General features: G+C 41.3%; 17 protein-coding genes across 21 annotated transcripts in view; 10 read left to right on the top strand and 7 right to left on the bottom strand.

Annotated features, from left to right (window-relative positions):
* The first annotated feature begins 8,702 nt into the window (after positions 1-8,702).
* On the top strand, positions 8,703-19,361 carry fbxo46 (F-box protein 46). The gene is made up of 3 exons (XM_022760523.1): positions 8,703-9,092; positions 14,934-15,560; positions 15,663-19,361. The coding sequence occupies exons 2-3, from the start codon at positions 15,081-15,083 to the stop codon at positions 17,487-17,489; spliced, it is 2,307 nt and encodes a 768-aa protein (XP_022616244.1). The 5' UTR covers positions 8,703-9,092; positions 14,934-15,080; the 3' UTR covers positions 17,490-19,361.
* Positions 19,362-19,796: 435 nt separating this feature from the next.
* On the bottom strand, positions 19,797-26,632 carry slc5a2 (solute carrier family 5 member 2). The gene is made up of 15 exons (XM_022760440.1): positions 26,360-26,632; positions 26,157-26,228; positions 25,527-25,631; positions 25,304-25,363; positions 25,099-25,203; positions 24,898-25,003; positions 24,343-24,423; positions 23,510-23,739; positions 22,389-22,524; positions 22,153-22,260; positions 21,833-21,983; positions 21,058-21,226; positions 20,735-20,950; positions 20,499-20,634; positions 19,797-20,417 (listed from the first exon to the last, which is right to left on the bottom strand). The coding sequence occupies exons 1-15, from the start codon at positions 26,456-26,458 to the stop codon at positions 20,206-20,208; spliced, it is 1,986 nt and encodes a 661-aa protein (XP_022616161.1). The 5' UTR covers positions 26,459-26,632; the 3' UTR covers positions 19,797-20,205.
* A 4,150-nt stretch (positions 26,633-30,782) lies between these two features.
* LOC111232828 (kelch-like protein 17) lies at positions 30,783-33,779 on the bottom strand. Its single transcript, XM_022760490.1, has 4 exons — positions 33,626-33,779; positions 33,375-33,453; positions 32,445-32,672; positions 30,783-32,328 (listed from the first exon to the last, which is right to left on the bottom strand). The coding sequence occupies exons 1-4, from the start codon at positions 33,777-33,779 to the stop codon at positions 30,831-30,833; spliced, it is 1,959 nt and encodes a 652-aa protein (XP_022616211.1). The 3' UTR covers positions 30,783-30,830.
* Positions 33,780-35,030: 1,251 nt separating this feature from the next.
* On the top strand, positions 35,031-40,862 carry sars2 (seryl-tRNA synthetase 2, mitochondrial). The gene is made up of 16 exons (XM_022760509.1): positions 35,031-35,373; positions 36,211-36,306; positions 36,392-36,421; positions 36,545-36,685; positions 36,816-36,870; positions 36,970-37,033; positions 37,202-37,307; positions 37,417-37,464; positions 37,661-37,769; positions 38,072-38,117; positions 38,205-38,292; positions 38,455-38,567; positions 38,668-38,761; positions 39,276-39,368; positions 39,476-39,541; positions 40,427-40,862. The coding sequence occupies exons 1-16, from the start codon at positions 35,098-35,100 to the stop codon at positions 40,565-40,567; spliced, it is 1,566 nt and encodes a 521-aa protein (XP_022616230.1). The 5' UTR covers positions 35,031-35,097; the 3' UTR covers positions 40,568-40,862.
* Positions 40,863-41,524: 662 nt separating this feature from the next.
* Positions 41,525-47,132, top strand: LOC111232796 (trichohyalin-like). The gene is made up of 6 exons (XM_022760447.1): positions 41,525-41,627; positions 44,261-44,301; positions 44,399-44,468; positions 44,891-44,956; positions 45,048-46,084; positions 47,001-47,132. Exons 1-6 carry the CDS (start codon positions 41,582-41,584, stop codon positions 47,067-47,069), a joined length of 1,329 nt encoding a protein of 442 aa, XP_022616168.1. The 5' UTR covers positions 41,525-41,581; the 3' UTR covers positions 47,070-47,132.
* A 1,929-nt stretch (positions 47,133-49,061) lies between these two features.
* On the bottom strand, positions 49,062-54,092 carry LOC111232797 (inositol-tetrakisphosphate 1-kinase-like). Its single transcript, XM_022760449.1, has 10 exons — positions 53,840-54,092; positions 53,525-53,549; positions 51,346-51,468; positions 50,930-51,047; positions 50,743-50,844; positions 50,361-50,401; positions 50,060-50,225; positions 49,677-49,744; positions 49,301-49,463; positions 49,062-49,228 (listed from the first exon to the last, which is right to left on the bottom strand). The coding sequence occupies exons 1-10, from the start codon at positions 53,920-53,922 to the stop codon at positions 49,086-49,088; spliced, it is 1,032 nt and encodes a 343-aa protein (XP_022616170.1). The 5' UTR covers positions 53,923-54,092; the 3' UTR covers positions 49,062-49,085.
* Positions 54,093-54,267: 175 nt separating this feature from the next.
* On the top strand, positions 54,268-58,252 carry LOC111232798 (proteasome subunit alpha type-6-like). The gene is made up of 7 exons (XM_022760450.1): positions 54,268-54,490; positions 54,983-55,077; positions 55,755-55,836; positions 56,036-56,191; positions 56,517-56,695; positions 57,387-57,481; positions 57,849-58,252. Exons 1-7 carry the CDS (start codon positions 54,415-54,417, stop codon positions 57,904-57,906), a joined length of 741 nt encoding a protein of 246 aa, XP_022616171.1. The 5' UTR covers positions 54,268-54,414; the 3' UTR covers positions 57,907-58,252.
* A 12,260-nt stretch (positions 58,253-70,512) lies between these two features.
* LOC111232873 (homeobox protein otx5-like) lies at positions 70,513-75,451 on the top strand. The gene is made up of 3 exons (XM_022760549.1): positions 70,513-71,272; positions 72,481-72,632; positions 72,845-75,451. The coding sequence occupies exons 1-3, from the start codon at positions 71,173-71,175 to the stop codon at positions 73,481-73,483; spliced, it is 891 nt and encodes a 296-aa protein (XP_022616270.1). The 5' UTR covers positions 70,513-71,172; the 3' UTR covers positions 73,484-75,451.
* A 14,772-nt stretch (positions 75,452-90,223) lies between these two features.
* LOC111232869 (histone H3.3) lies at positions 90,224-93,736 on the bottom strand. Its single transcript, XM_022760545.1, has 4 exons — positions 93,619-93,736; positions 92,484-92,627; positions 92,207-92,360; positions 90,224-91,769 (listed from the first exon to the last, which is right to left on the bottom strand). Exons 2-4 carry the CDS (start codon positions 92,609-92,611, stop codon positions 91,641-91,643), a joined length of 411 nt encoding a protein of 136 aa, XP_022616266.1. The 5' UTR covers positions 92,612-92,627; positions 93,619-93,736; the 3' UTR covers positions 90,224-91,640.
* A 736-nt stretch (positions 93,737-94,472) lies between these two features.
* LOC111232868 (histone H3.3) lies at positions 94,473-97,604 on the bottom strand. The gene is made up of 4 exons (XM_022760544.1): positions 97,499-97,604; positions 96,404-96,547; positions 95,788-95,941; positions 94,473-95,693 (listed from the first exon to the last, which is right to left on the bottom strand). Exons 2-4 carry the CDS (start codon positions 96,529-96,531, stop codon positions 95,565-95,567), a joined length of 411 nt encoding a protein of 136 aa, XP_022616265.1. The 5' UTR covers positions 96,532-96,547; positions 97,499-97,604; the 3' UTR covers positions 94,473-95,564.
* Positions 97,605-98,178: 574 nt separating this feature from the next.
* Positions 98,179-106,020, top strand: nop53 (NOP53 ribosome biogenesis factor). Of its 2 annotated transcripts, none has more exons than XM_022760542.1 (12): positions 98,179-98,417; positions 99,124-99,200; positions 99,426-99,522; positions 100,438-100,640; positions 101,512-101,567; positions 101,688-101,783; positions 102,597-102,698; positions 102,801-102,962; positions 103,760-103,935; positions 104,722-104,788; positions 105,200-105,276; positions 105,389-106,020. In XM_022760542.1, exons 1-12 carry the CDS (start codon positions 98,212-98,214, stop codon positions 105,447-105,449), a joined length of 1,380 nt encoding a protein of 459 aa, XP_022616263.1. In that variant the 5' UTR covers positions 98,179-98,211; the 3' UTR covers positions 105,450-106,020. The 2 variants fall into 2 exon arrangements, with proteins under 2 accessions (XP_022616263.1, XP_022616262.1); XM_022760541.1 differs by having other exon boundaries at positions 99,423-99,522.
* Positions 106,021-110,263: 4,243 nt separating this feature from the next.
* On the top strand, positions 110,264-132,481 carry LOC111232864 (gap junction delta-2 protein-like). The gene is made up of 2 exons (XM_022760538.1): positions 110,264-110,343; positions 131,561-132,481. Exons 1-2 carry the CDS (start codon positions 110,273-110,275, stop codon positions 132,408-132,410), a joined length of 921 nt encoding a protein of 306 aa, XP_022616259.1. The 5' UTR covers positions 110,264-110,272; the 3' UTR covers positions 132,411-132,481.
* Positions 132,482-158,918: 26,437 nt separating this feature from the next.
* dmac2 (distal membrane arm assembly complex 2) lies at positions 158,919-162,236 on the top strand. Its single transcript, XM_022760525.1, has 6 exons — positions 158,919-158,951; positions 159,409-159,602; positions 160,021-160,101; positions 160,944-161,083; positions 161,231-161,393; positions 161,486-162,236. Exons 1-6 carry the CDS (start codon positions 158,934-158,936, stop codon positions 161,655-161,657), a joined length of 768 nt encoding a protein of 255 aa, XP_022616246.1. The 5' UTR covers positions 158,919-158,933; the 3' UTR covers positions 161,658-162,236.
* A 195-nt stretch (positions 162,237-162,431) lies between these two features.
* sirt2 (sirtuin 2) lies at positions 162,432-169,637 on the top strand. Of its 3 annotated transcripts, none has more exons than XM_022760528.1 (16): positions 162,432-162,488; positions 163,079-163,125; positions 163,324-163,372; positions 163,826-163,936; positions 164,058-164,099; positions 164,388-164,494; positions 164,669-164,725; positions 164,834-164,902; positions 164,982-165,111; positions 165,208-165,267; positions 165,504-165,559; positions 165,656-165,732; positions 166,029-166,080; positions 166,196-166,263; positions 167,117-167,183; positions 167,657-169,637. In XM_022760528.1, coding segments are annotated over exons 3-16 (1,038 nt in total). In that variant the 5' UTR covers positions 162,432-162,488; positions 163,079-163,125; positions 163,324-163,371; the 3' UTR covers positions 167,798-169,637. The 3 variants fall into 3 exon arrangements, with proteins under 3 accessions (XP_022616249.1, XP_022616247.1, XP_022616248.1); XM_022760526.1 differs by lacking the exon at positions 162,432-162,488 and adding an exon at positions 162,792-162,928; XM_022760527.1 differs by lacking the exons at positions 162,432-162,488; positions 163,079-163,125 and adding an exon at positions 162,792-162,928.
* Positions 169,638-171,850: 2,213 nt separating this feature from the next.
* On the top strand, positions 171,851-182,966 carry LOC111232825 (ras and Rab interactor 2-like). 2 transcript variants are annotated; one of them, XM_022760486.1, is made up of 11 exons: positions 171,851-172,240; positions 172,438-172,603; positions 176,264-176,375; positions 176,977-177,049; positions 177,578-177,666; positions 177,891-177,970; positions 178,968-179,199; positions 179,916-180,623; positions 180,745-181,062; positions 181,167-181,298; positions 181,885-182,966. In XM_022760486.1, coding segments are annotated over exons 1-11 (2,334 nt in total). In that variant the 5' UTR covers positions 171,851-172,238; the 3' UTR covers positions 182,307-182,966. The 2 variants fall into 2 exon arrangements, with proteins under 2 accessions (XP_022616207.1, XP_022616206.1); XM_022760485.1 differs by having other exon boundaries at positions 172,398-172,603.
* Positions 182,967-191,444: 8,478 nt separating this feature from the next.
* On the bottom strand, positions 191,445-202,180 carry LOC111232833 (homeobox protein meis3-like). Its single transcript, XM_022760495.1, has 13 exons — positions 202,067-202,180; positions 201,574-201,677; positions 197,114-197,253; positions 196,540-196,714; positions 196,394-196,444; positions 196,243-196,293; positions 195,600-195,749; positions 195,286-195,394; positions 194,819-194,964; positions 194,078-194,154; positions 193,065-193,123; positions 192,888-192,974; positions 191,445-191,644 (listed from the first exon to the last, which is right to left on the bottom strand). Exons 2-13 carry the CDS (start codon positions 201,583-201,585, stop codon positions 191,445-191,447), a joined length of 1,257 nt encoding a protein of 418 aa, XP_022616216.1. The 5' UTR covers positions 201,586-201,677; positions 202,067-202,180.
* LOC111232803 (thymus-specific serine protease-like) overlaps positions 202,008-219,931 on the bottom strand; it is a 26,396-nt gene continuing 8,472 nt past the window's right edge. Inside the window, exons 5-15 of the mRNA XM_022760456.1 lie at positions 215,055-215,178; positions 213,261-213,338; positions 212,749-212,796; positions 212,546-212,665; positions 211,733-211,897; positions 211,422-211,563; positions 210,980-211,159; positions 210,684-210,838; positions 205,153-205,273; positions 203,276-203,472; positions 202,008-202,277 (exon numbers count right to left, since the gene is read on the bottom strand). Of these exons, the coding sequence (XP_022616177.1) occupies positions 202,008-202,277; positions 203,276-203,472; positions 205,153-205,273; positions 210,684-210,838; positions 210,980-211,159; positions 211,422-211,563; positions 211,733-211,897; positions 212,546-212,665; positions 212,749-212,796; positions 213,261-213,338; positions 215,055-215,178 (1,600 nt within the window). The remainder of the gene's footprint in view (positions 202,278-203,275; positions 203,473-205,152; positions 205,274-210,683; positions 210,839-210,979; positions 211,160-211,421; positions 211,564-211,732; positions 211,898-212,545; positions 212,666-212,748; positions 212,797-213,260; positions 213,339-215,054; positions 215,179-219,931) is intronic.

Genomic DNA, 219,931 nt, shown 5'->3' with positions numbered 1-219,931 from the left:
TTGTTGAATTTTGTCAAAGTTCCACCAGCTTGTGACACTGATGTTACAAGTCAGAATTTTGGCTCTTATATTAACATTTATAGTATTTGTGTTATTGCTTTCAGCCGTTAACATTTAAGATGAGTTACATGATATTGTGGTATTACATTTAAGTCGTCATGTAATCGAATGCATCAGAAAACATGGTGTGATTATTGTATTCTGGCTTGATTTTTACTATTAAAATACCTTGTTTGGAAATTGCTGTCTCTGAACTTTGTTGTACGGAACTTATATTTGCATGCTAGTGAGGAATTACTTGGTAACAATTTTTCTAATTCACCACAAAGCTCGTATAAATAGTACTACCAGTTAAAACGCACAACCAGGGATAAGGTGTTGGTAACAGCCTGTTTATAAATGCTGAGACAATGTGTGTTAGTTAGAGATGGCGGTTTTTTTTTTTTTTTTTTTTTATTTTTTTAAACAAAACTGTTGGCTGTAAACTAGTACCTGGCTCAAATTAGGGTCAAATGATTTTGAGCTTGTAAAGTGATGTTCTCAAATAAATTCCAATGTTTGTAGTTGTAAATCACCTTTGTAAACCTGTAAATGATAATCTGCGGAGAAATTCATGTTTGTGTATGTGAAACAATTGCATTGTTGTCAAAGAGAATTGTATTTGTTGAAAGTCTGAATAATCAACAACATGATCAATGTTGAAAGAAAGACACTGTAAACAGAAGAATTGATTTGTCAACATCTGTGTTGTGAGAACAGCAGAAAAGAGTAAAACTCTGGTCAAAGTTCCCACACTGAATTGACAGTGACAACGGATCAAAATATGTACTTGTCAGTGTCATCCTCACTGGGAATTTGCACACTGAGTTTTACAGTTTTTCAGCTCCTTTTCTCTGTACAAGATGTCCACAAAAGCATTTCTCTCATTCTTGTCGTCTTTTGTTTAACTCCACGACTGATGCATTTGTCAGTTCTTGATCCACAATAGTCTCAACAAATAGAAATTCTGTTGCCACAAGACAATTTGTTTTCAAATACGCAACTTGAATTGCTCAAGCAGATTTATTTTCATGGTTTACAAAGTTTGATTTACAACTACAAATATTGGAATTATTTGTAACACATGCTTTATAAGCTCAAAAATCATTTTGAGGAACTAATTTGAACGGGGTTAAGTCGGGGGCTAAGTATCGGCGGGCTAAGTCGCGGGGCTAAGTCGGCGTCGGGGGCTAAGTCGGGAGGCTAAGTCGGGGGCTAAGTTCGGGGGCTAGTCGGGGGCTAAGTCAGCGGGGGCTAAGTCGGGGGCTAAGTCGGGGCTAAGTGGGGCAGGGGTTAAAACAGGCAATGCCTGTTCGGGGGGGGAGCTAGTGAGCCATTTCAGGCATTTGCGTGCTGTGCTGGGGGGGGCGCGAGCTAGCCGCCGGGCGGCTAGCTCCGCTTGCTGGGCGCAATGCTGTGCTGGGGGGGGCGCGAGCTAGCCGCCGGGCGGCTAGCTCCGCTTGCTGGGCGCAATGCCTGTGCTGGGGGGGGGCGCGAGCTAGCCGCGGGCGGCTAGCTCCGCTTGCTGGGCGCAATGCTGTGCTGGGGGGGCGCGAGCTAGCCGCCCGGCGGCTAGCTCCGTTGCTGGGCGCAATGCTGTGCTGGGGGGGGCGCGAGCTAGCCGCCGGGCGGCTAGCTCCGCTTGCTGGGCGCAAGTCCTGTGCTGGGGGGGGCGCGAGCTAGCCGCCGGGCGGCTAGCTCCGCTTGCTGGGCGCAATGCCTGTTGCTGGGGGGGCGCGAGCTAGCCGCCGGGCGGCTAGCTCCGCTTGCTGGGCGCAATGCCGTGTGCTGGGGGGGGCGCGAGCTAGAGCGCGGGCGGTAGCTCCGCTTGCTGGGCGCAATGCCTGTGCTGGGGGGGGGCGCGAGCTAGCCGCCGGGGCGGTAGCTCCGCTTGCTGGGCGCAATGCCTGTGCTGGGGGGCGGCGCGAGCTAGCCGCGTTTTTGTTTAGGCATTAGCATTTTTAGAGCGGGGAGAGAGGGTGACTCAGAAGCGGGGGCTAACTTGCTAGTTTTGGCAGCAAGCATTATTTTTTTTTTTCTCCTTTATTGGTGAAAAAGCAGGGACAAAAGGGACAGAAGGGGTGACTAGCTTGCTAGCATTAGCAGCTAGCTTTAGCAGCTAGCATTAGCAGCTAGTATTAGCATTTTTTTTTCTCCTTTATTGGTGAAAAAGCAGGGACAGAAGGGGTGACTAGCTTGCTAGCATTAGCAGCTAGCTTTAGCAGCTAGCATTAGCATTTTTTTTTCTCCTTTATTGGTGAAAAAGCAGGGACAGAGGGTGACACAGAAGGGGGGGCTAGCTTGCTAGCATTAGCAGCTAGCATTAGCATTAGCATTTTTTTTATTTTATCCTTTCTTGGTTAAAAAAAAACATGGACAAGCATGGACCTAACTTGCTAGCATTAGCACCTACCAATATATTGCAAATACAAAATGGTGAGCTAGCATTTCCATTAGCACTGATCATCAGAATTAGCTTCTTTTCCACAATAATAACATTGATTACAATTATAATGCTAACAATAATATACAATACATAAATGATGATGCGGCAAAGTAAGTGTGCGGGTACAGCATATAGGATACCGCCCCCCACCCCATCTTTTAATTAGCTCTAGCATTAGCAGCTGGCTTACTGGCATTGTTCATTGATGAATGAATTCAACAATTTTATTATAAGATTGGGGGGGTGCTAGTTTGTTTCTTTTTTCTTTTTTTTAAATTGGTGAGAAAAAAAACAGGTACAAACTGAATGTGACACAGAGGGGAGGGGGTAGCTTGCTGACATTGTTCATTGATGAATGAATTCAACAATTTCATAAGAATGCAAAATAACAAGCGGGCTGATGTTTTTATTGATGACAAACAGTAGGTAACACAGAAGACAGTTTAACCATGAAGATAGACAAGTGACAAAGTGTATATAATGTGACATTTCGTTTGTGATTGTATGTAATAATAATGACAAATAGTAAAAATAATAATTATACTTGTAAAAATAACATGTGCACGTTCAGTACATAGCGTTGCCCCCCGTTTTCAGTAACGCTACCATTAGCAGGTAGCTTGCTGGCATTGTTCATTGATGAATGAATTTAATGATGAATATAAGATTCTTCAAAATAATACAATGTAAAAAAGGGAGAACTTTCTAAATGCACTGTATGTCTAACTGATTGATCTGTCCAACAGCCATCTCTAGTATTCTTTGCCACCAGGGAGTTTCTCTAGGATGAAGTGTAATTCAGGCAGAGTTTATGTTCTTACAGGTGCTTTCACACCACTGCTGTGTGTGTACTAAAATCACACACAAATATTAACATTAACATTTGAAACCTCTCTCCCTCTCTCCCTCCCTCTCTCCCTCCAGGTGACAAAGAAGCTCGCTGGTGCTGCTTCTGAAACAGTTGCCTGGGTTACCGATGTTGGTGTGTTGGATTGATAACGCCACATCTTGTCACATTGACGCATAGCGGTCCCAGCTAGAGGGGAAGCACGGGATGCTCGGCCTGACTGGTGCCAAGGTGATCCAGAGGATCTCCTGGGAGGAGCGGAGGCTCTGCTGTTGGAGGAGGACACATGGGGCAGAGGAGACGGCCCTCCTCATCCAGGATCTCCACGTCACCCTGGACGTCTCTTTGCTGGATTCTCTCTGCATCCAGGACATATGGAGACACAGAGGAGCCACCTCAGCTGCATTCAGGACCCACCAGGTGTGCAGCTGTACACAGAGACTGGTAGACTGACAAAGGGCAGGGTCAGCCTTCCGGCTTCCACCTTAACCAGTTCATCCCAGGTTCATGTGTGTGTCTCAGAGCTTGTGATTAAGTATAATGTGTATTATCATTTCATGCAAACATAAAATTCATTTTTGATCCAAAACCTTTTTCCTCAAGCCAGTGTCAAGTACTTCCAAGCTCCTGGCAACACCTGCCAGACAGAGCAGGAGGAATAGCGAGTTGTCTTCCCTTCCAGAGACCAGGAGAGGCAGCCCAGGTTACAGTTCAAGGCAGCGATGGGGAAGAACGCCTCCTGTCCTGGGAAGGAGAGTCTCAAGAGGTGATTTTCACTTCAAATATCGCTGTTTCCTCTAATGAATATCAGATCTATATTCACACACACTGCTCTCTGATTATCTTTCAGCTGTCTTCTTGGACTAAACTCGGGCCCTGCAAACTGGGCCAGTGTTAGCTGCCTGGTGGAGGCCGTTCGTTTGCAACCGGCTCTGCTGTCTTCACCCGGTGGCCACGTGGTCCAGAGGGACAGTGAGGACTCGGTGGTCATTCGTTCTCAAGGATTATGCGGCCAGTGGTGGCCGGCCCGAGGTTGATGGGTCAGACCGACATCCGGCTCTTTGAATTGAATTGAGGACTCGGTGGTAAGAGTTTGCCATAAAGCTGTGTTGGTGTGTTGTAATCTGTTCTGTGATTTATCTTTTAATGAAAGCTGAAAATCCTAAAACATCCTAAACGTCTGTGTTTGTCTGTGTGTCCAGATGCTGGCCAGACTCTCCCTTCAGCAAAGGGTCTGTCATTGGTACAGGTGGGACAAGGACAGTCCTTTAACCTCGTCTGTTCATCCACCTCCTCTGCCTGAACTACCTGTACCCAGGACCAGAGCCTATAGGAAGAGGAAGGTGTCCCGAAGCTGCTGTGGCAGAGCGGGCGCCGCTGTCTGGAGGAAAAACCCCTCCAGCTGCCAACATCATACACCTGCAGCAAGTGTGGATAACCCAGAAGGATTGACACTGACTTCACTCACATTGCAAGTGTGTCAAACTGTGTGACTGTTGGTGGAAAGACTGTGGAGGGAAGAGATGAAGAGAAGACAGGACGTTTTCTATCTTCAATTATAACTTTTAATTGACATTTATTATATTTGATTTGTTGCATTTGGAGTGGTGTTTGTGTCACCTGATGTCTCATGATGATGTCAGTCCAGTGTTCCCTCTCTTTTAGCTCTGTATTTGGTCTCCACCAGCTCCTGAGGGAAATCTGTCTCTTTAGCTTCTTATTGCTCCATATGTTCAGCAGCTGCTCTCGGACCGTGTCTGTCTGCTGTTTGCTGTTGAGGGTGGGCAGCCTGATCATGTGCTGTGGGTCAGTGGAATGGATGGGCATCGGTTTTGAGAAAAACTAAAGGTTTCTCACATGGACTCCTTCACAGGGTGAGGGCCCTGGAGAGAGAGATCATCAGTTTCACTGTACTCGTTCTATTAAGTTAGGTTTAATGATAGGTTTATTGCGCATACCATCAGTGACAGTGGGTTTACACGATGAGACGGAGTTCAGGACATTCTAGCAACCCAGTTGCCAGTGACCTTTCTAGACAGCTCTTGCATAACTTACTTCTGCCCATTAACCCCATTACTGTTCTGTTCAGATGGCTTTGTATTACTTGTTGCTGTCAATTGGGTAAACTTGAAATAAAGGCTGATTTTGTTTGAGCACTTTGTTGTCCTTAGCTTCTATGTTTTTATTCTTTATATGTTTAGGTGACATGGATGAACTATGCAGTTATAATGGGAACAGGCTGCAAGTATTCTCCTTCTGGCGTTTTGTTCGTATTTATGAATCTGTTTGTCGGAAGTGTTTCTTTTTTTAATGGGTCATTGTGGAGGCTTGTGATGGTGTTGTGTACTGTTTAAGTTGCAGAATACATTCTGTTAAGTGCTGTAGGATGTGCTGTCATACATGTTTGCTGAGGTGGGACAAATCTGGTTTGAAACCATCAATGTTGAGTTATTGTGCCAGTCTACAGGTTCAAAAGGCTTTTGAGGAGGGGACAGCTGCATGACTGAGGTCAGAGCTCAGGATGAGTCTCACACATGAAATGAAGCTGAAAGTAAGTCCTTGTGCAATTGAAACGGAGGAGTGAAGTACAAGCACCCAGCAGCAGAACATCAAACAATTTCTCCAGGATGTCTTATTTTAATGTCATCCCTCTACGGCGCAATCTTCCTTGATTGTGTTATTCAGTTCTGTCTTTCCCTTGTTCAACTTTTTGCCAATGATATAAAATATTTTCAACTGAGATGCGCAACAGTCCCTGCAGGTCGCAATAGTAACGCGTGTTATTGTGTCTCTGTATGCTAATCAGGCTGCGCAGACTCCGTGACGTGACGGGATCCTCAGCAAACGTCATAAGAAACCACACATGTATTCAAGACTAATAACAGTCCTAATTGTGATGGGATATTGAATAGCCTATGAGGTGTAGACCCATGTAAATTAGCCTATAAGTGATCTCGGAAGTATTACGGTTCTTCTTAGTGCAGTGCAACCCAGAGATGGGTTGTAACGCGCTACATTTGCTCCGTTACATTTACTTGAGTAACTTTTTTATGCAACATACTTTTTACTTTTACTTGAGTATATTTGTGAAGAAGAAGCGCTACTTTTACTCCGTTCCATTTATCTACATTACGCTCGCTACTCGCTACATATTTTTATCGATCTGTTAATGCACGCTTTGTTTTGGTTTGTCAGAGACCTCCAAAGTAGGATCCAGCGCATGACTGCGTTTCACCAATCAAATGCAGTCACTGGTGACGTTTGACTCTGTTTCACCAATCAAACAGAGCCAGGCGGTCACATGACTAACTGCACACGAACTTTCAGCGGCAAACACCGGCAGCAAAGAAGCAGAACACAATGGCAGCAACGAGCGCTTCGCGACAATTTTAATGTATTATTATTTAATTTATTATTGTTTTAGTTGCTGAAGAGATATTCTTGGCTCTGAATTTGTTCATTGCTATTTTTATGTTTTTGTGCATTATTTGTTGCCGTCATCATTAAACGAACAGGTTACTCATCAGTTACTCAGTACTTGAGTAGTTTTTTCACAACATATTTTGGTGACTACTCTTTACTTTTACTTGAGTAATAAAATTTTAAAGTAGTAGTACTCTTACTTGAGTACAATTTCTGGCTACTACCCACCTCTGTGTTTGACAAGCGGTAAAATTAAAGTAGAACATTCCTGAAGACATTTTGAATGTGCCTGCTGCTCGGTGCATATGTATGGCACAACGTTTTAATCTTTATAGAGGTCGTTGCTTTGATTTTCATTCATGTTGGAGAGAATTATCCTTACTCAGACCTCAGTCACTGCAGGTAAAGTGACCTCAAAGTGACTGTTTCGAACCTAAATTTGTCCCCACAACCATAGAAAGACATGTAGACACACATGTACATGCCCTAACAGAAGTAGATCTACAATAAAGCTACTGTGATTTCTCCTGCAAGAGCAGAGCAACATGGACAACAGTAAAACACTCCCTGAGTCAATCAGGCTAATTAGTCAATCACAGTCAGTTGTGTGAAAGTTTGGGCAGCAACTGCTCATGGATGAGTCTGTCAATGTGTGTGTATGTATTTTTGTGTGTGGCAGTAGAGCTGTAAACCATAGTCTCCAAAAGCTTGTGTTACCAGGTCGAGACACTTCTAATAATGGTTTTTAACTAAATTTGTCCTCACAATTATAGAAAGACATGTACACACGTGTTAATTGACCTATTGCATTGCAGGATCTTAATAAGTATGCAGGATTGTAATATATGTGTTCAATGCCATTGCATTGCAGGCGTTTTGGGGAGAAACATTTGTTTTTCCTGAAAGTGAACCCAATTTTTTTGTCATATAATAGCCCTTTGCCACATGATTATTTGTAATTGTTTATCTGTCTTTTTATACTACATTATTGACCCAAGAACTCCATCACACTTATGACTGTTTTGCACAGGGTTTTCGTGACCACCTCTATCTGTCAGTGTCATGCAACTTGTGTAATGAATGTCAGTTAGGTCTACACTGCAAAAATACTGTTTCCAGGATGAACACAGGCAGACACATTGCAGCAATGTCTGGCCCTCTGCTGGGCTGAGAAGGTGCTGCTCTAAGATTTTGCTGTTCTCCATCCTATCTGAAATGCAGATATGTGCAAAACATACTGACCATTATGACACACTGTATTTCATCGACACTAGCTATCTGAAGATTAATGTTAATGTGCATGATGATGCTAGCAGAGAACAGCTGATGCTAAAAGATACTTGTGTGTTTCATGTTTAACACACAAGCTCCTACAGGTTTTGGAAGATAAGATGAAACTTTAATGATTCCTGCTGGCAAACTAGGTCATTGCAGCCAAGAGAAATAGTGGGTAGAAAATGTAATAAAGAACATAAAACAAGATACAAAAATAAGCAATATTAAGATGTGCAAAATAACACCGGACATACATTGCGAAACAAAAAAATAAATCTCATGATGAAGTTATGAGAATTTTTATGTTATCTGGGCAAAAATATGTAAAATATACATTGTACTATATTGTTGAAGTAAAATTATTAAGGCAAAAATATTGTATACGAGATAAATGTAGCGTGGTAATATACACTTGAGCGAAATGAATATAATATGCATATAGTGCAAATTGTGCGTTATTAGTGAATTTGGATTTTCCCACCTGTCTTTGACACAGTGACCTTTGGTGTTGCGACCCTACAGTGTGGTCCAGTGTAGTGAGAGTGGGGGGGGGGAGCAGAGGGCAACAGAGGGAGGGAGCTTTGCAGACGCCATATATGGGCACACCATCGACTCTGCATTGCCATTGGCTGTGGGCCTTATGCAGCTGCTTGTCAACAAGATGGCCTTCCTCCTCCTGCCGTTTTGACACTGATTATTTTGGTATCCCCGAGAACATACCGTGAAAGCCTGTGTCACTTCTAAATAGATAGTTTAAGAGACCGACTGCTGAGAGTCCTAACAAGGCGTACAGTCAGTCAGACTGTGTTCAGAGAACTGACAGACACACAAGCCTCGATAGCAGCCACCACCAGACAAGGTTGATAATAGACAGTAGCTGCTGGCTAATGTCGACGTTAGCCAGCGAGTGAGCTAGCTTAGCTACGTGGACACGGATAGTTAACTCGTGTCACCTGCATTTCACCAGACAAACTGGTTTGATCAGTGCGAAATACAGCGAGGAAACACTTGTCATCGACAGTTTGCGAGTCAAGAAGGTTGTCGGTGGAGATAAACACTAAGGTAAGTTGGCTGGCAAAATATAATGTTGAGGGTTTTTTTTTTTATCTTGTTAGCTTGCTAGCGAAGGCTGTCATGTTATTATGCAGGTAAGTTGTGCTACCGAGTTAGCAAGCTCGTTAACTAGTGACGGGTTTATTTACACTGTAAGTACACATATATAAACTGGATAACGTATTTAAAGTTCATAGAAGCGTAGTCGGTTTGGGCCTAGTTAGTGTTAAATATTAATGGACGGAAAACATATTAGGTGCTACTTGACCACTGTAAGGCGCCGAACATTTTACTACGGAGCTATGGAAGCTAACTGTTTGCTAGTTGGGTAACCAGCCAGTGGTTGTTTCAAAGGTGATTGCCACAGTTATAATTGACAGTCGAATTGATATGTTGTTGCTGTTAGTTATGGTGTGTTTCTTACACCACATTTGTTGGTTGTCACCGGAGAAGTTGGCGTAATTGACGCTAATTTTGTAGAGATAAGCTTATCTTAAACAGATCCAGGAAAAGTAATGGTTAAGTGACCTGTAGGCCTTCGTTTTCTACTCAGGAATCTCAATCACAGTAGGGACTAGGCACAAAGTGATGCATACCATAATATTGGGTGTTTTTATATTATATATGTGAAATAACTACTTAACACACTGTACTGCACAACTCTGTACTCTGTAGAAGTAAATGGATAAGCCATGATGAACAAATATAGAGTGAATCTTTTGTTTGGATTGTTAAAACTTCCCCTTGTCACTGATGCAAACCATCAGTTTTGTGGTGTTTGAAGTAACCCACTTATCTAATATGATATTGTTAGAGGATGCATGATTTGCCCTCAGCCTTAGTAGGATAATACACTGTGTTGACACAGTGGCCTTTGTAATTGTAGTATCAAGGCTTGCATTAAAGTCTAACTTGTGACAATGTTTCAGCACAAACGGGCAGACGGACACAGACAGCCCTGCAGGACAGTCAGCCACTCTTCCTAGGTGTCCTGACAGACGGTCTGCTCTTGATATAATGTTCCTCAGCAGACAGCTACTGGTCTAGTGATGCACTCAGCTCTATTGTTCTGTTGACAGTTTGCAGGTTCGGTTCCATTGTCTTCACATGCACACATGCAGAGAGGGAGATTGAGCTAAGACTTTTTGGCATGCTTCAGTACTATCATTTGTCAGCTTTTGGCCATCTGGGTGAAATGCTGTGTAAAAAAAAAAAAAAAAAATAGTGCAGGAGAAGTGGTGAATATTATGGGTGAACTGAGTTGGAATGAAACTATTTTGTATTAATCAGGTTGACTTTTTTGCAGGGTTGTCCAAGACCTATGAGATGATAGGTTTAAAGGAAAACCACACTTGGTCACAAGCTGTGAAATTGGTGCACCATTTGCTAATCCAACATTTTAAATGTTTAACTAGCATGTAATGGGGATGTGTTATATGTATTCTGAGCCGCACACAGCCACCATAGTGAAACCATTATCCTAGTGAGAGTGCACGCTCTTGATTTGTATAGGGAAATGACCCAGTCCAGCAGAAATTCAGTTTTAATGTAATGATACAAACCTGTCAATCTGTCACTTTGCAAACAGCAGGATAGTAACTTTTGAACAATCAGTACCTTGTAAACATTTGTGTAAGTGTAATGTGTAGCTGTGCAGTCAGTACTATGTAGATTTTCACATTTTGACTGCAGCAGTAATCCACAGGCATCAGTGAGTAAGCCATTTGTGTATCTCATGTTTTGCAATGTTAGAAAAAGTTAATCAGAATCTTTCAGGCAGAGGAGGAAAGATGTACTCTGGATTATTGACAAAATGTACATGTATGTAGGTTACATAGCACAAGTGCTGTGTCTATTACACTCAACACCTCTCCTCAATTTTAAACAGACAAACTTGCAGTATGACTTGACCTATTCAGTATAGAAGCTTCAGTAGCACCACCCCTGCACACTGTGGTACAGTAGCTAGTGTCATCTAGGGCAACATGTCCTACCTGCCTACATTTAGAGCTGTGCAACTCTGTGTATGTGTGGAAATAGTTATGTGTTAAGTAATACACACATAAAATCATTCTCTTCCTACAGTTAATTTGCCAGACAGCTTGGAGACCCAACGATGCAGTCCCTGGCACCGTGGTGTTGCTGTGGTGTCTGTCACTGCCACTACGCTTTGACAGGATTTGAAGGATTAGGTTGATGCAGAAAGCTTAAAACCAAACCCAAGCCTTCATTTGCAGGAGCTCTTTCAAATGAAGAGAAAAAAGTAAAAGTAGCTCAGTAATAACTTAAACTGACTATTGTGGAATAATGTGAAGTATTGAAAACTGAATGAGAGATGACTCTCCCCACTGTGTCTGGACGTGACACATCTTTTACAGGCATCTGACTTTCTGAGTATCAATGCAGTGGTTCATTTTTGTGGCATTGAAGTATTGACTTGTAGCTTATTTTGCACAGCAACAGCATAAATCCACAAAGTTATCAGTAAGCAGAAACCCACAACGATTTCATTTAATTGGCATCCAAGGCTACATTAAGCCAGCCCTTTTCACACCCAAAAACTGAGCTTCTGGAGACACTTTCTGAAGCAGATAGATCAGAAATACTGTTTTTGTAATGTGGATAGAGAAAACAAAATTATCCATACCAGCACCCAAGCTTCATCCATAATGATGAAGCGTGGGTGCTCTGCAGCATAATTTTAAGAAGCAACCATTCTGTTGCCACCAAATCTCTGATCACTCATTTTGAATGCCAGTTAAGCCAACCACGCAATAGAATTGTTGTCATATATCTTTGTAAATGTTTATGTTGTCAGATGACATCTCAAGCGCGAAACAGTGATTTGATCCACAGTCTCAGTGCAGCAGCCCAGAAAATGCTGTTCACCTCGGATAACTAGTGGCATTTATGCACAAGTGTATGTTTAGTTCAGTCATCTGAAAACAGAAACAAACAAAACTATGCGATAACAGATCAATTTGGTAGAAGAACAATATAAGTGATCATAGAGAGCAGGAGGTGGCAGAATGGAGAGTAACCTGGCTGTCCCACTCCTTGCCAGATGTCGGCGGCACCGTATTTTTAGATTTATCTGCAGTAGTCTGGACACAACCTCTCTTTTCCCAACCATCATAAATTCACAGGAAGGTGAGAGTTTATTATTCTGGTCTGTAATTTGTTAAGGTGGATGATGTGTTGGTGCTAGTCTTCGTACTGGAGCGCTGCGGTGGGCAGATAGTCTCTCTTGCGAGCCCCTCTTATAATGCCATCCAATCTGTTCTGAAAGATGGATTGCATGATGCAGCGAGAGGGAGGGGGAAAGAAGAGTTGATGGAAAGGATGTAGAGAATAAAAGTGGTTAAAGAGAGAGAGTCACAAAGGGTCATGGAGAGAAAGGACAATAAAAAAAAAGGGTTCACTAGCTTTTTTTCTCACAACAGTATAATCTGGCTGCTCTTAGCTGAGTTGTTGCTGTGTGATTATAGAGGAAGCATTTGAATTGGTTCACCACACTGTGTGGGCGGCGTTTGCTTTTTGCACCTCTCTGAGCCTTTCCATTAGTCCAAATCTACAAAGCACCACCCATTCAGTGTGTCAGAAGCACAACAATGACCGGTTTTAAAGCCTGTGGACTGAAGGAGTCCTGTGGCTTAAATGGAAAAAAGGCAACTGAGTCAAAATTTAGAGAAACCAATCTTCAATATCAACCAGTTAAAATAAGATGAATAAGGTAGTAATAATTTGAAGAGCTCTGCATTCATCTTGTGGTGCATTGTGGGATTTTCAGGTGTTGTAATACTATCTTCTATTGTCCACTTAAACGCACCCTGCATGAACTTCTATTGGCATTATACCATTACCATCTACACCATATTTGTAGACTTTGTTTTATTGTAGGCTTTGCTATTTTGTGTCTTTTGTTTTATTTATATAGATCAGACTGAGACAGTACTAAAGCTTGGTTCCCTGCCAATAATGCAGACCACTTTTTTCAAGTTGCTACCACACCCCAAAATGTACCAGGTAATCTGTAGATCTGAGTGTGTTTACATGCACATTTCAGGGGCAATCAGACTTTGAAAATAATAAAACAACAACATTAAACATAAAAAATAGCACACACACCCAAATATTCTTCATTGCCCAGATTCAGGTTGCTCAGCAACACAGATCATTCACAAATCAAAACAACAACATGGCTGTTATTACTAACTCTGAGAATGAGTCACATTACATTTACTAATTAACCTCCATTATGGGGCAGGCTACTCCTCCCAAAACACACGTCAGCCATGACTTTACCTCATTTTCATTCCTATGTTTTTCTTTAAATCATTTTAAGATATGTGCTCTTACATTGCCAATAGAGTGAAAAGTGGTAGAATCATGTTCTTTTAATTTTGTAATATAATACCATCACTGTAAAAAACAAACAAACAAAAACAGTGACATTTAAGGTCATATCGCTCACCACTTCTGAACATCAAAACCCAATGCGCCTGTATATAGTATATAGTTTGAATCACATAGACTCAAAACAAAGATAATAGTGTGAATGTAAAAGCATCATTGTCAAAGATCAGCAGGTACATGAAATTGTCATTGTAGCTGACTGTAGACACACCACACAGAGAGAAAGATTGTAGTTTTATCATTTATAGTGTCTTTTGGAAGTACCAGAATTATCAGCAAGGTGTTCAAAACAGTGACCTGTTGTTGGTGTAGTTGTTTAGGTTGTGTGTGTTGTGTTTTTTGGTTTATGTAGGAACCAGAAGAACTATAATATAATATAAGTGTTCAACTGTCTTAGTCTGTTGCAACTTATCTTAAGTGGGAATTGCACTTTCAGGTCCCAGTGATATGAAAAAGAAATGTCATGTCCAGTTTAATCCTAAAATGCAGTTTAAACATGTTATGTATAAAGCGTAACCTGAGGGGGAGCAGCTTAGAATTGACATGAAATATAACTGTTGGTTCAAGCAGTTCTCTGCAGAGCAGGCCTTCAGATCAGCAGTGAGCCAAACGTGTAGCTCCATGGCCACTTACTCCTCTCTTTAAGCATGCAGGCACGTTCCTGGCAGCCCCTACAGCTGGCATAGCTGCATAAGCAAAGCACGCCGGTTGAACTGAAGGCATTCCCCCCCTAGCCTGTAGCATAGGCTCTTTGGCAGGGAGAGAGGGGTGAGAACAGGGAGGGCTGCAACAGCAGTTTCACTACTACCCCACCCCCTCCTGCTGTTTGCTAAAAATAGGTCCAGCATATGCGTGCATGCTCCTCCCTGGGTTGCCTCCTATTAAGCAAGTCCTCTTTGAAGCACTGAGATGCAGGAGAGGAGCAGAGGGAGAGAGGGGAGGGTCCATTTGGAGCTTTTGTGATCCATCTTTCTTCCCTTTCATCTGCCGGCCTCAGACACCAAACCTGAAATGGAATCCCTTTAATTTGATTTAGAGGCTCCGAAGCAGGGGGAGATGATCTTGGTACACAGTAGCAAATGTAATTGCTAATTGAGTTTGACCAAAGTAGGAGGCAGACCAGTTGTGATAAGTTCAGATGATAATATGATGATAGTTCTGTTCTCTCCAGTCCAGTGTCTGCACTCCTGGTGTTCATTGCTAACACCCTGTCTGCATTCTACCTCAAGGCAACTATTGCACACAGACTCAATTGGTTATTGATTATCTGCATTGATCCCAGCACTGACAAGCATTGTTGGTCTGGTGATATGAACTCTGTTTTCTGTGACTGAGCTGTTGTATCACAGTGTTGTTTTTCTCTTTTCTGTCATTCCTCCCTCCCCGCCTGTACTCCACCCTTTCCTCTTATCTCTCCCTCCCCTATTGATGCAGGTTGTATGCCCAGTGTTGCTGGTGAGCTCGGTGGCAGACAGTGCCCATCAGGTTGGCACTGGGACAGGGAGCCGACAATGAGAGCTCTGGCTCTGGGTGTTTGCTGGCCAGCATAGATGCAGATATGCCCCGGTGGTCGGCATCCTGATGGACCGAGACACCTTCTCCCACATCCGTCTGTGGTGCCCACGCCCCTTCGGCACCTACTCCCAGAACAAAGCTAGGAGCCCAGGCTCAGGGGGTAGCAGTGGAGGTGGTGGTGGAGCAGGGTCCCCTTCACTCTGCAAGGCTGAACCCTCTCCAGGTGCCAGAAGGACGGTGGATGGAAGTGAAGATGGAGGGATGATAGTGGGGGTGCAGGAAGAGAATGGTGAAGAGGAGGATGTGGGCTCAGAGAACACTCCACCTGAACCTGAGCTTGACTCCAGCTCCCTCACACAGAGCCAGGCACCTCCACCCTCCTCGGCCCCTCCCTCACCACCTTCTTCCGGGTCCCAGATGGAAGATGGCCGCGTGCTGTTAGACACCTGGTATGTCATCAAGCCAGGCAACACCAAGGAGAAGATTGCCTTCTTTGTTGCACACCAGTTTAGTGGAGCAGGCACGCCCAGACCCAGCGCAATGAAGGTATGGAGCTGAAATAAAAAGCCCAGCAGTGCTAAGCTTTTATTTTTTTTGTTCCATTTGGTTATTTTACAATTGAATATGAATTATTTTCCTTCTCTACAGGTTAAAGGTAACTGGGCAACTGATTGCAGTAAAGCCAAAAGACGAAGACGATGCTCCTCCTATGACCCTCCGACACGCTCCCAAGCCTCAGAGCCGCAACTCAGCCATGACTCCCCTCTTGCGCCGCCTAGCCCTGATGAGCCACCACTAGGAGGGGTGAATGAAACGGACCTCCTGTCGGTGGCAGAGATGGTTGCCTTGGTTGAGCAGAGGACCGCCATGGCCCTCCAGGGGATTGTGGCTGTTCATGGGAACCAACACCAGCAGCCCCCTACTACCCCTCACAATCAGGGCCTTGCCCCCCACCAGCACACTCTACTCCGGGGCACAGTGTCAGACCCCACACCCATGGTGTTTGTGTCAGACAGTTCAAATGGCCAGCCGTCCAAAGAGGCCCAGGAGTCATCATCTCCCATCCAGACAGACCAGGAGCTAGAGGAGCAGCAGGAGTCATGTAGAGTAGCTCAGGCCATTGCGCACTTTGAGTCCCAGAACCTAGAGAATCGGCTTCATCTGGGCGCTGGTTCTGGAACGGACTCGTCTAATCAAGATAGAGAAAGGGAGCGTAGGAGAGGAGGGGAGTCTGGCATTGTAACCCCTCCTCCACCCCCCAGCCACAGTCACGGTGAGGTTAGGATAGCTTTCCGAGTGTCAAATCTGGACCCGCGGTCTCAGTTGGAGCCAGCTGGCAGGTCCCGCTGTATGTTTATGAGCTGTGGTGGTGGGGGTAACCAGGCAGCAGCCAGGTCCAAAGAGAAAATCACCTGTGACCTCTACCAGCTTGTCAGCCCCTCATCAAGAGACCCTAGTAGTCTCCTGCTTGCTGCCACAACTGCTGCACCCAAACCAGATGCAGACCACCATCACACAGACAGACCGGCCTGTGGCAGCCCTGATCCAACCCAGGAGCTTTCCTCTGGGGAGAAGAAAGCTGTTGGTGTGGGGAGGGAGCGAGTGACTGGCTTCCATGTGGAGGTGGTGGTGACAGGTGCTGTGGACCAATGTGTGTTTTATGGCAAGGACAGTACAGAGAATGTGCAGGAGGAGACTGTGTGTTTTGCTATGCCTAATGGGGGAGGCAGTGGTGGGGGTGTGGGCAGCTCCACTGACCCTTCATCAGATGATCCCCCTCCTGGACAACTCTTTTTCCTTCAGCCCCCTCGGGGCCCAGAGGAAGATGTAAAAGGAATGGGCCCTGGCAGTGGGTCAGGAATGTGCTCTTTGGACTGTGCCAACAATAACGGCCCTGGGGCAGGGGTTGCAGTGGGCTCTGGGGAGCGGGCAACGCGACCAGACTCTCCTAGCGTTGTGGAGGACTGTTCAGACCCTTCGCTGTGTCGCCTCTACCGCCATGTGTCCCACGACTTCCTGGAGATCCGCTTTCAGATTCAGCGCCTCCTCGAACCACGCCAGTACATGCTGCTGCTGCCCGACCACATCATGGTCAACATCTTCAGCTATCTGCCCACACGCTCTCTAGCAGCCCTCAAGTGCACCTGCCACTATTTCAAGGTGTTGATCGAGACATATGGGGTGCGGGCAGTAGATTCACGCTGGAATCAAGACCCTCTTTACAGGGATGACCCCTGCAAACAGTGTAAGCGGCAATATGAGCGCGGGGACGTTTCCTTGTGCCGTTGGCACCCCAAACCTTACCACCACGACCTGCCTTATGGACGTTCCTACTGGATGTGTTGCCGGCGTACAGACAAGGACACACCAGGCTGCCGTGTTGGGCTCCATGATAATAACTGGGTCCAGCAGCCTGCTGATGGCTCTCAGCCCATCCGCACCAAGAGGGAGGACAGGAGGGAGGAGGCCAGGTAGAGAGGAAAGAGTACACCTCACATAAACCAACTCTCATCTCCTCCTGTGTACCACCTCCCTCCTACCTCTCATCTCTGTCCAAAGGACAAACAGGGGAAAAGAGAGGAGTACAAGGAGAAATCAGCACTCCAGGACTGTTTTTGTTTTTCTTTGCTCCAGCAGTCCTTTCTCATACTTGCCCTCAGTGGAGGGAGGTTTAGAGGTAAAGAAGGAAGAGAGGTGTGTCACTCTCCTTGCCTTGTTTTTTTTTTTTTTTTTTTTCCAAGCCCTCCACAATCCCTCTCTCCCTCCACTGTGTCCAGAGTGGCACCTTTTAAACGTTTGCATACCAGGGTTGGGGTCCCCTCCTGCTGCTGTCAGTCAGCCCTCTTTCTGCCTCTTAATCATTTGGGTTTCTGTTTAACTCCATACATGGTTGTTAGATAATTCATGTGAAAACTTTGCAGTGTATTTGATTGAGATTAGCATTCATTAAGTGACGCATAGAAATGTAATGCCCTAGAGCCTGCTTACTGTTCCCAATACTTGTTCTGTGTTCTGTGTTGTATCACAAACTTCCATGTTAGCTGTACAATGGTGCTTCAAGGAATGAGCTGTATTGAGTCCAACAGATGTAAAACTTTTCAGTGGTGGAATGTTCAGCATTGCTATAGAAATGTGATTGTATAAAGCAAACTTGATTTTTCCGTTGTACAAGATTGCCATTTGTACCTGTCCTGCGCCACGAGTTTCTATTTTTCTGAATGTGCTGTAACGTACTCTGTTGATCAGTCCCCTGATAATGCTGCTGAAATCATTGCCTGTGTCACTGATGTTAATTCTGAAATAGCCATACCATTGGTTAATGACAGGCACAGTCTCCATATTAGCCAGTCTCGCTGGCCACTGAGGCTTGTTCTTGTCATTGTTTCAGAGTGGACCCTAACCTTGCTGACCAGCCATAAAGAGGAGCCACTGAGTACTTTCTGGTTTACAGAGAATTATGGGAGATGGACTTTATTGATTAAGACAGTGGGATTGAATGGGATTAAAAAGAGAAACTTGATGTCACTTTGGAAAGGCCTGATGTCACTTTGTATGGTTTGATTGACTTGCTTGTTGGCCATTTTGTTTTTTTTTTTGTTTGGCTGTTTTTATTGGAGTGTGTGTCAGAGAATGTTTGCTGTTGTGTTTGCTTTTATTCTTGAGGACTGTGTTCTCCCTGTATCAGTCTGTGGGCCTACTCATCCTGCAAAGATGTATTTTTTAAATACTCCATCTTTGTTTTAACCCCCAGCTCTCTTCCTCTCCTCCTCCCCTCCGTCCTCCGATTTGGCTGAGGGCAGTGTTTGCCAAAGCCGTCATTCATGCTTCGAAGCGAGTGAAACCAACTACCACAGACTGCAGAAACACACTCTACACCAGCTTCCAGCCTTAAAAGCCCCCTACCTCTTACCCACCCTGCAGGAGACTGAGGCGTCAGATACCTCACAGATGATCAAGAGTATTGGGAGTTGCACAGGACCCTGTAAGTGGCGACATTTCAGATGCTCGATAGACTCGAGTCGAGCTCTACTGGATCCACCCATAACTCTGTGTGTGGGAGTGTAAGACGAACAGTGCCTGGTGACTACTGTGACTCTACATTCTTAAAAAAAAAAATAAAAAAAAAAAACCCTCTCTCTCCTCTCCCCCCCTCTCCCTTGCTTTACACTTCCCCACCTGCAAGCTGACAGACTGGACATGCAAGAACTGATGTGATGAATGATGCTGAAACTCTGCATGGAGGTGGGAAGATGGTTGGGTATTCATGGGAGAACTCTGTAGGTTCCAGACATGTACAATGCTAATGGAAAATATCTGCTTAAATAAAAACAGAAGTGATGATTAAAAACTGGAAATCTGAATCACTACCTGGTTTGTGTGGTGTGTGATAAGTTCAATATCAGGCCTGCAACTAACAATGGCTTTAAAGCTTTTCATCTACAGTGATTGATTAAATCATTTGTCCTTAGTAACGAGAATAACAATGCTTATCAGATCGTATCGGAGCTCCACTTAGTCTGACCAACATCAACACGCTTTCAAGAGTTTGATTTTGGACAGAAAAGCAAGAAACACTTTCTATTTTTTAAGCTAAAACCACCAAATATTTTTACTTATCCCTGATTAAATGACCAATCACAAATAAATACAAGTCAGAAACAGCGCTGGCTCAGGAGAACCAGAAATACACATTAGCCTGTAATATGAACATCTGAGTATTAATGAGTGTTTGATACACATTTTGCTCTAGTCTCTTATATAGGGTGTTTGAAGTGACTCCATCTCACTCTTTTAATTGATTTCTTGAATCTAAGTTTTCAAATAAGAAAAAAAAACAAACTCTTTCTTCTCACACCTTTAATTTGAGCGCTGGTACCAGATGAAGCCAGACTTGTGATTGAATAAGCATGTAACAGGATACAGTAATGGTGTTCTAACCTGATAAAAAACATTTTAGATGCTGCACTTTAAAAGTGGAGAAATGCAATGAAGGACCACATCCCGTTGCACTCTTCAAAGTGAGACTGTTGGTATTTGCATGACTACCAGTACCTGCCTATTTTGAACCTTGGTGGAAAAGTGGTGGAAACATGTTATTTGCAGTGCAGTGACAAGTCATCGCCAACAGATGGCAACACTGCTGTATTTATCTGTGAGAGTATCGTCCAACAAAGTGATTCAACTCGCTCTGTTAAGAATAGTAACCCCACATAAAAACTGCTACAGCCATCATGATGAGAGCATTAGCATCTACAGTGTATTTCCACACTGGGTCCTCACTAATGTCAGGCATCTGCTCCGTCGCCTCAGGTGCTTCCTGCTCCAGGTCCTGGGAGCCGCTGCCCCCACCACAGAAACGGCTAAGCAGGCGACAGATACCAGACTTTTCTTCCTCCTCAGCCACTGAAAGTTAGTAGGAGTAAGTATCTTATGTGTGTATGTATGTTTTTTCTCAATTTCCATTTGATTTCCTTTCTTTCCTACCTGCATCACTGTTGTTATTCTCCCTCATCCTGTCCCTAGCCTCTTGCCGGGCTCTTCTCCCTCTCTCTTCTTGCTCCCAGTCTAAATCCTCCCTCTCCTCTTTGGAATGGCGAAGACTGAAAACCAGACGATGGAGCTGGAAAGAAAGAGAGAGACCTCAGACTGCCATACACTCCTTTCATATATCAGATCTCAGTTCTTCATGACTCCTGTGAGAACAGTAAGAAATCACTTACATGGTGATCCTCTATGGGCTCGGTGCAGTAGCTGACCAGCAGCACCAGCACTGATGTACAGATGAAGAGTATGATTGCGAAGTGGAGGTAATGGATCCCACACACCAAGAATGGGCAGTTGGAGGGGAAAATACAGCTGCCAGTACCGAACCAGAACTCAGGCAGCATCCGACACAGACCCATCACCAGACCACCTATCAGGCCCCAGAAAGCACCCTGAGGTGAAGGCAGAGAAAAAAATTAAATGTTGTGTGAGAAGGATTTCACATGGTGTTTCATTGTAATATATCCATGTGTAACCATGTATGCAGATGACATCTCACCATCTCATTGACCCTCTTAACAAACACAGCCAACAGGAAGACTGAGGCAATAGGGGGGGCCAGATAGCTTGAGATTGACTGGATGTAATCAAACAGCTGACCGCTCTGAGCCGCCTGGACGACCGGGATCCAACAGATACTGACGGCTACGATGCACAGCACCCAGACTCTACAGGAGAGGATGTCTCATTAATAATAGAGGAAGAAATTGGGAACAGTTTCGATCACCAAATATCCAAATTCTGAAATATTCAATGGCACAAACTAGTAGCTATTGGTAACTTGTGTGAAAAATCTAAAAAATAGTCCTTAAAAAAGCCAAATTAGTCGAACTTTAACCCAAACCATATCAGTGTAAAGATATATTAGGCAGTAGTCAAAAAGGTAAGCTACTCACATATTTGTTTCTTCTCATGTAGAAACACAACAATGTAGACATAGTTTCTTTTTTTTTTTTTAAATGTGTGTTGCAAAAATGTCAAAATGTTTGATGTTTTTTTAGCTGCATAGTAAATTGTGTGTGGATGTTGGGTGTTTTTGCATCATATGATCAGTTTACATGGATTTTTCGCTGATGAAGACCTTGTGGGTCACAACAATGCATCATGAAATTTCTGGGAGCTTATATAAACCTCTCCAGTCAAGTTACATTTGGATTTGCACAAGAGGCAGGTAGTTCTACGTGAGAAGAGAGACAGACATAGAGAAATGCAAAGGATTCAAAATGCTGAGATGTCCAAGGTAGCATCTGTTTACCACGACGGCGTCCATTTACCTGCCCACAATAATGAGCTCACGCTCTGTGGCCTGTGGTCTGATGCGAGTCCAGATGTCCATGGTGAACAGAGTGCTGCTGCTGTTAAAGATGGAGGCCAAGGAGGACATGAGAGCAGCTAACATCACAGCCAGCATCAGACCTCGCAAACCTGCACAGAGAGACAGCACGAGGGAAGGTGGGTGGAAGAAGAAGAAGGGGAAGCAGAGTCGAGCAGAGGAAGTTGGAAAAAAGGCAGAGAGAGTGGAAGGGATTAGAAACATAAGTTAAGACTTCTCCTTTTCTTTAAAGGTAGTCAATACTTGTCATGTGTTCCTCACCACTGGGCATGATTGAAACCACCAGTTTAGGATACGCAATGTTGGAACAGCCCACCTCAGTGCCACACACCCTCTTACACACTTCAGGGACGACACAGCCAACCTCATCTACAGGTGGATAGAAACACACACACACACCTCTGATAACACTTTTACCACAGTGGTATCTACTGCAGTTATTATATTGTACTTTGAGATGTTTCTTTTTCAAGTGGGATGAAGTGGAAGCCACAGACCGGGATAGAGGGCCCTGCTGATCATGCCGGGGAACACCATGAGGAACATAGGCAACAGTTTGAGGTAGCCGCACATGATGCAGCCGGCCTTCACATGGGTCAGACTACGAGCTGCAAGGCACCGCTGCACTATCACCTAAAGAAATACAAAGACAGAGAGCGCGTACCAGTAAGGCTTTGTTGCAGTAAACCTTTTAAAATATAAACATATGAACTAAAAGAGCCAATAAAACAACATGACAGTTTGAAGCAGTGGAATCTTATTTTATTCTTTCTATATTTTGCCATCTTTGCTTTTTTATTTTTAATGTAATTCTATTCCTATGTTGATTGGGTTGAATACAGCTATTTACACCATTAATCTTTTAAATCATTGAAATCATTAAGAAAATGTGTAAAAGGCACAGGGAAAACATTAGCTACAAACAAAATATGCTCTTGTCTTTCACCTTTAATGTCCATTTGAACTGATGAGCTAGTTGAACAAATCTTAAATATGTCTTTAATTAAATGAATGTGTAATTTATAGGCATCTTAACCACATAAAATCATGTTAATTGCACTGGAGTCAGAGGTTTCAGTTACTGCTACTCTGTTAAGCTAGGCTAGTTAGCTTTTAGCAGGATTGGTTTATCTGTTACCTCTTTCTCCATTATGATTACATTTAGTCAGTGCCTTATTTATGTTCTTGTGACAAATTCAATAATTGATGTTGGAGCATGAACATTTTTTTTTTCATATACAAGAAACAGAATAAAGGGGGTAAATTATCTGTAGCTACGGCTATTTCACTAGCTAGCTTAGCTAGAGTGCAGCCACTGCAGTTTGTGTTTTTATTTTCATTTTATTATTAACAAAAAATACACATTTCTATGGCATAATAATTTTTAAATGGTTAGGTAAAAAGTTAATGAGTTAGATTCTGGTCTTAATTAAATTTTGACTAAGTTTGTAGTTTCTGTCTTTGGGTCTGTGGGGCAGTACAACCTGATACGAGATGGTTGACCTGCTCTCTGTGTCATTTCTGTCTATTATCTGTTACTTATCCTTAGCTTTTCCCTCAAGATTGAGAAACTAAACTAAAAGCATTTAAACTGACAAGATTAGACTAGGATATTCACCTGGTCTGTGCACCAGTACCAGCCTCCCACAATAGCAATCCCGAACAACACCCCAGGCCAGGGCAGGTCACCTGTGGTCGGGTCCCTGAGCAGGCTAAAGGCATCCTGTCTGGGTGTGTAGCAGTGGGGGGAGATGTTGTAGCGCTGGGGGTCCATGGAAGAGACAACACTTGGCAAGGCTGAGTTGTATTTGGCCAGCAGAGCGTTGTAGCCTCCGACTTCAGCAAAGGCTAGACGTGAAAAGGGGACTGGGTGACTTTATTATTTAAAGGTGTGGATAATCCCAGTTCCTACCTAACACAGAACATTAAGCAGGTATATTATATGTAAAAAGTAAGTGTGCTGGAGTTGTTGTTTTCAACTCAACTCAAAAGCCCAGAGCTCTCTTGTTGTCTGACACTCTCCTAACTGAAGGTATGAGTCAGCTGCTGAGTCAGCACTATCTGCTCAACGGATCACCAGCTCACAATAGGTGGTTGTTCTTCCTCCTCTGCTGGTTTCTTTTCAACCTTTATGATGTCTGCTCCCCTCTGACTTTACACCAGGATTAGACTCTGATATATACCGATTATGGTTGTAGGGGGCAGTTGTAGCGGTGTCGGCTGGAGGTGGAGAGCTTTGTGGCTCTGCAGCGTCAGCATACTGTACTTTGCTGCTGTGAAATTAATGATTAGTGACCTTGGTTAATCTCTTTCCTGTTGTGAAGCTGCAGGGGAGGAAAAAAGACACAGGCCTGGAGGGACTGACAGAAGCCAAAAACATGAACTGTCTGTGAACTAAGAATTAAACATCTATTGTAAGATTAAATATGATGCTGTAATATTAGTACTTACAGAAGCCAGTGAGGACAAAGGCTCCAGCAATGATGACAAAAGTCTGAACTGTGTCAGTGTACATTAGAGCTGCCAGGCCACCTGGTAAAACACACACACATACACACACACATCTTTAAATACACACACTAACAGATAACATATTGACATTTAAAGAGTACGCTATCAATTTAGCATTGTACTCCCTTAAAATTGAAATAAATAAGCTTTGAAAAAGTATGGTCAAAACTGAAACAGCAGAGGCTGAGATATCCAGCTTTTTAGTCTCTAGTGTGGGTTAAGCGCCAAAAACACTTAATCCTACATTTCCCATAATGCAACCATGTAGCATCTTCTCATGACATCACTATGACATCAGGGTTATTTTCACAACTTTCAGAGTGCTCCATTCAGTGCCATGGTAGACGTTGTACAACTGTTTCACAGGCTGAAAAAATCAATATATTCTGCGCCAGAATTACAAAAATTTACAAAGTAAAGTATCTATACTTATAATATTTATACTTAATGGAGGTTCAATACATACATATAAAACATACACATTTGTACACACACCTGTAACAGTGTACAAGGCTGTTATTAACAAAAGGGCGATGACAGCCACGTAGATGTTCCACCCTAAAGCCTGCTGGATAAACACAGCTCCTGAAAACATGTCCACCTGGAGAGACAGAGGGAGGAGGGGAGGGAGGGATGAAGACAGAAATAAACTTTGTATATTTTTCTGGTTGCGTGTTCTCAGACCGGATGACTCACCGAGATCTTGGTGAAAATGTAGAGGAACAGCGAGATAACAGAGAGGTAGAGGCTTATCCTCGTACCACCGAACCTCTTCTTCAGGTACTGGGGCATCGTGATCACCTAACACAGTGCATACATATAGGAAAGGAAAAAGTGAACGATCCACCTTGTGATGCTTACAGAGGATCGAAATCATCATCACACAGCCTGAACTACTTACCCCAGCTGTGAGGTAGACAGGAACAAACAGCCAGCCCAGCAGCAGCACGATGAAAAGGGCCTGATTAGCGGAACAACACAAAACAAATCAAATCACCATCAACATAAAGAGCTGAGCTTTCTTTGTCATATAATGTATGTATATCAGTTCAGTATGTGAAGAGGTGATTAATGTCACTTCTGTATAATCAACTCGATGATGATAAGTTTACATTGTGACTTACATTCCACTCAAACCCTCCCACAGCGATGCCACTAGCTGCCCCAGTGCCTGCCAAGCCCACAAAGTGACCGCTACCAATGTTGCTGGCAAACAGAGACGCGCCAACCTGGATTTAAAATAGAAACATCAACACCTGTATAGAAGTGCAGTAACATCACTAACAGAAATGCACTGAGCAGAGAAATGAGAGCATAGTGAAACATATTGACCCTAGAAACTTCAACTACAGAAATTGATCTATATGCTTTTTATTATTTAAAAGGATATGAACGGCATTTTGACAAAACTTTGATCACATAAAGAGATGAATCTTAAAGGAAAGATCATTCTGACCATGAAAAGATCCAAATGCACTTTCAATTGAACTGATGGGCGGGGACAAAATCAACCATTTAAGTCAATGATGTCCTTGTTTTGTTAAAATAAAAAATAAATTCTAAAGTCAATCTGAAGTTAATATGAAGCTTCAGCAGTCTGAGTGAATCCAATCGAGTGGGTATATTACAAAGATACAGTCATTTTAGCATAAAATTCCATCTTCCTGTTTCCACGTAGAGCTGCAACGGAAGGATATTAACAAAAAGAGGGAATTTGTGCTGAAAATACTGTTACTTTGGAGCTCTGAACCCACCGGCCACCAGGTCATCGTCCGTCCTGCCAGGAAATATCCTCCTACTGTCCCACGATTGGTCCGAAACATGGACTAGAACACAGACAGGACAATTCAGTTATTGTCACGAACCAAATGCAATATTATGTATTTCTTGATGTGATATACATATCTTATTAAGTCATCATAATCTCCAGACAATTAAGGCAAACACGTGCACTCACCCAAATGCCAACACTGATCACAATGATGAAATATCCAACAATGATGGTGATGTCTGCTGGGTTGTTGATGGTCACCTTGTCTGACGAGGGACTCTCCATTGCCCCACTTGTACCTGAAAACACTTTGATTAATCTGTAGCTTGATGTAATCCTACTTTTGATTTATCTGCAGCCTAGAGCCTTCAAACTCTCCCTAAACTTAGGTATCAGTCTGACCAAAGAGCTACAAGAAATGAAATACTGTATCTCTGGCTGACCTATGCATGGGCTGCAGAGGTGAGATGGTCGGTCCGAAGGAGGACTTTGGCCAGCAGTGCAAATGGGCAGATTCAGCAGTTTATTAATTACAGTAATTATTAACACCACACCGTGAAAAACAGGGTTTCAGTCATGTAGTTCCAATGTATTTTCAGCAGTTTACATGCAGAAATCTACATGTATCTAATGTCTTTAATGCACAAACAGCTGCAATCTGTGTTGCCAAATTGGAAAATGTTAATGAATCTGAATGAATGTGAATGAACTTAATGAGATTTGTCATTATTTTAGACATTTTTCATAAGTATTTAACTGAACAATAGTAAAAATGTGATACTCATATTCTTGGGTTGCAGCTGTAGTTCAGACCCATCACACTTCTGTCCTGTTGGACGCTGTGTAAGTTTGTTTCTCAGTCTGATTAATAAACCGATCTGTTCGGTTGTAATAAATTCATCAGTAAAAAAAAAAAACAAAAAAAAAAAACATGTAAGCAAATAGTCCTTTAATTGTTTGATAGCACTACTTTCATCGAAACATCCATTTGCCTTTCAGTTGACAAACTTCATTAGATTGTACAAATGAGGGCAGCTTCACTTCTCTGAATGGACACACAGTAACGTGGGTGTGCATGTGTGCAAAGAGCTCGTGTTGAACAGATTTACGTCTCGGCATAGAAAACATGCATGCATACACAATCACTTTTCACATGTCATACAAGCTGTAAGCACACGAAGGAAAAAAAAAAAAGAGAAAGAAAAAAGAGAAAAAGAAAATCCAGTTCTTTAACATTTCTGGGTGAGAATTCAGAGCATGTTATGGAGGGGAAAACAAGACAGTGTGTCATGGATGTTTTCTAGAAACACAAGCTCACAACTCATGACAAATAAAAAACCTGTAGTGAAGTAAAAAAACTTTACCAAATAAAAGGTTCTTGCTACTTATCCTCTTAGTGTATTTTGGTCAGCCACACAGTTCAAGTCATATTAAAAAAAAAAGAAAAAAAGAGATCGTTTCATTTTATGTATCAATTACATATAATGGAATAAACTAAACTGTCATGTGTCATGTATTAAAACAGACCAGCAGTGATCATCATGTTATAATTAAGATGTTCACTGATACAGTAGCTGTGTCGCTGAGTTTCTGTGACTAGAACCATCTTGTTATCTGTGATGTTAAATGTGCTGTTGGCTGGAAAACTGGGGAAGTTCCACTGTTCTGTTCTCAAGGGAAACTGAGTCATTATAACACTCTGGAAAGTTTTAAATGGGAGGATGGTTTGACTGAAAATTATGAAATGTACTTGTTGGTTGATTCAGGTTATCCTAGACTGATGAGACAAATGTGGCCAAACATTTATATCTCTTTCGGGAATATACATGAATTTAGATTCAGTTGGTTAAATTGTGTGAAAAAAAACTTGACGTTTCCTCACTGAATCAATGCTTTTCTACTGATTTAAATTCTTAAGTTTCAGACTAACACTAAATCTACTCCTGTACAGAGTCACACTTTGTATTATGTCAGGAGTAAGAGTTAGACTAAAAATGCAATTTTGCCACTAAAGAGGCACATCCTGTATCCATCTTCATTTCCTGTTTGTTTCCTGTACGGTATCTAAACTGTATCCATGTTCACTAATTTAAAGTAAGGTTTGAAAATACTTGACTTGCAGTAATGAAAACTTTGTTGAAATGGCCAATTGATGTGAGTCGATTAACGCCCAAAAATAATTCCCGGCTGCTTATAATTTGAAACCCATACATCTTAATGTCATGGACATCTTTCAGTGATGTTCAGATTTCAGACACAGCAGTGTTTCCATATGCACGTTTCTCCCCCAGAAGTCACTGGATTTGGTCGATTTGAATAAATAAAAGAGGGAAACAGAAGAGAAAAGATTAAAGAAAACATAGCGGCTTACAGCAAAACAATGTGCTTACATTTCTGGGAAAAACTTCTCATAAAATCATAATTTCAGAATTGAGTCACTTTGAGATCTAAACACATATGCTCCTTTTTGACAGGTCTGTCTACACCTACATTATAACTGCATCCTACAGCACGGCTGGGCTTCCTACACTGCAGTCAGAGCAAGTTACCATCGTAAAACAACAACAAAAAAACCTTAAAAATACATTTCAATAAATAATGTGCAATGCTAATGTGTTCAGATAAGTCATAACCTCCGTGCCAAACACATTCACAAGTCCAAAGGCTGGAGCATCTGAAAGAAAAATGTAATTTTGACATGACTGCTGGATCAAGTAAAGACAACTGTTCACCTGGCTTGAATGTTTCGGAAAGATGGTCCAGACACAAACATAAGTCATATTGACGTAGGGCTGCGTGAAACCCTTACGCGGTTACCACCTATCACTGTAATTGTACAGTGGGATCCTTAAAATACTGTGAATAAAGATACACAAATCTGCTGTCAAAACTAACAATACAAAACAATTAATTTGTCAAATTTTCTCCAGAATGATTTTACCTTCTCAAGCTAAAAATGACAATTCCTGCACTTCTTCACTCTGCAGTACAGTGTCATGAAGATCTACCAAATCACCTTAAAACATGATTTTCCATCCCTAAAAGGCATTTTGTCATATATTGATATGAGAAGAAGGTGTTCTGACTGTCATATCCAGCCCTATCTGCACATTTCTCCCAATGCTATGTTCCACCTCTTTGACTTGGCGGCGTCTTTATAAGAACATTCAAAACATGCGTAAACGCACAGTTTTTGCCAAGTAAAAAGACGGTCTTGGGCCTGTTCTCAGCACGCAGGGGTTTGAATGAGCCAATCAGAACTACAAGTTGTACCAAACACTTGAGGTTGTCTGTTTTTATAAAGGATTGGACTGAGGTCCTCTGTTGAGGCGGGAAGATCAGCACAGGGACCAACTTTTCTTGGGATCGGTCTCGTCTTGGATGGGCTTCAAAATGTGAGCCAAAGACAGACAGAATAGGAAGTCCACTTCCTCGCTGGTTTATGAATTGAGTCATAAAATGTGTGCTAAATGTTGTAAATCAGATTGTTAATTCATACAGATTATGGCTGCTAAATTGTGGCAGTAAATGTGACCAAACCTGATGAATAAATTTTGTTTCTACTTTGTCACATTGGATTAAAAACAAAAACATTGATGGTAAAAATCCACCTACATACCAGCAGTTGAAAAAATGTTCTGATATGTTTTATGTGATGTGTTTCATTTCAAGTCTAGTTCATCTGTATAGCCCTTAATTGCAGTAACAATTTTAGGGGAATTTACAGGCTGACATTTGTGGAAAAGGAAAAAATATTTGAGAGTTTGTGAAGGATTACAAAGGAGGGAAAATCCCTCCAGGGATAACAGGTAGCAGCAAGAGAGCAGGAGACAAAACAGCAAAGCAATGCTATGAGACAGTTTAGCAGTTCAGAAAATGGAAAGGATACAACGTTTCAAGTGAAAAAAAAAAAAAAAAAGGTAGAAATGTTTATGTCTCTGAACACAAAGCCAAAACACAAGGTTGCACCATAAAACCTTTGTTTTCTGAGAATTACTCAAAAGGACAAACAGAATTCAGTTCATTGACAGAAGAGACTGCTATCAACACTTTGCAACAGGATGTTCTGTGCAGGTTCCAGGGTGTGCTGCAAACAAGCAGACTGAAGCTATTTATCCACTGCTGCAGGTGTTTTTGGTTCAGGCCGTTAAGTTCAGGCAAATAAGTGAAACAAAGCCTCGTCAGAAATGTGCAGGTATCCTTGTGTCTAAACTGCTGAAAAATTCACAGCGTTGAAATGATAAAAAATATTACACCAGCAAAAATCTGACAACATTACACTGTGGGAATATAATCAAAAGGCCCCTTTCTTTCTCTCTCTCTCTCTCTCTCTCAAAGGACTTAGCCGTGTACAAGTGGATTAGGTTACATTCAGGTGCATGTTGCCAGTTTTTAACCAATTTCTGGCTCCACTTGCTCTCTACCTGTAAATTTGACTATCCATAATAAATTTTGTAAGATCTGTCTGCGTCCAGTCCATTAGTATTCTGCTCTGTGGCTGCACTGTTATTGTAAAAAATGGTGTCTTCCTTGTGACTTCATGTCAACACCAACATTTCATGAGGTCAAGGTGGAGTTAATTCAAACCCAGCCTGGAGCTCATCTCTGTGTCACATGAACAGCTGCCTCGACTTCAGTCATACTGGTCCCTGTCAGGCTAGTCAGCGGCCTTCTTGCAGTTTTCTTTGGCTAGTCTCAGTCTGGACAGGATGTGTTTCTTAGGGAATTTTAGAGTGGTGCACCCAAACTGGCTCACTCCTCCAGTATCCCCAGGGAGTTTTTCACGTCTCTGGACCCAGCTGCGCCAGCCGGGCTTCCAACAGTACACACTGTCATAGAACCGTGAGCCGTTCTCTCCACCCAGCACATAAATCCTCCTTTTCCACCTGGCCACGCCCCCAGCTGCTATCCGCCGCGGCAGCCCGGGAAATACCACAGGGCTTGGGGCTCGGTCGCTTCCACCACCTGCACCCCCCCGCTGCTCTGCAGTAACCATCACCCCACCCCCAGTCACCTCCCTCTCTACCCCAGACCCCCTTCCCTCTCTGAAAAACAGAACACGGCCAGTGGCGTCTAAAGTCTCCAGATTAGTGTAGTTTCCATCCAGGAACTTGGTGGTATCCCTCATGTATCCCCCGATTGCACAGACTCCCCCTCGCACTGCTACTCCTCCAGCAAGGCAGGTGGCGCCAGAGTCCAGCGCCACGCGTGTCCAGCAGTCTGTTAGGGTGTGATAAATAAGCACGCCCGAGTGGACCACAGCCCGGTTCTGTTCTAGTGTGGTTCCACCCAGAAGGTAAAGTCGTCCACGTAGCGCTGCGCAGGCAAAGGCGCGCAGAGGTAGCGGTAGCCGAGGCCCCGGAGCCCACTGTAGTGTAGTCAGCTCCAGGGTCTCACTGGAGTCCATCAGGGCTGAGCGGTTACTGCCACCTAAGGCATAGAGTGACTCTCCACAGCCCAGCAGGCCCAGCATAGCCCTGGGCTGGACCATTGAAGGCCGCTCTATCCAGCGGTCCAACACTGCATCATATTCATGCACCGCTGCAGACACAGAGCCTGTCCGCAGGATCCCACCAGCTACAAACAGCCTGTCACCGACTGCAGTGCAGCCGGGACTGACAAGTGATTCCAGCGCTGCTAACTTCTCCCACTTCCCTGTCCGAGGATCAAAGCAGTCCACTGTGTAGTCTCTTGCAGCTAAATTCTCATCCTCCCGAGGTGTCAGGTCCACACAGACAATCTTTTTCTCAAACATTCCCTCCCGTGGTCTCAGAGGCCCCCCAAGGCCCTCACCAGCCGCAGCAGGCCCCAACTCCTGGCTCAGTCTTCGGCTTTCTTCCTGGGACAGCAGCCCGGGCCTCAGGTGGTGAAGAAGCGCCGGCATGTGGACGTAGCGGTCCAAGGGTTGGTGCTCTGCCCAGCGGCGGGCCGCGTCATAGACTTCCGCCTCGGAGTCCACTCCCAGGCGGTCTGAGCTCAGGAGACTGCCCAATGTGCCGTGGTCAAGTAGGAGGAAGTCTTTCTGTCGGGCCACCCGGGGGAAATGTTGCGCTACCAGCCGCAGGGAGGCACGCAGCAGCAGCTGGTCGTGGTGAGAGCGAGCCAGAGAGTACATCCCCAGACAGTTATCCACTGAGAGGTGCTCAAATAGAAACCTACAGAGACACGAGGGGAGAGAAATAACAGAAAACATAAACAAAAGAATGTCAAAGTAAAAATGTAACTGACCAAATTGCCTTGATCATCTGTCACTTTTACACAGCAGATTTACCTGGAGCACAGGTCTTGAAGGGGCATGACCTGAAGCCGGTTGGCAGCCACAAATAGATCCTCAGCTGTATCCAGAGAGAGCCCCGCCTCACCAGTGTACACAAACTGGATGACAGTCTCCATGACAGACGGCGTCACCTCCTCCAGACGGATCTCGGTGAGGCGCGACTCCACCAGTGGGCTGGTGAACATGGCCCGGAAGTAGGGGCTCACAGCTGCTAAGAGGACTCTGACAGGAGAGAAGGATGGAAGGAGAAAGGGAAGAATATAGAAGATATCTGCTTCTGTGGAATTCATAAAAGATGGAGAACACAAGTCTACACAAATTACCGTTTTTCCATGAAGTCAAAAATAGGCAGCTTACTGCAAACCAACAAGGCCTCTTTGTCATTTTCCCTCTTTGATATCAAACAAAAGCTGCAAATGGCTTTCAGCAAGAACAGGACTGTATCATAGCAGCTTTATCAGAAGCTAAGTCTTCTTCCTTTTCCCTCTCCCCATCTTCTCTTCAGTAGTCTGTTAGTCTGCGACAGTTTCTATGTTATAATAGTTGCTGAAATGATTACTCAATTAATCTGTAATTCATTTAGAAATATGAATTGTCCATTTGTCATTAAACTGAGTTAAAATATACTATTATTTTGGTGAATACTGAAATGATTCACTTGCATTCCTCTATTCCATATAATAATTATAATAGTAATTGGAAATGAAAGTTGTTTTTTGACATTATATCTATCTAAGACATGACAGCTCTAACAACTTGCAACTGGTGTATGTCATTATTTGTACATTGGAAAGAGAGAAAATTTTGATTATCCACAAAAAAAAAAGTTAGCTACAGCCTTGGTTGAAACACTCATCTCAGTATTTATGTAAAGTGTGTTTATTGCCATAAAGCTTAAGATAGGATAAGGCAGGCACACCATACCTGTGACACATGAACTTCTTTCCCTCCACAAGTAGAGTGACATCACACAGCTGCTGAGCATCCAGGAGCTGCTTCAGTCCTAAAAACAGCAGAAAGGGGGAGAGAAAACAGAGACAAGGGCGAGGACAGAAGGAGGGGAAGGAATATAGACATAATAAGGGAGGTTAGGTGAAAGTAATAAGGGATCAAGGGATATTTTCCAAGGTCTCAACAACACCCTCTCTGTCCTTTATCTTTTCATTCTGTCTCACCATGTGTGATGTAGTCTCCCAGGGGGGTGGTGCTGTCATCAGGGAAGTCCTCCTCCTCTGAGTCACTGTCCGACAGAGGCTCCCCTCCTCCCCCATCCCCGTCCTGCCATGGCTGGGGACGCCAGGTGACTGTGCCCCCCCGCACAGCATTCATCTGCGAATTACACACACATGCACATGCATTTGAAGTAGGCAATCCCTTTAACCTTTATGCATGCAGAGCCTATCTGCAACAGACAGGCCTATGTATTATAGGTAGAGGCCTGCAACAGACATGACCCAGATAACACCAATCTCTGTGGAAAATGTTGCTTTTAAAGCCAAAGTTGAGTACTGTGCAGTTTTATTTTAACTATAAATAAATATGGTCTGCCACAGATTTACCACACCCCACTTTTACAATGTTCCCATTTTCCTTTTTCCATATTTTAACCTGGCTAAAATAACACGTACACACTCAAACACAGAGTTGTTGTAGCATCAGTTTACCGGTGAAAGGTTGAATTTTTTAGCTTTCATTACCTTTGCTCTTCTTCTCGTTTCCACCGTGAAAGCTGTTTGGGTCTCACTTTCAGCAGGAATTGGTGGGGCAGGCTAACTGTATCCAAGTACCCGGTTATTACCAGAAGTTTCTGCAAGCTTTCGCGGCTCCCATTTGGTTGTCTTGTTCCTCTGGACTCAGCTGAAGGGTTCGTCCCGGCCTGCGGTGAAGACGCGTCAGGCTACTCGCTGCTGCTGCTGCTGCTGCTGCTCCTCCAGCCCCGTGCACAACATCACCACTAACTGACGGACCAAACTAGCTCACAAAGGGACAATTCTCCTCCGGCGCAGAAGATTCTCGTCGTAACACATCTCAGTCCACCATGGCAGTAAGCACACACATCCAGTTCGGCGGCGAGACAGTGCAGGGTGCAGTTTTCGGCGCCTATAGGGCAGAAAATCAAGACTGAGTTCAGGTTCTGTCGGCCGCACTTGTCATGTCTGAACCGGATTACCGCAACGTTAAACTTCCGCTCATCTGATTGGCTGACCTTTGGCTCGTGACGATTGTTTGGAGCTGAGTCGTTTTTCTATCAGTGGTTAAATTACAATGTTGTCCACTACCCTTTTGACGTTTTTTGACAACCTTTGCGTAAAATACCTCATGTATATTTGAATAAAAAATTTAAAAAGGCGTTTTCGTAATACTTTGTATCGGAAATACCTACTTCCGCATTTATGCTGCATTCAAAGCAGATACGATCGTTAGAGTGCGTATATAGTGCTCTCTGGTTTCAAAAAAGAAAGACAGAAAAGAAGAGAGGCTAAGAAATATGAATGGTCAGTATTGTTATCATTCATATTATGCTTTACATTTCATTCAAACTCATATCTTTTGGTCTGCATGGTGAACGGCAAACCAGGAACCAACACAGAGTATAAACGGGATTATTCCAATATCCCATAAACGCAACATCGACCACAAGACAAATATGGCGACGTGCATCGGCATGGTTGCCAGAGTTGGAGGTGCCGCACTGACTGTGTTGAAGCCGGCCGCCAGACAGTGTTCAAGGCAGAGGACAAGCGTTTTTATCCCGCACCGCTTCTCGCATGGAGTCCGGAGCAGTTTGTACGAGCATGTCCGTGAAGGCTACAGCGACAAGCCCGAGCTGGACATGAGAGTGGTGTGTGAGGAGACCGACAAAGTCATAGCTAATGTGGAGAGCAGGAAGGGTGACCTGCGAGCGGACGATGTCAGCAAGATTGTAAGTTTGTTGCTGTTAACTTTGTCCCATAAAAGCCATGACAGCCCTTGTCTTCTGACAAAAATAGGTTGTATACAAAAGTACTGTTTGGTGAGGAATGGGCTGTGGTTGAAGGCCCATATAACAGATGCAAATGAGCCCCCCTAGTTACAGACATACCCAGAAATATTTTAAAATATGAGAAATTACTCTGCTTTGAATAATAATTTGTGTCTGACATGTTTTTTCCTCATAAAATTTGAATTACCTTGTTAAAAAATCTTGTAGTGGCATCTAATGTTACTACTTCTTCCAAATTCTATGAACATGTATCTTAGATATATTAACCATTTCACATAAGATGTCTCCTAATGTTACCTTAAAGTCGCTTTCAGTGTATATGCACTGGAAGTTTCAAGACTCCACATCACACTTGTGTAAGATGTATACTTAACCCTGATTGGCTCTTGTTGGCAGGTGGTTGTGATGTCACAAAATCTATGTATGCTTTAAAATGGTCATAAAATAGTAACTTAAGTTTTAATACTCATCATAGGCACAGTATTCCTTCATATAAATATTGGAGCAAGTATACAAAGAGTATTCAGTCCCAGTAAAATCAGACCCAGCTTTATTAATCCAGTACATAGATAGCACAAATAGAATTATACTCAGTTTGTCAGTAGCTATCAACATATTTACATATGTACTTAATATATTGTGTACAGTTGATATAAACATGGAGAACACTGAAAGTTAAGAGTTTAGATGTAATGACTTTTATCATTTTCATGCCCACAGTTTTACTCGCTTCTCATCTGATCTCACTGATTGTGTGTGTGTGTGTCCGCATTGTAGGTATGTGTGTGGCAGGAGCTCCAGGCAGTGAGGACAGAAATCTCTGAGCTGGAGCAGCAGAAGAGCAACATCGGTGTCATAGTCAGAGCACTCGTGGTCAGTAAAGCTTATTAAAGCAAGGCTCACCATCACCAGTTTCACTCAAGCTTTTCTCAGTCATTTTCTCTATTTTACCTCACAGACCAAGAATGACAAGAAAGCCCTTGCCAATGTAAGTTCAACATCCGCACTTCATCTCTTTGTTATTGAATCAGTAAATATTGGCACTTATTTCTCCTGTCAGTGGTGAATCACATCTGGGGAGACCTCTGAGTCCTTGTTGTTTATCCTGCAGCTTCCAGAGTACACGCAGACTCTGCAGAGGGGTCGAGACATTCGCAACAGGCTGAATCAGCTCTACCCCAAAGAGACTGAGCTGGATGAGGAGCACTACAGCCGAGCGCTCAGATTACCCAACACCACACACCCGGACGTGGTTAGCGCGCACACACACACACACACACACACACACACACACACACACATTTTGTCCAGAGCATCTGGGGAGAGATTTGCTGTGAAGAAATTCTGTTAATTCTTTAATTAGTTTCTTTTTCATTTTTCAGCCAGTTGGAGATGAGAGCCAGGCGAGGGTGGTGGAACTGGTTGGAGAGAAACCAGGTGAGTGATGTGAGCTGTGCTGCTATTGAAGTGTAAGTGAATGGATTTTGAATAGACATACTAAAAATTCTTAAATAATAATGTCACTATTTGCTGTAGAGTTTGACTTCAAGCCCAGAGGCCATGTGGAGCTGGGGGAGGAGTTAGGTCTCATCAGGCAGAGGTGAGGATGACTGGTTGTTGTTATCAAGTAGTTGCTTGATATTCCACTTGCTGTTCTGTCTGTGCACCATTCTTTTGAATCTTTTATTCATATGATCAAAAGAAATACCGTAATATCTTTGATATGATCAGGGGTCATAATATTTTCTTTCCCTCTCCTCTCCTGAAGGCATCTGTCCCACATCTCAGGCCACAGGTCCTACTATCTGAGGGGAGCGGGCGCTAGACTTCAGATCGCCCTCCAAAACTTCACCCTCGACACACTGCAACGAAAGGTAAGCATACGTTTGGAAATTTTAGATATGATGTCTTAAAAATGAGTGTATATTTGTGTTTTGTTAACACATAGAGGAGCCAAACTTCAGCTTTCCCTCTAACTTGCAGGGCTTCATTCCCATGGTTGTACCTGACATGCTGAGGGGGGCAGTGTTTGTGAGTAGCATTTTGACTTGATAATCGAATCTAAAAATGTGTTTCAGATGTTCATAAATTAAACATCAAAAGTAATGTGTTGCTAATAATCATTATATTGCAATAGACATATCAGTTTAAAGACCAAAGTATCTTCAAGACACAAAATGTCCCGTCCCTTACTTCTTCTTGCTTTGATTCATCTTTCTGTTTCCAGGAGGGTTGTGGGATGCAGCCCAACGCCCATCGCTCTCAGGTCTACTCACTGGACCCGGCTCGTTTCCCGGACCTCAGCCTGGCTGGGACTGGAGAGGTCGGGGTGGCAGGTGAACACTTGACTCCATCAGAATTGTAATAATTGCATTTGTTTCTGGATCTTTCTGGGTGAACCTAAATTCTTCTTTTATGTAATCCACCATAAATTATGAATCCAACATACAATAGGATCTCGCTGCGAGACCAGTTACCAGAACCAAGTGGTGATGTTTAAGTAACATACGAATAGTCATAGTCTTTGCTGAATAGGTGTTTCATTACAGGTTTGAATGTGTCTCAGCCAATCAGAAAGGAAAACCCGAGAGATCCTTTTGTAGTAAGCAATAATCTGATGAGTGCTTCTCTTCCTCAGGCTACTTCATGGATCATGCAGTAAACTGGAAGGACCTGCCTGTCAGGTTAGGAGCACCCCTCACTCCTAGTTTGTAACAGAGTGTTATGTTTGAGTAATTACAGCTGACATGAGCTGTCATCTCTCACTGCAGGACGGTGTGTAGCAGCACCTGCTACAGAGCAGAGACAGACACTGGCAGAGAGACATGGGGCCTCTACAGAGTTCATCACTTCAACAAGGTCCAAAAGACAGCAGCTCGTTTTGTCAGACAGGAGTTTTCACTTGGATTGATAAATGAGCTTACAGTTTACAGAAATTAATTCAGCCATAAAAAAATGCCAACTGTTTAATTATGCTGACAAGGTGTGTGTGCGTGTGCGTGTGCGTGTGCGTGTGTTCAGGTGGAGATGTTTGGAGTGACAGCAGATGAGACAGGAAAGGAGAGCTCTCAGCTGCTGGAGGAGTTTGTCTCTCTGCAGAAAGAGATGTTCTCTGCACTGGAGTTACACTACAGGTCAGTACACACACACAGACACACACACACACACACACACTATTAATTTGCATTATATACATTTTTGCTCTAAATTGTATTTGTGTGTATTTTCCCTCAGAGTGCTGGACATGCCGACTCAGGAGCTGGGTCCTCCTGCTCACAGGAAGTACGACATTGAAGCCTGGATGCCAGGAAGGAACAGCTATGGAGAGGTCAGCCCCATCACATCACTGTTACCTACTCACTCACTTTATATCTACATTAGAAGTCACATATGTAGAAAATAACTGAACTTCATCTGATGATTTGTTGATCATTATAAAAGTAAAGTGGCTCATTTGAGATAATGTATGTACCTGCTGTGAGTCTGACACACAAACAAGCCATCAAAGTCCTTTCAACTTTTTGCAACTACAAAACAGACATAATATATATGTCCATTCAATTTTTCCTGTGTAGCTTATGCAAAATAATATGAATATTTTGTAGCCAAACAGTTGTCCTTGGTTTAAGAAGTCCAGTTTTTAACCCCAATGTTTAATTCAGTATCTCATACATTATTAATAAAGCGCAGCATCTGTAGCACGCATGACTAGAGAGCAGTCAGAGTAAAATCTAACATTATGAAAGTAAATGTTGAACATTTGGTCCCTATCTTTTATTGGAACTGAAAGAGGTTTACATGTTTCTGATGATTCTGATTTCATTTCTTGTCTATATATTAAGATTTCCAGTGGTTCCAACTGTACAGACTACCAGAGCAGACGCCTCAACATCCTATATGAGAAAGAGGACGGCAGCCTGCAGTACGCCCACACAGTAAGACTGCAGATGAGGCAGCACTGCTGGTGTAACCTGCAGCAGTATACCACCTCCATAATAAAGTGTTTGTGTGTGTGGTTTGTTTTCTGTTTTTTTTTCTCTAGGTGAACGCTACAGCATGTGCCATCCCCCGGACCATCATCGCTATCTTGGAAACTCACCAGACCAAAGTAAGACACCAACATGCGGACACACTTCCTAAAAAAAAAAAAAAAAAACAAAACCCTGCAAAACCTGGAATTTCTTTAATGCAGGTGTCCTGTGACACAATGAAAAGGCTGCACCATGCAACTAAATAATGACCTGGTTATTATGGACAAGGCTCTGTCATTTTTGTCTGTATACCAGCAATAACCTGCAGATATCAATGATGTTCTGTTCAGAAGGAGGCGAATGTAAAATCACACGTGTAGCTCAAAATTATGTTTGTGGGCATGTGTCGAGAGTAACTGTAAAATAAGTTTTTAAAGGTATAAATTTTAAACATTTTTCTAGACAATAAATGTGAAGTTTAGCCTGTTATATCTTCTGCCTCCACTATGAAAAATGTACATTTTCTAGGGTGTCATAAGTATTGAAGGAGCTCCCCCTAGTGGGTGTTGTCATGGGCTGGTTGGGGGGCAAAATATTTTCAAATAGAATATAAACTGAGAAGTGGCTATGTCTTAAAACAAATTTAAAACTTACTAAAAAGTCCACTGATGCATCATGGGGATGTGGTTTCACAGGCAGAAGAATCCACCGTCCAAACAAAGCCTTTGAGTTTTTCTTTCTCTTTATTTATTCAAACAAGCAAACAGAAGAATGAAGGGATCATGCGTCCTGCTGCCCCTCCTGCTCTGGTAAAATAAAAATAAAAAACTGTAGGCCCACCCAGGTGCATGCTGGTCCTAAACCTGTGTACCTACCTAAAAACCAACAAACAAACCAGTACATGGCTCCTATATAAAATAAGAAAGCTTTTTGTGAATAAAGTAGCACCACAACTAATGAATACTTTATCAGTTAACTGGAGCTTATTTTTCGTCATCCGTCTCTTCACTCAATCTCCTCAGGAGGGAACGGTGCGTGTCCCCCGAGCCCTGCAGCCTTACTTGGGTCTAGAAGTGCTCGAGAAGCCAAAGTACACGCCGCTGAAATACATCGGACCCAACCAGCACAATCGACCACCCAGGCCTCCTCCTAAGACCAGATGACACTAATACAAGTGTCAGCAGCCGTCCGCAGAACACCTGAGGTGGGAGTCAGTTCACGTCCAACATCGCTAAGTCAGACAGGAAAGTTGATATTTAACTACGATGTTTCATACATTTTGTTGCACGTCCACTTACAAGCTGTTAATGATCGCTGATGTGCTTCAAATGAAATGAAACACAGGCTGACTTTTTGAGTGGAGTGTGAAATGAGTCCATCAGGATCAGTTTACTGTCAGTGTAAATATATTTATGTCTTACTTGCCTGAATGTGTGGTAGAACAACCACAGTATGAAAAACCAGTAAAAAAAAAAAAAAAAGTGTTCAACTTCTGTTTCTTTTGTTGATGTTATTGTTTTTTAAATAAGTGTTGGTGCGGAAAGTCACTCACACAAATAAACACTCAAACCCACTGAATGACACTGTGACCTTGAGGATGGGGGGGGGGCGCCGCTGCATAGTAGAATATTTAATTATTCCCAGAGGTGATACACAGTCCAGGCCTTTTACTTCGTGTTACATTACCAGCTGTCACAAAGTAGGCTATCAGTAATTGATGTGCAAAAGTAATTAACCGGCAGCTTGAGGAGGTGATGATGTTGAATGAACCTGCAAATAAAAGGAAACTGTATTCTCACTGGGTACATATAGTGGGATTTGAATAGGGTGGAATTACAGAGAAATTTTATGTGTAGCTACTTACATCCCTCCATATATTTGATATATATGTGAATATGCATGAGATACACAGTGTTTGATTAAACGTTCAAAAACATTGTGTTCATATACTGTAAGTACACAACAACCACCTGACATCCATAATAGGGTTTGGGCTTTGATCTGGTCTCAGTCACCTGACACCACACACACACACACACACACACACACACAAACACACACACACACACACGGTTGTCCTCCACACCTCGGCTCCACCTCGCTCGGCGGGTGTGTGAAGAAGCTCCAGCCCGTTATTTCAAGGTTATCTCCTGCAGGAGCCTCACTTTTCGGATCCTATGGGAATTCTGATAACCGCAGTTTTTCTTTGGGCTGCTGTCGGAGGTAAGCATCCATCACGTTCATTAAACAGCTCTGTGTGTGTATATGTCTGTGCGTGTGTGTATGTATTGTGGGCGCTTGGTGTGAATTGATGGTACAAAACGCAGAGTGTCGCTCTCAGCAGGCTGCGCCGGAGACGAGCCTCATCTTTCACACGCTGCTGCCTCAGCTGTAGCCTTTATTCTTCTTCTAGCCTATTTACCGGTATAAAATCAGCTTTATGCAAAAAAAAAAACACGAGACAAAATACATTTTAATAACAGTTTATTGCGCAGGCTTGAGGTGTGTGCCAACCTAATGGCGACAGCCTCAGGGGTTTAGACTAATAGGCTAAACAGAAGCGCTGTTACATAATTTGTTGTGCGCCCACCTTTCTGTTTGTCTGACTATGCTGTCACCAGATTTCACACACACAGAAACACATTTGACTTATTGAGTCCAACACACACTGCGAATGAAAGCTGCGCACCGGTGAGCGGAACAGCGCACATATGTGACACGCGGCAGTAACTGTGAAAACCGCGTAAATAATAGGTTAAAATAAGTGAGGCTGCCCACGGGCTGTGACAACGAGAGGGGAGTCTGCCTCTCACACAGACGCGCGTGTGGAAATAGGGTTAATATTAGGTTTGCAGTGGTGTTATGCAGCAACACAGCGGTTAACCTACATAGAGACTTTAACTGTTTGTGGGGTTAAGTTCTAGGCTATTTAGCTGTCGCAGTATATGTGAAGGAAATAATGGCCAATCCTCACCCTAACATAGTATAACTAAAGCTGTAACTACACACACGTCACGTCAGAATCAGCATCTGTAGGTGATATGTTATAACAGTATTAGTCTGCCAATACATGCCACTGCATTTCATTTCACACAAACCAGAAATAAAGACAGGGTACCAGTATACAAACATAATCTCAGTCATTGGATGTACAAAATACTATTTCAGCCACAAAATACCTAAATCCTAATACCTAAAAGCCTAAAAAGAATAACTAAATGGTCAAAAACATCTAACCCATCAGTCCATCTATCAATTTGATAGGCAAGATACACAATCAGTAATAAATGGTAGATCAAAAATAACAGAAAAAATAATAATAAAAATAGTAGCTTAGGAGAGTGACTAGTTCTAAAGACCACAGCCTTTCAGGATACACACATTTGCTGCTTTAAGATCTTTTTCAAAAGCAGATAGAGACAGTGACATTTTTACAGTGTTATCAAGCTCATTCTCTGCACTAAAACTTTAATTTAATTTATGTTTCTTTGTATAAGATGTTTTTTTCTGGTCTTGTGAGGGAGGGTATATTGGAATAAGGTCACAGAGTTTGTCATTTAGCTTTAATACAACATAATACAAGCACTGTGAAAGACATGACATTATACATAAAACATAAAGAAGAAGGGTAATGCCATTATAAAGTCATTATAAACTCATCCCTCGGCCCCTATACAGACGGCACATATGTTCCTAGCTCAGATGGGGTCCAGGGTTTTAGGCTAAGCAACATTTTAGAGGCCAATAACAAACTGCAGCACAGTTGACTTGCACAGATGCTCTTGGTTTCTTAATTTCTAGCATGGAGTTTGGTTTGACCCTGGGCAACAGGACAAGCCAATAAAAACCAGAGCCAGATCACAGCGTTAATTATGGGGCCGGGGTGTGCCAGCTTAGACACAGTGTGGATTACACACACACACACACGCACACACACACACTCTTCATCACATGCGCTTGCAGAGCATTACAGGGCTGAACTGTAGGCAGCTCACGTGTCTGTATGGGGGTTCACCACTGGTCAAAGGTATCAATTAGTCCTATTGATTCTGATCTGTTCTGATCTGGCTGTGTCCTGACACAGAGCAGAGCAGAGAAGTCAGATTAAAGTTACAGCTTCTGCATGTGTTGTGTCAGTGAAATGACCACATGCACCTGAATTATAAAGAGTAGCTGTGAATCTGCAACATCTGCTATTGAGGAGTTTATCATATATTGTGTATGCAGTATAGATTTTGAAACTGGTCCCTCCATTTACCGTCGTGTGAGTCAGTTTTATGATAGAAATACTTGATAAATTCACCTGACATTTAGATTCAGGAGTAAATTAATGTGCAGTAATTGAACAGCATCACATCTTGTGCCTCAGCCAATCCTCCCGCCCAATACATAACAATAAAAGAAAAGGTTGTGGGCTTCGGGCCGAACATGGATTGTGATCTATACTGACATTTAGGTCCTTGTTAGATTCGATGTATCTCCGTGAGAAAAGGTGCTGATGGCACTGCTTAGTGTGCCTTTAATGGTCTCCTGGCAGGCAGGGATTGGGGACTGGTTTAGCCCTGGTGGGAAACTACCTGTGAGATAAAGCCTTTGGGAATGTCTGCATCCTGGAGAGAGAGAGCGAGGAGGTTTAAGCTTCTTTGCTGTGTCGCTTTACCAAGATAACTGTGCTTAACCTTAATGAGGGAACAGCTCCACCCACGCCCATATAGGGCATAAGCACTGCTAAGTAACTAGTTCCTCTGATGCTCTTTTGATTAGTTTGGTGCAGTTTTTACTGCTGCAGAAACGCAAATTTTATTCACATTCTCCATTAAACTCATTTTCTCTCTTCTCCTTGTTTTGTGCATCAGTGGGAAGCCGGCCAGTATCCTCACCCCTTAATGATGCAAAGGTCAGAAACAAGTCCTTTTTATTTTCCTAATCATTAAGCGCATTTTTTTTAATTACTCAGACACTAATTATGTGTTTTTTTTGTACTGTGCTTCCAGGTTGAATGTATTATTCAGGAGACACTGAATGAAGATGGGTCACAACAGGAGTGTGGCCCACAGCTAGCAGGTGACGTCTCTAATTATCATTGAACTAAACAACACACAGTATGAAAGTGAGATCTGCTAATTTCTCTGTTTTATATCATTGTAAATTAAAAATGGTTAAATGCTTTTGGAGCACTGGTAGGTCATTTAAAGCCCTGGGAAACAGTACTATAACTGGGACAGGCATTTTACATTTTTCAATTTAACAGCAACTTTCAATTCTTTCAATTTAATAGCATTAATGCAACTCAGCTATCACAAGATGATTTTTATCTTTTGTCTTATTTTTGATTTGATTAATTTTTAATTTTTTTTCTATACTGTGATTAGTGTGCTAACACATTTCTTTTGTCACATAATATTTGTGGGCTAATTAGAGTTATAATTCACTGTGTGTGTGTGTCTAATGATCTGAGTGTTAATGTGTCTTGTCATTCTCTGCAGAGGAACTTGATGAAGTGCAAAGACACCAGGGTTTGCTCAGGGAGCTGCAGAGGTTGGCTGATGATGGTATGCACAAATTCACATTCACACACACACATCCCTGCATTTCTTCACACATCACTCTGAAACACTGACTACTGCAATCTGAATGTTGCAGAGAGAGACAGGGAGCACGAGGACGGGAGGGAGAAGGAGCGGTACGAGTACAACTTGGCTGACGACGAGAGCGACTTCGAGCAGAGGGATGAAGAGGAGGAGGAGAAGGAGGAGAGAAACATGACCAGTCTTGGGAAAAAGACAGAGGAGAAGAAGGAAGACAAGACAGAGGGAGATGACACCAAAGAGAGTGTGATGGAGAGGCCACGAATTGAAGACAGAGGGAGCGACGATGAAGAGGAGAGAGCCAAGGAGCTTGAGGAGCTGTTGGCCGAAGAGATCACCAAGAAAGGGAAGGAGGAGAGGAACGATGAAGAGCTCAAAGAACTGCTGAAAGAGTTGAAAAAGAAGCGATACGAGGCGGTGAAGGAGAGGGAGATCCAGAAAAGCTCTGGAACAGAGCAGAAGGAGGAGATGGAGGATAAGAAGGAAAAGAAGGACAAAGAGAATGAAGGAGAAACAGTGGAGGACTTGGAGAAGCAGAGGATCGAGGAGAGGAGGAAGAACGAGGTGGAGCTGATGGTGGAGAAGGAGAAGGTGGAGAAGGAGCTGAAGGAGCTCCTCAAAGAACAGGACAGTAAGAATAAGCCACAGCAGGAGAGGGAGAGGGAGAGGAAGGAGAAGCAGGAGGAGCTGGATGAACTTGTGAGGAAGATGAAGCGGGTGCAGGAGGAGGAGGAGCAGGAGACACAGGTCGGGACAAAAGAGGACAAGGTGGCTGAAGTGCCGGTGGAGGAGAATAGTGAAAAGAAGGTGGGAGAAGGAGAAAAGGAGCCCGATGAGAAAGCAGAGAATGAAGTCAAGAAGAAGGAGGAGGCGGTGGCGGCTGAGGTGAAGGAGCCGCAGCAGAAGAGAGTGATGGAGAAGGCGAGTGATGAGGCCACACGGCAGTTTGAGCGGGAAAGGTACAAGGATGAGGAAGAAGAGGAGGAAAATGGAGAGGATGAGGAAGATGAGGATGAGTACGTCAGAGAGGATGAGGAGGGGCAAGAGGAGGAAGACGATGACGAGGGTGACGCCGAAGAAGACGAAGGGGAGGTAAGTTAGTGCAAAAAATATGTAAATGTTTGTGTGTGTGTGTGTGTGTGTGTGTGTGTGTGTGTTTATTCTAATGTCATATCTAATGTTAGCTAGTGAGGCTGTGAGGGTGGGATGGTTATAGATAACATTTCATTTGTTAGCCTAGCACTAGCTAATGTTAAAGCTCAAACTCATAGCTGTCATTAATTGCACATGGTAACGTTAATTGGTTTGGGCCTGTCATTGTTTCTAACTACCGAAGACGTAGCCTGCTAACCTGTGGAAGCAGGTGTCCTCATCGATGTCGTTTTCTAACTTGCTGGCTGTGAAGTTTTGAAATATTCTGTCAGCTTGGAGATTTTTCCTATGAGCTTGATTCCCGCTGCACTTTCTCTCTTTGATTTTTGCAAATGCATTGCAATGTACTGATTCTGCTATATCTACACAGTATAGTCTATCACCACAATAAACAGAGAACAAAATATGACCATCTCATTGTTAAAGCAGATGTAATCAGTGGCTCTGAACTGAAGCTAGAATCTTGTGGATCAAGCTGAATAATATATTAATGATAATAATTGCTCCAAAATGTACATCCATGAATGAGTTTCATTGGCCTGGTGTAACCAGCATGGTATTCACCAACAACAATGAACTCTTAGAGTTACGGGTCTTGGAGGCTCTCTGACATTAACTATTGTTATTATTGCAGGACACTGAGATGATATAGTTTTTATGATTTTTGGAAATATTTTATGTACCAGGTAGTTAAAAAGTAATTAGTACATTTATTTCTGTAACACGCTTAACTACTGAACCTAGTAAATATTTAATTTGCACCACACATCAAAAACTTACAATGTAATCAGGTGGTTATGATCTAAAGTGTCACCATGTGCGCTGTCTCATGTATTCTCATTTTTCCTGTCGACAGGAGCTGCTGGAGATTGAAGCAGAGCTGCGTAAAGTCGCTGCAGAGCTGAGGGAGCTTCGCAGAGGATAAGACACACGATTGCGCACATTTACACACACACACACACACACACACACACACACACACACACACACACACACACCAGACTGACAAACCCCTTTGTTGCATTCACAGTCACACACTCAGCTCACACATTTTCCATTTAACAGCCTTCAAATCCCATCAGCACTCAGAGAAATATTCTCAGATGTGAATCTGTAAATGTAGTAGAAACTGTACATACTGTTGTTTCATTTCTGTTTCTAGATCACCTGGAGAAAAAAAGGTGTCACTGTTTCCTCAATGCTCATGAATGGTTTTTTTGCGTATTGAGGAAAAAGAGATGCGTTTTCTGGAGAATCTGAAAGCCTGTTGTGTCCATCACTCGTGTCCCTGTCTCCGTACCTGTAAATGCTGTTTGTAAGGTTAGGCAGGTGATTTCACTTCAGTTGTAAACCGCCATCTTGGATGCAAAGCATTCAGCACTTTTCATTCACATGTTAATTTTGACTGCAGATTGCCAACCACACAAACACCATCATCTTTGAAATCTGAGTCATGAATACTGGCAGTCAGTGTTCTCTACTATAAGTAATATGTGTATTTCAATATATATTTTGTGCAATAATTGATAACTATGTGTAAGCTGTTCCTGCTGTTCTGACTGTTAACGATATATATATTACGGATATTTCTACACAGGAGTAAGTCATTATTTCCTCTTCATTTCTTTGATGATAAAGTAGAAACAAGGATTGTGTTTTATTTGGCTTATGCACTGTTAAAACCAGACTGTTTGTGACGAACCGGGGTGACACGAAACAAAACACAGAAGTTTGTCGCGCACGGTAAGTGTGTGGCGACAGGACGTGATGTACTTAGAGCTTACAAGGTCTAAAAGTGTCACCTCAGGTTCTCAGCCAGCTTTGCACTCTTATCTTAACAAGCCAAGGAAGAGCCGAGGGAAGAGGGAGACACTAAAGCCATTTTGTTGTCTTTGGTAACAGCAACACTGACAATAACATTTATAAACGCTCAGTCGTGTTACTTCACAGTTTTCATGGCTGTCATGTCATTTGTGTAAATATCAGATATCATGGTCTGTAAGCCAAGGTCATAGGAAATATGAAGTAACAGCGCCCCCAAGAGGACACTGGGTAGAAATGCACATGGTGCAGGATTAACAGGGTTACCACTGGAGGCCCACTTAACTGCAATAACACAATATAGACTACAGCACACATGAATGCAATAATTACTCAAATAATTCATAATTTCATGTATTTTAATATGTAATCAAAGTGCATCATATTGTACTCATCTAGCAAATATAATCTCTCTTTTTTCTACACAGCCAAGATTTACAATACATTTATGTATTTGAACACTGGCAAGGTAGCCGGTCAACTTGTGAAAACACATTAGTAATAAGACACGTAATCAGTCAACACTGATGAGCTCATTGCTGTCTATTCCAAAGAGGAGCTGTTTGTTCACTTGAGAATAAATGAAAAATGAATGTACTGTAGTTTTCTTTTTCTATAGAAGCAAAATGTTTCCACATAATGTAACTTACAAACAAGCAAGAAAGATGTATAGGAAATGTCTGTGAGGGGTGGGGGGGTGGTGGGTGACATATTGGGCATAGAGGACATTTCAAAGAACAGGAAAAAAAAAACACCATTTGTAATATTACTGGCCAATCAGAGTGCTGTATTTTGTGCCTGCTGTATCTTCTTCTATGCTACCTGTCAATCAATAAACGGAAAGTGGATTAAACCATTATGTGTCGTCGGTTTGGTTTATCGACTTGCAAAATGAGGCACTTAAAAGCAGAATATTATTAGTGTTATTGACATGAGATACAGTTTAAAATCAAGCCATGTTACAAATTACAAATAAATAACTTCTTAGAATTGAAGCAAAGTCTTAAAACAGCTGAGTTCGGTCCCAACAAGACAGTAAAAAAGCTTGTACCAGTGACTTGTATTTGTCCTGGGAGGCTGATGAAGCACTGCACAATCTGTGCTCTGCTCCTGAGGCAACTTAAAGAGCAGCAGATGGACCACCTGTGGTCAGTGTTGTCTTAGGAGTGCTAGTAGCCCGGGGGCAAACAGAGGTCTGTTTGTCCAACACTGACTCAATGTGGCTGAGCAGAGAGGAGAAAAACTGGGGCACTCCCTCATACCCTGATGGAGAGAGGAGGGTGTCAGAACATCAGTGTGTCTCTGTGTGTGTTTGTGTGAGTGCAGCTGCAGTACCTGGGAAGATGTTGATGTCGATGACGGTGAGGGTGTGCGTGTGAATGTTGAGGATGACGTCCACGCCGAACAGGGCCATGCCAAGCTGAACTCGGAGCTCTCTGACCAGGGCGGCCACGGCCTGGGAGCTGGGAGGAGGGAGGCACGGCATCTGCTCATCCAGCTTGGAGAGCAGGAGTTAAAAAAAAACACATTTTTAGGCTGGATTTCAGCCTCATTTGAAACTATTTAAAAGCCACTGAAAATGCTTTTATCACATTTTCGCATTACATGATGACACAGCCCATCTGGTGCTAGTGTTGCTCCACTGTAGTCTTTATCTAAAATGATTTAGGGAAAGCAAGTGTTTCGGTGTAATGCCATTTTTAATACTCACAGCTGTGAGATCAGAGCTTGACTCTGGCTTGGACACCTGATGGCTGTTGAAGAAGATGGTTTTCCTGTCTGGAGGCAGAGAGAAACCAACACTACAATGGATGCAAGGAGCAAAATTGGGTAACAAAGAGAAACACAGTGGCATGAGATAGGACAGGGAAAGACGCAACAGGACATGGCAGTACAGGACAAGAAAGGAAAAGATAGAAAAGGAAAGGAAAGGAAAGACAAAAAGAAAAGGACAAAGCAGGAAAGAGAAGAAAATGACAAGGCAGGGGAAGGAAGTATAAGGCACTACAAGGAAGGAAAAGAGGGAACAAGGCAGAGAAGGAAAGGAAAGGAAAGGAAATATCTTATGTGTGCATTAGTGGGGTGCAGACTGACCACAGGGACCGGAGGGGAAGTTCTTGAGTGAGGGCCTTTCTACGCAGAAGTGTTTGTCTCCTACCACAAAGACCTTGTGCAGAACAGCTCCGTGGTTGACGAAGCTCTGCAGCACACAGGGAGGATGGATGTCAGTGAGACTGCCTGCACTGAAGATCAGAGACATCTGCAGGACACAGGAGATTGCACAGACACTGAGCGAACAGACAGCAAATAAACAACAGTGAATGACAGAAACAAACAAACAAACAAACATGAGTTCAGAGTCATGAAGTGAAAATGGAAAAATAAAACCACTTACTTCATGGGAAAGTGAGCCATGTGCCACTCTAGTTTTGCAAACTGGGGTCAACAGAGAAAAAGAGAAAGTTATTCTGTCATAAATCATGAGAAAGAAAGAAACATGTGAGAGAAACATTCATGATGACAAAATGTTGGAGAATTAACACACCCCTGACCACAAATCCAGTCCTGAAAAATCTGACAAATACTGTTTAAATAGTTTTCAAAATGCAGCAGATGAGCTTTCAGGCTTCATTTATAGACAATAAGAAGCTAAGAGCTTACATTAGGAGCTGAGCTGATGTAACACTAATTAAATGTATATTATTATCCTTTACAGATACATTTATAAGAAGAGGGCAATAAGAAAGAGAAAGGCTTCAGACAGAGAGAGAACTGACTGAGAGGAAAGCTTAGGCCCTGGGCCATGACAGCCTGCTGGATGGATGACAGGTCACTGGCACTGTGGATCTCTAGGTAAGGAGGACTGCAGATACGCCAGTCTGTGAAATAGAATAGGAAAGGCTGTTGTTAACATCTACAAGCAGCAGTAAACTACAGTAATTAAACTATGAAGCTACACTTCACCTCGGAGTGAGTTGTGCAACTTGCTCATGATCCTATAGGAAGCAAAGCGGTCTAGGAGCCTGGTCATTGCAGGCAGAGGGTCCAGAAGAACTGTATTGGGATGAGTTGACACATAGCTCTGCAATGTAAAAGACAGAGGGGGAATTTCACTTTCACTTATCACTTTAAGCATGACTATTTGAAGCACTGAATTGCTAATCTCAAGCAAACATGTACCGCTCAGCCATAGTGCATAAACGGTCAACATTTCTCTATATAAAAGGCTTCACTACAGAATGTACAGACATATTTATTACTCTACTTATATTACATTTTTTCCAATTATGCCCACTTGGTAATCCGGCCTTGACTCTGCCAGCAGCAGCAATAACAATCCCCCCTCAACAGCCGCAAAAGACGTACTTCTCCAACCTTACCTGGAAGTTGGAAAGCAGCTGCTGCGATTGGCTGTCGTGCTCAGCCTCCACGATGACGTCAGACAGCTTGTGAACAATGACGTCGAAGGGTCCCTGGGGTACCAGCGGCTGAGTGAGGTCAATCTGCCACAGAAGAAGAGCAGTCCTTTACACCAACTTCAGGTGCTGAAAAATGAAGCCAACACGGAAGTGCCCAAAACTGCACTTCCTCCAACAGCTACTTAAGACTGGCTCAGAAAGCGAGTCAATCCCCATAGACTCCCATGTTAAAATGGCCAACTTTACAGAAGAAAAATAAAAAACAAACATGTTACAAACATATACAAAATTTTTTAAGTCTCTATAGCTAATTAACCCCTTCATGACACCTGCATAGGGGTGATTTTTTTTTTTATATAACTCACCATTTAAAGTTTATCAAGACTTAAAGTTATGCATAATTGAGGGCGTGGTCGCTTTAAATATCAGGTGGGTGCGTCACAGCCCGTTAGCCGTTAGCTCGGCGTCACTTCAGCTAATTCGAGTCACTAACGTGACCTCGTAGCCTGTTTATGGCGTCTTTGGAGGTCTTTTCAAGAAAATATCGGACAAATAATATGGCTTGCTTTGCGGTTAAGTGACTAACAGAACGCGAGGAAGTCTGTGCTCCCGTATTTTGAGGTGAGTTATATTTTAGCATTGTTTTTATTTATATGTTGTCACTAATTAGCAGGTATCGGTGTCTGTGCTCACCATACCTGGCTTGTTAGCTTAGCCCGTTAGCCAGCTAATTAGCCATCAAATGCCTTAGCCTTCTAGTAGGACGCCGACCTGTGCTAACAATGCTAGCGGGAGCTATGCTTGCCTTAAACCGGCATGTACCGAAGTTTTGGCTCCACACGTCCCACCTATTTGCCCATTTTTGAATTAGCCAGGAGTTAGGCTGTGTTGGGCACAGTCAAGATGGCGACAGCAAGAGGCCCGCTCTTAGCATAAAAACTGCTCTTCAAAACCTGTGGGTGAAGAGTTTATTATTTACATTTCTGTGTTGCCACCCACCAATTATAAATTATTTTTATTAGATCTTATCATAAATTGCCACCATAAATGTTTTAAAATGGCTAACCAACTCTCGTTTTGAGACAAAATATAATTAATTTAAATAATTTTTGACTCTTGTCTACTGTTAAAGAAACATTGTATTAGCAGGAAAAAACAGAGGTGTAAGTAATAACACTGATGAGACCTCTTTCTGTAAAACAGCAGGGCTCTGTCTACTGGCATGCCTACAGTAAATGGGCTACAGCATAATTAATTTTATTAGTGCCACCTGTTGTTTAACGAGACATGCTTTCTTCTGGGAGCTACTTTTCTGTATGTTTTAAACATTTACATTTTATGGAGCATGACTTTAAAGACCATGTTTTTTGTACCAGGAAAACATTTAAAGTAACTGCCCTAAATGATGCCACTTTGGGCAAAATAAAAAGGCCATAACAGTATAACATTTTTGTTGTAATATATTTGTTTTTTCTGTTCTTTCACACAGACTCTCTCTGCTTCTACTGAGTTATGGTAAGGGGTTTTCAACTTCTTTGCTTGCTCCTAAAAATGTACACAACCACAATGTACACCACTGCAGTTTTCACATCAATACTCTTTGCATAGCAGCTTATTTTTGTGAACTCATGAATCAACAATATTAAATGCAGCACAGAGGCTGCAATGATCTAATTTGTCCAAGTTAAACTTGCTGTTTTTTTGTGATATTTGTGCCTGCCTCTGATGACATATACAGAAACAGAATGTGGGGAAAGGTGAACTCGTCAATGCTCCTGTACAGATATCCACGTGCAGAGAAATGTCTCAGTAGGTACAATCAGGCAGCCATTGTTTGGGGCTGCAGGTGGCTGTGACATGGATTACTTAAGTTGTGGACATCTGCACATGACACGTGTGTGTGTCTGCGGGTGCACACCGTTCCCTTCTACTGTCACAGCTGTCATACTTTAACTATCTCTTCTTTAACAAACCTTTGTTAGACCTCTTGAATGAAAACACATCTTGCTATGTGTGTGGGTGTTATGGCATGTTCACGAATACATTCTCAGACATATTCATGCACGCACAGAGAGGCAGGAACACACACACACAGACACTCTCATATTGATTTTAGGTATATGTGAAGAAAAACACTTACCTCCACCACCTCCACCCCATGGGCCCTGCACGGAAAAAACTGAAATATTTATATTTTAACAATGATGGTTACACAATGGAGTTGGCAACGGACATGGACAGATTTTCATTGCTGTTGATAAAGAGTGAGGGTGTTGCCTCTTCTTACAACAGTTATTCTCAAACGTTCCCTAATTTAGATAATCTGTATTGTGCTCAAATAAAATGACATGAATATATTCCTCATTTTGTTGGGAGCCCCATTCACCTTTATTTACCAGAAAACTATAATACTCAAGGGCTCTAAATTAATTTAAAAAGTCCAAAGTCAACTTACGCACAGAAGTCTGCAAAAGCGCCAAGGTTCATCCTCCTGCGTTTCTTATCGCTGAGACAGAAGCCGACTCTGCGGCCCGACATTGGGCTGTGTGTCCGGGGGCCACCAGCAGCCAAATGACAGCAAAGATAGAGACGGGGAGGGGTGTGTGAATCGATGCCTCGCTCTTATCCATTCAACCCTCCCCCTGATATTTCTGCTGGTCTTTAAATCTAATCTTAGTGTCTTTTTAAGAAGTGGTCCTCTAGACTAATGTTAATAATCGCTCACGGGTAGAAACGGAGAGGGCCAGTCTAACTGGTAAAGTCACTTGACTTCCTTATTGTTGCCATCCGATAATTATGAGGAGTGAGGCCGGTCATGGAGCTGCACCTCACTGGCTGAGCAACAACTGAAACAGAAAGTAAAAGTCTCAGGGAAGTAGCTCCATTATTCTGCTTATCATTCAGCAGCACGGGCACGCCGTTTCCTCTCAACTAACCCTCGAAAAGAAAATAAACGTCGATTATTTCGGTAGATATAAAGATACATCAAGCCCCGTGAAGTTCATCTGAGGTCACGCCGAGGAAAAAAAAATGTCCCGCGGTTCAAACGCAGGTTTCGACCGACACATCACCATATTTTCACCGGAGGGCCGCCTCTACCAAGTCGGTAAGAGAAATATTTTCTCCGGTGTTTAAGATGATCCTGGAGCATAGTTATTGCACAGCACAAAACTGCTAATATTACAAGGCTCGCCATTGAAACACGTCATTCAAACAGCCCCACACGAACTTTATCATGCAGTTAAACTGGTTAGCTTCTCTTATCTTGTCAGTTAGCATCAAAATTTGGCCTCTAAGGTTTTACACTTCTTTAATATTTAAGCCTAAAGTTGTTTTTCAAACTTGAAGTTAGCTTAAACCTAAAGTTACACCGTAGAAAACTGAAGTTTTTTTAAGTTGTGGTGTATTTTGTTAACAACCTTTGTTTAGCATGTTGTGTACCTTCTTTTAGTGTTGGGGCCACACATATTATGTTTTTGTAAATTTATCTTAATTATACTTAAGTTTTGTTAGTGAAGGGGCAAATATACTGTTACATTAAAATTTTGTATTGTATTTCATTTTCCTCCATCTATATGTCACATGTGCTGTCCTGCAGAGTATGCTTTCAAAGCCATCTCCCAGGGCGGGCTGACGTCTGTGGGGATCCGGGGGACAGACAGCGTTGTGGTGATAACACAAAAGAAAGTGCCTGTAAGATGTTACACACAATTACACACACATACACTCACAGACATTCACTTGGATACTGATGATCGGGGTTGAATGGAAACAGTGAAGCATGACCGAGTCATGACTCCAGTGTTTTGCTGACTTGACAGAGAAATATCTGAACAAGATACTGCTGTAATAATGCTAATACTCATATTACCAAGCCAGAGACTAATTTAATTTTGGCAGAACAAAATCAAAATTTTGTGATTTGGGCATTCCCTCTTTATTTCACTGTCTGATCATCCTAATCAATGATGTTAGTGAACCTAAATATGCCCAAAGTTGATCCTGATTTATTTGTCGTAATGATTCATTCATCATCATTACATTTATAGCAAGATGTTGCCAAATACTTTTATTCAAAACTGTATGTAAAGTGGAATTTGCTTTAAGGGAGACTTCAGGTCCCATCTAAAACACATGTATCTGATTTGCATATAATATTTATACTAGCAAATACAATACCTTTGCAGTCAGTTAATCAGATTAAAGACTAACCTATACCATAGTTCCCTGGTAAGTGTATTGCTGCCTCTGATTTATATTGTTGTAAGGACTGTTAATATTTTTTTCATGTATGCTGAAATATTCATGCTTGTTAGCGCAACATAATTTTTGTAAGGTGGATGTGAGACTGTGACGTTTCTGAACTGCAGGACAAGCTGCTGGACTCCACCACTGTGACCAACATGTTCAAACTGACCCCTCGCATTGGCTGTGTGATGACTGGACATAATGGTATGTATTCGACACACACACACACACACACACACACACACACAACACAACACCTCATTACTAAATAACTGTGATACTCATCACATTTGCTCATGGACATACACACACAGATCTGATTTAATATTTTTTTTTTTTTTTTTTTTTTAAAGAAAGCCACATGTTGTGTGTTTAATGGTCCCACCTCTTCTGTCTTGTGCAGGGGACAGTCGTTCTCAGGTCCACCGGGCGAGGGTGGAAGCAGGAGAATGGAAATACAAGTTTGGTTATGACATCACCGCAGACGTGTTGTGTCGGCGGTTGGCTGATATCTCCCAGGTCTACACTCAAAATGCTGAGATGAGACCACTAGGCTGCTGTGAGTGAACTTGTCCATCCCGCTCTTCAGCAGAAGATTCATAATTGTTAAATCTGAGTTTTCTTTCTTTCTGATTTTTCTTGCCAGAAGTTTTACCATAAACTTCTTTTCCTTGTGTTGCATTCTGAATGTACATACTGAAGTGTAAGCATGCAAGGAATCATTAAAGGATGTCTTCACATACACTGATTGCAGGGAATATTAGAGAAATCTCACTTTAATGACTTGCAGCAGATTTTCCTATATTTATTCCATATCTTCTTACACTTTTCTCTGACTGTGCCTCACCCCCACTCTTCCTCTTCCTCATCTTCTCTTCTCCCAGGTATGATGATGGTGGCTATTGACCCCCAGCAGGGACCTGTCCTGTATAAATGTGACCCGGCAGGCTACTACTGTGGCTTCAGAGCCACAGCAGTCGGGGTCAAGCAGACGGAGGCCAACAGTTACCTGGAGAAGAAACTTAAGAAGAAGCCTGAACTGACACTCGACAGGACAGTGCAGGTGGAGTGAACTCTAATGAATTGGGCTGTGTAAATAAAACATGTCATGAATTATTGGTATGATACAAATCTTTGGTCCAAGGAAGCGTAGAACAGCTCTGTGTCTTAATGAAGTGTCCTTTAACAAAACAATGAATCGGTATCTGCTCACTCACTATACATATTTTAAATATAATAAAAGAAAAGATAAATATATCATAGGAAAAGTTAAAGGTGACTTGCTGTTCTAGAAGATGTTTCTTCACGGACGTAGCTGGTGGTCAGACTTGTAGGTCAACCAGAGAACTTGAACTCTAATTTGTTACCGAGGATATCATCCCATTATTCATAAGATGATCTCCAGATCTACATACTTCTGCCACTGTGTCTATAACATACTGCTTGGCTCTCCTTTTAGTGTTTCATTGATTATCCTTGATGATGTTTGATACCTTGGAATTGTCTAAATACCTTTTTTAAAGTTGAATCTTAATTATAAAGTGTTGAATGTAATTGTTTGTCCTTTTATCTTCATCAGAGTGTGAATATTTCAGCAGATATCTGTGAGGATGTTTTTCATGCCTTTTTATAGTCATGTTCAGGGTGACTCCATTGTTGCAGCGTCTCATGTTGAATTGTCGGTAGTTTCTATAATATGCTAGTGTAATTTTCTGGTCACCCTCTTGTAACCATGCTCCCCCTTGTGTTTCCAGTTGGCTATATCCTGTCTAGGCTCTGTCCTGTCTATGGACTTCAAGGCCAGTGAGCTGGAGGTCGGCATAGTCACCAAAGACAAACCTAAGTTCAGGTAACTTGAGTCACTCTTGCCCTGTCAAATAGTCAGGATTTACTGTATATCGAACATAACTAAACTAATTATCTTTAGGTGTAACTTTGAGTATATTGAGACTTTTTGCATACATATTTTTAGTCTCATACTGTTTTGTTTATACAGTATCTTAGTCTCAGGGGAGCTAATGCGTTTGAATAGATCAGAAAGTTCATGTGATTGACACATTAGTTTATTTTGAAGGACTTCACATGGCCATATCTAACTTGCGCTTACTTTCTCGTTCTGTTATCTGTCTTACATCACTCCCTGTTCACTCTTTGCTTTTGCTTTTTCCTATGGTTTTTACTGTCATCATCTCCATCAAATCTTATCTGTCCTGTAGGACGATGTCGGAGGCAGAGATAGAAACCCACCTTGTCGCCATAGCAGAACGAGAGTAAAGGTGCCTTCATAAGCATCAGGTTAACCATGCACAGATGAAGAAGGAACTGATGTAGGTCTGATTCATACTGATGTACCAGATATTTCCAATGGGCTTTTTCTAAATTCAATATACTGTAGGAATGTGATGTTTAAATTCTGATCAGACACATTAAGCCATCTGCAGATTATGACAACCTTTACTTTTGCTGAGATGTGTACAGAATATTTGTCATACAGCTTAATTTAACACTGTATGTGTATAACCACCACTACCCTTGTAAAACTGCAATAAAAGTGTCCATCTGTGTCATTGTCAGCCCCTTTTGAAATAACTGTCGTAATAAAATAGAATAGAAAATGTAACTGGAAACATTGTGCTGTTTTGCTTTAGATTAAAGTCTTTGATAACTGAAATGGATGAATACTTTAAATTTATGTCCCAGATTTTGCTAAACTCTGTCCTGATTAAACAACATTCCCCTTGTTGAACAGCAGATGGTATCAGTGAGGTGATTATGTTAGCTGAGGTCTGCATCTGTTATTGGCTGGTGGCAGGTCTGTTTTCTGGTCTAGAGGATGGGATGGGGACTGAATCTACAATTTATTCCACCAGATTATATTCTTATGGAAGTAGCAGCAATAATAGTACTATTTCTTATTTTTTTGATTAATAATCAATCATGTCGCAATGCATGTGGCATGTCTTCATCTATGTGGTGTTTGTCATGCATCTATTCTATGTCTCTATATGACCACTAGATGGCAATGTTGTGCCTGCTTCTAACTTCATCTGAGCATTTCATAACAGAATGCAAAGTTTCTGTGTGTACCTTTCTATTTAGGGAAACCTATTTTGACTTGTGTAAACAATTGCACTTCCGAGTCTTCGGAGATTGCGTGTGTGTGTCAGACAGCCAACCTTGGCATGACATCTTATGCTCAGAGTGACGCGTCCGTCACTCTGAGTTTCCACCACAGCGACCAGTCTGGGGATACGGATCACTGTCCATTTCAATTATTGAATGTTACTGGCAGTCTGAATGCGTACGGAGAATGACAGAGAACAACAACATGAGTCTTCTTCTCTTTTATTAAAACCAAAAGGTAACACATTGTAGTTAAATATGCTCACAGAGCTTGATTACTTTTCAGGGTTGACATTACATCACATTAAATTTTTATTACATTTAAAAACAATATTACAACAATATTATATTTAACATTAAGACAATCTTTTCCATCCTTACTTACCTGCAGGGCAAACATTGATGGGTGAGGCTACACCCGTGACTAATATGTTCTACAGCTTATGCAGCAGTTCTGTGTATTTGTGATTGTGGAGGTAAATCTGGAAATTATAATTATAACTTAAACAGCATCGGGCTCCCAATTTCAGTCAAATAATAATTTAATAAGTTAATGATATTATAGAATTTTTAAAAATAAAAACAAGTCTGACTGATTACAAATACAGACCTCTGAGTCTGGGAAGAAGGATAGTTAAATAGTGGATCTTCAGTTTGTTTGCAGACACAATTAGGATTTAGGCTGAGAGGCAGGTATCAGTGACTCTCAGCAAGAGCAGCAAAAAGCCCCACTAGTCTCTTTAAAGCTACTAGCACTAGACGGCCGTAAGTTACATTGATAGGCCTCTTAACTTAATTCTTTGTCTCATGTCCATTTCACCTCACTGGCCAGAGCAGTTCATGTTCCCTTGGATGAAGAAAGCTTGTGTATAAAGGTACAACTCCTGCCACATAAGATCTCCTGACCTACAAGCCAACAGCCATCCTGGTGGAAGTGTTGCAGTCCAGCTTGAAACCAATAAGATATATTATGAGTGAAATACATGCACTTTGTACTTGGCACAGAAACAGCAGAATATGAGCAAATGTAAACTGTCCTTTTGCAAACATTGACAGATTTGGAAAGAAGGTCAGCGCTCTAACTGGTGACTTGAAACAGGACGTGTCTCATGTTTGTCTCCTCATCCTCATGTCAGGGACTGCATTCACAGGATAACCTGGGAGAAAAAAAAAGAAGAGAGCATAAGAGTTTGTATGAGTGCAGAGAGGAGATCAGTGAATCAGACAGATCACAAACTCCTGTCATCCAGAGTTGTTTACTGTAATCATGCAGCAATCAGTACACCATGTCACCATGTTGTCACAGGGATCAAACTGGCAGCCATAACTTTGCATGTAATGTTGTCCATACTCAGATAAATTATCCACACTGGACATGAAACTGGAGTAGTGCAGCTACATGTGGAAACTGTCGGTTTCTTCCTCTCCTTTGTCTCCATTGGGGCTTTTTCACTGCGGATATTTTGACTTGCCATAGTAGGGAAAGCGTTAGTGTTACTACTAGCATTGGCAACGGCTTTGTTCAATCTAAGTGTCCCATTAAGACGGGACAGTGAGCCAACATTCACAACACCTGGACCAACATCATCCAGTTTGAATTACACTTCTTCTCACTTTTCCTACAGTGACATGACAAAATGCCTGCGGTGAAAAAGGCCCGTCCACGTGCTTCACACACAGCAGAGACCTTGTTGCTGACATCAGAGGAACACAACAAAATGTTTAGAGATTTAAGCACTAGCCAAGTTACTTCTTAATTAACAAGAATAAATAATGACATTTTATATGTTTCCATGTAGGAAATGCTATCAGTGTTGTTCTAGCATACATAATTTTACTATATAATACCACTAACCGGTTAGTACTAAAATGGTAGTTTTTATTATGTTGACTTGATGCGTAGTTATTCATAAACAATTAATCTTTTGTGATAAAAGAAACTCCCTGATTGTTAAAAGCCATATTACTTTAAAAGGATTTATGTAGTCCCACAAAACAAAACTTTTAGCTGCATATAATTCATTTATGTGTTAGTACAACAAATATCTTCTCTTTTATCACTGTGCAACTTGTAAACAAGACAATGTGTCAGAATCTTTTAGACTTAAAAAAATAAATCTAATTAGGTGAATGCAATTAACTGTTGAATAATACAATTTGGTCAGTTTATTAGTGGCTATAGTTATTAATAGTTATAATACTCCATGTCTGTTAAAACCCTTCGCCTTGCCCATCACTCCCTTTTCTACATTCCTTACTTCCATCTCCCCCATGGCTTTTCCTCCTCCTCTACCTCACCCCTCCATTTAAATCACTTTTCCTCTCCCAGCCCTGTTGTCCCAACCATCCACTCCCTCATCTGCCTCAGCCTTCAGGTGCTCTTTTACCTGCTTTCACCTCACCTCAACTACTACCTCCACCTGTTCAGCACCTCCTAGCCCAAACTCCTCATACCACTCCCCTCCACATTCTCCATCCTCCCCCTCATCACCCCTTCCTCCCTTCCACCAGTATGAAACGTTGACCCTGTGGCTGGTGTCTCCTGGTACTGGGACTGCCTGCCAAGCTGAATGGGCCCAGAGCATCGGGTAGCCAGTCCGTGTGTGTGTGTGTGTGTTCGTGTTGGGTCACGGCGTGGGGATTAGGTGTGTGTGAGTGATTGAGGGTGACAGCGGCCCTAGCATTAGGGGCCCTGTGGCAGATTTTGTAGGCCTGTTTTAGACACACTAAGCTGGATTTACCAGCAGCAGTGTGTCAGCAGTGATGCAGCCTGCCCAGACCTCCTACAGAACACACACACAAGCACACACACGTAGACCCTGGTCGACTATGACCCTACCTATCAACCTGTGACCAGTTTGACTCTCCCATCATACCCTTCTCTCAGTTAATTTCTTCTATCCATCCTTTACTGGTAACAAGTAGAAACTCCTTCCTGCTTTAAATGACTAATTTGCTTTAGTTTGTTTTAATCTTTTCACACTCCTGTAAATGGACTGAGGCACAATGAACTCTTTGATGCATGCAAACCACTGTAGCAAGCTCTAAGCATCACCCTACACCCTGACCCCGAAACAAACATTAGGGCTCAGTCACACCAGCATCCAGTGAAACTTTACACAAAATCCAATTCATTTAAATGGGTTTTGCACTGTTAACAAAAGGTTGCAGGCCCTTGAGGAAGAGCTCCAAAATGAAGGAAGCTAATAAGCTGTTTAATTAAATCCTTCACTGGCAATGTAAAAATTGTGGTGCAAAGGCCTTTATTGTATTGTGCAGTCAGTTGTCATAGTGGAGTGACAACTGATGGAGTAACTGTGTGTTCTTAAATGTACTTTGCTTTTAGTCAGGAAAATAATGACCTAGAGCAGTTTTGATATTGATAATGCAAACAATTCTCTCTGTCTTTCTCTGGTATGACTTTCTGGCCCTTAAAGGAGTGAATGACAAGACTGAGGAGAGATAGCAAAGGACACAAGACGTGGACACATGCATGATAAATGTAAAGGTATAATGGTGTGGAAAGCAGCGTTCATTATTATTTTAAACACCTCACATTTTGTGCATCTGACTGTTATTCCTCTTCTCTATAGTAACATTGCATGCTGGGTGCAGCACTGTATATGTATATGTGTGGTCACTTTGTGCGTGGTAATGCAGGGGGTATGTGAGACTACTGTGACCCCACGTGTCTGCACACGTATTGATGCTTGATTGTGTTTCTTTGTGTGAATGTTTATGCGCACACCTCTCTGTGTGTGTGTGTGTGTGTGTGTGTGTGTATGCACTTGCTCCCAGATCTCTGTTACAGCCTATCCATTGTGAAGGCGAGTGTTGAGCAAGATCCTGACCCACCGGCGGGTACTAATCAGACGCATTCCTCGGGATTAAACGGCCAATTAACAATAAGAGAACCATTGTAGCCCTGTCTCCTTGTGCGTCACAGTTAAAGGGGTTTTGTGTGTGTGTACGTGTCGCAGAGGGTGCGTTTGTGACTGTGTATGAGAGCGCTAGTGTTTGTGTGTGTGCACGGTGCTTTTTGTCACTCAAAAAGCACTCTGATTTTCTGTCAGCATGTTGCACTTGTGTGTTGCACTGCTCAGGTTTTAAATGGACATGCAGGCTATAGCTTCATGAAAGAGATTACAATTAGGGTGGCCATTGCAATGTAAAACAAACTCATGCTGTGGCTAGAGTGCAAGATGCATTATGGGTCCTGCATTGTTGCTGCAAGTAACAAGATGTGTGTCTGTATGTGTGTGTGTTTGACACTGTTCTTAATGATGGAATTTAATCCTGAGTTTGTTAAGGCACCAGTACCGAGTCCACCTGGCCTTTATACATTTATATAGTAATGCAAACAATAGAGTTATTGTTCTACTCTATTATATCCTCCACTGGTGTATGCATTTGTATGCTGCTGTTGTACATGAAGTGTATCTAGTGTGTGTGTGTGTGTGTGTGTGTGTGTGTGTGTGTGTGTATATGCGTAAATGTGTATATAAATGGTGTCTTCAATGTTTGTGTGTGTGTAGGGTGGGTATATGCATCAGTGTGGCACGTGTCGGAGTGTGGCTGAGGATTAGTGAGGCTCAGGGCCTGTTGCTCCACTTCCATGATTACTACTGCTGTCTACTGCCATATGGGGTGGTGGGGGTGCAGGTGGGGGCTGGTGGTGGTGGTGTGGGCTGCAAGCTACTGTACCACGCTATACACACAGACACACACTTATACTCAACCCACCCACTTCCATTTGAACCACCAGCACATCAATGCATACATGCTCCCAGACCACATGCCCGGGGGGGGGGGGGGGTTAGACACACACATAACCATGCATGAATGCACATATGAGCTTTGTTTTAACAAGTTGAAGACTCTGTGTGTGTGTGTGTGTGTGTGCATGTGTGTGTGTGTGTGGGTGTGTGTGTGTGTGTGTGCGCGTGTGTGTGTGTGTGTGTGCGTGTGCATGCGGGCGTGCATGCATGCGCGTGCATGCATGTGCGTGCATGCATGTGCGTGCTTGTTCTACTATATTCGTGGGTCTGAAAACCAGGAGCCCACTAGCTTTGTGAGGTCCATAATGCTGCACCCCACAAGTTTAAAGGGTTGTTTGAGGCCTAAGACTTGGTGTTAGGTCTAGATTAGGTGATGGTTAAAATTAGGTAAGGGGCTAAGGAACGCATAATGGGTGTGTGCATATGTGTGTGTGTGTGTGTGTGTGTTGCACCTTGTCCATACACCTGCCCTCATAAATAATGAAAAACTTTCTCTAAGTGATGCATTTGCCCAGTCAATCAATCAGTAAAATCAACTGGATTAGTTTAAAGCAAAAATATTTATTAAAGTGACTAAACACAAAATATATAAACACGTTTATGAAGCACATTTTATGTAATAAATAAACAATTGATTAATTAATTTAATGAAGCACTATCCATTTTCATAATTTATATAATTTAATTTATTTTTTATAAATCTTGAAAAAATTAATTTGTTGTAACATATAATTATGAATCCTGCATGGCTGAGAAATGTTTATACAGTAACTGTAAAGAAAAGTTGCATCATCAACAGTAACAATATGGTGCATCACATCATTTTGTCTTATATCTTTTTTTCTTTTTTTTTCAAATAAAGTCAATAGAGACATTATTCGCAAAATAATTCTTTGGATATTTGATAATTAGATTTCCAGGTGGTTTGATAATTGGACATGTGCAAGTGCAGCTGTGATGGCTCATTTTATCTTATTGTATAGTGTATGAGTATGAGGGCATGAACAGGTGTTAACTTGCTAAAACCCCAGACAGTGGTCAATGAGGGGTCTAAATGATGCCAGTTAACTAACACACATACGCACACGCAGCATACAGACCCCACCTGCTGCTGTCTGTGGTGGATTAGAGATCTGTCTACCCTCAGAAGACAGCAGGACACACACATGCACACAGCAGGGGGTCAGCAGTCTGTGAAATTGATCGAGATGCTGGCCAGACATTATTTACAGATGAACTCATGGTTGTCCTCTTTCACATCCTGCACTCAGAACTTATTTCCAATAACAGACAAAATTAACAAATTATCAACAAGGACAAATTTTGTCATCATAGAAGCTGGAGCTGGGGAATACCAACTATAGTCACTAATTATCCTGCCCTCTTGGGAGCCATGTTTCCCTGGCAGAACTTAGGCCTTGAAGGGCTTGGACCAACGGTTAGTGGCTAATTTACTATAAATTTACCTCAAACAGGCACAAGGTTGCATGCTCCTGCTGCAAACCTTTAATTTGTCTGTAGTCTGAGTTGATGAAAGCAAAAACTGCGTACAAAAACAGTACAAAATACTGACGTGGGTTTGCTTTATTTTTTTCCTCAAAGTAGTGCTACATTTAGAATTGTTTTAATTTTAAGAACTATGAATAAGTGACTGCAAAAACATTGTTACAGTTATTACAACTAACCTCCATAATCATTATATGGTAGAAAATTTTATTATGTAATTTATTCAAATTTTGGCAGTAGCCCTTAGCTGCTGTTTTTGGTGGATATAACATATTTAATTTTAGAAATTGTAATATTTTATATATATACCTAATGTTTAACACCACAGAACAACATGCAATGAAGATTTTATAGTGTAGATTAGTGCTAGTAAACTAAACTAATGTTTTATGTCTTTACAGAATCCTAATGTTTACTGTATGTAATATGTATACACTTATGTAGTTCATCATTATATAAGCGACCACAGCCTGAATTCATCTATAGCCTAGATCCATGACAGACTGCTGACAACCCAAATCCTTCTAAATGGACACACACACATGCTGCTGCACATATTTATACTGACACATATATTAATGGCATATAATGGCAGCCTGACAGCAGGGCCATTTAATGTAACCTGTGTGCAGCGTGGGACCTTCATTTCATACGGTCCCTTTGTGTTAGCTGTAGATGGGAAAGGAGTTCTCTGCAGAGAGACACATGGCCTGGCCTGGACTCAAGCAGAGTAATCCTCACATCACTTTAATGAGGAGTTAACACACACACTGACCTCAATAAACACACACACACACAGACATACATGCATGCCAACATCTCTAGCTGAACAAGCATATAGGCAGTAACATAATAAATACTTAAAACTCAGAATCAAACCAAACTCAATTGCAAGTAACTTAAAAATCTAAAAAGAAGAGAAGCAGCACATCGACAGCAAAATCCTCAGAAAGCTCTGACTCGGTCTGAATCAGTGCCCCTCCCATACTCCCCCTTCCCCATCTGCCTCCCTCTCTCTCTCCTTCACTTATTTCTGCCCTGTTTTATCATCACGCTCCTCTACTCTTCCTTCCTTCCACCCCACCCCATGCGTAACTTTCCGCCCAGTTTCCTCCAGTAACAGTTTCAACTTCCACCAGTCCCTTGCAGGAAGCACCACCATGCTTTCCTCTCAGCCTGTCTGCCTGTCTCCCACTCAGCCTGCCTCTCCTCACACACTGTGGCCCTCTCTAATCAGCGTTGCTCCTTCCCGTCCCATAATGCTCAGTTACCTTATCAATAATGATCGATCCAGCCACAAAGTTGGAAGGTCCCGCTCTCTGTCCCTGTGCAGCGAGAGCTCGGTTCTCTCCATCCACCCTTGCTCTGTCAATCTGGCCACAAACCCCTCTTTCCTCCCTTTATCCCGAGGTAAGATACTTACTTTTCAGATAAAGCATATTATGATAAATCGGCTGAACTCTGTGCGTGTGTGTGTGTGAGTGTGAGTGTGAGTGTGAGTGTGTAACTGTCCCACACACACACACACATACACTATAAGCACACAGTGTGCACACACAGACATACAAAAATACACCGTATCGAACAACATGATGTCAGAGGTACTTAACAGCTGGAAAAGTGTGTGTGTGTGTGTGTGTGTGTGTGTGTGTGTGTGTGTGTGTGTGTGTGTGTGTGTGTGTGTGTGTGTGTGTGTATGTAATGCATGGGTGTGTGTGTTTCGGGTATTTTGGGATGTGGTGGCTTTTGGTTTATGCCGTGCCATAAAACATTCAATAATTGAGACATGAACATACATGATTAGTAATCTTTCCTCTTTTCATGTTTTCATCAAGAGCATCATCACACACAGTAACAACGGACTCGAATCAAATGCACATAACAAAGGCTGTTTTACCAGGAAGGATTTTGGGAAAATTTAGTTTCATTACTCAAAATTTTCTGTATAATAAAATAGACAGCAAAAAAGCTTGGCCTGTAGTTTCTGTTAATAAAAAAAAAAAAAAGAGTCCAGGACACTTAATCAAAATGATGACTGAGTCCAAACTTCATTTCAGTCTCAGTTTAAAATCCTTTTTCATTTTTGGAGTGGTTGTTCAATTGATTTGATAGTAAAACAGGCTGATGAAACACAGATGCACTGACCAAACGGATGAGGAAGATTGTCTGTCTGACAATTGTTTTTTTTTTTGTTTTTTTTTACTATAATTGTCTAGAATTAATGAGTTTGCACTCAGGCCTCAGCTCAGTGCGCTGGATACACGGGCGCATGGATACACGTTTGCTAAGGGAATGGGATGAGAGAAAACAGTGGAGCACGTGGGCGAATGTTCTCCAACAAAAGTGGGATGGAAGTTAAGGTCAACAAGGGGAATAAAAGAGTTTGGAGAAAATTAAAACTAAATGAAAATACAATGGCTGTGTTTGCCTCTGGGACGTGTATGCGTGCTTGTTTCAAAATAGGATGTTTATGAAATGCTCTGTGTGTGTGTGTCTGTGTGTGTGTGTGAGTGTGAGTGAGTGTGTGTGTGTGTGTAGGAGTATAGATTAGATGTACTAAGCCTCTTATGTGCTGGTTGTCCTTAATTTGCTCCTGCTCTGGGTCCTAGTGCTTCCAAACTACCAGCAGTCCGTCATCATTGAGCAATTTCCACACAAACAACCCAGACAAAATCACATCATGCAACATTAAATACATAGTCTTGATCTTTAATATAGAGTACTTATCTTATGCCATGCCTATGTAATTATGCATATGTCCACATGAAAAAAACAGATTAAATTTTTCAAACTAAATTACTTGGAGGGGAAGAAGAATGAGTGAAATGAATGAAACTGAATGAATTAGACAACTAGTTTCTTTAACCCATTGTACAAATTTCTGTCTTATGAAAAAAACATAAATGCAAAGTTGTTAACTTTTTGATCATTCACTGTAGGTGATATAATCATATTAGATTATATTAATCTATTGAACAAAACACTGTTTCTATGCCACCACCAGTGTGTGTGTGTTTAGTGCTAGTAGGAATTTAGTGTCATTTACAGTGATATTTACGCAATGGGCCTGTGCTACTACTGTCATTGAAAGGGCCACCATTACAGGCCTGTTGTATATCCATATTTAATTTAGTGGAGTTTTCAGTTTTCATGCTATTTTACTCATTGATAATGGATTGGTCTTAATTAGTCTACTTGATCGATCATGACTTTTATCGCTCTGCCATTATCTTAAGGTATCTTGTAGCCTATTATTATTCTATTTCTTTATAAAATAATAAATTTAAATAATGCATAAAAAGGCTGCTGCTGAATAAAAACATTTAAAAAGCGCCATTTATCATAGCTAAAAGTTAAACTAATTGGCTAATTGATTTGTAGCCACCTTCTTTTAATTAAAATAGCACCAAACTTTACTATACATTACATTTACTTTACATTACACTACAAATTAAAGTAGGTGAAAAACGTTGAAATCTGAAGGATATATTTCTTAAGTACGATATAGAATACAACAGAAGAAGAGTCTGAGAGGCAGGGGTGTGGAGTGTGCGCGTGCAGAGCAGTGTCGCGCGCCCTGAGGCATATCAAAGGTCTAGAGCTATTCGCGCCGTTTTTTTTTTTTTTTCTTCCCCATGTCAGTTGGAGGTCTCGAGACATTCTTGTCTTGGGACTCCCCACAGTCACAGTTAGCCAACGGCTAACTTTAGCTACAACAACAAACCAGAAAAAGACAACAAACAAACAAATAAACAAACAAACAGAGCGTACCTGGATGTGGAGCAGGTGAGGTGTCCACTGGAGACCGAAGGTATCCAAACGACAACAACACACACACACACACACACACACACACACACGCACAGACCACCACTACACTCCAACAGCAACACACACACACACACACACACTCACCTCAGCAGGTGAAGACATTTTATTGGAGATTTAGAAACGTTCAAACACGCCGGTAAAGTCTCTCTGTCGCTCTGTGTGTGTCTTTATATCTCCGCTTTGGCTTTACAGAGCTAGATAAACCCCTTATACAGTTTGGGCTGTAGCTACATGGGTCTGTGTGCGTGTGTATGTATGTGTGTGTGTGTGTGTGAGTGAGTGTGTGTGGATTTTAAACTATAAGAAATCCGATTCAATTAACAAGCACAGAGAATCGGCTTTGGACACAGTGAAATTGTCTCGCCGCAGAGGATGGCACAGGCCAAACTGGCCCAGAGAGAAGACACACAGCTCGGGGACTGACAAAAAGATTCATGGCTACTGGAGAATATTGTACAGAAATTATTAATATACCCTTCAATATAAAATAAGCCTAGTCTATTATATATAAGATTTATTGTAGTGCTGGAAAATATGTCATGGATATAGAGTCAAAATATTTTAATGTGCAAAACCCTGAACAAATTCAATCTAATCTCAAACTATTTCAAATAATTCCGTTTGTCTATTGTTATTGTCTATTGTCTACTTATTTTTTTGGATCTATTTTCCCACCTGTTTCCGGTTTCATTTAAGCAATATTTTCTACATCTATAACATTATAGGGATAGATGAATTTATGATTCACCAATAAATAATGTAGGCTAAAATTAAATATATATAATTGAACTATTATTTGTATTATTATTATTTTCATTATTATTATTATTATTATTATTATTATTATTATTGACTGTAGTGAATGAATGGATGAATGGTTCGAAGGGAGCATGTTGGGGATCAGGAGGGGATTTAATAGCAGAACAACGCGGTCTTTGTGTTTCTTTTAATCCGGCCTGTACCCCCTCTCCGCCTCTCAGTTGCTCTACCTCTGCCTCCACACTCCGGCATGGCCGCCCAATTATTTTTAGGAGGCCAATTTCGAAAATTGTTCATAACAATAAGGAAAGACTCGAAAAGCCCAAGATGGTTATTGGGGTTCTCTTAAAATCCAGGGACCAGGACAGAACTCAGACAATATATCATTCAGTATAATTGTATTAGATAAACTTGTGTGTCTTTATGAACCTGAACAAACCCTTTTTTGAGTTCTTCCTTTTTTTTAAGTTATTGCATTTTTTTAATAGCCAAGTAGCCTAATCTTTATGCACTAAATGTAGCTATACCAACAAGTGTCTGCCGCTGCTGCTGCTACAACGAAAAGTTTTCTGGATCATTGTCTAAACTTTTCAACAAATTAAAAAATAAGACATGTAAACTAAATCTTGTAGAGTTTGTGTTAAATTATCATCCCAGATAACATCATATGTGGCACTGCAAGCTCAACATGAATACATAATGACAGTATGTGTGCGCGCGCGTTTGCGTGGGCGCGCCCACGTGAGAGAGAGAGAGAGAGAGGAGAAATGGAGAGAGAGAGAGAGAGAGAGGGAGGGAGGGCTCTGGGTGTCTACTTGGGTAAGAAGTTACTTCTAATTAGCCCGTCTCTTCTTGCTCGCCTCACTTGTCGACACTGCAGATCCACATCCTCACCTTAGGGACCAGGGACCGTCAGGGGCCCCTACTCGTTTCAGCACCAGCAACTCTTTTGGAACTGCTGTTTTTTTTGTTTTGTTTTGTTTTTTTGTTGCATCTTCCTCCTGGCGACGTCGGTGCGCGCGGCAATTACGCACGACTTGGTTGGAAAAACTGTATCGTAGCACGAGTCTTGTTCAGTTAGCCTTTATCATTTTTTTTTTTGATGCGGTAACTTCTTTAATAATCTTGGGTTAATTTGAGTTGTTATCATTTTTATCCACATAGGAGAAGCATTAAATATACACCGGGTTCCTAAATCTGCGGTGTTTTTACGCATCAGGTGAAAACAGTTGTAAAAGTCAGAACGACAGGTGCCTGGCTCGACTGCACTACGTCAGAGTAGTTTACAAAGGCAGTGAAGGAGAAGGCCAGCAAAGAAAAATCAAAAACAACAACTAAGTGACAGACAACTAAAGATAAACAGAGAGGGAGGGAGTGACAGGGAAAAAACGAGAGAGAGAGAGAGAGAGAGAGAGAGAGGGAGAGAGAAAGAGAGAGACAGAGAGACACCCCCTGGAGACTAGCTAGGAGACCCGGCCCCCGGTCAGAGAGAAGGAGAGAGAGAGTGAGGGAGTGAGGGAGTGTTTTAAAGCCGGCAGGAGGCATGATGTCCTACATTAAGCAACCCCATTACGCCGTGAACGGGTTAACGCTGTCCGGCCCGGGCATGGATCTGCTCCACACCGCCGCCGTTGGATATCCCAGTAAGTAAGAGTCTGTGACTTGAATTGTAGATGTTTTAATGTATTTAAAGCTGTTGTTTGAAGTGAAAACGTTCGTGTTGAAATGATGAAACTAAAAATATTTACTATAAAATGGTCAGTTAAAATAAGAACAATTCGCTTGCATGCATTTATTTTTGTTATTTAGCTGTAAGCTTATGCTTTTTTATGTGTATGAATAGACGTCTCTGATTCTTCAGGCATCATAGCATGTGTTCACTTGACCTATAAGTTCAGCGGATTACAGAGTCAAAAAACAATAAAAAAAAAACGGTGTGTGAATGGAAATGCAGCCTGTTCTCACACGGACTTAACATTAAAACAGGCTCCAATCTGTTGCTCTTATCGTGTAACCTATTTACAGACGGATGCTCATTGTATTTTTATTTAGTGCCATAATGTTAAGTCGTGAATGAATAGGCCACGTCTTATATTGTTTGGTCGGGGATACATGACCTGATCAGCATCTGTCATCCTGGAGAGGAGAGTTTGAATGAAACGATGCCGAGGTTTGGCACCGATGACAGGAGGCGTGTTACAGACAGAGCTTGGCCTTCTTGTCGCAGATTAGACTTTGAATCGACCAAGTTTTAAGACTCAGATTTTTAATGTAAATTGTGAATCTATGACATGGAAGAAAATTTCGTTTCTTCACACTGTATATTTCGATTCAAACTGTCTCATTTATGGAAAATATGAGACGTTTCATCATTTTATTCGATCAAATAAAACGCATCAATCATCAAGACATTCTTTGACCCAACAAAACATTTCCTTTCTTCTATCGACTAAAATGTATTAAACTTTATTTTTCTGGACATGTTCGGTAGAATAATATCTATAAATCCACAGTATCGGCAGTTCTTAAAATGTAGAGCCGGAGAGTAAAGAAGAGAAAACAGACCTGTGTTTTATTATTTGTGCTGCGAGGCAGAGCTAAAATAATTTCTTTAATTCACAAGCAATCACTGAAATTTTATTAAACTTTATTAAAACGTGAATAATATATTAGGGTATTTTAATAGCCTTAGTATATAGACTGGAACTTCGTGCTTTCTCCAATGTGTCTATTAATTTGTGAAGAATTTCGTAAGGTTTATCTTTTAAATATCAACATCATAAAAACGAAGATAAAATAATAATATCCCAATAATAATAATAATAATAATATGGTCCATTTTTGGTCGTAGGCACCCCGCGTAAACAGCGACGGGAGCGCACCACCTTCACACGCGCACAGCTGGACATCTTGGAGGCTCTGTTTGCCAAAACCCGCTACCCAGACATCTTCATGAGGGAGGAGGTGGCCCTCAAGATCAACCTGCCGGAGTCCAGAGTCCAGGTAACACACACATCAGTATACAGTGTTATTTTAGTATTGTATGCTATTTTGATGCAATACATTAGGCTATTACTGTCAGACTATATGTCTGTGTGTGCTGGTGTGAGAGAGAGAGAGATAGCTCTCCTCACAATAGCAGCTTTTACACTTACTGTTTATTTTCATGATAATTAGCCTAAATACTGATTTCATAATCATCTTCCATCCTCCAGGTCTGGTTCAAGAACCGTCGTGCCAAGTGCCGCCAGCAGCAGCAGCAGAGCACAGGCCAGTCCAAACCACGGCCCCCTAAGAAGAAGGCGTCCCCTGCTCGTGATGCAAACACAGAGGCCAGTGCCAACGCCACCAATGGACCCTATAGCCCTCCACCCCCTCCTCCAGGCACCGCCATCACCCCAAGCTCCAGCTCAGCGAGCGCTACGGTGTCCATCTGGAGCCCAGCCTCCATCTCTCCGCTGCCAGACCCCCTGTCTGCCTCCACCACCCCCTGCATGCAGCGCACCACCACCTACCCCATGACCTACACCCAGGCCCCAGCGTACAGCCAGAGCTACGCAGGCTCTTCCTCCTACTTCACTGGCCTGGACTGTAGCTCCTACCTGTCACCCATGCACCCGCAGCTGTCAGGCACCGGAGGAGCCCTGAGCCCCATCACAGCCTCCTCGATGGGCGGGCCCCTCAGCCAGTCCCCGGCCTCGCTCTCCTCACAGGGCTACACAGCTGCCTCGCTGGGCTTCGGAGCTGTCGACTGTCTAGACTACAAGGACCAAGCTGCCTGGAAGCTCAATTTCAATGCCACTGACTGTCTAGACTACAAAGACCAGAACTCCTGGAAGTTCCAGGTCTTGTAAATAACAGGAAGTGGGAGGCGGGGAAGGAAGGGGGATAGGGGAAAAAAGTGAGAAATCAAACAAAATCGAAGTGGTGTGAATAACCCAAGATTGCTTTTGGTGTGTGTTAGAAGAAGGAAGAGAACTTGAGACACAGAAATCAATTAATCATATCAGTTGAAGACCTAATCAGCTGAAATAATCTCTTCATTTTTGCAGAAAAATATAAGTGGAAGTAAACTAATCTGTCGATGCTTGGCTTGGTGATTGTAACAAAGAGATGACAGTAGAGTTCAACAGCATAGAAATCAGACTTGAAATCAAGGAACGGCACAAGATTAAAATATCTGTACAATAAAATCAAATTACTGAGAAGGAACAGCAGATTTTTTTTCTCCAGCTCAGTGAATTAGAAGGTTGAAATTGCTGCTTGAACATAGTATAACTATTACTGGTGACAAGAGGCTTTACCGTGAACATGCAAAACAAAGGATATTTTTGATCGATGACTCTGTAGTTTTGGTTTATGGATTTTTTTTTTCTGTTTTTGGTTTGATTGATAGAGATGAAACTGTTTGACCGGCCTTGACTTGAACCAAATTTGAAGCTGAGCTTATTTTCAATGACCTACAAGTTTAATTAATGCATAGACAGCCTTGAAATCGACATTTTAAACTGACGACAGCCCAAGTTTCTGTTCATTTCTTCCTTCTAGACTTTCTCTTGTATTTTCTGTGATGTATTTTTTTTTCTGAAGCTGCTTTTCATCACTGAGCTGACTCAAAAAGCTTTGAGCCAAACAACTCAACTAACTCATGCAGACATCCAGGAGAGGTGTCTTTTACAGGGTGGCCACTAATTCAGTATCATGTGAAAATTGTATAGCAGACAGAAGCGGATGATTCCCAGTAGCCTTGTATGATACTGACCCTCTGCAGCCTGTGTGTAATATACAAGCGGAGGGGGTAGAGTTGGTCACTGAAGTGACTGCAGTACAAACCTGTTGCCTTTGAGCATGGTTGTAATCGGGAGCAGAATGGCTTGTACATTGTTGGTTTAATAGGATCACTTCCAGACAATTTGGGCAACAATGGTCTCATTGTGGTGCTTGGCAGCCGAGTACCCAGCCCCCCCCCCCGTTCCATCTCACAGTGTTTGCATGAGGTTAGAGAATTGTTGAAGCAGTTCTTGAATTTATAAATGACTTTGTCATATTTTTTTTGGTTGCTTTTTTTGAACTGCTCCAGTGAGGTGTTTGATGGGAGAGAAGGCTGCGCCGGAGAAAGGGAAGGGACTGGGCCGCAAATTGCAGCCCCCCCTTTGCACAGAGAGTTAGGTGCCTCTCTCACCTCCCACCTGTAAAGATGTGATGGGTACCACTTTATGTGTTTGATGTATTGTTTGATTTTTTTTTTTTTTGTATTAGACTTAAACAACATTATGTTTCTTTAAAAATCTGTGAATTCGTTGAAGTAAAAATTGTGGTAATTTGTTTTGAAGTTGATATTATTATCAGTATTATTACTATCATCATTAATATTATGTCTTCAGCTGACATGGACATTGCTAATATTCTTTTTGTTGTTATTTTGTAAATATTAAAACTTGAAAATGCAATCATGTCTGGTATCAGCGATGTGTTGTTACGCAGACGCTCCACCCAACAGAATCTCTCTTTCTTACTTTCTAGAAAACTGCCAACTTTCTATTTTTTTCTGTTTATATTTTTCTGGTCTCTGCTTCTTCTGTTTTTTTTTTTCAAACTCAGGGGTTTATCCAATAAAAGTAGCAGTAATAGGATACAATGCTGTTTATGCTTCTTAATCATTTACTGTACTTTTATCTTTTGCATTACTATAATCTTCTCTGCTTATTTTTCTGACATGAATTATTTTGTATATTTCATTTGTCTCCTGTGTTTGACCAGTCTCACCACTACCATGCTAGATAGCTATGATGTTTCTGAGACATTAAACAACTTCATTAAAACTCTGTGGTCATTGTGTTCTGTAAGTCAGTGGATCTGAGCTTCTATACCTCTGCCCTTTAGGGCTGCAATAGGGGAAAAAAAAAAAAAAAAAAAAAGGGAGTGTCTAACATCCAACGAGGAGGAGATCGGGAATCCATTTCTGGGAGTGTTCCACTAATCCATACAAGAGGTTGAGTGGGTATAAGGCAGAGATGAGAGGGAGCAGGGTAGAGAGGACAGAAAACAGATTAGAACTAACCATAATACAGGGTACCGCTCCACCAGCCCCAAACTGAAGTACCAGAGATGTGCAGATTATTTTTGGATTGCTGAATGTTTCTGTGTGTTCCTGCCACCAGCGGGCCAGAGGGTCAGCTCCATGAGGGTTGTGAAAAGTGCAGTGCATGAAAGGTTTTAGGCTATGCTGTTAGCTGCGTGGTGTGTTGGGGGTGCTTGTCTTAAAACAAGGCTGTGGGCCTTGAGTCACAATGACACAATACAAACAATACAAGACACCTATGTCAAGAAAAAGACACCATAGTGGTGTTTTTGAGTCTTAACTAAGGTGGTTTTTTAAACTGTAGCTAGTGGAAAAAACTGGACTGGTATGAACTGAACTGACTTAAATGAAAATGACTCACGCTGGATTGAATTCATTTGAATTTAATGTTATAAACTTCAGCAAATTATCAGATTATAAATATTTAAAGATAAAACAGACTACAACTAGAGACCATCTTGTGATGGGATCACACAAATCGCAACACCTGTCAAAATGTTAATGTTCCAACCCGTGAGTACTCTATTCTACTTCCCACTAGTGGTGTCTCCAGGACCATATTTTGCAATGATGACACACACATTCACAGGCTGCAGTTGAAAAGTCAAAATCTACTTTCCTAACCACCTTTCCTCGACCTTGATGGAAAAAGAACAGCATTGCACATGTTGAGGGTCATCATGTCTGGTGTGGTCAAATCACAAGATGGTCTCTAGTTTTACATCATGTCTAAAAGTGGACAGCAATGATTAAAACTAAGATACAGTGATCTGCACCAGGGGCGTAAAGTGGGCGGCCAATGGCCCCTTCACTACTTCCTACCCCCTAGTTCCAGTGCCCTTGCTTGGACCACACCCATTTTCGAGCTTGGCCTTGGTTTTGATCTCAGCTACACACCTGAAAAGTTTCATGCACAGTTTTGTTGCTGTTGTGCTGACAAAATCTGTTCACAGACAGACATATAAACACCCACAACAGTATTCACAACCACCTCTGTGGTAGTTCTGGCTACAGTCTGTGTCTCCAGGACCGTGTTTTGCCATGTTGACACAGACACACACTCTCACAAAGTGAAAACAATACCAGCCCTGCTGTCACAGCTGGTAGTGATGTTGAAAACTTAATGTGTCCAATGTGAAGTCAGCACAAATCCTAACGGATGAAACTGCTTGTAAAGTGAAGGAGTCACTGCCGAATAAGATATTACAACGAACCTTTCCACCCTCTCCTGTCTGTGTGTGTGTGTTGTTGATATGGGATAATGTAACATCATTAATTTGTGGTAGTCCTCTCTTTCATCTGGATGAAGCGTATGCTTTGTTTTGGATCATGGTCGATTTTGCTGCTGTTTTGATCATCAAACCCCTAAATAAACTTAAAACTTTTTCTTTTCTCTTAACCTTGTAACTTAACCATAACTTTGAGTAAAAGCTACAGTGCACATCTGAGTAGAAGCTGAACCTGCACGTCCTTCTGTGAAATGCATAATTGGGGCTATACAATTGCAGATAGACATTCAGTACTGATCACTGTGACACTGTGCCTCGTGTCCTGGCCGGTTGTTGCACTTTTCTCCTCAGGCTGCCCAGTAACAGTGGGATTCTGCCTTCTGACTGGGATTTAGCCTGAGAACACAGAGCTGGGTTCAGCTTCATGGTGACACAGCATAACACTGGCCTGTCCAAAAGCTTATTAACCAAGTGCAGCAGCCTGCAGTCGTTTGCCCAGTTCACACTTGTAGAAAAAAGCTGCATTGTTGCTCTGACAAATGAGTTTTATGAGTTTCTAGATGGCGCAGATATAAACTCAGACTCGGATAGATAGATAGATAGATAGATAGATAGATAGATAGATAGATAGATAGATAGATAGATAGATAGATAGATAGATAGATGGATAGATGGATAGATAGATAGAATGATAGACCCCCTCCTGTTTTCTGCAGGCCGTGTGCGCCTGTAATCCCCCAGCAGCAGCATATGGACTGCGAAGCACAGACACAGACACAGATACACTCAGGACTTAGAAATATGATTCATTTCTTTCCTCTCTCTAATCCCCTACAAACAAGCTGGTGGCCGGCCTGCTCTGGAGGCACACTGTAATCATGCCACAGGCTGCTGCTGCCAGAACTGACCAGCCTCCCCATCAGCCTTCACCCCCCCACCCCCCCCACCCCCACCCCCACCCCTGCCTGCCTGCAGTCCAATTTCCTCTTAATCGATTCCTAATCCCAACGCCGCCAAGCATACACGCGCCGAGCACACGCCCAAGCACACACATATGTACAGGAACAGACATGGACACATCCAAAATCATCAAATGTATATTCACACACTCATACACACACACACACACACAGTAAATTTATACACTTGGGTTAGAATTAAATAAAATCCCCCACCCCCACCCCCACCCCTGCCTGCCTGCAGTCCAATTTCCTCTTAATCGATTCCTAATCCCAACGCCGCCAAGCATACACGCGCCGAGCACACGCCCAAGCACACACATATGTACAGGAACAGACATGGACACATCCAAAATCATCAAATGTATATTCACACACTCATACACACACACACACACACAGTAAATTTATACACTTGGGTTAGAATTAAATAAAATGAAAAGGAAGTGAGATCACTCAGTGAGGAACATTTTGTTCTGTTGTGTCCGACCAGGTTAAAACTAGTATCTGAAAATGCTTTACAAGCCTGGGTTTGTTTAAGTAGGACTCAGATCATACATTATAAGACTTGAATAGGTGTTCCAAGATGGCACCATGTCGTACTATACATAAAATGGCACATAAATGACACAGAAAATGACACTTGGTGGCTTTTAAACAAATATATCTTGAATTTATAGCTCATATTGTGATGTCTTGAACAGTGTTTAGACTGTTATTTATAATTTTACAGCTCCTTCAGACTTTTGTAATTAATGTGTAAGGCCAGAAGGCATCACATGACCTTTGGCCACTTCCCTCAAAAATGACCGCACAGCCCAGTGTTGTCTCTGCTATCTTCAGCAAAGAGTAGTGCGAGGTTTAGCTGATGTGAGGATAAGTGTTGATTGTCAAATTTGATGAAGAATTTGAATCAAGATGCAAAAGTCTGACTAATACTGTACAAGGCTTTGTAGCTCAGGTTCGAACAGCACCGTTTATTGAGATGAGCAGATCAGGGTGAGTAAAGATATCATTTTCCACATAAGAATTCAATTAATTAAAATAAAAAAATATATGCTTTTTGATTTCAGAGGTTTCCAGGAATGCACAGAAATCAGTAGAAAAAAGTATGAAATTGGGCACTGTAGTAAAGATCCCTGTTTTCTTTCATTTTTTTCCCTCTTCCTTTCTTCACTTACTTCACTTCCTTTCCTTTCCTCATCATTGATTGGCTCTTGTCGTGTTTTCACCCTTACCACCTCCCATTTAAGTTCACCTGGTCACCAAGCATATGGTAAGAGGAGTTTATCTTACTCTTTAGTTCTTATACTATGTCCAGATTGGTCCGTAACTTATAACTTTATTTATCCTTATTGATTTAAGAAGGACATACGAGACTAATTTGATTTATTTATTATTTATTATTTCATGGATTTCTTCTCCATGCATTCTGAACTGAGGCCCATGATGATAGTTGACCTTTCATCCTCAACGTCCTTATATATAGGCACGACGTTTGTTGGAGTCATGAATTATTTCTCCCACAGACAAATAAGTGGGGCCGAACGATATGCAAAAAAAAATCATATTGTGATTATTTTAGCAGATATTGTGATATGCATTTTTATTTATACTGAAAAATATATAAAGATGATGATCATGTGATTTTTGTTGGGTCATGTATCAAACAAGCATGTTCCTTTATATTTGGAGAATATGATTTGTAGGCTCCACAATGTTTAATTTATGATGTGTTGTGACACATTTTAGCTTTATCAAAAAATTGCAGTTTTCTTTCTTTCTTTCTTTCTTTCTTTCTTTCTTTCTTTCTTTCTTTCTTTCTTTCTTTCTTAAATAAAGTCCATTATAGGATGAAAACCTTTATCCTGTATGGCAGTGATATTTTCTATCCAACTGTTAATTACAATTATAATTATTACTAGATTATTATTAGCCTTTCTGCAATAAATCATTCGACAATCATCAAAAACATAACTGGCTGTGTTAGCATAAGCAGTTTAAGATATATCAGGTTATCATAATAATAAAAGACATTTATCAGCAGTCATTTCATTGAACACAGTATAACCAGTATTATGAACATCCTCATCCAAACTGGTTTGAAATTGGTCTTATCGATACGTTTATGGATAGTACAAAAGAATCACTGATAATTCATTTGCATAGATCATTAAATAAGATTTGTAGTTGTGCGGTAATGCTGCTAAATCACACAGTAGTGCAGTGTAAGTAGGTGAGATTGATCTGCAGCTAGTGGTGGTAACAGGATCAGTATTACAGTATGAATGGATCAACCAGCCACTGTCAACCTCAGCATACACTTCTGCTAAGGGCTTTACTGCAGATTACAACTTAACACCTAGTTAATATCACTAATAGTAAAAGTCAGAGTTTAGAGCTGCAGATTAATGATATGTTGGACTAAAACAGTTGTCTGGATTATGGGAGCGGCTTGGCGTTTGGCGCTAGAGTATCAAACACAAACGTGATCTGAGACGCTGAGACAGATTTTTCAGGTGCTTTAGACAACAGGTGGCAGTTCTTTAACAGACATATGCCTCTCCGTATCTCTCTCGTTTTCCCTCAGAACCTCTTTGATAGCATGTTATGGATTTACTGCCTTGCTCACAGGCAGCTACTGCACATATGAGTTTCAAAGCAGGATTGTGCTTCAAAGCAGGCGACCAAACTTTTTCTTCCTCAGACCTCCCATCAGCGAATTTTTTCTCGATGGATCGAACTTTTCCACCCTCTCCTGTCTTCCCCTCCTTCACCCTCCCCCACCCTCCCTCATCTGCCCCTTCCTCTGTGCCACCTCTCCCTGTGTGCCCCCTCGTTCCCTCCACTCCACTTCTCCTTGCAGTTTGTTATTCTTGCTGATCTAATTTAGAGAATGTCCCAAATCCTCTTAGTGTCCTGCTCCCTCAGCGCAACACTAAGTGAATTAGACAGGATTACTGTCTCCCTCTTCCTCCTCCTTCCCGTCCTCCTCTTCCTCCTCCTCCTCCTCTTCTTCTTCTCCAGGCTGTCACTCTCTCGTCATCTCTCCGCTTGTACGTCCATCTTTCTCTGGACATTTCTATTTTCATCGGCGGGATTAAAGCCTTCTTCCTCTCCAGATGACAAATTGGTTCCAATGTTCCCTTTGTGACAGATGCTCTCACAGGCCCAGTGCATCATGGGACATAAAGCATTGTTAATTAAACTTTGACCTCTTGCAAATAAAAATAGCAACAAAAAAAAAGACACAGATGAAGTCAACTCACGGCAGCATGTACAGCAAGTACAGAGAGATGAAACTCTAATTTTAAAGGAGAACTGAGGGTATAATGATGCAGGGTTCTCCAATAAAACATTACCCAAAGTGAGGGGTCCCTACTTTCCACCAAATAGAGCACATTTCCTTTCTTGTGTGACTGTCTGTACGTGACCGTGGTTGGACAGCAGGCCGGGGGGAACCCCAGGCCAAGGCAGGGCATCCAATTCCAGTTTCATGCCAGTGTGATGTCGTCTAATCTGTAGTCTAGGTTTCACAGGTTCAACCTGACTTCTGCCGTGTCAGTGCAGGGTCAATTTAGGATCCCAAGTGTTTACCAGGAAAAAAAACACTGGCCTGTAATTTAATAGTGTCAGATTCTTTCTTCTTTCTGTCTCATAGAAATGTGTTTTTCTCTGCATTTAACTATCCAGGATACACACATGCCAGAATACTGTAATGCAGCATTGCATCCAACTAATTACTGATCAGAGGAGGAGGAGCAGGATCAGAGATGTTGACTGAAAAGGTGTAATGCATTTATTGGATAATAATTTTTTACTTCATGTTTTATAAACAGTCAAACAGATTGGATCAATTTTGACCTGGGAGGACAAAAGTTGCATGGTCAACGGGACAATACGAGGGTTACAGTAGATCAGTGGTTCAGTGGGAACAAGTTGAGATAAATCTGGGGGGGGGGGGGCATGAAAATTTATAAGCTGTTGCTCTGCACTGCTAAAATCTTATTTTGGATCCGCAGCATCGTCCAACAAAATCAACATACATCAACATGGGTTATGTGTGCTGTGATTTCGGCCACATTTACTAAAATGAAATGATCACTCAGAGAGAAAGCTAGAAACTCCAAAACCCCTCACACTCGCACTCGCGGGGCAATGCTTGCAACTCTCTTCTATGTAAAGTAGCTAAGGTTTGTCCAAAAAGTCGCTAGGGTTTGTTGCTAGATGCTTTTTTGAAAAAAAAAACAAAAAAGGCACTAAAGGGGTCTGAAAAGCTGGGAAATCTAGCAACAAATGAGCTAATTTGGCAACACAACTCAAGCTACAACCAATGGCGTAACCTTATCACTCAGTCACTCAGTCAGTCAGTGACATTTGCATTTATAGGACTGGCCCTGCTGTCCAGCCAAAAAAAACAAACAAAAAAAACAACTACTTTCTACATTTACATTGCAGTAAAGACACTAAACTAAGAAAACGAGTATTTACTCTTTACTCTTTTCCTCTGAGTGATTGGTGACACACTTACACTGGAGTCTGTGAGTTCCTGCTTGAGCTTTTGACCTTTGCCTTCATCGCTCCACTACATTTATGCCCCCATGCTGTTTTCTTTATCTGACTCACTCCATGGTGAATACAGCTTTCATCTCCTGGAAAATGACTTCACAAATGTTTTATCCTTAAAGAGCTCGACTTTGTCAACACATTTTACTGCATTTAGATTATCAGACATGGCACCAGGACCTTTGTATTGTTCAATCCTGCTCTGCTTTTAGTATAAACCCCAGCATATCTTCATCCCCCCTCTCTGCCCTCCTGTGCTTCCTCCTCTTTCTTTGTCTCTCACTATGTCCCATCTCTTTTTTCTTCTCTCTCTTTCTCTTCCTCTGTTCATCTGCGGGCCATCTGAACACACACACACACACACACACACACACACACACATACACAAACACACACACTTCTCCTCCCTCACTTTCAGTAATTCCAGCGTTGCCTCTCTCGCTCGCCCTAATCCAGCTCTGACCTCAATCCCGTGATGTAACGGATCATGTGATGTGGCGAGAAAGAGAAATAGAAAAGAGAAGAGAGAGAGAGAGAGAGAGAGAGAGACAGAGAGAAGCAGGGGACGTAAAGTGGGGAAACATGGTCTAATCCTGATGGTTCGAGCCACAGACCAATCACAAACTGAAGGGGTGGGGTGTGGGTGGCGGTGGGGGTCGGGGGGAGGGGGGGTGCCTCCACAAAGTTACAAAATATTAGTCAGACACACGCAGATGCACTACACACACAGCACCAACACAACACACATACCACACACACACAACATACACACAACACGCACAGCCACATATGAGCACACACACCCCTTGGAAACAACAAGTCAACATGTTTGTTTCATCTCTGTGACTCAGTGGCTATTTACATGCCAGTTTTTCTGCATCCTGCAAAAAACAAACACATCAGCCAGCCTGTTTGTGACTGGTAGGCAGCCTCACACTTACACAAATATTTACTGTGTGTGTGACTATATGAATATGTACATTATATGCATTTTCTATACCGTTGTTGTAGAAGAACACAGTTTGTTTATCAAAACTAAAGCATCAAAGCTGGGAGCAGATATTACTGTAAACACAGTGTTTATATGTGTTTGTCCAAATATCATGAAAATTGATATAGACCTGATTAATATACTGTATATTCTAAAATGTGAGTAACTAACTAAAAAACTAAAGAACATTAAAAAAGCCAATTTCTGCCAATTAAGAAAAAAAAACATCAATTGTTTTTGCATCATTATTTTTCCCCAATATGACTTAGCAGCACTTAAGTATGGGTAGGTGATATAAGATAATATCTCATAATTATGCAGTATTTTAAAAAGGACTTAATGGTGATTGTTTAATAATTTGTTCCAAGTTTTATAAATTAGTTTCCAGAAAAGTAAAAAAAAACAAACAAACGTTTAAATTCACATACTTTCCTAGTTCTGTTTATATAGTGGGAAATTTCTTATTTTCTATCATCATATACTCTGATGAACTTTTTTCTAAAACTGTATATTTTAGCACAAATATTCACGTTATTGCCTGTACCGTGTGTGTCATGTAATGCAAAGAGTGGTCATTAGGAGGAGCTGCAGAGAGACAACCATGTGTAGTGAGTGTCAGTGTGTGTGTGTGTGTGTTTGTGTGTGTGTGTGTGTGTGTGCGCGTGTGTGTGTGTCCAGAGAGACTTGTGTATGTTCTGCTCTCCCTCCCCTCTTGTTGCTGGTAGCAGTGTGACTAGAGAAGCACATGGCCTGAGAGACACAGGCCAGCACACACACACACACATACACACATCGGGACACACACTCGTACAGCAAGACTGAGGTTTAGAGTGAGGTGAAATGAATTAAACACTTAAAGTCCCTCTCCACTCAAAAATATGTTTTGCCATCAGTGGCTACTGGGCCTTTGTCGAACAGCTGTACAACTGTAACCGACCATCTCCGGCCATTTGTACATTACATTGAAATACAGTTAAATGGACATGATAATTTAGTCTCCCATGAAGGGGAACATTGCAGTTTGGGAGTCAGCTGGCTGTTAGCTGTAGTATTGGTGTTGTGTTCAAGTGCAACTTTTAACAGAGGACCTGTGACTTAAAGCATTTGATCAGTTAGTCTTTTATTTTTTTTGACTGCACAGAACTGTACAATTGTGCCTAACAGCTGTCATCTTGTCTGTGATACATATACACATATAATATACTCTATATAACCATGTATTATCAGTGTTTCATCTCGAGCTACATTTCTTGCTAATCGGTGTGTGTGGCTGTACTGAACCCTGCTGTGTTGCTACTTGACTACCAGGTTGTGCTAATGGCTGAACACAGTTAATCCCTGGGAGCAATTCTCTAAACACCCCCACCCTCAGGTTTTCCTAGCCCCCCCCCAACTCACTATGCCCCTTTGTGCACTAGTACAATACAATAATCTCAGTGGTGTACTCATCTTGTCTGAACCCACTCACCCCCCCGCCCTTACCCCTACCCTCCCACCATGACTACAACCCCCACCACACGCAGAGAAAAACCCCCATGTCTTTCCCCTCTTGTCATCCCACCTGGACTTTGTCTCCTCACTCCTCAAGGACAGGTGAGGGTGAACACATCGTAATCTCAGTTTAGTCGGAGCTGATGTTAGCCACCCAATGATTTTGCTTCTTTCTCTGTGGCAACACAACATAACATAGGTATAATCTTGTATATTATGTGGTCTTCCAGGTTATATCTACTGTCAACATTGCCCATTACATTTACTTGGCAGACACTTTGACCCAAATCAACTGACAATGAGTTTATGAATGCAATGTTGTTTGGTAGCCTACTCTCAAGTCCTAAGAACTACCTGGTTCTCTTCTGACTAGCTTATTTGCTTGCTCTTAAGCGTCATTAGTGACATAACCTTCTGCGTGCTTTACCTGAAAATATAAGGGAAGAGTGCAGGGTATGTCAACTGAAGTTACATCAGGAAAAGGCTGTCAAGATCCAGGCCTCTGTATGCTTCAAACAAAGTGCTTGTTGGATCATATCGCGGTGTCCAAAACCAAGACGTCATGAGCGAGACAATTTTTGTACCTTTCTGAAAAAGACAGTATGTTAAACATCTTCATGTAGCAACAGGCCAGGTTTGCAGAGGCGTTAAAGTAAGAAGGGTTTGATCAAATCAAGACTGTCCCAACATGTGTTCCTCATTTGGTCATGTCTATGATGCTAGGTTTTAAAGTTTTTTTAGTGTTGTTACACAGGACACATTTAAAAAGTTTTGCCTTCAGATGTTTTGTATGAGCTTGATCGTTTCAAGCACATCTTAACCCTTGAGTCTGACAATTTTTGTAACTTTCCAAAGCCGATGATCCGAGAATTACTCCCACAGCAGTTGGTCAGGTGTGTGGATGTGTGAAAGCAGGGTCTGAACTTCTCTCGAGCTCTTAAACCACTTACATCATTTTGCATGTGTGAACCTGAATGCAACACCATGACTGCTTTTGAGGAAAGACTGTCTGAAACTGTACCATTCATACCATCTCAGTCCTCTCTGTGACTCCACACATTTTGCACAGCCTTCAAGTGCGGCTATCCACAACAGGTATAAACTCATTTGCTATCATATGTTGTTGGATGACACTTTGTACAAACTTGCTAATTTCTAGCATACCCTGGCTTTGAGTCTGAACATTTTTGCGACACTGCAAACAAAAATTAGGGCTTGAGCTTCTCTCTTCTCTTCTGTCACTTTTTGTCTGCATCATATACAGTTTCAGACAGGCTTTGAGGGAAGCCTATCTGAAACTGTATATGATCCTCCAACTGCTTCTTTATGTACAATGCTTTCAATTGTCGCCATTCAGAACAGGAATAACACTTCTGCCTTTAAACGTGGACCCCAATCTCAATTGCACTACCTGTCTACTACCCTATGCTCTACCTGTCTCAGTTCCTCTACCTTAACAACACTCACACATTCTTGTCTGTTTCATCCATCAAAACTTTATTAGCAAACTCCTCATTCCACTGGAGTTTTGTGTTAATGCGACCCCCATCCTTCCCACCCACCATATACATCTGTCCCTCTTCCTTCTTCCCCTTCTGTCCCTCTCTACTTGATGTGTATCCCACCCCCCCACCCCCATAAACACACACACAAACACACACCACACACACATACGCACACTGTACCAGTTGTGTACTAATCTGGGGTCGACCTCTCAACCTGCCCCCAACCCCCCAACTTCCCCCAAAACATACGCATCTCTTTCTCTCTTCCTTAACATCCATCCATCTCTCTCTTCCACCCATCCCCCATATCTCTGCACTCATGCTCCACTCATGCTCCACCCACGCTCCCCCCACCCCCCCAATCCCAGCACTGTGTTAATCTGGTGCTGGTCTGACGGTCAGCACTTTGAGCAGCAGACAGACAGATTGGCTGTAATCCCCTGAGTGCCACAGATGGAGCACCACTACGTAGACCTTGGGGAAGGTGAACGCACAGTTGTGTACACACACACACACACACACACACACACACACACACACACACACACACACACACACACACACATCAACTACATTTCCCACAAGCACTCATAGACACTCAGACACACACACACAAACACACACAAAGACATATAATAAAAAAAATACCTATGCATCTACTTATTTATATGCATGGGCATGTATGGTCCATTATATGCAATTAGGGCAGAGTGCTGCTTATGAGTGGTCACATCATCACAGTGATGCTCCTCCACTTCATGACCCCATGTTTCTGATGAACAAAGATACAATATAGGCCCTGCGCATAAAAAAAAAAACAAGAGAGTCTCATGGTTGCATTCACTGGTGTGTAACGGAAAATAAAAAAGGAGGTTTTGATCTCCACTTACAATTTTCCACAGAGCAACCACAGGCCTGTTTAGTCCGATTTTATTTATTTTAAGGTGAAGCTTGTAGTTTGTAAAAAAAAAGAAAAGAAAGAAAAGATTTGTTGGAAAATTCACTTGAGCCAAACTATGCAAGATAATCCAGTCATCACAATTTGTCATTATCAAGGCTCATTCATAACAATAAAGACCTGGCTCTTTTAGTCCCACATGCCAATATTCAATTCCAAATCCTGAAAGAAACGATTCTTTTGATATGCCGCTATGTAATCCTGCAGTTAGATTAGCTAGGAGTTAGCTGTTTTTTTCCCGTTTAATCCAAAGAATGAAATTATTTCATGTATAATTCTCTGGTTAACTGTGTGAACCCAGTTTTTACTGTAATCTGGGAAAATGTGCCACATTTTGTGACTTGACTGGGCTACAGATACTGGATTTTTGAAGTGGATACTGATATAAATTTAGTTTAATGCAATAACAATATACTGGATATATCAATGGTATTTTAAAAAAAAATATGAAAACATAACATAAACAAACAATCTTGATATGGATCCCATAGATTGTTTTTCTATGTTCCTAGTGAGATATTGTACAGTTAAAAAATCAACTCGTCAGTGCTGACAACTGGCTGACATACAGTGGGGTCCAAAAGTCTGAAACCACTAGTTAAGATACTTCTATTTTGCATTTGTTTTGAATGTAATACCAAGATACTTCTATTTTGCATTTGTTTTGAATGTAATAATTTGAATGAAAACTTTAAAAAATGTACATGAATTTCAGAATATCCTAGTATTTGGTTTGTCCAACTTTGCTTCAATGAGTCTCTAACACACACACAGACACACACACACACACACACCAATGATACATTGAGGGCAATTTGGGGTTCAGTATCTTGCTCAATTTCGACATGCAGACTGGAGGAGCTGGGGATCAAACCACAACCTTTCAATTGGTGGACAGCCCACTCTACCACCCAAGCCACAGCCGTCAGTGGTCTTTTTCAGTCTTTGAGTAGTTCTTGCAAAGCTTTGAGGTTAGTTTGGAATCATTATCCTGCTGCAGTATGAGTCCTTCTCCACAGAGGTGCAAACCAGACGGTATAGCATGTCTCTGAGGATGGAGTCAGGTGTAGGCACTTCAGAGAAGAGAACATATTTGTGCTTAGGTGAGAAAAAAATGGATGGTGTCAGGTTGATCTTTAGTAGCTCTAGCATCTATTTTCACAGTAACCAAAGGTTTTGGATGAATGGTTGAACCGTCCAGCTTCTGCCACTCGGGAGTCGTAGAGTAAATAAACATCAACAACAAAGTCAAAACAAGAAAGGTTGGGAACAGCTGTCTTACTTGGTTGATGACTCACAGCAGTATGGTTCTTTCTTTCCAGTGTCATGGTTGTTTTGATTTGACTGATTGAATTTGTGGCGCAGTGAAAACATTCAGACTACTTTATTAATCAGAAGTGACAGCAACCTGAATCGTGATTTCCAAAACACTTTACTGGATGGAACTCACCCTGGTAAAGTCACCGGTTGACTCTGTGTGTGTGTGTGTGTGTGTGTGTGTGTGTGTGTGTGTGTGTCTGTGTGTGTGTGTGTGTGTGTGTGTCCATACCACTGTAGCTGTGGTGCCCATTCAAAACAACAGGATTAAAGGCTGGTGTTTGATTAAATGTTTGTTTGTCTTTGTGTGTTTCATTGTAATGAGTATGACTGAGGCCACAGTGACATCGGTGAATGTGTGTGTGTGTGTGTGTGTGTGTGTGTGTGTGTATTTCATTGTAATGAATATGGCTGAGGGCATGGCTTTATCCCTTTTAATCAAGGAAGTAGAAGGATGAAATTAAACACTGATGAGGGGAATGATGTCTGTCCAGAAAGGGATATTAATTGTATCTGTGTGTGTGCGTATTAGTGTGTGTTCGTGTGTGTGTGTGAGATAGAGACAGAGGTGCATAACAAATTATCCAGCAAGAATATGACAATGGGTAAAGAGGTCACTTTTAAGTAGTATGCTATCATCAGAAAAATGTGTAAGCAGTAGAATTTGACTTAGATTTAGTTTAAAGGACAAGTTTAAAATGGATGAACATTAAAGTGCAAATGTTATATGGGAGTAAATACATATTTCTATACATATATCCATATATAGTTTAAATACATATTTTTACACATCATTCTGTTCTACTTTACTCCAGGCAAAAGTATATTGTACCGTCAGGAACTCCATTCCTTCGCATGAAGGAGATTAATTTACACAGTGTTTTACTGCCATCTTGTGGTATAACTGGTGTCATTGTGAGAATAGGGTCTCAGTACACTATAGGTTCCCAAAGCCTGGATGTATGTAAACATTATAGAAAGATTACTGAGCTAGAACAATGAGTCGTGTCATGTTTCAGTAAAAGAAACTACCACAGTGAGACAGTGTCACCTTCATGGTTTTCAGTTATCAGGGAGTGGTTGTTCCTGGTGTGTGAACATGTGTTGACCTGTTGCATTCTTTTTTACAAACCTCAAAACCTTCTCTAGCTGTTCTGTAAACAGATTTCACAGAGCTAATTTTGCAGTTGCAAAGGTTGTTGTTGCCACTGAAATGAAACCTAGATGAATCTTGAAATGTTTGCGCTTTATTTTATGTTTATCCTGGACTGTTAATGAAGAACCCATTTTCCATGTTGAATGTTGGTTTGAATGTGGTATAAGTTTATTTTTATTTACCTAAAGTTACTCCAATGCCACTGCCCCAAAAGCAAACTGTTATAAAAGGAAACTGGTAAAGTTCCCTAGCAAAACCAGCTTTTTAATGTATTATATTTTAAAAACATGTCTATTGTATAATATTGGGAGTCTATACCATTGACACAGGGGAGTGTGCGTGTGTGTGTGTAACATCCATTTATTACCACCTTATATGACAAATCTGGAAATTACAAACATTGTTTAATTGAAACATCATCCTCAACATTTCAAAAAAAAAAAAGAAAATCAAATTGAGCAAAAATAAAAATTAAGTTAAAAGGGTGACAAGTCAACCTGAGAAACGGTATACAGATGATCAACTGATCCGGAGGAAAAAAAAAAAAAAAAAGAAGCACAGAGGGGGGACGTATACAGAAACATGACCATTATTTGTCATGTAACACTGATTTACAATACATTTTAATCATTTCTGTTGTTTAAAAAAAAAAGGAAAAAAAAAAAAGAAAAAAGTTTTTCACACTTTGCGAACTTTTGGTTTTAGAGAACATTACAAACCTTGATGAACCTTTGTTATAAAAAGGTCCTTTATTAAAAAATCAGCCACTGTTAAAAAAGTACCTCTGACACCATCCTTGAGCTCTCAAACTTTGGCTTTAAATAATTAGATGAAACCAATTTGAACACCACAAAAACAGGTGAGGTTAAACACTTGTCAGTTAGGAAAAGAGCATCTACAAGAGGTTCAAACTTTGGTGCCAAAGCGAGTCAGTAGCATCACATTTCAGTAGAAAAAAATTATTTTGTTTCTGTTCTCTGTTAAGTGTTTTAATCTGATTCATCCCCGTCTCCATGTCATCCACAAACAGTTTGAAGTGAAAAAAAAAAAAAAAAACCCCTGTGCATGAGACTTAATTTGAAGGGAAAAAAAGCTAACATGACAAATGACAGCATAATCATAAATCAACTTCTCTAAGGATGCAGATGGATTGTATACAATTTGCTGTGGTGATCAGAGCCAGCACTCATGCAGACACATGCAGGGACAGAAATTCCAACCTCGGCCTTCATGAGCAGAGACTAATGCTCTTGTTTCTGCACATTTCAGAGTGGAGGCTGGCAGAGCAGAGGAAGCAGGAGAAGAGGACTGGTAAGTTCTTCTAGCACCTTGCTGCAGAAAAGGGACTCCCTGCAGACAATACCCATCCTCTCCTCTTGTCTGTCCCTCCCAAATTTGCATTGTTCTAGTCCATTGTTTTTCCTCTTTCTATCCATAAATCATCCTTTACTCCACAGAGTCAGAGTAGAAACAGTGCAAAATAGGAGATGTGTGCTTGAGGGGATCTCATCACCAAAGAGTTGGTACATGCACAAAAAGAGAGTACCCTAGAAGTCTGCTGCCGAGAGCACTAAGAAAAACACGACTATACACTTTATTTATTCATAATATAATCAGTTATCATCTACACACTACTAATACAGGAAGAGAGGAAGGAAGGGGGCAGGTGGAAGGCAGAGGGACGGAGAGACAGACTGGTGAAGGAAGGGCAGGAGGAGGTGAAAAGATTAAAGACAAAGAGGAGGAGGAGAGAGCATTTAAGCACGCTCTCCACGGATACGACGTGCCAGCTGGATGTCTTTGGGCATGATGGTGACACGCTTGGCGTGGATGGCGCACAAGTTGGTGTCCTCAAACAGACCCACCAAATAGGCCTCACTGGCCTCCTGCAGAGAAAAAAAAAGGGAAACAGTGGAGTTTAGGTTGCACAGGTAGTTATGGTACACATCTTTTTGGTAACTTATTATGGGGATGAAATGATAACTTTATGCAGCAACAAAAATACTTAGTTACTTGATTTCAAAAGTAAATGGTAGTCCCTGCATGTACAAATTTTATACACACTGTATTTACAGTTAAGTCTTCAGTACATCTGATTATATGGATACAACATGTGTTTTGCACATATATGCATGATAAATCAAATGCTTTGATGTTTTGGTATATTTTACATTATAAATATTTTCTACCTCTACTTAAAAAAGGTGAAGATTCTTCTCTTATCTTCACTTTAAAATTCATATTCATACAGTTGAATATACACCCGGGATTTACAATTAACAATCATATAAGTGCATAGTGTGAATTTGATTGCAATACTGACCTGCAGAGCTCCGATGGCTGCACTTTGGAAACGCAGATCGGTCTTGAAGTCCTGGGCGATTTCTCTCACCAGACGCTGGAAGGGCAGCTTGCGGATCAGCAGCTCAGTGGATTTCTGATAACGACGGATCTCACGCAGAGCCACGGTACCTGGCCTTTTTTCAAAATAAATGTGTTTTGTTTTAGCTTATACTGACATATGTAACAAAGGGGCATAAACCTGTAGCATCTCTTGTGTTGCTTTTCAACACACCCAGATGAACCCAGTGTGTTCTCACCTGTAGCGATGGGGCTTCTTCACACCGCCAGTGGAAGGGGCGCTCTTGCGAGCAGCCTTTGTGGCCAGCTGCTTACGTGGGGCTTTGCCTCCAGTGGACTTACGGGCAGTCTGCTTGGTACGGGCCATGGCTACTAAATATCACCTGAAGAAGATGGAAAAGAAAGGACAAATGATATTTGTTTTAGTATGCACATTTGTTCCATTAGGAGACATCAAGACATCTCCTTCTAAGTCTTCCTCTGATTTCTTGTGCTTTCTTTACACATCACTTGGGGCGGCAAAATTGAATGCTGTCATAGCGACAATAATGTAAATATGGTAACAAACAGAAAGCACAAGTTTGCATTCATTACTGTATTTAGTTTGTCTAATACTTCTAAACTTAAGGTGGAACTACTATTGAGGAATACACTTCCTTATTTACCTCGAAGGTAAACACGTTTTTTTACATCTGAGATACATACAAATAGTTTTGAAATTGGAACAGGAAACTTGAATTAAGTTAACTTTTTGAGTAAGTAAACATACAAGACATTCCCTAACACAATAAGATCGACAAACATCAATCAAAGATGAATGACGACACTATTGGCTGGTAGACCAATACGCGTCTAAAAATATAACGCGTGAGCCAATCAGAACGTAGAGTCTATACAGAGGGCGGGCTCTACAGCTGCCTTCCACTGTTGCTAGGTCCGCCCACCCCGCTCTGATGATGGCGGCGGTTTGATGCGCAAACGGGATAAAGACCCAGGGCAGAAGAGCAAAGGAGTACCACATAAACAACTTCAATTTTACAAATAACCGCTCTTCCAGCGTACCGGTAAATACGAGAACAACACAGAAGACATTTCAAGGAACTCATAGATAGGCATTGGAAAGCCGAACAGTCCCTAACGGCTGCGTAGAACCGAGCTGAACCGGCGCATTATTTGAAACAGAATTTCCCCTCATCTGAACGGCTGCAGAAAAGACTGCATTTCACCGTCGTTTCGACAGCCGTGTTTGTTATTTTCCCACACGACAAAACTAAAGGTTATTCTCTATAAAATGCGACTACAAATTCAACAATTCACAACTAAAAAAATATAAAGTTCATTCACGAACACTGTGACGTATTTCGAGAGGCTTACCTAGGGGAAAAGTGAGCAGAAGTCGTGAGAAATGTTTCGCTTCTCTCTTATTTTCTTCTTCGTATCCACAATGGGAAGCAGCGTCCAGCGGGAAAATGGCCGCCGCGTCAATCATCGGTCCCACAATGCAACAGTGTTCACAACATTTATGTGGTCACTTTTATCAGGTTGACACATGCCGTTCCAGACCGGAGAAGTAGTTTGACTGCGTTTAACCAACAAGTCGGTGCTTTAAATTCCGATTAGGTGTAGGGAAAATACTGATAAGACGCTGGGAGTGTTTTCGCCTTTTTCTAGCTACATTCAAAACAAATGTGGCCATTCGAGGTCAAACCGAAAGTAATACTGAAAAGTTAAGTCGTACTTTTTAGTGGTTGTCAGAGTTGTTTTGAAAAGAATAGATAACCATTTTGAGACAACTGCCATATGTCTGTGTAGACGAGAAAAGGCTATTTCTTTTTTTTAAGAGATGAGAAAACTACCTGGGAGCGATGTGTATTTCAAGCCGATTATTTGGTGATGTGCATGTCTTGTGAATTTTAAATTGTCTTTTTTTTTTTTAAATCAGTAATTTTGTCAACATTGTTACGTTGCATTTGATTTACAGTTAAATAAAGTTTTGTGCAATTATAATCCCTGGATTTTATGTTGGCATAACATGGTCAACCAAAATGCTCAAGACTTATACTTTTTAAGTTAATGAAATGAAAAAAGTAACAGTGCATTAATAATGGAAGAAAGGCTCATTTTAATGTCAGTTGACTGCAGGAGTTTTAATACACCTCTTTTGCAGCATTTATTCTAGAAGAGTTGCGCAATAATAGAAATTTACAAAAATGCACACACAATATGAATTAGGACTGCAACCTTCTTTTTTAATCAATTCATCTGCCAACTACTTCCTTAATTACTTGTTTAGTCTATAAAGTGTCAGATTTGTGAAAATGTGTATCACAATTTCCTTAAGTTGAAGCATAACTTAAAATTTTTATTTTGTACAATCAAAAAACTGTGAAAAGTAGATTTGGATTAAGCAATGTTTTACACTGTTTTACTCAGAAATGACAATAAATTATCAAACTTTTGCCAGTGACTAATTGTTTCCACTCTAATATTAATAGTATTTCAATGTAGGTAATCTCTCATACAGCTCATTTAACCACAAGAATCTGTTTATTATGTTTGTATGTGAATTCCGGAGTACAAATATTTTGCTTTTAAAAATGACTGAAAACATAAATCAAAACACAGTAGAAAAAAATTAGGTTACCATATCAACCTGAGAGAGGAACCAAAAATCATAACATTACCTGGACATAATAACATGGCTGAAAATCAAACATGATCAACATAGGTCTGCTACATATATGCCGCTTGTAGTCTGTCAAACCATGCAGTGTCATCATAGCACAATGACGTTTCTAATTGACAACCAGAATCAAACTTTTGTATTTTGATACATTAAAAAGTAACAGTAGAAATACACCATTATTGTAAAAAGAAAAAAGAAAAGAAAAAGTAAAATCACTACTTTTAAAACAAATTTCTCTTGAAAAAAAAAATCAAAAGACCCATTATATCAATGTATGTGTCCGTCTGAAGATGAAAAATGTCTCAATGCAATTTCCTATGCTTATTTCAGATCATACACTATTCTTGGCTTGCAAAAACACCTTATTCATGGAGGTAACAAGGCATTCCTGTGAGCTATCTAGTTAGAAGTGAGGAGTGTGATTTAAAGTTTCAAACATACATGACGATATTTCTAAGGAAACTCTGCTACTAGTAGCACCGAAGTAGACATGATCACACATTTTACGGTTATCACAATCATATGATATATATAGAACCTCAAACCAAACTACTAACTAAGTATAGAGTAAAGAAAGGGATGGAAAGAGTGGTGAGGGGACAAGAGGACAGCATATAATAAATCAGAAAACATTTTAAGCACGCTCCCCGCGGATACGACGTGCCAGCTGGATGTCTTTGGGCATGATGGTGACACGTTTGGCGTGAATGGCGCACAGGTTGGTGTCCTCAAACAGACCCACCAGGTAGGCCTCACTGGCCTCCTGCAGATGACAAAGTCAAAACATTGTTTTTTTTAGCTGAGATGATGAAAAATGGTTTTAGTAAATTCATTTAATATTTTTGGCTGCTACTGACCTGCAGAGCTCCGATAGCTGCACTTTGGAAACGCAGATCGGTCTTGAAGTCCTGGGCGATTTCTCTCACCAGACGCTGGAAGGGCAGCTTGCGGATCAGCAGCTCAGTGGATTTCTGATAACGACGGATCTCACGCAGAGCCACGGTACCAGGCCTGGAAAGGAGAGGCAAAAATTAACATTTAAAAATTGAGGTGGGAGCTGCTGAACTGACCTGTGTTTGTACAAACTTGTGTTATCCTTCCTTGATTTCAACAGAACACACTATTAATTGTGTGCACCTATTTTCATCTTCACCTTGACCCACTTCTTACTACTGATCCAGTCTCTTTCTTTCTAGTAGTAAAAGTCTAAGATGACAGGATAGAACATCAGCTCACTAAATGCACAATATACACAGCCTATTGTATTTTGTGGCAAAACTTCTCAATAGAATGAACTGCTTCAATAAGAGAACTAAAATATGTCCCCAAAGAGTTTTTGAGAGCAGGAGGAAAGCTATTGAATCTGTGTGTCAGTTTTGTTTTAGTTTATATCGACAAATGTAACAAGGGGCATAAAAATTTAGCTCTTTTGTTGCTTTTCAACACACCCAGATGAACCCAGTGTGTTCTCACCTGTAGCGATGGGGCTTCTTCACACCGCCAGTGGAAGGGGCGCTCTTGCGAGCAGCCTTTGTGGCCAGCTGCTTACGTGGGGCTTTGCCTCCAGTGGACTTACGGGCAGTCTGCTTGGTACGGGCCATGGCTACTAAAGATCACCTGAGGGAACATAACAAAGTTTGCTTCAGTGACAACAAAGAATGTTTTAGGCATGTGCAACAGAATAATTTAGGGCACAGGATGTGAAGGATAAAAATGTAATTTTCCGTTTGTATTGAATTCAATTTAAAACTTTATATAAACTTGACAGACTCTACTTTACTATACTTTACTCAGTCAGAGTGGAAAAGAAAAAAACATGAGCACCAGAAGCCTTATTTTCTTTCTAATTAGATTCAAGGTAGCTTATGCAATGCCTGTAGCAGAAAAGGACAGCGAAGGCATCCAATCATAGCACAGCTCTTTATCGCCTAAACCAACCACAATCTGTATACGGGCCTACAAGGCGGGATGTTGTGAACCTTTCAACCAATCACCGCGCGAAGACCGTCGAACATATCCCGCCCCTTGCGCACAGTACGTGGGTTTGTTCGTTTCTTCATAGTGTGCTCCCCGGTTGCGCACTAGCCTCGAGTTTTTATTCAGAATAAGCTATTATAAAGGAAAACCAGGCGACCCCGCCCGCGCCGGCTGCCCAGTGCAGGGAAACTAGCACACCTAAAGATGATGGCTGGCTGCTGGCTAGAAGAATGTAAACGGGAAGGAAAAATCGTTGTAGGAAACGGAGAGGGTGATGATAAAAACGACGGAAGACTATAAAAACTGCGGCACGAAAGTGGAATATACTTTTTGAAGATGACACCAGACATGTCCGGGGATCAATTGACAACAATATTTTGTCAGATGACCCCTCACTTTAGGCGCATTTCCGAGTCAAACCCGACCAGATCACAAGTGCTTTTTAGGTCCCTGACTCCCCGAGCAGGCAGATAATAGCTCGACTGCTCTGCGTTTTCTTTTTCACCGAAAATAAACGAAAAACATGTCCATCCGAAAACTAATATAACATAAAACGATAGATTGGAGTTTTATTAAAATGGTGATACTTACCTTTGAAAAGTTAGTGAAAGATTGCAGCTCAAAAATGGGAATTTATTCTTGAGTCTCTAAAGCGTTGTTCTCGCAATAAAACGAAGGGAGGAAAAAAAGGAAAAAGTACATAGGAAAGCAATAGGAGACACGTTTCCCATGATGCACCTGGGACGAACATATTACATACATGCAGCAACATGATAAACAACTGCACGACCACACTGACGGGCAATGTCGTGCAACAAGTTTTTTCTCAATCCTGATTATTGATAGTTTTGTTGGTTTAGGTTATTATTATTTTTTTTAGCTCTTTATTAAACGTATTTTACCAAGAAAGAAAAAGGAAACTATGGTACTGTAAATATTGAGGAGACAATATAAAGTGAGTGCCACTGAACATTTCACTATTTCCACATATTTAATTTTGATTTTTATGAAATAAATATTAAAAAACATTTAAAACCAACATAACAAGACCCTTCATCTTTCTAAGCATTGCATTAAACAATGTGTATAATAAATCAAACAGGCAAAGCTAAAATAATCATCTTATAAATTGAGATAAAGGTTTGGGGAAAATTACATAATAATAAAGTTTAAACTTCTATTTATTTAGTAAAAGCTCTTACAACATTTACACTGTTAGTCCAGCAGGCGGCGCCAGCAGCTTCACTCCAACCCCCTCAGAGCTGAAGAAGAAGAAGCATGTTTCTTTTTACCAGTCCTCCAACATGGCGGCTGCCAGGAGGTTGAAACGCGTGGTGGCTTCACAGCCAGGTTTTTTAAAGTTAAAGTCCACTTCAGACTCCGCGGACTCGGTCAGCAGTCGAAGAAAACGCGTGAACAAGAATAAGAAGAAAAGCTGGAACAAACACAGCGACATAAACGACGTAGAGGATTTTTTAGAGGACGTCAGGCACCAAGAGAGGACCACAGGGTAAGTTAGCCAAAATGTGGGGACGACTAACAACTGATGCTGCTGTAATGTGGAAATTTAGTACATAAATGCTTCATCGTAAACGTTATTTAGTGGCCCTTTTCGCCGGCCTTGTATTTGTATCAGAGTTTCTTTGAATAACAGTACGTTTGCACAGTGCCCGACATATTGTTTAATTCCCTTGAAAGATTGGCACAAAATAGAGTTTGCGTGAATTTATTTGAAATTTTTTAATACGAGTTGCTTCACCTAACAAGTTGAAAGGCTGCTCGCCAGTTGACTTTCCTTTTTGTTGTTGTTCATGTTGTGTTGGCCACTATGTCATGTGAACTCCCTAAACTGTGTTGCCTAATCCATATTTAAAGTAATTTGATAATGTTTTAATGTAATGTGTGGGTACTAGTGCTGAAACCATTAATCGATTGACAGTAAATTAATTATTAACAGTTATGATTTTATGAAGTCATGTAACTAACCAAACAACTGCTGAACAATTGCTGCTCAAATGTGCTTGTTTTGCTCTTTTGTATATGACTGTTAATGTAATTTCTATGTGTTTTGGACTGTTGTGTGGACAAAGCAAGCAACTACTTGAATAAATAACCTACATAATTAAATTATTAGTTGCAAGAAATAAGTTAGATAAGGCTGTTTTTCTTAGTTGTAAGTCCAAAATGTGACATGATGTGACCTTTGTATATTTCAGGGGTTTGCTGTCTGAGAAGCCAGATGACAGTTTGTTCTTTTTGGATGTTGGACAACCGAAAAAGCCTGAACAGAAGGGTAAATATATAATATTTTTGTGAGTCAGCTATTGAATAAAAATTTCCTGTGACCCACCGATGTAATAAATAGCTCAGATCAGATAAAAACAAGTTGTACTCTTGTATTTCTCAGAACAGTACAGGTAATTAATGAAATATTTAACTAACAAATCTTGGAAAAAGAGATGTGTATGTGTCTTTGTTCTTGTTAGTGAATTATCTTTTTTTCTCTGTGAATCAGAAGAAGCCGTAGAGGGGAAGAAGAGGAAAGGGAAAACGTCACGTCCTCTGAGGATAGACCTCATCCTGCAGCACGACTCCCTCATTCCGCCACCTAAAGAGTCAGTACCCATCATGACCCTGTGTGCTTTTCTCTCCGTCTATGGCTCGATTCGTAGTTATCTATAAAGATATTGTCTGAAGACACAGAGCCCAGTTTCCATTCATATGTCATTTGGAGGATTCTTTAGTAGGCTGTAGTGATTGGTGATCATTAAGTCTCTAGTTATGCTTACCATGATGCATATGAACAGGTTTATGCATCATCAGCTTAAAGTTTTATATCTAGATACCTGAAAGTATTGCTATTTGTACTCCTTCTGTTTCTGAAGTATAAACTTAGCCTTTCCCTGACATACTCACCTTTTCCTATTTCACCCACCTGCTGATATATGGTATTTCATCTACAAATCTAACATGTTAACCAACCCACAAACCATTCATTGATGCAAAGCTACATGTTGTGATTTTTTTCTGTTTTTATCAAACTTCTAAACTGTTGTAAATGCATTGATTTTAAAAAATAGCTAGAACTGGAAATGTATTGGAGTAAGAGGGTCGTAGTTGGCAAGTAGATCACCTCCCTACAGAGCTCAGCTGTACTGCTCTTGGTAAAATTTTGCATCTGAAAAAATGAACATTTAAAAAAATGTTGGAACATCAGCTTTTGATTTATTGTCTTAAATGTTTGAGGGCTGTGTGTAACTGGTGATGATCTCATCCTTGCGCTCCCAGTATTTCCTTCATGGTAATGTGAAGACAACACACAGGAGCTCAGGAGACTGTTTTGTGAATGGATTCCTGAGATCTGAGGATATGCAAACACACCACAGTGTAAACAGTGTCAGAATATCTAGTGTGCTGGGCTGGTAGCTGTTTTTTGACCTCTTGTATCAACTTCTCTCCATTATATATCATGTAGTGTGTTTCCATAACCACCTACATAATCAATGATTTATCTCCTCTGCCCCCCCCAGTGTGCTGGCCTACCAGCAACCAAATGCCAAGAAACTTCGTCGCATTGCCCAGAAGGCTGAGCAGCTGGCAGCCAAAGGTGTGGTGCCACGGAGGAGGAAACAGCTGCCAAGCAGACGGCCGGCCGACAGGAAGGCCAAGAAATCAGTGACGGAGGCCAACAACAACCCAGACAGAGAATATTACGACATATGGGGCCAAGAGTGTGAGTGGAGTGTGTGTCAGTGTGTGTGTGTGTGTGTGTGGGTGGGTGGGTGTGTGTGTCTGTCCAGTGATGATCCCATCCTTGCGCTCCCAGTATTTCCTTCATGGGAATGTGAAGACCAACATGGAGCTCAGACGACTGTTGTGTGAACAGTCATCTGGGATCTGAGGATAAACATAAATAAATAAGGAAAAGTTTGGATTATGTGAAGATCCAAAGGTCAAAATAGGGATGTTAGTAATAAATCGACTAGAATTTGATTGATATAATATATAAACCTAAAATGTGCATCTCATTGGCTTTGAATCCTTCAGTGTTGGTGTAATCAGTGGCTAATCCTAAACTACATGAGCTATACTGTTTGAATAACTGCAGTGTTTTCCACAAGAAAGTCAGATCACAGTCTGTGACAAAGCCTCAGATTTTTTGATCAGCAGATGTGATCAGAGGAATCCGAAAGAGGAAGTCAGAGCCAGAGTTTTATTTTCTGGATTTGGGGACACTGGCCTATTTTGAGTGTCTTTGGCAGTACACAAGGTTTGATGTACCCACGTGTTGTCCCAATTTATGACACCCCAACCAAATGTAGAAACTATAAAATCACTTTGAAGATTGCAGCAGGAATCTGATTTTATTTTGTTGTTTTTGCAGCCTCATTTCAAAAAACTTTCCAGTCTTGTTATATCAGTTATTGAGTTTAAAGCTCCAGCACTCAAGTTATAAACAACAAAGCCGGTCATTATTAGATAGTGATTCTGTAGTTATAGAGCAGACCTTAAAGTGTAGATCACTAATATACTTGAATATTGCAGAAGTATGATTAAAAAAACAACCATGTAACCCATGTATCTTTCCTTTCTTTCTAACACAGCCAAAGATTCAGCTGACCCCTGGTACCTTCAACAGACTGGCAAGAAGCTTGTCAATGTGAGGATGAATAAGTGTTTTTGTCCGAGATTAAACTGGGTGAACAGTATTTTATACTTTACATTGTCTGTGTGGCAGTTGGAGTTTGACTAATGTGGCTTCATCTGTTCTTTTTGTCAGCGTCCGGAGAAGTTGAACGAGAAGCCGTCTGTGCTCCCTGCTGTGGAGGTGATCGCCCCTGGAGGATCCTACAACCCAGACTTCTTCTCCCACCAGGTAACTCGCACCTCAACACCTGACAGGCTTATAATTGGACTAGGAGTCAGCATTTTACTTTACAGTCATTTTAATGAAACGATTGTTAACCGTTAACGAGGATGTTAAAGCTTGTACAACCACTGTCGACTTCATGTTTAGAGGTCTTAGATATTTTGTGAAGGAATTTACAAAAACAGTTAGTTAGTTAATGCATATGTATGATCAAAATAAATGTATTTGTGTATTTTGTTATTTTTATTTTGGTGTTATGTTTAATTTAGTATGAGAATGTATTAAAAGCCCTAAAAAAAGAACATGCTGATGAACTTTTTATATGTTGAAAAGAATGGGATTAACTTTTTGACGGCCTTTCACAAAGACAGTCAGTTCCTGTTTGTTCAGTACAGTTTAAGTTGAGTTTGAATTAAGCAAAACAACTAAAGCCTTTGAGTGTTCTGTCTAAAAATGCTTCAGCTGAAGATGCTGGTTGCAATCACCCATAACAAAGATCTTAATGTCAGTTTCTGCAATCATTTTTATTAGTGTTGTGTGGCCTTCACTTGGCCGTGTATCTTCATAAAGCCAATTCATGGTGTTGCAAACCGTTAAGGCCGTGTGATGTAAATTTTAACAACAACAAACAGACAAGCTCTTCTCCATGTTTTTTTAGTGTCTGCGTACGCATACCCCTGATAGTAGTATCAATAAAGTGTGTCCGCTGCCCACGTCCATCCTGGAGTATGATCAAAGTATAGGTTTAGGTTTGTCTCATTGGTTATTCATCGTTAATCCTGTTGTAATGACCTGCACTAACTGACTGTTTGAACCCAGGCCTTGCTGCGGGAGGCCCACGAGGTGGAGGTAAAGAAACAAAAGGAGGAAGACAAAATAGAGAGGCAGGTGATGGTCAACAAAGACGACACAGCTACAGAGGTAGAGATCATCATTCCGGCTCTTCCTTCATTTTTTGATTCATTCTAAATGCAGTGGAAACTTTGATCTTTTGTCTAACCCTCGTGTTTGTGTGGTCTGCAGGAGACGATCTTAAGAGAGCAGGTGGAAGGTTTGGTAGAGGAGGAGAATGAAGAAGAAATGGCTCCTAATGAGGAAGAGGAAGATGTGGCAGTGGGAGGCATCGCGCTGGCAGAGAAGAAGACTGAGAGACAGAGGAAGAGAGAGAAGGCAGACAAAATTAAGGTACATACACAATTCATACTTTACTCATTTTTGAAGACTTGCAGTTCAGTAACCTCTACAGTTTCCTGTCAGTAATTGTTGACATCTGTAGACAGGTTTGGACCATTACTGTGCTGTCAAACAGCAACAGTGTTTGAATGCATCTACTGATTGAACTGTATTGAGTCAAATCATTCTGCTCTTCCTGAAATCTCACATTTTTAAAAATGTAATAAAGCATTTTGACATTTTGACTCTTTAAACTGAACAGTGCAAGATGTATTCGTGTTGCCTTTCACATAGATCTGAAGTAACTGATCAGCTGAAAGAAAATCTATCTTCAGCTATTTCAATAATTTTCAACATTTACTGGTTCAAGCTTCTCCGATGTGATGAGTTGTCTTTCCTTTACATATGTGACAATAAATGAAACATCTTTAGGTGTTAAGGCTGTGGGTGGGACTAAACAACACATATGAAGAAATTGTGACAAGCATATTTCACAATTCTTTGGACATTTCATAGTTGAAACGATGAATGGAGAAAATAATAATGAAGCATGAAATTGCATAGCTTGTGTTTCAGGATGTGATTTTTAAAAGAGCAAAAATGTTTAATAATCTCACAACTGCACTCTCACAGCAACAGTTTAAAAGTTTCCTTTTTTATTTTTTGATCGATCCCCAAACTACAAACATTTAAAATGAAAGTGTTGCAGGTTGTAAAGACTTCCAGCAAGATGCCATGTTGTTGTTGTTGCTCCACTCACCATCAAAAAACATCAACCTCATTGTTTCTCTTCCTGCCGCCCATCCCAGGAGCAGCAGCGGCTGGCCGACAGACAGCGGATTGACCAGCACCAGCAGCTCTTCCAGCTTCGCTCCATTAAGGCGTCCATCAAACAGCAGGAGCAGGGCACCAAGGAAAAACAGAAAGTCCGCAAGGCCAAGCAGGAGGCCCAGAAAAGCCAGCCCAGACGCCTCGGCAAACTCAAGTACACCTAACGCGCACTTTCATATAGTCAGGGGACTCACAACAAAAAAATAGCCGTCAAAATTAAGAGCAGAGAAGAGAATAGATCCTGATTTTTTTGTTTTTTTAAGCTCCAAAAATACTGCACCCTACTTATCCCGTAATGACACTCAGTAGCGCCTTTTGTGAAGATCCTTCTTGCCTTTTTAAATTCTTTCAAAGTCAAACACAGTACAATTTTATCACTACTTTACTACTACACATAGACTGAGTACTAGTCCTCATGATGAGTAACCTAATCTTCATGTTTTAAATTGGTAGAGAGGAGTTTAACGCTGTAAAAAGTTTTTATCCCCAGCATTATCTTAGCTGGGGAAAGACAAACAATGTTGAGACATAGAGATTTACAAGCTCTACAATTCATTGGGGATCAGTTTTCTGCTGTTGGTAGTCACATATTTATTAATTTTTTCATTCATTCATTATTTTCATTCTCCAGAACCATGTCAGTAACATGAATGATATATTCTGTGGTATTCATTTTTGTTGGTTTTTTAAAAAATTTGTAAATTTTTTTTAGCCCAATTCATTTAAGAAGTTCAACTAACCCTCTACGTTTCTTATGATTTTTTTTTTTGGTTTATTGCAACAAGGCCTTTCACTTTTCACTGTCATCATAAGCCATGCTAAAACATTTTAACATCCTTATTCTGAAGATTTACCTGTGGTTACTTCAGCAGGGGGCAGTGTGTGAATGGACCTGTTTATGACCACATGGTAAATGTTTGCTTTTCGTCCTTATTCACAGGTTCCAGCCTCAGGACCTGGAGGTGCAGTTGAGTGACGAGCTGGCCGGCTCCCTGCGACAACTCAAGGTACGTCAGTCACATCTGAAACGTGTTCTTGCTCTTCCACTTTGACCTTTGCCAGTGAGGACACTGTGTCTTTATCTGTAATGAGTTTTGGTTCATTTTGTTGGTGTATTATCTTCAGTTCTTTGCATTGTCTTATTCTAAGCTTTATCCTTTTCTCTAATACTGCGACGACCCACTTTCCCCCCAGGGACAGTTTTAATTTCATTTGATGTAATTGCCAGTGGAAATTTCCCAGCTCTTCTCTATATCTATCATAATGTCTCCGAATAAGGCTTAAATCAGCCTTTGTGGTGTGAATGGGATTTTATAATTCGGGTGGGAGTTGCATTTTTAGTCAGAGCAGAGTGACGTTCATCTCACACGGATTTGTCTGGACTTGTCTCCCCCTCATGTAACACCATGACTCTGCAGCCAGAGGGCAGCGTCCTCAAGGACCGCTTCAAGAGTCTGCAGAAGAGGAACCTGATCGAACCCAGAGAGAGAGCCAAGTAAGGACCTCTTACGTAACATCTCATCAAAGGCTCACAGTGATTTACGGGCTCATTAGGTGTATATTGATTTTAAAATGTGCGTTTCCACCCTCCCTCCCCCTTCTCTTAGGTTCAAGAGGAGACACAAGGTGAAGTATGTGGAGAAGAGGGCTTTTAGAGAGATCACCTAGCGCCGACCCACAGACCACAGGAGCTGAACACCAGAAGCTGGGCAACATTTAAAACCACAAGTGCAACATAATGGGACTGTGTATATACGACTTAATGACTGCTGAGGACCTGCTTGTTCCTTTCAGGCAATTACAACTTCTAAAAAATAAATGCCACCAACAATTATAATATATAAACCGGTCAAATGTGTTGAAGATAAGTTTCCTATAGTGAAAAAATAACGTGCAGGTTTTATATCACTTGTCACGATTAAATTCTGTAATTTTTTTTTGTTACGTGATACGACCCCTATCAGGAAAAGGTTATCTAAGGTTCTGCGATATACAGCAGAGTCTGCCTAGGCCAAGTGTCACTGTGTCACTACCATGCTCATACACGAGTAGAGACTTGCAGCTTATGTTAATAACGGGGTCATCCACATGAAGTGTCGCTCTCCACCGCGGGGATATTGGGCAGGTTCATGTCGGATATTTGTGTGTCTGATATTTCTGAAGATTAGTGCAACACCCATCATCCAGACCTGTAATTATAATAAATACGTTTTTTGAAGGAGTTGCATAGACGATCATTTCAGTGGGTCGTATTTGATGAATATTCAGATATGTCAAGGAATTTAATTAGTATTCCAACATGATTAATCCTCGAGGTTGCTCTAGAGGAAAACTATTAGAGCTGAAACTTTAATTTATTCAGTTTTTCTTCTATCTACTGACTTTTTCTGTATCTACTTTAGATGCCATGGTGCCCAGATTAACACAATAAAAAGTACTGGACAGTGATTTAAAAAGTAAAGGCAACAGAAATTAAAAAAAAAAAAATCTGGCTGCTTTTAAATCCCCATAATTAGATGATTTGATTTAGTGGAGTTTAATTGAAGTAGATTAATGATTTTTTTTTATATTAGGTGAAAAAAAAAAAAAGCAGACAGATGGGCTTGTGGAAGTCGACATGTATAATTGATTCCAACCTGCTGCTTAAAACCATAATTGCCTTCAGTGTCCTCTTGGTGTGAACAGGGACATGTACACACACACACACACACACACACACACTCTGTCTCATGGTGCCTGGAGCTACGCCAAAGCTTCTTATCCGTTAATCAGTGTGAAAATGTAATCTTTTACCTTTAGAGTGCACAGAAACCCACCCGCCCTCCCACCTAGCTGCCCCTATGAGCTCATCTCCCTCCCCTCTTGCAAGACAGAGTGCGTAATGGATCATGGACCATCTCCCATGTCAGCGACTTATCAACATCTTTATGCCAAAAACCTGCTGATGAGTTAACCTGAAGACTTATAGAGTTTAACCCAAGGTATCGCTAAGATTCAGTGCAGAATATTGTCACCAGGTTCACCATCTTATTTTAGCTTGTTAACATAATGTTTGCTAATTAGCATCAAACGTGGAAGTACAGTAGAGGCTAATGAGAATGTCATTAGTTCACAGGAATTTGGTCATAAACCAAAGTGTTGGACAAATTAAAATCTTGACCTGATGAATGATGGTGCATCACAAACGTTATTAAAGAACGTCCCGTAACCATGAATATGTAATGACAAAACAGCAAATGTAGATCTGATGGCGCTAGAGGATGTTTCAGGGGCTCATCACAGTCAGTATGATTCATCCTCTGGCGACCATGAATGTCTGTAAAAAAAAAAAAAAAAAAATTCCCTGACAATACATTCAAAAGATATTTCACTGTGGAGAGAAGTGGTGTAGCTGCTGACAGACGAACTGGCACTGCCACCCCAAGAGTTACGTCCCTTGCATGGATAAAATGTAAGTATGGTATTTTTATAAGTCCATTTATAGGAATGATCAAGGATTATTCTATATTTTGGTTTTCTAAGTAGCACGGAATGGTATTTATAGTCAATGACAGACATCGTACAAGGATATTCGGAGGTTAGAGAAATGTCCTAGTGTTTCCTTGATGCCAGACGATACAGACTGCAGCCTAGCTGTTTGTGTTTTCCTCTCCCCTCATTTAGACTTACTCTCTTCACGTGTGAGACATGGTGCTGCTAGATTGTCTTGGCATGGGGTAGGATGGATTATGTGTGTGTATGTGTGTGTGTGTGTGTGGGGTGGGGGGGAGTCATTACATCCTTCAGAATAGATTACTACTCCTCTGGTCTGGGGAGCCGGGGAGTGACAGAGGAAGCCACTAAAACACTCAGCTTCACTACATGGAGATGCTACTGTGTGTTTATGTGTGTGTGAGTAAATATTTGTATGTGATAAATACAAATATTACATACATACATGATATATTTGCATGGCCTCCCAGTGTCCCCTGAAGTGTCTTCTTCACCATGTTGGGCTCAACCATACACACACGCCCTTGGACACTGAGGTTTCTACTGCTGCTAGCTAGCTGATTGTCACATCCCAGCATGCTGAACCATAGCTTCATTTATCCGCAATTATTTGATTAATTGATGTTAGTTTTTTAGCAGAAAATGTATTTTCAATTTGTGAATCCTTGTTCGTTGTTTTGGACTGGTTCAAATGTTTTTCGTCTGTCACTGTAGATTGTAAACTCCTCCTCAGGCTGTTTAAACACTTCACTTTCCACTTTTGAATTTTATACACTTAGATTAAATAGATTAGTGAAAAAATAATCAACAGATTAATCACTAATGAAGTGATAACTTGTAATATTATAAACAGAGGTCTTGTATTATTACAGAGTGTGTGTGTGTGTGTGAGAGAGAGAGAGAGAGATGGTTTTGTTCCTTCTTTGGGACCTTTTCCGGTACAAACACCGACCTTGTCTAGTGCTCCTCATGAGGACCAAAGCCTGGTCCTGGTCAGGGTTAGGTATGACTTGGTTATGGCTAAGGTTAGGGCTTGGGTTAGGCTGCCCAAAATGAATGGAAACCAATGTGATGTCCTGAAACAGATAGCTGTGCAAACTTGCATGTTTGTGTGTGCACTTGTATTTCTATCTTTTTGAGGACCTTACATAGTGAGGACATTTTGGCTGGACCTCACAACTTTATAGAGCCGTTTGAGGGTTAAGACTCAAATGGCTAGAATTAGGTTTATGTTAGGGTTAGCACATGATGATGATGGTTAAGGTAAGGAGTTGGGGAATGCATTATGTCAAGGAGTGTGTCCTCACAGAGATAGAAATACAAGTGTGTGTGTGTGTGTGTGTGTGTGTGTGTGTGTGTACACATGTGAGAGAGAGCGAGCGAGCGAACGAGCATCCTCTGAGTAAATTACTCTAAATCCTGATGACTGTCGCTAATTCCATTTCCACCACACACACACACACACACACACATACACACACTATGATTCCATCACATTCTCACTCTGTCACACACTTTCCCTGTGTCGGCTCAGTATCCTTGCATAGCCTCAGCATGGCACTGCCTCCCATGTCTCTGCATGTATATGTGTGTGTGTGTTTGTGTGTGTGTGTAAACAGCGGAGATCATCCTCGCAGTTACAGTAGGTAACAATGCACACAAGACATCAAGAGGCAAGATGATTAAAAACATGGCTGGAAGACAAAATCACAAGCAATGTGCACTGTGAGACAGAAGTGGAAATGGTTTGCGTGGTGTGTTGTCGGTGGTGGAGCAGCGAGAGATGATGAGGGAGGGGGGATAAACACAGTGATGGGAGAGTGAGTGAGAGGGAGCGAGAGGGGGGAGGAGCAGAGAAATGATTCCTCTCTCTAATCCTCTAGACACACGCTCGGTCTTGCTGCCTACTGGCTCAGAGAGAGAGACGGAGGCAGGTGGAGGGTGCAAACACAGAGAGAGAGAGAGAGAGAGAGAGAAGGAAAAAACAAGATGAAGGGAAGAGAAGAAAGGAGAGCTGCCTCTCGTAAACCACGCTGAGAGAAACGCACAGAGACAGGGAGGCGGTGAGGACGAGGAGGAGACCAACGACTCTTGCATGGTTTTGAGCAGAGGGAAGGAGACAGTGGAGGAGGAGGCAGTGTAATGCTTCTCTCCAGTGCTGCCTGAAACAAACCAGGAGAGGAGAGGAGCAACAGAGAGGAGGAGAAGGAATCCCTTGAAAAATAGAGAGGACAGATACAGAGGGAGAGAGGAAGAAATGCAGAGGACGGAGGACAAGCAGAGATCCCTGGTTACTCAGGCTCACATGAGTGTATGGACCTGAGCCCGGCCAGTGTTACTACAAGATGCTGTCAAAGACCCAGCGTGTGAGGGCTGAGTGTTACTGTGCGAGTGATGGATGTCTGCACAAACTACGGCTGCTCCTCGAAATTCAGTAGTAGATAGAGTCTCTGTGTGTGTGTTCGACCAGGTGTGTGTGTGTGTTAGTGTGAGAACATATGACCGACCAGCTGTTCAGGAGGTAAACAGGGTCAGGTGCACCTAGAGGAGGGAAACAAGGAGGAAAGTGGGAAGACACACTCACGTGAGCAGGTGCACGGACGGAGAATTACACACACACACACACACACACACACACAGACACGCAAGAGTGTGTGTTTGTGTGTGCAGCTAGCACATAAAAGCTTCAGTCCAACCATCTCAGGTGCAGTTAAGGGCACAAGCGTGTGTGTGTTTTGGGGACAGCGACGAAAAAGAATAAAGGGAGCTCACGAGGAAGCGTCACTGATTTTCTTCACGGTTCCTTCTTTTACACCGAACTAGCCACCTGAAACCTGAAACCGCTCCCTACCTCATCTCAACTCAACAAGTGGACTTGTTGACTCAGAAAAAGAGACGTTCAAACCAACACCGGTGCTCCTGCTAACTGGGAAGCCCACCAGCAGTGGGGTCGGCCCTGATTTCCTGTGCCCAGTGGATGCCACCTAACTCCAACAACCATGGGGGAATGGACCATCCTAGAGCGCCTCCTGGAGGCCGCCGTGCAGCAGCACTCTACTATGATCGGAAGGTGAGTTCTTGTAAGAGTGAGGTGTGTGTCTGTGGTTGTTAGACTGAAGCTTGCACAGGCGTTTGAATTGTAACCGGCATGTAAGAACAAACTGTTCTTGCCTGGTTCTATCATGTGTGCATGTATCTTCATGTATGTCCCAGCAAACATACAGTATTAAAAATAAGAGAGTACCAACGCATGTGTAGCATGCATGCAGAATATGAATCCTTCCCCTGCTTCCAGTCACTTCATTCCTGGTCCAAAGTGGTTGATGGCAGGGCGAGGGGGGCTTTAGCTTCTTTAATCCCTCTGAGTGACATGATGGGAGGGTTAGGCAACCAGGGGGGACGCTGTAAGCCCACACAGAAGCTTTGGACATCAGAGGATCCAGAGCAGTGTGAGGATATCTCACCTTAAAAATCCACGATGTCTCCATTAACAGTTTCCTGCTGTGCCTCTCTGTGCTCATTTCTTCATTCTCCCTCTGTTTTTCTTCCCACTTTACCATCAAGTCTGCTTCAGAAGCCATCACATTACACGTGTGCCTCATTTGAGCTTTCCCACAATTTCCTCTTTCCCTCCTTTCTCTCTTATCCTTCTCTTTCTGTCAAGTATGAAGTCATTTCACAACCTAAAAAACTAGTCACCAGTGCAAGGTCACGGCAGCTATGATTTATGCATTTTCCTGCATGCTAAGAGGTCTTGTATTTTAGTTTGAATAACTCATCCTCATCGGCTGCAGAAGGAGCAATTATTCATGAGCGTTTTAGCCACAGACGCACATCAGCTCTGGAGATGGTATTAGACATGATTTTACATCTAGGAAAGAACATATCTTGGGTCTGGGGTTTTCTTGGGACATGACTGAAGACCACAGATTCCGCATGGGTTCATTAGAGACTATCTGAATTAGCAGTTTAAACCAATCCCCTAAAGCTACTGACTCACTCGCGCAAGTAGTACTCTTGAATTATTGAGTGAATAAATGTCAGGCAGTTTATGAAATAAATGATCTGTAGAGACGTTCTCTCTTTTGGCAAAGGATGAGTCTTCTTCTGCTGACAAAGCTCTGAGCGTGAATTTTTGTCGTGCCGAGAAACTGAAATGATTTCGAGCCTTGCTCTCAGAGCAGTCCGTCGGTTGAATGGTTAGTTAGAGCTGTTTGCTTTGGTATTATGATGAATGATCGGTCAGTGTTTGCTTCCCCTCATTCATGAGACACTGGAAGTGCAGTGTCTCTCATTGACTGGACTAGTCATACTGGCTTCAGGGTCTCAGCAACAACAAGAAAGAAAAGACATGGAAAGAAAAATTAAAATCAACAAAGCCATCAAGGAAAACGCAAAACAGTTTGGTTGCAGTAGTAGAGAGGAGAGGAGCAGTATCAACAGAGTGAGAGATGTGAGAGACAGGAAGCAGATGAAGGAGAAAGAGTAATAAAGACTGTGAAGACGAAGGCAGCGAGGAGCGGTTATTCACAGACAGGCGAGCAGACACATGGCCTCAGTCTGCAGGGTGTTGGTAGGAAGCCAAGAGGACTGTCTCGTCACGAGATGGTGCTGCATGTCATGACCTAGGCAGGGCAACCAGGACACCCGGCGGCAAAAAGCCTCAGATCTTCTTCGTGCAGATTATATCCGTTGTCCAGACAGTTGAAATGTTCAGATGACGGCAGGAACCGGCCAAAAACTTTTTTCACGGTATCAAAATTTACACGCAGGATGTCCAGCGGCCTGCACAGTTTCACTTGCATTTGTTTAGTCTCGATATATTTGGCTTCCCTTATCCAGAATCACTCACAGCAATATTTTAGATTCTGTAATGTACACACTTTTAGTTTCAGTCAACCAAAGAATTACAGCTTTTGAAATGTTTCCAAAGTGAGTTGTAGAACTGTGCATAATATATTTCTGAGAAAAGTTGAGTTGTGCATTTTTTTGTAACAGTATAAAAGAAGTTTTTATGTGTACAGGAAGTTCAGAGATCAGGGTTATATCGACAGGTGGATAATCACTGCCTTGAACTCTGTAGGATCTAGTGAGCAGCTGAATGTCTATACAACAAGGGCAAATTAAAAATTTTTCACATACTTGATTCAAGATTTAATAGTATTTTAGACACTTCTCTTAACCACCAAATATCTGCATGGAAAATAAAAATAAGCCTCAGCTACTGTATTTCCTCAGATAGTGACTGGGGCCTCTGATTGATGAGTATAATTCATCATATTTTGGTTAAAAACCTTGTTTTGATCCGCTTCCGTTTGCCCTGTTAAAGTGATTTCATTACTCTGGCAATAAAAACTCAACACTTTCCTGTAAACATATCAAATGAAAAAGCTTTCCAGCATTTCAGAGGACAGAAACTCTCCATTTCTTACCAGGGCTTTTATAGTGAAACATTTGCAGGGACACCATATGCAACAACAGCCGGACGGGATTAAAGGACGACAAAGCAAAGTGGATCAGAATGAATGAACCAAATACATTAGATGAGTAATCGAGAACAACAAAGTGTTGAAAATAAATTAAAACCATAGAAATGGACACAATTCTTAAATGACATGCACATTATATCACCAGGAGTTCATCCACCCAGCTTTTCATTAATGAATCCCGTTTTTTTCTTTTTGTGGTAAGTGCTAATTAGCATTTGTTAGCATGCTACCAAGATTAACTACAACATGGTAAACATTGCTAAACATCAGCACTTTAGCATTGTCATGTTAGCATGCTAACATTTAGCTTAAAGCGCTCAAGTGCAGCTTAATTTCACCCAACGTGAACTTGTACAGCAAAAGTGTTGGTGGTTAAGTTGTAAGAGGGACTCTTTTGGCCTTGACTCTCATTTCCACAGCCACAGACTGAATGGATTTGCAGATTGATTGAGTGTCCAATTGACCGATTGGTTCAATATAGGCTGTCCTTTCTTTGGGAGAGTGTTACTAAATTGACCAAGAGAGTTAATTTTGTGGTTTCCATGACACTACATACGTAAGTTTGCATGTGTCTGTTTATTGGAAATCTTAAGGGCTGTTTTTGCTTGTTTCATTCACTAATAGAACATTTTACCATCTTTGTCCAATGAGAAAATATGAATAAACAACAGCAGGACATTATTCATGGTGTTTATTTACCTCTTAAATTTTGTTAACCGGAAGTGCTCCTAATAACTTGAAACTGAAAAGCGCCAGTCAGTCATTTATAGCTTTAGTTTCTGTGTGACAGTCTGTACGTTCCCACAGCAAAGTGCCTTCCCTACATCTGGCTTTTCTACAGCTCAAAACCATCTAATCTGGGCCATCACTGCTGACATGAATTTTTATAAATGCACGCTAATACTCCCTCAATCCTAAAACCTATTGGTCCCATCCGCTGTGATTTCGCTCGTCTCATTGGTCGGAGCAGGTGCCGTCCAGTGAGAGAAAGCGTTGGACAGGACAGGTTGGCTGTCCCTGAGGCGATGCCAACGTGTGCTCTCATGAGACCGCCATGACAACAGCCTGCAGGCCTGAGTCGGTTTGTCATACATGAGTCACACACACATTAGGGGGAATATAACACTTGTTGTTTATGTAAGATTACAGACGGCTCTAGAGATTCCCTTCTACAGTCAGGGTGTGTGTGTGTGTGTGTGTGTGTGTGTGTGTGTGTGTGTGTGTGTGTGTGTGTGTGTGTGTGTGTGTGTGTGTGTGTGTGCATAAATACTCAGACTGTGTGTAAAACATGAACTTTGTTGTACTTTCTGGGCATATCACGTGCTTGGATGGGTTTTGGTCCTCTCTACGAGTGTGTGTGTGTGTGTGCGTCTCTGTGTATTCACCTGCTACCTGTGATTTATTCCTGCCATTACAGGGAGTGGGCCAGGTGTAAATTGATTTCCCCGGGACCAACTGATGGACTGTGGGGTAGCTGTGCCTGTTGGTACACACAGTCTCTGAGGATAAACCCTGATGAAACACTCTCTACCTAACTACTGTCAACACATCACTCATGCTGTCTCTGTGGGCCCACTCCCATTGGCTGCAGTCCTACTTGTGAGCTGCCATTGGTTGGAGTGGGACTGCTAAACATGCAAATCCATCCTCCTTTACCCCTGATATTGATCTCCAATAATGGAATAGGAAGTGGAGCTTGATAGAAGACAGGGCACTTAATGAAACGGTCTTTAGACCTGTCCATTTGCAGTACACATAGGCTCACGGGTTGCAGCAACTGGAATGTTAAGTGAGTGATTAAAGCTGTAAGTACCTCATTGACTTTTTTGCCCGTTAAAATAAACCTTGATAGTAATTAGGAGAGCAAATATTCTTGCAGTGTCTTTCTCAATGAGAATACCGGAGGTTAAACACCTCGAGGACAATAAGTTACAGTGACTCTTGAGGAGCAGAAATCAAAGACGACAGTCCTCGTCTTTTCAGCTTCTTTTCTTCTAAAAGTAAAACATTTAAATCCTTTTAACAGAAAAGTATAAATCCCACATTTTTGTTGTCTGTTTATCAGTCACACAGTCTCCTCAAAAACAGTCAAAGGTTTCTCCTGCTGTTAGCATCTGCCTTTTTGTCTTTTTGATACTCGTTAGGACATTTGGGACACTGCTGATTTTTTGGGCTGCTTAACATATAATTCTCTCTCTGTAGTAAAGACGTCGGGAGTCTTTTTCACTTGTCGAGAATTTATTTCCTCTGTACCAGAAAAACAGACTTGAAGAAACTCATTAGCCGAGCAACTGTGAGGTTACAAGCAAACCATAATACAGCCCTCTCCGTAAAAGTATTCTTGCCACTTGGAAAGAATATCTGAGGTTGTGAATGTGTAAATGTTTAGTCTTGAATATAATACAACCGTCCTTCTTTCAAATGGAATTTCCAGAAAAATATATTGTCTAAGATTTGAGCCAGTAAAGGCCACAGTATGATTCAATTGAACTAGGTTGCACAACGTTTGGTTCCATCACATCCGATGGTGTCTAACATTATGTCCACACCACTACGTTTTCATTTTAAAACAGTGTTTTCTAATGAAAACCATCTCCATCCAGACTCGCACACCCGAAAACGCGTACACACCTGAGCAATCACGTACACTGGGCAAACGCGACCCGGTGTAAACACGAAGCAGATTGTCTACTCTGCAGTTAATTAGTTGCAAAAAAAAAAATACTAGGAACGAGGAAAAGCAAATACAGCTGCAGTGTTGCAATGCAGAATGTAACTCCTCAACAACTGCTAGCAAAAACAACAAGGTCAGTAACGCTTGTAACTCGTTATCCATGTTGCTTAAGCCACCTGTAATCGAGGCTGATAAGACCCAATCAGGGAGCGACCGTGGGTGTCTACACCATCGTTTCCAAACGTCTCTGTTTTCACCCATCCAGATTTATGGTGTTTCCCTCGATTGTGCACATGAAAAGTGACGGCTGATAAGTTATATTCAAACTGTGCCTGTTTTTGCACCTATTCACATCTGTGCAAAAAGTGCAGTATTGTTGGATTGACTCTTTTTTAGGCCGGATGCAGCCCTCTCCGATATCCGCCAGCAGGAAGCTGGTTTCAGACGCTCTTACACGGTCCGACAAACACGCTGAAGCACGCTGAGGCCTTTAAGCTTGGTAGCTTAAATGCAATCCTTGTGGTCGCAGTTGATGTGGAGCAGTTGGTAGAAGAGAAGGTTTAAGGTTGGCTTGTGTCTCAGCACGCCTCTGCACGTGTACACTTTACAGGAGGCGATCGGGAGCGAGTTTGGGTGTGTTCTTATACCAAAGCTCTACTATTCCTTCTTAACGTCGGCCAGCTCGCTTAGCATGACTCCTCAGCATGGTTCCCCTGAGTCAAATGAGTGTTGTCACTCAGGAGCTCGGCTCATCTGTCTAGGCGTGTGTGTGTGTGTGTGTGTGTGTGTGTGTGCGTGTGTGTGTGTGTGTGTGTGTGTGTGTGTGTGTGTGTGTGTGTGTGCGTGTGTGTGTGTGTGTGTGTGTGTGTGTGTGTGTGTGTGTGTGTGTGCGTGCCATTCACTCTTTCAGTGCAGTGCAACACACACACAAAGCTAAAACCAATATTTATTAGTGAGTGCTGTATGTTTACACGTGACTCAGTGTGCCTGTGTTTGTTGACAGGTTACAGCTCTGTCGTCACATGACCTTTAGATCATCGTGATTTTATTTAGCAAATCCCTGTGGTGTGTTCACAACCCTCGTGGAGGTGATAGATGATTTTGTGTAGTGTGTGGCTTATCTAGCGAATGTGCGCTATATTGCATGGAAGAGAGGAGAAAATAAGAAAGAGAGATAGATAGCTTCTCACTGGAGGCAGATTCCCCAGAGAGATACTTAAAAAGAGACACTTACACAAGGCCAAGAAAGGCCCCCGACGTCTATTCACTCCATATCCCACCCTGTCTCTGCTTTCACACTTCTTCCATCCATATGTAATGACCCCTGGGATGCTGTCGGCTGTAATGTCAGCACCTTCGCCGCGCTGCCATAAGAAGCTGGTTATTAAAACGCTCTCACATGTTCCATAGGGACAATATGAATCACCAGTGGGAGGTGGATGCATGTAATCTCTAACTTTTTAGAACAAAATCCACCTGCTGATAAAGCCGAACGCCATCTGGCAAAAATAATCAAAAGAAGCAAAAGATAGGTTTATGTGCCTCGCGAGTGTGCATTAACGTTCATGTCAGTACAGATAGTGGAACTGATCTGCTCCAGCTGTGCTACTAAAGATACAAATGAGCCCCGGATGCAGGAGAAGAGCCGCTCTGTAGCTGCTTGTAGCCTTTCATGACTGGAGCACTACAACCAGGCTCCACGGGGACTGCTGGAGAAGCGGAGTTGTAGCTGGGGGAGAAAGAGAGAGCAATTGCACATAATTATATGGCTTGTGGTCTCATTTCTTTCTCCTTACACACCACACCCACTTCCAGCCATCCTCTCTGCATCTCAGCTTCTTATTCTGCTTCTCTTCATCCTCTCACTTCACACACGCTGAGGTCAGGGTTGATGTGGCGTTCACATGCTGATGGAGTAATCCATCTCCTATTGCAAGCGTGTGCGCGCGCGTGTGTGTGTGTGTGTGTGTGTGTGCGCGTGCTCATCAGATGTTATATTAGAAGATGAACCTCAATCCTCATTCTTAATCTTACTCCAATTTGACCATCTACATAATGGTGTACATTGATGGAAATGCTAGTGCCTAACCAGAACACAATAACATGGATGGTCATAGAGAAGAGAGAGAGAGCGAGAGAGAGAGAGAGAGGGATGAATGGATTAGAGCAGGCGAAGAGGTCAGAGTTCAGACAGATTTCACCTTGCAGGGCCTCGGGGGGGAAGCTGTCTCTGGCAGGGTGACTCAGCAAGGCTTATAGGTTTAGCGTTAGCACCTCGCTGGAGGACAGAGCAGGTCAGTGTTAGGATGATACTGGGGGGCTAGTTTAACCCGGACATTACCTCACACACACAAACACAGGAGAGCAACCCTGCAAATAAAAAATAAAAAAAACACCTCATCTTCATTTATAAAGGATGTTTTCCTTTTAAAACATCAATGTAGCAGTGGTACATTGCACTGGGATACCCTGGAATGATTGCTGTAAAAAATGAAATTATGGTTGGCTTAATTTCACTCCAGTGGTACTATTAGTGTTTATTTGTACACAGCTTTTTAAACTGATTTATTAGTTTTTCCATGCTTCCAGGCAGTCACCAGTCTCGTTTCTCGCAGACAGCTAAATCTTGTTGTGAATTGTCTGCGATCGTTCAGTCGCTTCACTTTTTTCGTATAAGTCAGTTATAGTAAAGTGGAAATGCAGTTGAACGCAGGATCCAGTTTCAAAACTCTTCCCTGCCGGTGCTTTCAGGGACCTGTTGTCAGATCTGACATTGACTGAAAAAAAAAAAAAAATCACCTGCTGAGATCTACACCGTCTTGTCAGAAAATCAATACTAGAACACGGCAACATGAAGAGCAGTCCCTGCTCTCATCTGCATGACCACACGACGGTAACAGTGATGTGATGAATTATTTATCTCAGGCGAGTTTTACATCCTCTGCAAGATCTCGCTGACATGAGCTGTAAATCATGTAGGTGGGAAAACCGGTCGGAGTGAGTATGCTGGCTGTTACATTTTATTTTAATGAAGTATTAGTTATAAAAAAATATTGGAGGAAGTTTCCAGTTCTTATGAAGCCTATTAAAGCAGGTGACGTAATATCAAGTAATGTAACCATGAATTTGTAATGGGTTAGTTTTCTCCAGTCACTTTCAGCTGGGGGTGATGCAGTTTGTGTCTTTGAATAGATGTTTAATTAACACCAACATGGCATGGACAGCAACATACCCAGCTTCACTCACACTACTGCATTTTAGTTTTAAAACACATCTCTTTTTGCAACGTTTTTGCCTGGCGTCCACACTACACCAGAGCCCGTAAATCAGAGACTTTTGAAAACGCTGCTGGCCCTGTTTTAGTTTGAAAACTCCCGGGTTGCACTGTTGTCTGGACGGGCAGAAGCGGAGACTTTTTGAAAACGATGACGGAGACGCCCACAGTCGCTCTTCTCATTAGTAGTGTTTTCTGCAACTCACCAACTGCAGGGTAGACAATCTACTTCCTGTTCACACTGGCACACACGTACCGAGTGTACGTGAATGGTCCTGTGATATGCGTTTTCCGGTGTGATAGTGTGGATGGAGATCGTTTCTGATATGGAGCTAAAACGGCCGTGTGGATGGAGATTGTTGTATAAATGTGGGTACATGAATAAGTAACCTGAAAGGTACACATGAGCATTAACAGTTATAAATGTATAAGTGATAACTCAGAGTATTAATAATACACAGGAATGTGCCACTACTAATAAAACCTACTATAAACTGAATGTAAATACACTGAATGGCTTTGTAAATGTCGGCCATTAGTATCAAGAATGGGCTCAGATTTCATTAAAATCTTAAGGATTATGATTTTAATTAACTTACAGTAGCGATTTTTTTGTTTTGCATCATAAAACTACATTAATTATTAGGGATAAAGTTAAAAAAGATAACTAACTTTGATCTTTGTTTGGTACAAAGCAACGCTGCATCTTTTGAAGTTTTCCTAGTTCAGCCTGTGGCTGCGAGATCATTGTCTTATTTACACAATCTGCTTTTATTACACATGACTAACAGCATTCCTATGTGGGAATCATCTCCATGCATCTCTCTCTCACTCTCTTTCACTGTACCTCCACGCTTTATCTCACTCCCTATCACTCTTTGAAGATGAAGAGACAATCATCTGCCATTGATTTATTCTCCTCGTCCCCACCTCTACGCCCGTCATTGGCTGCATCGCCACACTTTACTGACGTCTCTAATGAACAAGTGTAAGAGTCACTTAGACGACAGTGCACTCATCGCTTTGAGCATGCTTGAGTGTGTGTGTGTGTGTGTGTGTGTGTGTGTGTGTGTGTGTGTGTGTTTGTGCAGAGGCAGTATCAACTCCTGCACTTTGTGATTGACTCGACATGAATAAAAAAATCACGAGTGCACACCAGTCAAACACCTTGCACATCGCTGAAACACACACCATCTCCGCCAGGACTGACATACTGTAAAAAAGACATCTGATTCACTGCCCCCTCACATGTGTGCACACTCACACACACTCACAACCAGATGGTCATCCAAATATACAAACATGTGCGTAAGCGAACTTGCAGCGTGGTTGCTATATTTACTCGTTACTCAGGGGCAAGAATCATTCACGTAGACACGCACACGTACCGCCAAAACTGTCACAGTCCCCGAGTTTGCAGCTGATTATATGAGCAAACAGACAGAATGTGGCAATTCATTCACACCTCACAACACACACACACACACACACACACACACACACACACACACACACACACACACACACACACACACACACGATCCCATTCGCAGATTCTTCAATTAAGCAGTGAAGTCAAGCTGCAAGGAGTGCATTTGACTCTCGGCAATATGTTACATTCACACCGCTCTCATGGCCAATTATTAAAAAAACTACTTGGTAGACAGTGCTGTGATGTGAAACAGATAAATTTAGCCTCCACAACCTGTAGAATGACAGCAGCAGGACTCGGCTGCTATTTACTGGAGGAGGCTGTATCTCCCAACAGGCAGCAGTGTGACCTTTTGGGAAAATGAGGCTGTATTCATATCACATCAGATGGCGGAGAGTAGAGATAGAGCGTCGGATAAAAGTGCTTTCAGACGGTAAATACTACGTGGGAGCTCAGGGTCCGATGTTCTTCATACAACGTCTGAATTCCAACAAGGTAGTTAAGTTTAGGGAATTAGATTTTAATTTTAAAGGAAAACTAAATATATGTTTCATAGTGGGACGCCTACAGAGTCCGAGCCCTGGACCGAGGTGGCCGTTAAAGGCCAGCATCAAGTTCCAGTCGTTCGATCCCAAAGGTATCAAGACCAGCTTCCTTTTAGAGACCAAATACAAAAGGCACGACAGTGAGGAAGGTTAATTATGATTATTAAGACGATACTAAATTAAAACCTAATCTAAAGGACATTTGTGTAATCTACATAATATCTGCTGTATATGTCCAAATGTTCCTCGAAGTGGATAAGCTCCAAAAAATACAACATTATGAGAAATCTTTGCTTGTTCAGCGACGAACCCCTGACCCTAAAAGAAGAAATAACAAATTATTTCTCTTACAACTTCAATGTGGAATTCAAAAGCAATAAAACACACTGAGGCTCAATTTATAGTAGATAATGTTAGCTAATGACTTAAAAACGAATCTCTGCTTGTGCTGCTGTTATGCCACATTTTAGCATACACCATTTTGTGGTAATTGCCTCTGGCAGCAGTAACGACTCCAGCAAGAGTTACGTAGACTCTTTTTAAAGTGCTCTGAAAAACTGGAAACTTGAGCATTTACAGAACGATTCCTTGACAAGTGGGCAACTCCATCTGCTGAGGAAGATTGTGTGATTACGTTTTGCCAACATGTTATATAGCACTTAGAAAAAGTGTTTTGCCAATTGCTGTTTCCATCACCAAGAATGAATTTTGGATCTCAAATGTATCACCCCTTAAGTGTAGAAAATGGACAATGAGCAAGAGAAGTGTGCAGAAATGTTCAGTCATGTGAAATATGTTATTTAAATCAGATTGTTTGGACAGTTACTCTCGAGCTAATGGTGCATTAGCAGCTACTGTAGCAGCAGGTCAGGACACAGTGGAGTGGTAAGTGGTATACTCTCAAATCCACAGGCTGGGACCTCTGTAACTTCTGTTGTATGCGAAGATGTCACTATAGTAATGAATCCCATTTCATTATGAATGCGTCATCCACTGCTATAATTTCCTACCGATCCTAAATCAGTTCACACCCTTTCAATATTAACAGTCCTACGAAAACAAAAAAACAAAATGAATGAAGATGAAATGTGATGTTTACTGTCGGTTCAGTTTTAAAAGTTGTAAATACAAAAAGAAGAAATTAAGATGTCAGTGTAAATAATTCTGATAGTCACTCTGGACATGAGACATGCGTTCATGCAAAAAGTAAACTGCCTTATTTTTCAATCATCAGTGATTTCCATTGTGGCAGATGTCTTAGGTATAAGAGCATTTTTCATCGATTGAGAGTGTTTGGGATGTTCCCTGTGCAGCCATGTGCTGTCTGATTGTGTGTCATGGAGGCTCCCTGCATGTGCCAGAGCTGCTGATTTGGGTTGGGGCTTGGCACGAGAGAGCCGCGGTGGGTGGGATGTTGGCATGGACGCAGCAGCCCTAACTCGGGATTGTCCAAAACCCACCGATTTAATCCGGATTACGCCCATCATTTCTGTCTCTCCCTCTCTCTCTCTCTCTCTGTCTGTATTTCCCTCCGTTGACCCCCCCCCCCCCCCCCCCCCCCCCCCCCCCCCCCCTCCGCTCCCTCCCCCTCCCTCCTTTCCCGCCCACGCATTCACTCCCTTCCTCACTCCTGCTGCTCTTTCTCCTGCTCACGCCTCACCCCTCCATCCCGACCTTACAACCTACCCAAAAAACCGATGCCATCCCGCTGGTTGGTCTGTTGCCACGGTGACCACTCGTGTCTCTTCTGTTCCTTCTTGCCATTGATCCGTTGTGAACGAGTAGATTTTAGAAAGTCTATTTTTAATGTCTGGGCTCCTATTTAACCCTTACATGACTGCTTTAATCTGTTGCCAAGGTAACTGCTGTAGTTATTATCGACATGGAGACCCTCGTGTACGGTGCACTCATGTACCTGTGGTATGAAAATCAGATACTCATAAACCCATCTTTGAATCAATCTGTTCATGCAAATCAAAAAAAACAACAACCTTGATTTGTATTGATTGATATGTATCATTTCATTATACTGATTAGTAAAATTACACAAAAATACACCGGACATTTATGTGTGTCTGTGAGCTATGATCTTCAATTTATCTCCAGAGCCAGAGCCAGAGTCAGTTCTCATTCATCACCACACCACTTAAATACCTTTGTCTGTGTGTGTGTGTGTGTGTGAGAGAGGGAGAGAGAGAGAGAGGAAGAGATAGATGGAGAGACAGAGAGATGGATGGATAAGTGAACAGTATTAGAATATACTATTATTAGATTTCCATTTTAGCAGCTTACAGACCCAGGATTACACTGAGACTACAGTATATCATAATGAATAGAGAACCGTCTCCAACAGAAAGATACACTCTTCATAGAGTGTATGAATAGATGAATAGGTAGCTGCAAACCTGCACGTGTACACTCATAGTCAGCATTGTAAGGCAGTATCACATTTGTAAAGTAAGGCAAATAATAACATTTTCATTTTATTTTATAAACATATTTTTTTAATGTAAAATCTGAAAAATAAGACTGACTTTACAGTTAAATAAATAAAATGGAGTAAAAAAGTATGATTTTCCCCTCTGAAATGCAGCGGATTAGAAGTATAAAGTAACAAAAATGAAATACTCAAGTAAAGAAAACAACCTCAAAAATTGTACTTAAGTGCAGTATGTGGACTCTACACATCTAAAATGTATGATCCTGGTATTATTAGAATATTTGCTTTGGATGTATTACTTTTGAATATTCATCCAAAGAAGCTGCAGTGTTACATAATGTCTCTGATTTACCTGAACTGAACCAAACTGAACCTGACGCCACCTGATTGGCGATCAAAGGCTCCCAGACGAGACAATGATGAGACCATTATTACTGGTTGGTATGGCAGAAATTCATCTTCATCTTCTCCAGAGAGGATGGAACTAACACCCGGCAATGTCAGACACAATCGGCTTTGTGACGCCCTGCAACAGCTGGGAGTGTGTGTGTGTGTGTGTGTGTGTGTGTGTGTGTGTCTGATTAAAATGTGTGTTTGCACATGTGTATGGAGAGGTAACCTTATCCCGCATGAGCAGAGAGAAATCACTGTTTCTGTGTAATGTAGTGCAAGTACACAGTGCATATATGTTTGTGATATCGGTCGTGTGTGTGTGTGTGTGTGTGTGTGTGTGTGTGTGTGTGTGTGTGTGTGTGTGTGTGTGTGTGTGTGTGTGTGTGTGTGTGTGTGTGTTTGGAGGTAGGTGGTCATGCAGGATAAAGGTCCATCAGCAGGGGAGAGTGCAGCCCCCTCACTCCTTCTGTCACTGGCCTGAAGCACCGGAACATCCCTTCTGTGTGTGTGTGTGTGTGTGTGTGTGTGTGTGTGTGTGTTTGTGTGTTTGTGTGTGTGTGAGGTTGCATACAGCCTAGTGCCAGGTGACCCACTGTGAACTACTAGCTATTGATAAACCTTGGCAAAGGAACAGAGAGAGAGGGAGAGAGAACGAGAGAGAGAGAGAGTGTGTATGAGAGGTGTCTGTCCGTATTTGATGTGACAGGATTAGATTTGTCAGAGATACTGGTACGTTGTATTTGGGTTACCAACTGGCGCTGTTAAGACAGGAAGTCAAAACATTAGGAGGAGAAAAAAAGAAAAGAAATAAAGAGGCGGGATAAAGGTTGGAGTAAACAGAGAGCTGGACAGAGTGAGGAGGGATTTTCCTAAACCACCTCTAACACAGATGACAAAACATTACTCCAGATTTTGCTACACACTATTAAGTCATTGTTTTCTTTTTTTTTTCCTTTGGGTTTTTTATTTGTAGCGAGACTTTATACCTAAACAACAAAACAAGCCGTTTGTCATCACCGGCAAAAATATCACCTATCGCCTGAACGTCAGTACCATTCAAATCTGGTAAATACGACCTTGACAATTCATATTCATACAGACACGTTCAAATCTGCAGACTACTTGTTTAAGGAAACTTGGTTAAAGAAAGTGTGCTGCTAACTGCGACTTTCTTTTGTACCTACATACTGAAATAATGTAATCATCGAGACACTGTTGGTATGAGGTTCTGTGCCGCAAGATGTCGCTCATGAAGAAAATATAAGTCGGCATGTTTCTCAGATTCTCTTAGCACAGGCTCATTGAACACTGTTTAAGTTAGCATATTTTGCATTTTATCATTTTATTGATAATAATGATATCGACTTACTCTAGCATGCTAACTAGCCTGGGTCCGAACAGCTATTAGGATATGCTTGGATAATTATGCTAGCTAGCTGAAACAAAGCCAGCAGCTAAAATGTTATAAGCTACTGGTGATTTTGCCTCAAATGACTGCTCTAGCAAACATTAGTATTAATTTCATCTCTTTGCGTTGCCCATCTAACCTTCATATTGAGAAAATACACTTGGTGTGTAAGCGCAGTGAGATGCTAGCCTGGTTCAAGACCCCTTCACTTGGAGTGAAATGGCGATTCAGTTAAATTATTGGGTGAGCGGCGTACATATCTGAGGTTGTGAAACAGAGGACACAAGATATAGGAGGCCGATTGGTGAATATTTCAGAGACATGAACTTGGACGTAAGATGGAGATGTCAGTAAGAGAAGAAACAGAGCAGCGGCAGCAGCAGGGATGAAAGTGTGGAACATGGGGGAAAGGAGTAGGTGCAGAGTAAAGCAGTATTGATGGAGGCTAAAGGTGAGCCTCTGAAAAGGATTAGCAGGTCAGCCATAACATTGGCTTGTTTACACCAGAGTCCAGAGCAGCTAACAGACTCGTCAGCCCGTAGAGGCAGAGCTGGGAGCTGCCTTTTTTACTTATCGATTATTATTGACGATTCCAACCCAGAAAAATTAATTCTAATAATTTTAGCTATTTTGTTAGAATCAAAAATTAAATGTTGAGACTTTGTGTCCATATATTAAAAAGGTTTCTGAGCCTATTCTCTTCATCTTTCTTCTCAGTGGATTTAAAACAACAGCAGAGCCAGAGTTTCTTTTCTCTAAAATGGGGCCAATACGTCCTAATTTTCCTCACTAAATTATGTTCTAAGTAACTTCTTCACAGCTGCATAATTTAGTGTGCCTCGCAGGCATAATTTGCTGTTTTCGGTGAACTTTTTCTTTTTTTAGGTTTTTAAAAATAAAGTATAGCAGCTTCAAGCACCTAAGCCGCACTCTAACGGGTGCTGCCCTCCTCCTCACAAGAAAATATGCTGTTCTGTAGTTGACTTAGCTGCTGATCGGCACACTTCTATCTCTCTCTCTCTCTCTCTCTCTCTCCCCCTTCGTTTTCTGCCCCTCGCCTGTTGCCGTGGTAACTAGCAGGGGGAATGAAGCGAGCGAGGAGAGATGAGAGGAAGGGAAAAGAGGAGGGGGGGGGGGTTGTGTTGGGTTTCTGGGTGAAGGAACCAAAGCTGTTCTTCTTCTTCCCTCTTCTTTTATTTTTTTATTGCCACTGCCACATCTGTCCAAAACTTACGCTTCTTATCGATCCCTCGGCCAATTATTCCATCCTCTTCCTCATTATCCTCACACATTTTTCCTTTTCCTGGTTTAAATTCTTCTTCTGTCATCCGCAATGAATTCCTGAATTATTTTGCTTTTTCTAGTCCATCTCCAAATTAAACACCGCACTTGTCTCTATCCACATCTCCGTGATGAACGACACACTGTGCACTTTCTCTTGGCCACAACTCACCTTACAACGCAAGTGTGTATGTTGTCATATGCTTTGCCTCACGAACCCCCTAAACCTGAACTCCAGCTCTACCCATTGAGCTACGTCCCGCCTCACCTCTGCTTCTATTTTTATTCCGATCATCCTCTCTGATCACGGTGTAAGCAGTGTTCAAGGTTTCATTAAAAGAGATTGACATTTAAATTCAAGGGAGGACGACAGTAATATCAACAGAGCCTCGCCGCGCATGGCATTTAAATTTCTCTGGAAGTTGAATAATGCAGATCACTGGGGCAGCAACAGCGTTGTGTGTGTGTGTGTGTGTGTGTGTGTGTGAGTGAGCTGGATCTGTTGCAACAGATGCAGAAAGTATGATCATTTTTTTCCACGTTACTGCACATATTTCATTTTTGACAATTAACTTCACATCCGTGATGAGAGCTTTGAACATGACAAACGCCCCCCCTTAGTGCACGATATCCACGTTCAGATAATGAGGAAGAGCACGAGAGGAAGACGGTGGGTCGGGGGACACACAATTGCCGGAGGAGAAGAGGCGTTTTGGGATTGTGTTGGCATAATGTTTTTGCATAATCACCGCCGCCTGTGTGATGGCACAGGCAACATGTTTGTTAAAGGAAACAACAAACACTGTCTGTTTGGAACAGAAGGTGTGATTGTGTTGAGATATGCGCTAATATGTCTGCCATGTGGATGATTTTCATGCAAATGTATTATTTTGTCCAGCCAACAGTCCAAACATTTGAGAAGCTGCCACCAGCAAATGGACATTTTTTCAATTATGTTTTCTTCTTTTTCTGTTGACTGGTGAATCAATTAACAAATCAGTTGAGCAGTAACACAAATGTAGTGCAGATGGTTTGGCAGAATTTGGTGAATGTGGCCGCCACAAGGGTTCGGCAGCAGGGAGAGAGGGCATTAGATTGAATGCACCGGCAGTTCAAATGCCTCATGTGACCGTTCGCAGAGAAACCAGGATCTTCATAGAAAACTACGGACACAATCTGGAGATTATTCCTGACGGGGGTGGGAGGAGGGTGGGAGGAGGGTGGGGGGCCCAGAGAGCCCAGGGAGAAAGAAAAAATAAAAGAAAAAAAGATGTTCTAGAGAGGAGAGAAAAAACAGGTGGGGGATGCTGTGTGGGGTACGATAATCTAAAGCTATTTGATGGCATTAACAAAAAAAAAAAAAAAATCTAATGCAAGAATCCTCCCTTGGCCCAGCCACAGATTACAGCAGTGGGTTGCGTGTGGAAGCTATTATATAATTCATTCTCTATGATGAGATTTTCCTTCATTGCTGGTTTTCTTTACTACACCCCCCCCCACCCCCCATCTCTTGCACTCTGTCCCAGCACTGGCAGGTTTCTCTTTTAATTTAAGGAGAAGATGTCCGAGCCACACTGGGTTTTTTTTTTTTTTTTTTTTTTTGGTGACTTTATAATCTTTTTATCCCTGTCTGGAACTAATTCATCTTAAACAGCAATTTGATGTCTTCTTTCAGTGCTCAGTCAGTTTTAAAGAGTCTCCACTCGCTGTCTGGATGTGGATATGTACTGTGTGGATGTGTGGATATGTGCACAAGTGTGCGTGCGTGCGTGCGTGCGTGCGTGCGTGCGTGTGTGTGTGCGTGCACACGTGCGGACATTTAGTGCAATACTCCCTCACTCTGGTATTGTGAATTCTCTGCTCACTAAGCTCCTTAATGGAGTCACTACAAGGGCAAAACCATTTTCATTTTTTTTTTGCATTTATCTTTTTCTCCCTCCCCCCTCTTCCCCCCCCTTCCTTCCTTCCTTCCTCTCTCTACATGCCAGCTGATCACAGGTGGGCGGATTGGCAATAAGTCTTTTATTTTTCATTTTGGAGGTCATCACTAGTGACCTGCTGTTTTGATGAGAGGTACATGTGAACTGCACGCCGTCAGACTGTGGAAAGGATTAACTCTGCCCTTTGACTTCACATCTGCGCCACACAAGACTGGCAAAGCCACTGTGCGATTGGTAGATTACCCTTCACACAGCCAAATGCCATCTAATGATTATCTGGCAACGTCTAAGGTGCAGTAGAAGGGGCCTCCCCCCTTGGATCTGACGTCCGGTCACAATGGTGTCCAGACGAATGGATCTTCTTTTTGAGTTTGATGTAATAGCTCTATAGCTACTGCCTGTACACAAATATGACTCTTTCTATGAAATACTGTGGATTGGCCCGAGGTAAATTCAAGTGACAGCTACCATCTCTTGTTGATGTTATCTAATAAATCCAGACTTATCCTGAGGGAAAGTTGTACGTGAAAAGGAGGAACGAGGTGAAGGTGGGATTTGAAATGAAATGCTGTCTACTAAGGCTGCAAGAGAAAATGTCCCTGTATAACTGTTTATCAGTCTTATCAGTGAGGGACTGAGACTAAAAGTGATGTTTGACGTTTTTATATTGCTAAATAATCCTACCAGCAAACTCTTTAATTTCCATTACTATCATTATCCAGCAATTTATCTTCTGAAATAATAAAAATACACCATGAAATCACAAAATAATCCAGTGCTCCCCTATTTTAATAAGATGTGTGCCCTCTGCCTTTGTGTAGCTATGTTGACACTATTGTAAAAACTATAGTCAGACACTGTTGCTGTGTCTCAAATCGGATACTTCAGCCATAGTGCGTGAATTACGACCCAAATCCCGAAATCAAACGCTGGACTGTGACCACACATGCCGCCCGCCTGTTGGCTGCTTTGTTCATTTGACTTTAAAATGAACGTTTTACTTTACTGTGTGTGCCTCCTGTGTCATGTGACATGGAAATTAGGCCGCCATCAGCAACCAACGACGTGTCCTCCTTCCTTGGTCACCGTTTTCACAAACTTGAAAATATGTTGGTGTTACCTCCTCTTTTTCATAGTTCACTGTATGTTGCCGTACTTGTCAATGTGAATGCTCCAAATAAGTTTATTTGAATGCTCCAAATAAATAAAAAATAAAAGCATAAATCTTTAACAGTTGAATTAATGTTTAAGGAATGGCGTCCCAACAATACCTCCCAAACATGACACCATCGCATACAATTGGTTAACTTACAGTTTACTTTTAAAGTCTGACAGGCACTTATGGTGTATCCGTGGAGCTTTATCTCTTTAAATTTAAATGGAGTGTGTTATGCACAGTGACCTTTTCTCAGGAATGAATCGCTCTTCCTGCACTTCATACTGTATTGCCCACCAGTGCTGCCTCCAGAACCATTTTTATATGTCACCATCTATTGACTTGTATGCACACAAAACCCATAAATCCATGATAAATGTAATGAGGTCAGGTTTTGATGGGCGACTGTAATGGCGTGTAGTCTCGGTTCACATGAAGTAATGACAGTGATTTATCATACCATTATTTATGGGATTATCATTAGTACAAATGGTGGTGATTAGTGAGTGTTGATCTTATGCAGAACTCGGTCTTAACTCCCTCCTATCTGCGTGACTGAACTACGAGGCAGCAATCAATCAACAGATTAACAGCGATGCTCAGGCCTGCGTCTGCAGTCTCTGCAACCTTGTTCCAGACTGAGTTTAGTCACAGATTACAGTGTGAGAACGACAACAGGCTTGCAGAGACTGCGAAAAGCAAAAAGCTTGCTGTCTGAAGTGCTTTGCCTGCTCTCAGTTCTGAAAAATAAATGAGGGATGAATAAAGTAAGAAAAGAACAAAGAGAGCGAGATGTCTGCGAGAGAGGAACAGAAACCTGAGGTCCATCTGCTGTGTGTGTCTTAACATCACGAAGCACACGGACACACTAAGTGTACCGATATGCCAAGTCAGACCATGTAAGCCCATGCTTGGATAGACCCACATAACATGCACACACGCGCACAGAGTGAATTGAAGTGAACCCAATTTCAGCAAAAATAATCTCTCTATCTCACCACAACGCTCACAGAAATAGCACCTAATCTGCAGAGGGGGCTGACCTCAGTCATACCTGTTGCTAGGGCAGAGAAAGCAGACAGCGTCCATGCATGCATTGTTTATAACAAAGTCAACAGCCGAGCGGTTACTCTGTATGACTGTCTGCGGGTGTTTGGATGTGTGCAGCTCCAACTAAAGTGAGTCTAAACTGAGGTTGCCATGCTAACTTGGGCTAATGATGCAGAAGGCACTAAAATTAGACAAGGAGTCGTGTCATTTCACGTCTCTCTACCTGTAAACACCCTGACAAAGCACACACACACACACACACACACACACACACACACACACACACAAACTGCTTCTTGAATTACAGATAACAGCCTGTGAGTTACGAGCTCTGACGACACTTCAAGGCTCCACTCATAACTGTCCTTCTTTTGGAGTGTTTACTTTGGCTGATAAATGGAAGTTGGAGTACAGCACTCTTCTTCTCTGGTTCTTATCAGGAGGAACAGTGACCTAACAGTGGTCCATCATTAGTAGTTTTTCCCCTCTTTTACCTCTGCCTCTGTGACGTCTCCCTCACATCTCTCTCTGATTAAGGGTTTCAAATCTCCTTTCTGAAACTCCCTGCTGTGATTTCAGTTTCAAACCCTCCCCTCGACCTGGATTCTTATTTTTTCCATCCACACTTCGTCTCCTTTATCAGATTTCTCCTGAATTTCCCTCCTAATTCTCTTGTCGTTTTTATGTTTTGAAGGCACGTGGTCATGTCCAGTTCCCTTCTTACCTAATCATTACTCATAATTACTCCTTTTTTTTTGAAAGATTTGATGCTTTCTCATAAGAATAATGGATAGGTGGAAGATAAATGTATCAGTAATGTTGTTGACAATCTCATTATTAAGGACCATTCATACCAGAAAGTTACAGGGCAATTCATGTGCGTCTTCTTGAAATGGGCAAACAACTAACACGTTAGCAAGCCAGACTGTGGCTCGTTCTGTTAAATGATGGTGTGAACTAGGTATTCTTAACACAGCATACTGTTTTTTTTTCACTTCAGAGCTGATTATACAAAATTCTAGATTGAAAATCTTCATTCTGTATCTGTATATTTACATTCCTCCTTTACCGGCTCTCTTATCTGTTATCCGTTTTTCCTGCTTTCCTGCACTTGTCCTCAGCACATTCGTAGAACCTGGAAGGACATCAGATTACTGCACGTCTCTGACTGTATTAACCCCCATTTATCTCTCTTTGTCCTTTAGGATCCTGCTGACAGTGGTGGTAATCTTCCGTATCCTGATCGTGGCCATCGTGGGGGAGACGGTGTATGAGGATGAGCAGACCATGTTCATCTGTAACACTCTGCAGCCAGGCTGCAACCAGGCCTGCTATGACAAAGCCTTCCCCATTTCCCACATCCGCTACTGGGTTTTCCAGATCATACTGGTGTGTACGCCCAGCCTCTGCTTCATCACCTACTCCGTGCATCAGTCGGCCAAGCAGAGGGACCGGCGCTACTCCTTTCTCTATCCCATAATGGAGAGGGACTACGGGGGAAGGGAAGGAGCCCGAAAGCTCCGCAACATCAATGGAATTCTAGTTCAACATGGCGGCGATGGCGGAGGAGGGAAGGAAGAGCCTGACTGCCTGGAGGTGAAGGAGATCCCCAACGCCCCACGGGGCCTGACCCACGGGAAGAGCTCTAAGGTTCGCCGGCAAGAAGGGATCTCCCGCTTTTACATCATTCAGGTGGTGTTCAGAAACGCACTGGAGATTGGCTTCTTGGCGGGTCAATACTTCCTTTACGGCTTCAGCGTGCCTGGGATCTTCGAGTGCGACCGCTACCCATGTCTCAAGGAGGTGGAGTGCTACGTGTCCCGGCCCACGGAAAAAACGGTTTTCCTGGTGTTCATGTTTGCGGTGAGCGGCATCTGCGTGGTGCTCAACCTGGCCGAGCTTAACCATCTGGGCTGGCGCAAGATCAAGGCCGCCATCAGGGGCGTCCAGGCCCGCAGGAAGTCTATCTGTGAGATCAGGAAGAAGGACATGGCCCATTTGTCACAGCCGCCCAACCTGGGACGCACACAGTCCAGCGAATCAGCCTACGTCTGACCGTGAAGAGAAGAAGAAGAGGAGGAGTGGGATGAATGTGCAAGAGAGAGAATGAATTAATTATGATTTTAATTTAATAAAGATGGTAGGAGGTCAAACAAGATGACCTCTCCTCTGTGATGATGGAATGAAACAGAATGTAAAAAAAAAAAAAAGACCAAATCTCCAGCTCTGTGACTTTGTAAGTCAAGAGACAGCAGAAGAAGAAGAAAATTACAAAGAATAAAAGAGGAGAAAAAGTTATCTTCTGCAGACAAACGATGATTTCTGGTCTCATGGGGAGATATTCCAACTGCCATTTTATACTTTTGTCTTTTTTTTATTAATTACCTTCTCTGCCCCTCGTTTCTTTTACTGGGAGGAATTAAATCCTCAAGGGGCTGGAGAGGGCAGGACTAGAAGATGAGAAGAAGAGGAGGAGAAGAGAGAGGGGAGCAGATGAGAGGCTGTTTTGTGTTCTTGGGGGATATTGGAGGACGACGACGGTGTTTGAAGCATCCCATGGTGATTCTCTTCTGGACTGTGTCAGCTTCAATGAAAAAGGGGGACAGGATAGGGGGGTGGGACAGGGAGGATGAGCGGCAACATCATTAAAAGAGGAACGGAAGAACTGTCAAAGCCGTGACAGACTCTAGAGAATGAAGCCGAAGTTTGCGAGTGAGGAAGAGTAGGAGGGAGATATCACACTCCGGGAAAACGTATGAAACAACTGAGGAGGGAGAGAAAAGAGGAAACGTTTTTCTTTCGCTTCCTCTCCTCGCCGGAGACTCAAGATACACCGAAGCCAAGACAGACAGAGCTGCCTCTGATTAGTGTCAGCCTCACCTCTGCTGGAACGTTGTCACGAGCCGAAACCAAGAGAAGAAGACTGACGATGTTTATGTTTTGTCTCTTGGCGAAAGATGATTTTAACACAAACACAGCGAGAACCATAAACACTTTTTTTCTTTCCTCTCCCCCTTTCTCTCGCTCTCTCCGCTCCATGGTTGGCAGCTATATAGACCCCTGGGGCTTTGGATGACAGTAATGACCCTCGCTGCACTCTCGCTACGTAAACTTTGGAGAGGAACTTACGAACAAATGAACAAACAGCGTGCAGACGTCAGTGTCTCTGAAAGCACAAACCAAACTTCTCTCCGTCTAGCATTCCAGCGTGCTGAGAGACGAAGGAGGGATGGAAAGAAAGGAGGAGGAGAACGGGAGCTTGTGGAGGAGGGGAACAGTTCACTTTATTACAACTTTAAACAAATTTTATAAAATATATCACCATGAGTTATGATTTTTTTTTTTTTTTTTTTTCTTCTGAGAAAGCGATGGTGCCATCCTTGAGTTTCATAGAGTATAATATTATTTATCCATTTAGAGTATATCCAAATAGATTTATTTATCTTTGCGGGAAGGTTGGTTGGGATATCATGTTGCTGTTTTTTCAAATGTATAAACTGTTTGTCTTTTTTTCCATTTTAGTTTAAAGCGTTTCTCACCGATGGAACTGATTAATGACATGTACGGCGGTGGGAAGGGACGAATTGTGAGCTTTGTTTTGAAATGTTTTGAGGCTGTGCAGCTGATTTTTTTTTTTTTTTTTTTTTGCAACAATTATGGAAAACTTAAATATAATTAACTGCATTCAAAATGCAGAAAAATGCAGCTGATAAACACAACATCGAGCCTTGGTTTTCTTCAAAATCAGCTGCATGGCTTCAGGCAGTTAAGGCCTGCGAGCCATTTGAAAAAGGCATGTTTACACGAAGCGATGTTTCTCGATGAAGCTGTGTAACCATTGAGTAGCGACTCTCTAGGGACAGTTGTGTTTTTGAATCTCAGTGTTTTTTTGTTTTGTTTTTTTATTTTGCATTTTTTTTTTTCCTGACTGGATTTCAGCATGCATGCCTTGTAAGAGAAAAGTAAAAGAATGACATGAACGAAATAGAAAAAGATAAGATGATTGAGAGTGTTGCACCTTGAATAATGCAGACGAGTGAGAGAGTGGCAGACTGAAGGAACTCACATTGGGATGAAGGCTGTGTTCATGGACACACACACACACAAAAAAATAAAAAAGTGGCACTACCACACTGTGAGCCTGTGAAACCATAACCACATATAAGGACAGTTCAGTGAACTGTGTGTGTTGTATCCTTTGATAAAGATTGAATTATTTAACTGACATGGACACACACGGAGAAACACACCAGGCCAGCATACTCGTGTCCTGTTGTGATTACGACGAGCAGAGGTTAGAACAAGTTCATGCCAAACTCAGATTTGGTCTGTTTTAAATCATTTACGTTGAGTCTGGTGCAGAGACAAAGATATGTGACAATACCAGTTACTCATCCACCACTGCAAACTGAATGGGCTTATAACGCTGTGGGGGTTTGATTCTTACAGGGGCCACCCATGCACTAATGCTACTCTCTCACAGCATTTGTATGATGCTTTAATTAAACACATGCTTATTATCTTCATATCAGACTTTATACCAAATTGTAGCTAGAATAATTCATCTTAATTAATTATTGAAACCCTCCTTGTAAAAAGATTTGTAATTGAATTTTTTTGTTCTATCCAATTTCCTTCAACTTGCCTTATCTTTTTCTACGTCAGCTAGTGATTTCCTACAATTCCCACAATGCCTTTGGACAAGTCCTAGGTCATGATGCTCATGGCAAATAAAGCGGTAAACATGTTGCCACCCAGGTAGAGAGGGAACCCCTTTATAAGACTGAATCACATTTTCTTAAGAACAAATTAAACAACAGCGTTCTGGAGCCAATTGCAAATATATAGTTATCAAAGTTCTTACTGACTTACTAAAGATTTACCGCAGGTTTAAAATCTTCACACTCTTTCTCTCATGTGTCATCAGATACCTTTGTGACACTGACATGACGATAAGTAATGCTGTAAGCCCCATAAACACGTTAGTCATAGCTACAGTAGGTGCAGCTACTCTGTTTCTCCATTCACTCCCACTGACTTAATCTCTGCGATTCTTACAGGTGATTATCCCCAGGTTTAGACTCCTCTGAGGATTTCTATGGGGCTCAGTGGGATCGGTGCAGCCTACTGTATGCACCAGGAAGGACAAATACGCTGACAGAGCACGCCAGAACGCCTAATAATAGAGGGCTGAGTCTTGGCTTCCCTCAGTTACTGAGAGCTTGCGCTTCTAGCGAAGGCTTAAACGCTGACCTTGAGCTTAAAGGCCAAGCCAATGTCCTGTACTATACGCATCTCCTACTGGCGAGTCACTGCACAGTACAGCACTGGTATAATCTCCGCAGAGCGCAGGTCAATGCTGTTGTGAACACTATTTTTAGTGAATGGTACACACACACACACACACACACACACACACGTCCAACATGCATTCATTCTAGGAAAAAGAATCAAATCTGAATGTAGGAAGAGCAGAGTTCACGGTACTCCTCCTGGACTCTGTCGTTATGTCTGGTTTCATTCAGGTCAGAAACACAAACACACAGTGAGAGGATGGAGGGCCATAAATGTGTCCTGGCTTTCTTCGGTTTACATTTATCCAGCGTTCATTAGTGACTCACGACTCCTGCAGCTCGACAGTGAGCTGGTACGCCACTTTCCAAAGTAAAAGCAGGCCCCAGATGTTCCGACAGTCCACCGCTCTCCACTGTCTGCTTTTCTATTTGTCAATGTGAAATGAATTATGCAACTTGTTTTGTTTTTTTGTTTGTTTGTTTTTTTGTTTTTTTTTCATTTGCTTATCTTTTTTGACTTGTGGATTCATTTTGTTGTCTGTTGCTCTTTTTGTGCAGTGACATATCAAAAAAGAAAGATGTTTTTTCTATGTAAAGGAACAAAAAAGTTTGTTTTTTTTCAATGTGTAAAATCAAGGGTAGAGTGTTCAAATATAAGACTAGCAGAAAATACGTTATATTTCCTCCCTTGCCAAAGTAATATACGAAATTTCATTAATTTTCAAAGAGTTTTTTTTTTTAACTGCATGTGTAATGGCTAGAATAAGCATGTTTCTATGTTTTCTTCAACAGAAATCTTTAAAGAAAGACTTTTTTTAGTCCAAACTTATGGAGCAAAGCTATTACGTCTTGATGCAAAGTGTGTATATTACTTACCCAGGTCTTCAGACGGTACAGAGCCAGGCACACAATACCAACTCAGTGATGTTAAAACTACCTATTACAGTTCATCAGTCTCAGTTTCTACTCTCAAAAGATTTTGAAAACCACCACACACACACACAATGTACATCCTCTACTTTAAAGAAATTTGCACATGAATATTTACCTTTATAATCTGCAGTAGAAGATGTTTTGATCAGTCAAGTGATGGACTGTAAAACACAGGGTACACAGGAGTATAGGTATACAGGTTGAAGACGTCAGACACCAGTACATTCCAGGGTTTAGCCCCCCAGCACAATGTCAAGTTAACCTACACTTTACAACTTCTTAGTGTGTAAATATGATCAATCCTCTGTGAAGCTCTTCATGGACAACCTACCGGGGCACAGTACACTGAGAGCAGACTCAGGAAAGACAACAATGCTGATCTTTTACACCAATCTTTTCTAGTAAAAAAAAGAAAAAAAATGCTGTTTCTACGTTAACACTTTTATAGAAATGGTACTACAACATGTCAGCATGCTTTTCATTTACCATCTAACCTTGTGCTGTAAAGCCCCACCCAAGAAAATTGTCTTGAAGCCTGATTATTAACCTGTTGGTGCTATTGAGGTTGGACTCTTTACCAAAAAACATTGATTCAGATACATTCCCTTGTCTCCAGCACCCATACCACAGGTCAGGTGGCAAAGCAGATCTCCTTAAAACTTAAAGTTACTCTTGACTGTTACTAACAAATGGGCATGTCCACGAAAGCCTATATAGCAGGTACTGATATCCTTATCATCAAACACTCCGCAAACTTTATACTGAAGTCCAAGTAGCAAACAATTAGATTCCTCAGGAATGCAACATATAATTGAGCTGTTTCATTCATTAACACAAAGCTCACTCAACGATCACATTACTCTTTATACTGCTGCCAGAAGGACCTTAGATTAACTTAGTAATCACATTATGTAGCCAATCCTAAGGGCTGGTTGGTGGAAGTTTTGGAAACGCCCGTCTCATACAGGACATTAAAGGGCTCCTTATTTATTACAAACTAAAAAGCCATAGTTTAAAAACAAAAAAAAAGAAAGAAAGAATTTAAACTTGACTTAATTACAATGTGCACTCATGGGACAAGATTAATCATACGTGGTCAATTAGTTGATCATTTTTTTGCATTTCAATTGAAAATTAGACATCTTGTTCCAAATGAAAAGCTTTTTACTGTATTTAATCAAATGAGAAAATGTAAGATATAAAGCTCCTCTTATCCAGATGTTCAGCTTCAATTTTCATTTTATTCTGAAGTCAAATGCTCCCTCCCTCCCTCCCTCCCTCGCGCCACAGCCCCGTGTCATACTGGTGCTGCTGTCCCGCGGGCTGGATTATTATGACCATTTCAGGGTTCAGGAAAGGACCTCTCAACCTCTCACTAATCTGTCATGATATCAGTCGTGATTACTTCATCTAATTACACTGAGTGGCAGATCCAGGCAGAGTGGAATTTAAACCACCATCCGGATTTGACCAAACAGCCCCCCTGTGCATCTCTCTCTCTCTCTCTCTCTCTCTCTCTCTCACTCACCCACCAGTGCTGCCATCGCCTACTGGCAGTGGGGTCATGGATGTGAGAGATGGCTTCAGTTTGTTTCTCTAACATTCAGTAAATTCCACATTTATAGAGTTTGAATTGGAACAAAAATGGGATCATGAAGAAGATACCTCAGGTCCACTTCTCACCTAGCTGAGACATGTATCTGTAACCTGAGTGAGGAGCTGGTTGCTACAGAAAGAGGGATGAAACCTGAATGGTGGCGTGTCAGGGAAGCGGGGGAGCAATGTCAAGTTTAGCCAATATTTGGCCTCCTATCGCGGTGATCAATATTTAAGGGATCAGAAAGGGGAAATAGTTAACAACCTTAGCCCTAGGAACTTCTGCAGTTATCTTTGACATCTGTACAGATGTAAAAAAAAAAATATATATATATATATGGACTGAAAACAGGAATGATGAACTACACACCTACACACGCTCACGCTTTGTAACCTTCATCCGAAAATCTGTCGTTTATACGCGGCAGATTTTATGGTGTACCTGACGGACCTCCATCGAAGGTTCACTGTATATTTCTGACTGGTGTACTGTATGTAAAGACTGAATAAAACCTTGAATGTTACATCAAGCCTGAACTGGCCTCGTGCCTGCTGATTTATGACCTGGAAAGATGTGTGTGTTCATGTATCTATGTCTGTGTGTGTGTTGTTTTCCTGTAAAATGTGATGTGTGTGTGTGTGTGTGTGAATAGAAAACGTGACTGGGTGGATATTTGAACCACGTGGGAGTGATGGGATTTAGGAAATGAAAAAGCATTCTGTGGTGTGAAGGAGACCAAACAAAGGTGGCTACCAGTCGTATTGATACGGGTCTATATATAGCAGACTGAAAACAATATTTGCAGAGAGCTGTGTGCCGCCCAGCTGGTTGGTGTAATGACATTTCTGAACCCAATAGGTGACACTGAAACCTTTCAGCGGGATTAAAACCTTTAGACCATGGCACTGATGAGAGGAAGCGTGTGTGTGTGTGTGTGTGTGTGCGTGTGTGTGAGTGCATGCCCAGTCATTCCTCTCAAACCCCCTCACACTGAATGCACCCGATGTCTGTGCAGCAGTGTGACTGAGCTGAACAAAATGTAGCACACGCATGTATACATCATGCTACTAAACCTTTCTGTGTTATGTTCTGTGTATGTTGTGTATGTGTGTGTGTGTGTGAGAGTGTGTGTCCAACCCCCACCCACCTTCCTCAGTAAGGTCACATGGTGGCTGTGCTGGACTGGGATTGAAGGCTTGTTGCCACAGTGATAAGCCAGCCGGTAATATCTCTAAGCATAGCCAGGATTAATCTGCCGACAGATGGCTGGTTGCTCAGCGTCACTTCCTGAAACACACGCGCACACACACACACACACACAGGATTCATATTCACTATCAACATCATCATCATCATTGTCTTCTTATCCTCTAACGTGACCATCACCTTCACTTCCGTTGGCATTGCAATCGTACACACAGACGCACTCACACACATATACAAAGAACATCATCATCTTCCTCCTCATCATCTAGACCGTTATTATTACTGCTGCAGCCTTCATGATCACCATCATTACCCCTCATCATCATCCTCATCCTCACCCAGCACTCCTCTCACCCTCATCATCATATCCATTACCCCCACTATCATCTGAAACACCACGATCATCACGATCTCACAGGGATCAATACACCGCTGCAGCCCAGTGTGCCTCTGCATGCTGCTCCCTCATTCATCAACACAGCCTCGTGATAATAGAAGCAGGACCTAACTTCACGGTTCAGGGAGGTTGTGTCTGCAGCTCGTCCATACAAAGAGTTCCTGGTTTACTTTGTGAATTTCCCTTTGGATGAAGAGTCAACAGGTTCATTCATATAGCAGGCAGGTGATTGGTTCTTTGTTTAAGTACAGTGCAGTGTATAATGCAATGAAATGCATCACCGCATCTTCAGGCATGAGTTGATTCTGAGCTCAAACAGGCGCCTCAGTTACAGTGTCCCTGAGAGCTCAACGCACTGCAGCTTAGGAAAAACACATGCAAATAGACAAAACACAAGCAAATTGAGAAAACCAGGTTCGTGACTGTTCTGTGTCCCCTGGAAACACATCTGTTGTCATCTGTGCTACTTGCAGCACGTTCCTGTATTTGATTGTGTTGTGTGATATTTGCAGCACGTGTTGCTTGTGTTTTCTTGAGCTCTCAGGGCCACCGTACTCAACAGACAGGACAATGAGACAGGATATGAGGGGACAATTATAACCATGTGCTCCAGATCTCATTATTCCAACTCAGGTCAATTTAAAGGAATTACAGGAATCAGTGGATTCACTTGACTAAACTGATCCAGTGCTAATGTAGAGTTTGACTTTTGTTAAATTGTTACACTCGAATTTGCACAATTGACCAGATGCAAACTGTCTTGTCAGTGTTGTACTCCCCCATTTCATATAATCCTGCTCTGCCAAATATGAAGCAACGCCAGTACAGCCTTCCTCTTCCTATGCAGATTGACATGAACAAAACTAGCTGCCACCAAGGCAAGTCACCAAATTCAGCATTATTACTTTGGGAGGACATGAATGAAATTCACTGTACCAACATTAGAGACTGGACACTTAGTCAAGAATGTGTGTATTCAGATACACAGAAGTTTTTAAATTAATTTTCATGTCTATAAAACGTATTACAATTCTCATCAAATTACATAAACTAATTGACTTAGCTATGATGAATGAAGTGAGTCGGAGTGTTTACAGTGACCTCAAAGAGGAGGCACCAGAGGCAGAGAGACACAGAGTTGAGAGAGGCGATGGTTTCAAATTAACAGCCAGCAGAGAGCTGAATCATAATGACTGAAATATTCAGAAGACAGTTCCTACACACTTAACTCCCATGAATGTTTTTATCTCTTTGTGTTATTTAAATGAACATGTTTTCTGTTTTTTTTTTTTTTTTTTTTTTTTAACGAAGTCGCTGCCCCTCAAAATGCCGCTGTACATGATGTGACAGGGCTGTGGGCAAAGTAAGGCGGCAAGAAAGTCATTACCATAAACATGAGCCCATATGTGACACTGATAAAAACTGCACGAGAAAGGAGGGAGGAGATGATGAGAATCAAGGAGTAAATAAAAACTCTGTAAGGGAAAGAGGAGGAGTGGTGGAGAGATGGTTTGATGCTGAGCAGAAAGGAAGCGAGGAAGGAGAGAAAGAAGGAGGAACCGTACTGTTAATGGTCGAAACAGAGGAGGGAAATGAGAGTAGAGGAGAAGGCTTGAGGATGAGAGACGAGAATGGCCTCCAGCAATGTTTAGCAGGGTGAGAGAAGATAGAGGAGAGATGCAAAGACCAAGGCTGAAGCCTGGAGGCAAGGGGAAGGAAAGGAGGCAGAGGAGACGCACAGTGCAAGGAAGGAAGGAAAGAAGGAGGAGATGAATGGACCATGAGGAGAGTCAGAAGGAATTAAAAAGTAAGAAAGAGAATGATGATGCCAAAACAAAAAACACACACTATGAGGTGTGGACTATGACCTACTAAATGAGGTATGGAGGAGAAAAAAGGGGGGTGATAGAGAGAGAGAGGGAGAGGCTGAGGAGGGCTGCTGCAGCGCTGGAGTAAGAGAACATGGGAACATGCTGGCTGTTCTGCCTGGCTGCCTCTGCTCTGTCTTCAGGGAGAGCAGCTGAGGAGGAGGAGAGGAAGGGGGTGAGGAGGAGGATGGGGGTTGCTTTAGGATTGAATACAGAGCAGATATAGAAAGAGAGAGCGGTGAGGGAGGGAGAGGGAGAAATTGGAGGGGTTGAAGAGGACAGAAGCAGGGAGCGAGAGGCGAAGAAATGCTTCATCGAGGATGATGAACTGGCTGTCAAGTTGTTAAAACAAAAGTGGCCTTCTGAGGGAGAGCAGAGAGAGACAAATGGACAAAGACTCGGGGGGTAAAGGAGCACTACGATAGTGGAACTAAAATGGAAAGATAAATAAAAAACGGTAAAGTGTAAAAAGTAAAAAAAGAAAAGAAAGAAAGAATAAAGAGTGAAAAGGGACCAGAAATAAATTTAAATACACAGTGAAGAGTAAGACAACAGAAAGACAATGTAAGAAAGACAGTAAGTCATGAGAGGATAGGGAAAGAGAGAGAGAGAGGAGAAGAGGAAGAAAAAATAAGGAGAAGAGAGAGAATCGTGTCAGAGTGATTGTGAGACGGCAAGGCAGTAGCTCTGGGCAGGGTGAGAGGAAGTGATGCGTACTCTAACAGGAAGGAGCAGATCTCGGAGGCACGCGCCAATCAAACACCAGTCCTCCCAGGCGCTCTCCTTGACCGCCAGCACAAACACACTTACATTACCAGCACGCTCACACTTACACACACACACACACACACACACACACACACACGCAGACATTATGAAGCATTAAGGGGGATCCCTGAACCACTTCCAACTTCCTGCACACTTCCTCTTGAACAGACATGTAATACACACACAAATTAGATAATTGGCAGAGCATTGCATGAAGCCTCCCTCACACACACACACACACACACACACACACACACACACACACACACACACACACACACACAGACAGGTCAGTTGGCAGGCCTTCAGTGGCATTACACTGTGTCTGGCTAGCTCCTCAAGCACCACTGAGCCACAGTCCCTGTCATTTCATACACTCACACACGCAATCTGCATAACACGTACTGTAGCAATTACATTAGATGTACATCACACACTATGGAGCTTTAAGTCACACACTTTGGCTAAACCTGATATGCGCCTCACAGCTAACAGTTAACACAACCATGCATACCCGCAAATTGCACTTAAGGTACCCAGCATTCATTATGTCGATTGGCCTTTTTGAAAGTGCTAAATTATGGAGCCACCAGGGTCCCAAAAGATGATTTTTTTTTTTTTTTAAATCTTACATACACAAGATAATATTTTGTGTGCAAAAAGTTATTATCTTGTAACTCAAGATCAAACATGACACATTTTCAGGGTCTCAGCAGGTGTTCTGTTTGGTGAATCACAGCAGAGCCTTGCACACCTCCACTAATCAACGAACTGAAAACGCCTGTGTGGGTGAGCAGGGCCTTTAAAAGGGGCTGGTAATACTGCACTAGCTTTTCTCAGGAGCTAAATGCTGATGTCGGAGCTAACAGCCTTTGTTGCATGACCTGTTCATTTAAAAAAACTTGGCGTTCAGTGACAGCATTTACCTTTCGGACAAAGCGAGCGAAGGCCACACTTTAGGTGTCGTCAGGCTAGTTCACTTTAGCTATTAATTGACACACGGCATGCCTTAAAACAAAGAGGTCCAGGTGCAATGCATGTCAGACGTTGGACCTTTTTTCTCTCATGATGACGTTGGACCAAATCACAGTGTTTCAGCATTTAAATTACATCACTCATGTTACTGCCTTTCGGTATCTTTGAGTGATATGACTCATACACTGATTGACTCGAGGCCTAAATTATCATCTATCTGTGACTAAGATTTTTCAGTCTAAAAATATCTAACTACTGTATATCCCTGCTGTTTCCACACAGAAAGGATATTTTTTTTTTTTACTATTATTCAAACATGTTTCAGTCCAGAAATAAAGAACACTACAGCATATCGTATTTTATATCTTGTAAACACTATAAAGTTGATGTCATGTCATGCACAGGAAAATATGTCAGACAGTTACAAACACTTTATTATCTATAGAGGATGTGACAGCAAAGAATTTATTGTAGACCAAAGAATAAACTGAAGGAAGTTTGCATGGGCAGTGGCAAAACTTTATAATTTAATTCTAATTCCACTTCCACAAACAGTCGTAAAGCACAGACAGCAATACACAACCTGTTCATCAGGGACCGGGAACCTGAGTATAAACAGAACAACGTGCCAGGGCCCACAACATTTTTTAAACAATGTATAAGCCCCCAGGGATACCGTACCTTCTGTTGTCACATGGAAGCCTCGTGACTGTGATATCCAATATTTTCATTCATGGTTATTGTCTCACGTTTTTAATATGTGGATGGACTCAAAAAAAAAAAAGTATTTATATTGTATATGAAAGTAGGCATTTTCCTTGCTTATCTTATTAAATCTTCTTATGTGACCTTCATGATGTTATACGGTGTTATATAGCCTTCAAATGGCAAGTTGTGATGCATTGCACAAATATGGCATATTCAACCTGACATGCCCTTTAAAGCAGCCTGATTCTAAATGTCTCCAGCAGGCACTTACAGTACATACTGTTTAAGTCGTGAATATGAGAGCATTCCTTTGATTTGTGTAATTTTTTATGGTCTTATTCAGAGAATTTACACTATACTGTTTGAAACAAACTTATGACTGTGAAGCTTATGTGTTGTCCAGTTTATGTCCTTAAACTGCTCCATATCTTAATATATATATATATATATATATATATATGAGTTATTGACCATCTCTGAGGGAGTCTGTCTATTGTTTTGGCTGTGATGTTGCTGCAATTCATTCTTTACATCGTGCCATCGCTCGCCTTTATGCACAATGGGCTTCATTGATGAGATGTGCTATTTAGTGCGCACAATCTAAATCAGTCCCAAGGTTATGATTTAATTAAAAGAAACTCTTACCGTGATGGCAATTTAAAAGGCAGAGCTAACTTGAATTACGACTGTGGCTGCCAAATTAACAAAGGGCCTTTTAATAGACTTTTTCTTTGCTTTGATCACTTTTCTTCCCACACAGTTACCAGAGGAGCCTTTGTACTTCTAAAGAGCTCACATGCTGTAATCTTATTTTGCTATGTTTAGGCTTGAATAGATTTTTCAATTCTAATCACCTATCAAAAGATAAAAATAAATTCTACCAATGTCTGTTTGATGTTTAAAATACCTTACTTTTTGTCATCACAGTTGTTGAAACGATTGTGCAGTGAAATCCAGGATAAAGTCAAAGAGCATGTTTTATAAATGAGGTCCCAGTGTTTCCTTACATAATGCCCAGGAACAGAGGGACAGTGGACATTAGACAGGAGCTCTTTACAGGGCCACTGGACTGTGTCTGCTAAGTGCTTTCAGAGAGACAGCGGCAGGATGACTTACACTGACAAGCACACATATACAAGCGTACACACAGATATATATCTGTACACAGGTACACGTGCATGCACCCATTCCTGCCCCCTTTGAACCTACCCTCCTCCCCCCCCCCCCCCCTTTCTCCTCCTCCACACATACACAAACCAGAGACATCCACCATCCATCTACACGGCACACTCTCCTTATATAATCCTCACCACTAGAGATCATTACAGAGGCTTTAAATCTCCAATCCGTCACTTTAACAGGATCTCGAGCCCCTGCCACTTTGTTTAGGGTAAGCTGAGGGATGTGGCACAGACAAAAAATCTTGGATGCTGGTGCTGTGGGTCGTGCCAGGAAAGTTGCTCTCACGACTTTACTCCCACAGTGCAGTTTAACACATTACAACCCCGAAAAAAGAACAAAGAGACGGAAACGTGATGGGTAAGCCCTCACCGCTGGACTTAATTTAATTACAAAATCCCATCAGACAAATCAGGGTGAGATTTTTTTCGTGTGGCATTTTGTTCCTCCATTTGTTCGGTTGTAGCAGTTGACAGGAAACAGGGGGAGAGAGAGAGGTGGAAGACGCAGATCCTTTAAAAAAATTATTGCATTTCTCCATTTTCAAAGGGATGGTTTGATACTTCGATACCGAACGTATCAGTAAAATGTTCAAAGACGACCTGTTTCTTCCAAAATATTTCTCAAAAAGTAATTTCAAAAAGCAAAGACATTAGTTAGTCATTTCCCTTCTCTGTAATTTCACAGTTAAGTCTGTCAGCATCAGCAGTTAGTCATTGGACTTTGGATGTAGCCATAAGCCAGAGCAGCATCAATAATTCTTCCCCTGCAGGGTGATGGAAGTAAGACTGCAAGAGACAGACAGATGGTCAGATGAGTCAGCTGCCTCTTCAGCAGGGAAACGCTGAATGTCAGGAGGAACTGGGAGAACTATTAATGAGGTCTGTGTGGAGTTGAACCTGAACTCGGAGATGAAGGTGAAACGAGTCCACACACACACACACACATTATATATTCATACAAATTCATTTCCAAATATTTGTAAAGCCTTGAGGACAAAGTCAGAGTCACTTGAATAAAACAACACTGTAAACACATGGTGTTACATTAAATTTGCGTATGTTTTGTATGAATATGTAACAGATAATATTATGTGTAGGACAAATGAATGACTGGCTCTCATGCTGCAATCTGCTCCAGCATATGTTGGTCACTTCTGAATCACTGGGACACAATATATAGACCATTAGCAAGGACAGAGCAGCACCACAGTCTGACTCTGACTCCACTGACAGTCACTGGTGTACACCTTTACCCTGTGTCTGCTCATCCAGCAGATGGTGTGTGTGTGTGTGTGTGTGTGTGTGTGGGAGGTTAAAGGGGTGGAGATGCACGGGTTTATTTGCATGGATGCATACACAAGCATGTGCTGTCATCTGTCTGTCTGTGTGTGTGTGTGTGTGTGTGTGCTACTAGTGGCACATAATTATTCTTACTCCATAGTCTTGTTTGGTTTTGCATTCATAACATTGTTTCACCATGAATATTTTACAGATTTACATTCCATTTCAACTTCAAATTTCCCTTGATCATACATTATTAACAGGAGCGGAGTCTGCAGCATTCAGCCGTGTTCATTTGTAAGACATTGTATAAAGAGTGTGCTCTTTTTGTTTGACACCAAAAGATGAGGGAAAGTAAATCATCATGCGGGGTGACAAGGTAAAGCCAGAGCCCGAATGAGGGTGTCGGGGGAAGTGGTGAAGAAATCAAAGAACAACAAAACTAAGAATGAACCTTTAAAAACCTGTGAAGAGGAAAATAGAGTGAGACTAACACTTCACTGCCACTTGTATTTTTGTATTTAAATCCAATTAAATCCAACCATTAACACATGACCTCTGTGTGTTCTTACAAACAATTTCACCCAGTGAATAGTGTCAGAAAATAGGCCAGCTTTGTGAAAAAGCAATTTCCTCAACCATGCAAATTTACTTCAAGCCAAAATGCATTTAATAGAGGTGAATTTCAAACCAGTGGGGAGTGTATTTTTTCCCTTTCTTTTCTTTCTCTCTACAGACACACAAAAAGACCATGTTTGACCCCTGCAGTAGCTCTGTGAATGTGAACGGTTACTGTGAAAAGTGGGTTCTAGCTGCCAAATCAATATCAGCTTCACGGATACGAGATTCATGGATTGGTCATTTTAATGTGTTACCCACGTGCTAACCACGGTGCTAACGCGGTGTTGGTGAGCCCGGTCTGTTTGCTGTACTTTCCTTTTTAGTCGATATTCCAGTGATACCTGTCATCCTGAGCAGAGACAGATGAAAATAAGAGAAAAGATTTTTAATGAAAATGAAATACAGACAACCGCAAGGCTTTAACATAAATATTAGGACAATGCAATTAAACCCTTACTTTTTAATTGGAAGGCTGGACCTTAGAGAGAAGGATTCAAGAAGGAAGAGGAAGAGATGAGTGAGATGAAATCTATCGCACATTATGTTCTGTAGAAACGTCCATTTTTGTTTAGCATCTATCAAAAGATAAAATACCCACAGAATAAAGAATAAATCAACTCATTCTATCCGCCTAAACAACCACTTGCACCGACTGCTTCACCCTGCAGGAGGGACGAGACAGCCGGGAGGGAAGGGATGATGAATAGGAAGTGGTGCAGAGAGGGGACGATGGGATCATGAAATCAAAAGGTGGATCAACTTTGACCTTCAGTTAGACAGCTGCAGGGAAAACCTGGTTTTCATGGCATACTAACAACAAAATAAAGCAGTCTGTCAACTCTTTCAGCCAGACATTATGATAACACTTTGATATTGGTCCAGTTTTAAACGAATATTTGTAGGACTTGTCATCATGGAAGAAGTTCTTTCCTGACCCACAAAGTCAAAGAGATATTCTTATCCAAACAATCTTTATTTACTGAAACTTAAACACATTAATATAAGCTGTACCCTCAGTTAACAGAAATTCTTGCTTTCCCTTTTGCTTAATTTATGTATTATTTTGAGTGAGGTTCTTCTCAAGGTTTTTTTCTTCTTAAAAGGGAGGTCTCTGTGATCAGTATTATAAAGAGCACAGTCTAGACCTGGTCTATATGTGAACTTCTGATGTGATTTGGCACTATATAGATAAAAAGTTACTTTCCTTGACATAATTTTACATTGATATAAATCAAAATTTAACACCAGAATATAGATGAATGTACTTTTATTGTGAAATTAACTGTTAAAACATACAATGTGACACCTGTAAGAGTCACAAGATTTTTATTTATTTCTATTCTCTTTTCTTTAATCATATTAGTCCCCCTGTATATTTGTATTCACAAGTTGTGTAGACAAGTTGTTTGTTATTTGATGTATACTTGCTGCTGTTTTAATAAATGTAATGCATAATAATTTAGAAAATACATCCTCATGTAATAAACAGTACATAAATGTGGTTACGTTTTCTAATGTGTTTATGAATTAATGTCTAAAAAACTCTTTCCATGCCTCAAAATGACAAAAAAAAAACAGGTGGTTAAATTCAGTTAATGTTTCTATAGGTTTATGTAAAGCAGAAATAGCAGCGGAAAGGAGCAGGGCAGGAAGGACGGATGGAGGTGACAGAAGATCACGAGGTACAGGAGATGAAGATGAGAAAGATGAGCAGAAAGGCTGATGGCTGCAAAATGTGCTTCCTCCATCCTGCTGTCCAACTCCGGGGCTGGTCCTCGCAAGACATGGAAATCTCGGCTGAGCACATATTGAGTATGAGCCTCGTTAATTAGCTTTCAACCACTGTGCTTCAACATGATAAAGTAGGTTCTGATGGCACGCATGGATGGAGCATGCAAGGGGCAGGATGACGAGGGAAAGGGAGAGAGAGAGAGAGCGAGAGAGAGCTGTACACAAGGGAAAAGAGAGAAAGAGAAGCTGAGTAATTTTGAACTTGTAAGCATAAGCTTTTTCTTTTTTTTGTTATTACTTAGAATAAAAATCCTGAATTTCTAATGAACCTGACTTCAGGGATACAGAAGCATAAAGCAGGGAGAGTGATGAAGAGGAGGAAAGTGAAGCAGATGAGTAAGGTTGAGCTGCATGGATGGATGGGTGCACGGTTGGGTGAAGGGTAAAAGAGGAAATTGAAGAGACATTATGGGTATGTCAGAGGGAACAAATGAGCAGGAGGAAGAGGAGGGAAGCACGATGATAAAACCACGAGGCAGGGGTGTGAAGGGCAAAGACAGATGGACAGATAATGCTGGGAAGTGTGCGTCGTAGATGTGGATTGACTTTGTTTACGCTGCTATCTGTTTGCATATCTTACAACCATCATTATGAGTAATCCTGAGATGCAGAGTTGTTTTTCTTGTCAGTGTATTAGATACGCTGTGCAATCTAAAAACATTAATTTGATGTATTATGTTTTGTCTGGAGTTCAGCCGGCAGTCACATGAAGAATCAGTGAATCATAAAATGACATATAATACTTTTTGAAGAGTAAAAATAACACATTATTCTCTTCTTGGCTTATATTTCACCTTCATCCTCACTTTTTGTCTCCCTGCATCAACAGTCATACCCAGCAGCTTCTGTGCTTAGTGACTTCTGTGAATCCCTTGTATCTTTTAGGTCTGGATGTTCTTAAAGGTCCCGTATTTAGTTTTGATATCCATAGGAAGATATATCTGTGGTATAAAGCAAGTCTTCCAACCTCAACAACCATAAAGGCAGTTTATTTCAACCCTCTGTCCCTCTGATTCAGTATCTCCTGAAATAGCGCCCCTCTAGCAGCCGAGAGCGGCATACCTACCTCCGTTACCATGGTAACTACAATAACAGTCATGGCTCGGTTAGGCACAAAAACTACTTGGTTAGATTTAGGAAAAGATTGTGACCGCAACGTTGGACGATGCATGTTGTCATGGTTACAATCATAACAACCTGGTTGACCATCTAAACTGCTACTTTCATTCACATTTTTTTAACCGATCCATCTACGACGACCTCCTCCTAATGCAGCCTTTCTCACTCTTTGCACTACATCACCGCGCTTTTCCTTTCGCTCCTGTCATAATTACGGCCACTAGATGTCGCCTATCAACAAAACGTAACTATGGGTCACAATAACCTGCTGCACAAACGACCTATGGGCTCGTGTTTTACAGGAGGACAGTCTCGAATAAAATATAGCAGATTTCAGGTAGACGCTCAGAGAAACCGAATCCTGCATGGATAGTCTGTGACTCCTTTGTTCTGACATCACAAAGTTACAATCTTTACTGATTTAACAGCCTCTGTGACTGACGATCAAACTCAGAATGTGAATGAACAAGACATCATCGGGTTAATCAATGGCTTCACCTGTTCACAAACATACAATATAGTATATTAAACTAAATAGAGTTAGGCCAGCCTCAGGTTTCCTTTTAGACTGACTGGGTATGAGATGCACTTACACCAACAGACTGCCTCTTTGCACCAAGTGGGAGACATTATAGCTTTCAGTAAATCTTCTGATTTACAATTACAACTCTATAAATGGTTAAATTAGTTTGTAACACAACTCAAGGGCAGAAACGTGAGGTTGAATACAGTCAGAATTGGTGAGTTAATGGCCCACGATAATGACAATAATAATGACTATGACATAAAAATTTATGGAAAGTAACAAACTAACATTTGTTGCTGTATAAATAGTGTCATCTCTTTCTCAAGGGACTCTTCACAGAGCTGCCATTGCATAACACAGCTGCTGCTAATAAACTTCATCACTTCAATAAATTGATCTATGCCAGTTAATGAGCAACAAAAATTGACAATAGTCAGAATCACCGTCAATGCTCGCTAATTGGTACATTTACCGCAAGTCAGGCTTACCCATCATTAATTTTACGAGATGCAGCTGCATTTGCTCCGCCGTGACACTGTGAAAAGGGTCTGTTAGTGTGGAGGAGCACAAGTGTACTGACAAATCAAATCAGTGTTATTTATAAACCCAGAAATCACAAGTTTGTCTCAGAGGGCTTTTTATTGAGCTGACTACCAGAAAGGATCTGGCTGCTTTTCACAGTCTGTTCGGGGGAATTTTCTAGGGAGCTGATGTCACAGTCACATTGTGAGAGATGGAAGGTCAAGCACTGAGCCATAACAGACAGCTCCAGATGGTGGCTGCCAGAATAACAAATCTAAATGAATAGTTATTGAGCTATGGTTTTGATGGGCAGAGCTGGTCACGTGAGAGTTAAAAAAAAATGTACCTCAAGGTAAGGTTTATTCACCTCAAGTGATGGTCTTTATGTCACATGTCATATTATGTACATGTAATATGTAATATATCTCTATAAAAGCAGCCAATGGAGAAAATAAGGGTCTAAATGTTTAATGTTAAAATTATTTTATGGAAGCAGTAGGGATAATCTTCTATGAATTCCTCAGACTTGTGTGTAATAGAGAGCAGAGTCAATCAGCATTTTAGATACAGGTTTGGCTCGGCTTCATCAGACCTCCCACCGTGTGTCTGTCTGTGACGGGAGGTTGTCATCTCACTAATCAGCTTAGCACCTGTGAGAGCAAAGGGTACAGACTTAAGGCGAGAGGTGGGGATGCACCGGGAGGACACAGGAAGATTGGTAGATTATGTAATACCTCACAGTCAACCCATAACAGGTTTTATGCAATTATCTCAAAAAATTTCAATATTTTACATGCATGACACTGACAACAATGAAGGTTTATTGTGAATGAAAACAACCAGGCTTTAAATAATATTGATATGATTTCGACAATATCACTACATATAGAATTTTGTAGCTGCAGGTTAATTTGATAAATGATTGCATTAAAAGATTAAAAACAATATTCACTTGTATAATAAGAAAATTTCAATGTGTGACATAACAATTGCTGATATTTGTGATACGGCTGAAGTCATGCAGCAGTGCACTGTAGAACCCGCTGGCAGCAATGAAAGGCATTCATCAACTGTATTATTAGGGGGAAACCCACTTCGGACTGAGATTGGCTGCTTAGAGAGGTTATTTAATCATAGTTTGAACAGACGCAGATATTGCCTGGTTGATATGCAGGCCAGAGTCCATTATCAGTTTAATGAAGCTATAGCAGAGTAAAAAGACAGGGCCATGATTGATGACACCAAGAACGAACAGCCAGAATTTGAACATGTTATTAGTTATTCATGATTTCTTGGAGTCATTTTGAATCATGTCTCCTTTTTCTCTCCTGCTCTCTTTCTCTTTTTTTCTGTGTGTGTGTGTGTGTGTGCATTTGAGCTGTATTTGTGCTTATTACGCTCCACAGGCTCAAGTCCATATTCTGCTGACATAGACATGAGAGTAGGAGAGATTAGGGAGGAACGTGAAAGGAAATGATAATGCATGAGCTGAATTTATACATTAAAAAACCTGACTTGCACGTGCTGTTACAGAAAAGGGGGTTGCAGAAGAGAGACAAGGGAGGAGAGGATGGCTTTGGGTGTGAAGAACAAGAAGAACAAAGGAAGATAATGAAGTTAATGAAGAGGTGAAGAGGGAAGGAAAATGAGAGAAGACAGAGCTGGAATAGAAAGCTGTGACAAGATATAAAATGACTGAAATGTATAATACATAACGCCTAATTTAGCTACATCTATTTATAGCCATAGTGTAAAACACATTAATTTCTGACAACAGTGAATGGATGTATCATACAAAGCACTGCTTTAAAGTTCCCCTCCTGGCACCGATAAAAACTAATTTAACAAGAAAGAAATCCCTTCATGAACTTAAAATGACCAGGATTTAACTCTACACCTGTGCCTTATTTAGCATCCCTGGGTCTATGGATATGCAATGGCAACACAATGGCAAGTGGCAATATAGGAATAATTCAGGCACACGTGTTCGAACTGGAAATTGATGCCGAAGACGAAGAAAAAGAGCGAATTTGTACAAGGTCGCCTCTCACACCTACAGCAACCCGAGGGGAATGAGAGGGTGTGGCTTATGGAGGATTTCTGCTGTGCGTCATCAGCTGTGCCCGCACTTACCGTTACGTCACAAACCACTGCTCCTGTCAACTTTTTTTATAATCAAAAACGTTTTTTTTCACAGTTTACCATTAACTGTTGAACTGACCTGAAACCCAACACTTACATTTAAAAGTGTAATCCTCGGGCTCTCTGTTTGCTGCCATATTATTTTTATTATCAGCGCGCAGTGAATCTTGGGGTAGGTCGGGCCATGAAGGATCCACCCGTTGGAGCCTCCATTGCCCAGGAAAGGATTTCACACATTTGAAGGAGCCTTCGAAATGGGACAGCCTAGTCGCACCACTGTGACGCAGCGAAGGAGCATCAGAGATATGCTGTGGCGAAACGATATGGAAAGCCCCACCCCACAAATTGACAGGATTTGTTTCCTTAGGTCTGAATCCGATTCTTTGAGACTCATTGGTTCACTGCAGTTCCAAGGTGGAAAAATACTACACGCCATGGCTTGACTGCTTATTTCACTCAGACATGTTAACAAGGTTGATTTCCATTGGAGAGGTCTTTAATAATGGTTTATTCATTCATTCGTTCATTCACCAGATTGCTTATCCTTGTGGGGTCGCGGGGGTGCTGGAGCCAATCCCAGCTGATATTGGACGAGGGCGGGGTACAACCTGGGCGGGTCGCCAATCTATCACAGGGCTGACATATAGAGACAAACAAACACTCACATTCACACCTTATATTGGTGATTTAGAGTCACCAGTTCACCGGCATGTTTTTGGACTGTGGGAGGAAGCCAAAGGAAACCCAGTGGCGCCTCACAGCAAGAGGGTTGTGGGTGGTTTATATATCTTCAAAATTGCCCTTTCAAGCCTACAACTTCAACAATCTGGCATGAATACAGGCTTGTTTACTTCCAATTAAGTGAGATGACTCATCAAAAAACAACCCACAACACTCACAATATATGCACATTTAATATGTCATTGTCGGGTGCAAGGAGTCACTCAAAAGCCACACAGAGAGATGGCAAGTCAAGCAGACGTTTTGAGGTTAGCATCAGTTTACAACTTAGATCCGATGTATCATAGCTCATGTAGCTTCCGTGCAGAAAAAAGCCCTTTATTTCCTTTGAATTATTCATGTACTGCTATGTAGCTAACACTTTGAAAACTCACTCCAACCTAATGGGAATACTCATACAGTATGTACAGTCGCTGTCTAACAGACAGAGACAAGAGACAGAGAGAAAGATTTAGAAAGCCTCTTTTACATGAAAACTAGCATGCAGGATTTATATATATTTATAATACATTTATGACTCCATATTAATTCAATAAATTAGATACACAGCACAGTTTTCAGGATGTTTGATGTGTGTGTGGGTGTGTGTGTGTGTGTGGGTGTGTGTGTGTGTGTGTGCATCAGCGTGTTCAAAGGATTTGGAGCAGCAGGCAGCAGTTTTTATTTCTGGTGTGCAGTCTCAGAGGAAAATCCAAACCTCGCTTTGTTTTTTTTTAACGGTCCACATCCATTACAGCTGCTCACTCAGGGTCAGCCACATGAGAGAGCACTGATATCCATTCCAGCAGCATTTGAAAGTGTTTGCATTCGTGTCTGCATCTGCACGAGCCAGATATTGTGTCTTTACAGTAGCTACTCTGCGTGTGTTCACTGCCACGTAAAGATCTGAGTGGATAGCAGTGATTTTGAGGGTATCAACATTTTCAAGTCAACACAGTCTCTATCCTGTGACATGCTCCGCTCGGCTTATGCTATTTTTGGCTGATGTGCTATTCTGAGTGATACCTCCCCACAAGATAATGGTGCTGTATAATTGTGCGGCACGTATAACGATGGGCTGGGGTTGGGGTGCTGTTCGTCACCATGGTGATTAATTCTGTCACTGGAAATTAGAAGAGATGTGTGGAAAAGAGAGATAACAAGATGATGATTACGTACTCTTGTGCAGACACACACACGGTAGACAAAGGTGTTTGAATAATGAGCAAACATACAAAAGATAAGGACACACATCACATTAATGGTCCAGCACTGGTATGCACACTTAATTACAGACGGCATGTATGTGTGTGTGTGTGTGTGTGTGTGTGTGTGTGCCAATACACATATATTGTGCGTAACTTAAGCTTCAGCAAAGATAAATTGAATCATCCATCACAACTCTATTAATCCTATTAAATCATATAAATTTGATATCATGTTTTCTAATAGATTAGATTGCAAGCAGGGATACAGAATGTTTGCACAAATACTAAGTCAAAAACCTCTAAATATCTACGTATGTCTGAATTTTAACCATTGATTCAATCATTTGTTGGTTTGCTCGTTATACCCTTTGTGCCCTCCATTTGCCCTCCCAGGGATTGTCCCACAATGTGAGCATTAAGTAACTGGCCCAGTACGACCGCCCACTAATGGCTTTCCTGCCAAGACTGTTGAGATTTACAGACTCCGCTGGGCTTATGGGAGCTGCTCAAAACAAAACAACCCTGACAGCCGTTAACAGTTTTGAGAATGCTGCAGCGGCTTTCACGTGTGTGTACGGGTCCCTTTACTACATCTCTGCTGAATCTGAGGGAAGAGGTAGTGGCAGAGACAAAGAACAAGAGAGACAATCAATGGTTAATGGCTTTCCCACAGGGCCATCACTTACTGCAACTCACGGTATAAAAGTGGAGATCCACAGGGGAGCAGCTATTTGGAAACCTCAGACTTCATTTACTAACAAAGCAGTGGAAGCAGCTCTGCCTCGCTTAAGTGAAACAAAAATCATAATGATGAGCATCTGACAAGAGCAGTCTAAAATAATGTTCCCATAATTGCAGAAGCCTTCCATTCAGCATTGTCTGTTGTGGCCTTTGCTGTGAACTCAATGACAGTCTGCCAAGCATGCGGAAAGACAATTATTAGTTTTTATCAATATCAATGAATGTATCATTATATTTTAGGTAAATTCAAGAGGCCGGAGTAGTTAATGAGAAGGCCAACTATCATTTAGGACTAGATCATTTTTATTTTCATTATCGATTAATCTGTTGATTATTTCACAATTAATCGTTTGATCTAAGTACGCTGCCTTGGTTTGGATGATCTCGCTCAAAAGTGGTTTCATGCATTATTGTCAGATGTAACCAGATATTACTCAATCCCACGTTCTCTGTGCCACATGGTTCTGTGCTTGGTCCATTGTAATTTACTTTCTACATAAACAATATTATTACTCCACTGATTAAAAATGTCACTTTTTTGTAGATGACTCAATGTGGCTCTTCTCCAACTCAAAATGTGTCTAGATTACGATCTGCTTTAAACATTACGTGAAATTGTTCAGCCTCATAAAGAGATTGCATTTTTTTTTAATTTTTAAACCGCAAGAACTGGCACAGAATCTAAAGATACATTTCTTATATCAGAATAAATGCTTTTCTCTTGAGGTGGGAAAACCATTTAGCAATTTTGTGAAAAATAGTGAATGGTTCAGTACCCAAAGATGTTAAATGTACTATCACATTAGACAGCACAGACAGCAAATCCTCACGACTGGAAAACTGGAACTAGGCAATGAATTGTAAATAAAATGACAAATAACCAATCAAGTAATAAAATGTATGCATTAAAGCTTTTTGCTGATGTCAACATTTAATAGACTACACTTTATTTTTATGGCACTGAAAAGCAATCTGTGTCTTTGTAAACCTCAAACTTTAAGCCACTGCATGGTTCTGTATCAAAAGTCCATTAAGGCTCAATTAAAAATTCATAAATATAAACAAACATATGGGGACATGAATACAGTGCATAAGACCCCATGTTACCAATATGAGTGAACATCCCATCAATAATACATTGAGGTGAATTTCAAAGCTTTTGAGCTGAAAACATGAATATTATTTAGGGTTGATATAAAGAAATAAATTGTCATCTCAACCTGACAAAGATCGATTGGTTTAGAGGCGTGTCCAATCAGAGCTGTGTGCAGAATACTTAACTTTTCAAGATGAGACAGATCAGAATCATTGATCATCAATGTCAGTGTAGGGAGGAGTCAAGACACACATGAACACCCATAAATGTACCTGCACACACACGCGCGCGCACACACACACACACGCGCGCACACACACACACAAACACACACACATTCGGTAGAGGTTTTCCAGGGACTTGCACCATGAGGACAATACTGATAAAGCATTGAAATTCAGGTCCAGTAAGCAATTCATCTATTCCGCCCCCCATCCCCTGATCAATTCATTCATTCCCTCTGCCACTCACTCTTTACTCCATTGGTCCACATGTTCATTCAACCAAGTCTTCAGTAATGTGATTTCTTCAGGCTCCACACAGACCACACTTTTCCTCCTCACTTTTCCTCCATCTCTCCATCCCTTTGTCAATCCCTCTAATAACAAGGAGCTAAAACTGTTTCCTGGACTTCGTATATTTACCATGTGGGTTAACCACCTTTTAAATGTGATACATGCACAAATCTTCATGGTTTTGTCCATGTTGGTCACTGTTGAATTACATCAACTACTCACTTGACAGTTTAAATGACTACACATACCTGATCACTATACCAAACCCCTCTGTTTGCCTCACCATCTACGGTTGCTACATTTCTCCATCAATCCTGTGCACACACACACACACTGGAGAAGCACGAGCCATCATCTCATTTGCTAATTGTTTATACCAACAGGCGTGAGCTGTCTGTCACACCACACTCCCTGTAAGTGCTTGGGGATGTCCATGCATATGTGATTGCATATGTGTGTGTGTATGTGTGTATGTGTAATACTGATGGAGCAGGGTGTGGTGCTGGTATGCTTGTTTTTCATTGACACATCTGTCGGACGAGTGGTGTTTCAAGCTGTCTTCTCTCCTTGTGGTATTAAAAAGAAAATCCCCAGGCAATATTGGCCTGCATGGAGACGTAAAAACAACATACATGAACAACAGACAGACGCTACAGGCTACTGCCTTGAGACGACTGATTCAGTAAGTAGGCTACGTGATTTTTTTTTTTTTTACACCAATCAAAATAAGGTTGTATTAAGCTGTATTAAGTCCAGCCAGTCAGTTTCAAAGTGTTAGCAGTTTCTAATCCAGTTTTTTGTATATATTTTGGGTTGGCAGTGGTTGGACACTAATTCATCTTAATTTTGGCAAAAGATTCCAGTGAAGTCTTATGTAGCTGTGTTTTATCATGAGAAACAGTAATCCTTTCTCAGTGTAGGGGCCAGATATGACCTTCCACCTTTGACCCATGACCCATGAGATGAAGCCTAAAAGCTGGAGCTTTATAATGCCTAAACTTCATAGAGAAAGCTTTGCACTGTAATTACAATATGATGAGAAAATATTCTACAGACTAAAATATGCTATAAACACTCACTGATTATGACAGTGGATATATCAATAAGGGAAGGGTCCTACTGTTGCTGTTTATTTCGGGGGGCCCAGATGTTTCGTGCTACACCACTGGCACGGGAGACTGTTGCCCATTTTATCTCCATATTTGTGACTCTTCCTCGGTGTGCGTCTCAGGTCAGCTGAGGTTCATCCGACCGAGATAAGACATGTGCGCGGAGCGTCACCCCGCGGTAGCCACGATGAATAGCAACAGACTGAAAAAGCGAAGGCGCAACGTTTGACCCTTACGACCTTCTGTTGAATCGTGCTATCATGTCGGCTCACTTGATGGTAAGTTACCCTTCAAATTTCGAGTAATTACTACACTTATTACGCTGATGAAGAATTGTATGAAAAATGTACTTTATACCTTAAATGGCAGAGTGTTGGCTGTTACTCAGATGACTGATAGCATATGCTGTTGTCAGTATTTTGTTAGCGGACTGACACAACATGCTAAATGTAGCTGAAGTTAGCTAAAATATAACTAAAACGCTTTATTAGTCGTCCTAGTTAAGCGACCTTTGGGGTTTTTGAATTAGTTTGAGTGTGGCATAAATATATAATTACCTACAAATACCGGTTAGCTTTTCTTTCACGCCCTTCAACAACTTCATGACATTAAAGGCAACGACTTTATGAATATTTTCATAGACATGTCGCACCTTTTGCGTCTCGTATTCTCTGTTTTTAAATTTGAAGTACAGCTGTCACCGTTTCATGTCCGTGTCTGTGTTTGTCTGCTCAGTCTCTACACAGATGTTGCCAGCGGTCAGCTCTCCTCCTTGTTGCTAGGCGACCATGGAGCTCCAGCTCGGTGTCTTCTCCACCTCCCCTGCACACGAGACTACTCCTCTACCTCACCCAGCGGTTTTATGATGTGGAGATGCTCCTGAGATGGAGGTCTCAGCTGAAGAGGAGGGGGATTCAGAAGAAGAATGTGTAAGACACATTATGGCTGTCTTGAACCCCCCGAGATCCATACCAGTGCTGCTGCTGCTGCTGCTGCTAGTAACTGAAACGGGGTCAATGAAATGAATAGCTGCAGTTCACAGGTGTTCATCTGAGTCTGGTTCAAAGCTATTGTAAATGCACACCGTTCAGTCTCCCAAAACCAAAAGCCTACAACTGAGTGCACCAAAAAAAAATCTATCTTTAGTTTAAGATCTGAATGTGCCTGTTGCAAGTAAAATTACAAAATGGATTAGAATTGGTTATTTTCATAAGCATAAAATTCTTTAGGCTTAGAAATAATGAAATAATGGTCACGACAAGGTGCTTTAAGCCCAGTCCAGATGCTGTTTGTCAAGCTACTACATCTATTTGACCATCACTGACTTTTCCCCACTGTCTTTCACAGTTACTACAGCTACACTCAGAGGTTTCATGGGGCATACATCGCAGCAGCATATTATATCTTGAGTATAAAGGGGGGATTTAGGTAAGTACCTTGTTCCCTTGCCTCTACATTGTTTGAATATATGGATATGCTGTAGATTTATATTTTTTCTTTATAAGATTTAATAGTATTCACATGTATAGTATAGTATTAAAATTGTTATATCATGATAAGACAGCCACTGCTGTCTGAACCTGTTGTTTATGGGCTTAAAATAGTGATTTTCTGCATGAATTAAGGGTTAGGACATGTAAGTTGACTGTGATTGTGCAGTTTAGTCAGATAGGGCTGCAAGTGATGATTATTTTATTATTGATTTCAAAGGTTCCGGGAATCCAGATTGGCAGCTTCAAATGTCTTGATTTTGTTTGAACAACAGTTAAGGAGCTTGTGCTTAAAAGATTACTTAAACAATACATTTATTGCTAAAATAGCTAATTGATTTCCTGTTGAAAGAGTAATTAATTAATGAATAGTTTTTACAATCATGCTATGTTGAAAGCAGCTGGTGTTATATGATCAAACTCACACAGGACTTGACACAATGAAATATCTCATGTGGAAACCAACCAAACTAGGATTTAGAGCAGCAGCTGAGCTCAGAGAGTCTGTGTAGCTGTGTAGTGCAATGGTTCCTGCATAATACATTACTTTCTTCTTTTTAACTTTTGAAATGTCAAGCCCCGACAGACTGAATGAGAGTATACAATCAGCTGGTTGTCCGATGCTTCATGTTTGCAGTTGATGTCGCACCCGTTACTTCTTTTCTGGCAGTTATTAACATAACATGAATTATTTATATACAGTTTATTTAGTGTTATAGTCATGTCCTAAATGTGCTACTGTGATCCAGTTTTTATGTGACGTCTGTTCTGTGCACTCAGGTATGTTGATCAGACAGACTGGTTTCGTCCTAACCAGAGGGGAAAGTTCAGTTGGGACTTCATGAATCACAAAGACACACACCTAGAGGAAGTAGACATGAGCTACACTGTCATCAACTACTCAGGACTGCAGAACCTGGGTAATGAGATCCAGCTTTTTCAGTTTCTTTTTTTCCACCCTCTCTAAATCACATTTCCTTTGCTATAACCTCATTTTCTGTTTTGTTTTGTTTTTGTCAAGCACATGAACTGTTAATTCATTTTTAATCTGATTTGTCTTCCTTCAGAGGGACAGCGATCTTTGAGGACTCTGTCATTACGAGGGTGTTCTGAAGTGGACGATTGGTTCCTGGCCAGGCTCCATATGTTCCAGGACTCTCTGGAAGAACTGGACATCTCTCACTGTCCACGCATCACTACAGGCGGCCTGGCTGCACTGAGGAATCTCAAGTAATTATCCAAATACTCACAATGAAGCCTAGATATGTAACACCTCCGTTGTGTTAAATACCTCCTTCTTGTGTATTATGCGTGTTCTGCAGGGGACTGCGGCGTCTGGACATATCATCCCTCCCCGGGATTTCGACTCCTGGTTTGGTCATCATCCTGCTGGAGGAAATGTTACCACTGTGCCAAATCACTGCTAATGGCTATGACCACAACCTGAGGCCGGAGGAAGGAGAGGAGAAGAAACACACACAAGCGCAGAGGTAGTGCGCGGACAGGGAAATGAATCAGAGGAATCAAGTCCTCTGACACAGCTCTGCTTTGACAGAAAGGGTGGCAACAGGGCAAAGGGAGGTGCAGAGTAAACACCTGACATGAGAAGAGAAGTCACATGCAGCAATTCCAAGACAGTTTAGGTTGATCACAGAGAAAGGTTTGAATTGTACTACTGACATCTGCACAAGTCTTGACAACAACCAAAAGGATAAACCTATTATAGGCTCAAATTCCATTGGACAATGACAACATACAATTATAATGATATGAAAGTATGAAAAAGAAAAATGCAGCGAGTGTGGAACAAGAATGAACTACCTCAAGTTTGTTGGATTACTTGGCATTCAAGGCATATGTTATCACAGTCTGCTTGTCAAAGTGTGTTATTGTCTCCCAGAATCAATTTGTTGTCAAGAGTGTGCACATTAATGATACTAATCTAAATTTATATCATGTCTCTGTCTCAAACAAATTGCACTTTGTCTGCATATGTGGCAACGGTTTTATTTGTTGTTAAAATGTAAATATGATTGTAAATGTTCTAAATAAAGATTGAATTGTTCAATATTATGATTATTGTAACCTTTGCCTGTGAATTCATAATGCATCTTAAACAGACAATGAAAACCACGTGGCCACACATCACACAGTGGCTCTATTTCTAATCTTAACTGTGCAAGCTTGTGTGAGGAAACTAAAGCCCATAATCCAGTGTGAGCCTTGTATCTGCAGCAGTGTCTGACCCCACTGTGGACTGATGAAGACACCAGTTGGACTGAGAGAAGATGGCGAATGGGGGATGAAGAAATCACTGGTAGTTTTGTACGTGTAGATATAGTACATCTTCACCGATTTGGTAGCTAAGTTTGAAGTGAATAGATCCCCATATGTGAGTAACGTACTTCTCATCCCAAGTTGGGTGGCATTTGCTGCTTTAAAGTTGGAGGCAAATATCTCTTAATTTCTCAACATGTTACCTTTATATGTATTAACCGTTTTATTTAATATATAGAAATTAAGTTGACATTTAACAGAACATCAAGTAATTGGATCTGCGGTAGGAACGATAAATGCCGTGGGAACTGGGTCACATGAAGCACGGACCGTATTTTTGACGGACCACAACAAGACGGGCAAGCTGAGTGCTAGCAGTGCAGTGAATACTTGTCGCCACTTTGTTAAATATTGGATATAAATTGATTGTCATTCGGATCCTTTTGGTTAAAAGGTCCCAGTAGACGGATAAATGTCTGATGCATCAGGTAGGATGGTTGTCTGATGTGGAAAATGACTTTTAATTTCGTTGTTCCACTGCGCTAGTTTAGCTAGCTTTGTAGCTAACATGGCCATTTACATTGAGAAATACTTGCTGAAGCACTTGATTGACGCGGCATTTAACTTTGTCTTTGTAGAACTACCTGAAAGAAAAGAAGAGGAGGAGGTTTCACCCGAACCAGAGGTAAAAAAAAAACAAACATTTTATCTGCAGCCGCGAGATTGTAGCTAGTGAAAGCTAGCAGGTCTCAGCTGGTTGTTAGCTTCTTAAAATCAAAACAAAGCCGTGGTCCGTCACGTTAGTAACACAGATCAACAGGGTTTACTGTGGTTTCACTGCTGCTGAATTTATAATGTGAATATTTCTTTTTATCGTTTGTAGGAACAATCCGACGACAGCAGTGAGGAAGAAGCAGCAGGAGACACAGAGAGTATGTGAACTCAAACAGGGCATTTCTGTAACATACGGTGTGAATATATGAACGTGAAATAATACTGTTTTACAGCTTTGTATTCTTTGATGAAATCCTGCAGAATAACGTTTGATTTCTTGTTAGCCAAACGTCAATGCATGATTGCAACGATTTCCAACTTTTTAAGCCACCTTTAATTGAGGCACGTATATAATACACCAGTCAGCACTAGTACATGCCAGTTCTGTTTGCTTTGCTCTATAGATACAGTGGCCTAGTGAGTCATGTGAACAAAAATCTGTCACTGTATTTGAACACATGCTGCCTGCCGTGATATGTGGAAGCCAAAGTGCCACAATCCTCATGATTCTGACTTTGAGTTTGATATGGTTTTCTATCCACATACATTTATTAATCACCCATTCCTTTGATTTTCCCCCCTCATCTGGTTCTCCTCTGTGTTCCTGTCAGTGGACTTCCTGCGTAACCTCTTCTCCAGCACTCTGGGCCTCGGCTCAGCAGACAAAGTTCTGGATGACCTGACTCTGGACGGAGTGGCGCGATACATAAACAGCGGCAAATGTCAGTCTTTATTTTTTCGATTCAGCCCATCCATTAGGGCTGTCCATAGTGGATTGATTTACAGCGTACAAGTTTAGAGTTATTATTGATTTATGTTGAAATTTGCTTTGCATCCATGCAGGTAAAAACATCATCTGCATGGTTGGAGCAGGAATATCCACATGTGAGTATCTCATATCTAATATCACAGAATAAACATTTAACAGTATCATTAAATGTTTTATAATCATTGATAACACACAAACTCTCGGTTCATGGGGAGCCCGTCATTGACGAAATGCATTCCCTAGCCCATTACCCCAACCTTAACATCACAACTGAATACCTCACTCTTAACCTTCGAACAGCCATTTTGGCTTAGTGGGTTCCCTGTTTTCAGACCCTGCTAATACAGTAGAGGCCCACACACATAAGTGTATACTTATCTGTAACACCATCTCTCTCTCCGCAGCGGCTGGAATCCCTGATTTCCGTTCACCAGGAACAGGCCTGTATGCAAACCTGCAGAAATACAACCTGCCTTACCCAGAGGCCATCTTCCAGATTGATTATTTTAAGGTGTGTTAAATGCTTTGCACACCTTTGAAGCATGCTGCACTATATAACAGTTGTCTTGGGGCCCCCAAAAGTCCTTGCCAGTTTTTGAAATCTGAATTATTAAAAAAAAAAAAAATTCCAATCTCCACTGTCAGTACAATAAAATTTAATATTTCTCGCCATCTTGTGTCTCAGAAACATCCAGAGCCATTCTTCGCCTTGGCCAAGGAGCTTTACCCAGGACAGTTCAAGGTACAATTCACTTCCTGCTGCGAGTCAACTGCTGATTAATTGTTTTGTTATTTAGAAAACTATGAACTGCCTCACACATTTTTCTCCTCTCCTTTTATTGGTGTGTAGCCGACAATCTGTCACTACTTTATGAAGATGCTGAAGGACAAGGGGATCCTGAAACGCTGCTACACACAGGTAGGAAAAACACCCAGCTTTACATAAAAAAAAAAAAGTCACTTTTTCAGTGTTGACATTTACATGTGCGTTCGTTCAGAATATTGACACCCTGGAACGAGTGGCCGGGCTCGAAGGAGAAGATCTAATCGAAGCTCATGGAACATTTTACACATCCCACTGTGTCAGCTTCTGTTGCCGCAAGGAGTACAACCTGGACTGGATGAAAGGTGTCTTTTGGTTTTGTTTGCTTCTACATCAAAGAACAAGATCAAAAGATTTTTTTATGCCATTTGGGATTTTGAACTCCTTTTTCTACCTTGTAGAAAAAATCTTCTCTGATGACATTCCCAGATGTGACAAGTGCAGCAGTTTGGTCAAGCCAGGTCAGTTGATCTTTGTCTCTCTTTGTTTTTTATTTTTGAATTGTTGATTTTAGTTCTGTAAGCGTTTTCTTATTTGTCCTGTATCATTTTAATCCCTCTTCCTAAAAGACCTGCCAACCTTTCTGGACACCATTTTTATGTCTTTTTACCGTGCAAACATGATGGTGAGATAACTGTGTCTTTGTCTATCTCAGTATCTCTTTGTACCTCTGAGTTCTTTACTTCTCTTCCCCCAGATATAGTCTTCTTTGGCGAGAATCTGCCTGTGCGGTTCTTCACTTCAATGAAGATGGTGAGCACATGGTAGTGGTTTGAAAGTGTGCATGCATGTTTGATGTAACGTGTCTGCAGACATAAACTCTTCTCACCATCTTTATTTACCCGTTAGGACTTTCCTCGCTGTGATCTTCTTATCGTCATGGGGACGTCTCTGCAGGTCCAACCTTTTGCAAGTCTTGTCAGCAGGTACTGCAGATCAAGTTTCCTGTTACTGGACTATAGTACTGAATGCAGTCACAGCTGCAGTAAATTTGGCAGTACACTGTAGAAAAGTACACACTGTCCAGCAGCCAGCGAGACGGCCCTGCAGCATTAAAGATTCAGACTTGAGTCTTGGCTTGTTGACCCGTCTCTGAGGACAATGCAGAGGCCCCACACCCATATTTTGAAACTTACTGTAGATTGATCTGTTGGCCAAAATATTGTTTAAGTAATTGTTTGTTTGTTGTTTCTGTGGTTTCCCCTGTTTTTTTGTTATTCAGGGTTTCAAAAAGTTGCCCCAGACTGCTCATTAACATGGAGAGGGCAGGGCAGGTGAGCTACCACCACTACATCAACTCTTTTCTGCTTTTATCCCCCCACTTTTTTCTGTCATAAGTGTGTTTCTTGGATTCTCTGTGCAGCATTGTTGGTGTGTTTCTCTGTGCAGGCCGATCCTCTGTTGGGGTTGCTTGGTTTTGGAGGAGGGATGGACTTTGACTCAGACAAAGCATACAGGTGATACAGAGATGTTGCTGCGTCTCCCCAGCTGCTTCACTATATTAGCTTTATCCTCCCATTGCAGCCGATATCTTATGTAAAAAAAAAAACAGATCTTATCTGAATGAGTCAGTCCAACTTACACAATAGGATGATGAGAAGTTTTTAGAATTAATAAACTGGGACAAAACTATTAATGATTTATATTTTTTATATAAAATGTGCATTTGTTCTATATATCAGTTTAAATTGTCACCATGCAGTTTATTTTTGCACCACCAGATGGCGCCAACGCATCACCCACAATAATTATTTAGTGAGAGACTTATTGCTATATGACATTTTTATTTCTTTCCACTTTACTTAATGTAGCTACTCAGTCATTTAATCACTCAGTAATTAGCCAGTTACTCAGTAGTCATCATGACTACTCAAAATTTGTTGCTGACCATGGTGCCAATGACAAACTGTCCAGTCATGTCTGACAAGTAAAACATTAGGAGGGTGAAACTGTTGTATTTAGAAGCGGCAGTAGTTCTAGTAATAGTAACTAGTAGCACTAGTATCTGTGAGTTTTACAAGTGACCGCTTTGACGTTCAAATAAAATGTAACAGCACACTAGAAAATGGAAATTAAAACTATAGAAAGTTGTGCTACAGTCCAACATTGTCATGGCTCATACACATGGCAGCAGTGATGAATAATATTTAAAAAAAAAAATTAATAATAATCATGTTTTTAAATGGCTGCCTATAGCAAAGTGAAATTAAAAATGGGATTTGTATCTGTATTGGTTGCATCTGTACTGGGATATGAAGGCATGGTGTGGAGCCCTGTCCAGGCTCTAATGGCCTTTCTTCTTCCTTGCAGAGATGTAGCTCAAATCAGTACATGTGATGACGGCTGTTTGGCTCTCGCCGACCTGCTGGGATGGAAGGTAAGTTACACAATCGTCTGTAGACAGTAGAAGTGCATATAATGTTGTACTTCTTGTCTAAGCACAGTCTGTTTATCACAGGACAATCACACATGATTCTAGGGTAAAAATAGCCTTGGACCATAGTGCAATTAGTACTGTAATCCAGTCTGGAGATAATTAAGCCAATGTATTATCACCATTTCCCTCACAGGGGTTATTAAAGTTTAACACAGTCTCATCAGCTAGAGCAGAAGCAAAAAAAAGTGTGTGCTTTCGAAATGTCAGGGTAGCCTATTCATGATTTTCCTGTGTGGTGTTGTGGTTTCAAGCCCACACTGTGTAAGGACTTCACAATTTACACAAAGCAAAAGCTGCTTTTGTCTCTCATTTTCTTCTGCATCACCAGGATGTCACCAGTCCATCCTCTGTGTCTCTATGTATTACTCGTGATAAATAACTTCTTTTTTTTTTTTTTTGTCACTTCTCTCCAGGCGGAGCTGGAGGAATTGGTGAAGCAGGAGCACACCAGGATTGACGGTCAAGACAAAAAAGAGAGGTCCTGTGAGAAGAAGGAAGCCGCAGCCAAGGCGAGCTCTGCATCAGTGGCACCAGAACCTAAAGAGGAAGAATAAATAATTAAAATGCCCCCTTTTTTATAAAAGCTACTGTAGTGATGTCACAGTTTGGAGTTAGCCCTTAAAGGTAAAATACCACAGTTTCTGTTTGAAAGTGAGCTTTAACAGGGTCTGTCACACTCTGTTTTAATCTGCGGACATTTGATTCCTCTGAACAACCTCACATGACATCTGACATCCCTGTAGTTTACGCTTTTGTTCATAACAGTAATTTGCACTTTACTTACATTAATATACTTTCCTTTTTCTTTTCATTTTTTTTTGGCATTAGCGAAAATCTGTCTCACATGTATATTTCTTTCTGAGGCAGTTGACTCTATGCATTTTACTGCGATAGACAGTGGCATTGTTGCAATATATCTACATTTGGTTAGTAGGTGGTTAATATCTCCAAAACCTCAGGCAGTGTGATAATGACTTTACACTGCACAAAAGCTGAAATAATGTCTCCAAACCAACTACTGACCACTTCTGATGTAGTGATTTGAGCCGAGCCTTTGATTTTTAGTTCATGCTTCCTCAAAAGACAACCAGGCTATTGTGTATTTAATCTGTCATCTTTTTCCCACAAGCCAAAAGTGACTTTAGATACATTACATTCAGAAAGTTTTCAGACCCCTTCACTTTTTCCATTTTGTTATGCTGCAGCTAAAATCATTTACATTTATTTTTCCCCCATCGATCTACATTAACATTTTTTGCCAACTTATTAAAAAGGACGTGGACATACATTAAGTATTCAGACCATTTCCTCAGTACTTAGTTGAAACACCTTTGGCAGTGATTACAGCCTCAAGTCTTCTTTGGTACAATGTGACAAGCTTTACACACCTGTATTTGGGGATTCTCTGCAATTCTTCTCTGCGGATCCTCTCAAGCTCTGTCAGGTTGGATGGGGATCATCAGTGGACTGCAATATTGTTCCTCACAGAGAGCCCTTTTAGTGCTTTTTTTTTTTTTGCAAACTTGAAAACAACTTTCGTGTGTCTTTCACTGAGGAGAGGCTTCCCTCTGCCATAAAGCCCAGATCAGTGGAGTGCTGCAGTGATGGTTGTCCTACTGGAAGCTTCTCCCATCGCTACACAGGATCTCTGGAGCTCAGCCAGAGTGACCATCAGCAGGATTTTTTGTAGCCTCCCCCAGATCTGGACCTTTACACAATCCTGCCTTTGAGCTCTGCAGGCAGTTCCTTCCACCTCATGGCTTGGCTTATGCTTTGTCATTATGGTGTATTGAGTGTATGATTTTCAAGTCTGCAGCATGACAAAATGTGAAAAAAGGGAAGGGGTCTGAACACTTTCTGAAGGCATTGTAAGTATCTTATGTCAAAAAAAGAACTTCCTGAAAAATGAACTGAGGTAACTATAAATATAACAACAGGTTAACTGGTTATGTGGAACTTTAAAAATGTTTTTAACTAACAGTGTTTTTCATCTTAACCCTCTGCTCCTGTTTGAACCAATATCTGTGATTTCTTTTAACGTTTATGGAACAAAAGATGTTCTCTTAATATTATGGAACTGCAAACTGTACATGATGCACAAAATATAATCATAACTCTTGTCAGGACCTCAGATGGTCCTTAGTTGATAGTTAGATAGATGGATAGCTAAAGAAAATTAAACAGACATGGAGCTCTAAAATAGTTTGAAACTCTATCTTTTTATTTTATTTTTTTATTAAATTACAAACTAAACTATTTGGGATAGCTGTAAGAGCATGAATTGTTGCATTATGAAATAAAAATAAAGGGATGGACACAATAACATAAACATCTGTACAATATTATGGAAGCCAATACAAAAACCCCACAATAAAATTAACTTTGTAAAGCTGATAATGTTCACTTTTGTTGAGACTGTATGAAAGAGGAGTTGATTCAACTATCAGGTCATTTTTTTAAGACTTTGATTAATTTAATTAGGCTTTACAGAAAGTCATAGGACACTGGTTATAATAATCTATGCTGACATTGCGCAACCACAAACAGCCATATATTGTTGTACACATCTACTTTACTTAATTTATGCAATTAGAAAAAAAAGAAAATAAACTCAGCTAGACATAAATAAGCTAAACTAAATAAGCATCTATAAAAGTTGATGTCTGGAAAAAAACAACAACATGCAAACAGCGTCACAACTGTCGACACATTTTGATTCACATGTTGCTTTATTCTGGCTAATTGCATTTTTCCAACTAATCCCACTGAACCAGGAAATAAAAAAACAACACATACAGCAGGACCACATTAGTAAGAGGCTCATTAAGAAAATGTAGGTTTTTGGGGCCTTTAAAGATTTATGTAGCATTTACGGGGTTGCGGTCTTCGATATATCACCACCATCTGAAGTACTGACATCATAATTAATTTCACATTTGCAGTACGTTCACAATAGAAAGGAAAGGAAGGAAGGATGAGTGATTTTGCCAAAATATGGTGGGGATGTGAAATTCCACCAGATGGTTGGCTGCAGTGGCATCGGTCATGCTCAGAGTCGGATTGGTCATTTTAAAGGTGCTATAGATGTACGTATTTGCTATTGCTAAGTAGCCAACATTAGCATTAACAACTGTTTACGTAATAGTCTAGAAGAAACATTGCGAGTTCAAACTTTATTCTCTACTTGCCAAGAGCTGTCTCCAGCAGTGGAAAGCAATGCTGATGTTGACGCTTCTATTTCTGTCACTTTCTCTATTGAAGTTAGCATGCTAACCAACTAGCCCAGTCAGCCCGAGTCAGTGTAGCATCCTGTTTGCCGTGAAGTAGTGTCGCTCAGAAGGCATATTGTAACTTTTTGTATTGTGCACACACTTGCTTCTTGAAAGACACCACGTTTAGTGGCAGAGTAAACATACATCTAGCTCCTTTAATGCCACTATTATTGTGTATCTTCCTTTTAACCAGGCTTAGTATACTTTATAATGTGCAAACATAAAATATAGTTATGTTAGAAGTGACCTTTTCACAATGTGGTTAGCGCAGAGGCCAGTCATGTTTTTACATGTTTTCCTGACTTTTCATTATCTTTAATGTTCGTATAATCTTTTACATAAACAATATTTATCTCAATCCAGTTTTGTCTTAATGAGATTGTTGCATCAGATGTAGTTAACTAGAGTATAAACAAGACTAAGAGTCTACAGCCATGCTAGCAGCTCTGTAGCCTACTTATGCAGTGCAGTACTTTGAGCTAAATGCTAATGCTAGTTGTTTCACATGCAGTTGAAGTTAACACGTATGTTCACCATGTTCACCTGCGGTTTAGCATGTTACAAATCGCTAAATAACGCTAAACACAAAGAATAACTGATGACGATAGGATATTAGTTTTGCAAGTACCTCACCATAAACCGAGGTACTGGACAAGTTAAAAATTAGATTTTGATGGTGACAACCCACCTAGCCTTTCACTGAAAAACATAATCAGCTACTGTCTTGCAAAATTACCAAACTAAAAACAACAGAGTTCAGGGCCTGTGATTACAACTTTCAGCTCACTTTTTTTAATTCATTGTCACTTGACAAAAGTGATCATTCTATATCTGCAGGCTAACACACCTGAGGTTGTTGGTTGTATCTGTTCTGGCTTTTTTGTTGCTAGCTCAATTGGTCTTTGCCATTGTACAGATCATGGTGGTGATAGAAAATGGTTTGAACACAAATTGTGGCAGCGCTGCACGGAAATGTTGACCAGTTAACGACACCTCTATCTGTGGTTTCCTTCAAGACTGTTGGACAGCCAGCTAACTAAACTGCATGTGAGATAAATCGCACATCAAAACCCCATGCAGTCAAGAAACACTGAAAGCTGAGTGTAAGTATCTATATATTTCTCCCAAAGCTGCAAGATAAAATCTAACACTTAAGAACACAGATCATCTCAGAGCTTGTGGTGAACCATTTTGAGGAGGACCACTGTCTGTTCTAAACTTTGAAGGTTTTTATCGTTCATGGCGTCTGAGCAGAAGACAGACGGTGTTGTAGAGAGAAAAATATAGCCAGATGTAGGTTTTTACAGAACAGACAGTCTTTTCACTGTTCACACTGTGCACAGAGCTGGGTTAACCACATGTAGAGTTATGGGGAGGGGAGGGTGATGAAGGTGCAGCCATCTTCACATGAAAACTGAAAGTACATTAAATGCCATCATGGGCAGGATGCAGAAGAAGGCAAACGTGGCAGATGTACAACAGTTACCTGACTTTTGAAATACAAAATATTTCTGCGCATTACACCAGGAAGCTTCTTGAGGATCTATGTCTGAGGAGCATGTCTGCTTCCTATTTTAGCACCATTGGTATTTTGAACTCTTAAGCAACATCTGTGAAGTGTGTAGAAAGGAAGAGCTCAAAACAGAAGATTGCAACATGTGGAGAAATTTGCTAATAGTGTAGAGAAGAGAGGGCACATGAACTAACTGAACCAGCCCAACACATGTAAGTATTAACCATTTTCAAACATCTTTTTCTAAGAATTCTACAATTTCTTTGTCTGATTATTGAAAATCTAATATGAAACATAATTTATTCTACACTGTTGTCAGCTCTCAATATGTGATTTACCCACTGATTTGTTGTTTATGTGCATGCACAGTTATACATGCACATAAATGTGTCCAAATGCTTGTGTCCAGGGCAGTTCACAGTCAAGTTAATGGGACAACAGCCATCCCGTGGAGGAGCAGCAGGAGGAAACTGTCGCTGCTGGAGCAGTTGAAGGGCTGTCAGGAGGCCTGGTGCCCTGGGGCCCCCTGGGATAGAGAAGGGGCTCACGCTGCTATCAGTGGAACACCTGCTGGGGTGAGTTGTCCTCTTAGATACAAAAATCAATTTTGATGTTACATAACATCTGAAACTGCTTCATTTATTTTAGACAAATTCTTGAAATAGGTCTATTCACGCAAGTACATTCTTGACTTTTCCGATATTAAAAAAAAAATGGCCTTTAAGCTTAAAAATCTTTGAGATAAATTTACTAGTGAGTGGATTATAGATCTTGATCTCCAATGTGTTTGTTTTCACACACGTGGACATTTGGTTGAGTGCAAAGACTGAATTATTCTCCTTTTTGCCATAATCGTAAGCCTCCATGCAGGTTATATTTTACCAAATTGCAATGAAGTCGCAGATTTTTGATTTTGCCTGAAATATTCAGTGTTATTATGACAAGAATCCCACAACTAGATCATCACCGAAATTTAATGGGACAGTGGTCACAGTCTGTTTGTGAAAGTATATATTTCCTTTTCACTTTGTGTTTGTGTTTTTTCTCTGCTCATTTTTAAAAAGTCTTTCTATTTTTTTGTGTCTCCATTTGTCATCATCAGTCTTTCTACTTTCCTCATCTCCCTGCATGTGCCTTCCCTGATCCTCTCTTTTGCTTCCTCTCGCTGTTTCCCTCATTTGTGAGTAATCCAAGTGTGATCATCCTGTCAGCTCTTGGTTAGTTTGCTGCTAAAGTTTTCTAAAACTAAGTAACTTTGAGCTTGTAAAACAAACTTACTGTGGGGAAGCCTGTAAGCTTCACTTAAATTTTCTGTAACAACAGAAGTGTTCTTAGCTACCCTGGAAACTGACATGCACGTTTCTCTGACATGTTGCAGTAGTTCCTTTTTTTGTGTAACATCTGATAGGACAACAAACAGCAGTTTTAGGGCTCAATGCAGAAGTACAGCGGTTGCATTTGAGGGAAATGACCTTACAAAATGGATATTTCTGCTGCATGGAGAGAAAATTAGTAGAATAAATATGCATTTACGGAAGGTGACATTTGTTTTTTTGGGAGAGTGACATGCAAATAATTACCCAGAAGTGAAAACCTCTTAACTGGCAGCAATAAGTCACTGATGCGTGAGTATTTGGAGCATCTGAGCGTTTGTTTTTCTTTTTGCACATGAACTCTCAGTGGAAAGCTAAGACTTTTATAAATTAATATACAACAGAGCGCTAATGTGAAACTCTGTACGTCATGGAATTTATATTCTGACTAGTTCTGTTGATTCAAATGTTAGAAGTTCATTCGTTCATCTCTGCTCGACTGGTTCCATGAATGACTAATGGCTGCCGTTACGAATTGACAGAAATATTTATTCATATAACATCTGCGTGTCTGTGTGATCAAAGTTTGGTGACTTGCAGTAAACTCTATTTCTGTGCACACTGAGCATGAAAGCCACTTCCTCTGTGCATGTATAAATATGTGCTGGCGTGTGAGAGAAACTCTGAATTCAGTTGTAGAGCCGTTAGTTCGCTGTACCTGTGATTGCATGTGCATTGTTTTACCCAAGTAATTGTGTCTCAACAGACCTCTTTGTTCTGTTTTAGTCACTGTCTCCAAAAAAAGGCATTGATACCTATTTTGTACAGTCTCAGTCTCTCAACATCTATGCACACAAAGCAAAGTATTACTGGACTGATATGACAACTTTGGCTGTTAAAATTAATTTCTATCTTATGAATCTCTTATGCACAATAAAAAATGATATGTAATAAATACATATATCAGTGTAAAAACAGCTTCTGAAGGTTTTCAGACTGCTTAACTTTTAAAAAATGTTAAGCAACAACAATTACGCAGAGTTCAGAAACTCTGCTACTATGCTTCATCAGGGACTGTGTGAGTGTGTTTTGCTCAGATTTCATTGGCAGTGACCTGGTAGCATAAGCAAGCTAGTTACTGACTGTAACCTGACTCTGATTCAAATGTTGCTTGGCACATGGAAACACTTGACATCACCTTTTTCTAACTGAACTCTACCTGCCCTTTGATCCAGTGAAAACATCACAGACAAAACAAAAACCACAGAAATCTTTAGTGTGAAATATTTAAATTGTTCTAACTTTGGCAACAAAAAAAAAAAAAGTGTGCAGGACCTAATAATCCATAGCAAGAACATGATTAGGAAAACATTTTTAGAGCCTTTAATGTAAAATACTTTACTTCTTTCAACAGTCTGTATTTGGTAGTATAAAGGTCCCATATCTTATAAAGGTAGATTTCCATGTCTTTTTTATTATAAAGCAGGTCTAGCTTCTATATTAATACTGTGAAAGTATCAAAGCCTCAGTCCACAGAGAAATGCACACAGCCTGTATTCAGAAACTGAGCCTTAAAACGAGCCGTCAGGACTTCTGTAACTTTGTGATGTCACAACAAAGGAGTCACCACTCTCAGCCATGCCCCAAGCCCAGTCAGGAATACAGGAAGTGTAAAATATGGGACCTTTCATGATTGAGAAATCTTTGCAAATATATCACAAATTGAAATACAGATTGATAATGACTGTATGTCTTCAACGCTACAACGATGCCTTTATAATAGAGAGGCCGCCCATGAGTAACATTCAGAGACAGTTTAGCAAAACATGCAAGTACACTGTTTACCATGTTCACCATCTTAGTTTAGCATGTTAGCATGCTAACTACAGCTTAGGATGATGGAATTAGTTTTGTAAGCACTTAGTCATGAACTAAATTATTGGACAAATTAAAATGTTTATCACTAAAAAGTTGGTGCTTCAAACCATCCCATGATCAACTTTGACAGTGGGGATGCTTTTCAGTAATGTTAAACATTGCTGAGATGAACCATGAAGAAAGTCTTCTCCAGATGTTACACAACCAAATAAGGCACTTAAACTCTTCTGAAGAGACTTGAAGATTTGAAGACTTGCACAGCTTATACAGCTGCTCTCCATCCAGTCCGACAGAGTTCGAGAGCATCTGTACAGAAGACTGGAAGAAACTGATCGAATCTTAAACAGCAAAGTTCATTCTTGGCTTTGGACATCGTCAACAAAAACAATCCCAACTCACCCTCCACCTACTAGCAAGTTTTCTCCATACCTTTCAGTTGTATCACACATGTTTCATAAGAAGCTTGAACTGGGATGATGATAATGATGATGATTTTCCTGTTGTGAGAAGTTCAAAAGGACTCAGAGCTGTCAATACTGCTATTGAAAAAAGCTCTGATTGTATGGTAAAATTATTATTTTATTTTATTTTAAACACATCTGGAAAAAGAAACAGCTATAACACAACAAGATATGAGAGAGTTGAGAGGCCCTGCCACATTCCAGGTCCACACTCAAATAGTGTTAGCCATACAGTCATATCAGCCCTTTGAGTAAAAAACCCTTTACCCTTGGAAAATTACTGTTTACGTGACTTCACATCAACTTGTCATCATGACTAATTTTCAAGATCAAATCAATTTAATCTTGTTTTTTTTCCCCACACTATTTTATTTTTTTTTTTATTATCTGTATGTCCATCCACTTATTTCTCATTACTCACTGCTCCTCCTCTTGCAGTTTTGTTACCATGTAGCCCGCCACATTTAAGAGAAAACATCTACCTTCTGAACAGGCTTCCGTAACACTTGAAATGAGTCATCGTGTGTGTGTGTGTGTGTGTGTGTGTGTGTGTGTGTGTGTGTGTGTGTGTATGTCCCTCCAGAGTTTCCTGGTTCTGCGGGACTCTGTGACGTCTCAGCCCATCCTGCTGTGTGTGTCTGCTGGAGGAGAGAATGGAGCTGTTCTTGATTATAATATCGGAAACAAAGGCACAGGTATGGACCAACTGCATGCAAAAACATAGTTATTTGTGTGTGTGTGTGTGTGTGTGTGTGTGTATGTATTTGCATGCTCTAGTCTGTAAGTTCCCTATTTGTCACTTGAAGTGCTTATTTCACGACTCATTACTTCTGCTAAAACTGAACTAACTGACTAAACTGATAAACCGTTGCAGTAGCCTGCAGTGTACCTGCAGAACAAACCAGGGAAAGTCGTTACAGGTGAGGAGCAGGAAATGCTCTCACACACCCTCTAGAGCACCCACAAACTGCAAATTCTGGTTCCTGAAACTGTTAACTTCCTTTACCGGCCGATTAGATCCACGTCCAACCATGTTACATTTACTACACTGCACACTAATGTGATATATCTAAAAATCATAGGCTAAAGGGACAACAACCTGCAGTAACCCTGCTCAGCATTAGAAAATAATGGACTTCATGGCTACTGACGCTGGTGTGATAAAAACTGATGAGCTTGTCCCACTTCTTCTTCAGAAGTCGCCTCTTAGTGCTTCAAGTTTCCAGGAATGTAGTTTTTCTTCTAAGCATTTCAGAATTAGACTGATGCTGCCCACTCTCTCTGTTTCTCTCTCAGTGTTCCAGTTGAATGACTCTCGTCTTTCCTTCTCTGACTTGGCTCAGCTTGTGCTCTTCTACTCTCTGACCAGGTAAGAACCTGATGTTATCTTTTTATATTTGTTGTATGTTTAATCTTCCACTTAAACTCTTGGCTTCTCTCTGGAGCTCTAGTAAAAACAGGATGGTGAGCCAATCAGACGAGGAGGCTCATAGCATCTCTTCTGAATGGCTCACTGTGTTCTGAGTGATTGGATTAAAATATAGCAGATTTCAGGTAAAACACTCAGGGCTGACAGTGACTGCTTTGTTGTGATACCACAAAGTTACAGTCCTGACGACTCGTTTTAAGGCTCAGTTTCTGAATACAGGCCGAGTGCATTTCTCTGTGGACTGAGCGCTTTGATACTTTAACAGTATTAATAAGGAACTTAGACCTGCTTTATAATCAGAAAAGACATGGAAATCTCACATTATACAATATGGGACCTTTAAAAAATTTCGTTTTGAATTCATTTGAAAATCTAATCAGCAGTTTGTTCAATCTCAAGGTCTATGCAAATCGCATGAATCTGTTTAACAAATGTATCTTATCGCTGTCGTTTCTTCTTCTGTGTCAGGGATGTGTTAGCCGTTTGTCTGTCAATCCCTCGCTGGATCTACAGCGTAACCGACAAGAACAAAGATCGTCTGTCTCAACTTGAACCCGGTGAGTTCTTTAGTATCTGTGTCTATTTGTGTCACATCCTCTCCAAGTTGAAGTATCTCAAAACGATGCAAAGAGAGAAAGTATTTTTGAATCAGTAAACATTTTTTTTTATTTTACTGTTTAGTTTGCTTCCAGTTAACTAATGATGAATAAGCAGTTCTTTGAAATATGTACTTAAACAGAGAACTGACTTTGTTTTGTTTTTTTACACCTCTCTAATTCAGACACTTGGCTCTCACCGCCTGAGCAGCAGACTGATGAAATGACCAACAGGGAGCTAAGCAACGTCATGTGCTCCATACAGGTATGCACTGTGTGTGTGTGTGTGTGTGTGTGTGTGTGTGTGTGTGTGTGTGTGTGTGTGTGTGTGTGTGTGTGTGTGTGTGTGTGTGTGTGAGAGAGAGAAAGTACAGAGGATGGTAAGAGTATGTGCTTAAGAGCAAAACCGCTCATTTCCTTCTAAATGAGGCAATGTGTCTTAACACCTTAAAGCTGCATGAATCAATATTTTTATAGCGCACACCATTGTCTTCAGTGTTGTTTGCAGACACAGCAGGCAACTGTGCTCAGGGAAAATAAACCCAGTTTACACGGGTTGGTGAGCGCAGGGGAGCATTTAGCAGCTAAAGAGTCATACTGCTAAAGCTAATATCTGCTGGATGTGTAAATAAGCAACTGTTTGCTAACACATTCGCCACCTTTATAAGATGGTAATATGACATAAGACGAGCTAAGATAAGATAAGAGTCCTTTATTAGTCCCACAGTGGGGAAATTTGCTGTGCTACAGCAGCAAAGTGGACAGTAAAAAGAAAGGAAAACTGCAAAATGTCAATATCAAATACTTAAAAACATGATAGATAATAGATAATAATAATTTTATATGTATAATCCATCTATCCATACTGCCGTCGCGGTGGCAGCAGGCTAAGCCGGAAGGTCCAGACATCCCTCTCTCCAGCAACGCTCTCCAGCTCCCCCTGGGGATCCTGAGGTGTTCCTAGCCCATATGTACAATTAGATATTTAAATATAACAACAATAGCAGCAGATAAGTGATATTGCACAGATGGTGTGTGTGTCGCTTATTGAACATGGTGAATTGTAAGTCTTCGGTGCGTGTGGACGTATGTTATATGTTGTGTTCACACCATTAGTCAATTAATACCTCTTTAAAGCAGAGGTTAGCGATGACTTCAAGCTTCTTTCACACCTAAGCTGTGGTGTTCAGTGTGTCACACCATTCTTTTTTCTTCACTGTTTGTCTACGTGTGTGTGTGTGTGTGTGTGTGTGTTTCCTTAGCTGACTTCTACCAACGGGGCCCTGTGTATCATAAATCCCCTCTACCTTCGTGAACACGGAGATGATTGGCTGACGCACAGGGCGAGTACTACACCGTGCTCCACGCAGCCTTCGAATTACAGGCGAGAGCGACGCCTCAGCACCACTCGAACGTGGGCAGGGGCAGGGTTACAAAGTAAACGGGCCATCTCATTGGACCAGGAGCCCTCTGCTGCCTTTATGGAGAGTTCTGGTAAAGACTTTTGTGGATTCAGTATTTATTGAGAAATTTGCTGCACCCACTTTAGAGGGCCACGTCACTCAAATTTCAAAAAACATATTCCCTGAAGTGATGTTTGACCGTGCAGTTTTGGTTTTACTTTCTAAGGTTTTGACATCATGACCTTCATATACACAGGTTATGAGCTACACAGCATTTAAAAATAATATAGAAAACTCAACAGCAGTTTATGTAAAAGTTAACAAGGACAATCCACCGTGAAGATTTTTAAGGAATTGCTTAGGAAATGCTCTTATTAGCTTTCTTTCTGAGAATTAGATAAGAACATTGGAACACACACATTTCTGTCTTTGGAATCAATTAGCTTAGCTGAGCACAAAGACTGGAGGCAGGGGGAAGAGCTAACCTGGCTCTGTCCAAAGTTAAAAAATCTGCACCTCTAAAGATCACTGATTAACAAGTCGCGTTTTTTTAATCCCTTCAAAAATGAATGAAAAAAAAACAGCACATTGTGGTATGGGGATGTTAGGTTTTGGATTATTTCTTGGCCTGGGGCAGTGACAAAGTTTCCACAAAACTACAACATGACATTTTTACATTTTTGTGTGTTTGCAGATTTTTTACAGACAAGATATAATGTGTGGCCTTGTCTTTCATCAGCTGTTTCTCATTCTCTATAATGTATAAAGTGCAAGGTTCCTTTTCATAATCCATGTCTCCTTCTCCAGGTCTAACCAGAGCTAGGTCAGCCGATTCACCACATTGCCCCCCGGCCCCGTCAACGCCTGTGGCCCCAGCAGGAGTTGTCCTCAGGAGGCCCAGTCAAGATTCTGCCAGCAGGCTTCCACACAGAGCAAGTACGGGGAGCCTGCAGCCATCTCCTCCCTCCACCCCCGGAAGTTTAAATTGCGCAGCGTCCGAGCTGCAGTGCCATGGCAGCCCTGTTCCTCAGTCTCCTCACAGGGTGTCCTGGATTGAAGACGGAGTCTGGCTACCGCCACCCAGACCCTCCTCCTTGCTCCAGCCCCCGTCTCTCGAGCTTGACTCGCTGTCAATCAGCAGCATAGAGGAAGAGCAGGACTTCCAAATGCCAAGCCCCACACCCCACCACCCGTCAGCACACCGCCTGGCCGACAAGGTCATACATCGGCTCTCGGCGGTGGGCCAGGCGCTCGGCGGGCTGGTAAGTCAGAAGAAAAGACTGACCAATCGTGTGCAAGAGCTGAGCGAGCGGAGAGGTGGTGCATTTGCAGAGGCTGTGAAAGGATTCGTGGAGATGACGCTGAAGAGGGGGGCTGATCCCGACGGGGTCACAGGCTCAGAGTTCTTACAGGAAGTGAGGTCAAAACTTACATCACTGAGGGATACACTGTGGGACCTTCCAGAAATCCAGGCGTTGTTGGACAGCATTACAGATCTAAGTGACCCAGCGATAGGTGAGTGAGTTGACAGTGAAGTTTGTCAATAGACCACTGAAAATGCACATTTCAGCAGTGTTTGTTAATATAAACGACAGAGCCTCCGACTCTTCCTCACATACCTTCTGACCCCCCTTAGACTCGTTGGTGGAGCTCTCCCTCCACAAGGTGGCTCTGAAGCCCGTCTCTGCCCACCTCTACTCCTGCATCCGCACCTCCCGGACAAACGATGGCTGCTTCGAGCGTCTCCGGAGCAACCTGCGTGTGCTGGAGCAGAATGGGGTGGAGGAGCTGGGCGGGTCAGCAGGAGTTGGAATTCCTGACAGTGTCAGCCTGGAGCGGATCCAGCAGAGGTGGACTGCAATGCATGACGCCTACTCCCCGAACAAGAAGGTGCAGATCCTGCTCAAAGTCTGCAAGAGCATCTATCACAGCATGACTGCTAATGCTAGCTCAGGTAAACTGGTGTTCTTATGATTATTACTTCTCTAGCTCTAGCTATGTGTGGACTGGCACCTTGTTTGTTGATTAAATCCGCTTTAAATTCACATCCTCCTGCAGGTACAGTATTTGGAGCAGATGATTTTCTGCCCTGTCTGACATGGGTGCTGCTCCGTAGCGATGTTGTGACCTTACAGCAAGACACAGACTACATGATGGAGCTTCTGGACCCCACACAGCTACAGGGAGAGGGTAAGGCAGACACAATCACTGTTTCATGCTCAGAGAGCCCGCTGTGGTGGACAGGTTGGCCATTTTTTAAGTTTCCATGGTTCTTGGACCTGCTCACATGAACTCAGAATAACTTCAAATTTAGCCTAGTTATAACTGAAGTGTTTGTGGGGTAGAAATTTACACATCACTAAATTAGAACAGGTTGCACCACACAAACTAGTTCTCATGTAGTTTGGACTAAATATTTAAATCCAAGTGTAACTGTTGTATATCTAATGAACGAATGTTAGCTTACTAAAGTCTTTACTTGCTAAGACATTAAAGACGATGTCCAAAATCCCTCCTTTGTTCATTCATTACTCTTTATACAATGGACACTCAATAGTTTATTCAATAGTGAGCAGTAAATAATAACAATGCTACTAATTCCAAAACACACATATTTCTCTATTTATGCATGTGCTTATACTGCCTAAGTTTTAAAACAACTAAACTTAGTGATGGACACAAATAGCTGGTGCATGGAGGTGTAGGTTTGACTCATTTAGTAGATGGTTTCCTACAAATTCGACTGTCTCTCTTTGTTCATTCCCCACAACAACAGGTGGCTACTACCTAACAACTCTATACGCCGCTCTCTACTACATCAGCAGTTTCCGTCCACGGCTTGCAGCTCGTCAGCTCAGCGTGGAAGCCCAACACTCTCTTAACCAATGGCATCGCAGGCGCACACTGCACTGCAACCAGTCTCGTCGCAGCGTGCATCGACGGACCATTCGCAGGCAGATGTGTCGTGTGCAGAACTCCGAGACAGGGACTGAGAGTAAAGAGGAAAGTGGAAGAGAAAATGCTGCTGATCAGTCGCAGCTGCAGACGGAGAGCAGCACAGAGGCTCTGCAGCCACTGAGAGAGGAGACAGGGAGAGGACAAGGAGGCGAGGACCAATCACAGACATCTACTCCAGTATTAGACTGTCACCAGCAAGAGGTAATACAGGAAGACAGACAGGAAGACAGACAGACTTAATGTAGAGCAGAGGAAGAGGACCGAAGAGAATTGCAATGGATTGGGGAGGAAATGGTCTGAGATGAAAAACATGTCCTGTCCTGCTCAAACTCCTCTTGTAAAGAGGTCAAAGAAAGCTTTTGATTAGTGTTACTAACACACTGCTGTCAGTAAATTACTCCTGTTGCCTAATTCAGGGTTTGCCAAGCTGGGATAAAGATAAATCTGAAGGGTCAGAAGACGGGTCAAAAGAGAGCGATATTTCTCTCATGACCTTTCTCAAATTTTAGCTGTTTTCTTACAAAATACTGAACACTTTTATTTACCTCAGGGCCTAAAACCTTTCAAATTAAACATTCAGGGAAGCAGAAATCACTAAACTGGCCTAAACTCATCCAAATTTAATGTCATAGTTGTATTGTAAAGAAGAGAATTGTTTACACAAAAATTTAATTGATAAGCTGATACTTGAGTTATTTATATCTAATAACTGATTTCAGTTCGTTATAATCTGCTAGTCAGCAGCAATCAATCCACATTTTCCTCAGGAGTTTTGTCACACAGTTATTATTTCATTCATTAATTTGCTAAGGTGCCACATAAATTGGAATTGTTTTGTGTGCTGTTTAATTTAAATTAATATCATTGTAATGTATAAATATATTAATATAAAAATGCAAAGAGAGTAAAGTAATAAAATAAAACATTTGTTTTTGTTGTACATCTTGTTCCCGCTCTCTCTAACACCATTTCCAGCAGCTGTTTTCAGCTCGATAGCGCTGATAAACCCCAGTCTGTGCTTCTCATATATTATTACAGAGAGTGATTTATCTACGAGCTAAGACGTTGGTGGAGACCAAAAATTCTAAATCAATTAAAGCAACTTTAACTCTTCTTCCACGGTTCAAGATTGAAAATATTGCTGATGAAATATAAAGCAAAAAAGTGCTCTCAACAGCTTTACAAGGACATACTGTATATCCCCACATCAGCCTCTCAAATAATCCCCAAATACAAATGTGTGTCTTTGGGCCACAAGGGGGCAGCATTAAACCTCCTCTGAGACTTAACATTTTTATTCTCTTTGAATGATTTACAGTTTGCAGAATGTAAACAGGTTTGATTTTTAATTGATGGAATAAGGTAAGACAGAATCAATACTGGGGAAGATATTAAACAGAAAAAAAATCTGGATTACTTTATGTTCTTTTCAAAAATCCTGAGAAATCCTGAGAAACTGGTGAGATTTGTTTTTGGAGATTTCCTCTTAACACATGATACATGCAAAACAACATCACATATATTACCTTTATTACTAAAAGCACTAAAGAGCTTGAACGCTGGCTTGAACAGAGAGATGAAATTGAAGCAGTCACAGAAGTAGAAGTAGCTGTTAAACATAAGGTTAAAGCCCCAGCAGCATTACATGGAGGGGATACAGATGAAACTCTGTAAAAAGTTGAAATGACAGATGAAAATGAATTTACAAGACTTGAACAGTCACTTAGAATTGCCTCAAATCAGCACTGAAAAAATTTTGACAGCTGAACTGTAAAACATTAAAGGAGGAGACGCTGCTAGATGTAAAATCTTTAAAGGTGTTGCAGTGTTGGATGAAACAAGTAGCTGAAGTCGAAACACCTACTTTGAATGAGTTGAATGGCATGTTGATTATTTTACTTCCTTCTCCCCTTTAATATTTCAACTGCACACTTCAGCTTCTACTTCCACAACAGTTCACATTTTAACTGTTATTGCTTTATTTTCTCTCGTGTGAAAAATGCTTTATAAATAAACATTACATGGAGAGAAGATAAAACAGCAGTTGAGGGTGGACGGCAGCGTTTCAGAAGAATTTCGGCAGCAGTTGAATATTAAATTAAATAATAAGCGCTTAAAGTAGTTGAAGTGGCAGTTAAAGTTTAAGCAGTGACAGTAGAGTCAGCAGTTCACATTGAAGCACTTGTAGAACTAAACTCTTGGGTTAGCTTAGCTTAGCTTAGCTTAGGTTGACAGATGTAAGCGGATGAAGTTTGAACAAAAAAAATGAAAGGTTGAGATTAAAGCAGAAAAATGAAGCAGATGAAGTGTTAATAGGAAATGAAGTGGCGACATCTTGCCCTTTCATTAGTTTTACTTGATTACAACTTCATTTTTTTTCTTGTAATTTCCAGTATATTTTTCCCTCTCATATCGATTTTTATTCATCGATTGTGGTGATTTTTTTTTAATGATTACTAAGTAATTAACTGTCTGTAAATTCAAACATTACCCGAATAGTTAATGAATGCACATACATTGAGCATGTACACATGTAAATAGTTATACAGGGGGCCTCTTATGTAAATGTACACACAGAGCTTCATGTACACACACATATGGAACCGTCTCATCGCTGCATTCTAAATGACCGAGCCAATCAAATTTGCCTAATGAGACATCTGGCATTCTGCCTGCATGTGGATGTCAAGCCCAGAAACAGCTGGGCCTTCACACACACACACACACACACATACACACACATAGACATACACATACACACATATAAAGACACACACACACACACAAACACATTCCCTTTTTCCTCTCACACTTTATCAGTGCTGTCAGATCTGCTGTAAGACTGTGAAAGATACACAGCGCTATACGCTGGTTCACACATTTATTGGGCGCACGCACACACACACACACACACACACACACACACAAACACACACACACACACACACAGCAAAAATTTAGGAACTGTTAAGGAAGGAGTTGTGGTGCAGACTATACTGGCCAGTGAACAGTGTCACCCACTCTCTCTCCCACACACAGTTCCTTCACACATGTGATATATTATGCATACATGAGTGTGTGTAACGCTCTCACCACGGCCATAAATTAGATATATGGCGGTGGTGGCGGCAGGGGGGTGGGGGTGCAGGGGTGCACAGAGAAGGAAAGAGAAAAGGAGTGTGAGTGTGTGTTTGTGTGTGTGTTTGTGTGTGTGTTTGTGTGTGTGTGTGTGTGTGTGTGTGTGTGTGTGTGTGTGTGTGTGTGTGTGTGTGTGTGTGTGTGTGTGTGTGTGTGTGTGGGGGGGGGGCACAGATGGCTATGGCCTGAGGCATTCAAAGTACTGCAGCTAAACATGGAGACTGCAACATACACACACACACACACACACACACACACACACACACACACACAAGGAAGATTAACTGCGGGGGGGGGGAGCTGCTCACATATACAAACACTTAAACATATACTGTATAGAAGGAGGAATAGGAAACAAAGAGCCACCTGCAGCACAAACAAACACTACACACAGTATTTCTTCAGTGTTGAAGAAATCCTCTGAACATTTACAACTACTATCAGTCAGCAATCTGATTAAAAATAATAATATTCAGATTCTGGTGAAACAAAAACTCTGAAAAACTATGTAAAATACTAGAAAAATACATTTTTTGCTTAATGACCGTTGGTGTGCATCTGCAGTAATATAACTAAGTACATTTACTCAAGAAACCTTAGTGCATATTTGAGGTACTTCACTTCTTTGTGTGTCTACTGCACCACCATTCATTGTTAAATATTATACTTTTTACTCCACTACATTGAACAGGCATCGCTAGAGCAGGAAGACAGTGTTGCACAATCTGAATATGTTTTTTTCTTTTATTCAGACAGGCGATGTTTGGGCTAAAGTATGTACTTTAGTTAGGAAGTACATTCATTTCTTGTGAACAAGCTGCTGAAAACACTACGAGGATTACTATGAGCACAATATATCATTTTTTAGTATTTCGACTAGAGACGAAAAACAGTCAATATTTCAGCTCTCAGGCCAAAAATGTAGAATGTAGAAGAATCAGTGAAATACAAAACAACTCAGAAATGGCCGACTAATAATATAATAATGCAGAATTTGGATTAACATTAGCATTAAAATGACACAAGGGGGACCCCTGTAATGCTATAAATTTATTAAAAGCTTTAGTCCATGTATATACAAATAGAAAATCACAATGATATTCAGTAGTAAAAGATTTTTTTATTAGACTACTGTTTTAAAAATGATCATACACTCACATTGTGCTTCAATTGCACCAGAGATGCTCAGCACAGCTTCACTTTGAGCTCAGTATTCGTCTTAAGTCGGTTTGGATGAAATACAGAGTCTGGCTGCGTCTTTACTGTCTGGCCCTGTTTTGTCCTCATCTGCCTCTCGTCCCCTGTAATGCATATATGTGTCATTGTCTTGACTGCGGCCTTTCAGGGGCTGTCACCGTCCAACAGCTTGCCTCTGTCACGGCTCGTTCACACACCCACAATAAAACTTTCTCTCTTTCTCCGTACAACCATCCTGGAGCTTTTTTCATTCCCTCTCTCTGTCATTCAGTTCCTCTCTGCTCTTCCTCGTTTTCCCTGCTGCATTCCACCACCACCAACCCCCCTCCCCCTTTTACTCCCTCTCTCCCTCCCTTCCTCCCTCCCCTTCCCTCTCTCCCACTTGTCTGAACTCTGACAGGTGTGTAATTGAATGATTAATGACCACTAGAGTAACCCCCACTCCCACACACACACGGACACACACTTTATGTTAAAATGGAATTGTACATATTTATACACACACATATTCATGCGCTGACACACACGCACGTTTTCACATTACACACGTGCATTCATTTTGCTTCAATAGCCCAAATGGTCAAATTCAAACCGGTAGGAGTCTTGAAAAAACGGAAACATTATAAGGAATGTGGCAATACACTCAATATATATGAAAACATCCTGCACATGAGGGCCAGCACTGTACAAGCACTGCAATGCAGCTCGTGACAATCACACTGTTGTCATTTTATTAAAAATATCTCAACTTATGTGAATTTTGCAAAATTAATTTCCCTCAGAAATGTGTTATTTGCATGAATCAAAACTTCAAATTTCAGTGAAATCCTTGATTTGTGATGCTCTAAGGCGAAACCTCCTCCTTACGCTACAAGGCTTCATATTCTCTCAGTACACAAACACTGAAACACAAATACACATAAATACATTCAAGCACTTTCTCCCTTCCGTCTCCTCCTCATTTGTCAACATAAAAGCAGATTTTATGCAGTGTAATTCCCACCGTCTAATGGAGCCCGTGTTGGTGAGAGACAGGGGCAGCCAATCACAAGCCGAGGCTGTGACCATGAATTACAGTGTGTGAGTGAGGGCTGTACATTGACTTATGAATAAATATGTGTTGTTGATTTCTCTGCTTAGACTTCTCTGCCTGGTTGTGATGTTGCAGGGTTTTTATACATTTCAGGATTGTTGTTTTCAAATAGCTGGAGAGGAAAAAATTCTTCCAAAAGCGGTGATATTCATACATTATGAATGTAGTCCACGGTTGTACAATACATCAACACGTTCAGTAGATGTAGGAAGAGAGAGCACCAATATTGCATAACATTAATAAAATAGCCCAATATTTTGTGAAACTTTCTTGCTGAGAGTTAGACAAGAAGATCGATACCACTCTCATATATGTGCACAATTAATATGAAGCCACAGCTGGCAACCGGTTAGCTTAGCTTAGTTTAGCTTGGCTTACCTTAGCATAGAGACTGGAAACAAAACTGGAAACACTTCTTGCTGGGAGCAGGTGGTGGTGATGGACGCTTGACATGAGCTTTGGTCATTGTTGTGTTTACAAGACAAGAGGTGATAATACATCCTCTGAGCAGCGCTATGTAGTAATAGCATAACTTACAAATAGCGCCTTTAATCAAAAACCAAAGTGTAAAAATGACATGTTGTGGATTTACAGGAAGCTGCCGGAGTATTTCTTGTCTGACGACAGCAAGACTCATTTTAGAAAATACACTAATTTGATTTCCTGCCAAGAGTTACCATTCTGTCTTATGTGAAGCTGAGCCAGGAGACAGTTAGCTTAGCTTAACACAAAGACTGGATACAGCTTGCTAGCTATCTGGATGGCAGGTGGCAAAATGTACCCATGTTGTCCCACAAAGAGCTTTGTGGTAAACTAGAGTTCACTGTCCGACCTTCAGTCCTTCAAACAGATTAAAACAAAAGTTGTTGTGTTGTTTTACGTGACAGTGTTGTCAGAAAGACTACCAGCCACACCAGCCTGTGAGGAGGTGAAAGATTAAAAGTGAGGGGCTCGTCCTGAACCACATGGCCAGGGAGTGAGTGTGTGAAGGGACAAAGAGAAATGAAAAGTGGAGGGGTGCTGAGGTCAGGACCTGGGTGCCAGGGACAACAGCTATTTCCTGTTGACCTCTGTCTGAACTCTGGCCCCTGACCCCCCTCCTGCCCCAGGCTAAATGGGGGCAGGGTAAAGGGGGGGTATTCAGTGTTTGTTGTGTGTTTGGGGTGCTGTGTATAGGGCATTAAAAGGAATTATGTATGGATGTTTGCTGGACAAAAGGATGAAGAGAAGAAGAGAGGTGAAGGTTGTGGACGGGAAAAGTTTAAAGCGATGACGAAGAAGTTGTTTAAGTTCTGAGTGTTTGTACTTGTTGATACGTTATCCTCAATTTAGGCAATAAACAAGCAGGAAAGAAGGATGTGAGGACTGGAGATCTACAAAGGCCACATGGAGCTCTGGTCTGAGCTATAAAACATTAAAAGACATGAAACTTCTTTGCTCTCTGTGATAATCCAGTCTGTGTGACAGATCGCTGCAGCTGCAGCCTGAGGCCTCCGTCAGAGTTAAACAGATAGTCAGAGGAAGGGACAGAGTGACGTGACTTATGACTGGAAAAAGGGAGGAAGATTACACTATTTTTCAAGAAAATGTCGACTGATAGCGAAGGTGGTTCATTGTGAATGTGTTGAACATCTCATAAAAAGGCAGAATATTCCTGATTATTGTAAATGAAGAACACACAAGTGTTTTGGGTTGTTTTTAAAAAGTTGTGCTGCCCGTTTTTTGACTCTGGATGTGTTTGGGAAGTCGTGAATAAGAAGAGGAGACTGCTTGAATTATATATCTTTACCCCATATATATTTCATTGATGTTTATTCGATTAAAATAAGATGAATAAATCTAGGAATAAAGAATGGTGAATGAAAAGCTCCAGGGAAAGACTACATCCAGGACTGCTGTGTTTATGAAAAAGTTTGGGGGTGGTTTTTTGGCAGAAATTTGCAAATCTGCAACATTTTATTTTTGACTTTTAGTTTCTACAGTGTCAGTCAGAAACAGCAACATTAGCTTTGTCACAATTAATAATCTCATCTCTGAGTGCATAAACCTGCACTTGTTTTGGTCATCAGCCTCAATCTCCATGTGAGAGGATTCAACTTGTGAGAATTGTTACCTGAACAGCAGCTCAGAAAGAAATAGAAATATATGTAACTGGGACATTTTGCAAAGTGAAATCTTAATTTTGTATGATCAATTTAATTTTTATTCATCAAAAACAGCTTACAGTGTAATATTCATGATGCACAAGGAAAGGTGGTGTGTTCATGTTAAGTACAAACTTAAATTACACATGAAAACAACTACAATATAGACGCTTTATGTTTAACCAAAAGTCAAACATTTCTATGTGCACAATTACAATCACTATTACCTATGACACTGGCAGGTTTAATGCTTCCCAATGAGCAGAAAAGACATTCTTTGTTATGTGATTTAGGTAAGATGTTTAACTGCTTTTTATATGAAGATTTAAGGAAAACACCTTTTTAATAAATTGTCTTTTGACATTTTACCACCGCAATATCTTTGGTGTCTTAAAGGTTCATGTTGGATGAGCACTTTTATGTCCATGACACAACAAACTAACTGTGATGTTTTGTAGTTAGTGTACAAGAGATTAATGTACTGACTTTATTAACATTTTTTATTAACTACCCACTACCTCTATTTACTGTATTTACAAATGCCTGTAGCTGTTTTCAGAAACATGACTTTGACTCAACCGGCTAAAAGTAAAATAGAATCACACCACACACACAAACAGATGACAAAGACCAAGTCTTAGAAAAAAAACATTTTAATACTTTTAATACTAATAACGATATTTCCCATCATCATTCAGAAATGTTTCAGCGGGCCGAGCGGAGCGGAGAGGGAGCTGAATGTTTAAAGAGTCCTTTGGCTGCAGCTCCCTTCACACACCGTCAGCTGTGACACAAACATGTACAAGAAATGCTTACAGAAGTTTGTGTGTGTTTGTGTGTGTATGCGTGTGTTTATGTATGTGTGTAGAAATGGCTTTCAATGAAGTGTGTCTTGCTGTGTGTGTGTGTGTGTGTGTGTGTGTATGTGTATGTTGTGCATTTGCATGTGTGTAGGAAAAGATCCTAAGGTAACGGACGCCTGTTGGCGTCTTAAGGAGGTCAGTGGTACGAGAGCGAGGCAGACTGGAAGTCATTCATAGTGTTTAGCTTCATGCTGAGGAAGAGCACTAACATTTCAACAAGCTCATGTGAAGCTGCATCTGCCTGGAGTGGCACACATAAATAGAAAAATAGAATAAGAAAAAACTCAAAACAGCTTTAAATAAAGTGTGAAGGTGTGTATGTGTGCGTGTGTGTGTGTGTGTGTATCTTTGACAGTCAACGTGTGCAGGAAGACAGGGAGCAGTGAAGAAGGCGTGTTCACAGGATCAAGTCCCACCAGGTAACGTCCATGTGCTGTTGTAAAAAGTTTGGGGATAAATATTCATCTGTCTCTCTGATCCAACCGAGCATCTTCCTGGGGTTCAGCAGGCATGATGGGAAGTGTAGTTTAAAGCATGTGTCTCACCCACAGGACACAGTGGAAACATTTGGGAGAGGAGGAAGCACTTCTACTCTGAAAGAGGTATGGCTTAAACCTGTGGGTCCAGACTCTGTGTGTGTGTCTGTATGTGTGTAAGTGTAATGTTTATGTTGTGTGTGTGTGTGTGTGTGTGTGTGTGTGTGTTAGCGAGTGGAACAGCTACATTGAGGTCAGTGTCTTTCAGTGGGGAATGTAAACTTTCGGAGCAATGTGTCTTTTTTTCTTTAAATAGTGTACTGTGTGCGTCATTACACATACACAGCCACACGCACACACACACACACATACATACATATCTCACCATACACACACATTCATACAGTAATTTTCCTTCACACACACACACACACACAGAGACACACACACTGCGACTCCTCCTACAGCTAGTGTGCGTGTATGTCCAGTCCCTGCGCGAGAAGCGGCTCTGCGGGGTGTGCGTGTGGCGGTGGGTGGAGCAGCATGGCGGGGTGGGGGTGTGGGCCCGGGTACGGGTGGAGGGAAGGTCCTGGGTGGGGAGGGTACCCGGGCTGGGACAGAAGAGCGCTGGGGTAGTCACCCTGCAGAGAAGACATCCCCTGGAGACCTGGTGGGGCAGAAACAGAGGAACAGGGTTTTTAAAGTGAATGGAGAGGAATCATTTTTAGGATTTTCTCCTTTAATATGGAGAAATACTGAGCAGATAAAGTCTACAACATTTCAATTTATCTGTCTTAATCTATCTTCAGTCAAGTGTGTAAGAGCATTTTTCTTTCTTAAATCAGTAACTTTACTTTCATTAAATCATATTTTGAGGTGCATTACAGAGAACAGACTTTGTGGATTCTCAAAACGAAAATCGCTGGAAAAACAATTAAAATCTGAATCCATTCAATGTTTATATATTTTTTTAACTTAAGAGATGAAACACCTGTATTTTCTCTTTCTGATCGTATAGTACTGTAAAGTATAGACCTGTTTTCTTGTTCTTTACTTAACATAAAGTGCAGGTTTCCCACTTTGTTTCCCCTTCAGCAGCTTTAGCTTCTTTTTTTTTTTAAATCATCTTGTCCTACTCAGTGTGTATCAGTATGTTCCAGGTCTTAACTTTATAAGTTATATGATGTTAATACTGAGAGAAATAACAGAGAAAATTTCTTATGTTTTGTGTTTATTCATTTATTTTGTCAACAGCTGTAACTCCCAGTTACAGGAAGCTGTTGTATAAGCAGATAATGAATGAAAATAACACAGTCTTGCGTCACTCTTAACCTATATGTATATATATATATATATATATATATATATAAATATTTATATCTTAATTCGTATTTAACATTTATCAGTTCTATTCTATCCCTTTTTGATGACTTGCGATCTACTTTTCACTTTTTCCTTTAAAGTGGATAACACTGACAATATTTTATATTTTTCTTATTCTCAATAAATCCTATAAAAAAAACCTAATTGTGATAGTCCAGCTCTTAATAATTAGGTAAAATATAAATACTTTCATTTAAAAAGAAAAAGAAAAAGGAAACAGTTGGACACTAGTTTCGAGCAAACGTTTCACAAACAGGAGGATTGCATTGTTGGGGACTACTTTCACCAGCGGATTAATACACATTTGGTGCTCTAGTGAGTATTTGGGTCAGCAGGATGGCACATTCATTGAGTCAAAAAAAACTACAGTATGTGTTTGTGGTGATGAAAGAACATATCACTCTGTGTGTTTTTAAATACTAGTCAGTTAAATCATTTCATTTTTAGTTTTGTTTTTTTCATTTGGATTTGTTCTCTCTCGATATCTCTGGATCTATCCTGTGTGCGTTCCCTACAGGCCACCGTACCTGCCGTTCGAAGACCGAGATGGGCCTGTCCGTCAAGCCCGTAGCCCCCAAGAGCCGCTCCTTCTGGGCTGTAGGGTCCACCCTGACCTGTGAGATAACACACACGGTCAGACACAAATACACACACACACTCTACAGTATATGCACAAAGCAGCTGCCTGAATTATAAACACCGACCTGAGCGATTTGACTGGTCAATCATCGGCTGCACTATTCTCCTCCTGGCGTTGATGAACCTTTACAGGGCGAGAGACATAAAGGAAGAGTGTGTTTAGAGAGAGCGAGCGAGACAGAGAGGCCACCAGTTAATGGAGAAAAAGGCTGACCGGGAGACCGCTAACCTTTTCCCTTTTTACAACCACTTAACCCTTTCAGAGGGCAGAGTAAATCAACGTTAGGGCAGAGCAGGTATCGATCGCCCCTGTGATAATTGATTGATCTGCATTGATTGGGTCGCTTTGTGTGTGCGTGTGTGTGTGTGTGTGTGTGTGTGTGTGCTGCAGCAACACTACAAATAAAAACATGCAAGTTATCAGATTACAAAATATACTGTTCAGCACGTATTACATACTCTATACTTTTAAATTAGAGTGTATCTGTTTGTGTAGCTGTAACTGAGGGACATAAAATCGAACGTCACGAAAGAACTAATTGATCAGCAGCATGGAAACGCTCCGTGTATGTGTGTTTTTATGTATGCTTTGCCTGTGCAGATATGAGCCCAAGGAGTGAATAGGGGATTTGGGAGCTGTAAATCATCTGATTATTGGATATTGATTTGCTATTCTGTTTTATGAACATGGAGTAAGTAGATTTTACGGCTCTGCAGCTTCAGGAAAAATGCTTAGTGGGGCATTTCTTCTTCTGTTACAAGCTTCTCTCTAATAAAGTAGATTATAGCCTTCTGTAAAAGTCATGTTAAAGTGCTACCTTTCATTTAATTAATGTTTATTCACACAACATGTGCACAATAAAGAGTTACTAAACAAAAAAATGTGACTTCAATTAGCTGTGAAATATAGATACTGTTCATTTCTGCGTCACACTATCACGCCAATATGTTATTGACACGGCAACGGCCATCCTGTCAAATTGAAAGTTGACACTTTCCATTTATACAAGACAGTTTAACTGATTATTGATAAGCCATAGGGCTGGAGTTAGTGTGTATTGATTTGATGTGCACTGACCAGTTGTTGACCTGTAAGATGGTCAATCCCGTGTCCTGCGACAGCTGCTTCTTCTGCTCCTCAGATGGGTACGGGTGCTGGGGAAGGACACACAAAGCTCGGGTTAAAGAAATCAAAACACACACCTGACTTCTGTGGTGTGATGGTGGCGGCTTTTCTTGCAGAAATGTAACTAAACGCATGTGGATCAACAACAGAATCGCCTTGAAGCCACAGTACGAGGCTGAAATCTCAAATAAAATAATGTGTGTGAACCCTCAGTGTGAATACTGATGATCTTCCATCTGAATTCACATCTACACTCACATTTTCAACCTCAGCAACCCCTCACCCTCTCTCTCTGTATCACTCTCTCTCACACACACACACACACACACACACACACACACGCACACACACATACTGTAATAATTGGAGTAAAGCAACATTTGACCTGCCTCATTTAATAGCTAATTACCAATCTAACCACCTCACCAACAATTACTCACTCCATTTCTATCACTTCCACAATTATTCAATAGCGAGCAGATTCACATAATCACTTAATCCCCCGATTTTTCATTTAATTTAATTGACCTTCATTATACACTCACTTCACCTCTCTGTCTCTTCATGTCGGTGACGTTTTTGTCTCCTGCTAAATCCTCTCCTTCTGTAATTATTCTCTCATCCAGAGCTGCTTTTGTTACCGGTCCGCAGGATGTTTTTTAATTATTGTCAAAATTCAATATTTTCTCTCACCGACAGGTGCTGGAAGAGCCACGCTCTCATGATGTTTGTGGCCACTTTGGGGAAGATCCCTCTCTTCTTGTTGTTCCTCCTGTCTCTGTCAGACTCATCCTCCTCTCCTGTGCTGGGGGAGGCCACTCCTCCGTCCAGACCATCGCCTGCAGGGAGACCATGGAAACATTTTATCTTAGCGACTGCGTATGTGTATGTACGTCTATTAAGGTCCAACTGATAAAAGCTCTCACTAATTTTTTTGCTGATACTTGTATCAGTATTTATATATTTAATTAATCACATTTGACTCTTTAAAAGCCACTATCATCACTATCATTGAGCGTTGTAGTACACGGTGCATGTATAAGAGGCTGTGTGTGAATGTTGTGGCGATGTGTACATGCACACCTTTGTTTTCCTGCCTGCCTCTGTGCAGTGCAGTGTTTTCCTCTCACACACAGTATTTCCAGTTTGCATGTATGTACCTGTGTCGCTACAGTTGTCTGCTGTGCTGTGTGAAGGCAGGCCACAGGTGCCTGGAGTTCCCAGAGGAGTAGAGGCACATTCATCTGGCTCCCGAAGCCATGATGCATTCTGCAGGGAGAGAGAGAGAGAGAGAGAAAGAGGTGGTTGGAACTGGAGAAATGGGAAGTTGGGGAATTCCCAGAAGGTGGAGAGGAGCGAGAACAACAAGTCCTGAAACACACGGTCATTATTCACACGTCTAGTAGACGCAGCTGGACAGGTGAACGGTGGAGTCTCTCCCGCAGTGGATGCTGTTTGACGTTCAGTGTCTCACCTGCTCTGACAGACTGGTGCACGATCCGGTGAAGTCCTCCATGTCAGACTTGGAGCCGCCCTCCCGATCATCCAGGACCAGGTCTGTGGGCATTTTGCCCTTCAGACAGGTGATGTAGCGATGGCAGAAGTTATCGCACAGGTCGTGCACCTGAGGAGACAGGTGAAAAACTGTTACCACTTAAAGCAGTGCTGTGAACATTCATATGTATATTAACATAGTTTTTCTTTCTGAAAACATTCCTCCTGTTCTTGTCAACGTATCTTTAAATGCTTGACAAAGTTCCCCATGCTAGGTTTCCATTTTAAAATGCAAAGACTCCCTTCAACTTTCACAGGCAATTCAGGAAGTTTTTCCACATTTTGTTATGTTGCAGTCTTTTGCTAAAATCATTTTTCCCTCATCAATCTACCTTCAAAGCTTAAATATTTTTGCAAATTTATTAAAACAGAAAAACTAAAATATCACATTGACATAAATATTCAGACACTTGACAATGACACTTGAAATTTAGCTCGGGTGCCTCCCATTTCTTAATTGGAAGACTGTTGTTTATCCAGCCTTTCCCACAAGCACATGAACACATGATGACCATACTGAAAAAAACGTTAAATATTAAAATACACTTTGCTCTTCCACCAACCTTCTCTAACTCCAGTAAATGAAAGCGAAGAACCTGTATGGCCTGGATCATCTGTGTGGAGGAGAACGTAAGTTAATAATCAATACATAATCCGCAATGCATGTGTAAAAACAAGTGTCATATTTTAGCGAGATGTCAGTGTGCATCATACCAAGTTGTCCAGCTCAGGATTGGAGGAAAATATGGGTTTCTCTGAACGAATCTGCAACACAAATTTTCAACAAATTACCACAAAAACTGGAAGACAGGCTCTCATTGATATCTGTTCTGTGATTGGCTCTCTCAGTTGTCACTCACCTGCTTAGCGAAGGCAGCGATGTCATCGTTGAAGGATTCCGAGGAGCAGACGTCGCTGTGATTGGTCATGCCGGGGAGGTGGGAAGTGGCTGAGAGAGAGGCGGAGTCTCGAGGGGAGCAGGTGGCCAGTTCGCACTTCTCAAACACTAAGGCCAGCAGTGGAAACAGTGGGTGACTGCGCACACACACACACACACACACACACACACACACACACACACACACACACACACACACACACACACACACACACACACACACACACACACACACATATAGACAGTTAACATACTGTACTGTACATAAACACAGTAACAGTTGACACAGTGTAGACATGATACATTTACAGGTGTTACAGGAAACTTTATACGACAGTATTTATGAAGCACACAGCCGTTAACACCTCACATGTATTTTCATATTCAGTATACAAATATACCCTGCATGTTAATAATATGCTAAAAGTGCATGTGTAGCTTCAACTGGTTTTCTAGCTGCTGACAGGCTGCATAAATCACTGTTTCCACCACAGCTAGGGTTTCAAACACACACACACACTCACACACATATTTACCCATAGATCTGGTCTTTGTGGTGTTTGAGGGAGTCGGGGATGGTGGGTCCGTACTGTGGGGGATGAAGCGGCCTGACATCATCCCCGTACCCCCCCACCGACATGCCCTCCGACCCTGAGTAGTGCACCAGCTCTTCATACTGAAACACAATTAGACGGAAAGACAGAAAACATGAGACACGTTCGACATCTGCGCCTGTCTGACATCGAATCTTATTGTGATTTTATTATGTGGCTGAGCTGTCAGGGGGCTTCAGCGCCGCGGCTTACTGGACCAGCGCTCGGTCAGGAGAGCTGATGTGGTTTTACATCTGGAGCAGAGTCTGAACTGCTGCTGTTATATCAGTATGTACTGCTGCCTGGTGTTTCTGTATATAGTTGTACATACCGTGTATGTACTTGTGCTGCAGCTAACTTCATTTTCATTACTGAAAAATTAGATGATTATTTTCTCAATTAATGGATTAATCATTTTTGTTTATAAAATGTGCACCACAGTTACGCAGAGCTCAAACCGCATAAAACGTGGAGAAAACTTAGAAAAAATCATCACAATTGTTGTAGATTAATTTTCTGTTGATCCAGTAATTGATTAATGGACTAATTGTGTCAGCTTTTATGTATGTACATGCATATGTATTTGTAGATTTTAGTGGCAGTAGTATTGTAGTGGGAAAACAGTAATTAATCAGTCCAATCAATCCAGTTATTAATCATTCAAACTGAACAAAAACACCAAAATCAACAAAAATAAAGAGTCAGAAAAGCATAGACTTCTTTTTACTTTAATCATCTGTCTAATACTTCCAATAATATACTGCAGTTATAGTATACTACTGCCCAAAGTGTGTGTGTGTGTTTGTGTGGAGCAATACAGCAGTTGTTCCAGTTTCTTCATGAGAAAAACCTTGGTGATCTCTCTGTGTTCGCTTCAGTTGAAGATTTACATGCTGCTGAAAATTCTACCACTCTCAGGATTATGAATAAAACCTCTCTAAAGCGCTTGGATAACCTCAAAAATGCAGAGCGAGTCAAGATGAAAAAGCAGCTTTTTTTTCCTCGCTTCTTGAGAAGTGTAGTGTCTGGTGCTTAAAAAGAAAAGAGAGGGATGAGATCCCCTGAGAAAGACACGTTGAGCCTGTAGCTGCTAATATCGTCCCCTGCCTCCTCAACTCTAGACTAGACAGGAGCCGTGCTGAGACGTCCCTCACAACCCGCTGTGACAGCCTCGCTGGGGCCCGCTCACACACACTCTGACACGGGATGGATCAGACACACATATGGTACGCTCCCAAACACAATGACACGCACGCACAGATACATCCAGGGACAAACGTACCCACGGCAGCACTCACACACACAGCCTCATATACATGTCTGACTCCCTTGTTTCTCCTTGTCTCCCTCTCTCTCTCTCTTTCTCTCTCTCTCTCTCTCTCTCTCTCTCTTTCTCTCTGTGTTACGGAGCTAATTTGTGCTTCACTGCAGCTTCTGTCTCTGAGGCAACGTTGCTCAGGTCAGCAGATCTGCTTCTGTTTCTCTTTCTGCTGGATTAAAAGCGACTCCCGCCGCAGTCCCATGGGGCCACTGAGATCACAGACAGTCAGCACCTGCTAGGTGGCCTGGCCCGGACACCTTTCACTCTTGTGTTATTTTAACTGAGCCATAAAAGTTATGATCTGCTCAGCCTAGTTTTTTCTTTCTGTGGACACTACTCGCCAGGCAGGCAACCACAAGAGGTTATGATTTACTCCAGAAGTGTGTGACTGGAGTACATTGATTTGTTCTTTCAGATTTCAACATTCAAACCATACTCCTGTTTATTAGTCACACTTGTTTACATCATCAGGAATCCAGATATCACACAGATGGCGAGCTTTTTATCCAAGAGTCCAATTGGAGATGTTTTTTGTTGTTATGTGCAACAGTGAAACCCAACACAATTATTCGTTCATATTGTCTCCATCCTGACCTCTGGGAATTAAATAAAAGAGAAATTAAATTATTCCTCTTCATGTGCCCACACTGCCCTCCTGGAAACCCCTCTGCAGGACCTCTGGAGGTCTCTGGACCCCACTTTGGGAACCACTGTCCTAAATGGCTTATCAAATTATTGTATGTCAGAGTCCCATATGGCCACCAGGATCACAGAAAGCACCTGCTCTGAGGCCCTGGCCCGGGACACCTTCTAGTTTTTATGGAGGCTGGCTATTAACACAATCACCGCTATCGGATTGCGCGTCTCTCTTTACGCACGGCCCCTATCGAGTTTCTGTGCGTCAGGCGGATCAAAGCGCACAAGTCGAGATGACAAATTCCGCGAATTTTCACTTTTTCTAACAGTCACGGAGGTGGTCAACAGGCTTCAGATGGCAGGACAACATCTTCATAACAACTTTTTAATTGTGTTGTTTTAACCGACGCAGAAAAGTTGCCATAGTCCTAACAGGCGGGTTTAGGTTACTTCTGCTATGGGAAGACAAATCCACAGCGTCACAAACATCATGAGCTGCAGGATTGACGTCGTTTAACTTTGATAAACTGGAATGAAAATGTGTAAAATAAATAGTAAAACACGAAAACTGAAAATCCACAGCTTCCAGTCACATTTCAGACGCTCTAAAAAGTCTCAACTCAATTAATAAACTCCCATTACAATTAATTAAGAATGACCGGTCTTTTTTTAAACTTAGCAAATATCTAAAATATATTATAGTGCAATTGTTCTTATCTAAAAATGCTGCCCCTTTTTTCTACAATAAAATTAATTGTGCAGAAAACAAGCAAAACCAATTCAAATTCATTTGTTTTCTCAGTGCGTCAATTCAGTAAAACGGTGAATTTGTTTAAAGATTTTTTTCGCATCAAGAAGTTAAAATGTCAAACATACACTTTGATGAATTTGCCGTAAGTTTCGTAGATTTTCTGCACTTTAATAAACCAGACATTCACATTACATGGACACACCGTATTTAACAAGTAATTGTGGGTTTGTAAAAGTTCCCTAAGGTTTAAATAATGTTTGACACAGCAGTATTTTAAGCAGGTGAAAACTAAAAAACACAACAAAACAGTTGTTGCAGATTTCAGTTCTGCCTCTACAGTCCCACTAAACAACTGAAACTTTTTAAAACTCGCGAAATCTGGTTTCCGCGTGTGTTTTCAACAAACACACTTTAAATCACCGAACTGCATTTGATTTCCTTCAAATTTTGCACTAAAGCTTTAGTTTATTGCACAGCGTCAGAACTGTAAAAAAAAACCACACACACACACAAAAAAAACAATCTAAGGTGAATGGGACAGTGAAACAGACTATAACATCCATTCTTCTCTTTTAGGATTCAGCATAAAAGATAATTACACTCATAAAAGATCAATATATTCACAGTTTATCCAGGAAGTAAATTTATATTATCAATGCTTTTTGGTTTCGAATAACTTTATTTAAACTCTGTTTTGAAGCTGCTGTTTGGTGGAGTTGGTTCAGTGTGTGTGTGTGTGTGTGTGTGTGTGCGCACGCGCTAATTTGTTTGTGTGTGTTTGTGGACTTTCCCTCAGCTCTCTTCTCTCCTCCTGCTCTGTTTTCATACAGCAGTGATTTTCTGTCTTCACATTGTACAACCCTAATTGCTCTCTTCTACTTGGGTCTCAGTCCGCCTGCTGCCCGCCAGCCTCTGCCTGCCTCTCCTCCTCCTCCTCCTCCACCACCACCACCACCACCACCACCACCATGCCTCTGAATCACTGTAGCAAAAACACTGACCTACTTACCGAGTTGAAGAGCTGCATCTCCTCTCCTCTGCCTCTTAATGACCTACACCACTCTCTAACCCTTATGTGCCATTATAACGCCTGACTGACATCACACAACAATAAATCCATAATATTTAAAGGAGAGGGTGAAATATTAGATCTAGATCAACAGTTCCTTGTTGAGTGTTTTGAGGGATTGCTGAGTTACACAGAACCGCGAGTGAACTGCGTTTCACCTCTTAATTAGGGATTATGACTGGTGAGAGGGGGTGGGGGGTTTAAAAGTTGTTTCTCACTGTTTCTTTGCAGCATCATTGAGGCGCTTACAAATAAACATCTGGTGGGGTGTGAAGAATATTTCTGAATAGTTGTTGTCTTAGTTTAAAAGGGGAAAATCTCAGTGGTTGTGATGCCTTCTGCTGGCACGTTTTCCTGTTGCCCCCCCCCACCACCACCCTCCCCCGTGCCAGCACAGTCCACTAGTCTGTTTCCACTGGGCCTTCTGTTTTTGTGTGTGGCTGCTAAACCCGACCAGAGACTGGGCAAGTGCAAAGAGGATTTCCAACCATATGCTCCCATTATGATGGTTTTCTAATTACCTCCTCTCCTTGGTAATCTGAAATGTGTTATCTCAAGCACGCTCTGGTCAGGACCACTCATACAAAAAAAAAACAACAAAAAACAAAAAAACACAGCAGACTTACCCTCTTCTCCATGCGACTCGACAGCCAGTCCTACACCGGAGATGATGATGCGCTGCTCGGCTAGTCCAGCGAGCTTTGCTCCCTTCCTCTGTCCCTGGAGGGTCCTGGAAATAAAAGTGCATGTGTTTTCTTTTTAATGTGCAATAGCAGTTAAGTTGTAAACATGATTAACAACAAGCACAAACGACCTCCGAGGTTTCCACAAACACATAAGGCTGAGGATAGAAAACACTCAAGACCTGTTCCTTGTGTGTGTGTTTACTCCCGAGCCCATCGCGTTTTATATTACAGCATGATGGGACTGGAAATTTTATGGATGTCTGATATCCTGATACCCTACTGCCTATGTAAGCTTAATGGTTTATAATACGCTGATAGGTAGCCTAATAAACGCTCCCATAAAGCTCGCAGCCTATTAAATGCTGTAGTAAATGCTATTTCCTGGTGGTGTTGAGTAATACACGGCTCCGGTAAATGGTGTAAAATGTCCCACCGAGACGTAAATATTCGCCGTATCCAGTCCTGTCCGGGGCCGGGTCCGGTGTAGTCCAGAAACCCTGGAGAAAGGGAGCAGCGGCTTCCTGCAGCGCCTCGTCTCCGACTGGTGCGCCTCTCGCTCCGGCTCGCAGAGCCTCGGGATGCTCGGTGCTGTGGGAGACAGGGGGAGAGAAAAGCGTCCCTTCCTTTTTGGCTCCTTGTGCTCGCTGTCCGCGCAGCACACGGCGACAGGCTGGAAAATGTCACGGCTGGGAATGAGCGATGGTGTTTTCAGACTCAAGAGGAGCGAAGAAGAAGAACAAGGAGGAGGAGGAGGGGAAAGAGGAGGAGGAGGAGGAGGAGTAGTAGTTGTGGTGATGGTGGTGTTGGTAGTGGCGGTGTGTGGGGAGGTTTCGGAGGGTCAAAACGCGACGGGGTTCTTGGCTCCCCTCCCTCCCTCCATCCCTCCTCCTCCTCTTCCTCCTTTACTCCTCCTCCTCCTTATCACAAACACAAACGCCAGAGAAGAAGAAGAAGGAAAAGAAGAAGAGGAAGAAGAAGAAAACGAAGACCCCCTCTCGGTCGTATTATCTCGAGCTGATATCACTCCTCGTTCACCCACCCACCCTTCCCTCCTTTCTCCTCATCCTCGCCGCAGCTGCGCTATTATCATCCCGGGATAAACCGTGATAACGCTCTCACTCCGGCGGGATGGAGCATGTTCAACACGGATCTATTAAAGTCCGGACAATCAATTAAAATGCATCAAAATATTCCAAGTATGATTACAAATACAACTCATTTTAAATATTATCAACAAGAGAATTAAACATTGGACAATTAAAACCCATCATAAGTGAAGTTTTACCTGCAGCACATTTCGTTTTAAAGGTAATTTCAGTAAAAAAATAAATAAAAAGTTTGCATTAGTTGTCCCTCATGCAGATTCATAAATAAGTTTGAAGCGTGCTTAATGACAAGAAATTTACTGGCTGATAATAGCTTTCAAAGTGTTTTATTGTCTTTGTCAGCCTTTTGACACAGCCCAAATGTCACCCTTTGGCCCATGTCTTTGTTGATTGAGAGAGGTGAGAAAACAAAGCCATTATCGTGAGAAAGTTTTATTGTAACTACAGAAACAAAACTTTCACATGTTGGTGGAGGAGCTCGACTCCCAGTCTTGTGTTGTAAATGACACCGCAGTAACATAATAATTATTCAAAACGCTCCTCTTCCCCGGGTCCCGCTGTGAGGGGCCAACAGGCGGCCGCACTTCAATCAGCAGCGGCTTGGCGGGGAACAGCAGGCCGGGGCAGGCGTCTCCGTGGGCGGCCCGGAGTTTGACCGTGGGGCCGCCTTGTGAGGGCCCCGCAGCAGCCGTGCAGCTATGGGGTCTTTTCAACTCTGCAGGGTGCTGGTTTCCTACAGGGGGTGATCACAGCGCTCAACCCCCTCCTACACTGAGCTGGTAATACAGCCACGCAGCGGTGTCAATGGGCTGGAAACGGCGATCCAAGGCTTGTTTTCACTTTGTTAACAGGCTGAATGAAAAGGATTAACGTCCAAGTGTGCATCATCTGACGGATTCATGTCTGCAGTGATCTGGTTTCTTTTTATCTCCTTTGAGCTGCAATTCACAAATAGACTCCACTTTAATGTTGGGTAATGAGAGTGACGTCCTGAGCTGATCAGTCACCTGATTTTTCTTCAGGACACTTCAACTTGTTTGACCACTGCTCCATAAATCTCCCGTTTCTGTAACATTTATCTAACTGACTATTATCTAAACTTGTAGATTACACTCATTTACATCACAGACACTAAAGGACCTGTCGTTTTTATCACTGTGTGTCTGTGGGTTAACACCTACTTTTAACACGATTTATGTGTTAACACAACATATGTTGACAAGTTTATGCTGAAAGGTAACTTAATTGTATTGACTCAACCCAAAAGAAGACACGCAGATGTCCTAAAATAACTTATGTCCTTATAAAGACAGAACAAGATATTTACATCTGTTGAACATGAAGGTGAAATTAAATAAAACATAGGAATAAGATAAAGAGCAAAACATTTGAAGAACCTCGCTGGTCAGAGAAAGTCGTTCTATTATGGGAAATCAGAGGAAATACACTGAAACATCCCCCATTAACAAATGATTTAAATGCTGTTTGTTTTGTTTTATTTAAACCTCAATGTTCTGTTTGCAGTCCTGGAGAAAAAGACTCTCTTCAACATCTTAACACACACACACACACACACACACACACGTAACTTTGTTTTATCAGTTTAATGCTTGTGACTTTTCCTATTCATTTATTTTTGAGAATTGTTTATGAATATAATTTTGAACTGGTGACTGATGACAAGTCAAATGCTGAAAATTATGCATTAAGTCTGTTTGGAGTCTTCGAGACCCAATGCTGTAAAACACGGTTAAATAATATGGATTTTCATAATGCTCTCTGTCGGTGATTTGTGTCTCAAACCGCAGCAACTGAAATCCTGGACTTCAGTTCCTTGGGTTTATAACAGTGTTCAAACAGGAAGTCACACCTCTCTCAGGTCTAATGGACCCTAAACATCGGTAATGTCACCATGTAACTTAAGACACTCTGCGTTTCTTAGTCTGAGAAGTTCTTTTAAACAAAGTTCCTTTGATATTTTTCCTTTTTTAAACAAGTAATACCCTAAATTTGCTCATGCATAGCCCCTATAAGATATAGCCTCCTATGCAACATGACATATTTCCTTATTCAGTATAATAACAATACTTTATGGTCATTATTGTATTTTTCCATCTTCATCAGATGTGTCAGCCCAGTTTGTGTCTCAGGTAGGAGTTACCAGTTCAACATTTCCTTTAAATTATTTTAGAATATCTTATTCTTGCTGTAGTAGTAGTTTACCAATATAATTATCTAAAATCTGAAAGTTTGAGCATCATGTCACTTATTCTGCACCCTGTGCGCTTTCCTTGTGTGCACACCATTTACATGTTGAAAGAACAAATACATGTGTGACAGTTGATTAAAAATACACTATAATGTAAATTGAAGGTTTCTTCTTGTTGTTGCTCTCCTGTAAGAATCCGCCTGCTCTCCTGCACCACAGAGTCAGGCAGGTTCACTGTGGGACCATTCTGCATGTCAGTGCTGCTGCAGTTATTTGTCACTCCCTGTCGAGGCTCAAGTGCTCCCTCCTCTGCGGCCAACAAGGCCTGTTGAGTGTGCACAAGCAGACACAGGCGTGTATGCATGTTTGTGTGTGTGTGTGTTTATGGCTTTGTGTGCATACCTGTTTGCTTGTGTGCACGCTGCTGTGTCAGTGTCAACGTGTTCATCTTTTAAGTTGTGCCTCAGTGCAGGCGATGCCCAAGGCTAGAAAACAGGAAACAACAAGCGAGGAGTGAGAGTGTGTGGAACTGTGGATGTTCACCTGCATGGCTGCATGTGTCTTGTGTCTTTGCATCCTCCTGTATGACAATAGAAACAGAGTTGGCCAGTTTACAGAAAGGTCAGACTGAATTGCAAACAGAAGATTTCAGACTTTACTTCTTGTCCTCTGCAGTTTTTCCCAACATGATGCAGTTGCTGCAAACAGGAGATAATCCATCATCTGCAAGGTGAAGAACAACAACAGTAACAGTAACTGCTGCTGCCTTCACCTCGCCACAAAAGTCAAGTTTACTTGACTTCACCCAAGAGAGATGGAGGTTAGGCTAGAAGGCCACCCAGCCTTGTTGACTCCGGTGACTCCGCCATTAAGAAAATACGGCTGCTGCTGTGACCTCTGGCAACCACACACAACCACCCGAAACATCAGAGAGCTGTGACCCTCCACCGCCTGCATGAGAGAGAGAGGGAGCCAAGTGATAGAGGGAAGTAAAGGGAAGAAAGAGAGGGATGAGGGAAAGAAATGTAGGGGTAAAAGTGAGGGGTAGTCAGGGAGGGGTAGGGGGTGCAGAGTGCATTTTTATGAGCCTGTGCCTCTCCAGTTTCTGGGTCGTCTGGCTGCATAGACATAAATTTTCTCCCTCCCCTCCCCTCCCTTCCCCCATCTCTCCTTTTTTCTTCTGGCACACTCGCCAAGCAAATCCACCCTTATCGACCTGCTCTTGCAGCCTGTTTGCAAACTTTGCCTCCAGTTTCGCTTGTTCTGTCCCACCTGGGCCATTCCTCTTCCTTTATATCCCCACTGTTACCCGTCTGGGCTCTCACTTCAGCTCTCCACCATCTTTCCCTCCCTCCTTCCCTCTGCCCCCTCTTCTCCATCTCTTTTTGTTTATAATAAGCCAACACTACCTTTTCTCCCTTCTGTTATTTTCTTCCTCTCCTTCTCCAATCCCTCCCTCCCCTCCTCCCCCTTATAGATGGAGATTAACTGGGGAGTGCAGCGCCATCCGTCCTCGTGACTGTTTGTTGTTAAGGAGATGGATGGAGGCTCCCTCTGCCAGCCCCACGCAGCCACAATTACACCAGCCGCCATGATGGATGGAGGGGAGGGAAAGGAGGGGAGATGGAGAGAGGGAGATACAGAGAGGGGCATCTATCACGCCCCTTAATCTACCTGTCACTGCAGAGGCTTGGGTGGAGGAAGGGTGGTGGTGGAGTGGGATGGGGTTTGTCGACTTTACCTTGACTGCTGGTCAAAGGTTTATTTTTTTAAACTGAATTTGTTTCTTCGTTTTTTTTTGTTTTTTTTCTGGAGAATTAGGCCTGTGAGGACTGGACTCATTAAATGTCCTGATCTTTCCAATTGATTTCCCAGAGGTTATTGGATTCTGTTGAACATACTCTGTGCATGTGTGTGTGTGTGTGTGTGTGTGTGTGTGTGCACGTGTGTTCGACAGGCATCAACAGGTAATAAGATTCAGTTGCTGTTGGCCTTTGCAGAAATGCATGCTTTGCATAAGGTCAAATTTTTTTGCATAGACTCCATTACGGCGTATACACACTATCAAGCTGCATGTAAGCATGCAAACAACTGACTAGCACTCACACACTGCCTCGCTAAGTTGTTCATCATCATCTGTAGCTATTGCTTCTCCACTCCACCCACACACACACTCACCCGCGCAGAACCTTCAGTTAATCCTGATACCTGTTGAAGGTATCAAAGCGGTGACCTATCATAGAGTAAATCTGCATACATTACCTGTAATGCGTCTCCATTTTTCCCCACAGTGCTACAGAAATATTATGGAAAGTAATCTGAGGTCGCCTACCCTCTCACCCACCCTCCTCCTCCTCCTCCTCCTCCCATCCCCATCTCCCTCTTCCATCTCCTCATCTGTCCAGAGGAGTGAGAGATGGCATGGAGGGATTAATACTCTTCCGCCCAAGCCAACCCTGGGAATGATAGATGGACAGATGCAGGAAGGGGAGCGGAGGAGGAGAGAGGGAGAGATTAAAGGAGAGAAGTCTGAGGGTTCATAAATCCAAAGTGGGAGACCTGGTCCGCATCACACACTAACAAGATCTGCAAGAAATCCATGATGAGGGAGAGAGAGAGAGAGAGAGCAAGAGAGTGAGAGAGAGAGAGAGATGGGAGCGGTGTAATAGCATTAGATGTAATCTAATCATGGCAATAAGATGTGAATGGATGAGGGTGAGCGTGGTGATTATGCAGAAGAGGGATGGTGGTGTGTTGATGAAGCTTTGAGGCGTGAGGACAGGTCTTGTTATTGGACAACAGATCAACAGGGTTATAGTTCTCACTGTGGAGCTTCCTGTCGCAGAGACTCCATAAAAAACACAGTTCACGAGGCTTTTTCTGTGATTTTTGTCGCCGTAACCGAAACCAAGTGAAAGCAACGGTAACACAGTGGGGGCAGCACGGCTGTAAAATGCCTCAGTTTGATGTAAATGTGAATCAGAAACAAAATGTGTAGATTCAAACAGTTTGCATCAGTCGTGAAACATGCACCTGTGCACTCATTCATATGTGTGTACGTGTGTGTGTGTGTGTGTGTGTGTGTGTGTGTGTGATGTTAAGAATCAACCGTAAGTGTATAAAGTGCAGTCGTACAGCTGTGATCTGACTCGGATCAGATAGAGTGCTCCTTCACCTCCCTCCTCTCCTCCGTGACCCCGCCACCACCCCCCACCCCCCACCCCCCACCCCCAACTAAAGTCCCCAGCCTCCCCTCCATCCACCAGGCCACATTTTTCATGGCCCAGCTGTCGGAAGGCCGTGATTGGTTGGCCCAGCAGACAGATAGCCGATAGGTTCTGATTAATAGTTGAGGCCCAAGAACTTCCTCATTGATCAACGGGACAGGCTGCAGGAGGAGGAGGAGGAGGAGGAGGAGGAGGAGGAGGAATGGAGGAGAGAGAAAAAGCATGCCCTGTCGCTCTGCAAATGCTGGCTGATAACCATGATAGTGGCTTTTGGGGTGTGTGTGTGTGTGTGTGTGTGTGTGTGTGTGTGTGTGTGTGTGTGTGTGTCTATTTGTGGGTTGTTTACTAAAGCAAAGAGATGAGGTGTTGTTGGAAACAGGATGAAATGGAGACACTGCAGTGAAAAAGTGCTTCAGGTTTACTCACTTTCTTTCCCTCTGTCCCGCTGTCTAAAGTGTCTGATAGCATCTGTGAGTTTCCCATGAATAAGAAAGCACTATGTTATCAAACAAAACACACACACGGCCTATTCGGCCAACAGCAAATGTCTCAGAGGCCTGTCTTCATGTAACTGTGTGTGTGTGTGTGTATGTGTGTGTGTATTGATATTTGGATGTCATCAGCTCCACAAGAGAAATTTCTATTCATTTTTATCTATTCTGTTCATGATGTGTTTGATTAACATGGCTTTTAATACATTTACATTAAGAATGTTTGTTTCCCAGGTACATTTGTATGTGTGTGTGTGTGTGTGTGTGTGTGTGTGTGTGTGTGTGTTACAGTATCTAGGTATGTGGGTGTGTGTGTCCCCTCCTGCTGCTCTGTCCAGCCTCTGGTTGATTGATGATCTCCCACTCCCACAGGGTCAGTGGGGTCATGACCTCCCACTTTTGACCCCCCCACTGAGAAGGTCTCACACACACACACACACACACACACACACGCACACACACACACACACACACACACACACACACACACACACACACACACCAGCCCATACGGAAACAGATGGCCTCAGGACAACTGGTGCTTCCTCACCTTTCATTATTTCTCTCACTGTCACACACACAACTATCAAACGGTCTCACATTCACTGATTCACTGTGACTTTCAATTTCCCTACTCCAAATCACGAACAAGTGCCCCATAATGACAGATATAAATCTGTGCTAAATGTTATTTACAGCAACAGATAAATGCCAGTGTGGTGAACTGTCCTGAGGTTTGATTCCCTGTGTTTTACAGAGGAGGAGGATCAAGAAATGAGTTTGACAACATGTTGCAATATCACGCCCTAGTGGTATGACTAGGTTATGGCAACTGATGAATAATGGAAAATAAAAAACAAACCACAGCCATGAAATTATATTTTACTGACCACACAAGAGCTAATAAAGAAGAAGCCATAAAATCATTGTTATTACAAGTATAAACACAAATTCAGTAGATAAATATTAAATCTAACAAAACTAGGAAATTCAATACAAGCCCAAATTAAAGTTAGGGAGGGGAAATGATCATCAAAGCTGTCTCTGCATTTCCAAATGTAATGTAACATCTGCAAAGACACACAAATAATTCTTAAAAAAAAATAAAACCAAACAACACAAACACACACATCGAGCGCAGTGCTATGAGATGGTTATAGATGGAGAGTGAGGAGGTGGAAGACAGGGGACAGGAAATGGAGGATGAGGAGGATGAAGCAGAGCAGGCAGACACACCAGCTTATTAACTGCTTCTTATCACTTTCAGGGAACAGTGATAAGAGCTGATCAGGTTATAACGTGATCTGATCAGACTCCTCTTTTCTCCATCTTCTCCTGGGCAGCTGTCTTCAGCCAACGGGCCACATGATTCTCAATCTCCTGAGAGATGGAGGGAAGGGAGGGAAAAACAATGTGTTAAAGATCATCAAAACATACACACGTTCACTTTAATATGTTGCAGCAACCAACTAAAATGTTAGATAAATACAAGTGTTGAATTTGACACATTTCAAGCAAAAACATTAAGAATATAAAATATTCAGGTCCTCCACGTAGACCTTAGGTGATCATGGGATGCTAACAGTTTTCACTGAAAATAATGATGTATAATACAACTAACACAGCTACTAGTAATGATTATAATAGGATCATTTCAAATCAATTCCGTATCAAGGACAGATTCACATTTTTTGTGTGTGTATCAAACAATACACTCCTCACATGTAGATGCACATTGAAATAGTTATTCCTCCTCTCCACATAGAGTGGCCCCCATTCATATGACTGAGAAACCTCATACTAACTTTGATTAAACTTTAAAATGCTTATTTTCCGTGCAAAATGAGGGATGTAGATTTTGTAAACAGCATAAGGAGGGGATGAACAGAAAGTGACAACAACCAGTAACTTTCAAAGTACACACGGGCATGGGAGGGTTGGTTTAAGGCAGACATGACAAAAGGTGAACAACCCTTGAAGACAGTACTATATGAATGAATTGGTGAGGTGTATGTACCTTTCTGGCTTTCTTGAGCGAGCGACGGTCTGTGACTCTTCTGCTCGTCATATCTGCACAGTGAGCGGTGTCTTCAATGAAGATGGTCTGAGCCTCTTCCTCTTCCTCAGTCCTGTCCTGGACCACCGACAGCTCCTGCCATGGGTCAATTCCACCTGTGGAAATGGTGATATAGATTTTTCAATAACTCGATAATATCCTGAGGCGATTCCCTCACTTCTTTGCTCCCTTACTTTAGTTTACGCCTTCTGTTCAGTCATTTATTTTGTTGATTCTAAAGTATTTTCTTGTCTCACCATTGACATAAAGGACCCTGTGTGTGTGAGGTTTGTCTCCTCCATAGTAGGTGTTTGTGAAGGTGATGCGTGCTGGCAGGGAATGCTGGGAAATGCCAAACAGGAGGGGACAGAGCTGAGTATCAACCTGCAGGGTCAGCATCCCGGAGAACGGACAAGTGGCATCCTCACAAGTCTGGTCTACACACACACACACACACACACACACACACACGCACACACACACACACACACACACACACACGCACACACACACACACACACACACACACACTCCCACACACAAAAAAAAGGGGTTCAAGAAATAGAAAGAATGATGTTGATTATGTTTGTGTTGTTGCTGTGTGTTGTGTGTGTGTGTGTGTGTGTGTGTGTGTGTGTGTGTGTGTGTGTGTGTGTGTGTGTGTGTGTGTGTGTGTGTGTGTGTGTGTGTGTGTTGTACAGAAGCCAAACTCAGTGCAGGTCTGGTAGGTCCACTGTCTTGCTGTTCTCCTGCTTGAATGGAGGGACGTGTCCATCAGATCCTTCACTGCTTTCTCATGGGAGATGTCCAGACAGGGTTCTTCACTGGTGGAGCGGTAAATCTGCAGAAGTCACCCACATACACACAGAGAAATACCAATAAACAAAGAAACAAACCCTAGTCACTAATGAGAAATTCACAAATATAGTGCAACAGTGACATCTTGTGGGGGTTTCAATCTGTGCGTGACCACTGAATGGGGTCATCTCTGTACTGTGTGTTCTCCATACCTGTGCAAGTCTAACAAGGCGGTTGTAAGCCTTCATCTCCTCCTCATATGCCTCACTCTTATTGGTCATGAGACCACAGAGCTCATTGATAGACATGAGGAACCCTTCTTCATTGTACTGCACCGTTCCCATGAAGATGTCGGCCAGGTTTTGCATCAGTTCAATCTGAGGTCAAGATGTACGGCAAAAGAGTTGTTCTGCACTCAGAAGGGTGAGGGTTAGGAGGTCTAAACAGTTAGCACTGAATGGTTTAAATATAAGTAATGGCTGAAATAGCCAAAATAGATAAATGATTAAAATAATAAGCTAAAAGTAATGAATACACAGATTAAATAGTTAGTTAGTGATAGATAAATGGTTGAATCATAACGTCAGCTTCTAGTACAAATGCAAACATGACCAGATTAAACACTGACAGTTCAATTGTATGAAAAAATATTGTAAAAACATCCACTTTCATATAGTTAGTAAGACTGTTAAGTTGTTGTTGTTATTGTCTTTCGGCTGCTCCCATGAAGGGTCACCACAGTGGATCGATACATGCACATTTGGCTTTGGCATAGGTTTTACCCCAGATGCCCTTCCTAGCACAACCTTGGTTCGGGGGGAGCCAAGTTTTGAACCACCAACCTAGGAATCGGCAGCCAACCTGCTCATGGCCCCCTACTAGTAATAATGTCAAGTAACATCTCTAATTTAATCTAAAATCTAAATAAAAATCAATCAATTTAAATAAAGAGAACAAAAATGCCCAAACAACAGATGGTTCTTTGCTCTCTAACTAAAGCTTTTCATAAAAACCAAAGCTGTCACCTGATCATCAGGATCCTTTGGGATCTGACAGCAGCCAAAGTCCACAGCCACCTGGCTGACATTGCCGCCCATTAGGGCTACTTCCACAGCAGCAAAGGCTTCCTGCACAACAGCCAGACACTACAGGAAGAAGATGAGGGTGAATTTAACACAGGAATTTAATGCCTGTCATATGATGCACAGACAGGTGTCTGTCTTCACACCTTTTCTGAGCCACCGACTGCTTCGTTCCTGAGACTCAAGCCCACAACCTGAAACAGAGAAAGTGACAGATGTGAGAGTGAGGATGTTGTTATTTAAAGGAGGCATGTCTCACTAGCCTAATTAGTGATAACAAGCACCTCTGTTTATGTAACATGCAGATCTGGAGGTACAATTGAGGACACTGAGGTCTTGGTAATGTGTCTGGGAATTTGGACAGGGCTGATGACCTGAGAAGAAGTTCACAGTCTATGAATACAAAACAAAGACTAATTACAATGAAAATAAAATAATGGGATTTTGAATTATCAACCACATTTACTGTGTTTGTGTTGTGTTATGTTTGTGTTGTTGTGGAGATTAAAATCAGCATTTAGACCACCACCAGGGAATAAAATTCTTCTTCTCAGATTTCCTTTTAGTAGTGTAGGTATTTCGACTTAAGTATTTTAAAAATCCTGTCTACAGCTCTGGTAATATGTTAATATTATGACCATGGATCATGTCAGTTTACATTGTTGTAGGCAGAGAAATCTAGCTTCGCCTTTACAGGAGCAGAGGAGGCCACAGCTCCGTACACTAGATGAGGAAACTGCAAGAGGAAGAGAGATAGAGGAGAGACAAGCTTAAAAACAAATTAATATATAGGTCATTGCATTCATGCATTCATATAATGCCTCATGTGTTATATATTTTTTGGCCTCTGTGGCATTTGCAGAAAAGAGAAAGTTTTTAGTGTGTTTCACCAACTAATATCAAAGGACAAGTCTGGTAATATTCTACATTTTAACCAACTAACCAAAAATCCTATATTATTACAAGTATCTGTCTCTGTATCCAAAACCCCATATAGCTTATTCCTCTGTGCCATTGAGCTACATTGTTGTACAAAAAGTGTTAAAAGCACATTAGTGAATCACATTGTTGCACTGGTTGACATGTTCATTACTATGAACACGGTGACTGTAACTTTATTTTGTGAGTCAGTCCCACACACACCATGACACTGCTGTGAATACTCTAATATAGTAGCCAGATTCGCCCATAAAATAGTGCCTAATAAATATACTATTTACTCATGTTTTACAGTCACTATGTTAATTTGTTGATGATAAGAGCATAGAGAAAAAAACGGCAGCCTTATTCTTTAATTCTGAACAAACACACTAGATTATTGATGATCTAAGGCCTGAGTGTTACACTGAATCAACTGCAGGATCTCTGCAGTGACCATAAGTCAAAGCCAGCCTCTTATGTGTTAGTAACATCTTTTTCTTTTAGTTTGTGGTCTAAGTGGTAGACGTGATAGGTGGTTGTGAATTCATTAAATGATATATATCCTTTCTTATCTCCTTTAGGGTTTAAAAAAGAGCAGCCATTATAACAGGAGAGGAAATATTGCCTTTGGACTACTCTACAGAAATGTTCACACTGCAGCGATTCCCCACCAACTGATTCTTATCAGTGGATTTAAATATAATCATTCTGGTTGGATATGTTTTTGTAAAAGGATACAGAGCTACAATAAGAAAAATCTCTGCATACATGTTCTCATAATCAAGGTCAATTGTCATGCATAGCGATAGCTCAAGCATATGAGCGCCCAGGCTGTGCGCCTCTCTCTCCCTTCTTCTTCTCTGTCTCCTTCCTGTTACTCTCCGCAGGTCCTCCCGCCTCCAGAGATGCAGCTGTAGAGTCTGGATCTGCAACTGCAAACAACCTACTGCACCCATAATCCTGTTTAATACCTGCTGCTAAACCTGCTAAAATTTACTATAATTAATAATGATGATTATTAATGTTATTAGCTGTCATTACTATTTTTATCAGTAGGAGCACTACAGTTGCCATTACATTACTATTGCTGTTACTGCTGCTGCTATCACTATTATTAATATTTCTATCACTGGACGTTCTTGTTCTTTTCCTCTGTGCTCTCTCTTGCTCTCTCTCTCACTCTCTCTCTCTCTATCTATCTCTCCAACCCAACCGGTTGAGGCAGATGGCCGCCCACCCTGAGTCCAGTTATGCTCGAGGTTTCTGCCTCTTAAAAATAAGTTTTTCCTTGCCACTTTCACCTACTGCTTGCTCTGGGTGGGAATTGTTGGGTCTGTGTAAATGATATTATAAAATGAAGGGCTAGACCTGCTGTATTTGGAAAGTGCTTTGAGATAACTTATGTTGTGAATTGGCGCTATACATATAAAAATTGACTTGACTTTGTCTTTTAAAGAATTATTAGTTAAGAGAGCAGAGCCTTAAGCCTTATGCATCTTTGAATGCCTCATATTTGGGTCCAGTCCTTCACCTTTCCTCTGAACCAGGCAGAAAGAGCTCCAGAGTAGGAGCCTCCAAAGCTGATCCAGGTGTTCCTGTGGCTCAGATTGAAGCTTTGGCTGATGTACTGGTGGAATACAGCCAAGTCAGCAAGCCTGGACCAAAGAGACAGAAATACACAAGTTCAGCATCTTTCACTTGGAAAAAAAACAGGGACGCAATAACCCCGCCACCCCTCCAAAACAAAGAGACTAGCTTTTTTAATGCTGTCAACCAAATGGTTTATTAACATATAAGATCTGAATTGACATTCAGAAATTCCCATACGCGAATTTAATATATGTACATTTGTTGAATTGCCATATATGAAATGCATTGTTTTCAAAATTCGGTTATGTGTTTTTTTGATATTAATAAATTACCTCATTGCCTTGTGAGTTTGGTTTTTGGGACAGGGGCAAAAAAACCTCCTTATACATATGTTGTGTCAAAAAAACTTATTATAATAAGGCTTAAAAATATCAGAAAACTTTATAGTATACTATAGCAAAAAATATCAAAAAAGGACAAAGTATAGTAAGGAAAAAAAAATTTCAAGAAATGTCATAGTATAGTAAGTAAATGAAACAGTATTCTAAGGCGTAAAAATTACAAAAAACGTCATAGTATAGTATGGCATGAAAATATTTAAAAAACATCATAGTATAGTATGGTATAAAAATATTTAAAAAACGTCATAGTATAGTATGGTATAAAAATATTAAAAAAACGTCATAGTATAGTATGGTATAAAACGTCAAAAAAACATCATAGTATATAAAGGCTTAAAAGGTCATAAAAACGTTATAGTATGGTAAGGCATGAAATGAAATAGTATTGTAAAACATAAGAATGCCAAAAAACGTCATAGCATAGTATGGCATAAAATGTCAAAAAAACATCATAGTATATTAAGGTATAAAAGGTAATAAAAACGTCATAGTAAGGTAAGGAATATAACAAAAAAGTACAGTAAGGTATAAAAATGCCAAAAGACATTATAGTATAATATGGCATAAAAATGTCAAAAAACGTCATAGTATAGTATGGCATAAAATGTCAAAAAAACATCATAGTATATTAAGGCATAAAAGTTCATAAAAACGTCATAGTATGGTAAGGAATATAACAAAATAGTACAGTAAGGCATAAAAATGCCAAAAGAAGTCATAGTATAGTATGGCATAAAATGTCAAAAAAACATCATAGTATATTAAGGCATAAAAAGTCATAAAAACGTCATAGTATGGTAAGGAATATAAAAAAATAGTAATGTAAGGCATAAAGATGAAAAAAAACATCATAGTATAGTATGGCATAAAAATGTAAAAAAACGTCATAGTATAGCATGGCATAAAATGTCAAAAAAACGTCATAGTATATTAAGGCATAAAAGGTCATAAAAACGTCATAGTATGGTAAGGAATATAACAAAATATTACAGTAAGGCATAAAAATGCCAAAAGACATTATTGTATAGTATAGCAAAAAACGTAAAAAAAACATCATAGTATATTAAGGCATAAAAGGTCATATATCTGTCATAGTATGGTAAGGAATGAAACAAAATAGTAGAGTAAGGCATAAAAATGCCAAAAGACGTCATAGTATAGTATGGCATAAAATGTCAAAAAAACGTCATAGTATATTAAGGCATAAAAGTTCATAAAAACGTCATAGTATGGTAAGGAATATAACAAAATAGTACAGTAAGGCATAACAATGCCAAGACACGACATAGTATAGTAGGGCATAAAAATGTTAAAAAACGTCATAGTATAGTATGGCATAAAATGTCAAAAAAACATCATAGTGTATTAAGTCATAAAAGTTCATAAAAACTTCATAGTATGGTAAGGAATATAATAAAATAGTACAGTAAAGCATAAAAATGCCAAAAGACATTATAGTATAATATGGCATAAAAATGTCAAAAAACGTCATAGTATAGTATGGCATAAAATGTCAAAAAAACATCATAGTGTATTAAGTCATAAAAGTTCATAAAAACTTCATAGTATGGTAAGGAATATAATAAAATAGTACAGTAAAGCATAAAAATGCCAAAAGACATTATAGTATAATATGGCATAAAAATGTCAAAAAACGTCATAGTATAGTATGGCATAAAATGTCAAAAAAACATCATAGTGTATTAAGTCATAAAAGTTCATAAAAACTTCATAGTATGGTAAGGAATATAACAAAATATTACAGTAAGGCATAAAAATGCCAAAAGACATTATAGTTTGGTATAGCAAAAAACGTAGAAAAAACATCATAGTATATTAAGGCATAAAAGGTCATATAACTGTCATAGTATGGTAAGGAATGAAACAAAATAGTAGAGTAAGGCATAAAAATGCCAAAAGACGTCATAGTATAGTATGGCATAAAATGTCAAAAAAACATCATAGTATATTAAGGCATAAAAGTTCATAAAAACGTCATAGTATGGTAAGGAATATAAAAAAATACTAATGTAAGGCATAAAGATGAAAAAAACATCATAGTATAGTATGGCATAAAAATGTCAAAAAAGTCATAGTATAGTATGGCATAAAATGTCAAAAAAACGTCATAGTATATTAAGGCATAAAAGGTCATGAAAACGTCATAGTATGGTAAGGAATATAACAAAATAGTAAAGTAAGGCATAAAAATGCCAAAAGACATCATAGTATAGTATGGCATAAAAATGTCAAAAACGTTATAGTATACTATGGCATAAAATGTCAAAAAAACATCATAGTATGTTAAGTCATAAAAGGTCATAAAAACGTCATAGTATGGTAAGGTATCAAATGAAATAGTATCGTAAGGCATAAAAATGAAAAAAAACATCGTAGTATAGTATGGCATAAAAATGTCAAAAAACGTCATAGTATACTATGGCATAAAATGTCAAAAAAACGTCATAGTATATTAAGGCATAAAAGTTCATAAAAATGTCACAGTATGGTAAGGAATATAACAAAATAGTACAGTAAGGCATAAAAATGCCAAAGGACGTCATAGTATAGTATGGCATAAAAATGTCAAAAAACGCCATAGTATAGTATGGCATAAAATGTCAAAAAAACATTATAGTATATTATGGCATAATAGGTCATAAAAACGTCATAGTATGGTAAGGAATATAAAAAAATAGTACAGTAAGGCATAAAAATGCCAAAAGTCGTCATAGTATAGTATGGCATAAAAATGTCAAAAAACGCCATAGTATAATATGTCATAAAATGTCAAAAAAACATTATAGTATAATAAGGCATAATAGGTCATAAAAACGTCATAGTATGGTAAGGAATATAAAAAAATAGTACAGTAAGGCATAAAAATGCCAAAAGTCGTCATAGTATAGTAGGGCATAAAAATGTCAAAAAACGTCATAGTATATTAAGGCATAAAAGGTCATGAAAACGTCATAGTATGGTAAGGAATGTAACAAAATAGTAAAGTAAGGCATAAAAATGCCAAAAGACCGTCATAGTATAGTATGGGCATAAAATATGTTTAAAAAACGTCATAGTATAGTATGGCATACAAACGTCAAAAAAAACTATCATAGTTATATTAAAGTTATAATGGTCATAAAAACTGTCATAGAATGTTGGTAAGATCAATCAAATAGTAAAGGAAACTGCAAAAAAATTCGTAAGGCATAAAAATGAAAAACATCCATAGTCAAATAGTAGGCATAAAATGTCAAAAAAACGTCATAGTAATAGATATGGTACATAAAATGTCAAAAAAACTTCATAGTATAATTAAGGCATAAAAAGGTCATAAAACGTCATAGTATGGTAAGGAATATAAAAAAATAGTAAGTAAGGCATAAGCAATAAAAACGTTAGTATAGTAGCATAAAAACTACGTCAAAACACGTCATAGTTATATTAAGGCAGAAAGGTCAGAAAACGTCATAGTATGGTAAGAATCACTAAAAAAATAGTAGCAGTAAGGCATAAAATGTCAAAAAATTCATAGTATATTAAGGCATAAAATGGTCATAAAACCGTTCATAGTATGGTAGGATATAAAGAAATAGTAAAGTAGGCATAAAATGCCAAAGACTGTTCCTAGTTAGTATGGCATAAAATGTCAAAAAAACATATAGCTATATTTAAGGCATAAAAGGTCATAAAAAACGATGCATAGTTAATGGTAAGGAATGTAACAAAAATAGTAAGTAAGGCATAAACAATGCCAAAGACGTAAGTAAATAGTATGGCATAAAAATCAAAAACGTCAATAGTATAGTATGGCATAAAAAATTAAAAAACGTCATATAATATTGCATAAAATGTCAAAAAAACTATAGTATATTAAGGCATAAAAGGTCATTAAACGTCAATAGTATGTAAGGAATAAACAAAATAGTAACGTAAGGCATAAAAATGCCAAAAACATCATAGTTATAGTTATGGCATAAAAATGTCAAAAAACGTCATAGTATACTATGGCATAAAATGTCAAAAAAACTCATAGTATATTAAAGCATAAAAGGTCATATAATAGTCATAGTATGGTAAGGATATGAACAAAATAGTAAGTAAGGCCATAAAAATGTCAAAAAAACCGTCATAGTATAGTATGGCATAAAAATGTCAAAAAACGTCATAGTATATTAAGGATAAAAGTCCATAAAACGTCATAGTATGGTTAAAGGATATAACAAAATAGTATAGTAAGGGCATAAAATGCCAAAAGACTCATAGTAATATAGGCATAAAAATGTTAAAAAAACGTCATAGTATAGTATGGCATAAAAGTCAAAAAACATCATTAGTATATTAAGGCATAAAAGGTCATAAAAACGTTCATAGTATGGTAAGGTATCATGAATAGAATCGTAAGGCATAAAAAATG

Source organism: Seriola dumerili, unplaced genomic scaffold (assembly GCF_002260705.1).
Source record: "Seriola dumerili isolate Sdu_G_001 unplaced genomic scaffold, Sdu_1.0 BDQW01000337.1, whole genome shotgun sequence".
NCBI classification, from domain to species: Eukaryota; Metazoa; Chordata; class Actinopteri; order Carangiformes; family Carangidae; genus Seriola; species Seriola dumerili.
The sequence above is the reverse complement of the archived record's forward strand: the minus strand, read 5'-3'. Positions and strand labels throughout refer to the sequence as shown.

Excerpts from the sequence above, each read along its gene's own strand:
- LOC111232873 (XM_022760549.1), top strand. The coding sequence starts at position 71,173 with ATGATGTCCTACATTAAGCAACCCCATTACGCCGTGAACGGGTTAACG. Across the intron at positions 71,273-72,480 it reads CGCCGCCGTTGGATATCCCA|GCACCCCGCGTAAACAGCGA; the intron begins GTAAGTAAGAGT and ends TTTTGGTCGTAG. Across the intron at positions 72,633-72,844 it reads TGCCGGAGTCCAGAGTCCAG|GTCTGGTTCAAGAACCGTCG; the intron begins GTAACACACACA and ends TCCATCCTCCAG.
- LOC111232797 (XM_022760449.1), bottom strand. The coding sequence starts at position 53,922 with ATGTCGGGCCGCAGAGTCGGCTTCTGTCTCAGCGATAAGAAACGCAGG. Across the intron at positions 49,745-50,059 it reads CTTCCCCTCCGGTCCCTGTG|ACAGGAAAACCATCTTCTTC; the intron begins GTCAGTCTGCAC and ends CTCTGCCTCCAG. Across the intron at positions 49,229-49,300 it reads CGACATCAACATCTTCCCAG|GGTATGAGGGAGTGCCCCAG; the intron begins GTACTGCAGCTG and ends TCTCTCCATCAG.
- LOC111232868 (XM_022760544.1), bottom strand. The coding sequence starts at position 96,531 with ATGGCCCGTACCAAGCAGACTGCCCGTAAGTCCACTGGAGGCAAAGCC. Across the intron at positions 95,942-96,403 it reads AAGAAGCCCCATCGCTACAG|GCCTGGTACCGTGGCTCTGC; the intron begins GTGAGAACACAC and ends TCTCCTTTCCAG. Across the intron at positions 95,694-95,787 it reads CAGCTATCGGAGCTCTGCAG|GAGGCCAGTGAGGCCTACCT; the intron begins GTCAGTAGCAGC and ends TGTCATCTGCAG.
- nop53 (XM_022760541.1), top strand. The coding sequence starts at position 98,212 with ATGGCGGCTGCCAGGAGGTTGAAACGCGTGGTGGCTTCACAGCCAGGT. Across the intron at positions 100,641-101,511 it reads CGACATATGGGGCCAAGAGT|CCAAAGATTCAGCTGACCCC; the intron begins GTGAGTGGAGTG and ends TTTCTAACACAG. Across the intron at positions 102,699-102,800 it reads AAGACGACACAGCTACAGAG|GAGACGATCTTAAGAGAGCA; the intron begins GTAGAGATCATC and ends TGTGGTCTGCAG.
- dmac2 (XM_022760525.1), top strand. Across the intron at positions 159,603-160,020 it reads GGGATTCAGAAGAAGAATGT|TTACTACAGCTACACTCAGA; the intron begins GTAAGACACATT and ends TGTCTTTCACAG. Across the intron at positions 161,394-161,485 it reads GCTGCACTGAGGAATCTCAA|GGGACTGCGGCGTCTGGACA; the intron begins GTAATTATCCAA and ends CGTGTTCTGCAG.
- LOC111232869 (XM_022760545.1), bottom strand. The coding sequence starts at position 92,611 with ATGGCCCGTACCAAGCAGACTGCCCGTAAGTCCACTGGAGGCAAAGCC. Across the intron at positions 92,361-92,483 it reads AAGAAGCCCCATCGCTACAG|GCCAGGTACCGTGGCTCTGC; the intron begins GTGAGAACACAC and ends TTTTGAAAAAAG. Across the intron at positions 91,770-92,206 it reads CAGCCATCGGAGCTCTGCAG|GAGGCCAGTGAGGCCTATTT; the intron begins GTCAGTATTGCA and ends TTTTCTCTGCAG.
- slc5a2 (XM_022760440.1), bottom strand. The coding sequence starts at position 26,458 with ATGGAGAGTCCCTCGTCAGACAAGGTGACCATCAACAACCCAGCAGAC. Across the intron at positions 25,632-26,156 it reads GGACGATGACCTGGTGGCCG|GTTGGCGCGTCTCTGTTTGC; the intron begins GTGGGTTCAGAG and ends TTTTAAATCCAG. Across the intron at positions 22,261-22,388 it reads CAGCAGGGCCCTCTATCCCG|ATGAGGTTGGCTGTGTCGTC; the intron begins GTCTGTGGCTTC and ends ATCCACCTGTAG.
- LOC111232864 (XM_022760538.1), top strand. The coding sequence starts at position 110,273 with ATGGGGGAATGGACCATCCTAGAGCGCCTCCTGGAGGCCGCCGTGCAG. Across the intron at positions 110,344-131,560 it reads CACTCTACTATGATCGGAAG|GATCCTGCTGACAGTGGTGG; the intron begins GTGAGTTCTTGT and ends TTTGTCCTTTAG.
- LOC111232796 (XM_022760447.1), top strand. The coding sequence starts at position 41,582 with ATGGGAATTCTGATAACCGCAGTTTTTCTTTGGGCTGCTGTCGGAG. Across the intron at positions 41,628-44,260 it reads TCTTTGGGCTGCTGTCGGAG|TGGGAAGCCGGCCAGTATCC; the intron begins GTAAGCATCCAT and ends TTTGTGCATCAG. Across the intron at positions 44,302-44,398 it reads CACCCCTTAATGATGCAAAG|GTTGAATGTATTATTCAGGA; the intron begins GTCAGAAACAAG and ends CTGTGCTTCCAG.
- sars2 (XM_022760509.1), top strand. The coding sequence starts at position 35,098 with ATGGCGACGTGCATCGGCATGGTTGCCAGAGTTGGAGGTGCCGCACTG. Across the intron at positions 38,118-38,204 it reads TGGAAGGACCTGCCTGTCAG|GACGGTGTGTAGCAGCACCT; the intron begins GTTAGGAGCACC and ends CTCTCACTGCAG. Across the intron at positions 38,293-38,454 it reads GAGTTCATCACTTCAACAAG|GTGGAGATGTTTGGAGTGAC; the intron begins GTCCAAAAGACA and ends GCGTGTGTTCAG.
- fbxo46 (XM_022760523.1), top strand. The coding sequence starts at position 15,081 with ATGGACCGAGACACCTTCTCCCACATCCGTCTGTGGTGCCCACGCCCC. Across the intron at positions 15,561-15,662 it reads CCAGACCCAGCGCAATGAAG|GTTAAAGGTAACTGGGCAAC; the intron begins GTATGGAGCTGA and ends CCTTCTCTACAG.
- LOC111232798 (XM_022760450.1), top strand. The coding sequence starts at position 54,415 with ATGTCCCGCGGTTCAAACGCAGGTTTCGACCGACACATCACCATATTT. Across the intron at positions 54,491-54,982 it reads GGGCCGCCTCTACCAAGTCG|AGTATGCTTTCAAAGCCATC; the intron begins GTAAGAGAAATA and ends GCTGTCCTGCAG. Across the intron at positions 56,696-57,386 it reads CACTCGACAGGACAGTGCAG|TTGGCTATATCCTGTCTAGG; the intron begins GTGGAGTGAACT and ends TTGTGTTTCCAG.
- LOC111232833 (XM_022760495.1), bottom strand. Across the intron at positions 192,975-193,064 it reads TGACCAGTCAAATCGCTCAG|GTCAGGGTGGACCCTACAGC; the intron begins GTCGGTGTTTAT and ends GTTATCTCACAG. Across the intron at positions 191,645-192,887 it reads TCTCGGTCTTCGAACGGCAG|GTCTCCAGGGGATGTCTTCT; the intron begins GTACGGTGGCCT and ends CTGCCCCACCAG.
- sirt2 (XM_022760526.1), top strand. Across the intron at positions 163,937-164,057 it reads ATACATAAACAGCGGCAAAT|GTAAAAACATCATCTGCATG; the intron begins GTCAGTCTTTAT and ends GCATCCATGCAG. Across the intron at positions 164,495-164,668 it reads TCCAGATTGATTATTTTAAG|AAACATCCAGAGCCATTCTT; the intron begins GTGTGTTAAATG and ends CTTGTGTCTCAG.
- LOC111232828 (XM_022760490.1), bottom strand. The coding sequence starts at position 33,779 with ATGAATGCTGTGCGGGGGGGCACAGTCACCTGGCGTCCCCAGCCATGG. Across the intron at positions 32,673-33,374 it reads AAGAAGTTCATGTGTCACAG|AGTCCTCTTAGCAGCTGTGA; the intron begins GTATGGTGTGCC and ends CTCTCCTGTCAG. Across the intron at positions 32,329-32,444 it reads CTTCAAGACCTGTGCTCCAG|GTTTCTATTTGAGCACCTCT; the intron begins GTAAATCTGCTG and ends GTGTCTCTGTAG.
- LOC111232825 (XM_022760485.1), top strand. The coding sequence starts at position 172,424 with ATGCTTGTGTCCAGGGCAGTTCACAGTCAAGTTAATGGGACAACAGCC. Across the intron at positions 172,604-176,263 it reads TCAGTGGAACACCTGCTGGG|AGTTTCCTGGTTCTGCGGGA; the intron begins GTGAGTTGTCCT and ends ATGTCCCTCCAG. Across the intron at positions 180,624-180,744 it reads TCTAAGTGACCCAGCGATAG|ACTCGTTGGTGGAGCTCTCC; the intron begins GTGAGTGAGTTG and ends GACCCCCCTTAG.